The 288,358-nt window shown below is 42.4% G+C and overlaps 1 protein-coding gene and 1 long non-coding RNA gene across 7 annotated transcripts; one reads left to right on the top strand and one right to left on the bottom strand.

Annotated features, from left to right (window-relative positions):
* Window positions 1-92,802: 92,802 nt before the first annotated feature.
* On the bottom strand, window positions 92,803-270,002 carry LOC102463874 (solute carrier organic anion transporter family member 4C1). 6 transcript variants are annotated; one of them, XR_012904799.2, is made up of 15 exons: window positions 269,490-270,002; window positions 261,821-262,084; window positions 214,487-214,681; window positions 206,279-206,375; window positions 204,897-205,018; window positions 203,767-203,882; window positions 198,135-198,279; window positions 192,513-192,708; window positions 183,940-184,093; window positions 169,869-170,056; window positions 163,148-163,212; window positions 159,158-159,295; window positions 140,689-140,785; window positions 124,599-138,625; window positions 92,803-122,296 (listed from the first exon to the last, which is right to left on the bottom strand). XR_012904799.2 is itself a non-coding variant. In XM_075932072.2 (13 exons), the coding sequence occupies exons 1-13, from the start codon at window positions 269,713-269,715 to the stop codon at window positions 122,250-122,252; spliced, it is 1,953 nt and encodes a 650-aa protein (XP_075788187.2). In that variant the 5' UTR covers window positions 269,716-270,002; the 3' UTR covers window positions 121,361-122,249. The 6 variants fall into 6 exon arrangements, 4 of the variants coding, with proteins under 4 accessions (XP_075788187.2, XP_075788189.2, XP_075788188.2 ...); XR_012904798.2 differs by lacking the exon at window positions 124,599-138,625 and having other exon boundaries at window positions 121,360-122,296; XM_075932072.2 differs by lacking the exons at window positions 124,599-138,625; window positions 140,689-140,785 and having other exon boundaries at window positions 121,361-122,296.
* Window positions 270,003-271,528: 1,526 nt separating this feature from the next.
* Window positions 271,529-283,299, top strand: LOC112544661 (uncharacterized). The gene is made up of 5 exons (XR_016349898.1): window positions 271,529-272,269; window positions 275,376-275,460; window positions 277,154-277,219; window positions 279,567-279,659; window positions 280,312-283,299. It is a non-coding gene; the product is annotated as an uncharacterized LOC112544661 (long non-coding RNA).
* Window positions 283,300-288,358: the final 5,059 nt, after the last annotated feature.

Here is a 288,358-nt window from a genome sequence, read left to right as displayed (position 1 = left end):
ACCGTCTAGACCATCCCTGATAGACATTTATCTAACCTACTGTGACGGGGTGGGGCCCGCCTACCCCCCCCCCCGAAACGGGCCCACCCCGCACTGACCCGGCGATTGCCCTCTCATTGATGGGGGCCGCACGACGGGGGCTACGCGCGTGCCGGCCGTGTAGCGCGGCCGCGCGGCAGCTAAGCAGTGGGTCAGCAGACGTTGCTAGGCAACGTCAGACGCAGGGCCGCGAGGAAATGGCGGCCGGAAGTGACGTAAGGGACGGAGGTGGACGTAGGGGGGGGGGGCGAGGAGGAATAAACGCCGAGGAACAGGAGAGGCAGGGGAAGGGGGGCGAGGGAAGACGAGAGAAGAGTAGGGAGTCATAGGAGGGGTGGAAGTAGCCCAGGGCAGGGCGAGGAGCCGGCGCACTGGCGGGTTTCAGGGGTAGACCCCGCCCCGGTGGGACAGATCCTGGCGACACTGTCCTTAGGGCCCTGGGCTGGGGTCTGGGAGTGAGGGTGGGCCCAGACCCCCCACCCCGCATACCCCAGCGGAACAAACTTTGCGTACTGCGGCCAATTGGCCACTTAGGAGCGCGTCAAGGTTGCATAGGAGAAGGGGAGGTGGGACGGGATCCCCCACACGTGGTGGAGAATGTGGGTACGGTGAACCCCACTGGGTGTAGCTAAAAAAAAAGGGGGGAGGACAGGGGCGTGGTTTTTTTTCTTTGTGTGGGTCTTTTTGGGTGGGGGTCGTCGCTACGGGAGAGGTATCCGATAGCGCCCCACCATGGAAGAGAGGAAAAGGAAAAGACTGACAGAGGAGGAGGTGGTAAAGGGGGACGGAGGGGTGTCACCAGCCCCCTCAACCGAACGGAATATGGAGGCCATGGAGATGTTTAAGTGGCTAACCGAAAACCAGAGGCAACAACATCAGCAACAAACGGCCCTCCTCCAGCAACTCGCGGCCCAGCACCAGGACCAGTAGAGGCAACTCCTCACAGAGGTCACGGAACAATATAAAGCTAACCAGGAACACTGGGTAAGACAATGGGGAGGGTTGGAAAGGGGACAGCCCCTAGGGCTGGGGGGTGATATGGCGGAGGGGGGGGCCCTGGCGCAGCTACCGGTCCGATTAGCCAAGATGGGGCCCCTAGATGATCCGGAGGCGTTCCTAGTTACTTTTGAGAGGGTGGCCATGGCCGCCATGTGGTCAGAGCAACACTGGGCAACGATCCTAGCTCCGTATCTGATGGGTCCTGCCCAGTTGGCCTACCGGAGTCTAGATCCTCGGGAAGCCCTACATTATTTTAAAGTAAAAGAAGCGATACTGGACCAGCTGGGGGTCACCCCAGAATCGTACCGGCAGAGGTTCAGGCAAGAGAAGTACCCCCACGGGGCCCAGCCCCAAGCAGTCGCCCAAAGGCTAAGGGAGGCCGGGTGGCGCTGGCTGGAACCACAACAGCAGACGGGGCCCCAGGTGGCTGAGAAAGTGGTATTGGAGCAATTCGCGAACATCCTACCGGGGGAGAGTCAGTGCTGGGTTTGCCGCCATCATCCCACTTCGTTAGGGGAGGCGGTGACCCTAGTGGAAGATTATATGGCCGCCGAAGGGAGTGAAGGGGGCAGCGGGGGATGGAAGGACCCTCATAGCGGGGGCGGTAGAGGCGCCGCGCAGGTGACCCCCCGGCTCGGGGAGAAAGCGGTAGGGGGAACCCTCCTAGTCCCAACAGGAACCACGGAAGACAGCTAGTGCCCGTATGGAATCGGCCAATGACAACAGAACCCATCCCTCGACCTCTGCCCCGGGAGGGGTGCTCAGACAACCCCACCCCGGCCCGGAGGCCAACCGGAGCATGCTATCAGTGCGGACAAGAAGGGCACTTCAAAAGAGACTGACCATTTATGGACTGCTCATATGGTCAGGTAATGAGCCAAGCGGTTACGGGGGAGGTAGGGGACCAGGGTAAGATTCTACGGGAAGTTGAGGTGGAGGGCCGGCAAGTCACGGCTCTGGTGGATTCAGGGTGCGGGCAGACCCTGGTGCGGGCTGACCTGGTGGGGGAAACGGGCCCACGGGGGCCCCCGGTCCACGTTGAGTGTGTACACGGGCCCGTGGAGGCCTACCCCACAGCCTGGGTGCACCTCAGGGATGGGGCCCAGGAAGGTTGGATTTATGTGGCCCTCGTGCCTGGATTGATATACCCCGTCCTGCTAGGGTGCAACTGGAAGGGATTTGAGCAGGCCCTACGAGAATGGCCGGGGCGGGGAGGGGGGAAGGTGGTGTTAGCCGCCGACCTCAAAGCGGCCTCAGGGGGTGTTGGGGAAGGAGACGGGATCTCGCCGGACTTTATGAGGGAGCAGAGGGAGGATCCCCTGCTGCAGCAGGCCTGGGACCAAGCCGCTAGGAATGCGGGGGAAGCAGACGGGCAGAGGACAGCACAAATGTTCCCCCGATTTGAGATCCAGGGTGACCGGCTGTATAGGGTGATGGAGGGGAAGGAACAGGGAGAGGTTATCACCCAGTTATTGGTGCCGGCGCAGCACCATCGGCAGCTACTAAGGCTAGCCCATAGTAACCCTTGGGCCGGGCACCTGGGTTATGAAAAGATGATTAGCCACCTCCTTCAGAGGTTTTACTTCAGAGGTATCTACTGAGCCACTCGGGACTTCTGTGAATCCTGCCCGGAATGTCAGAAGGTCAAGCCCGGGCAGGTCCCACAGGCACCCTTAGTACCCCTCCCCGTAATAGAGGTTCCCTTCCAGAGGATAGCAATGGACCTGGTGGGGCCCTTGGAACTGACAAGGAACTGGTTTTCATATATCTTAGTAGTGATAGACTATGCAACCCGCTACCCGGAGGCCGTGCCGCTGCGGAATACCACTGCCTCGATGGTTGCAGAAGAACTGGTGAAGATATTTGCGCGAGTGGGTTTGCCAGCAGAAATCCTGACCGACCAAGATACGAATTTCACGTCCAACCTCATGAAGGAGCTGTGCCGGCTGTTCCGAGTCAAAGCACTGAGGACGTCCGTGTACCACCCTCAGACGGATGGCTTAGTGGAGAGATTTAATCGCACCCTCAAAGATATGCTTAAGAAATTTGCCCAGGAGGATCCCAGCGGGTGGGACCGAGCCCTCCCGGCCCTAATGTTCGCCGTCAGGGAAGTGCCGCAAGCCTCTACAGGGTTCTCCCCTTTCGAACTCTTATACAGGCGACAGCCCAGGGGGAGTTTGGATGTGATTCGGGAGACCTGGGAGGACCAAGTGACACAGACGGCCGGGTCGGTACCCTATATCCTCAAGCTGAGAGAGAGGTTACAACGGGTGGGGGAGTTCGCCAAGCAAAACCTCCTCGACGCGCAGGAGCAACAGGCCCGGTACTACGACCGCAGGGCGAGGCTACGAGTCTTCCAGCCACGGGGTTAGGGTACTCCTGCTGCTACCCGAGCAGTCGTCTAAACTATTAGCCCGGTGGCAGGGGCCCTTTGAAATCGTCCATAGGGTAGGGGACGTAAACTACGAAGTGCGAATGCCAGGAAGGAGGAAAATGACCAATATTTATCATGTGAACCTCCTAAAGGAATGGTGGGTGCAGGAGGGCCTAGGAGGACTCGAGGGGGGGGGCGGTGGAGTTCCAGGTGGGAGTGGAATTGACGGAGGCCCAACGGGGGGAGATCCGAAGCCTCCTGAATGAGTTCCCGCAGGTGTTGCCAGATGTACCCGGACACACGACTGTGGCATGCCATCACATCACGACCGAAGCCGGCTGCACGATCCGCGACCCGGTGAGGCCCCTGCCAAGGAAGCTGTGGCCGACGGTTCGGGAGGAGGTGGACAAAATGTTGCAGTGGGGCGTAGTGGAAGAGTCCCATAGCGCCTAGAGGAGCCCCATCGTGCTGGTGCCCAAGTCGGATGGCTCCGTCCGGTTCTGCATCGATTTCCGCAAAGTCAACGCGGTGTCGCAATTTGATGCGTATCCCATGCCCCGCATGGATGAGCTATTGGAGTGGCTTGGGAAAGCCAGGTATTTGTCTACCCTCGATTTAGCCAAAAGGTATTGGCAAATACCACTGTCGCACGAGTCGCGAGAGAAGACGGCCTTTTCAACACCCTTCGGCCTTTACCAGTTCGTAAAAATGCCATTTGGGCTTCAAGGAGCCACAGCCACTTTCCAACGTCTAATGGACCGGGTGCTACGACCCCATGAAGATTATGCTGCTGCCTATATAGACGACATAGTGATATACAGCCAGACCTGGCCCGAGCATGTAAAGTGGGTAAGGGCGGTTCTGACCTCGTTGCGGGAGGCGGGGCTAATGGCAAACCCGTCTAAATGCCATTTTGGGCAGCAGGAGGTCTCCTATCTGGGGTATACGGTGGGCAAAGGTAAGATCCGCCCCCAGGTGTCTAAGATTGAGGCCCTACGAGACTATCCTGCGCTGAACACCAAGCGGCAGGTGCGACAATTTTTAGGGCTGGCCAGCTACTACCGCCAGTTCGTGCCGGACTTCGCTACGGTGGCAGCCCCATTGATGGACTTGACACGAGATGCGGCACCCAAGAGGGTAAGGTGGGACTCCCGGTGTGAGAGGGCCTTTAGAGATCTGAAGCAACACCTTACCCAGGCGCCGGTGTTGGCTCAACCCGACTTCTCGAGGCCTTTTATTCTGCAGACGGATGCTTCAGAGGTGGGCCTCGGGGCAGTGCTCTCGCAAGGGGAGGGGGGGAGGAGCACCCCATCGTGTACATCAGCCGCAAGCTCATGCCAAGGGAACAGAATTATTCCACTATAGAGAAGGAGGCATTGGCGGTAAAATGGGCGGTTAACCTGTTGCGCTATTACCTTCTAGGTAACCCGTTCACGGTGGTGACGGACCATGCCCCGCTGCATTGGCTCCAGGCCATGAAGGATTCCAACGCACGGATTATGCATTGGTATCTGGCGTTACAGCCATATCAGTTCGAGATAAGCCACCGAGCAGGGAAGGCCAACGGAAATGCAGATTTCTTTTCAAGAAACATGACAGAGGATCAAGGAAGCCAGAAGGGACAAGGGCAGGATGTAAGGGGGAAGGTGTGTGACGGGGTGGGGCCCACCTACCCCCCCGAAACGGGCCCACCCCACACTGACCCGGCGATTGCCCTCTCATTGATGGGGGCCGCACGACGGGGGCTACGCGTGTGCCGGCCGTGTAGCGCGGCCGCGCGTCAGCTGAGCAGCGGGTCAGCAGACGTTGCTAGGCAATGTCAGACGCAGGGCCGCGGGGAAATGGCAGCCGGAAGTGAAGTAAGGGACGGAGGCGGATGTAGGGGGGGGCGAGGAGGAATAAACGCCGAGGAGCAGGAGAGGCAGGGGAAGGGGGGCGAGGGACAGGCAGGAAGACGAGAGAAGAGTAGGGAGTCATAGGCGGGGTGGAAGTAGCCCAGGGCAGGGCGAGGAGCCGGCGCACCAGTGGGTTTCGGGGGTAGACCCCCCCCCAGTGGGACAGATCCTGGCGACACTGTCCTTAGGGCCCTGGGCTGGGGTCTGGGAGTGAGGGTGGGCCCAGTCCCCCCACCCCGCATACCCCAGCGGAACAAACTTTGTGTACTGCAGCCAACTGGCCACTTAGGAGCGCGTCAAGGTAGCATAGGAGAAGGGGGGGTGGGACGGGATCCCCCACACCTACTCTTAAATATCTCCAGAGATGGAGATTCCACAACCTCCCTAGGCAATTTATTCTAGTGTTTAACCACCCTGACAGTTAGGAAGTTTTCCCTAATGTCCAACTAAACCTCCCTTGCTGCAGTTTAAGCTCATTGCTTCTTGTTCTATCCTCAGAGGCCAGGAAGAATAATTTTGCTCCCTCCGCCTTGTGACATCCTTTTAGATACATGAAAACCACTATCATGTCCCCTCTCAATCTTCTTTTTTCCAAACTAAACAAGCCCAATTCTTTCAGTCTTCTTTCATAAGTCATGTTCTCTAGACCTTTAATCATTCTTGTTGCTCTTTTCTGGACCTCCTCCAATTTCTCCACATCTTTCTTGAAATGTGGTGCCCAGAACTGGACACAATACTCAAACTGAGGCCATGCAGGTAAAAGGTTATAATGTGACACAGATGCTATCATCACAGGTCAGATTTGAATGAAATGCAATCCAATAGGTACCTCTGAGTACATCTACCTGATCACACCTCACACGTTTATTTGTTAGGCAATTGAAAGCCTAACTTTCCTAATTTGTGAATTGTTCTGGGATTTAAGTGGGGAGAATCAATAGCCAAAGATGTAGTTGTTCAGAGAGTGAAACATAGGTACTTAGAAAACTTTTATTTTGAACACATAGATCCAGAGAGGTCTAGTGTAGACTCTCAAATTGAACTCTGAGGGCAGCCTCCACTGGCATCCTGTCCTCCTCATTCTATGAGGAGTAAGGGAAGCTGACCGGAGCATGTGCTCCCATCAGCCTTCTGCAGTGTAGATGCTGTGGTGGCTCAGCTTAAGGTAAGCCAAATCCAGCTATGCATTTTGTCTAGCTGAATGGCACACCTTAAACCGACCTGTTTGGTCTAGGGTAGACTAGGCCTTAGTGAGCTCAGATTTCTAGAGGATTCAGTGGGCATTTTGTGCATCACAGTGAAGTCAAAACTAGGACTTGAAGCCTAAGTCTCACACTTGGTGCCAATGTACCCTTCATAGATGGGCCTAAAAATCTTTAGCGAGCACTACTTTTAATTTCTAGCTTATCCCCTACCATTCCAGGGGAATGTCTGTATTTATAAATTCTAGGAAAGTGTTTACTACCTCTAAGTCCAGCTTTCTGTAGACATGCTAATTTATCCTAAGAAAGAGGTTTAGGGTTTTTCCCATTTTTGAGACTGCACACTATTAAATATTGAATTTTTTGTTCAGTCTCTGGTCACTTGTTCGAAGTCAAACTACTAAGGACATTTGTTGTTTGCTTATGGAGGAGACAATCCTATGCTTGAACCTAGTCCAGGCTTTGTTGGCGAACAATCTGATCCTTATTTTCTGTATCAGGTCATTTGGGTGTGAGAGCTATCCCTGCACCTAATTCTTAGGATTAATATTAAGACAACTGACAGCCAAATACCAGAATATGGGGAATACTGAACGGAGCCATAGCAGAGAAGAATTAATGGTAGCATTACAAAGTCCCACCACACAAGAGTTCTCACTTGCAGAAGAAGAGAGCAACCTATTAAGGGAAGCAGCCCTATGAGAGAGAAAGGAGTTGTGGATTGGGTGGGGGGCAAAGTATAACAAGTGGAACACATTAGAATAGTGATCCAAATTTGTAAAGTATTTATATCAGATTTCTTCATCATGAATGAAAATGAGACAGCTAGGAAATTCTTAACAGGATGATCACGTTCACCTGATTAAAGTAGCCTACTACATGTCTCCTCCATTCTTTGCATCCCATTTCGAAGAAAGTTTATGAAGCCCATGTACTTTTTGTATTGCTGTAGAAAGGGAAACCCAATTCTTGATTTACACAGGGTCATGTGGGAAGCTTATTATAACCCATATTAAATCAGCTCCAGTATCATCTAAGATTTAATATGGGTTATAATAAAACTTTAATAAAGCCATTTTTGGTATAAAGCCTAGAATCATCTCAAAATTAATAGCAAATACGGCCTTCATTTTTATCCCCAATGTGACCCTTAACATGCTTTAATCAACCACAGCAATTTACTTTCTAACAAATCCTGTTAACCCCGGTAATGGGGAAAAATAATCTTGTCTTATTATAAATCACATTCACATAGCCATATTTCACATGGTGTAACTACATCAGAATTCATACAAAATCCAACAATCAAGCCAGTGATTGTCATAAATGTTCACAAAGCTATAGGCAAGAAAATTGAGCTTATTTGGGACTTTAAAGTCCTTTTTCTATTTGGTCTCCAGCTGTGCTATGCAAGTGCCTATTTTTGAAAATAAGCACTTGTGCACAGCAAGACAGCTAGTCCACAAGGGATTTAATAAACCAAAATGGCCTAACATTTGTTGAAACTATACACTATGAGTATTTAAAACAATTATTCTTTGCACCCTAGGATTTCATCTACATATTTTGCATTGCTGGAAATGTTCTTAATAGACAGCTGAGTAGTTAATGACTAATTTTCTTTCAATCAGCAGGCAAAGAAATTAGGATTTCTGAACAATCCATCCATCCCATGTTAGGCATTGTTATTTGTCATGAGAGCTGGGAAATAGTTATGCCACTGTACAGTACAACTTTAAAACTTTATCTTGTTTTTTGTTCCAAAGCTGCTTTTAGAAATGTATTTTAGGAACTTCCATGTTGATACACAACACACTTTTTTGCAGGTATGTGGAATTAGAAGGAAAAAAATAACTGCAATCTTGAAATCCCTCCTATTCCTCTGAGTGAACCTAGCAAATTTCCCATTAGTCCTGGGAGCTGTGACAGGTTATTCATATTGATTTCCAAGACCACAGCAGATAGCTAAATGCCTACTTCAGTAGACATTGGACCTACTCAGTGAACATGATGGTTCTCTGCTGTGGCCAGTGTCACCCCATGCCTCTTTCATCTGATCAGTATCTAGCCTTTTCAGTCACTTCATTAGAGGGCATGAGAGTAAGTGCAAAATGCAACTCTTTCTCAGTCAAAAGAACCCATGTGGTTACACTCTGTATTCTACTATAACTACAACTCATTCCACAACAGTTCCTCATCAACTCATAACATTAACCTTCATGAATGGTAATATGAGTGTTTAACTTTTGTGTTACTGCTATCTGCTATTTAACCACAACAGCGACAACTGCAGTCTGCCTATACTGTGTCTCAAAGCAAAAAATACTTTTTATCCTCCATGCACCATGAGCTCATTTGGCGTAACCTGTACCTCCATTAATTCTTTCTGCCTAGGCAGTACATTGTCATGGTTATTTTCATATGATCCAGGTGCAAAAGGCTCAGTGGGCCTCCCAGACCTAGAAGGTGGGACAGGCACTCCAAGTCTTTCAAGAAAAGTTCAACAGGGCTGCTATTCAGGAGAATATCTTGGGGTGTGTCTAGACTACAGAGTTTTGTCAACAAAAGTGGACTTTTGTCGACAAAACTATACCTGCATCTACACTACCGCTGAGTTCTGTCGACATAACGTCGACAGAACTCAGCAGTTTTGTCGACGCTGGTAAACCTCATTTTACGAGGCATAACACCTTTTGTCGACAGAGTTCTGTCGACAGAAGGTGTTATTGCATGTAGGGTTGTGTCTAGACTACAGGGTTTTGTCGACAAAGCAGCTTGCTTTGTCGACAGAACTGAATGTGTCTAGACGCTCTTTGTCGACAGAAGATTTGTTGATAGATACTGTCAACAAAACTTCTGTCGACAAAACTCTGTAGTCTAGATGTACCCTTGGAGGACACAACAGGCTTGTGTTGAACTGTTGTCCTGCATGCTGCCCAGGCAGATGGTGGGTCAGTAGGAGGAGGGAGTATCTGGCTGGTCATGGTATCTACCCTCCTCCCCAAAGTCATCTGCTGTACTTGGTCTTTCAGCACCCCTGTTCTCAGAATTTCATCTTGGGCTTCATTCTAAGTGTGAAAAAAATGCTGTTCATCTATCTGTATGACCTTAGACCCACTACTACTGGACCTGGCTTTGGATATGCACTTGAGCAGCATGCAACGTAACTTCCTTCATACTGTCTCATAGGACAGGGAGGGGGTGTGCCTGAGAGCAGTGATATAACTATAATAGTAGAATAAAATCTAAATTCAAAACCACATCAGATAACTAGAAGTGTTACAACTGATTTTTGTGCATATTGATAAAACCTGACTTAAGAGAATGGGATCAGTAATATTAAGCTATGTTAATTTTGTACACTCCTTCTGTTCTTTTATACACTACATACTGCAGATTTAACTTATTGTTTTAACTTTTCCACATATCAGAAAGGTTCAGGCTTTCTTCATACATAATGATTCTACCAGAACTAATAGTCTTGCCAAAATTGCTATGTGAAGAGCTTGGTTAGCCCTTATGATCCCTATCACAAAAGATCCAAATGGAGATCCAAAAATTATCTCGCTCTACAAACCCAATCACCATAAAATCTCAAAAGTCAAGTTGGTTCCTGTATAATCAAGTGACTCTCCTCCAGTGGCTTGATCAGGTCCTGAGAACTGTTCCACCTGGTCTCAACTTCAGAGAATCAGTCCTGCTCCTGCTAGTTTAGTTATATAAATTTTTGACCAGGCCATTGGAGAAACACCTTGTGATTGAATTCTTTATCTTTCAGGACAGAACCCCTTATGCTTTTCTTCTGAGCCTGAGATTTATTACCCAGCCAAAGACCAGTTCTCAAAAATGGATAGTGACACCATTTATGCCAGGTCATGTACAATTCTATGCTCTTATTTTGAATGCAGGAATGATAATCTATTAAAGCATTTGTACATGAAAATAAATTCCATTCCGAACAACAACATTCACTAGTTTGAATTATAGATAAGCATAATTCACATAAATGAAGCTGGCCATTGGTGGATATTTCTCCCATACAGACACCAGAGAGCTTCATTCTTCTTAGTGTTTTAGCCACTGGGTTTACATGTATTTCTGGGGGCTATAGCTGAACAATGCAGGAAAGGGGTTGCTAAGTGTATGCAATCCAGGAGCCCAGGGCAATGATACTGATGCAGGCTATATGCAGAGGAAGAGAGTTACAGTTTTTCCTGAAGCATTGTGCCTGAGAGTGGGAATATTCTTGTGCATGAGAATTGCACTTTTAGATGACCTCCAGAGCGTAAGACAGACCCAGATATATGAGGTCAGACCTTCTTCAGACCACTTTGGCCCACATTGATTAAGTTTACTGACCAGTTAATTTAGCCAGTGTTCAATTCAGGGCTTTCATAAGTGTCATATTAAGCACTTCAGTGATCCTATTCACAGGATAATACATATGAATGAAGAGTATAAGCTTATTATCAGGAACTGGTCAGCCTGCTGGTTGACTAGCTGATATGTATCATGATAGACCCTCAATTGTTCTGGAGTTCATGCTGCTTATTGCAAGATATGATCAACACATAAATCAACTTTCCTCTAAAGCTTACTCTTAAAGGCACTAGTTACGGAAGGATTACTGAGTAGGTCTATAGAGGGGCCATGGCTGGATCATAGAATTGTATTTAATTTCTCTGTATACTCAGGTCTGTAACCTCAGCATCTGGGGAAAAAATCTGTGGAACACATATTTCCAGTTTTATTAACTAAACTGATATAAGCAAAAGCATAAAATATGGAACCTGCTTTCTTTTGATTGAATTAGGAATTACAACATTGATTAAACCAATCAAATAAACCAAACATTCCTTATAAGGTCTGTGCTATCAGCCCTTAAGCAACAGAGCATTATCAATATCAATATCAAATGATGTATTTATGTTCCAGCCAACTAGTTGATACTTGGAGGGTCAGACAGAGGTTGAAGCCAATGTTAAAATTTCAAGCTTGATACCAATTAAGGCTGCCTGCCTAAATTATTGGTTGCTAGGCAATAGCCAATTTCTTCCCCTCCACCCTCCACATAGGGTTACATGAAACATTCAAATGCTTTTTAAGATGATACTGCTTGATGCATTTAATATTCAAATGGCTACCTAGAAAAAAAATCTATGATTTCTCAGTATTAAATAAATATATAACTCTGATGCTCTGAAATATATGTGTGTGGCTGGGAGTGTATTATTTTAGACGGCAAAACAGCCTAGGGCTATTTTAGGTATTTGAAGAACTGTTCTATACACCAAGTTCTCAATTAAATTATATTGCTAATATGCGCACGTGCACACACACACGCCCTTCAGGCTTATTACCAACTGCTAGGAGCACTTCCTGCTGGCCACCCTAGGAATTTGTTCTACCAGACTTGTGCTTTCCCTCCAGTAGTGTCTTCCCCCATCCTGTCTCACTCTTTAGCCCCACACATTCTCAGATCCATCTCTTTGTGGCTTGGTTCTCCAACCAGGTCACTAAAGTCCTTCCCTTCCAAGAAACTCAAAGTCCCTCTAGACCCACTGGCTTGCTGGCATCTCCAATGCCCTTCCCATTTACCAGTTGTTGTCAGAAGAATCCAGGCCCACCCCCTACCATGATTTCTAACCCAGGGACTCTATAACAGGCAAACAAAGTCTCTGCACTGTTTGATCTTTTGCTGCTGTTTCACTGGGCTTTGTCCTACTTTTCTGGTTTTTCAGGCCCTTGGCTTACCAGCATCTCTCCACTCAGGGTGCGTCTACACTACACCCTTACCTTGCAATAAGCTATGCAGTTTGACCTATGAGAATTGTGTAGCTTCTTTCAAGGTAAATTCAAAATAGCTTATTTTGAAATTTGGCGCTATATATAGTCCACATAGTTTATAAAACAAACAGTTTATGATGGCTCAAACTGAAAGTGATGGCAGCCATGTAAGTTAAGATACATGAAAGATAAGTAAGACAGACTCTTCCCCAGGCTCTATACAGTGTTCCTGAAGGAGCAGCTGCATTCTCCCATTCCTGGTGGGGGGATCAGCAACTGCTACAGCAATTTATGAAATTGCAGACTAGTCTTTGTAGGGATGTAGTAGGAATCATATGCTAACAGACGATATTCTTGCATTAATAATAGGGCAGATTCGATTACTGTAATTATCTCTGGAATTCTGCCACATAAGGAGGCTATTTCTTTTAAAACTGCTTTTAGGAGAAGCTACATGAGCACTAAGTCTACAAGTCCTAAGTCAGTCAGCATACAAAGATGATTAATACAGAGTTAGCCATGATTTGGTTCTTGACTCTACTGAGAGTTATAGGTTCTAGAAACAAACAGAATTTTTTTGTATGTATAGTGCATATGTTTGTGAAATACCTCGAGAAAGGAAGGGATGTAGGACAGCTAATCACAGGAAAATTAAATGACTTTAGTATTTCTTTGTTTCATTGCAACATTATATTAAAGTTTTTTTCACTTTTATTTTAACAGGCCATTATTCATCTACATTCAAAATCTCTACCATGACAGCTGGTCTTTCATATGTAAAGTAGACATGGGCTTTTCATTGTAATGACCACATATTATTTATAGGTCTAAAAATGATTGACTTAATTCTATACACAATTTGCCATTATTTATGAAAGAAGCCCCGCAAGATAAAGATTTTTTTCAATTAGTTCTAGTTTACAGAGGCTGAAATTGCATGGAAGAGATGTCACTGAAGTCATCTTACTGCATCTCCCTGCAAAGCAGTTTATTCAATCATCCATTTGAAACCTTTAGCTAAAGAAAATAAAACTTATAACTGGGGTTTCTACAGCTCTGTGGCAAACTGCAGTTCAATTCCCTAAAAATTCTAGTTTGGTTTTAGAATCCAACTATTAGTCAGCTTTCTATCTGATTTATAGTCAGTTAAAAGGATTACAACATACATTTAAATTTTAACATGGATTTTAAGCAAGACGGAGGATGTTAGAATCAGAGCAGTCTTCAATATTTTGATTAAACAAGCTGAAGGGAAAAAAACCATAAGACCAAAAGAATTAAATGTGGGATAGAATTGGCCATAAGATGGAACAGAATACATCTATCATCCACCTCTTGGGAAAATGATGTTGATCATATGCCTATCTATAAAGAGGATACAACACAGCAAACATATTTTTGACATGATATCATGTTGAGCGAGACAGCCACTGTACTTGCTTCATCTTTTCAGAAAAATAAAAAAAGTTACCTTTCAGTGTGGTGGTCCCTGCTCTGGATAATGTAAACCTTTAGTTCATGCTTCTAAAAGAGTCCTCATATTCCCCATCCCCTGCATTTTCCACCACTGCTATTGAATCTTCACATCCCCCTGTACCTGGTTTCCCTCACTAACATCCAAACAAGGGTATGCTGGGATAATCCTTGCTGTATTCACTAAGAAACAAACACTTTTATATAATGGTTGCAATACTAATGGAATATGAATAGGAAAAGCTGCACACGTTTTCAAAGAGGCAGAAGTAGCTTGTAAGGATAGCTGCTATTTATTTAAAAGCAGAAGAAAGCCAAGCAGAAGAAAGTTCTGGCCAGATGGTCTATATGGAAGCAAGAAAAGAAAAGCTATAGGAATAATATTATTTTCTTATTCTAGTAAATTACCTCATTCAATGTTAGAAAAAGAATCTGATTCTGTAATTTGTTATCACTGTATAAAATAGGTTTTTGAAAAAAGGAAGACACTATTTTCTGAAAGGATAAGGAGGGATTATACCGCCTCTTGTGCAGAGAGATTTAAGGGTCAAGACACAGGAAGCACACAAAAGTATGACATGCAAATATTATCTTAGTTAATGCAATGGAGTTGTATTTACACCTCTAGCATTTTTCCATAGCTATACAATTGTTTAAACAGGTCCTTACATGAGACAATTTTTGTAGTAATTACCAGCTATAATTACTGTTTTGCTAATGGTTAAACACTATAAATACACCAATTTCATCTCTTTGATTAAGTTCCCTTCACATGCATCTGACAATAACTTTCACTTTGTTTTCCCACATTTCCTTCTTACTGAACTTATTCCTGATTTCAGCTATGTGGTGTAACTCCATTAAATGCCCGCTGCCAAAAGGAGCAGGATCTTTACCACTATATACTCTTTGGGTTAGACCCGAGATTTCAGTGGGGATCCTCTTTCTGTGGACGCTGGTCTGCTAAGATATCTTCATATACTTTTAGACATCACACAAGGTCTGCAAAGTAATATGAGGTAAGTAAGAAATCGAGAGGAAAAACCTAGATAAGTGGGATGGATAACAGAACATGGCTTTGTCTACACTGTCAATGGCATGTAGTGTAGATGTAGCTACATGCCCCAGTTTAAAGCGAGCTGAATCCACATTGTAGTGTGCAGTTATCTGTGGCAAGGAAAGACTCTGGTGGCTCCCTATAGCAGAGAAAGGCTCCAGCAGTGAGGAGCTGTTGGAGCCTTTCACCACTGCTGGAGTCTTTCCCCTAGGAATAAGGGTCAACAGAAAGGAGGCAGAAAGACACTACACTGCTAAAAATAGCAGTGTGGACATAGGAGGTATGGCCTACGCAAGTAGAAAACTATGTGCCATGGTCTCCCTTCCTTTTTGATAATTGGCTTATGGATATGAATATGCATAACTGAAAAATGTTTTATGCAAAACCATGCATGTAATATATCAATTTTAAAGCTACAGTCTGATAAATCTGTACATCCTATTTTTGTGCATGTATCACTCTTGTATGTGAAGTTAGAAATATGAAGTGTGGATCTCTTTATAGTTCTAAATATGCTAATGAGGGACATTTCTGCTGCTCTGGCTCTTAATGACAACATACTCAAACCAATGACCTATGAATAGTCTTCTTTGTCCTGTAAGCCAGACTGGTTGGTCCCAGGAAGACATGTGACATGTCATCTGGTACTGGAATCCATTCTGAAGCTGGTATTTTTCTATTGGGATTGATTGTGTTGAACAAAGGGTTCCTGCCCTGGGGGAATGTCTATTTAAGCAATGGGAAACCATCAGTCCTTTGTCTTCAGCTGGCCTGTGAAACTGACTGGCCTACCCTAAGAGGATACAAAGAACTTTGAAGAAGCTATAAACCCAAATCAGAATAAAGTTCAAATCTGACTTGAAGTTCTTTACCTAAGATCAGAACAGCTGTTTAGTGTAAGAATTTGCTTGTAACAAGTTTCTTAGTGCATTGGAACTAGCTAAGCATTTTTTGTTCATTTTAATTTAGTAACTTACTTTGTTCTGACTGTTTTCATTTGCAACCACTTAAATCCTACTTTTTATACTTAGTAAAAACACATTTGTTTACTGTAGTGTCCAACATGCTAGCCACTAGCCATAAGCGGCTATTTGGCCAGTTGAGCGTGGCTAGTTCCCTTAGTGGCTATTGCTTCAGAATTGGTTGGACACCACAGATTTATTATAAAGCCCAGTGTAAATAGTCATTACCTGGGGGGGAGCAATCACTGTTCATAGCTTTCTTTCACTGATAAAGTGGGAGGGCCTTATGAGCTTTTACTATGTAAAACTTTTACACAGAGTAAAACCTATTTATTTGGGGGTTGGTCCCTTTTTGGGGTTAGTTTCCTGGCTCCTGAGCCCTTTTAGCTGGTTCAGTGTCTGTGTTGCTCTGAAGGGGGAAGGTAACCCCAAATCTGTGCTTTGTCTGGGGGAGAGCAGAGAATATGGTCCAGGAAGATAGATTGGTGGGAATCCCCACAGATCAGGAAACTGGGCATCATTATCATGATAAGTACACCAGGGTACAATCCCAAGGGGACTTCTGTGATCCAATCCATCACACCATATAGATTAGTGTGTAAACCCTAAGATTTCAGCATGTTTTTTACTCTACTCTCCTGAGCAGTTCCTCACTGTCTATACAACTTTTTATATGTACACTAAGGTGGTATACAGTGTATGTCAGGGGTGGGGAACCTCAGGCCTGGAGGGCAGATGTGGCCCCTAGCTTGCCTGGATCTGACCCTGGAGGTTATGGGCCCCCTCTAGACTTTGGTGTGGGAGGGGACTGTGGAGAGTGTCTTCTTCTCAATCAGGGGCCATGTCAGTGAGAGGATGGAGGGTTGTTGTGGGGAAGTTTTGCAGGAGGGTTCCTTGTCACTTGTGTGAAGCCCTTGACTGATTTGTCTGTGGATCAGCAGCCCCTGACCTATAAAAGGGTTCCCCACCCCTGGTGTACATGTTCTTCTTGCCACTGTAAGTAAACACATAGCCTAAAAGGGCATGAAAGAAAGATTATAAGAGCGAGGCAGCCTCATCTTTGAATGTCCAGGATTTAAACTCAAACAGAAACAGCTAGAAGGAAGAATAGTGTTTATGGCAGGACTCTATGTGGGATGAAGACAGTGGCACAATTCCCATTGAATGCAGCTGAGCCAAGATTTTACCTTTGGTTTCTATTCCTGATTTTGCCACATTGTTCCTGTGTGGCTGTGTCTATACTGGCACGATCTTGCGCAAAAGCAGTCGCTTGCTGCCTGTCTACACTGGCCGCGTGATCTTGTGCAAGTAATCTGATGTTCTAATGTATGAAATCAGGGCATCTTGAGCCAGAACTCTGGCGCTCCTGCTCAGGAATAAGCCCTTTTGCGCAACTGTTCTTGCTCAAGAAGCCAGTGTAGACAGGCAACATGAATTTCTTGTGCAAGAAAGCCCTCTGAGCTTTCTTGCACAAGAGATCATCTACACTGGCATGGATGCTCTTGTGCAAAACCTCATGCCAGTATAGAAGCTGTCTTCTGGAAGAGTTTTTGCACAAGAACTCTTCCGCAAAAGAGTTCTTGCTCAAGAAGCTGCCAGTGTAGACGTAGCCACATGTATGTTTGGGGAAGGATGTATACTTACCTAACTATCAGACAAAGGTGTCACAGGCACAGCTCCTTAGTGCTTACAAAGCATTGTGGGAACCTTCGTGGAAGATGCAAGATACTCGTAATTTTTCTTTTATTGTGCCTATAGATTTTATGTATAAATCTATTTTGGCTGAAGTTCTACAGTTAACCTACACTGGGATAAAAATATAATACCAGATTATGGAAATAATTATTAGTATGAATATTTACAGTAAAAGAATTTAAAATAAAATAAATGAGATGAATCAATTGGCATAAACAGAAGGCTGAACCAGTTATATCTTCATTAATCCATCTGTAGTTTGCATGGGTGGGCAGAGCTCTTTATTAAGCATCTGTTTCCAGTACGTTCCAGATTACAATGTCAAAAATATTAACTTGTTCCTTCCTCTGACATACGGGCTGAACTAGACAGCTCAAACATGTAGCCTTTAATGAAAGCAGCATCCTACACGGTTTAAATAAGGGTGTTTTGTTGTTGTTATTGTTGATGTTTCACTTGATCTGCAAGTGCAATTCTATGCTATGTTACTTACTCTAATATTTTATGTCCTTTCAGAAAACTTCATGTGATGTTAATATCAAGTAGTTTCACTGTGACCATCTTTTCCACCTTGAACCTACTTTATTGTTAAAATAAAAACTGCTAAGGGCCTTGATGTAGCTAGACAATTAAGTTGTTGTATAACTTCAAGAACCCAAGTTAAGTAACAGGTCTGTCAGATTTATATGAATTATTTTTAAAAATCAGAGACAAATTTTGACTTGGATAAAGAGCAAATGTATGTGTGTCTTTGCATGCACAAAACACTAGGCAATGAGTGCACAGAAATCCTAGTATTCTCCCACCCCCAAAGTGAATGGAGTTTGTGCCTTTATAATGCCTAATTACTGGGTGTTAATTTGGAGCAAATGCCAGGCTCCACTGATACCAAAGGAAAACCAATGTAGGCCAGGATTTCACTCCATTTTTAAATGTAGAACTCTCAATGCATACATGCTCACCTTCCTCTGGTTCCTACCAAAAAAATCACAATTCCCAGTAGGCCATCTTTTAAAAAATGATATTGTTTGAAATCTGAAATTGCAATTTTCAGTTTAAATCTGTCAAAGCTCCAAAAATTAATAAATAAGACTTGTTGTTAAAAGGGCTCATGCCTGCATATGTATGAGTAAAGCAACTAACATGCTTCAAGGAGTCCTGTGGCACCTTATAGACTAACTGAAATGTTGGAGCATAAGCTTTCGTGGGCAAAGACCCACTTCGTCAGATGCATCTGACGAAGTGGGTCTTTGCCCACGAAAGCTTATGCTCCAACATTTCAGTTAGTCTATAAGGTGCCACAGGACTCCTCGCCGCTTTTTCAGGTTCAGACTAACACAGCTACCCCTCTGATACTTGATAACATGCTTCAGTGAGTAGTTCCACTGAACTCATGTGAATGACATCAGTAACATCCTTATGAGTTTGCTGTAATTGCCCTAAAATTACCATTGACTTTTAGACAACAAATGTAAATGTTAAGGGGAAAAAAGATATAAGTGAAATCAAAGCATATGTTTTTATTAAGATTAACATTGCCCTCTTCTGGTTTGAATATCTAAATAAGAAACTTGAACCAAAATATCTGACAGTGTTTTATTATTCTTGTAGTCAGTAACAAACTCTAATACATTAGTGTACGTCTACACTTGCTCCCTGGTTCAAGCTACGGATGCAAATGTAGCCAACCGAAATTGCTAATGAAGTGGGGATTTAAATATCCCGCACTTCATTAGCATAATGTTGCCCGCTCGTTATTCCGCTCAGCAGCTGATTTGAACCACGAAGTGCGCTCCGGGATGCGTTAGTTCGAATCAAACCCCTTAGTTTGAACTAACGTTACTCCTCATTTTTTATTAAAAAATTTTTGATGAAAAAATGAGGAGTAACGTTAGTTCGAACGAAGGGATTTGATTCAAACTAACACATCCCAGAGCACACTTCCTGGTTTGAATCAGCTGTTGAGTGGAATAATGCATGAGCGAGATTATGCTAATGAAGCACGGGATATTTAAATCCCCGCTTCATTAGCAATTTCGGTCAGCTACATTTGCATCCCTAGCTCGAACTAGGAAGCAAGTGTAGACGTACCCTCATATACAACCGGTTGCATGACAATATGTGGGAAAAGATGATGATGTAAGCAGACAAGAAATGTAACATGATGTAGTTCCAAGTTTCTTGAAAAGCAAATTGTAACATCACACTATGTCAAAATAAATAATTACAAAAAGAACAAAAAGGACACATTCATCATCAAATCCTTAAAAGTTCCTCAGTTTCCTCACATTCTGTGTAAAGTTTCTTCATTGAAAAGGAAATGTAGATAATTACACATCACAACATATATATTCCATCTTTCACAGGGTCAACTCACCACTGTGGTGCCTCCTGCTAGTAGCTCCAGTGAATTAGCTTGGTCATCAGCAGGGTGCCTCCTCCTGGCTGATGTCTCTCCCCATCCACATGCCATGCTTGTGTTCTGGACCCACCTTACTCCCAGACCACAATGCATCCTCTTTGGGGGTATGTCTACATTGCCACCCTAGTTCGAACTAGGGTGGCTAATGTAGGCATTCGAACTTGCAAATGAAGCACGGGATTTAAATATCCCAGGCTTCATTTGCATGTTCCCGGGTGCCGCCATTTTTAAATGCCCGTAGTTCGAACTACCTGCCCGTGGCTACACATTAAAGCTCCTAATTCAAACTACCATTATTCCTCCTACAAGGAGGTATAACGGTAGTTCAAATTAGGAGCTTTAGTTCGAACTACCTAGTCCGTGCCACACGTAGCTACAGGCAGGTAGTTCGAACTAATTAGAACAGGGATGGCAGTGTAGACATACCCTGGGATACTGCCCTCTGGCAGTGCCCTCTACAGTGGTCTCTCGTCCCTCTCCCAGGGGTTTATCAGTGGTCCTGTGTCTCTACTGCCACTGCAGCCAATTGTGGCCTCCAAATCCAGCTTTTCTGCTTCAGGGGCAAGCCAGAGTCTGAACTGGCCACACCCTCCAGCTTGCATTAACCCCTTTCCAGCCAGTGTTGGGCAGTCACCACACCATTGCTAAGATTTCATTCTTATGTAACACCAATGTAAATCAGGAGTAACACTAAATAAATCCATGGAGTTCACTGATATAAAATTAATGCAAATGAGATGAAAATCTAGTTTTCATACTCTAAACCAGAGCTGTGCAGAGGACAGAAATTTCATTTTGTGACAGATTTTGAGATTCAAAATTTAGCTTTATTTTGAATTGGAATAACCCCTGATTTCTCAGGAAAGGAAATGTTTTGAATAAATCATTTTGTATCAAACAACATTCTGAATGCCTTTTTTCATTTCATGTTATGTAGATTTAAAATCCCAAAATTATTTAAAAATTAAATTATTTCATTCCAAAAATGTTGATATGGAATATTTTCACATTTTTGGGAACATATTTTATTTTTCTCTGAGACAAAATGTTGGCAATGTTTGGCCCAATTTTACAAAGCATTTATTTTTTGACAATACTTTGTGAGTAAAGACATGGTTTTTCCAACCAACTCTACTCTGAAACTTTACTTTTCTTATCATTGCTTTGAAGGCTTTTAAACTGTGTATGAGAATCATTCAGATGCCACAGCAATGGTTTAACTGAACTTTTACAGAATGGAAGAACTTCATCATCAATCTCAATTACTATTTTAGAACGTAATACTGAAATATATCTCTATACATTCATTATTGGCAAAAGCATTATCTAGCTAAAGTTTTTTGCTTCGGACCCATTTTGAGGAGAAGGAGGGGAGGAGAGCAGATGAGAGGAGCAACGGAAAGAAAAAGAATGAACTAAACCCAAAGAAGCATTGTAGATTAATCAGTTCCACTATATATTTATATTTTTTCCAGCTTTTTAGAAGTCATAATGTAAACTATAAATCAGATCCTAGTAATCTCTCTCTATATATGAATGATATTCCTGATCATTGGTGGTGATATGTATCTGATAAATTGCAGAACCATGTGATAAATTCTACTTCTCAGAAACCTTTGATTTCCTCAGCTTCTCACTAATGCATTGGCCATGGACTTATTCCATCATTTCAAACCTACCAGCAGCTTATTTTTATTTTTAAATCAACTTCCCACAGAAATATTGCTTTCCCTTGCCCCTACCATTTCATCTTATTAAAATAATAGTAGCCAAAGTTCAGCACAACCTATATTCAGTCTTGCAGGAGCAGTGATGGATCTGAATGTCAGATCTGGCATCTTGGTAAACCATGGAGCTAGAAATAGCATCTGAGATTGTCAAAAGTAATATAAGGCTATGTCTAAACTGCAGAATTTTTGCACAAAAACTTGCAGAGAATCCGCACTGTAAGTGCGTTTTTGCGCAAGAAAATTTACAGTAAATCAGAAGAAAAGAGGGGGTTTTGGCCAATAGTTATTCCTCTTTCTATGAGGAATAAGCCCTTTTGCACAATAACTCTTGCGCAAAAAGTTGTATGTGGACAGGAAACAGGGTTTTTACACAAAAACAGCCTATCAAAAGAAGCACAGGTGCCCTGGTGGCCATTCTATTAATGGCAATTAGAGCTTTCTTGCAAGAAAGTGTCCATGAAGACTGGACGCTCTCTTGTGCAAAAGCGCATCGCTTTTGCAGTGTGGCCACACTCTTGTGCAATACGTTTTTGTGGAAGATCTCTTTCACAAAAAGCTTCTTGCTCAAGAAGTCTACAGCCTAGATGTAGCCTCATGAGGGAGCTACAACCCATTCAAATTCAGGCTCAGTCCCTTGAACCCTTTTGAAAACCCCAGACAGAAGTTTTAAGTCTTTGGAGAATCAAAAGAGATAGAAGAAAGCCATGAAAGCACCAAAAAAAGTTCAGACTGCGTATTTTCCCCAATCTAGTGCTCAGAAATGGATGAACCATTCTGGCTGAAACCATTAAGCTTTAGGCAGCTATCAGGCATGGGACATTTTTGCCCAAATGGTTAACATTTGATTATAGGAAGTGTCACCAGCTCCGCCTGTCGTATACAGTGTAATATGGCTTAAAAGCATAACAGACTTCATTTGGGAAAACAAACCCCTCACCACCTCAGCACCTGCAAGAAATACAGCTTTCTAACCTCATACTGACAAAACTTTCATATAAAGTTACTCAGCATATATGTCCTATGTAAATGCTTTACAGATATGTTTCCAACTATATATTTTTTTCTTTTCAGTATTGACCGGTTGAGCAGCAGCAACATTATACTTGATTAGGATAAACACATCTGTTGTGGGCGGTTGATTTATACATTCCTAAAACTGGCATTGTGGTAAGGTTTTGAAAAATATGCCCGTGTGCCAATTTCTCTCTTTGTTCAGCCCTTTGGCAAGCCAGAATAGGCGTGGCTGCCACCAGACTGCAAAATGTAGATGAAAAAGAAAATGAAGATTAATATTGCTTTTGGGCACAGAGACCTGTGCTTCCAGGAAAAGATAAGACAGACTCCATTACTGCAAAGTCCCAAATACCGGCTCAAATGTGGAGTGTGCCATCTGCTTCTCCTAATTTCTGTGGGAGTTGAGGCAGCTCAGAGTCTTTTGGGAGCATTCAGCACTTTACAGGATGTGGCACGTATCTTCCGTCAAGATTTTTCACATTTAAACTTTTCCATCTCTTAATTTTCCTTGGGTTACATAAACACCAAGGAATGCTTTACTCTGGCAGTGATATTTCCATTAGTTCAATCAGAATATGTGGCCATGTTGCCACTCTGCAAAGCCGGTCTTCTACACTAAATTCTTTTGCTTTTTCATACATGAGCTGCTTATATATAGTCAATACGAATCCAGTCCTGCAAACTCTTATATAATAAAGATTACTCATATGAATAAGATACTGAAATCACTAGGACTACTTACTAAGCATTCCCATGGTTGGTACCTAAGGTCATGTCTACAATTAGAAATTATTTCAAAATAACTAAATTTGAAATAATAATGCCCAAAATAAGAAAATTGAAATAGCGTGTCCCCACTACAGGGGAGACTCAAAATTAATCCAAGGCAGACTCCATTAATGAGGATGCACTACCTTGACTTAGGGCCCCAGGAAACACTGGAGAGTAATCACTTCGAATTACTCTGGGGAGTAATTATTTCAAAATAGCCACAGTTGGAGCATCTACATTAATGCTATTTCAAAATAAGTGTAATTCCCTAAGGAAAGCAGGAGTACAGCTTTCAAAATAACCAGTCCGTTATTTCAAAATAACAGGTTTGGTAGTATGGAGACTTCGCTCATTATTTTGAAATAATTCCCTAGCGTAGACCGGAGCTAAGAGAGCTATCCAAGGGTGAATTCACTCCAGGTGTCTGTGCAGACTCTCTGCCACTTGCCCTTACAGGAAAAACATAGCATATGCATAGTATTGTGTGTGTAGCAATATGGGATAGATACTCAACAAGAAACACAGGATACCATATAGTAAGTTACTAACTTACCATAAAACCAACTGTTTCTGAGGTACTTAAGACCTTTGCTCCCACTTCAAAATGCATGAGATTGCAAGCAGCTAGAAAGGAATTACCTGGAAACGTACTCATAACATAAGGGATTTCCCTACACTCCTCTAGCACGAGAGTGTAGTCCCCTGAAGTCCTCCAGATCTCCCCAGTAGTCAACTAGATACATACAGAGTTGACAATTTAGTCATTTTCCACCCTCTACTTCTCCCCTGTAAATCCCTTCTAATTTCAAGTCCCAGGGAAAGCACTTGAGGTAAACTAATTGAACAAATGACCACGCTTTAACATTTCCAAGCATTCATTTTTCCAGTTTTACTATAAACCCACAGCTAAATGTGTCCTCATCCCCACCTGGCAGAACATGATAAGCACCAGCTATTCTTTTTATTATAATCCATTCCAGAATTTGTAATCAAAATTGGAAGCTTTTTAACTAAAGGGCCATGGTTAAGGATGATATGCCATAAATGAGTATTCAGCACCTTCCCAGTTGTCCCATTTTTAAGAACTTATGTTAAAGATTCTTTCTGAGGTCCAAATTCTGACAGGGCATTATGCATATGTACAAGAAAAACAAATCCAACTTTGAGAATGTAGGACAGAAGAAATGAGAAAAAGAAAAAACAAATGGTTGTGCAGTAGAAACGATACCTAAATTTACAGTCCTACATACAAATAAGAATTACTTCATATAATATCTTCTTACTAAAAAAGGTATATGTAGAGTTGTATTTGCATTGTACTTTTCATAAATCCACATTCTTAAATTATTTCTGATAAAAATCAAAAGTGTGATGAAATAAAAGAAAGTGTGATTTCTTGCTCTTGATCATGGAAACAACTCCTGGTATTTTCTCCAAACTTCCCTAAAAAGCCCTTATTTTGGATGGAGCCCAAGTATCGAATGTTTTCAGTCGTTAAAGAGGGGTTGGTTTTTTTTCAAATGTCTGAGCAAATGAAAATAAGAAATTGTTTTGAAACCTTATATGTAGCATTTGCTATTAAGATTTAATGTCTGTGAAAATACTTTGAAGATGTCAGCACTATAAGCTTAATATTATCTATTATTACTGCAAATGCTATAATACATAAACACAGAATGTATTAACTAAAATTGAGTGAATCATTTTGCAGAGAACAGTCTGACAATTTTTGCCTCTTTTGTGAGCCAATGAAGATTACCTATAATTTACTTGTTGTTTGAGTTTATTCAGAAAACATACTTTTGAAAAATAAAAACAGCTTTTGAACTAAAATAAATAAATCTCTGCTTCTAAACTTCAATAATAAGGCCTTGATCTCAAGTAGGAAGATCTTGTGGCTTTTTTAAGCAAAGAAAAACCTTTCTATTCTAGTGTTTCCTAAATTTAAACAACAATGTGTGTTTGTGAATGCTTAGGGTTGTGGTTTATAGAAGTATTCCTACATCAGGCACAAAAATATGTTCCACCTGTAAAACGGTCTTTTATGGTTTTCTCTTATCTGAAGAGGTGGGGTCCATAACATGCCATGTACTATAATACTATCATGTAGCACCAATTATTCTAGATAAGCTGGTGAAAAAGTAAAACATCAAGTGAAAGATCCAGAGTAATGACTATAGCCATTAACATTATTTTATGATGCTCCGTTTTTCATTCTGTTAGACACTTATTTTTAGGTTTTTCCCAGAGTAGTGACCACCACCAGTATAGGGAAGTGAGTCTTTATCTGAGAAGTCATAGCATAAATAAAAAGTTTGTGTAAAATCAAAATATTAAAGTTACTAAGGTAGCATTAGCTAGGTTGGTCAGTAGCAATATTGTCTTATATGTACACTGCTACACACTCTCTAAGAAATCCAAACACATTTACAAACCAGAGTATAAATACCGAAATCACATTGCTACTGAAACAACACTTCAAGGAGAGAAGTATAATGAAATCTGTGTCCAGTGTTCATACACTAATCATCTTGTCCCTATAGAAAACAATTTATGTTATTGCTAAACTAGTCCAAGTTGTAATCCCCATGCATTACTTCAATTTCCTCCATCATTCTTTGATATTAGTTCCCACAGCATATTATATTATTATCAATTATTATTATGTATATATCAATTATTGCAAAAATAGGACACAAATAGGTGCCAGACCATGAGCTAGAGTAAATTAGCATAGTTCTAGTGAAGGCAATGGTCCCACATGAAGGACATTTTTTAATTAAATGTACATAGCAATAGCCATAATTGGCTCAGAAAAATGGTCCGACTAGTGCAATAACCTATCTTCTGACAATGGCCAGTACCAGTTACTTCAGAAGGAATGAAGAGAACAGGACAATTCTGAGTGATCCATCTAGTCCCAGCTTCTGGCAGTTGGAGGATTAGAAATGCCTAAAGCCTGGGGTTGTACCCCTGACCATCTTGGTTAATAGCCATTGATGTACCCTTCATGAAATAAGAATTATCCTCCAAAAACAATTCTCCATGAACAGGGCCCAGGTGCCTTATTACACTGAAACAGAACCAGCTGAACCTTGTTAGTTCCTATATATATAGGTTTGTGAGAACTTTTTCTCACCTATAGTTTGTGTTGGTTTGTACCCTGGTTTTCTGTTCTGCAGTTCAAGTTGGAAAAAAGCAAAACACAAACTGATCCTGTTGCATAGCCTGATAGTCATTCTGCCTTGTTTCAGGTCAACAGAAATCAGTTTTCCTGTTTACTCCAATGTATAAATCAATATAAATTGACTAGTTTGCAGGCCTCAGTGCAGCTGGAATGTTAGGGTTACAAAACACAAAAGCAGATGAATGTTACCTGATTGAAGGTTTCAGCAGGAAAGTTTTGCACAGTTCTGCTTCTTCAGTGCTTGCCAACAATGCCTCATTCCTCTAATTTGGACGCCTTCTGTCATTTCCCTAAAAATGTGTGTGTGTGTGTGTATGTGTGTGTATTATGTAAACACAGAATACTGCACAAATTTAGTAGAACAAACAGATATTGGGCTGTGTTTTGCAATGTAAGCCCATTTGTGATATGACTGTGAAAATACTTCATTAGAGGATGAATTTCCAGTAGAGATAAGAAAGTATTAATGTCATGTGCAAAGCATTGGTAAGACTTCACTTGGAATATTGTGTAAAGCTCTGGCCACTCACGTTCAAGAAAATGAATTCAAACTGGAACAGGGACAGAGAAGAGCAACTAGGATTATGGGGGGAATGGAGGGCCTATTTTACAAATAGAGATTAGAAGAGTTTTCCTTGCTTAGTCTATTGCCGGGGCCTCAAGCACAAAGGCACTTCAGTCTCTCTTATACTTAGCTTGTGGCACATAGTAGTTTAATCTTCTACAGGTTGTAAACACTGGTGTCACTATAGTTGTTGGGTTAGTGTGCAGGAGCTGGGTGGTGTTGATGGCATTTTCTGGAGATAATCCAGTCTGACCACCTGCATAGAGGTCCCTTCTGGCCTTAAACTCCCCTACGTCTAGACTGCAAGCCTCTTTCGAAAGAAGGTTTTTCAAAAGATACTTTCAAAAAAGCCTCTTTCAAAAAAGAGCATCTAGACTACAAACTGTACTTTCGAAAAAGCAAGCTGCTTTTTCAAAAGAGAGCACCCAGGCAGTCTGGATGCTCTCTTTCGAAAAAGCACAGTTTGCATTATATAGCACCTATTTTTGAAAAAGCACTTGTGAAAAAAGGCGTTCTTCCTCATAAAACAAGGTTTTCTGCAGTCAAAAAAACTGCCGCGGAACAGTTTTTACTTTTGAAAGAACATGGCAGCACTATAGATGCAGGGGAAGTTTTTTCAAAAAAAGGCCAGTTTTTAAAAAAAAAACTGTAGTCTAGACATACCCTATGACTCTAAAACAAAATACAGGACTATGTAGCACTTTAAAGACTAACAAGATGGTTTATTAGATGATGAGATTTCGTGGGCCAGACCCACTTCCTCAGATCAGATAGTGGAAGAAAATAGTCACAGCCATATATACCAAAGGATACAATTAAAAAAAAAGTGAACACATATGAAAAGGACAAATCACATTTCAGAACAGAAGGTGGATTCGGGGGGGGAGGGAAGGAAGGTGAATGCCTGTGAGTTAATGATATTAGAGGTGGGGAAGGGTAGATGTCTGTGAGTTAATAGTGTTAGAGGTGATAATTAAGGAAGCTATCTTTGTAATGGGTAAGATAGCTGGAGTCTTTGTTCATGCCTCCGTGGAGAGTGTCAAATTTTAGCATGAATGCCAGTTCAGAGGATTCTCTTTCAAGTGCAGATTTGAATGTCTTCTGAAGTAAGATGCAGGTGAGTAGGTCATTGAGACAGAGTCCTTTCTGGTTGAAATGGCAAGCAACTGTTTCCAGTATCTGAGATTTTAAGTATCTGGTGTGAAATTTGGCTGCACAGGGACCTAGCTCCTAAGAAAAATGAGAGCTCTGCTCTGTTCTAGCATTCAAGACATTCCTCAAATAATTAGATGCCAGGAGTAGCAGCAGAGTTGATTCTACATTCTCATAGAAGGAGGATTTTTTTTCCCAAAAAAGGCTCCTTTAACAAGTCACTGGCTAGATGTTGGGTACGGCTCCTGAAATTATGATTGTAACCTCCCAAACAATCAATTTAGCCTGCAAATGTCAGAATGTCTGCTAAAAAGTGTAGGTCTAATTTACAAAAATTAACTGGGAGGAGTAGATGTGATCCACAGAGGAAAAGGCTGCTAATGCCCAAGTTGTCAGAATTGGAAAGGATGACTGTTATGCTGTGTCTGTTCATCTGGAAGAGATGAACATGCTGCCACAGAGCCCATGGAATAATCAGGAACAGAGGATTCCTGATGGTGAGTAAAAAACAAATGATAGTATCCAAGAGAGGACTATAGATAGGAGGATCCAGTCATAGTGGACAGTAGCAAAATAAGTTATTGTATTTATCAAAAAACGGAACAGACATTGTAGCTGCAAAAACCAGACACAACTCCTGTGGTGGCAGCTGTTACTTCTGCTCCAGTCTTGGATTTAAATTCTCTCCTTCAGTATAAGCCACCATTGTTGTTATACAATCCCACCATTGTTATACAAATGGTGTCACAGCTACTGGTCTGTGGTTGTCCAGGGGATAGTGATAGTCAGCAATGTTGGCATTAATGTGGGCTACTGCTTAGAGTCCAATCTGGAGGTCAAACTCTTGTTACTATTTTTTGTTTGCCAATATTTTCTCATCCAAAATTCTTGCTATCCTGATGCTGCTACTGTGTATATTCTCGTTCCAGCCTGGGCAAAATTCCATCTGCTGGTCGCTTAGTGCCAAGCAAAAATGTATTGCTCTTCTAATTTGTTGACTTGATTGAGAAGGTGCAAGGCATTCAATTCATCTCACAACAGACATGTAGACCAGCCATGCACCCTCTGGCTACAGGGCTGTCTACACACTGGCATGAATTTCCGGAAATGCTTAAAACGGAATACTATTCCGTTTTCAGTTTTTCTGGAAAAGGAGCGTCTACATTGGCAGGCTGCTTTTCCGGAAAAGCCTTTTTTCCGGAAAAGCATCTGTGGCCAATGTAGATGCGCTTTTTTGGAAAAGACTACTGGGCTGTCTACACTGGCCCTTTTCCGGAACAGTGTTCCGGAATAAGGACTTATGCCCGAGTGGGAGCAGAATAGTTTTTCCGGAATAGTGGCTGATTTTGTTCAGTAGAGCATCGTTGCTTTTCCGGAAATTCAAGGGCCAGTGTAGACAGCTCACAGCTTATTCCGGAAAAGCGGCTGATTTTCCCGAATAAGTGGCCCAGTGTAGACACAGCCCAGGTGTTTATGTGAGGAGGTTAGCCTGGGGCAGGAAACATGGATGGCAAGAAACTATAGGGGCAGTAGCAGCATCCAGCAGAAAGGCACACCAGGATTATGCAGTTTCTCCAAATCACCTATGACATGGAATCAAAGGCATAAGCTGAAGGAGGTGCTAGGTAATAAACGAGTGACTGACCAGCTACTCCAAATCCCCTAGCATCATAGCTTTCAACAAAAGTGTCAACATGATTCATGCAGTACATGAGGTAGATTGAGTTTATGTGCAAGTGTGATGGGCACAACAGAAAATCCTAAACTGGACAGACAGATATCTATGTATCAGGCTTTTTCATTAAGGTAGCTGTCTAAGAATTCCTATAAACAAATTTAGGAATATCCAAAGCAGAAAGAAACAGATCCTTGACTTTGATATATTCTAAATGGCTAGCTGGGGACATGCTAGAGGAATTACTGGATGAGGGAAGAAGGAAGGAGACGTTTTGGTACCACCAAGAGGGAAGAGGGTTAAGCAAGAGTACTCTGTGAAAGCATAATCTCTAATTGCTGCAGTAACCAATTGGGAACTTTAATGTGAAAAATAGCCACTCTGTAGAATTATAGAAACACAGGGTTGGAAGGACCTCGAGAAGCTCCTTTACGAGCACTGAGGCATAACCAAGTAAACAAAATCCATATTTCACAATCTTTGTCCAACATTGTTTTAAAAACCTCCAATGATAGGGACTCCACAAGCTGTTTAAGACCCTTATAGTTTAAGAACCAGAGTTTAAGAACCCTTATAGTTAGAAAGCTTTTCCTAATATCTACGGGTATGTCTACATAGCAAAGTTATTTCGAAATAACAGCCTATAACAGTGCTATTATTTCAAAATAACTTTACTAGCGTCTACACAGCTAAACCGCTATTTCAAAATTAATTCAAAATAGCAGAGCGCTTATTTCATATTTAGTAAACCTCATTCCATGGGAATTAATGCCAAATTCGAAATAGCTATTTCGAAATAAGTGCTGTTTAGATGCTTATTTTGAAATAGGGGGCCTCCAGCCTTCCCAGGGTGCCCTGGTGGCCACTCCAGCCTCAACCAAGAACACTCCTTTCCTTCCCCCCTCCCTGGAGCCCTTAAAGGGGTTGACTCTGGCCACAGTGCCTGGGCCAGCTCCAAGCCTGCCAGCCCAGAGCCAGCAGTCCCTAACCCAGTGGCCCCAAAACATGAGCCAGAAAGCCACTGGCAGCCAGCCCTCCACCGCTCCCCAGGAGCAGTCTGCCAGCTCCCAGGAGCCTACCAGGGCCTGGAGAAGGTGGGCACCTTCCTGGTCCAGGGTGGAGATCATGGACCTTATTCAGATTTTGGGAGGGATGTCCCCAACGTCCATGATCTCCACACTAGACAGAGGAATGTGGCTGTCTATGGCAGGATAGCTGCCAGTCTGGCCACCAAAGGCCACATGCAAATCCAGAAGCAGGTTTGCATGAAAATCAAGCTGTTCTGGCGACACCCCCAACCCTGAGCTTCCCCTCCCCCCCTTTCCCCTTGCTTCCCCCTTCCAGCTTCCTCCTCCCAGGTTTCCCTCTCCCCTCTCCCACCCTCTCTCTTCTCCTCTCCCGCCTCCTTTCCCCAGTCTCATCAGTGTTTCATTCCCCCTCCCCCCAGTTTTGTTAAATAAAAAGAGATTGTATTCATGAAAATATATGTATTTTATTTTACATCAGGAAGGGGTGTTAGGGAGGGGTAAGTGGAAGGACATACGGGAGGAATGAGGCACAAGCCCCCATTGGGGCAGACCTGGGAGGCTCTTAGTGCTCCCCATGGTGGAAGCTCTCCCACAGGGCCTCCTGGTTACTGACAGCCCCCTGATGGACCTCTCGGATGGCAACCTGCAGCAAGTGCAGCCAGGCCAATAGCAACGCGTGCACGAGATGCACCAGAGTGCACAGGGGCAGCTCTGGCTCCATGCTGTAGAGTGCTGTGGTGTCCCGAGTGAGAGCAACCAGAGCACTTCAAGACACAAATGCTTTGCTGTCCCTCATCGAGGCAGGCAAGCAAGCAGGGACACCTGAGAACCAGCTGCCCGGGGGCGGGGAAGGGCGGTGTTCCTTTAAGCACAGGCTTCAGATAGCCTCAGGCAGCAGCCACACAAAGTAACTCCTGACCTGATGCCCTGCAGGACCTGGTTCCGGCTGGCCTTAAATGTGATTCAGTGTCCACTCAGTGTGGACGTGCTATTTTGAAATAGCAAAAAGCTATTTTGAAATGCATTTTGTGTGTAGACGTGTTATTTCGAAATAAGCTATTTCAAAATAACTATTTTAAAATAAGCTATTTCGAAATAATGCTGTAGTGTAGACATATCCTAACCTAAATCTCCCTTGCTTTTTGTCCTATCTTCAGAGGACATGCAAAACAGCTGATCACAGTCCTCTTTATAACAGCCATTAACATATCTGTTCACAGGTTCCTGATTTCAAATGATATAATAGGCATCCCAGGAAGTTGGTGGAATGATAATCAATGGGACACAGTAATACCAGGGTACAAAATATATAGGAATGACAGAATAGGTCATGCTGATGGGGCAGTGGGAGATACATGTGAATGAAACCACGGAGTCAAATATAATAAAAATCTTGAATAATCATATTGGGCCATAGAATCTCCATGGATAGCAATTCTGTGCTTGAATAACAATAATTGTAACCCTTCTGCCGGGTAGGCCCGGCAGCAACCAGGGCCGGTTTCAATATCTAGGGGTCCATCTCACACAGAACCGACTTGAGTCCCCACCCAGTAACCTGGGAAATTCACACACCCCTTCATGCCTCTGAGAGGCAATGCTTCCCCACTCGCAAGCACAGAGTCTAAGTGTAGGAATGAAATACTTAATGATACAGAGACAGAAGTCATATGGCATTAACTTGGGAAAATACCGCAAACAGAGTTCATAGCCCAAAGATGAGCTAAGGTTCCCCCCCACACCGCCAAGAATCACCTGAAGTCCCAAAGTCCGATACCCCAAAAGTCTCTGTCCCTGGTCAGTACCTCCCAGAGTCCAAAAGAGGGCAGGGGGATTAATAGGGACACTTTACGTGGTGCGAGGCCAATGGCCCCACCTCTCCATAGGGTTCTGCTGCAGTCTTTAACACGAACCATTCTGCCACGCTCCACCAGCTGTCTCGTTCTACTCCACCAGACACTCCACTGGTCGCCTGCTGCCGCTCCTACCGGCTGCTCATTCCCACTGGCTGCTTTGCGAGTCACCTGCTGCCTCTCCTACCGGCTGCGCCGTGCTGCTGGTCACCTGACACCACTCCTACTGGCTGCCTGCCAGTCATTCCCACCAGCCACTCCGCTGGCTGCCGTCGCTCCTACCGGCCGCCTGCTGGTCATTCCTGCCAGCCGCTTCGCTGGCTACAACAGGTCTGGCTCCCAGCCAAACCAGTAATTTCAGCTCTTAGTGATTTCATCATCTAGACTAGCAAAATATTCCAGCTCCCACTGGACTGCAGAAAAGACTACCCATGGAGTCTGCTTTAGGTCTGTCCTTAAAACAAAGGGAGAAAAGGGCAGGTTGGGCCAGTCTTACAGCTCACACCTGGCAGTGTGAAGCAGGCTGACTCAAGCCCTTTGGCCTCCCCCCCGCCCCCCACCTCAGTCCACTCAACTCTGGAAGGGGGGAGGCTTGTTTCTCTTACAATGATGGTGTCTCTCCTGCAAGCACCGGTGTCATGTTTTACAGTTCCCACATTTAGGGGTAGCATGATTTGTGACCCTACAACAGCCCCAAATGATTTACAATACACCACATTCCATTCCCACACTGATCCTCCATCTGCCCTGGCTGAATTGGATTTACATAGCCACACCTCGTATTCCTTCCCCCTCCTGGCATGAGCTACATTTACATATCAACAGTTGACAGTTAATTATCTTGCAGAGCTAACAATTGTAGTGGGCACACCCACGCCTAGGCAGCTCTCTCCTTTTAGCTGGCTGATAGCAAGCAGTAGTTCAGCCCCTGCTTACATAATAATACAATAGAAATATATTCCTGACCACCTATCCAGGATGCTGATGTTGAAATGCTCAGGGAGATTACAGAGGCTACAAAAATATAAAAATATATATATTACAATATTTGACATGTTACCTTGGGACAAAATGCAAAGATAAAATTTTTAGAAACCATTAATGGCTGCTTCTTGGAGCAGCAAGTCCTAGAAGTGACAACAGGAAAGGCCTTTGTTGATTAGGGCAATGTAATGCACATTGGAAGATATTATCTAAACAGTAGAAATACTATAGTTAGTTTGAAATTAACTCCTACCACTCAGGAAAGATCTTGGAGTCTTCATCTCTGAAAACATCTGCTCAATGTACACTGCTGGCCTTAAAAGTTAACAGAATGTTAGGAATGATTCAGAAAGCAATAAATAATAAGTCAGTAAATCTCATAATACCCACACTTTAAATACCGCAGTGGAAATAGAAAAGATACAGAGAAGGGCAACAAAAATGATTAAGTATAAGGAACAACTTATATGTGGAGAGATTAAAAAGACTAGAACTATTCATCTTAGAAAAGTCAGCTAAAGGGAGATAAGGCAGGGGTTTATAAAATCATGTGTTAAGACAGTGAATATGGCAATGTTATTTACTGCTTTATTTAGCACAAGGATCAGGGGATACTCAAATTAATAGACAAGAGGTTTAAAATAAACCCAAGGAAGGATTTCTTCAGACAATGCACAGTCAACCTGAGAAATTCATTGCCAAAGATTGCTGGGAAAGCTAACCGTATAACAGGGTTAAAAAAGTAATAGGTGAGCTCATGGAGGGTAGGTCCCTCAATGGCTAATTGCTAAGATGACCAGGATGCAACCCTTGACCCTCTGACTGTCAGATACTGGGAGTGTATGATAGGAGATGGATCACTCAGTAATTGTTGTGTTCCGTTTATTCCCTCAAAATCATCTAGCATTGGCCACTACTGGAAGACAGGATCCTGGGCTAAACAGATCATTGACCTGACCCAATATGGCCATTCTTAGATTCTTATTCTAAGTATTTATTGTACCTTTTGTAATTTGTGTTACTTTTCCAACAGATGTCTAAGTAGTCTCAGTCCCCCATTATTATCAGTCTTGTGTTGTGGATATTTTGGTTGTTTGTTCTAGAAAAACCAAACCCTTTCCCTCCTCCTGATTTGGCAGTCCATTGAGATACCGACTATGATTTCACCCCTATTTTGTATCCCTTTTGTTTTTATCCAGAAACTTTCAATTAGTCTGCCCTTCACCTTCTGCACCTCACCTTTGGAACCAAAATATATATTCATGATATATATAATGCAATACCACCTCTCTTTTTTGATGAAAAACAACATTATGGAAGTATCAAATTGCTTAAACAAAAATAAACATAGTCAAAAAGATGTTCTAACATCACACAGCTCTATCTATCTAGCACTTCACAGCTGTGAAAATGAATTCTGTGCTGGTGTTCAGTGTGTACTTCTTCTGCCTCCCCAGATACTAAGAAAATTTGCTAGCTAATTTCTTTTCATTTTTCACCAATCTAAGAATGTGTGACTTTCCTGAAAGAATTGTTAAAAGAAAATAAAGGAAAAAGTTAGTAGCATCCAATGTGCCTAGAGGAACTTAATGATACATTTGTCTTCATTCATTTATTTTAAATATATGCATGTACTGATTTCTTACTCTGGTGCAATGCAGAAATTGCTTTGAAATTATTGCTGATTTATGTTGTGTTGACCTAAAATCAGAAGAAAATCTCAACAAACTGAGAAATAAGGTTAAGAGAGTGGAATTGATGGTAGGGAGACACACCCATAATACTATTTATTTTCAGTTAGATAAGTAGCTGTGTGTTTTTCCTTAGATTTTAATTTTAAAAGCTCACAAAAGTGTTGTGCATTAAATTGGATCGTGTAAAGCTCATGTAAACCCACCAAGGTTCACACTGACCAATTAAAATGCAACACTTTCACATGCTTTGAAAATCACTGTCCCAGAGAATGCATTAACCGACTATGTACACAAACGCCATACCACAATGAATTGATATAACAAGCAATTGTCTCTCCCAATTTGGCTGCATAGTCTATTAACTATATGGGTGTCCAACTAGTTAGGGACACTTGCTGTAGCCCACTTACAGTGTTCTAGCTAGATAAGAGAAGACAGACTGGATCAAACCTGCTCGGAAGCTATGCTAGGAGGAGAAGGGTGATACTTGCTTGTGTTTAGGAACTGACCAAAGATCTTCTACCTCTGTGCACTGCAAAAATCAAGCTTCCTAATTTATGTGATCTGCTCAATTTTTGGATGAAATGAATTTGTTCTACTATACAGACTAATTTATCTTCCAAATGAGAAAAGCAGGATTTAACTTAATTTAATTAGGTATATTATCGGGATTTTTTTTAAATATCAGAATCATCCAATAAAAATGGGTTTTAACAAATACTAAATGCCAAGGGATAATGCAGGGGAATGAACTAGGTGACCTCCCAAAGTCCTTTACAGTCCTATGAATCCATGAATGCATTCTAAAATGCTAACATAACAGAGCAATAGAAAATAGGTTCCAAAATCAGAAGAAACTTAAGGACTCATAGGCCATGAGAAGTTAAACCAAGAAACATAGCTTTGGTGTTTCTGTAATATTAGAACTAGTCTCAGGTCCTTTTTCCTTTGTCTCTCCTTCTTACTTTATCATTGCTCATTTAAAATCCCTTTAGATAATTTTTATGATCCCAGTACTATACAAACTCTGTAAAGCTCAAAGAAATGCTCTGAAATGAAAACAAACAAAAGCAAAAAGAATGCTTTCTCTTTTTTGCTATTGTTTGTGGAACAGTAAGTTTACAGTGCTGCTTATGTTTTATTTATCCTATTTTTCTTACATCATTCACGTCTTTCCTGCTCAAGTGTTGCTGATTCTTTGACTTAGCACTAGGAAACACTATAATTTGCCATAGTATATGACCTTAGCAATCTTCCTTCATCAACCTGGACAAAAATTAACTGATGGAAGAGTTATATTTTGAAAAATGTAACTAACAAAAACATGCTGATTAACAAAAATCAGCATGTTTTGTTGATTCATCAAAATTTGCAACAAGAGCTTACTGAAAAATTTGGTTTCAGCAACGAACATTTTCTTTTCAAAGACACTAAAACAACTTTATTGAAGCATTTCATTTTGTCTGTGCTTCAACTTTTATATTTTAGTCTAATTTATAACATAACACAGAATAATATTGACATTGCATTGTAAATTAGACTATAAAACAAAATTCAAAATGAAACACTTCAGTAAAGTCATTTTGAAATTTCCCAATTGAAAATTTTCAGCAATTTCAAATTTGTGGGAAATTATGTATTTTGATCTGAGTCAGGAGGAAAGGAAATTTTAAAATGCTAGAATTTCCATGGAACAGAAATTCTGAATTTTACCAGCTCTAGTTATCACATCAAATGAATTAAGCCAATGGAAGATTGCACAGAAAGATTGTAAAATGCTTTGTTTTCACGTTTACAATCCCATCTTGGAGTGGAACAAATCAACCACACTGAAGAACTTCTAAGCCATAGCATTGGCTCCATTGCTTTGCTCTTGTTCACTGTGTCAGTGTCCCAGTAATTATATGTACACCTGCTGTGGTCAGGGAGGATTATTTTATTTTTGACAAAAAGGTTTCATTGGATTGTTTTTATTTATTCTGTTTGCAAAATTTGCCTACACTTTCAGAAATAAAGGATTTACCAAACTGTACTACACCATTAGTCAATCATATTGTATCATGTCACTGGTAGTCAGCAGACGTCTATAAAATCCTATAATTCTCATAATTAAATGTGCAGTGATGTACATAGTGAAGATGGGAGAAAAGCTTTCCTGATCTCAGTGGTGATCAGATATCTCCCTGGAGCATAAGATTTTCCCCTTGTCCTTATCTTAGTACGTGTAACTAACAAATAATAATAGGGGCATTATTTAATTATTAATAAGATCATAAAATTAATAATTAATGCCTTTTGACAAAATCTCTCTTCAATTAATTTTCATATTACATATCAAACAATTAATTAGACAAAGCCAGTCACCAGCTGAGTATGACAATAGTGTGACCATAGAGAGCCTAAGAAAAGGCAAATAATCGTGGCAAGAATGTTTTAGCCACAGTTGAAAAGTTGTCAGATTTTTTAAGGGAGTAATAGTGGATTGTATGAATCTGGAGCTGAATATTAATAAAGCCCTGTAACCTGAAGCTTTACATACCAATGAGCTCTCGGCTCATGGTGAACAGAGAACAGTGGGCCTGGGGAATAAGTAGTATTTATCCAGCATTCCAGATGGACGGAGCTTCATTTAGGGACTAGGATCTCTGTCCCCATTGCTAGGTGAACAGGGGGAAGTCTGGCTACAGAAAGTTCCATTTTCATAAACTGTATACCCAGAATTCCTCCAAGGATAGTCTGGGAATCACTGTAACTGCAGAGAAACTCAGAATTGGTTGTACAGTGGAAGCAAACACAGAGGGAAGAAAGGAAAAGGGTTCTGTGATGGTCACTGCTATGTGTTCTGCCTTCCTTCTTCCTGGCTCCCTGAACTCAGTGTTTCTGTATAAGACTAGGTCTAGTAATGAATATGTCTAATTACTCAAGGCCTGTGGCTATGTATCTGCCGCTGAGACTGTCATCATGATTTGTTCATGCTGTTACTGATTTAACCTACCTTTATGCCTTGCTTTGTTTTGGGGAGATCAGTTATTTTGATTTTGTGAGTTTGCATAAATCTTCGGTATGCCTACACTTTGAATACTGAATGCAGTTCTGGTTGCTCCATCTCAAAAAAAAAATATTAGATTTGGAAAATGAACACAAAAGGGCAATAACATGACTAAAAGTATGGAACAGCTTCTGTAACAAGAGAGATTAAAAACAGAGATTCTTCAACTTGAAAAAGAGACATCTAAAGGGGAGATATAATAGCGGTCTATAAAATTGTGAAGGATTTTAAGAAAAAGTTGTATTTAAGTAGTGTCCCTATAGATGCTGTACTGTAGGGCTATGTCTAGACTGCAGGCTTCTTTCGAAAGAGGCTCTTTCGAAAGCATCTTTCGAAAGAGGCTCTTTCGAAAGCATCTTTCGAAAGAGCATCTTTCGAAAGATCGCGTCTAGACTGCAGGCGGATCTTTCGAAAGAGAAATCCGCTTTTTCGAAAGAGAGCACCCAGTGAGTCTGGATGCTCTCTTTCGAAGACGGCCTCTTTACATTGAAGAATGCCTTCCTTCGAAAGAGGAACTTTCGAAGGAAGGCGTTCTTCCTCGTGAAACGAGGTTTACCGCCATCGAAAGAAAAGCCGCGTTCTTTCGAAATAATTTCGAAAGAACACGGCTTGAGTCTGGACGCAGGGGAAGTTTTTTCGGGCTACTTTTCCCGAAAAAAACCCTGAGTCTGGACACGGCCTAGGTGTGTCTGCATCCCTATGCTTCTGTTTGGATATCTTTGGCAGCTGTGTCAGTTTAGCCCACACATGCACTCTCTTTCCCCCATGCTTTGCCTTGAAGGTAACTACCTCTGTGCAGGTAAAACTACCTTCGGTGAATTGCTCCAGTCAATCCATTCATAGATACTTTTCCTCTTATAGAAGTCTCTTCACTTAGATATTCTTAGAATCTTGGTTCACCTTTACATAGTGTTATAGGGTTCTGTTTGTTTATGAAGAGGGAAGAAAAAAAACTAACAACAACAAAATTTACTTATCCCTTCCCTCTCCTACAAGGGATTGTCCCCAGCAAAACACATGCCTGGCCATCTAAAAGGTTACTCTTCTGTTGGTAGGCCTTACCAGTAATAGTCAGATATTTCTGCTATGTACGTTGTCTCAGAGAGGCCCACATTTCACAAAGGCGTACATTTGTCACCAGCTAAAAGTCAGATCCTGAAAAAAATGGGAACTAAGTGAAACTACTCCTTATGGTGTGAACTGTCCACCTGTGACTGACTCGGGTCCCAAGTCTCTTCAGCAATGTGAGCCAGCACCATAGACTTCTACCCCTAAAGAGCGTGAACTGAGGGAAAAAACCTTCAAACTCCCCACACAAGACCTCCAAGAAATAAGCTATTAGGGTTCATAATGAGTGCCAAATGAGCCAGAGGAGGACTTGGGCACATTCAGTCATTTTGGCACTGATGGCTTCCAAGCACGGTACCTACAGATAGCATGAGTCCTTCAGTGCAGACACTAGTAAGCCTAAGGGCTCTATGGGCACTGGTGTTACCTGTCAGAGACAGAAGGATAGGCCACTTCTATAAAGATGGCATTAGTATGTTCATTGTGGCCAAAATTGTTGCTTTCCTTGATACCAGGGAGACAACACCACCAAGGGCTAACAGTACTGATTATCATGACACCACAGGAATTTTGGTTTTCTAAAGACCTTAAGGCATCTGTGATCAGGACAGAGTAAATCTTCTGTGAAAAGTGATATTTGTGTATTTGTTAATATGACTTTTCACAGCAGATTTAGTAGCTAACTGAGAGACTGTGAAAAGTGATATTAACACACGAATATCACATTTCACAGCAGCAGACTTACCAGCAAGCAAATCTTAAAACCAAAAAAAGCAAAAGAAACAGCAACAAAAGATACAAAAAATGCAAAGCACTTATTTGTGTTTCTATGGTAAAGAATAGAGACAATTGTGTATCATTTTTATTATTGAGTCTGAAAAAAAATTCAACTCTGTACAAAAGAAAATTACAAAGATTTGGACATATATGTGCACGTATTTGTTCTTCCTAAACAAAGTATTTCAGAAAAAATATCAGACTGGTCACCAGCAAGTGTTGGTGGCCACACTCTGAGACCACCAAAACTTCGTTGTGAGCAGCAGCAATTGTGCTAGCCGCAATTATCTGCATCCATCAGCAATCCACACATATGGTCTGTGGACATAAAGCAGGACCCTATCCATGCAGACTCTTCCTCCTCCTCTGCTGAAACCACCCAGTTACTTAGTCAGCTAACTAATTAGTCACCCACTCAGTTAAGTGTGTGTGTGTGTGTACACACATTATAGATATAATTACAAAACTGAGGACAGAAAAATATAAATGATTCATTCCTTAAAATCAGATTTATTAAGAAAAGTAGGTGCATCATACTAATTGAGAGAATTCAACTGAAGCTCTTTGGCAAAAATCAAACAACATTCCAAGTACAAAGTTAAAATAAAAGTAATTATTTTTCCCTCCTAATTTTCCATATCTATAATACACACTGCCAGGACTTCCCTTTTGAAGGTTAACAATGTCACTAATTTGCTTCAAAACACTTCAGGGTAAAAGGAAATAGCCTGCTTTCTGCTTTGGGGGGCTCTGCTTCCTCCAGCTCACAAAGAGCACAAAAATTGTGGTGAGTATGACTTTTTCCTGAATGTGGGTTTACTTTTGCAAATCAAAAAACAAAATTGATATTGACCAATTTAACCATGGTGTGCAGCTTTAGTTCAGCTCTAACTTTAATACTCCTGGGACACATTTTTCACCATGAAATAAATCTTTCCCTAGCATTAATGAAACACAGTAAAAAGTGAAGTTCATTATATTTGTATGGGACTTCTCCTTAACATAAATTGATAGCATTGCTGATGCTGCTACACTGTTTCAAGCGTATGGGATGTTGCTGCTTTTTATAGGCAGTATGTTATGATTTTGTTATGGTAATTACAGTTTCAGCAATGAAAATGCATCCAGAGGTTTCAGAGGTGTGTGCTTGCTTTATAAATAAATAAATAAGAAAAACACTATGAAAGCAACTTACCACTTGTAATAATAAAACTTTGCACTTAGTGCCTGTTTAAAATGGCAACCCCTATATTTCCCAACAGTATTTCCCAGTTACAATAGTGCAGAAACTAAGCTATTTTCCTGCACTTAGAACGGGAAATTGCTGGTATTTTGGTTAATAGTGATACAAGTTAACTTATGAACAGTGTCACTGTATAAAAGCACTTTTCATCTAAAACTGTTACTAAAATTGTGGTCCAAAAATATTCTCCTGGCCTTTTGCAAAGGTGTAACTTACAGGCACCGGGCATAGGAAGATGGTATGTAATAAGTATACATGTATCGTGAATAAAAAATAAATAAAATAAAAACTAAGGAACAAACTAAGGAATGAGCTAATGGCATCTAGAACAACTCTTCCAACAGCTGCATGAGAAAAAAATGTATAAATAAGCAAACCTCAAAAGGTCACCAAGTCCAATCCCTTGCATTCATGGCAGGATCAAGCACCATCTAGATCATCCATGGCAGGTGTTTGTCCAACCAACTCTAAAAAACCTCTAATAATGGAGATTCTAAAACTTCCCTAGGCAATTTTTTTTCTGTGATTAATGACCCTGACAGAAAGTTTTTCCTGTTGTCCAAGCTAACTCTCCCTTTCTGCAATTTAAGCCCACTGCTTCTTGTCCTATCATTAGAGGTTAAGGAGAATAATTTTCCTCCCGCCTTCTTGTAACAACCATCTTTTAGCTGTTGAAAGCTTGAAAGCTGTTATGTTCCCTCTAAGTCTTCTCTTTTCCAAATTAAACAAACCCAGTTCTTTTGATTTTCTCTCAAGAAACATAGGTAATGTTTTCTAGACCTTTAACCATTTTTCCTGCTCTTCTCTGGACTTTTTCCAATTTGCCTACAACCTCCCAGAATTGGACACAATACTCCAGTTGAAGCCTAATCAGTGCAGAATAGATGGAAAAATTACTTTTCATATCTTCAGTTAGTCTATAAGGTGCCACAGGACTCTTCGTCGCTTTTGCAGATTCAGACTAACACGGCTACCCCTCTGATACTTGACACCATGCAAGGCACTGCATTTAGCCGTATGGAGTGGAAATCTATCAACCTCATGAAGAAACTTGCACAAGTACAAACAGATATCATCTTTCTCTCCAAATGCAAACGGATGGACATTATACCAAATGGACTGAAGGTGAAAAATCCATTGCTATCTACATACTGCACAGACTACAGTGAGAGATTATGCCATATACTATCCATAAAACTGAGGAACCACCTGATCAGCATCCTGTACAGCAAACAGGAAAACATCAAAAAAGAGCTCTCCAATCTGGAGTCTCTCATAAAACACCAACCTTCTGCACAAATGGACTTTACTAAAACAAGACAGGAGATCTACATTACACACTTCACTTCTCTACAGAGGAAAAAGGACTGTAAGCTGTCTAAAATCCTACCTGCCACATGGGGCCACAACAATGGTACCCCTAACTCACCCAGCAATATCGTCAATCTCTCCAACTACACACTCAGCTTGGCAGAAGAATCTGTTCTATCTCGGGGACTCTCTTTTTGCCCCGCCACCCCCACTAACATGATACAGTTCTGCGGTGATCTGGAAGCCTACTTTCGCCGTCTCCGTCTCAAGGAATACTTCCAACACGACACTGAACAGTGCACTGACACACAGATACCTTCCCACCAACAGCACAAGAAGAAGAACTCCACATGGACTCCTCCTGAGGGCCGAAATGGCAGTCTGGACCTCTACATAGAATGCTTCCACCGACGTGCACAGGCAGAAATTGTGGAAAAACAGCATCGCTTGCCTGGTAACCTCAATCGTGCAGAACGCAATGCCATCCACAGCCTCCGGAACAACTCTGACATTATAATCAAAGAGGCTGACAAAGGAGGTGCTGTTGTCATCATGAACAGGCCTGACTACCTAAAGGAGGCTGCCAGACAACTCTCCAATACCAAATTCTACAGGCCACTTTCCTCAGATCCCACTAAGGAATATACTAAGAAACTGCACCATCTGCTCAGGACACTCCCCAAACAAACACAGGAACAAATCGACACACCTTTAGAGCCCCGACCAGGGTTGTTCTATCTATTACCCAAGATCCACAAACCTGGAAATCCCGGACGCCCCATCATCTCGGGCATTGGCACTCTTACTGAAGGACTGTCTGGCTATGTGGACTCTCTGCTCAGACCCTACGCCACCAGCACTCCCAGTTACCTTCGTGACACTACGGATTTCCTGAGAAAACTACAATGCATAGGTGATCTTCCAGAAAACACCATCCTAGCCACCATGGATGTAGAGGCTCTCTACACAAACATCCCACATGCAGATGGAGTACAAGCTGTCAGGAACACTATTCCTGATGATGCCACAGCACAACTGGTGGCTGAACTCTGTGAATTTATCCTCACACACAACTATTTCAGATTTGGTGACAACATATACCTCCAGACCAGTGGCACTGCTATGGGCACCCGCATGGCCCCACAATACGCCAACATTTTTATGGCTGACCTGGAACAACGCTTCCTCAGCTCTCGTCCACTTACACCCCTTCTCTACCTACGCTACATCGATGACATCTTCATCATCTGGACCCATGGGAAGGAGACTCTGGAAGAATTTCACCATGATTTCAACAGCTTCCACCCCACCATCAACCTCAGCATGGACCAATCTACACGGGAGGTCCATTTCCTGGACACCACGATACAAATAAGTGACGGTCATATCAATACCACCCTATACAGAAAACCTACCGACCGCTATACTTACCTGCATGCCTCCAGTTTCCATCCTGGACACACCACACGATCCATTTTTTACAGCCAAGCACTGAGGTACAACCGCATATGCTCCAACCCCTCAGACAGAGACCTACACCTACAAGACCTTCAACAAGCATTCTGTAAACTGCGATACCCACACGAGGAAGTGAGGAGACAGATTGACAGAGCCAGACGTGTACCCAGAAGCCTCCTGCTACGGGACAAGCCCAAGAAAGAAACCAACAGAACACCACTGGCCATCACCTATAGTCCCCAGCTAAAACCTCTCCAACGCATCATTAGTGATCTTCAGCCCATCCTGGACAATGATCCCTCGCTCTCACAGGCCTTGGGAGGTAGGCTGGTCCTTGCCCACAGACAACCCACCAACCTGAAGCATATTCTCACCAGCAACTACACACCGCACCATAATAACTCGAACTCAGGAACCAATCCTTGCAACAAACCTCGGTGCCAACTCTGCCCACATATATACACCAGCAACACCATCACAGGACCTAACCAGATCAGCCATACTGTCACTGGTACATTCTCCTGCACATCCACCAACGTAATATATGCCATCATGTGCCAACAATGCCCCACTGCTATATACATCGGCCAAACAGGACAGTCCCTACGTAAAAGAATCAATGGACACAAATCTGATATTAGGAATGGCAACATACAAAAACCTGTAGGGGAACACTTCAATCTTCCTGGACACACAATTGCAGATCTAAAAGTAGCCATCCTGCAGCAAAAAAACTTCAGGACCAGACTTCAAAGAGAAACTGCTGAGCTACAGTTCATCTTTAAGTTTGACACAATCAACTCTGGATTAAACAAAGACTGTGAATGGCTTGCTAACTACAAAAGCAGCTTCTATTCTCTTGGAATTCACACCTCCAGATCAGCTGCTAGAAGTGGGCCTCATCCTCCTTGATTGGATCCACCTGGTCATCTCCAGCCTGATCCTGGCCTGCATATTTATTCCTGCCTCTGGAAATTTCCACTACATGCATCTGACGAAGTGGGTCTTTGCCCACGAAAGCTTATGCTCCTACACTTCAGTTAGTCTATAAGGTGCCACAGGACTCTTCGTCGCTTTTGCAGATTCAGACTAACACGGCTACCCCTCTGATACTTTTCATATCTTGTTTATAATATTTATTCTCCTACATCCCAGAATAATGTTCACTTTTTTTGTATCGTTACACTCTTGACTCATACTTAGATTGTGGTCCACTCTGACCCCTAGATCTCTTTTCACAGTACTCCTTCTTAGACAATCACTTCCCATTTTGTATGTGTGCAACCGATTGATCCTTCCTAAGTGAGGTACTTTGCATTTGCCCTTACTGATTTTCATCCTATTTATTTCAGACCATTTCTCCAGTTTGTTCAGATCATTTTGGATTGCAAAACTATCCTCCAAAAGCACTTGTAACTCTTTCCTGCATGGTATCATCCACATAGGTTATCAGTTTATTCTTTATGCAATTATCTAAATCATTCACATAAACATAACATAAGAACATAACAATGGTCATACAGAGTCAGACCAAAGGTCCATCCAGCCCAGTATCCTGTCTGGTGACAGTGGCCAATGCAGGATCCCCCAGAGGAAGTGAACACAACAGGTAATCCTCATGTGATCCCTCTCTTATCATCTAATTGCAGAGAAACAGAGGCTAGGGATACTATTCCTACCCATCCTGGATAATAGCCATTGATGGACCTAACCTCCATGAATTTATCTAGCTATTTTTTGAAGTCTGTTAAAGTTCTAGTCTTTACACATCCTTTGGCAAGGAATTCCATAGGTTGACTGTGCTGCATGAAGAAAAACTTCCTTTTGTTAGTTTTAAATATGTTATCTATTAATTGCATTTGGTGACCCCCTAGTTCTTATATTATGGAAACAAATAATATCTTTTCCTCATTTACTTTTTCCATACCAGTCACGATTTTACAGATCTCTATCGTATGTTCTCCCCATTCCCTTAGTCTCCTCTTTTCTAAGCTGAAAAGTCCAAGTCTTTTTAATCTATCTTCATATGAGACCCATTCCAAACTCCTAATCATTTCTGTTGCCGTTCTCTGAACCTTTTCCAATGCCAATATATTTTTTTGAGATGAGGCAACCACATCTGTACGCAGTATTCAAATGTGGGTGTACTATGGTTTTATATAGAGGCAATAAGATATTATCTGTCTTATTCTCTATCCCTTTTTAAATGTTGCCTAACATTCTGTTTGATTTTTTGACTGCTGCTGCACACTGAGTGGATGTTTCAGAGAATTACCAACAATGATTCTAAGATCTCTCTATTGAGTAATTGTAGCTAAATAAGTTCCCATCATATTGTATATTATAGTAGCCCAGTGTCTGAGAGTCTGTAATGCCGAAATGCTGGCTGTTCCCTCTGGGGGGCCTGTGCTGCATGGGGAGTGCAGGGCCCAAACGGTCACTTGCACCGCTTGCTCCCCCGCGGCGGCCTGGCTGAGCAGCGCAGAAGTCAGCCGAGTGCCACAGTGGGAGGCGAAGGGGGGAGGGCAGAGACGTGCAGCATGACAGCGGCTCCAGGCCCCACCCCTGTCCGTGAACATCATCTCCCCACCCCCCTTCGCCTCCTGCCGTGGTGCTCGGCTGACTTCTGCACTGCTCAGCCAGGCCGCCGCGTGGGAGCAAGCGGCATAAGCGGCCGTTTGGGCTCCGTGCCCCCCATGCAGCACGGGGAGTGCGGAGCCCAAATGGCCATTTGGGCTCCGCGGTCCCCTAAATGAGAGGCAGGAGAGGGAGGAGAAGTGAAAGAGAGAGGCAGAGAGAGAGGCAGGAGGCGGAGGAGAGCTGAGAGAGGGGGTGTGGAAGTAGGAGGAAGAGAAAGAGAGAGAGAGAGAGAGAGAGAGAGAGAGATGGAACGAGAGACTGGAGGCTCAGGAGTGAAGACCGACGTGGAGGAGAGACCTGAAAATCCTGTCTTATGATGGGCTAATTGGCTAGTTGTATATATAGTTTGTGTTATTTTTTCCAATGTGCATTACTTTACATTTATCAACATTAAATTTCATTTGCCATTTTGTTGCCAAATCACTTAGTTTGGTGAGATCTTTTTGAAGCTCTTCACAGTCTGCTTTGGTCTTCGCTATCCTTAGCAGTTTAGTATCATCTGCAAATTTTGCTGCCTCACTGTTTACCCCTTTCTCCAGATCATTTATAAATAAGTTGAATAGGATTGGTCCTAGGACTGACCCTTGGATGACATCACCAGTTACCTCTCTCCTTTCTGAATTCTTACCATTTATTCCTATCCATTGTTTCCTAACTTTTAACCAGTTATCAATCCATGAAAGGAGCTTCCCTTTTATCCCATGACAACTTAATTTGATGAAGATATTGAGCAGGACCAGACCCACATCTGATCTCTGTAGAACCCCACTCATTACGCTCTTCTAACATGACAGTGAACCATTGATAACTCCAGTCTATGAATGGTTATCCGACAAGTTATATATAACCACCTAATAGTAGCTCCATCTAGGTTGTATTTCCCTATTTTGTTAACAAGAAGGTCATGCAAGACTATTATCAAAAGCCTTACTAAAGTCTAGATATACAACCTCTACTTGCTTCCCTTTAAGCACAAGGCTTATTACCCTGTCAAAGAAAGTAATCAGTAAACGCTGCTCAGGGTTTGATGTTAGTGAGTAGCATAGTCCCAGACTCCTGAAGAGCATTTGGGCAGGCCTGTCTCCAGTCTCTTTGTATGTGCTTCCTGTTCCTACCATGAGACTCTATCACATAGTCCAGTTATAATGATTTCAAAAGCTAGACTCCCTTTCCCCCCCGCCATCTATTTCCATCTACAGTTATGGTGGCCTCAGGCCTCCCAAGCTCCATTAGAGGAATTGTTGGTGGGTAGCTTAGACAAATGAAGTTCTGTGAGGCTTCACCTTTTTTTTTCTCTACTGTAGTGGGAACAGAAAACTATTTTCCCTGTGGCATTTCAAGCCACAGGACTCACATTTCTACTAATAATATGCATCTCAAGTGATAGAACATCTCTGGGAGAATCGTACAGTGGAATATTCCATTACAAAGAAAAAAACTTTCTTCAACAGCCATGCAAGAAAGAATTCTCAACATCCTTTAGAGCTGTTAAACTCCTGGGACAGCTTGGATGCTGACTTCCCCGCAGGTACAGATTTGTTATTCTGCTAATAAGGAACTACTGAGTAGGAAAGCCCATTTGGCTTGATAAGCCTGTCCTAAAGGGATGTTTCCTTTTTCAATCACATAGAAATTTATTTAAAAAAAGTTAGTTTGATAATAGAAAGTGTCAATTAGGGTTGAAGCACTTCAGATATAACATTACTGAAATTAAACAACTGCTGGCAAATGCTGAATCTTTTCCCTGTCCCAGATGCTATATAACATAATCAGGAGCTCATGTATTCCATTTATTGAGAAATGAAAAATGAATTCTATGTTTGCAGTGTCAAATATGATTGATAATTCCTATATTCTGTGTAACCGATATGTTCTCCCTTTTGTACAAATGCTGTGCAATAGAAAGAAGCGACATGGTATGTAAAGCCATAGCTTACATTGGCATCTATAGAATGAATTAAAAATCCTCATTGATTAAAGCATTATCCTTCTTAATTGCAAAGTGACATTTCTCTTGATACCTAGATGTGCTAACTGTATGTTTCTTTGTAGCACTAGTTCTTCACTGATATCACTGACATTATCTGTCAATTCAATGTTCTCCTATTCTATTGCAATTGCATTTTTAATTTCTCAATAGCCAAACATCATTTTTCCTCCATTTGTAAACCACAAGGACTCCTGAAAATGATATTTTGTACTGAACGAACAATTACTGCTGTACCTTGAGATCATGAACTAAGCATTTGAGCTCTATTTTCTTCTGCAGAGAATAGCTAAAATAAAAGAACAACTCATTATTCTCTTTTTCAGATTTTAGTTTTTCATGACAGACTTATTTAAATTTTCTCAAACAAGAAAAAACAAACTGGGAAAACAGAATCTCAAGATCCACTGCTCATCCTTTCCTCAATTAGATCAGCAGGCTTTGAACGTTGTGATTGTTCACATACATGTATGGTAAATGAGGGCAAAAGTGAGCATAAAATGATATCTAATGCATATAGGATTATTTTTGCATTTCCTAGGTATGTAACTGGAAACCTTGATGTAGCCTCTTGTTTTCAAATGTTCCTTTGACATTTTTCAGCCTACCATACAATGTCAATTATAAAAAGCTACACATCAGTAAAACATTTTTTCGTAAAGTTGACCCTGAGCTTTAAGTCTGATTTTGGATTTAAACTTCACCACCATAGTAAGGGATGCCCATAGAGGAATTTGATGCTGAACAGTTTATAATTTACAGACATTCCATAGTCCAGCCATACTTAAAGGCCAACTGTTGTACTCTTTATTTAGACAATTCCACCCCAGCAACATGCAATCATGTCGCAGTTAAAGTGAATGGCAAAATGTACATTGATTTCATTTGACTGGGATTATACCCCCATTCTTTGCAAGTAAGAACTGTAGGATTTGATCCTAAAAGATACAATTACTTCTGCAAAGATACAGTTAAAAATTGTATTATGATGCTCAGGATGCATTTTTTCCCTACAGAATCATCATCCATTGGGCAGCACAGATAAAATTGTCATGAAAAAGTGGGCATTAGATAAGACAACCTGATTAATTTTTTTGTCAGATAAGCATTCCACACTACTTAGGAAACAAGGAAAACATTGTTCTGTAACACTTTATGTGACATATCATAAGACTACTGACTGCATTGCTTTTTCAGTTTTATTTCTAAAAGTCTTTTAGGGGTTCACTTTAAAAATTATGTAGAGAAACCTGTCTGCTTGTAAAGTCCATAACATTCACAAAATACAAGTTAACAAACCTCTCTGAAGACAGAATTTTAAAGCACAATGAGCTGTAGATTCTCCATGAGATATCGACAAGTTTGTAATGTCCATGAAGATTTGTTTTTACTTAGCTATTGACTTTATAATCAAGACAGTTGTTCGGGTTACACTGCTACTGCCTGCATTTAATTCACCAAGTCTGAGCTGAAATATTTCATCTTTATAGGTTCTGTATCTTACGTAACAGGCTTGGGAAAGATATGTTCAAAATCCCAGCAAGCATTACGGGAACAAATATTATTCTTTTCTGTGGAGTACATGTTTCATCATCCAGTCAAACTGACACTTGGTGCTGCCAAATTCCTAAAGTTCATTATGGAACATTAGTTTGTTGCTTATCTTAACAGCAAGCACAAACTGGGGTCCATGTCCTATGTGCCCTGGAGGCAAAGCTCAGATTGAAGTCGATGAAAGTGTTGGCAGAGTAAGAGTGAAGAACAGGCCTTGTAGTAGAGAAAACTGGATGTGAAAAATGAGATAGTGGAGTCATAGAATCCTAGAACTGGAAGGGATCTTGCAAGGTAATCAAGTTCAGTCCCTCCGCTCTCATTGCAGGACCAAGCACCATCTAGACAATCCCTGAAAGATGTCTCTCTATTCTGCTCTTAAATATCTCCAGAGATGAAGATTCCACAAGCTCTCTAGGCAATTTATTCCAATGTTTAACCACCCTGACAGTTAGGAATTTTTTCCTAATGTCTCATCTAATCCTCCCTTGTTGCAGTTTAAACGCATAACTTCTTGTCCAAGTCCACCAGTGCACCAATGCAATACAATATAAAAGTTCATTAATGCTCCTTTGAAAACTGGGGTTTGCATGATTGCTCCAGAACCTTGAGTGCCTTCTGAGGAGGGGCATGTGGGGTGGCACTAGCCATGTGAATACCCCTAGCGCTGTCCTTAGGCATACATGGTTGCATAGGGCACCACTAAATTTGATAGAATAGGATTATGGGCAGTGCTGGCTCTGGTGGCCCCCACCCCTCCACACCCCGGCTTGGAATTGGCTCCAGCAGACCCCAGCCTTTACCCTCTTGGCTGCTCACTACCTGCAGGCTGTGCCCAGGCCCTGATCACCAGGCAGTGGTGAGTGGTGTAAGTGTGGGTGGGAGGATTCAGAAGGAGCAAGGGGCAGCCATGCAGCTGGAGAGAAGGGGGGGAGCCTTCAAAATGCAGCCTCTTTACAGCCAGAAGCAATTGGCAACCGCCTACCCCCACATAGGTTCTGCCCCCACCCCACTCTGTCCATGGGGGATGCCAGTGCTGGGCAACATAGGGCACTGGCACGGGTAGGGATAGCCTTGCCTTCCCACATGACTCCTGTCCACACCATCCCTAACCCAGGGAGCCACTGAGACAATCTCCCTCTGCCCTAGACCCCAGCCCACCCTGCCTCTTCCCACCTCACCTCTTTGCCCAAGCCACCTCCCCTGAGTGATGTGGTCTAAAGGACTAAAGGGGATCTGGAACAGGACAACAGCAGGGGTCACCCCCTTACACACACACACAAGCAGTAGCAGGGAAACAGAGCAGAATAGGCCCAACTGGTTCTAGACTGTCGGTGTGTGTGGGTGACGGTCCTGCCCCCTTTCCTGAGACATGCAGCCAGGAGCCCGGGAGCAGAATGAACTAGCACTACTTTTCTCCACTTCCCCCACCACCACCACCACTGCCGGTAAATGTACAGGAGCTGATCCCTAGCGTGTTTCCAAGCCTCCCTCCAGCTAGTGTTCTGGACCATACAAAGACTCTGGTCCTGCCTGCTGCTGGCTTCTTGCTCTTCCTACACATGGCATTTGAGAGGCATGTGCCTCTCCACTCATCGCCCCTGCCTAGAACATTCACAAAAAGAAAGGAACAGATCCTGGAGCTACACTAATATACATGAGATAAAGACTTCACCCAAGAACTGCATCAAATTGGGAAAACCTTGCAAGCCAGATTTAAATAACATTTAAATCACTGTCTAAAAATACTTTCACTGCTGGAGCAATCTAGAAATGATACAGAAAGTAGGATTAGAAATTCACAGTTCCATGCTATTTTTATTTCCAAACATCTCTTCAGTTTCAGCCCAAAAGCAAGAAATCAGCAGAAAAAAGTTAATATAGGAAGCAGTTCACACAATAATTTCACCAACTATCATGGTTTGATTCCCTCTTTTTAATAAAGTTAACATAAATGAGTTAGATCAGCCCTTTCAGCCCTCTGCCTAGGGCAGAAGTACTTTTAACTTGACTTTTCAGCAGTGCTGGAGTACAAAATGGTCAAGTGACTCTTAGGCTCATACTACGGTCGGCAGTTCAGCAACCACCAAAACCAAGACAACCCCTACCTTCCATGCTTAGCAACTGGATCGCAGTCACATCATCTTCATGAAAGCATTATGGCTGATAAAGATCTGGTGGCTGAAATATTTCTCAGATTCTTTTTTCACTAACTGCTGGTTTTTCAAGTCTTTTTCTAAGTAGTAATAATAGTTTATTTAGACAGGATAGCAATGCAGGCCCACACTTTTATCTTAAATCTTGTCATCTATGGTATTCCTTTATCTCTGACACCATTACAGATAGAACTAATTGATTTTTATTTTTAAATGGTTCATGATGTTCTGAAAGAGAAACCTACAATCAAGCAGTGTAAACACATGCAACCCCACTTTCCTCAACCCTAATATGAAAACAAAATCATGCACATTACAAACCTAAGTAGTCGCTCTACCTCTCATGTTTGTTGCTCTCCATTGTAAAATTTGATTGTACCCTTCTTGAAGTGCATGTGTAGGGGTGGGTCTCATTTCTTCTATAAAGAAACAAAAGCACTTTTAGCAAATGGTACAGTAGCAACTCACCATAAGGTTAAATCATTTGCATGGAATAGTCACTTTGATCTTTAATGTGGAGGTACTGTACACTCTATCTGTATATCCCAGGTTGTGGCATTTTATCCTGACCCAAGTGGTCTTCTGGGAAAGATAAAATGCTATAAATTGTCTGTGTCCAACTGGCCTCTACTCCAGATGAAAGTTGAGAGCAGCCACAAGTGGCATTATAGGATCCTTTGGTTCTCCAAGCATGAAAAAACTACACACATGTTGGATTCTCACCTTAGCTAGCTGGAGATACATTTTTACTATGGGAAACTACCAGTATTAAAGACACCCAAAGTTTGTGATACTGTCATTTCAATCTTCAAGTTGGCCTACAATTAAATTGCAGACCCCTAGATTGTTCAGACTATTTTTCAGTTTTATTGGTGGGAGGCATTTAATAAGTGTATTAGAAAAGTATCTTTTTGTTTTCATCTTATGAAAGTCTATGTAAAAGTTTGGAAAGTGGGAGATGTTGTACAAAAGATAATGAATCCTATGTTGGATTTTACTAAATATAATCCACATAATACAGATATCTTTCACCCAGTCAAATGCTTCAATTCCTCACTACATGCCCTGTCAAAACAATAGATTCTTACCATTTTCTCCACGAAACTGTCCAACCTCCACTCTCAATTTTCTCCCATATACCTGGCCCTTCTCTTTTTGGTACCACACATCTGATCTTAAGATTTCCCCCATGCACTCATGGCACCCTTTTTACTCACATCACTTGACCTCACTATCATAGTTTCAGGGTATCTGCACCTGTATCCTCCTTCTGTGATCTACTCTGTGAGTGCTCAGTTAAGTCTCAAGTTTCCAGTTTCTGGGCAGGAGCCCTTATTCACTACCTCTTGACTAGAGCCCTGGGCATTTGAAGGGAAGGTCCTACCTTCACACAGAAATGAGGGCCAACAAGACAGAGCAAGGCCAGTCGTGTAGGGCAGGAGTTATGACAGAGTAAATGTGGTGCAGGTGCACTATCCAATTCCTCCCCCTCACTTTAAATAGCATCCCAGAGCTTCTGCTGTCAGTTTTCCCCCTTCCAGTTTTCTAATAGAAAAAATAATAGAATGATGTTTCCCATCAAAACTACTTTTTGAATAAATTTTAAAATATTGTACAACAAAAACAATCATATTTTTCAGAAGGCTTTATGCAAGATAATGGCATACAAATTGAACATGTGTTACACTGTTATGTGATGGCAAAAAAGCAGATAAAAAGCATGTATGTATCAACAGCAGTGGCTCTTCTAGTTAGAACTAGAGGTGCCTCTGCTGGAGTACTGTGTGTGGTTTTGGTCACCACACTAAGACAGGTGTGGACCAATTGGAAAGAGTCCAGAGGACAGCTTCAAAAATGATAAAAAAAAAAAAGAAAAGTTTACAAAACCAGACCTCAGGAACAATGTAAAAACTGGGTATGTCTAGACTAGCACTAACGGAGGGAGGAGGAAGGAGAAGTCTTGACAAAAGGTGATGACAGTCTCCATATGTGTTAGGGCTGTTATAAAAAGGATGGTTATCATTTGCTCTCCATGTCAATTGAAGGTAAGATAAGAATGACTATATTGTACTAATACGGAGTACAGAAACCTTGAGAGTAATTCTCAAGAAAACTGAATAGAAAGCCTATTCACATACAGAAAACCTTTTTCCAATAGCTGGGTTATGAAAAGACTCCTTGTTAAAGAAGAAAGGCAATAAGAAAACTGAGCTCTACAGCACAATCAGAATATTTTTTCACTCAAAATCTGAATCTGCTGCAATTGAATTCAATGGCAAAGCTCCCCACTGACTTAAAATCAGGATCAGATTCCCCAGTCTGTGTATCATGCATGATTGAACACAAGTGGATACCTCTAGAATCACAAACTGCTATTCCAAGGATCCTATGTTCAGGGCAGCGAAATTAACAATACATGATCAGAATTCTGAAGAAGGGTGCCACATTATTCAACCGCAGTAACATTAGGCATGTGTTAGTATTATACCCCTGTTTCAAAATCTGAATGAGACTAGAATATGCAATCACTCACCATTATTCTCACTAACAAATTCATTGCCTAAAGGCCATGATTTTGCAGAACTTAGAACAGGTCATTAGCACAGATTTATAGTCACTCTTATAACCTTTAAGTCCATGTTTTATTACTAAAAGCTCTGTGGGAAGTGCTTATGGAATATGCAAAAAAGCATTAGGTACATTTTATAGCAAAAATTCTTGCATATTTCCAAGGCATAAACAATATTCAAACAATCCAAATTTAAATGAGAACATGTCCATGCATAACAGAGCTGCAGTAATATATCATAAAAAATTATGGGACAATGAGAGTTATTTTATTTTCTAATTTTCTCTTTCTAAGGGGTGATTGTTTCCCTAAATCACAGCCTTCAGTATCATGACTAGAAAACTCTGTCAGTGTGTTTATTGCCTTTATGATCTTCTTCAGTAAATGAGAAGAATTAAAGGAATTTTTTGTATCTTTTGTCCATACCAAGAAGAATTAAGTAACAAATACAAAACAGATGGTTGGAATTAGCCAATACAACTTAGCACTCTGTGGATGAAGATACACCATTTAACTCCCTCTAATCTATTATTCCTTTTTATTTTATTACCTTAAGCCAGAACAACCTATACATAACTCTTCTCAGATGCCACAGTGCTATCTCTTTCTAACAAAATAATATACTGCTGAATATTTAAAGCATCTCACTTGCTCCTAGGACTGAAACAGGAGGCAGAAAGACCATAGTCAAAGAGTTAAGATGAATCCCAAATAACTGAGTTGCTAGAGTGACTAATGAGATGCAATTGGGATCTGTTAAGAGCTCAATTGTTGTAAGGTAGGCACACCCTGTCATGGGGTACCAGATCATAGGGGATTATCTAACTGAGTATTTGACAGCCCAAGTGGCAGATCAGGGCAGTATAGCCCAATGGTCAGAGTAAGACTGTCCTTCCAGTGCCTCTAGTCTCTTAGCCTCTGCTCTCTATTTCACTGGCAGTCAGCTGAGAGTCTACTGGGGTTTCCAACTGGTAGGACTCTGTGTCCTGGAGCTCTGGCAGCCCCCCTGCAGGAGCTTGCAACACGTCTGCTACCTATGGTAGTCAGCCCAGATTGAGCTGAATGACTCCTTTTTTTACTCAGATTCCAGCTGCCCTGCAAGGATGCCCCCTCATCCACAGACCACAGAAAGCAGTTAACCCCGGATAAACTGGTGCTGGATAGGTACAACTATTTGTAGAATACATTTTTAACAGCTCCTGAATGACTAATTCCCAATTTCAGATATGACTTAAGAACCTACTTCTGTTCAACAATGGATCTTGGACATGTTTGAAAATTGTACCCATATTTAATGTCTTCATTTATAACCTGGAAGATGGGACAAATAATGTGTTAATGATCCATGTTGTACACAAGGAGCTGGAGAAATACTGTGCATGACAGAATAAAGTTCTTCAGAATCTAAGCTTTCATTTAAAAATAAAGTCTCTAAGGCCATGTCCACACTCAGGGGTTCTTTCGAAAAAAGTAGCCTTTTTTCGAAAGAACTTCCCCTGCGTCCAGACTCAAGCCGCGTTCTTTCAAAATTAAATCGAAAGAACGCGGCTTTTCTTTCGACGGCGGTAAACCTCGTTTCACGAGGAAGAACGCCTTTTTCGAGGGAGATCCGTCGAAAGAACGTGAGTCTGAACGGGGGGAGCCCTTTCTTTCGAAATTATTGGCCTCCAGGAACAAGCCCTGGTGGACAATCTGGGCCATGGGTTGCACGTCTGTGGTTCCTGGCTGCAGCCATTCCTTAAAGGGACAGGCGCACCCTCACAGCCACTTGTTGCAGACAAGGAGCCAGAGCACACGGCGACCTTGCTGCAGCATGTCACAGCCCCAAGAGCGTCCTGGCCCTTCCTCCGAGCCTTCTGGGGACCCAGCCAAGGGCTCCAAGCGCCGGGCACCATCCTGGTCCGGCGCAGAGATAAAGAGCCTGCTGGAGCTGTGGGGAGAGGAGGAGGCCTTACAGGCCCTCAAAAGCCGGCGGCGAAACGCCGACATTTATGGCCGCATGGCTGAAGCCCTGGCCCAGAAGGGCCACTACCCCCGCACCCAGGACCAGGTGCGCTCCAAAGTGAAGGAGCTGCGGCAGGGCTACGCCAAAGCCAGGGAGGAGAGCTCCCGTTCTGGGGCAGCCCCCCACTACTGCCCCTACTACTCAGAGCTGGACCAGATCCTGGGTGGCAGTGCAGAAGCATGCACACCACGGAGGTTCGTGCAGTCCGGACTGGCAGACCCGGTGGTGGATGCTCCAGAGCGGGAGCTACAGCAGTCTGGAGACGGGGACATGTGCCCAGAGGAGGAGGACACCGAGGAGACGGCGACCCTCACCCTGGAGCCAGTCACCCAGACCTCTGAGGCCTCCCAGGCGTCATCTGGCGCGGGAGAGGAAGCAGCAGGTGAGTACAGTGAGTTTGTGTTACACCCGGGGGGGGGGGGGGAGGTAGGTGGGTGGGTGCACAGTGGGTGATGCACAAGGGAAACCTGTCATGCTCAGGCTGATGCCCAGGTCTCTCACACACACACACACACACACACACACACACACACACACACACACACAGTGTGACCTTCAGAATGTCTGCTTCCCCTGTCTCAAGGGAGAGGGCATGCCCTTTTGGACAGCTGTTGCACACAGGACTGATTGTGATAGAAATGTAGCCGTGTTACTCTGATCTGAGGAAGTGGGTCTGGCCCTGGAAAGCTCATCCCCTAATAAACCATCCTGTTAGTATTGTAAGTGCTACAGAGTCCAGTTTATAGGACTGATTGTGTCTTCTTCTTTTCCTCCACAGCCGGACCAGCCGTGGAAGAGGGCCGCAGCACCCCAGCCCCACCTCCATCTCCATCTCCATCTCGGAGACATGGGAGCCGCAGACACAGGCGTGTCTACGCCGACATCCTCCGGCAGCACGTCGAGGCTGTGCAGGAGCAGAACGCCATCCTGCTACAGAGGGCGGAGGCAGAGGAGCGGTGGCGTGATCGGCTCATGAATGAGCTGGTCCTGCAGCGCACGGTGCTGTACGCCACCCTGAGGGAGGTCAGCGGCTTGCCTGCTGCTGTGCCTGGTCCTGCTCCTCCAGCACCCCATGACCCCACCCCACCAAACCCCCCTTCCACAACAGCAGCCCTTTCCCCCCTTGGACCTCCCTCTCCCCCAGCCCCCCCAGCTCCCCAGCCCCTCTCTCCCCCTGGCCCTCCTCTCCCCCAGGCTTCCATGTCCCAAGAGCCCCCCAGCAGCCAGCCAACCGACAGGTGCATCACCCGATCCCGTAGCCGGGGAGCACCCCAAACACGAGGCCCAGGCAGGAAAGGGAAATCTGCCAAGCCCCGTTCAACCTGATCCCCTTCCCCCCTCCAGGTTTCCAGGCCCCTTCCCCCCTCCAGGTTTCCAGTCCCCTTCCCCCCTCCAGGTTTCAATCACCCCCATCACCCCACTTATTAAGCACAAACAAAGGGTTAAAGGAACTGTTTGTTTATTGTATATAGTTTGGCAACAACAAAAATGAAGAAAATTTTTGTTATTTTGCCACATTGTTTGATAATATGTACAAAATTATAAATAAGTAAAGAGAACATTTTATTTTGAAACACACCCTGGTGTAAGTGATGCGTCCAAACTGGGTCAGGAGATGGGTTGTGGAGGGAAGCTTCTATTGGGGGCCAGGGCCCAGTCCCCAGGCAGAAGCCCCACAGTGCACTCAGTGGCCTCCACTGGAGAATTGCTCCCGGAGGGCCTCCCGGATGCCAACTGCAGACCGGTGAGCCTGGCGGATGGCAGCTGTCCGGGGCTGGGCAAAGAGCCTCTCCTGGGCATCAGCAGCTCTCCCCCACCCTGGTAGGAAGGCCTCCCCTTTCCTCTCCACGAGGTTATGGAGGACGCAACACGTGGCCACCACCTCGGGGATGTTGGTCTCCCCCATGTCGAGGCGTGTGAGCAAGCACCGGAATCTGCCCTTTAAACAGCCAAACGCACATTCCACCTGGTTGCGAGCCCGGTTAAGGCGAGCATTAAACTGCTCCTTGCTCGCATCCAGCTGTCCGGTGTAGGGCTTCATCAGCCACGGCATCAGGGGATAGGCGGCATCAGCCACTATGCACACCGGCATGTGCACATCCCCAACCGCAAACTGGCGATGGGGGAAAAATGTTCCTGCCTGAAGCCTCCGGTACAGGTACGAGTTTCTGAAGATGCGGGCATCGTGTGCCCGCCCTGACCACCCAACACAAGTGTCTGAAAACTGTCCACGATGGTCGACCAGGGCCTGGAGGACCATAGAAAAGTAGCCCTTTCGATTGATGAATTGGGCTGCTCGATGGGGCGGTGCACGGATGGCAATGTGTGTCCCATCGAGCGCTCCTCCGCAATTGGGGAAGCCGAGGGCAGCAAAGCCGGCCATGACGCTGTCCAGATCCGGTAGACAGATGAGCCTGTTGAGCAGCTCCGAATTGATGGCCCTCACCACCTGCAGAACGAGACAGACAACAAAGTGTTAGAAGGGGTGCCTTATGTCTTAGGAGGAGAACCCACCGCCCACCTTCCCTCTCAAACAAACAGCCCGGGAATCCCCTCCTCAGAACCCCCCCCCCACAATTCAGGGTGAGTGGAGGAGCTCCCTCCCACTCCCACTCCCACTCCACTTGGCCCTTCCTGACAGTCTCCCTTCCCCCCACCCCAAACTGTGACTGTCCCCAGACAATGACTTACCTCCATCAAGACGGCCCCGACAGTAGATCTCCCCACGCCAAATTGGTGTCCCACGGAGCGGTAGCTGTCGGGGGTTGCCAGCTTCCAGAGGGCAATGGCGACCCTCTTTTCCAGGGGGATGGCGGGCCACAGGTGGGTGTCTTGCCGTTGCAGAGCAGGGGCGAGCCAGGTACACAGCTCCTGGAAAGTGGTCTTTCTCATGCGGAAGTTGCGTAGCCAGTCTTGGTCATCCCAGATCTCCATCACGAGCCGGTCCCACCAGTCAGAGCTGGTGTCAAACCTCCAAACACGCCTGTCCACGAAAAAGTTCGGAGGCAAGGGCAGTGTGGCTGCCGGACGGGGGAACCCCTCGTCCCTCTGGTCTGGGTCCAGCTCGGGAAGGAGCCTCATGATTGTCTCACGAAGATGCAGCAACAGCTGCAGTATGGTGGTGTGGGGCCCTCGCCTGCCCAGGGGCAGCTCTGGCTCCATGCCACAAATAAGGGTCTGCAAACAGAAAAACCTCAAAAGAAAAAAGCTGCTGGGGTGTCCCAGGAAGCTGAGCACTCCAAACCAGCACTGCAGTGCCTTGCAAAATTCCTCAAGGGACAGCAAAGGCAGCTGCAGGAGCAGAGCAACGGGTGTTCAGGAGTGTCCCTCTCACCACGCGTCTCTGCAAAGGGCAGGCAGGCAGCACCCGGAAGGAAATGCTGCCCCCATGTCCTGGCAGAAGCAGTTCCGGGTGGCTTTCAATTTCGAAAGAGCGTCCGGCAGTCTGGAAGCTCTTTTTCGAAATAGCGGATCGATCTTTCGATCCGCGCATTGTAGTCTAGACGCGCTCTTTCGAAAGAGCCTCTTTCGAAAGATGCTTTCGAAAGAGGCTCTTTCGAAAGAAGCCTGCAGTCTAGACACAGCCTAAGCTTCATAGAGTCATTGATATGTGGGTCTGGAAGGGCCCTCAAGAGGCCATTGAGTCCATTTTCCTGTACTGGGATAGGAGGCTTTGCCTGATTACTTGCTCCACTCATATTTCCTTTCCATGGCTATCATCTTCAGAATCTTATGACTCTCTCCTGAGTTTCCATATCCTAGCAGATTGATCTTTGAATATCTACTTCCTTTATGTGGTCCTCAGGTCCATTATTGTGTTTCCTAGGCTTTAAGACTTCTATCGAATCTTGGATTTCCCATATAGACCCTACAGTGTTACTCAAACCTAGGTAGATCAAGACTTTTCTAACACAGAAAGTTACAAGTCCTTCAGACAAATAACTGTGCCATCCTAGAACTGGCAGGAAGAACTTTAATGAAATTTTTCCATTGGAAACACACTCTATTAAAAAGATGATCATCTTACAACTGTGTCAGTTTTGCCAAAATTCCACCATGGAAGAAAAAAATAGGGAAAAAAATAGGGACGGTGTTAAAACATCCCATTTTGACTTTTTTGGAAATAAACATTCTTTCTTTTTCCATTTTGAAATGACTTTCCATTTTGAATTTTTCTTTATTCTGATTTATGTTATCTACTATATATATTTAGAGAATGTTTCTATCTTTTCAATCAAGAAGTTCTCCTACATGGTAAGAGCTGGGACCCCCAAATTCAGTGTACAGCTTTCTCTTATCATAACGTAAAGCAACAAAAGGATTTGGTTGTACCAGGAAAACAGTATGTGCCTGAAATGTAATTACTTCTCATAAAACCAAACAGAAGAGAGACAGAATAACCAAAGCAAGTACAATTGTCATAATTGACGTAATTGAGTGAATGTTGAAAGAGACTGAACCAAGATGATCCAAAAAAATAGGATGAACTTGGAATAGGATTGCATCTCTATAAACCTTACAGAAGAGATAAAATGAAAAAGTTTGGAGTAATGCTCTGTTTTGGGACCACCAGATTACACTGGGTAAATCTGCTAGTACCCTATAATAATAAAAAAGTAAAAAGTCAATCTATCCAAAATAATTTACTTTTTAAATTTTGGGATTTGTAAAACAGAATTTCCAATGTCTGCTTGGATACTATGTACCCAGAAGTATATTCTTCAACTAAAAAGCTTGAAAGCATCACGAGAAAATGAAGATGTCAGTAAAGGAAGAGGTAATCTAAGAAAGCTTACTGGGGAAATCACAAAGAAAGGTAGTTATGGAGAGAAGAGACTGAGTAGACAGACAAAAGGAAATAAAAAAGATCAATGAAACCTAAAAAATCTGATAGATTTTTAAGGGCTGATCCAAATCAAAGTTTGAAAGTCACCCCTGTTATTAATTATAAAAAGCCCCGAAAAAGTAGTTGGATGCATTATCCCATTAGTTTTTGTGTCCCAGTGGGAAAGTTTCCAGTAGCAACTTGCTAAAAATTACTAACTGTGAATTACACAAAAGCCATTCAGAACTCCACATATGTTGACAAAAATTGTTTCTGACCTGGAGTAGTGTATAAAAAAATAATGTGCACCACAACTGTAAATGCCAGTGGTTTCAATACATTTTTATTAGATATTTATATAGCCTTATTATTTAAGATTCTTTTAAATGGTAAATCAAGACATAGGTTATTCTGCCATAACATGCTTTATAAAAAGAACTCAGTTCACATAGAAATAAGCCTCACCATTCAGATTTTTCCCCTCCAGACATGAGCATTGGTATGGAAACTGCAGCCAGGAAAATTGGATGCAGCTGAATCACCCATAACTCCAAAACTTTCCTTTTAGAGTCCCTAGTTTCACATCAGTACAATCAGAACATACATGCTGCATATCCAAATTTCTTTGCTTCTCATGCCACATGTGCAACCAGAGAGATAAGCTTTATTTCATTTGAGAGTGCTTGTGTGAACATGAAGTTCTCAACACCAGGATTGTCAAGTGAAAACCAAAATTTATCACCTTAACTCAGGTTAGTTAACTCTCTTTAGCTAATGCAGGTTAAAACAGCAATGAAAGCATGATAATTTGTGTCAGCAGCTGGAGTTCAAACTTTGGCTCCATTGTAGACTAACTCAAACTGCTAAGCCAAGATAAAAGCCATGTTACCATGTCTTCACTGCTATTTTAACCTAGTTTAGTTATTTTGAATTATGAACACACCTTTCTTAGCAGTGCAAATGCACCATTAGTGCATTGTTTATCATACACCCATCTCAGGTGGCTTCTAGGTACCTTAATACTGTATGTGACAAACAAGGTCATAGCCGCATATATGTTAAGGGCTGGAGTAACAAATGAAGAATCAAAAATATCTTTCAGCCAGAATAAAAAATATACAATTAAATGAAGTAAATCTGAACAAAGGGAAATCACACCAACTGTAATATACATCTCCTTTTGTTAAATTTCAATATATTTAATTGTTCCATATAAGTAAAATATCTATGGATTACAACTTACCACCTCAAAATGCAATTATGTTAAATCCAAAGCAATTCGTGATTTTCTGTGTAAACAAATGGTTAAAAAAAAACACACCAATTCTCAGAGGCAATTGGTGTAGCATAGGTGCTGGAACCAGAGGTGATACAGGTGCTGCAGCACCCTCTGACTTGAAGTGGTTTCCATTATATAAAGGGTAGTTCATTGTCTCTCAGCATTCTCACTATAAACATTGTTCCAGCATCCCTGTGTGGCAGGAAAAAGGAGCAAGACCAGAAAATGAAACTGGTGTACTACAGACACTTGAATCATAGAATCATAGAACTGTAAGGAATCTTGAGAGGTCATCAAGTCCAGTCCTCTGCCCCATGTCAGGACAAAGCACCTTCTAGATTATCCCTGATAGATGTCTATCTAACCTGCTCTTAAATATCTCCAGTAATGGAGATTCCTCAACCGCCCTATGAAATTTATTCCAAAGTTTAACCACCCAGACAGTTAGGAAGTTTTTCCTAATGTCCAACCTAAACCTCCCTTGCTGCAATTTAAGCCCATTGCTTCTTGTCCTATCATCAGAGGCCAAGGAGAACAATTTTTCTTCCTACTCCTTATAACAACCTTTTAGATACTTGAAAGTGGCTAGGATGACCCCTCTCAGTCTTCTCTTTTCTAAACTAAACAAGCTCAATTCTTTCAGTCTTCTCCCATAGCTCAGGTTTTTTAGACCTTTAATCATTCTTGTTGCTCTTCTCTGGACCTTCTCCAATTTTGCCACATCTTCCCATTACGAATAGCATTTGCTTTGTGGGCAGGAGAACACTCCTTTTATTGGACCAATTCCTGTTAGTGAAAGAGACAAATTTTTGCATTCCTTCTTGTAACACCTTTAGGGTACCCTTATAGGTCATATTCTCTAGAGCTTTCATCTCTTCTGTTGCTCTACTCTGGACCCTCTCCAATTTCTCCACATCTTTCTTGAAATGCTGTGCCCAAAACTGGACACAATGCTCCAACTGAGGCCTAATCAGCGCAGAGTAAAGTAGAAGAATAACTTCTCATATCTTGCTCACAATACTCCGGTTAATGTATCCCAGAATCACATTTGCTTTTTTTGCAACAGTGTCACACTGTTGACTCATATTTAACTTGTGGTCTACTATCACCCCTAAAACACTTTCTGTAATACTTTCTGCACATTCCTAGACAGTCATTTCCCATTCTGTATGTGTGAATCTGATTGTTCCTTCCTAAGTGAAGTACTTTGCTTTTGTCCTTATTAAACTTCATTCTGTTTCCCTCAGATCATTTTACTAGTTTGTTCAGATCATTTTGAATTTTGACCCTATCCTACAAAGCACTTGCAAACCCTCCCAGCTTGGTATCATCTGCAAACTTAATAAGCGTACTCTCTAAGCCATTATCTAAATCACTGATGAAGATATTGAACAGAACCAGTCCCAAAACAGACCCCTGCAGAACCCCATTTGTTAAACCCTTCCAGCATGATTGTGAAGTGTTAATTATTACTCTCTGAGAATGGTTATCCAGCCCGTTTTGTACCCACCTTATAGTAGCCCTATCTAGGTTATATTTTCCTAGTTTATTGATAAGAAGGTCATGCGAGATCATGTCAAATGCCTTACTAAAATCTAGGTATACCATTTCCATCTGCTGCACTTTCTTCTTTGCTCTCTTCATTCTTCTCTCTTTTTCAGCCACCTGCCTTCAACCACTTTGACTCCCTGGTGCAGCAACAACCCTCGAACACAGCAAAATAATACAACCCCATACACTTTGTAACTAAGAAAAGTATATTGTAGACATCTTTGTGGCCCAACTTTTGTTTCAAATTATAAACAATACAAGAGAGTCAGGAGTTGGAGTTTTTTTAAGACCTCAGAAGCATAGCCTGGAACACAGTAAATTATACATGTTAAATGAATGTCTATTATTGTGATGTTGCAATCATCATATGTCTCCATTTCCTCAACAGGCTGTATAATTAAATCTAATCATACATACATTTATGATTGAACTGTGGAATGGAAACATTTGCCATCTGATTATCTTTCATGTTCCTGCACATTAAATTTGAAATACTATATTTTAGTTGAGCATTTTAAAACAGAGCTGAGGACCTACCTCAAAACATTGTGATTATACAGCTGTTTTTTGCTTTCCATGTATTATTAACACAAGACTCACCCCTAAAGGTTGTTGTTGTTTATGATAGTAAGTAGTGTCTCACATGAAGTGTAATTTCCCGCTTATGTGTGTGCCATGAGAACTCAGGCATGGACAGTGATTGGTACTTACACTGATGAAGTAATATATAGTTACCGTAGGTTAGCTCATGCATGTGACTTCCCGTAGTACTTGCTCAAACTTTTTATCACAGAGCAGTGAAGTCAAAAACTGCTAATGCTGTCAGGTCATTAAATATTCATTCATCTGCTTTATCGATTGAGAAACAAGCATGGAAAAGTTTAAATTATTCAGATAAATCCACACAGCCAGTCAGAGTAAAACTGGGATTAGATTAGAAAACAGTAGTTCCTGGCTTCTGGCTCTATGCTCAACCCATTACAAGTGTCCTTTTACATATTCCATGGAACTAGTAATAGAACACCATTTGCAATAAGTTTCATTTTCTTTACAGACAATAAAATGACAATTGAATCCTTGGTAAAGTTAGGGCTTGCCAACACTGAGCCCCAGCACCTCTGGGCACGGAGTTAAATTGGGCTAAATGAACCATGAAAACAAGCTGTAGTACATGGTACCATGACACAATCGCAAAAGGATCTTGAAAAACAGTCCTCAACATGACATGTCATAATCAATGGTATGTGTTTTCACTAGAGATGGGGTGCAGAACCAATTCTAGACCTGAACCTTGTGAATCCCAATGACTTCTTTAGTAATCCATGCATGCACAGTGGTCTTCCCTGGTGTTAAACTGAAGTATCTGGACATGCAAATGTATTCTTAAATTTGTGCAATCTGGAAGTATTCTAATGCTAAAAAATGCATCCTTCTCCCCTCTCATTCTCTTCTTTCTTATTTGACATTCAATACTCTAACAAAATCTTTGTTAGAAAAAGTGACAAGGGTGAAAGTACCTTTCAGAGGAATCCAGCCATCATGCACAATTGAAATTACACTTATTGTACACATCCTGCATTTTTAAAATGTTCATGTTTAAAAGTCTTGAAATGAATTTAGCCATTTGATTCAGTATCTCCCTGCTGCCAAATGTCTTCATCAGTTGCTTATCACCACATTTGATTTATGTCCCACAACACATTGCCAACTTTAACTCTTTTATTTTAAAAATATGTCCTTTGCTTTTTGTCTTTTTTTAAAAAAAAGTACTTGTAACTTAAAGTCAGATTGATAGTTTACAAGTTCTACATATGGGAAATTGTAATTTTGACAAGTCTTATGAGGCTTACTAAGCAAACTCACCTCTTGCAGATTTCAGTCCAGAGGAGGAACATGTGAATGATACATAGAATGTGAAGAATTACATCTTTGTAGGATAAGAACATGGGCACTGCAAAGAAAAGGAAGAGGAAGCTTTTATGAGCATTAAAATTATTTTCAATGTTTATGCCTAGGATTCTTAAGAATTTAAAGATTTACACTTAAAAAATATCCCATTTACTCACTTCTGTGGGTTTGACACTCACCCCTGAACACTGCCCTGATCCCTTTCCATGCATAAGTCTCCTGCCCCCTCTGTGTACTTCTTTATGGCTATGTCTAGACTACAGTCTTCTTTTGGAAGAAGCTTTTTTCATAAGAGCTCTTCCGAAAAAACTTCTTTCAAAAAAGCGCGTCCACACTGCAAAAGTGCATCAAAAAAGCAATCTGCTTTTTTGAAAGAGAGCATCCAGACAGAATGGATGCTCTCTCCAATGTAAGCTGTGATTGCTATGGATGGAATGGCCATCAGGGAACCTGTGCTTTTTCCTCTTTCCTCTTCTTCCGAAAGAACTCCCTCTTCCCTGTCCACACACGCCTTTTTGCAAAAGAGTTCTTTCACAAAAAGACTTCTTCCTCAAAGAATGAGGATTACCAATGCCAGAAAAAATCCTCTGTTCTTTCCATTTTCTTGCAGAAGAGTGCAATTGCAGTGTAGAGGTTCCTCAAGTTTTGTCGGAAAAACAGCCGTTTTTCTAACAAAACTCTGTAGTGTAGACAAACTCTAAGTGCCCCAGTTCCATCCTCCATTCCATATTCTTGACATGCTCCTCTTATCACATTTCCAATGTTCCATGGCCTGACTCCTTCCCATTTTGCAGCAGCTCAATGTGTATTAAGCAGTAGGTCAACATACCAGGGATGTAGTCATGCATGAGCCTTAGTGGATCACAGACCACCCACTTAGCATCCAGGCACAGCCAAATCAGGGCTGGAGCACTCCGAATACACAGGCTGGGACTTCAAACCCCAGTTTGGTGCCAGCCACATCACTTTCCTGCCCCAACCTCATTTCATGGCAGGAATGCCAGGCAGGTGAAATGGAGCAAGCCCTAGCACCTTCATCTATTCCCTATCAGGGGCAGAGAACAGAGTGAGGCAAGTCCTTGCACCACAGGAACTTTGGCTGGGTGGGCTGAACGGGGCAAGCCCCTGTGCCCTGATGCTTGAATCAGATCTCCCACAAGCACCACCCTCTGCTGTGGTGTGAAATGTTAAATATCAATGACTATAGCTATAAGCAGGGGCTGAACTGCTGCTTACTGTCAGCCAGCTAAAAGGAGAGAGCTGCCCGGGGTGTGGGTGTGCCCACTCCAATTACTTAGCTCTGCAAGATAATTAACTGTTAACTGTTGATATGTAAATACAGCTCATGCTAGGAGAAGGAAGGAATCGGAGATGTGGTATGTAAATCCAATTCAGCCAGGGCGGATGGAGGATCGGTGTTGGAATGGAATGTGGTGTATTGTAAATAATTTGGGGCTGTTGTGGGGGTCACAAATCATGCTACCCCTAAATGTGGGAACTTTAAAACATGATATCAGTGATTGCAGGTGAGGAACAGCGGCAGGAGACCAGCAGCACGGCACGGCCAGTAGGAGCGGTGGCAGGTGAGCAGCGGAGCATCCAGTCGAGTGGAACGAGACAGCTGGTGGAATGTGGCAGAGTGACTCACGTTAAAGACTGCAGCAGAACCCTATGGAGAGGTGGGGCCAACAGCCTCCGACCATGTAAGGTGCCCCTATCTATTCCCCCGCACCCATTTCCACCCAGGTTGAGAGGTAAAACCCTGCGGATGAACTTTTGGACTTTGGGCGGCACTGACCAGGGACAGAGTCTTTTGAGGTGTCGGACTTTGGGACTTAGGGTGATTCTTGGCTGTGCGGGGGAGGGGAACCTTAGCTCATGTTTGGGCTGAACTCTGTTTGTGGTATTTTCCCAAGTTAATGCCGTATGACTTCTCTCTGTTTCATTAAATGTTTCATTCCTACACTCAGACTCTGTTTGCGAGTGGGGAAGCATTGCCTCTCAGAGGTGCCCAGGGGTATGTGAATTTCCTAGGTTACTGGGTGGGGGCTCAAGCCAGTTCTGTGTGAGATGGACCCCTAGATATTGAACCGGCCCTGGTTGCTGCCGGGCCTACACGGCAGAAGGGTTACATAGCAAATCTGGGAAGTGTCAAATGGGCAAGGCACTCTGTCAAAAATAGCATTACCTGTTTCAGAGTCACAGATAAAGCACACGCTGGGGCACTAGCTAGTGTCTGCTCAACACTACCAAATCACACTAGGGAGCCCTGGCTGATGGGAACTGCAGGGGCAGCAGCTGCAAATGGGGCAGCGTGCAGAACCACCTGGCTGCACCTTCATATAGGAGTCAGATAGGGGACATGCTGCTGCTTCCAGGATCTGCTTGAGGTAAGTGACAACCAAAGCCTGTACCCTTAAGGTCCCCTCATGGACCAACCCACTGCCCCAGCCACGATCCCGCTCCCACTCTCCAAACCCCCTCCCCTTCCTGAAGCCCCTTCCCACATCTCTTTCCACTGCTCAGGATACCTCTGCATTCTTCAGTGGAGTCTGTCAAACCTGCTCTTCATCCCATATGCAGTCTGTGCTCCTGTTGCATAAGCTGCAGTTGCCCTGAACATTAAGGATATGGCAACACACACCAGGCCTCATGCTGCATAGCCAGTAGAAAAGATTCTATCCTTGTTAAATTAAAAAACGTAATATATCTGAAGGAAAAATGATTAATGAAGCAGCAGAATACCATGACCTCCTGCTAATATTAATAAATTCAAGACCTCTATAGCCAGTCTCATCCAAAGAGGCACTGATCATAACTTGTCATCTTATGAACATTTTAATATAAACTCTAGGTTCATTACATTTTTATGGAAATTTAAATCAGCTCAGAGTATAGACCTTCTTCAATAATGAGCATGAAAATGCGAAGGGATTTTGATTATTACTGGATATTGGTGACACGGGGGCCCACAGCTTAGCAATAACAGAACTGCAAGTTATTATTACATTCTTTTAACAAGATCAGGTTAGTGAATTCTTTAAATACATAGCAGAATTGTTCTAAAATATGAAAGCAGGAGTATTTGCCAGCTCATGAGAAACATTAACATTATAAATTTGTTTTCTTCCCTTTAACGTCCCATATGAAGTTTATTATGACATACTTCTTGATTAGATACAAACTTCCCAATCATCAATTCACAAATGTACAAAGTAAAGCATAACACTGCTATTGCTATAAGCTGTCTCTTGAGACAAGCAATTAACATCAATCACCATTCAAATATCCCTGAACTTATTACCAACTCATTGCATGATCCCCCGTGCAAAGGTGATGTGATGACAAATTACAAACTAGGAAACCCATGATAAGTGATGGGAAAATATTTTAACAAATTAGCATAATTTTGAATTGATTCAAGCTTTTAGACTTCAGCAGTCATGACCCCCAGGCTGGAAATCAATTGCTGATATTAGTTTGAGACATCAGGTGGTCTCTGAGAAGCATGTTAATTTCAATGATGTAGCAGAGAAGAAAATCTTTTTCTTTCTGCCAGAGTTTAAAAACGTTGCCAACTGCTATGTTCTAAAATATACCACAAGTAATATTTGTACCAAAACTTTACATTTGGATAATAATCTCTTCTGCAGTTAAACAGCTAATCCTCTTTTAGACCTTGCACCAGGCCCAATCCAGAGAAGTGCTCCACATCCTCACCTCTAATGTTAGATGAAAACATTCACCATCTTACAGAGGCTTGAGACTACCCTACTAACGTCAATAGGAGTTTTGCTACTGACTTCAAGGAAGAGGTATCAGGCCTAGGGAGCTCTCAGCAGCACCTTGGATTAGAACAGTGAAAATCTGCTTACCATGATGTCTAACACAACATTGTATTCACACCATATCTGTATCATGAGCCCAAGTTACAAGAGAGGAGAAAAAAGGTGTTAAAAATTAGAGCTAGTCAAAAAAAGATTCCAAAGGAATAATTTTCCATTGAACATGTTGAGTTCTATGGAATATGGTCATCCTGTGGGGACATATCAATTTTACAAGATCCAGAGTAAACCAGGCAGGCATCAAATCAGCATTTTTCAATGGAAAATTGTTCCTTAGGAAAATATTTGATTTGCTGTAATCCTGACACTTGTGACTGATATATAGACAAGTGGCTGCCTGACTCCCTGATTGGCCATTTCTCTGCCAAGAATTTTTGAAAAAAATGTATTCTGTAGCCCAGGTTACCACTATAAGCAGGAGGAAGACAATCAATGAACCAAGAGGACTGGCTTCAGTGTGTACATGAGCGCACATGCATGTGTGCACTTTGCCCCCCAAATATAGCAGTCAAACTATGCCTATGGTCCTGGGACCGGAGGAGCTCTAGCTCTATGGCCCCACATCTGGGGAAAGATCTCCCCACTGCAGCTTGGGGCCATGTGGAGGAGGCAGAGCTTCTCCAGATTTGGGGCCATGGTAGGAAGGAGGAGAAAGGAGCTAGAGTTAGGACTGCAATAAGGGGCAGAATGAGGCTGATCATGTGTGGTAAGGAACAGGATGATGGGGCTATGTGTAGGGTCACAGGCAAAAGAGACTGAAGAGGGGCACGACTGCAGGTGAAGGGGTGGGAAGGGGACCCCACTTATTCTGGATCAGGGCCCCATGGAACCTTAAGATGATAAGAATGATCAAAGACTTAGAAAAACTCACAGTAAAAATATTGAAAAGTTTGAGGTTGGTTTTCTAAGAAAGGAAACAAATAAGATACGCGATTTAAGTATATAAATGTTAAATGTAAGGTGGATTGAGAGATTCTGTTCTCCCTGACTCAAAACAAATATAAGGAAAAATACAAATAAAGTAAAAAATGGCAAATTCAAAACTAATAAAAGGAAATATTTTTCACACAATGTATGGTTAGACTGTGGAACTCATTGTCACAAGAAGTCACGGAAGTCCACAACTTAGCAAAATCGTAAAAGTTATTGGGCATTTATATGGATAACAATAACATTCAGAGTTATACTTTACACAAATTCTGGAAAGGATATTGAACCTATTTGCTAATGTTGCTAATAATGCACTGATAATTAAAGACGAAAATTTCTTAGGCCAGTGAAGGAAAGGGCTCAGTAAAGCAGTAAGCTGTGGAAATATTTTCTATTTAAATAAATTTGGCTGATGAAAAGCACAAGAGGCAGGGCTACTGCTAATAGGATTACCTCATATACAGCATCCATCCTATTTCTGCAATTGATTATCTAGCCTCCAACCAATGTAAAACATATGATAAGAATGTTATTAAATAATACGCAAATGTATATATTCATGAAGAACTCAATTCATTGAGTTTTTTAATCTTGTATTTACAGTTATATTCATGTTCTGAAAGTCAGTTATGCACATAAGCAACTTGCTGAATCTGGGTAAAGAGGAACTAGCACTTTTTCCAATTTTGTTTTGTTTTGTTTTTCTTTACAACTTTTTCTTTTTTTTACAATAGCCACTACTTGGAGAAGAAATCATGACCTCACTTACGTCCTTGTTTCTCTATCAGTGAGGATTAATGTTTGTAAAGTGCTTCCACCATAAAAGTTCTATGTGAATGTTATCTCACCATTAATATTTAGCAGCTAGATACTGCAGTGCTTGGCACTTCTGAAATATACACGCTAGACATTATTTAGTTAGTCCTTCCATTAAGTGAAAAGGTCATGTACTATCAAAGGCAATTGAAAACAAACAAAAACTAACTTGCTTTCAGCCACCAGGAGACTGTGAAATTTTCTAGTGATATCGCAAAAATTTTCATTTTGCACCCAGCTATAATAGTTAAAAAGCCCTCCCCACTCCCAAACCAATACCTTCTGTCTTGGTGAAAAACATGTGTACTGCTCCTCCTATAATAGCTCTTTGGCACTTTTGCATCATCTTTTCCATCTGATCCAACTCCAGCACTCAAAGGGAAGATACCCATTAACTTCAGTGGGAATTGGATCAAATCCAGAAACAGTGTGCTACATTGAATCTTTGCATTGTCAGAGGAGAAGCTTTGAAAAATTAGAATGCAGTTCTTCAGCAGCAAGACACCTTGATTAAAATTTCTCTGTACAGCTTGATTCTTTGTGTTACTCAGATGAAAAGAACTACAAAAGATAAATACCTTGGAGAGAAATCTGCAATTCTAACAGTAATTTCTGGAATTATTAGGCTGTTACCTTTCTTAATCTGGAACAGAATTAACTTTCCTCAGGAAAAAAACCCAAAAGCTCTTAAGGAGATCATGAATTATTTTATGAGACAAAGATATATATTTGACTATTTGGATTTCTATAAAAGTTAATTTTTCAGAGGGAATTACTATGTCAGCTCAGGAATTATTAGCATTCTATTTTCATTTTCCCCCTAATCAGCTTTGCATGTTAACAATCCCTTTAAAAGATGAGGTCAAGGAAATGTAGATGATGTGCTTTAGTAAGTAATAGTTGTAAAACAGGTTGAATAATAGATCACTACCTGGAACATTAAAGAACATATTGCTATACATTTTCCCACTTATTTCGTGAAAAACAGAGGAAAAAAACCTCTGTAGGAAATGTCTATACTGGGGAGTTATTTCGAAATAACTCCTCTTATTTCAAAATAAGGCAAGCATCCACACTACCACGCCTTTTATTTTGGAATAATGGGATTGGTATTTTGAAATAACTCCTGCTTATGAAGAGAAATACGCTTATTTCAAATAGTTATTTGGGAGTTGTAATTTTTAAATAACTTATTTTGAAATAACCTAGTAGTGTACACATAGCCTGTTATTGTTTTTAATTGCTTTGTGCTATGTGTGTCACTTAGGCTGTGTCTACATTGGCACCCTTTTCCGGAAAAGGGACGCTAATGAGACAAGTCGGAATTGCAAATGCCACGGGGATTTAAATTTTCCCTGCAGCATTTGCATGAACATGGCTGCCACTTTTTTCCGGCTCGGGGTTTTGCCGGAAAAAAGCGCCAGTCTAGACAGGGATCTTTTGGAAAATAAAGCCTTTTCTGGAAGATCCCTTATTCCTCTTAAAATCAGGAATAAGAGATCTTCCGGAAAAGGCTTTATTTTCCGGGAAAATTTAAATCCCCGCGACATTTACAATTCCGACTTGTCTCATTAGCATCCCTTTTCCGGAAAAGGGTGCCAATGTAGACACAGCCTTAGGGTATGTCTATAATGTGGGACCAAGTCGAATTAAGCTATGCAACTTCAGCTACGTTAATTGCATAGCTGAAGTTGAAGTAGCTTAACTTGGCTTTTGACAGTGTTTACACAGGAAACACTCTTCCTTCGACTTCCTTTACTCATCATGAAATGTGGGTTGCCGGCATCCACAGGAGCCCCCTTCTCACTTCAAATCAGCTGTCTTAATTCGACCGCTAATTCAAGCAGCTTCGATCTTCCTCTGCAGTGTAGACATATCCTAAGTATTTCTGTGCTTCAATTCCTAGTAGTAAAAGGGGGTTTGATGAGGAGAGCATACCCTGCACTGAAGGGGGGGGTATTAAGAGTCTGTGGGCGGAGGAAGTCCCACCCCTTTACCCAGATTGGGCATGGTCCAAGTGCTGGAGCAGTACAAGAGGCAACAGAGCAGTTCAGTCTGGGCTGACCAGGAGAAGGACCTCTCGCCAGAGCTCCTAAACTGCTGAAGCCAGCCATCTCAGGGGTGAGAATCAGAGGCCTGGGAGACAGCCACAATGCAACCCCTGTGGGATTCCAGGGAGAAGAGGTTACTGGAGAGCCGGAAGACTCAACTATCACATGGGACCTTGATTCAAACAATTCAAACATGACCCAGGGTGGGTGCAGGAGCGGCCTCTCCCACCCCAGTGTCCTCGGCACGCCAAGGGAGTGGCAGACCGTGCTGCTGCTCACAGGGCCCTGGGTTCGGACCAGGTGGAGCAAGGAGGGCCTGGGTCCCCCAACCGCACTGACTCTGGCTAGTAAGCCATACTGCCTTGGACTGTGGGCTATCATTGACTGACCCTGGCTGGTGAGCCATAGTGCCCCAAATTGAGGACGTTGCCTGGTGAGCAGGGCTGCTTACAGACTCAGGGTTGCCCAGAGACCTGCGAAGTTGTGCGGATTATAGAGACGGCCAACTCCCTTGCAGCCAAGGAGGCAGCGTGCACATCCTGGAATGAGGTCACCCTAGTGACGGGGAAAGCTCACGCCACCACAGGGGGAGAATAGCACTTTCCTATTTCACTGGTAAAGCTTTATTATATTGAAGATTGTGAGCTGTACTGATACTGCAGTGGGTCCATACAAGAACTTTAGATAAGTAAATGAAGCTTTACATATTTGCACAAAGGGAGAAATTATCAAGAAGTTAAACTGATAAATTCTGTTTCACTGAAGTTTACTTTCTAATAGGGCAAATCCTGTCAAGAATTATAGTGTGGCTTTTCCCCAGTTTTTTTAATGGAGAATATAATAATCAGGTTCAAACAGCAGTAAAACCCCTGTAAAATTACAGAAGCACACAGTGTCATTCACTTCCGTGGGTATTGCAGGGATTCATCACTTCACAAGATAAGAACATATCATGTTAAAGCAGTGTACTGCTGAAATTTCACAGATGTTTATGTATAAATGTATGCAATGAGATGTGATTGCTTAGAAAGTGGGTTTAGCCTACTAAAGATAACATTTTACCCAGAAGATAGAATAAGCATTTTGAACTTGGACCTGTTCTGGACAAAGAATCATAAAATCATATAATATTAGAGTTAGAAGAGACCTCAGGAGGTCCTCTGATCTAACCCCCTGCTCCAAGCAAGATCAACCTAAACTAAACCATCCTAGCTAGGGCTTTGTCAAGCCTGGTCTTAAAAACTCTAAGGCAGGTGTGGGGAACCTCAAGCCCAGGACCAGATGCAGGTCCCTCTTTGCCTGGATCTGGTACCTGAGGCTCAATGATCTCCCCCACACTACAGAGCCCATGCTGGCATTCCAGCCCCACTCTCACCCACCTGCAGGGCTGGAATATACAGAATCTACTAGCTTGCCCCACCACCTCAGGCTCTGGTGTGAAAGGGCAGTGTCTTTCTCCTTCTTGGGCAGGGGCTTCTCATTTTGCTTCTCACTTGTGGCCCCCAACTTGTGGCCACTGTAGGTCAGTGGCCCCCAACCCAAAAAAAGTTTCCCACTCCTGCTCTCAGGGGTGTGATTTCACCAACTCCTTAGGTAACCTATTTCAGTGCTTCATCACCCTCTTAGTGAAATAGTATTCCCTAATGTTCAACCTAGACCTCCCACACTACAAATAGACACCATTGTTCCTCATTATGTCATCTGTCACAACTGAGACAGCCTTACTCCATCTTCTTTGGAATCCCCATTCAGGTGGTTAAAGGCTGCTATCAAATCCCTACTCACTCTTCTTGGCAACAAGGGCACACTGTCTGCCACCACATCAGCCAACTCTTTCAGCATTCTCAGCTGCATTAGATACAGCCCTTTGGACTTGTGCATTTATAGGTTGGGTTTTTTTAAGTCCTTACCCTGTTCTTTCATCACTGAGAACTACTCACCTCCTCCCCTTACTGCACTGCTTAGTGCACCTATCTGGGAGCAGATCTTGTCTGTGAACTCCAAGGCAAAACAAACACTGAGTACTTCACCTTTTTCCACATTATATGTTACTAAGTAGCCTTCTCCATTCTGTAAAGCTACATCTATGCTGCAATGTTATTTCGGGATACCGGAGTATCTTGTGTCTTAACAGGGGCTATCCTGCACAGGGGCAGCCCGTGAGCCTAGGCGAGCTAGACAGTTGCCTAGGATGCCGCTGCCCCGGGTTCCCGATGCTGATGTCATGGCCATTGACGGCTGTGCAGGCAGGGGCGGAGATTGCGCCGCCCCGCCTAGGGCGCCAGCTGCTGCAGCCAGCCTCGGGCCGTTCCTGACATCTTAACAACAAGCCTGTTATTTCAGGCTCACCATTCCAACATCCCTATAAACCTCATTCCGCAAGGAATAATGGATGTTTCAGGATAGCAGGTTATTTCGAAATTTGGTACTGTGTAGACAGCACCAAATTATGAAATAAGCTATTTCAAAATAAGATCAAAATAAGATGCGCAATTTGCATAGCTCAAATTGAGTATCTTATTTTGAGCTACGGTGCAGTGTAGACACACGCTAAGGCTGTGTCCAGACTCCATGCCTCCTTCGACGGAGGCATGTAGATTAGCCACATCGGAAGAGGGAAATGAAGCCGCGATTAAAATAATCGCGGCTTCATTTAAATTTAAATGGCTGCCCCGATCTGCCGATCAGCTGTTTGTCGGCAGATCGGGAGAGTCTGGACGCGATGCCCCGACAAAAAAGCCTTTCTTCATCGACACAGGTAAACCTGGTTTCACGAGGCTTACCTGTGTCGATGAAGAAAGGCTTCTTTGTCGGGGCATCGCGTCCAGACTCTCCCGATCTGCCGACAAACAGCTGATCGGCAGATCGGGGCAGCCATTTAAATTTAAATGAAGCCGCGATTATTTTAATCGCGGCTTCATTTCCCTCTTCCGAGCTGGCTAATCTACATGCCTCCGTCGACGGAGGCATGGAGTCTGGACACAGCCTAAGGGTCCCACACTTTTCCTGACCACCTTATTGCTAGCATACCTTCTTGTTATCCTTCACTTCACTTTCTAGCTGCAACTCCAGTTGCACCATGGCCTGATTATAACCCTCTGTTGTGTATTTAAGGTCACCAAAGATTTCAGATGCAGACCCCAGGACCCGAGTCAAGCCCCATTGCAAGTAAGGTCATTGGTCTGAAGGGTTTGCCCCTGTGGAGGAGCTTATAGGATTGGCACCTAACAGTAAGTTAAGAAAATGTGTAACTGTTTTGCAGGATTGGGGCCTTATGTTTTAGCCAGTAGGAAAACTGTATCTGACAATATGCACAGGGATAGTTCAGTGTGAAATACAGCATTTTCGATGCACCACTGCTACCAGCCATGCTTACTGATGATGTACTGCACTAATTTATTACTGCTATGTGAACAGTTACCAGCCAGTTTACTCTTACTGCTTCTCAATTGCATAATGTTCAGTATTTTTCCAAACAGTGTCTTTATTTGCAGACGAGTGACATGACAACATAATCCTTCATTCCCATAGCTATCAAGCCAGCACTTGATTTAACTGGTTATGTGAAAATTGGTCCCATAATGGAAAAATACATCAAAATTTTGTCAATATAATTCCTAAGCAAATGCTTTTAACAATACTAGTTGCTACATTAGATCCTGCTGAATATCTATGCGGGCCACATCTCAGTGTGGATTTTTCCCTCTTATATCAGCCACTATCTCGTCTCTTTGATTTTTTTTCTTAGTCCCCCCTCCTTCCATCATTCAAGAAAAGCAAAGAGCAGAGTTGATGAAATGAACATGAACCCCAGAACTCATTTTCAAACATTCTTTCTCAAGAATATTTTCTTTTATCACTGACAGAAATAGACTTACAGCAACATCTCCTATGAGCAGCAACAGTGACATCCAATGGTCATGTCCATTAATATCAAGAGAATACTGTTCCAAACATTTCTCTGGGGATGTGTGATATCGTCTATTCTTTTGTTTCAAAAAATGTGGAGGTGCTTTACCATGAATTTGTGGTTCCTTCAGCATTTGATGCTAAGATCCGTGTGACAAAGAGCATTCCAATTTTCAAAATATGAACTTTCTAGCTGAAAAATAAATATCTTGAAATCAAATATGCTGTCCACTAAACCCAAACTGCTTTTTGCTTTTCACAGTCCACTAAACCCAAACTGCTTTTTCTATTCACATGCTCCTCACTTCATCCACTGGAATGTAAAGCACAAAATGTGGCCAGAGCTTTAAGTTAAATGGAATATAAAATGTTGTTTGAAACAATATTCAACAGTAACCAGGAGCAAGCAGGGGGCACACAGCCCATCAGTGAGTGCACAGAACTTCAGAGCTGGGGTGGGGACAGTGAGGCCATGAGGTGAGATCCAACTCCACCTGCTGCCAGGAAAGAGCAAGCGTCTCTGTCCCTGTGGCTGTGTAAGGAGCAGGGAGAATCAGCTTTCCTGGGCCTGGGGCCATGTTGAGATGTCTGGAATGCCAGGTCCTCTCACTTCAGGGAAGGAGCAGGGAGAAGAGCCAGCTTCTCTGGCCACAAGGAGGTACAGAAAGTAGAATAATAGAATCCTAGAGCAGGAAGTGCCCCACAAAAGCAGCCACATTTGCATTCATGTATAGTTATTCACAGGGGAATGCACAACAAAATAGGCCATTTGTAATAGGAAGAAATGATCCAGGTAGGGTGACCAAATAGCTCAATTTTAAAGGGACAATCCCAATATTCAGGGCTTTGTCTTATATAGGCACCTATTACCTCCCCACCTTCTGTCCCAATTTTTCACACTTGCTATCAGGTCACCCTACATCCAGGAGCCTACATCAGACAGTTCAATGAGCCTGTAGGACCATGTTACAGGAAACTCTCTTTTGGAAAACACAAAAGTTAGAGGATTCCAATATAGTCTCAAATTTAAGACTCTTTTAATATTATAAAGCTCAGTCAGAAGAAACTGCTAGAGAAGAAAAACTACAGTAAGTAACAGAATTATTAAAAACCAGTGATTTGTTGAGGGAAGACTTAACATGTTTTCTGTAAAGAGAAATCATGACTCAACAATCTATTAGAATTCTTAGAGGATGTTAACGAATATGTGGATCAAGATGATCCAATTGATATAGCATATCTGGATTTCCAGAAAGTCTTTGACAAGGTCCCTCACCAAAGGCTCTTAAGGAAACAGGATAACAGGAAAAGCCTTCTCAGGAATAAGTAAGGGAAACAGAGTGTAGGAATAAATGGTCACTTTTCACAAGGATTTCCTTTTTACATTAATATCTCATATCTTTATTTGCCAAGTTTCATGTAAAGTAGTTAGTGGTTATATGTTTATTTTCCCCATTGTGCCGGGGGCGGGGGAGAACAGATTAAACGAGTTTTATTGAGTGAATGTTTTCAAATAAAATACAGTAAACAAATAAACAAGTAAAATACATCTGGGGAGCTGGAGCAGGTTGCACTGCGGGGTGGATAGTACCATTGGAGTTATCGTGGAGAGACAAGGGAACCTCTCCAGTCCCAGATACATACAGACAGGTTAAGAATTGCAGAGTGTGCAGAAAATACAGGCCTTTTAGAAGACTAAGTGTTCTTCCATGAAGGCTGAGGGGGTTTCTAGATGAGTCTCCACAAGTGTGTAGAGGGATTGAGCAAGGGAGCTGTCGGGGGCCCTATTTGTACCAACACCTGGATTATGGAGGGATGCAAGGGAAGGCCAGGGAAGCGACAATAGCGTTCGTTGGGGCCCTGTTTAGTACGGGAGACCGTACCTATGGGCGGCAGAAAGGGGTCACGGGCAGGGCCAGAGGGCAAGGAGGCTAATAGTAGTTTAAGGGATAGCCATAGAGGCAGGCCTTGGGCAGGTCCAGGGCCTAGGGAGCAGGGTGAGAGCAGGTTAGGGTGAAGCGTGGTGGATACGAGCATGGGCAGGACCGGGAGCAGGCCTGGCAGGGTGTACTGGAGGTGTTAGGGGGGCCGGGTGGTTAGATGTCATACTGGCGGTGACCAGTGATGTGCTCCGTATAAATGTCCCTGGACCACCTGATGGCGTCGGATACCATCAGCCTGCGCATCAGACCGGCGTAGCGACGCCCAATCTCGCAGGCCTCCAGCAACGCGTCGTTCTCCGGGTCCCAGGCGCCCAGAGCACCCACCAGCAGGGCATGGACCGCCAATACTACACTTGATCTTAGCCAAAAGGCCGAGAAGCGATACAAATTACCCAATACACACAAAGTATTATTGCATGTAATGACACTGAGTGGGATCCTACCTGTCTTAATGCTTTTTTTTCCTCCAAAAGGAGCCTATGCTGTTAATGGTGATCAGTGATCTACTGATTACAGAGCAGACTCCAAATCAATTGATCATTCTCAAATAATATAACAGTCAGATATGTCAACACTGACTTTAGTCATAGGAGCAATAACCAGAGGATGTCTCCTGGGTGTTTAAAATGACTTTCCACTAGTTTCTAGTCAGATTTTAAAGACAGGAATCAGTCTGTAGTGATGGACAATTATGTGCCTGTGTAATGGCTGTCTTCTTGGCTGGCATAGCAGGTACTTCCATAGCTAAAAGCATGAGGGGAAACATAAAAATTCTCGCTGCTCTCTGTGCAGGGTCACAAGAAGTGAAGAATATCACACACACATACACACTGAAAAAGAAACACATTGGAGCAGATAGAATCTCACCCGAATATTTTCAGCAGATTATGTGAAAAACATGTTGAGTTTTAGCAGATTACAGAGTCAGGGTATGATTAGAAGGGGTGACGGACCGGGTCAGATCTGGGCACTGCAGAGGGCATCAGCTCAGAGCAAGTTGCTCAAAACCAGAGCTACTTACAGCCCTCGACTGGAGACCTTTCCCAAATAGGCCACAAACCAGTCACACAGAGTACTTCAGCTGCCAATCTGGCCACGAGCAAAACCCCCCAGGCATTCCAGCATTCCCTGTGCCACAATCAGTCCCAGACCTTACACACAGGCGAGGGTTACAAAAACCAATCTCACCAACTCCAAACAAATCCTCCCGGTCCCAAAGAACCAGTCACAATCCCAGGTCAATTTACACTTTAGATCTTACCCACACGAGCATACTGAGCCAATCCTTCAGAATCTAAATTCCAAAGGTTTATTAATAAAAGAAAGAAAAGGCAGAGAGTAAGATTGTTAAGGAGAAATACATTACATACATCAATCACCAAGTTCTTGATGAAGGCTCTTAGCAGAGATGTTACAAACTGCTAGCTTAAAAGTCTCTGGTGTACATCCTGTGTCAGGACGGGTCAGCAGTCCTTCCCGTCTCTCTGTCCCTAGCATGGATGCATCTGGAATCAGGAGCAAGATAGAAGACATGATGGAGATGCCCTCATGGGATTTTTATATTCCTGATATCTCCCAAATAGGAGCTGGTCACATGATGAAGTGACTTATCTTTGTTTCACATGCAAACAGCCATGAGGCACCGGCTAGTCTGCAGGCTTCCAGACACATTCCTCAGGTGTATATTGGCCATTGTCCATGAAATAGTGCCAGTTAACACAACCATTCACTGAACAATCCTTCCTCACAATAAGTAGTCCAGGCCAATTGCTCTCTCCCAGACAGAGAAGATTTCCAATACAAGAACAGAGCCCATATTCATAACTCCACATACAAAAGTCATACAAGTACATGAGTGTCATACATAGAATCAATAGAGCATAAGCTTTCATTTGACATCTCACATGGCCCACTTTGTACAGAATTTAGAGCAAACATCACCCGTGGATGCAACAGTGTTCTGTCTGTTCCCTTTAAAATCCAATAACGTGACAGGAGGTTGTTTCAATTTTGAAAACTGATAAGATTACAGTGTTAATTGCACTGAAAGGATAATTCATAGGATGAAATCCTGACCCCATGAAAGATCGTGGCAAAAAATTCCATTGCTTTCAGTGGATCCAGAATTTCCCGGATGAATTTAAATCCCGAGGGGATCATTACAATCATATAATCTGACCTCCTGAACAACACAGCCCATGACATTTTCCTGGGTGTCTGAAGTCTAGCTCAGTTTGTGCAATTGTCTAAAACTATTGGGACACAAAAATGTCTATGAACAACACAGCAATATTTTCAAACACAGAGAAATGCATGAATTGAATTATTAGAATTGAAAAGCACATTCAAGTCTACACACTGATTTGCATCTGTATTGCCATGCAAGCAGATTAATAAATAAAACACCCTCTTGTAGATGAATTTACATGCATGCTTTTGAAAAGATTGTTCCCAGTCAAGTAACTATTTACATATCTAACAGCTCATATTAAACTAAATAATTCCAGATGCTCTGTGTTCAGGGTCATAAGAAGTGGAGAATCTCTCTCTCTCTCTCTCTCTCTCTCTCTCTCTCTCTCACACACACACACACACACACACACACACACAAGCATAAAAATTGCCAGTGACCATACTATGCTCATTAAATAAATATCACTTTTAGGAGTCATTAACTTTAAAGCCTTATGTGAAATGCATTATATAAGAGAAAACTAGTTCAAATATAGTCACAATAATTTACATGGCAAAACAATGCTAAAAATCATAAGCACTGTAGTCAGTCTCATTTAAAAGAATTGGCCACTTCATCCTGTAACACTAACTTCATCCTGTAACCCAGTTTGTAGTTACAAAATGCTGACAGCTATGTTATCTTTCATTCTCCTGATTAACGGTGCCAAGGAAGGTGTTTCCAAGCATAGGCATTTTGTGTTTTTATTCCTGACAGTAAATGAACATTAACACTTTGCAAAAACAATGTCATGTCAATGTTTTAGAAAGGAGGCAAAGAGCTGGCAATGAAACCAGACAGAAAGGAAGATAGTAACCATTTCTGACAGCCAGTGTCTGACATTTTCAAATATTCCAGACTCCAGCAGCGGCAGTGAGTTATGAAGAGATTTACACAATCAACCAAGTATAGCAAATCCATCTCGCTAAGGCTATATCTATCCTGCAGATGCACATCAGGCAACCTGGCTAAAATATCACTGTTCCCTAACCAAACTACATACAGGACCTATTTTATTTTTGAAGTCTTTAGACCTAGCCCTTTGAAAGTCCATTTGACACTATAAGTTTAAACATGTTCTTAGCCAGCTAATGGGACTATTGTGTCATAGCCAGGATCCCTGAAATAGCTGGGTTTGTAATATAGACATGATGCTTCATACATTCCTTCTGACATCAGTCAAGATGCACAGGATGTAGGTGGGCAGAGAATTTGTGCTTTTTCCTATAAAAACAAACAACAACGCATTTTTATTATTTTGATATGAGCTAAATGTACCCAGCATTTCTAATTTCTTTGAAAGAAGGAAATCAGGAAACATCCTAATTGTATGATCTTTTCTCTCTTCAATAGATGTGTTCAAATCCCCTTAGTACCAGGAACTATGCATTTGTAGATAGCATGAATATCAAGAAGACGATAGACCATTTAGATCCAAAACAGGGATCAACACTATGCAAATGAATAATATCTCTCTCAATTACATTTTAAAATCATGATGTATGGAGACACTGCACATAAAATCATTCCGGCATTCAGCATCAAGACCCTAAAAAAAACAAATAACAGCTCTAATTCCTCCAGAAAAATTCCCACTGACTTAAACTGAAGTGTTTCCACTGCAAGAGCAGGACCATTAAAACTGAAAATGGGGTCACGTGAGGTGAGGAGAGAAATGTTTTCTATCATCAGTCCCAAATATCCTCTTAAATTTATTTTATTTGTTTAGAGTCAACTAATTTAAAATTCTAAATGAGGCACTGATTAGATACAAGAAGATCCCACCTTTTTCAAGGTAAAAAATAATGTAACTGTTCATCATTTTCAACATAGCTTTTTGGCTAAGAATTTGACATACATAAGGTCAGAATCACACTTTTATTAAACAGACATAGCTCCAGTCTGAAGATTGCATATAGTTTCCATTTTTACAAAAGGTATTTATCCCCATTTTACTGTTTGAGAAACTGAGGCATAGAAAGATTAAGTGACATAGTCAAGATCACACTGAGTCAGCAGCACATAGAACTCAATCCACTCAACCACTCTGCCACTGTTGAGGCCTGACTAATACTTTACTCCAATCATCTATGTTCCTGATACACCCGTAGTCTTGCATAGTCCCAGAAGGAAATAGAAACTTGTCAGTTATCTGGGATACATGTAATCATAGAACTACATTGTTCTGAGTAGTAGTTCAACAACAGTTGTGGAAAATAAAAAGTATACACAGTATGTTGGGATCACAGAGTTTACTATAGTACATTTCAGTAACTAGAACAGCTCGGTGACTGAAGAAAGGTACAGTTCTTTCTACGATCTGGTCTGCTTTCACCTCTCACAAGCCCGGCTGAGATAAAGGGAAATATTCTTTATGGAAGTCAGAAAAGCTCCACTGTCTGGCATTACCTGAGACTCTGTCCCAGAGCCTTCATGTGGGTCTTCAGAACTCCTGTCTCAAATGCTGTCTCTGAGCTATTGTTCTGCAAGACACTAAAGCACATGAGTACCCCAACTGACTTTCAAGGGACTATTTACTTGATTAAAATAATCATAGAATCATAGAACTGGAAGAGACCTCAGGAGGTCATCAAGTCCAGCCCAAGGCAGGACCAATCCCAACTAAATCAACCTAGACAGGGCTTTGTCAAGCCAAGACATAAAAACCTCTAGGGATGGAGATTCCAACACCTCCCTAGATAACCCATTCCAGTGCTTCACGACCTTCTAGTGAAATAGTTTTTCCTAATATCCAACCTAGACCTCTCCCACTGTAACTTGAGACCATTGCTCCTTGTTCTGCCATCCATCACTACTGTGAACAGCCTTTCTCCATCCTCTTTGGAACCTCCCTTCAGGAAGTTGAAGGCTGCTATCAAATCCCCCCTCACTCTTCTCTTCTGCAGACTAAACAAACCCAAATCCCTTAGTCTCTCCTCATAGGTCATGCACTCCAGCCCCGTAATCATTTTGGTCACCCTCTGCTGGACCCTCTCCAATGCGTCCACATCCTTTCTGTAGTGGGGGGCCCAGAACTGGACACAATATTCCAGATGTGGCCTCACCAGAGCCATAAAGGGGAATAATCACTTCTCTAGATCTGCACCCTAATATGCCATTAGCCTTCTTGGCTACAAGGGCATACTGTTGAATCATAACCAGCTTCTCATCCACTGTAATCCCCAGGTCCTTTTCTGCAGAACTGCTACTTAGCCATTCAGTCCCCAGCCTGTAACAATGCTTGGGATTCTTCCATCCCAAGTGCAGGACTCTACACTTGTCCTTGTTGAACCTCATCAGATTTCTTTTGGCCCAATCCTCTAATTTGTCCAGGTCACTCTAGACCCGATCCCTACCCTCCAGCGTATCTACCTCTCCTCCTATCTTAGTGTCATCTGTGAACTTCCTGAGGGTGTAATCTGTCCCCTCATCCAGGTCATTAAGAAAGATGTTGAACAAAACCAGTCCAAGAACAGATCCTTGGGGCACTCCGCTAGAAACTGACTGCCAACCTGACATCGAGCCATTGATCACTACCCATTGGGCTCAAGTACCTTGCTGAACCAAGCCCTCAATGAGCATTTTGAGGCAATGAGATCATATTTCATGATTTATCATCAGCCAGTGATCAAAGTGTCAGTTTCCTCAGACCTGTTTCTTTCTCAGTCAGCTCAGTTCTTGGGCCTTCAATTCACTACTTTGTGAGGGTCTCTCAAGGAGTTTCCTCAAGCAGACATGAAATGTTTCACTACATGCTTGTTGGGAAGATTGTATGTTTCTCAGTTAGTATGAAACTTTATTGTACAGCTGTGCAAAACCTGGAATATCACTTCTGTGGAAAATTTTGCATTTCTGACAAAAAAAATCCCAATTAAAGTGAAAATTGGATATGCAAAAAAAAATTAATTGAAGGAACATTTTCAAAAAACTCTAATTTGGACAAACTAAAATCTCAGTCCCATGTCCTATGCCTTCAGTCTCATGTCCCACTTGGTGAACTGCTTGAACATCTTGGACATCTGGAAGCCTGGAATCCCTAGAAAGACCTGGCTCTCAGCAGCATTTCAAGTTGGTTTCTAAGTACTGAGAGAAATAGGGGAAACCTGACAAATTTTTGTTGAAAGTTTTGTCAAAATAGACACATTCCCCAGGAATATTTTGAATGCAACAAATTGTCACTTTCTGACAGAAAAACATCCCATAAGAACATATGCAACCAGCTCTAATTAATAGTTCTATATGCAAGCACCAATTGGTTTTCCAGTCCAGGTTTATGATGTTTAATCAAATTTAACTACTGAATTAAACTTTTAGAACAGTTGCCTTGCCAGAGCAGAGACTCTGCTCATCAGTCATATGTGGAAACTTAAGTCTCTAGCACAGTATGGATCCCACAAAGACTCCAGCTTCCTCACATTCATGAGTAGAGCAGGGCAAATAATGAAATACGTTTTGAGTCATTCTTGACCCCCACATCGTTAGTCCTTCAGTTCCCCAGGCCTCAAGGCAGCAGTACTGAAGGGAGCCCTTGCTATGCTCCTGCCAAGTGTACCAGAATGATGAAGCAGCAACACCAAGGCAGTCTTGCCAAAGGCAATTACAGAGAATCTCCCTGCCCTGGCATCTCCTGCACAGTGATAGAGAAGTTGATAACACCAGAAAACTAAAGTAACTGATGAACCCTGTAAGTTTTGTAGGCCAATCTTGACCATAACCTGAGCAAGGAAAATAACCATTTCCTTAATATTTTCCTAATATTTAATACTGTTATATCAAAAATCCTCTGTTTGGCCAAGATACTAGGGGGATAAAAATCTCTCAGTTTAGGTTGCCTTACACTTTCCCAACACTGCCAACCTCAATAGTTTCATCATCCAGGCCTCCAAAAATCATGAAATTGGCTATTAAAATAATTTTTAAAACCCCTCCAATTTTTTTTCTTTATTTTCAAAGTCCTTAGGAAATGTTTGGCTGGCCTTTTCAAGTTTTTCTCCATATCTATAAGGACTCGACACTTCTTTTAAAAATAAAGGCTGAGATTAATAATCCATCAATTCCAGGAGGCGGGTCTTTTAAAAAATAATGTGAGACTTGTGATAAAATTGCAAGAACTAGCAACACTGCTTTCCACTACAAAAATTCTTATAGCCTTTTGAAGATGCTTTTATATCCCCCTGGTTTGATGTATATCTTTGAAATTTAACAGGGAGAAAGGACATGGGATAGAGCCATTTTTTTCCACTGGTCCCATGAAATTGCATTCAGGTTCGTCAAAGATAATACAAGTAATTGGAAGAGGAAGGGAAAATCACAATTTCCTTTTCTTACATTATCTGATGAGGAAAAAAAACAGTGTGACAACATACAAAAAACAACTTGGACATTTTAAAGCCAGACCCAACACCACCACCAAAACAGAAGCAGAGAATGCCATAGGAATACTTGGGAGCTATAACAGCAGCTGCTGCAGGAGCCATGTGGAAGATCCAGGCTACATCAGAATTCTTCCCCCTCTCTCTCTCCCTTCCCCAGACTGCAATCTTTCCCAGATTTGGCACATGGTCTCAGGAGCTTATCTCCAACTTCGGGACACCACATGATGCAGGGGCCTCTCACATTACAAACTCCTGGGCTTTGTCTATACTCCAGGGTTTTTGTGCAAGAAGCCTTTGCAGAAGAGTTCTTGTGCAAAACCTTCTTGTGCAAAAGCACACCCAGATCTCAAAGCGCATCGCAAAAGCGATGTGCTTTTGCACAAGAGAGCATCCAGACTGCATGGACACTCTTGTGCAAGAAAGTTCTGATTGCCATTCACAGAATGGCCATCAGAGCACCTGTGCTTTTTCCGATAGGGGTTTCTTACACAAAAACCCCTCTGGAGCAACCACGCCTGCTTTTTTGTGCAAGAGCTATAGCACAAAAAGGAGCTATTCCTTGTGGGGAGAGGAATAACTCTACCTGCAAAAGCCCTCTATTCTGTCAAGTTATAGCCACTCTGCCAGTTTTTGTGCAAAAATGACTGTTTTTCTTCAAAAACCTTGTAGTGTAAACATAACCCTGGAGATCCAAGAAGACAGGGCCAACCCCGGGATCCATCCCATGGCCCCAAAGGCTCACAAACCCTTCCTTCAATCATTATATATGGTCATATAATTATACGTCATTATGTGTAGTCATATAGTTATAAGTTATACATAATCTTAACCCTAAAGATGACTTCATAATGCAATATTATCTATGTGGCCAATTCTTCCTTCAGCTATGTGGGTGAAATGTCTCTTGATGTCAGAGAAATGACACCGGTGTAACTGAGAGCCAGATTTGGGCATGTATGTTTACAAATAAAATTTGAGGGATCTGTTAACATGAATGACATGATTCTTATTTGGCATTCTTTTTATATTGCAATGCCAGTTGATGAGATGCTGATTTATACTAATCTAAGAAGTCTTAAGAATCAAACTCAAAGTTTTTACTGCTGCAAACTGAATATGCTGCATGCTAGAACTATCATAGGAATTGAAGCGCAAATTAATAAAACTAATGTGCAATCAGCTTCCTCTCAGTGTCTCCTCCTTAGCAAGTCACGCAACTAAAATTTATGAGCAGTATGTGTTACAAAACATCAATACAAAATGACTAAATGCCCTCCTTGTAACAAGCAATGACATGCTCTTAATGATTTTAACAGTCCAACTGTACTTTAGAGTAAAGCACAGTTCAAAATGAATCTTGTCATGCTGTTAATTAGTCTAAAAATATCTGTTTCCATACAGAGATGGGATTAATACACATATGAATGGTGAAAATATTTGCATTTGTACATCCTGAAATACATTTTCTGAAAACTGAGAGCTAATCAATTATACAGGTTGAATCTCTCTAGTCCGGCACCCTCAGGACCTGACTGGTGCCAACCCTCAGGATGTCAATATTGTCTAGCAGCTTTTCCAACACTTCCACTGCTTACTGGACTCTTAGAAGACATTTAGGGGTAAATTAGAGCTAAATAAGAGCACAGAACACTGAGAGCCAGGACTGGTGGTTGTAAACAAACTTCATGGGACCACGGGAAACTTGTCTACTTATCATGGGGGGTAGCCATCTGTCTAATTAAATCATGATGGACCACGGAAGTTGTTGGACCAAAGAGTGCTGGACTAGAGAGATTCAACCTGCATATAGTTTGATATCCTACACATATGCAGTTTCATCACACACACAATGTTTGAACCATTTATTTAAAAAAAACTAGACCAAGAAAAACATATTCAAAAACATCTGAGGGTTTGATCCTGCACCATTTCCCATGGGCTTAAATGAGAGCTGGATCAACCACAAATGACTGTGGAGCCTAAGTCTCATTTTCAAAAATGACTTAGGCACTTAGGTGTTGCAATGCTGACCATCATGACACCAAATTTTTAGGCACCTTAGAATAATAATCACAGGAATAACACTGTGATCTATAAAGTCAAGTTAGGCCAGTGGGCTCCTTATAGCCCATGTATGTCGATAGACAGGAATGTAAGAATGCAATCCACAAAAACCAATGTGCTAAGCCTCATCTCTACCTAAAAGAAAAGCTCAGCTAGCCAGTGGGGGATGCAAAAGTACTAAGTCCTGTCTCTATCAGCAATAGGATGATAGCTATGGATGGGTAGCCCTCTCCCAGTTTAGATGACTACACTCCAAACAAAATGGGGTAGGGTAGAGGAAGAAATGGCCATCTTATCATTAAAATGTATAAGTCAATGGTTAGAGCACTCACCTGGAATGGGGAGACCCAGGTTCAATTTCCTCCCACTCTGCTAAAGAGTGAGACAGGAGACATCTGTCCACAGCCCACCTCTCAGGAGAGAACTCTACCTGCTGGATATGTAAATGTGGTGCTCTGTCAATCTCTCCTGCTGAAGCAACTCTACCACACACTTTAAAAAAAAAAAAAAGAGTGATTGGACCAGAGAGAGAAAGAGTATGTGGGGACGACTCTGTAGTCTAGTGGCTAGGGAACGCACCTTGAGGAGCAAGTGCCCCTGCTCTAATCACTCTCTCTCTTTATTCTCAGTGAAACAACTTCAACAGGAGACATTGTCAAGGGCTGCCTAAAGGAGGGACTATGGATCTGGATGCCTTTATATGGAAATAATGTATTTTTTAAAATACCCACACAGAAATATAATAATATACAGATATGACTGTAAACTGTTATAGAGATTTAACATGGTTGGGACTACCTTTATCATTAACCTAACCCCCTGGGTCTGATAAACTCCCACATATCATCTTTCAGTTGCAGAAGAAGAATCAACGAACTGCTAGCTAATCTTGATAAATATCATGTTTATATGGCAAAAAGGGGGTTTGTTGGTGGCAGTTTGGTTTTGTAGTCCAGAGTTCTGAAGGGCTTGGCTTGAACATCCTGGCACACTGAAAGAATGTCATGCTCAGAGAATGTGTCGTTTAAGGAGGAAATTAAATAAATAGAGTTCCTTTCAGAACTCGCAACATGGTGCCAGAAATAAACATACTTTTAAAATCTTAAAGTTCTCACTTCATTATTATATAGTATTTGTATTTCTGTAGCACCTAATGAGTTCTACTCACGTACCAGAGTGCCATAGTGCAGGCATTTTACCAAAACAAAAAAGAGCTCACAATCTAAGTAGAACTAAACTATAAATGTAGGGATCTGAATCTACATGTACCCATTGACAGAAATAGTCCCACTGAATTCAAGTAAGTACTACTTTTGTGAACTAAGTTTGCAGTCAGGCTCTTATTTTCAAATGTATTTTCTCATTTCTTACAGAATATACAGCTGCCAGAAATGTAGTAAGGATCTGGATTTTGCCTATCCAAAATTCACACTAAAAAGTTCAATGAATGCAAGAATTAACTCAGCTGAGTTTGTCTTTCCAAGGAGAGCAGGTTAAGAACCTACACTTTTATAAGCCAGAAATGCTATAGAAGGATATTGGATCCTAAGACATAAAAGTATGTCTTAATTTGTGTGCGACCCAGCTATGGTCGCTTTGTATATATATGAAAGACAGAAAAGGACAAGCTTATGTATAAATCTAATGAGCTATGCTACCATGAGGTTAATGAAGGGTTTCAAGACTCTGAAGTGTGACAATTTAATAAAGAGTTTAGGACAATTGTATAGGTGATTTATGCGCTAATATGGTGTATAGACACTGGTGAAGAAATAGAGACAGAAAATTACAGGTCTTCATGAAACTTGTTAGGGTACATATCACATTTAGATTACTATGCAAGAAAACTGCTCATCATTATGTATTTTCCAAGGATTATTAGAGAACAACTTTTTCAAACTAACATTTAGGAAATGTCATCCATGGAGCTTTCCTACATTTTAATGAAGGTATTTTTCCTCTGTACCCTTAATTAAACAATATTCATTGGCAACTGGAATCCCATGAAATATAAAAACTCCAAGACACTATTTGGGTTTTCTTTGTAATGTTGTCTTTGTTTTAATAACAGAGAAATTAAATGAAGGAACAATTACCAAAATGGAAGAGAAAAATAGTGGAGAAAGTGTAACATTGAACTGGAACTAAGAACACAGATGAATTCCCATTATGACAGCTCTCTCTCTGATTTGCCTATAAGAAAGTCATGATAAGAAGCGACTAGAATGAGTACAGAAGTTCAGGTGGAATGAAATTCAAATGTGCAGAGCAATACCTAGAAAGACCTAAAAAACAAAGTAAATGAGTATCGCACAGGGGAGCTACATGATGGTTAGGAGAGTGGAACACACTCCCAGTCTGCATATAGGGCAGAGGGTAACCCTCCTCCATAACCCATGTGTCCTCGGACACAGGAATTTTTGGCCACTGGATCTATATAATCATAACACATGGGCCACATAGAAATGTGGTCATATTCCCCATTCTCACCACACAAATGGGTCTCCCACCCAACATATAATTAAACTAAATGTATTTTTTAAATACATTTATTTAAAAAAACCCAAACAATGGGTACTTAAGAACAATTAGTACTTTCTCTATCAGCTTCATGTAGCATGAACACTAATTGAGTTATCCCCTTTTTCCCCCCTCTTCTTTCCTTCTCTCTTTCCTTCCCCCCCCCCCCCCCCATCCCCTATTTATTTAGAAACTGGGCCTTTAATCACTCCATTCATTTGAAGAAGTAGGTTGTGCCCACGAAAGCTCATTATACCATCTGCATGTTTTGTTAGTCTCTAAGGTGCTCCAAGACTATTCGCTGTTTTTTAAGTTTTTCCAGTTATAGACTAACTCAGCTACCCCTCTGAAATATATATAGTATCATGAGCTTTCATGCACAAAACCCACATCTTCCACTCCAGCTTCCAGCTCATCTGACAAAATGGATTTTGCACACAAAAGCCCATGTTTTGTGAGTCTCCTAAGTGCTGCTAGACTATTCGTTGTTTTGTATTTTTAAATCACTAAACAGAAAGAGTCTGTATGTTTCTATTATGCTCCTCAAAAGACATGTAAACTATCCAACAGACTCATCTATATTTTTTTAGATCCAGATACATAGCCCAATCCTCTCTAGAGTTCTCATAATATGGCATGAGTCGAGCCACAACATACTGTGTAAATCAGTCTCATACAAGGACAATATGGTTCCATAGAGTCTGAAGTCTGAAGATATCTCTATTGCCCAAGGTTGCCTCACTCGCTATCTCTGTTTCTGCTGCTTTTAAGTGGTAGCTGAGCTCATTCCCCATGGTTCTTGGGAGTTCCAGCTCTTATTTTCCCTTAACCCACAAGTCTGAGGGGCAATGCAAGGCTTAATGCCCCTGAGTGGTGCAGTTCTACCCCACCCAGACCCAGGAAGAGAGGAAGGGACACTGGCTGGGCACTGTTACTGCTTTGGCTGCTTTTGCAGGAAGTCTGAGTAAAACATTTTGGAAACAATAGGACTCATTAATGATGGGCTTTTCTAATACTCACTATTAATGCCAGCTTTCTTGGGTGGAGAAACCAGTGTTTCATGGTGCCATCTGCTTTGCTAACTATAATAAAATAAATGCTGTCTATCCTCTGCCCCAGCTACATCCGCTGATGGGTTTCTCTGTGGCTTGCCTTTTAACTAGGGGAAGGGATCCCCTCAGTCCAATGTCCTTAACAGAGGATCATCCCAATCAGATCTAGGGGAGCCCATTTGGGCCACATCCCCTGCTTTTGTTCTGATGCTGCTGGGAGTGTCTCTGTGCATAATGTTGTTCTAAAACAATAGGACTCAACATTAAAGGACTTTTTCCCCATGATGGTGAATAGCTGTCTATTTGTGCCAGCTGTCTTGGTGCCATGAAACACTTGTTTTTTTTTCACCCATCTGCTTCAGTAGGTGTATTAAGCACATACTCTTCATAAAAAGCTCTGTAAACAAAGAACACAAATAGCATCGGTGCTGAATATTAAGGCTCAGTTTAAGCATCATTAACTAGAAAATAGACTTGTGTTGCAAGGTTTCTAATGCTGGCATATTTCTGCTCTTTTCTGTCTTCCACTGGCCTGCATTCATTATTTCTTTTTATTTCATCTGCCTTGAAAATTAGAAATCATTAATGTAAATTGCCACTGCACTGAAGAAACATAATTCTCAAGCTCTTCATTAACAGCTGTTTACCTTCAGAAAAATGACAGCCAAACAGGGCTTCCTAAGAACACTAATGTTCACATTCTCAAAGCCCTGGTCAATGTTCTTTTCATAAAGGTAGTTTGTGCATCCATTGGAAATTCAAGCAATTTCAAAATAAAACCTGCATCATTCTGTGTCAAGACATATTTGACTTAAGTGATCACCTTCCAAAGCTGTTTCACCTCCACAATGTACTACTGATAGCTAGAAAACGTCCATTATCTGTTTCAGAAAATCTATATAAGGGCATTTCCATTTACTTGTTCTCCCCGAGTGGTATCAGCCCCTTCTTTCCTTGTAGACACCCTTATATTATGGATTGGTGCTTTACCCCATTTTATGATTCTTCTATGTACATGCACATAATTTTAAACATTTCAGAAGCTTTATGTTTAATCATGAAGCATCTGTTTTTTCTTTTCCTTTAGAATATGTGTATTTAATGCTGGTAAAAGGTTTCCACCTATTTAAATCCTAGAATGGTGGCCAGAACCCAGCCTGATATAGGGGAGAGGCTACATAACCCAGGCAATATGCAATTGGGGAAGTCAAAGAATGAAAAGCAGGGACTGGAGTATAGGTCACAGGATCAGAATGAGGAAATCTGAAGGGGGCACTGAGCAGAAAATCCCAGATGTTACCCATTGCAATTACAAAGAATTCATTGTAATGATACAGTGTACACTATACAGTGTACACAGTATAGACTAATGATACAGAATACACAGTCATTGGCATCAGTTTCATACTCAAGGCCAATCCTTAGCTCTCTACCTAACAGGGAGTTAAACAAACCCAAATACTCAGAAATATTGTGGAAACAACTATTTCTACATCACCTACTCTTTCAGGTGTGTTTGAGTGGGGCTTCTGTGTACCTGAGGATCTCTCAGTTCTATTGTTTAGTCATTTGAAAGATCTACTCTACGTTCATTTTAAAAGAGCTCTTTGACTCAGAGCTATGACTCCACAGCCATAACCTAGGGGCCTTAACCTCAAATGACGCAATTATTAGTTATTGATGGCCAGTGAGATTTTTTTAATCTGTAAAATATAGTTATAATCTGTAAAATCTGTTTCTGAGCCTCAATCGAAGTACTGTTATATATAACAGAACACACACACACCTGCCAACTCCTCTTACGTGGTACGTACTTACATTATTAAGTGTATAGAGGAGTTCAATATAGTTGTAAAACACAACAGTGACTGTATATCAGAGACAGTCAAAATAGAAGCAATGCTAACCACCTTTGTATTCAATTGGAGTCTAAACTATTTTGGAATGCTTCAACAAATCTTGGGACATTTAGCAACCAAAGAAGAGAATCTTTCATAGCTATCTCTTGCAGTTAGCTTCATTATAGCATTTGATTTACTGCAGACATTGAACTATGATGTAATTTACAGACTTATGCCTTCTTTCAATTATCTGAGCAACTTACCTTCACTGGAGTTACTCTTGCACTCTAAGCTACTGCCACTGACTATAAGAACTAGCCGTTTAACAATTTATTTGGCATGACCATAAATACAACTTGCAGCAAATATCCACTGGTCAAAAGAATAAACTGAGGTTCAGTAAGTCTGCCTTAAAATGTTGCCCTGCATACATGCTCTCATTTTAATCTTTGAACTGTTTCAAACTGTCAAATGAAGCAGTTCCTAATACAAGCACTTGTTTAGACTTTGCTTAAGTGCTCTCATTTATTTACCAGAAGAGACTGTCGTGCCAATTAATCTCAGTGGCTCTTTGGTGGCTGCAATTTAGCAGTGATTCCTGTGTATAACTCATATCAGCTTGTAAGGTTTTGCAACCCATTTTGAAGAAAGACATCAGTGTAAGGTTGTCACTATTTTTACACCTTTGTCACACATTACAGCAGGTGGTATTTCAACATGCACCTTGGAAGGCCAAGTTCCCCCTCCCCCATTTTAAAAATTATTTTCTCTTTGAATACCCACAAAAATTTAGTGGTAGACTATAGTTACAGATGCATTGTTACTGCTTCATGGGAAGAATGTGGGAATGTACATAAGAGGAAGAATTCATAATTATAAGTCCCTTGTTCACAGAAGCAGAGATAACCTGATATCGACATCCAACATCAGGCACTTGAGAGATTCACAGAAAAATCAGGTACTATATTTTCAATAATTATTCTCTTTCTCGGCCGCAAAATGCCCCCAAATTTGTTAAAAGTTTCCAGGCTAGTTTAGACATCAATCGAATACAAAGTTAAAACTAGGCAAATTATTTGTAACAAATTAATTCATTTGTATGAATTCCACTCTACTTTTCAGCTTATGAATTGTGTGTAATGGTTAAGAGTTTCTTAGTTTTATTCATTCTAAAGAATTATTGACTTAATTTCTTCAGAAATACTCGTGTAAATTATTTACAAGCTATTAGCTGTGAGTATTCAATTTTTAGATTATTTTGACTGCACATATACATCATATATATGATTCTGTTCCTTGATGAACTTGACTATTAGCAACATGGTTTCCAATGTAAATAATTACAATTAATTCTGCATTCACTTTTTATGCAAATGCAGTACTTAAAATCCATTGGTTTAGCAAATAGTCCTGCCAACAAACTAATTTGCTAGATTATCAACAGTAAGTGAACACAAAGAGTTTAGACTATGGGTGAACTGTTTAAAATGTCAAAAGAATGTCAGCAGAAAGCCATTCACGTGGCCAGTTAGGGTTATTCACCAAAAGAAAACATATAGATACTGACCCTTCCGTGCAGCAAATGAAACATTTTTCATATCCCCACAACCAATTATTCATCCATATACAACCTCATTTTTAAGAGATAAATGTGCATTTCTAGTGAAGATATTGGTATGAATTATAATATTAAATTCACCAAGGAAGTATATAAAAATAGATCAGACAGTAGAAGATTGAATTATACCTAGCTGAAATATTGTACAGGTTGGACCTACCAAAACAAGGACTCCCTCATCTGGCAGGACCACAAGTGTTCCTGGACCAGGGAGTCCTTGGTGGGAGCCCCAGTGGCAAGAGGGCTGGTGGCTCAGAGCCTGGCAGGGCTGGGACCAGTGCTGGAGCCGTAGTAGCGCAGCAGGTGGCCACAGCAGCCCCAGTAGCAGAGCCAGGGATCTGACAGTTGCAGCAGCCCCAGAAATGAGGCTGGGGTCAGGGATGTGGCAGCCCTGATAGCGGAGCTGGGTCATGAACATTTTGGACTGCTGGGGCCATAGCTGCATGGCAACCCAGTACAGGGGGTGGCTGGGGCCAGCAGTAGAGAGGGAAGGTAGTCTGCAGAGCCAGTAGCAGGGGACATTCTCTGGTCTGGCAAATTCCCTCATTTGAACCAATCAGGTCCTGAGGGTGCTGGACCAGGGGGATCCAACCTGTACTTGTTTTAAAGTACACTTGTAAGATTACTCTAAATATCCAGGTTGAAACTTTCTTAACTGGGATTCTCTGGTTCAGCAACATCCATGGTCCAGCATATTTTTGAAATATTTCAATAAAATTCTCAATGCTCTTAGATGCAAAACTAAAGCTTCCATATTGTAGAGGTCTGCACACTTTGTATAGAATGGCATTGAATCCATTAGCTCCCCACAGAAAGTATTAAGAACCAGAATTCAAAATATTTATTCCCACTGAATATACCTTATTCTACAGGTTCTCCCAGTTCAGGAAATGGATGGTGTACCATTTAGCTTCATTAAAGGTATCACAATCACCTGATGTACAAAAAGCAACATCTTTAACAGGAATCTCATTCAAATGACCTTTTTATGATTATAGAATAACTTTGGTATTAAAGATGCAAATTAAATCACCATAGTTCCTGTTGACATCAGCAGACACCAACTAAGCTCGGCGGTGTTTGCTGATGTCAGTAATTTCTGGGAGTTCTATCTTTCCTAACAATTACGAATGATGGCGGGTTTTAGTCTAAAAGAATTCTGTGCTCAGCATGATACGTGATCTTAGCTGAGTTTTGAGAAACTCTTAACAATAAATAAATAAATAGTGTATATTTTGTATCAAAAACCATTTATATTTCAGTAGCACCATTGTTTGAGGACAAATGCCTAGCTGACCTTAGTGGACTCACAGGATTCTTCTTCTTAAAACATTTCCAGAACTGTCTATCAATTATCCATTTATCAGAGTTTCCGCAATGAACACTGAACTACTCTCAGATACTACACGCTATGGTTTTACATATAGTATATGTTTCATTCCTGGCATATTGATTTTTGGATTAAAATAAATAAACAATTAAATTAACTAGTCATTCGTTCTTAACTACATATGCTTACATATATATCCCCTCTTAAATATACAGAAGAAATGTTAAACTCAGAGTTTTTCAAATTATTGGTTACTCAGAATGTATCCATTTAATTTTCACCCTAGTATGCAAATAATTTCTCTCATTAGTGATCAGCTATATAGATGTTCCAACAACTTTCCATGAATAATTTATTCAAAAAGTCCATTATCAAGTAAGTTATTTTTAATTTAGTATGCATATGACTACCTCTAGTTAGCAGACTTTTTTAAATAATGCTAATCCTAAGAGATGAAATAGTGAAGTTATAAATTATAGACTGACTATATAAAGCAATAATTAGCATCACAGGCTTACTGCAGTGTTACACAAAGTGAAGAGTATAATGCAATTACACATTATAAACAACTAGTAAGTTAAATATGAATATTTTCAAGGGCAAACCAGTCACAGGTGATAGGATTCCCAGCTACTCCACATGTCCAAATCATCAATATTAAGTCACTTTAAAAAAAGATATATGCTTACTAGTGTAGGTCTTTATTTAAAACATAAATACATAAAATAAATATTTAAAAAGCAAATTCTTACAATCTTTTAAAAATACTTGATTAATGAATGGTAATTGTTTTAAAATACTTACTTTGAAACCATTTATTACAGTGTACAAGTCAATAAAATGAACTGTTCTTTACACAGAGGATGGTCAAAAGCAAATAGTTAAGCTCTTTATAGAAAATGGAATAATACTGAACATTGTATAATGCCATTATATATACACATCAATGGCACACCCAATACTATGTTCAGTTCTAGTCACCCTCTCATAAAAATACTGAAGAAATAGAACAGATCCAGAGAAATGTACAATAATAGCCATAAAAAGATTTCTGTATGACGTGACATTGAAAAAATTAGCATTTGAGTGGAGACCAATAGAAAAGGTCATGAAAGAGGTTTCTAACATAATGAATCAAAAAGAGAAAGCCTTGCAAGCACTTGATTTAGCTTCTTATGATGTATGAACAAAGTGGCATTTGATTAAATTGAAAGAGCAGTTGCATTGAATTTGACATAAGAAAACTCTGTGGAACTCATTGCCACACTATATCACAGAGCTAAAGAGCTTAGAAGGACTCAAAAGTTGATGTTCACATGGTTAATGATAAGATCCAGGTGAACAGGGTTCAAGAAAGAACTAAGTAAATTCATGGAGTTTAGGCTAATAGACAGGATGGGTAGGAATGGTGTCCATGGCCTCTGACAGAGGCTGGGAATGGGTGACAGAAAAGGGATTTCTTGATGATACCCTGTTGTGTTCGCTTCCTTTGGGGCATCTGGCATTGGCCACTGTTGGCAGACAGGATACAGGGCGAGATCGACCTTTTCTCTGATCCAGTACGGCCGTTCTTATGTGACGAGCGAGTATAGAATTGCTATATTATATATTTATAATGTTTATTCTGTAAGCAATGATGGGGAAAGATACATAAAGATGGTGCTCCCTTCCCCCAAAGAGACTGTGATCTTATAAGCTACAAACCCAGTACAATTCCTGTGTGTAATAGACTCAGTGCCCACATTGCCTCCACTGCCCATCCTCCTACCTTCACCATTGAGTACTGCAGCAACAGTCAGCATTCGCCCCAGCTACACTGTCACACACACAGGTGAACAGTGTCTGCCACCTCCCAGTGCTGCAGAACTGGAATATCAGGGCTTGTCTATATAGAAGTCTACAGCACAACAAACCAGGATGTGAATCTACAGCTGAGCAGCGTACCAATCAGTAATGTCCTGCTACAATACAGTTGGAGTCTTGGTGTCCACACAGAGCATTACTGCGAGCTTTAGGATACAGGATCCTTACAGAGATGTACTGCTGGAAGCCCACTCTCAACTATAATGACAGGGATTTCAAAGGAGTGCTCTGTCAAGGACAGCTGCAACAACATGCAAGGGGGGGATAGACAGAGACAATTTTAAAGACAGGCAGGTCCCAGTTTTATCCTTGTAAGTGGAAGGATACCTTGAGAAACTCTAAAACATTGGGAGGTATTATTTGTGTCATATCTTACGTATGCACAGCATATAATGGACTAATGAGGTAAAAAGGCAATTTTATAAAAGAACGAATTGTCAGAAACATGGATTAACGTAATTTGTTTGGGAAGAATCAACATGGTTTTTGTAAAGGGAAATCATGCCTCACTAACCTACTAGAATTCTTTGATGGGGCCAACATGCATATGGATAAGGGGGATCCAGTGGATATAGTGTACTTAGATTTAAGTAAACTGTCATGTGATAAGATGGAAGGTCCTCTCATGGGTTAGTCACTAGTGGTATTCCCAGGGGCCTGTACTAGGATCTATCCTATTACATATATTCATTGGCCACTGTCAGAAGACAGGATACTGAGCTAGATGGACCTTTGATCTGGCTCAGAACGGCTGCTCTTAATGCATTAACCCATCTATGAATTTGCCACTTATGAATATGAGGGGAAACTCATGGAAAAAAAGTTTTCTACTATACCACACTTCTACTTGTGAACCCTGAGTAATTATTACATACACAGCCACTATAACATTTGTCAACAAAACTGATGTCACATGACCGTAAATAGTCTCACATACACTGTTGACTCATCCCCAAACACTCACTGGGGTGGAGAAGAACCAGTTTTCACAAAAAAAATAGCAATCCCAGCTCTGATTAATTAAAAGGCAAGTTTCTGAACCACCCATTGAAAATCTCTGACAGAAGACCCCCTTCCCTCTTTAACCAGACTTTTGCTTGACTGCCTCAATTGTAGACATATGCAGTGATATCACCAGGAAACACAACAGCCTGTCTGGGATCTATGTTCTAAGCCATTTAGGGTACTACTTATGGCAGTGACAACACATACTCAAATAAACAAAACCCCACCAAAGTAGAGGCATTTCATAAGCCATTAAAATATATTTAGCTTATAATAGCAAAAATTATGTCACCACAGCACATTTTACTAGGAAATTATCTAGTGTAAGGTTAATGATCCAAGATTCAGTCATGGGCCATCAGCTCCTCCCAACTGGTCATTAATTGGAAGGAAATGCTCAGCATCTTGATTGCTATTGCTTAAGTGCCATTTACTTAGTCCTCAGAATATTAAATTGTCTCTATCCTATACCCAAGTACTAAAATGCACAGAATATGAATCACCTGTTTCTGCACTTTAAAGATAGTTGAAAAGGGCAAAGACATACGATATGTAAGGGAAATACATGGAACACTGATTTCCCTTTTCTCAAAATTTGGAATTCACCTATGCCACACAAGAAATTCATCAAAAGAAGAGAATCTAAACAGAGTCTAAAAACTACTTCTAGAGACCATGTCAGATTTCCAGAGAATGTTGGCACAGGCTAACCTGGGGCTACTAAATATGTTAGGCTCTAGATGATTAAGGGTACATCTACAGAGAGATAAAAGACAGCACAGTCGCAGCTGGCTCACGTCAGATGACAGACATCAGGGATCAAAATCATTGTGCAGATGTTTAGGCTTAGACTGGAGCCAGAGCCCTGGGTCCCTCTCCCATGCAGGATCCCAGAACTCAGGAGACAGCCAAGGCCAAGCATCTACACAGAGATTTTTCAGTTCAAGAGTCCAGACCCTGCAAGGCTGAACCAGCTGACCTGGACCAGCTACAGGGTTTTTATCCCTGTGTAGACATAGAAGCCAAGATACCTGTATTCTAATGCCAGTTCTGCCACTGGTTTACTATATGACCTTGGATGGGTCATTTTTCCACATTACATGTGCCTCAGTTTCCCCATATATAACATAATGATAATATTTATAGTCCATCTATGTAAAACAGATATCTTAAATATGTGTTTACATTTATAAAGGCCTATTTATATTGCTTCAATGAGATTTTAGATGGCAAATGCTAGCTCAGCTGAACAGGTTCAACATTTCAATTCTGTTGTGCTCAGACTTAGGCTAATAACTGAATCCTCTCAAGTCTGCGGGGGGGGGGAGGGGAGAGGAGCAGGGGAAGTGGAATTATTTTAGACTATAAATCCTTCAGGATAGAGACCATGTCTCCTGCTATTATAGGTATTGCACAATCACAAAAGGGCCATGCTTTTGTTCAGGACCTCTTGGCATTTCTATACTATGAAATAGCAATCATGTATGTTTTTAAAGGCACCATGTAAATGCATATTATACACGTGATTTAGTAATGTTGTCATTTTGAATATTTCTACTGCTTTCCAGTAGTGGACTGGGAAGAAATTATCCTGAGAATAGTCAACCTTCTGCTATCTTGGTTCATCTGTAAAACAAAATGAGAAAGTGAAGAATAAAGGTCTTAATCAGAATTTTGAGATGTCCAAAAAGATTGAGGTTAATGTCAAGAGTGAGACTCTAGGATTTTGATTAGAATGACCAGGTAGCAAGTGTGAAAAAGCCCCAAATATTATGGCTTTCCCTATAAAAATCAGGACAACCATCACCCTAGTTTGGATGAAGATTTGAGGTTTGTGCATCTTTTCAAACACATGCTTACTTTACAGTAACTTAGCCAATTCATCCAGTTTATGATTCTGGTCACAGAACGACTAAAAACTGCACCTTGTTATTTGCACATAACTGCATACTCTGTGTCTTCAGAGATATAGCTGTTTACCATAATGTCCAAATCAAGTTTCTGACAACATATACTCTCTGTACTGTAGAGTTAATATAACAGAGAAAGAGAAAGTTAGCCAATCTGCAAAATACATTAACAAAATTACCAGCTAAATTTTGATTTCAAAATGTTTATGTTGGTGAAGATGTAGAAGATGGAATCTACACAGTGTGAATTTCAGAAAAATCACTGAGCATGCATGCCATGCTGGCTTTAGAAAAAATTTCCTTTGGTTTATTAACTGAGCAAACCTTATCTGGAGACACTGATGGAGAATAAACATGGAACCCCATGATGCTATTTTGACAGAGTAACTTTTCTGACCATAGCCACATTTTATACTTTAGTGTGACTGTTGTTGCTTTTTTACAGTTATTATATATAGTTGTTTCTTTTCTCCAAAGGCAATAGGAATTTTTCTCACTCTGTAGAGGAATGCATAAACTCAGATGAAAAGAAGGGATACAGTATTATTTGGAACAATGATTTTTTTATCAATTTTCAGACATATTAGAAATCTAAATCTTAAGTTCATTTCTTCCTCCCCCAACTTCAGAAGGCCCCTCCTCCGCCAACATCCAAATGAACAATCCCATAGAACACACATTATGTTCTACACACAGTTATTTGAACCACTTTAACTGTAATGGTAACTAATTACTACAATTTTGCTACCTAGATAATGTTGATTCACAAGATGCAATGGCTAATAATGATACTACAAGGAGCATTGGTACAACCAGCAATGCATTCAGAAAACTTCAGCATCATCTCTAGATGTAACTTAGTGTTGGACTGCAAACAAAAATGAATATTTACCATGTCATCATTATCATCATGGCTGCAACACATGGACTATTTTTCAATACCACATAAAACACTTGGAACAATTCCGCTTATGATGTCCACAGCAGATAATGGGATATAAATGATAAGATTTGTTTCCAAACATTGAGGTGTGAGTGCTGCAACAACTCAGGCATTGAAGCTCGTATAGTGAAAGCACAGCTAAGATGCTGAAATCATTTGGTTAGTATGCCTGACAATGGAATATTGAAGGCTGTCTTTTATGGAGAACTACAGATGAACTCATTTTAGCGCATACCAAGAAAATGTTACAAAGACACACAAGACCAACCACAAGTCTTGCAATGTTGACTGCAACACCTCAGAGCTACTAACCAATGACAAGTTCTGATGCTGGCAGCTCTGCCACCTAGGACCAAAAGATAGAGCATTTTAGAGCATAAAAGCAGTGCATTTATCTACTTTGGTTTCACCTGTAGCACTTACACAGAGGGCTGAAGGTCTAAAAATGGTCCTTGATCTGATCTCTGGACCCACAGTAAGTGACTATATGTCATCTGTCAAAGCTGATGGGAAATTTCATAATAGCTAGAGCTATAACTCTCAACCCCCCAATGTAAATGGAATTATACAGATATAAAGGTGCCTAACTATTATACCTTCATGCCAACATAACTATATACTGTATATAGTACAGATTGTAACAGTATAACTATCTTGGTTAAAGGACCACAACCCATGAATGACACACCTAACCAAAATAATTATCCATATAAAAGCCATGTGTGGGGATTTTCAATGGTCTGTGTATCCCTATGCATGTTCTTAGATGGAGGGTCTACCCCCTCCCCAGCAATAACTGGAATACTCTAGTCCCTTCAGACTCTGTAACTTAAACACACCCTTCCCAGAACTCCACTAAAGAAGTGAGCCTTCTAAGGTTACCATTAACTCTGGGGGGAGGTGAGGAATAAGACAGTAGTTTACCAGACACTAGAAAGCCTTTCAGACATCACAGTGCATTAATGTTAGGATAAAACCATTACAGATAAATCATTTCTTCTTCCTTTGCCACTTCCCTATTCAGAAGCCACATCTTTTTCTAGTATTTCTTCAAAATTGATGATCATATGCCTGACTGTCCTGGAGATTAGTCTCTTAGGGTATGTCTACACTATAGCGTTATTTCGAAATATCTTATTTCAAAATAGTTATTTCAAAATATCTTATTTCAAAATAATGTGTCTAGACACAAAATGCATTTTGAAATAGCATTTTGCTATTTTGAAATAGCACATCCACACTGATTGGACGCTGAATCACATTTAAGGCTGGCCAGAACCAGTTCTGGCAGGGCATCAGAACAGGAGTTAGCCTCAGGCAGCAGCCACACAAGGTATCTGAGGCCTGTGCTTAAAGGGACCCCCCACCCCCAGGACAGCCAGTTCTCAGGTTTCCCTGCTTGCTTGCCTCACTGAGGGACGGCAAAGCATTTTTTTTCTCTGCGTGCTCTGGTTGCCCTCACTCAGGACACCACAGCACTCTGCAGCATGGAACCAGAGCTGTCCCTGGGCACTCTGGTGCTTCTCCTGGACGTGTTGCTGTGAGCCTGGCAGCACATTCTGCAGGCAGTACCGGTCTCCCTGATGTGCCCCGCTGGGGGCTTGTGCCTCATTCTTCCCTCACATCCTTCCACTTACCCCACCAACCTCCCTTCCCGCTGTACAGTAAAAGACACATGTATTCATTACAACAAAGTCTCTTTGTTGAACAAAACTGGGGTGGGGGGGAATGAAACAGAGGTGAGAATGGGGAAAGAAGGTGGGAGGGGGAGGATGGGAGGGGGAAACATGGGAGGAGGGAGCTGGCAGGGGGAGGCAAGGGGAGGAAGGGGGAGGAGAAGCTCAGGGATCAGGGTTGGGGGTCTCGCCGGCCCAACTGTCTCCAAGCACCACCGGTGCAGGGGGCTTGGCATCCCCAGTGGAGTGAGGAGGGTGTGGAGAAAGAAGCGGGAGCGGGAGAAGAAGTGGAAGGAGGAGCGGAAGCTGGGGAGGGAGCAGGGGCTGGAGCGGCAGGAGGCAGCAGTCTCTGCACCAGGGTCTGCAGGTGCTCACAGATGGTACGGCCCTGGGCAAGCTGCTCCCGCCAGTTGGTGTGTCTGTGGAGAAACAAGAGAAGTGGTCAGTTATCCCTGGGGTCACAGTGGGTGAAGCCCAGCCCCCCTCTGCAAGCGAGGACAACAGTTCTCCGCACCATCAGAACCGATGTGCTTGCACACAGGCCATGTTCAGGACGTCCTGCTATCCCAGGGAGTGGGAGCTGCCCTGAGACGGCACTCATGCCCCTGTGCTACATCAGTGTGGGTGTGTGTCGGGGGGAGATGTCCACTGCCTCTGAGTAGAGAGGGCTTGTGGAGGCAGGGTGTCCTGCAGTGTCCCACTTTCGGGTCAGGAGCATGTCATGTCTCTTCACACACACGTGTGGCTAACAGGCCAAGGCCCCTGTGTGGAAGACAGCTGAGGCCACGTGCCCAGAGGTGGCACGGCACGTGCTCGCACATGCACAGGTTGCTGCATGATCCCTGGTCAGCAAGGCCCACATGTGCGTAGTCCCTAGTCTCCCTCGCACTCCCCTCCCCCCATAAGGAGACAGTGATGGGCACTCACATGTTGTTGCCTCCCTGGATGACACCGGCGACTGGTCCCCTGAGATGGCTCGGGGGTCCTAGCTGGGCGGCACACTCCCTCCAGGCTCCTGCAGCTCCTGGCTCTCCTCCTCCTCCTCCTCCATGCCCTGGTCAGGGCCTTCTGCCCCAGGGTTGATGACCACCTAGATTTGTTACCAGATTTGCCCAATATTCTGGGGTATGCTCATTTATTAGGGTTACTTTTATGGGACTGGGGGAAGGTTATCAATTCTATGAGTGTGCTTGCTGCTTGTGCTTACTTGTGCTCTCAAATGGAGCTGAATTTTCTCCCTGCTGTCAATTCCCCCTCCCACTGGAGCGCTCCTGCAGGAACTTCTCACTTAGCAACACACACAGACACTCACTCCCATTAACAGAGCACGTCTGAGAGGACTAGGTAATCAGCACTAAAAAGCTGACCCCTCATATGTCCCTGGACTCAGCAGGCTGGGTTTAACAGCAATGCCACACTGCACCCTCATGTGCCTTTGGACTCAGTGGGTTGGATTAAACAGGACTTTAAGCTGCCATCCTCATATGCCCCCAGGTTCAGCACCCCTTATCCCCACTTTCACACCACAGTCATTCATTGGTAAACCACACGATGAGCAAACCCCACAGGATTTTGGGCAATACAGGGATCTTTAGATTGGGCACAAGAAGCGTTGTTGCAGAGCGAATGAGAAAGCTAAAACAACACCCCTTGAGGAAGATTGAGCAAAAGAGAAAGAAAGAGAGAGAAACAACCAGCTTAACAATGAAAGTTATTTATTATATATATAGGGAGCCAAACACACAAAACAGTTACACTATTAAATCTAAATTGGAACTGATTACAAATGTTAGGGCTAGCTAACCATATAACAGTTTACATAGGGCAGAGTCAGGAGGCTAGGCTTAGATATAGGTGGGGGGGGGGGGAGGAAGGAGACAGAGAGAGAGAGATCTCACCACTCTGTGAAGCTTGCACTTGTTGGGGACTACCCAGATAGGTCTGTCTTAGCATAACCGCCCTAGGCCCAATTTTCTGTGGCCTAACACACCAATCGGGATTCCCAGATGGTGATGGGAGCTGGGGGTCCAGAGGGCAGGAGACAAGCAGAGCAGAGCCCCCAGCACGATCCGACAGGAGATGATGAAGTCTCAATGGAACTGATGCAGTTTAAATCCAGGGCAAGGATAGGAGTTTTTATAGGGATAGGACAATAGTTCAAAGAGAAAGAGGCGAGACAATAGAGACTGATCACCCCTGGTTATGGGTGATGTTCCTTGAACAAGCTCACAATGCAACTAGGCAGTTTCAGTATTTTAGATGTCAATAGGATTGTTACTAGAACTGGTCTGATAATGACTAATTTGGGTGTGAGCAGGCCTGGGTTCATTAGCATCTGGAGTAGAGATTTCCCATCAGGCAGTGCTTCTCTGCTTTCGCTATCCCATTGTTCACTGTGGTTCCTGCCTTGGAAGACCTAGTCTCCATTCTGTATGCTAATGAGTTCTATCTTCAATGCAGATGAGGCTGGGGTGTTTCCTTAATTAGTTTAGGTGTGTCTTCCCTGGCCTTTTCCTTGCTTTGTCTGATTCTAGCAGAGGCCTAGGAGAAGGGGGAGATGGTTTTCCAAGAATGTCACTCTCTGGCTACGCAAGAGCACAGGGCTGGTAGGTAACAGGGCACAGATTGTACCGCCCCCCAGGATGCGGTCCAGGGTGTCAAAATAGGGGCAGCTTTCAGGGTCTTCCCCTGTTTGGGAGCTGCCCCCTGTGGCCCTGGCATAGGCCTGCCACAGCTCCTTAATTTTCATCTGAACCTGCTCCTGGGTTCGGATGTGGCCTTTGGTGATCAGGCTGGCAGCTATCCTGCCATAGATGGCTGTGTTCCTCCATCTAGTGTGGAGATCCTGGACATTGGAGACATACTCTCAAATTCAATCAGGTCCATGATCTCCACATTGGACTAGGAAGGAACCCGCTTCCCCGGCCCCTGGCAGGCTCCTGGGAGCTGGGGGACTGGGCCCAGGGAGTGGTGGAAGGCTGGCTGGCACTGGCTACCTGGCACATGCTAGGGCCACTGGGTCAGGGGCAGCGAATACTGGCTCTGGGCTGGCAGGCCTGGAGCTGGCACAGACACTGCGGCCAGACTCTACCTCTTTAAGGGCTCCAGGGATGGGAGGAGGAGAGGAGTTTTCTTGGTTGGGACCAGAGTGTCCAACAGGGCACCCTGGGAAGGGCTGGAAGCCCCCTATTTTGAAATAGCCTCTATTCCGCATCTACACCGTAGTTATTTCAAAATAGCAATTTTGAAATGGTGCTATTCCTCATGGAATGAGGTTTACCACGTTCAAAATAAGCCCTCCGCTATTTCAAATTAATTTTGAAATAATGGTTGGCTTGTGTAGATGCTAGTACAGTTATTTTGAAATAACGGCTGTTATTTCAAAATAACTTTTCTTTGTAGACATACCCTTAGTCTGCTCACATCCAGTCCAAGTACTAAGAATTTGGTCTCCCGCCTTGGTAGGTTTCCATGCATCACATTCTATATAACTCTCAGCTCTCCACTGGGTATGCCCAAACCAACATAACCTAGCCTCCCTAAGCTGGTCTTCAATTGCATTAGGCCACTTACACCCTCCTTGTTTCATTTCCTATCATACCTTCACTGAAATATCTGCCATTCGAATGTGTCAACATTTTTATTTCCATGATGGAATGCATATTGATTTTCTTTCTAGTGACTGGCCAAGTCTGTCCTGTGCTTTAGGAGGTGTCAAGTGACTGTTTTATACTGTTTTAACTTTATTGATATATTTCTGTCACAAAGAAGTGAGATCTGGCATTTGCACCAAGAAGTGCTATAGTATCATGCTGGGCAGCACTCAAAATAACACCACTGTCAGCAGCCATTGATCTTAAGTATTTGAATTTCATTCTCAACTCTCTGCCAATGCCAGCAGTTAGTGGGGAGTCCTCCTACTTCAGTCTTCCTAACATTCACTCTAAGCCCAGCCTGGTCAAAACTATGTTGCCACTGTTAAAAGCTGGCTCATCATCCTCTGCACAGATTGTGATGGAGCACACCCTCCCTCCCCCCATGCTTTATTAAATGGACTCATGGACGTGAATATATATAATTCAAAGGTGGTTTGAGCAAATTATTTCATGTAACCCATCAATCTTCATGTCATGATCTGCTAGTTCTGTTTATCTTACTCTGTTGTATGTATCGTGTGTGTGTGTAAAATTAGACACATGGAGTGGGGAATACTTTGTGAGTTCCAAATGTGTGAATGAGAGACATAGAGGGTGTTACCCTCAACTGTTAAATTATCTCTTTCATCCTTCAGTCTGAGTAGTGGTTGATAGGGAGTGGCCTCAACTCCTTAACAAAAGGAATAGGAAAGGAGAGGCCTGGGTCTTTTGGCTGGGCTGCACCTGAAGAAAAGACGCTGAGACCCCAGGCGGGGAAGATAGCCCTGGTTTAGAGTGGCAGCTGGAAAAGAGGTTTTAGGGTGAGTTTGATTAAGTTTGTACTGAGATTTCAATGTAGAATTAGTCAAGTGATTTTATTTCTTTTGATTTGTAACCTACTTTGCTCTGCCTTCTTTCTCTTATTACTACTTAAATCCTACTGCTTCAACTTAATAAAACCATTTTTATTTTCTATCAAACCCAGTGTAAGTGATTGTTACCTGGGAGGTGGGTAGGAGGGCAACCAGTGTTCATTGCTAAAGGGGGCTTACCTAATTCTCTGCAGAGTGCTCTCTCAGGAGGCTGGGCCCTAAAGTGCACTCTCCTTGGATCTGAAGTGGTCAGTGTCTGTACTACTTCTCTGGCAGGGACCTCAGCTTGGGGCCTTGGCAGGGGGAGACCAGTGGAGCTAGCCCAGCAGGACTGGGCAGTGAGGAGCCCCAGAGAACGGGAAGGCGAGTAGCACCCCAGGAGGCACCCCCGAGGGGTCGTGTGTGACTGCACCCCATCACACATCACTAAAGCATGGTCCATGGTCTCATTTATCACATTTATGACAAATGCAAACAAAAAGAGATTTGATGTTCATCTCTGATACAGGCTACGGTTTACTGATAGCATTATTTAATTTTGACTACAATAGTCACTTCATCATACATACCTTGAATAAGATGGACATATCCTTCCAGCACATTGCTCCATCAGAACCACTAACAAATGAATTCTCTGGGTACATAATTGTACATGTTCTCCAGGCTCACAGAGACCATGACCAATTGCCATCTCTTTTTTCTGAATTTCTCCACAAGGGTTCAGAGTGCAATGATAGCATAAATTGTTTTCCTTCCTGGAATGAACCCATACTCACCCTTCCATACTTCAATTATTACACACCACTGTTTTTCAGTAGTCTTCTCCCATATTTTCATAGTATGACATCATCTTAATTGAGCAACAGTTAGCCCATCATATAACACCTCTGTTATGTTTAAATATAAGCATCACAAAACGTTTATGCCATTCATCTGATATTTTCTCATTCTGAAGAATATTATTGAACAGACTTATAAGAAGATGACTTCCTTTCCCAATGACTCAGTGCATCCATTAGCACTTCTTCTGGTCTAGACGCTATCTCGTTTCATTTTCTGAAGTGCCTCTGCAACCTTTTCCTCCCATATGCAATTTGTTTTGTTCTAGTTCAGCTTGCATGTTCTCCCTTGGGTTTTCCTCATTCATCTCTCTTTCTGTATAGTAAGATTCTAACTTTGACAAATGATTCACAATTTATGTATTATACTATGTTCATTTCTAATTTTAGTAAACTCATCCACATCTAATCATTTTCTCTTTTGCCTTTTGGCAAGTCTATAAATGGTCTTTTCTCCCTCATGTTCTCCTGGTTGGCTATATGGCATGTCATAAGCCATACTTTTAGCTCATGCAGCACTTCCTTTGGCTTCTGTTTTTGCCTCTGGGTATGCCTTCTTATCACTACTCAAGACATTGGCCTACCATTATTTTTTCCTTAATATTATGTTTCCACTCCCACCACCAATTCTTTAACTTGAATATTTCACCACTACGTATCCATTCCTATACTTTTCAGCACTGTGATTTCATTAATTAGAATGTCATGTGCCATTTACAGTCAAGTTTACTTTATTTTGTGCCAGCTATTCACCACACATCCCTGTGGATAGTCAGAAAGTTTATATGTTAATCCTTGCTGGAAGATGTTTTCCATTCTCATCTTTAAAGTTTCCACCTCTTGCTCTTGTCTAGTGGCCAAGGGCTCAGATGATTCCAAGGTTTCTGCATTCTGAAATCCATAAGGCTTTTCAACCTATTTACCATTGTGGGATGCATATGTTGGTCACATCCCCTACTACCTGTATGGCCCCGAGGATGTCAGACGGACCTCCTCTATGTGCTGATTAGGCTGCAAGCAACTCTTGGTCCACAGGTTGAGAACCACTCCCACAAGGAGACGTCTGTATTGTCTCACAATGCACATACCATAAGGAAACATAATAAGACTAGCTTCATAATCCTTTCCCAATCAGTCAGCATAATCCCTGTCTCACAGAAATACAGATAACATTTATAAAGTAGATACCACAAACTCAGGATACACTTGTGTTCATCATCCCTATTCACACAAACCACAATATTAAAAATGGTATTAGAACCCAGAGGCTACTACCTGCACAGTAGTAGTTATATTTCTAATGTAGACAGGTCCTTGACAATAAAACCTAGAAATAAGAGGAAGGCACAAAGCAAGAGGGAAAAAGTCTGTACACGTATATGATAGAGGGCAGCATTAGTTCAGCCTGCTACTACTTGTGATCATTTCAAGAACAGCTGCAGATGGGTACTTCATCATCTCAGGACTCATTATTGGGACCTCTACAATCAGCTTAATGGAAAAAGTCTCTCCAGGCCAAGGTAACAAAATTGGTTTACTGCATTGCAGTGTGTGTGTGTGTGTGTGTGTGTGTGTGTGTAGAGCTTGGTAACAGTATATTTATTTTCAGTTTTAGCCAATGTAGACAGCAAGTGTACTGCCTAGTCAAGCTGTCTCTTCCTTTTTAAAGTGCTAAAATTGACTAAGATGATCAAGCTTCCCACCTTCCCTCTGCCCCCAAGAGCTGGACTAAGCTACCTGTTCATCACCTAAAACTACCATTCATCACCATTAGTTAGAAAATGTTTGATCCCCTACTTAAAGAAACTATCAGTGTAAACAGACCAAGATCAACTGATGTTTTAGAAGGAGCACCCTGGTGTATGGGGAGAGAGGACTCTGAAAAGGGGAGAGGGAGAGGGAGCACACTAGCTTAATGCTATTAATCAATTGAGTAAAATGTTGAATATATGAAATATAATCAGGTGTGCAGTGTAAATCACAGCTTTGTCATGAAAAGGCAAAGCTAGCCAAACAGCAAAAGTAGCTGGCTTTTCAAAACACAACAATAGAGAGATATAGCAATACATATTGTGATATTGGGAATACAGGCAGTCCCCGGGTTACATGGATCCGACTTACATCCGATCCCTACTTACAAACGGGGTGAGGCAACCCCGCACTAGCTGCTTCCCCCCCAGCAGACCAGGGAGACACGAAGCTAGTGCCTCCCCAACCCAGCAGACCAGGGAGTCGCAGAGCGGCTTTTCTCAGCAGACACCTCAGCTTGAGAATAAAGGACTGAGGGAAGTGAGGTGTGGGAGAATAAAGCTGAGTTCTGGAGAAATGTTTGGCTAGAGTTTCCCCTACAATATGTACCAGTTCCGACTTACATACAAATTCAACTTAAGAACAAACCTACAGTCCCTATCTTGTACGTAACCCGGGGACTGCCTGTAGTGCTTTTAAGGATGGAATCTGGGCAGAGCATTGTGAAGCTCTTGTTGTTATACACAGCCAGAGGGAACTGGACATTGACTAAACAGTGACAGTATTAGGCACCTATAACCCTTGCCATCACAAGGGACCTCCATCACAGCAAGTTGGTGGGGGAAGAGAGGGAGGGTAGGAGTGCCCTTGGCATGGTGACACAGAGTTGTGCCCACAGAAGCTCATGATATCATATACATTTTTGTATTAGTCTATAAGGTGCTGCAGGACTATTCATTGTTTTTTAAGTTTTTACAGTTAACACAGTTACTTGTCTTTGGTGACAAAGGGAAAGCCAATGTGAAACTCAAGCTCCTCCCAGAGTAGTAATGTAGGGATGCAGAGTGATGAGCCGCAACATTGATAAGAGGCTGGAACTGAACTTTATAAGGGACTATCACTGGATAAATGCTGCCACGAAAATTAAAGCACAGCTTTTGCAAACAATTTAGGCTTCATATGCATTGGTTGCTCTGAAACTATTTCAATTTGTTTAATGAGACTCAAAAAATTCTGATTAACTTGGAATAAAATCTATGAACCTGTATATTTTCTGATGGGAAAGGAAACAGCCTGAAAAACACTGTTCAGAGTAAGTCAAAACCACAGAAATAAGTATTCAAACTTCTACCAAAGCATTTTAGTTTTGCAGCCTAGGTTTTATTAGGCATGAGCAAAGTAGACAGTTTACGCAATGTCCTGTGACTACTTAACATAGTCTGCCTCTGCAACACCCCCTGCAGCATCCTTCAGTGAAGAGAGGGAGAGAGGAATGTAACGCATTGTGTTGGAGGACTGAGAATTCCTAAACCTCAGCTGTTCTCAAGGGGGGAATCTACACTGCATCTTATCCCAAAATAAGCTACAAAATTTGAGCTATGCAAATTGCATAGCTTATTTTGAGTTAATTTCAAAATAGCTTATTTCAAAATTTGGCGCTTCTACACAGCACCGAATTTCTAAATAAAATGCTATTTCAAAACATCCTCATGGAACGGGGTTTACAGGGATGTCGGAATAGTGAGCTTGTTAGATTTCAAAATAACGGGCTTGCTTAAAAGGACGCAGAATAACTATTTTGGGATTCTGGAAGTATCCCGAAATAGTGCCGCCTCTACATGTACCTTTAGGCTGCTCTAGCTCACAACAGAGCTAAAATGGTCCCTGATCACATCAGCATAGGGGAGGGCCTAAAACAGTCTATCACTCAGTCACCATACTGAGGATGGAAGAGCTATTCACTTTTCTGCTTCTTGCATTTGTACACTACATTGAATATGAAGGAGGAATTTAATTCATGGCACATTTCTGTACCTATAACAAGGACTGCCATAGGAACTGTGACTAACAGTGCATTGTGAAAGCAAGACTATCAAAATGCACTTTGAAATAAGAGATTGATCCAAGCCCAGATATAGACAATGGGAATTCCTTCACTCAATTCATAGAGAGGGTGATTACGCTCTTTCTTATCCTTTTTATATAACTACAACTGATGCCAAGTATGATGTGGAAGACACCTCTGCCAAGAACTGGAGGACAGTCACCAGAGGTCTACCTGTTTTATTGTGCATAAAATATTCATAACAAACCCTCCTTTCACAGCCTGGTGCTGTCAGAACTACAATAAGTGGTAGAAGCATGCTGATATCATGACAGTTCTCCTGGCCTTTATCTTTCACCACTGGAGTCAAAGGGAACCGTTGATCAGATAAGATGACTGAAAGAGGAGCAAGAGAGAATGGATACAGAAAGGAACATTCAGGAACAGCAAGGTCAAAACAGCCACCATTTATAGCTAATTTATAAGCGTTTGTCCAGTCCTGGGGGGGGGGGGAGGGTTTATGAGGGGGAACCAGAAGGGACCTCTGTGACGTAGTGGGGGTACTTGCTGGGCTGTGGTGACCCCTGCTGTCTGGAGCAAGACCCAGCAGGGAAAACCTCGCTAGGCAGAGGTAATGCCAAACTTGTTGAGCCAGGGGCCAGACACCCCCCATGGAGAGGAACAAAGGAAGGTGGAATGCTGCCCTGGCTGGGGGGCAGGGCTGGAAGTTGGTTAGTTGGTTGGTGGCTGTCTGTGAGGATGGATGAGACAGCCTAGGGAGAGGAGCTGGAGTTTAGGGGCCCAGTCTCCCCCCAACTCAAGGGGGCCTGAGGCATCCTAGCCCAGCTCTGTGACCAGACTACATCTGTGCTGTGCTGTATCCTGGAGAGGCAATAAACTTCCTCAATTCTACTGGCTGGTGCAGTCTGTTTGTGCCATTTCGGGGTGCAGGAGACGGGGGACCCCAACGCGCCGTCACAACCTCCATAACCTCCATTTTATCTCAATGCTCAACAATTACTTTTTTTATCCTTCACAAGGCCTGCCACCAAGCAAACCCTCCTCACTACCACTTTCCAAACAAAGAGGAGTAGGAACTCCCCCCTCTAAAGTGCATAAATAAAAATATAGGAACATCACTAAGAATTTAGGATAAAGCATTTTTCAAGTAAATGCATATAGGTAAATTCTCTTCTAAGCCATAGAAAATAAGATAAGTAACAGCCAGCATGGATTTGTAAAGAACAAATAATGTCAAACCAATCTGATAGCTTTCTTTGATAGGATAACAAGTCTTTTGGATAAGGGAGAAGTGGTGAACGTGATATACCTAGACTTTAGTATAGCATTTGATATGGTCTCACATGAGTTTCTTATCAATCAACTAGGGAAATTCAACTTAGATAGGGCTAGTATGAGGTAGGTGTATTACTGGCTAGATAACCATTTTCAGAGAGTAGTAACTGAAGGTTCACAGTCATGCTGAACCAGCATAACAAGTGGAGTTCTGCAGGGGTCTGCTTTGTGACTGGTTCTGTTCAATATCTTCATCAATGATTTAGATGGTGGCATAGAGACTACGATTATTAAGTTTGCAGATGGTACCAAGCTGGGAGGGGTTGCAACTGCTTTGGAGGATAGGGTCATAATTCAAAATGATCTGGACAAACTGGAGAAATAGTCTGAGGTAAATAGGATGAAGCTTAATAAGGACAAATGCAAAATACTTTACTTAGGAAGGAACAATCCATTTCACATAGGGTATGTCTACACTACAAAGTTAATTCGAACTAACGGACGTTAGTTCGAATTAATACAAAGTTAATTCGAACTAACGGACGTTAGTTCGAATTAACTTTGATAGGCGCTACACTAGCGCTCCGCTAGTTCAAACTTAATTCGAACTAGCGGAGCGCTTAGTTCGAACTAGGTAAACCTCATTTTACGAGGACTAAGCCTAGTTCGAACTTACTAGTTCGAATTAAGGGCTGTGTAGACCATTAATTCGAACTAGTGGGAGGCTAGCCCTCCCCAGCTTTCCCTGGTGGCCACTCTGGGTACCACCAGGGAAACTCGTATGCCCCCCTCCCTGCCCCGGCGCCCTTAAAGGGGCACAGGCTGGCTATGGTGCCCGTGCCAGGTGCAAGCCTGCCAGCACCCAGCCAGCAGAACCAGCACCTGGCATGCCATGAGCCAGCCACCCAATGCCCCCCAGCCCTCCGCCTCTTCCCGGGACGGCTGGCTGGCTCTCGGGAACCTGGCCAGGACCGCAAGAGGTGGGCACCCGCCTGGTCTTCTGCAGACATCGTGGACTTCATCCACGAACTCCGCACTAGGCACAGGAAAGTGGCTGTCTAGGGCAGGAGAGTTGCCAGCCTGGCCACCCAGGAGCAGGTTTGCATGAAAATCAGGGTGGTCGACTGAGACCCCCCGACCCTGAGCCCTGAGCTTAGAATGGTCGTACTGGGTCAGACCAAAGGTCCATCTAGTGCAGTAGCCTGTCTGCCAACAGCAGCCAACCCTAGGTACCCTGGAGGGGATGGACCAAAGACAGTGACCAAGCCATTTGTCTCGTGCCATCCATCTCCAGCCTTCCACAAACTTTGGGCAGGGACACCATTTCTACCCCCTGGCTAATAGCACTCCATGGACCCAACCTTCATGACTTGATCTAACTTCTCTTTAAACTCTGTTCTAGTTCTAGCCTTCACAGCCTCCTGCAGCAAGGAGTTCCACAGGTTGACTATTTGCTTTGTGAAGAAGAACTTTCTGTTACTAGTTTGAAGCCTGCTACCAATTCCTTTCCTTTGGTGTCCTCTAGTCCTTCTATTATGGGAACTAATGGAGAACTTTTCTTTATGCACTCTCTCCACACCACTCTTGCTTTTATAGACCTCTATCATATCCCCCCTCCGTCTCCTCTTCTCTAAGCTGAAAAGTCCCAGTCTCTTTAGCCTCTCTTCATATGGGACCTGTTCCAAACCCCTGATCATTTTAGTTGCCCTCCCCTCTCCCACCTCTTTTTCCCAGTCTCCCCCAGTTTTGTTCAATAAAGAGAGATTCTATTTTTGAACACACGTTTTCTTTATTTTGTATATCAGGAAGGGGGGCTAGGAAAGGGTAAGTGGAAGGAGGTGAGGGAGGAATGGAGTACGCACCCCCGATGGGGAGGACTGGGCTGGCTCTGCGGGCTTCTCAGGGTGGAAGTTCTCCTGCAGCCCCCCGATTACTCCCACCCCCCGGATGGCAGCCTGTGGCAAGTGCAGCCGGGCTGATGGCCGAGTGCTGTGATGTTCCACGTGTGGGCACTCAGGGCACTCCAAGCCAGGACTGCTTTGCAAGCAGGGAACCCTGAGAATTGTCTGTCCGGGGTGGGGGTCGGGTCCCTTTAAGCACAGCCCTCGGCTAGCCTGAGACAGCAGCTCCACGCTCTGAGTCCTCATCTGATGCCCTGCCGGCACTGCTTCCGGCCATCCTTAACCCCGGTTCAGGGTCCACTTAATGTGGACATGCTAGTTCGAATTAGCAAAACGCTAATTCGAACTAGTTTTTAAGTCTAGCTGTGCTAATTCGAATTAGCTTAGTTCGAATTAACTAATTCGAACTAAGTTAGTTGAAATTAGCGCTGTAGTGTAGACATACCCTCATATAGAATGGGAAGTGACTGTCTAGGAAGGAGTACCGCAGCAAAGGATCTAGGGGTCATAGTGGACCACAAGCTAAATACAAGTCAACAGTATGACACTGTTGCAAAAACAACAACAACAAACACACACCCCACATACACAACAACCATGATTCTGGGATTCATTAACAGGAGTGTTGTAAGCAAGACCTGAGAAGTCATTCTTCTGCTCTACTCTGTACTGATTAGGCCTCAATTGGAGTATTGTGTCCAGTTCTGGCCACCACATTTCAAGAAATATGTGGAGAAATTGGAGAAGGTCCAGAGAAGAGCAACAAAAATGATTAAAGATCTAGATAACATGAGCTATGAGAGAAGGCTGAAGGAATTGGGCTTGTTTAGTTTGGAAAAGAGAAGACTAAGAGGGGACATGATAGCAATTTTCAGGTGTCAAAGGGTGTCAAGGAGGAAGGGAGGGTATGAGGGGTTCGGGGTGCGATCACCCCCCTCAGCACGAGAGGGGGGCTCGGCGAACCCCTCCGCCCTCTTTCCGTCAGTATCCTGCCTAGGTCCCCTGTTTATAAGCCCTGACAATTGGTGAGATCACCCCCTCCCCAAGGAGGGGAGGGAGGTCGGTGGACCCTGTAGCTGTCACACGCCCCTGCGAGGTGGGGGCCTGAGCCCACAGTCCAGTCTCTCTGGTTTGCCTGTCACCTGATTCTGTTGTATGCCTGAGCCGGCGTTGCCCGGGCTTGAATGCTCCTCAGAGGTGAGGGAGGGGGACCCGGTCCTGCCCTCTCTCCAGGTCCCAACCCGGGGCCCTAAGCATCAGGGCTTGCTCGCGCCCCGACACGGTAGACAGGGGTCACTCCTGCCATAACCCGTCTACCCACCGACACCAAGAGGGCCCCGCCCCGGGCTCCTTCCTCCCTTTCCGGGTCCCTTCGGGTCACTGCCCCAGTCCCTGAAGCCTACCCTGGTTCAGAAGTCCGGTTCCGGAGTTGCTCTGGTGATGCCTCGTGGGTCTGTTCCCTCCACTGGGTCCACTCTCTACTGGGCTGTTCCTTCCAGGGCTGGCGGAGCGGGGTCCAATCTCCGTCGGAGCTGGGACTGGTCGACCGCCAGCTGCAGTGGCTGTCCCGGGAACCCCGGGGCCGAGGCCGGGCCGACTGCCGACCTTGGTGCCGCTCGGGGTCCGTTCTGCATCCGGGGGCTCTCCTCCCTCTCTGCGAGGAGGCTGCCCCTTTCCTTGCTGGCAGCGAGCCTTTTTAAAATGGCCCGCCACGCCAGACACTGCTCGGGGGCTCCTCCCCTTCCGGCGGCGTGCCTGTATTCTCGGCAGCCATTTGGCTGCTTGGCTCTGCCCCGCCCTCGCCCAGCGCGACCTCCGGGGAGGGACCAGTGGTTCCCCGCCGGCACAGCCGCGGAGGTTGAGCACGGCCCTGCCAGCTTCCCCTGCCTGTGCCGGGGCTGGTGGGAGGGGCTTGGGCCGTGCTGTCACTTTCTGCAGCCCGGCCACCCAGGCTGTCTCTCACGCGGGTCGCTGGCGGACCATCACAGAGGGGAATTGTTCTCCTTGGCTTCTAATGATAGAAGCAGCAGCAATGGCTTAAACTGAAGAAAGGGAGGTTTAGGTTGGACATTAAGAAAAACTTCCTAACTGTCAGGGTGGTTAAGTACCAAAATAAATTGCCTAGGGAGGTTGTGGAATCTCCATCACTGGAGATATTTAAGAGCAGGTTAGACAAACACTCATCAATGATGATCTAGATCAGGGGTTGGCAACCTACAGCATGCTCCCTCCCCCTGGTATGATCTAGATCAGGGGTTCCCAAACTTTTTCAGTACCCGTACCTCCTTGGCTTTTAGTAAAACTTCCCATACCCCCTATTCAATATGAAAGGAAATAAATTCTAGGCTCTAGAATCTGCATCTTTTTTCACTAACACTACTACTTTGGGAATATTTCAATTAGGATAATCTAGTGACTTACCAAATATTCCCCGTACCCCCTTGACAAGCTTCTCGTACCCCCTGAGGGTACACATACCCCAGGTTGGGAACTCCTGATCTAGATAGTGCTTGGTCCTGCCATGAGGGCAGGGGACTGGATTTGATGATCTCTCGAGATCCCTTCCAGTTCTAGTATTCTAGAAGTCTATGAAAGTACCTAATTAGGCTTGATTTTCAAAACTGCTGAGTCTCTAAAAATTCCCATTGACTTCAGTGGGCTAATCTACCTATTTCAAGGCAAAACACCATCAAAATATAATTCAAATGAAAAAATTCATTAGGCAAGTCTCCTCTTTAAAATATTCACCACTCTGAATTGCACAGCAAGTGACATGCCTACTGAAGTCTGCACTTACTTCCTGCATACAGAGATGATGTGAATGAAAACACAGATCCCAGTATATTACAATCAGCATCTGCATCCAGGTAGGAAATAGGTTGGGAAACAAAGAATTATTTGTCATCCCAGTGATTGAATACCATTAATAGCCATGGTGTAACTGATAAAATGAATCATTTCTGTTTTGTAATATATATTCATAGAAATAGAAAGCAGGACCAACCCCAACTAAATCCCCCAGGGCTTGGTCAAGTCTGGACTTAAAAACTTCTAGGAATGGAGTTCCTACCACTTCCCTAGGTAAACCATTCTAGTGCTTCACCACCTTTCCAGTAAAATAGTTTTTCCTAATAGCCAACCTAACCCTCCCTCCCATACAAAATTCCTTTCTGCACCATCTTTTTTTTTTTTTTTTTTTTTTTTTTAACAATTGGAATATTTCTTCTGGCAACTACAGTGTAACTGTCGAAAAGCTGGGAAACAAAAACATGTAATCACTGCATTTTGCTTCGGTCATTTCAACAGGAAATGAGGAATAGCAAGCTACAGGATGGATGTGTTGGAACTACTCTGTATATATTGTTATATTGTTCACAATCCAATAAATTACCAGTAAAAATAGCAAATATGAGCCTATTGTAATAACATATTTACATAATTTAGAAACTTCTGAATTGCTTGGTTTTAGAATATAAAAGATTTCAGACACCTACTGTTACCTCAAGAATCAAATACATGTCACAATTCTGATCCCCAAGAATCAGTATGCATTGATTGTTGTGAACGCAAGTCTTCTGAAGCACTCAGAGGTTCTCATGTGCATGCATGAAACAGCAAACTGGAACTAATTGGAGTTGCAAGGCTATGTGGCTATGTTGCTACAGACCCTTTAGGTAAACAAAGCTGTACAAGCCCACTAACAGCTTTCCCAAAGTGATCCCACAAAACACTTTGAGAAACACTGCCATAGGACAATGAATAAAACTTAAAGGGTACCTCAGACATTGCAAGTGTAAATTTTATAAGCACATCATTTCCACATACAACAAAATACTGCACAGCATGTCAACTCTATCCACTGTGTTTCATTTGCTCCTGTAGCAGTTGTTGGTTTTTTTTACAACTAATTCCTAGGTTTTGTTTTAAATCTATAAAATGTTTTTACTTGACATGTTTTTCTTTAGCAATATAAGTAATGCACAAAATGGTACTAACCTCTTATCTAGGTGTTGTCATGTTTAGATTAGATCCAACTTTAAGTGGCCCACAAACTTTATTCTGTAATGCATGTTGTTGCTGAATGCAGAATTTTCCAGAGACCTGTGTTCAAAGATTCCTCTTAAATTTCATATTTATGATCCTATATACCTACATGAATAGTAATAACACCCTCCAACTGAATAAAGAACATCACTAACATAGCATACAGCTAGTTCAATGAAATAACTAATTCATAAATGCGCATAATTTGTTCTGCTTATTTAATCACATTTTCCTCTGAATGAACTTCCTGATCTTAGGTCCTTGCTTAACGCGTATCTTCATTATCTCTATCTTCATAAATTTCTGTCCTTAGTTCATATAGCTTTTCTGTACCAGTCTACTGACATGGACATGAGCATGTATATCTCTTAGAATTCAGGACAGATGTTCTCCTGGATCAAACTCTATTCCAGTCACCATTAATTCCCAACACATTTTATTGTCAGCAAACTGTTGCACTATAGCTTACAGGCTTTAATGTGCACAGCAAATCATCCTATTACATGATACAAAGTTTCCAGTTCAGCTGTGATACCTCCATAAATACTTCAAGCAATGATCACAGCAGCTGCTCACTATGGCTTTTGAGTTTTACAGACAGTTTAGACAGAAGACCCCACACTGCCAAAAGTATTTCTGTACATTTGTTACTCTGATTAAAAAAGCAAGCTAAGAACTTTTCTTCAGATAAACTGGTTGAGGTTAAGTCATTTGTACTATTTAATGCAGGCACTACTCTAAAAGTAAAACATAGAGAACAGAGTACAAATCTCTATTATCAGTCTATTTAAATAATATTGTGTTATACACATCAGCTGGTATCACTCTGTGTGAATCTGTCAATGATTATTTGAAACACAGGATTCAAACTTGACTTACAAAGAACTTAACATCTACTTAAATCTGTATATCTTTGGTAAGGCATGAAAACTATACAATCTCAGAAAACATTAAAATTCTTGGCATTACAGCATTCATACAAGTGTTAAGATAACTATGAATATCCCAATACCTGTCATTCATCTTGAAGCATAAGGTTTATTCTAAAACCTTTTATTGACTGAAGTCAAACAGCAAACACTTATGTTGTTTAATAATATGCTTTGGATTATTTCGGTGTATACAGAGGAAATCTATTTTCTGTTTTTTTGTACAGATCATCTCATTTTTTCAATTTTTACTGAGAAGGAACAAAATGCCAATGTGGTAAACCCATGGACAGGAAGACAACTATGACTACACCAATCAGCATCCCAGCTTTCCTGTACAGCAGAAGATTAGCTAATGGCTATCTGGTGAAAGCATGATGAAAAAGTGAATGGAAGACTCAAAAGGCACATGAGCAAACGTATGACCATGTCTCTGACAAGCTTCTCAAAGGAAAGCTCTCTTTGGACGGATTTCAGCCTCCAGTTATTTCTACTGTTAGAGTGGTGATTGGTTTGGTCTGTCAGTAACGGAGTATTTTAACATATGGAACAAAGTCAATGAGCATTCTTTTACTTAACATTGGATCAGGTGGAAGCACCAGCCACCTATAGAAAATGAATAAAAAGTGACAATATGAGACAGTCTCTCTCTTTTTTTTAAATCACATTTCAACAAGTAGCATCTTAGAATTTAAAAGTGAAAAACTTTTCACTATTGAACTATCTTACTTTTATACTGGCTTTTCCCCCATTAAGTACAAATTTTTTAAGCTTGGCTGCCTAAAGAATCAAAGAGTCTTATTTTTTAGAAGAGCTGCTAAACACTTGAATTTCCCATTAAACTCAATGGGGCAGATTCTCTTCTCTGTCACATCAGTTTAACTAGTATGCATTAACACTGCCATATTGGATAGTGCAATGTGGCCCAATACATATTAACATTAAGCTTCCTTGTTTGAATGTTTTGGCCTTATTGCATTTCTTCAAGTTTGCAAAAGCTCCACTTAACCCTAGACAATTTTTACTTTCTGATTTTCATTATTATTTGTTATTTGTGAGATTATTTGTTAAAACAAAATTGTTGCCCTTGGACTAAAAATAAAATAAAATAAAATAAAATCTCATGGAAGAAGTTATATAACAAGAGTTTGTTGTGCACAATATTCAATTACTGCAGAAAGACATGTAATGCTCTCTTTTGTCCCAAGCACGGCTGCATTTTGTTACTTATCGCATGCATTTCTATGCATACAGTTTATCAAATTTACTTCTCAGTTCAATATCTGAGGGTCCTTTGTTGCTCACCAAAATAGATGTGTGTTTAAAATGCTAGTCAAGCAAAAAACCAAAGCAGGGTTTGACCCCCTCCTTAGTTTAGACATCTACTGAAGAGCACAATCATATTAGTTGGAAAAGAAGAGGTTACTCACCTTGTGTAGTAACGATGGTTCTTCGAGATGGGCCCGGTGGGTGCTCCACTCCAGGGTCCATCCCGGCGCCACTGATCGGGAGATTTCATAGCCATACTGGGCTGGACCGCGCATGCTCCCTGTGCCTGCTGGTCATTCGCACCCTTTCTAACGTACGCCGTTCGGCCCCCCCGCCAGTTCCTCTCACCACTCGGTCTCTGAAACGAGAAAGAGAGAGAAACAACCCCGGAGCGGGGAGCACCACAGGGCCCATCTCAAAGAACCATCATTACTACACAAGGTGAGTAACCTCCTCTTCTTCTTCGAGTGGCCCCGTGGATGCTCCACTCCAGGTGACTGTATAGCAGTTGTTGGAACAAGGAGCGCTCTGGATCAATTAGGTTTTACTGTGGTTTTACTGCATGGTCCGCCGCCCATCTTTGCACTATAGTGTAATGTCTCATAAATGTAGAGCTGGAAGCTCATGTGGCTGGCCTGCAAATGTCTGCTAATGGAACTCCTCTGGCGAAGGCAGTAGAAGTTGCCACTGCCCTGGTCGAGTGAGCTCGTGGCTGAGAAGACAAGGGTCTACCCCGAATGGAATGGCATGTGGTAATGCATAAGGTGATAAGCTTGGCAATGCACTGAGTGGAGAGTGCAGCTCCCTTAGATCAGTGAGCTGTTGATATCAGGAGTCTGTTTGTCTCCACTGTTGGGTTCTGTCTATGTAAAAGGAAAGAGCGCACTTTACATCCAGCGTATGCAGCAGGGCCTCCTTCGTTGAGGCTTGTGGCTTAGGGTAAAAGGAAGGCAGGATGATCGGTTCATTGATATGAAATGACGAAGAGACCTTGGGTATGAACACTGGGTGCAATCGTCAAGTCACCGACTCCTTCAAGAAAGAAGTAAAAGGAGGATTTGTCATTATCGCCCCTAGCTCACTAACTCTACGTGCTGATGTAATTGCGAGCAAGAAGATGGTCTTCATGGTTAACATCTGTAAGAGTACAGATGCTAGAGGCTCAAATGGAGGATACATAATTGTGTCGAGTACCAGGTCGAGGTTCCACGAAGGCGGAGGTGGCCTTTGAGGTGGGCTTATATTAATCATGCCTTTGAGGAAACGTCTAGTCGTCAGGTGAGAGAACACTGAAGAACCCTGTATTGGGTAATGGAAGGCATTGATGGCTGCCAAGTGAACTCTGAGGGATGCTAGAGAAAGCTTCAAGTTTCTCAGGTGAAGAATGTATTCGAGAATTTGGTGTAAAGGAGAAGACAATGGTTGAACATTATTCTGGAGGCACCAGTCGTAGTATCTGCACCATTTTGCCAAGTAAGTATTTCGCGTAGATGCCTTTCTACTATGCATCAATATGGACCTGACCTGATCTGAACAAAGCTTTTCATCTAGTCTAAGCCAGTCAGGAACCACGCCATCAAATGCAATGTTTCTAGTTTGGGATGAAGGAGAGATCCCTGGTCTTGAGAGAAGAGATCTTGGTACAAGGGCAGAGACCATGGTGGTTGCAGCGACATTTTGTGTAAGAACGGATACCATGTTTGCCTCGGCCAAGCTAGTGCTATTAAAATTACCGTCGCCCTCTCCGTCCTGATTTTCTGTAATGTTCTGGGAATGAGGACTGATGGCGGAAAAGTGTACAGGAGCGACTTTTTCTAATTTATCAGGAGTGCATCGCCGAGAGATCCTTTGCCGATTCCTGCTCTGGAGCAAAAAAGGCGACACTTTTTGTTGATGGATATTGCAAAAAGATCTACCAGAGGCGTTCCCCATCTGTGGAAGATCTTCTGAAGTACATCCTGCCTCACCTCCCGTTCGTGGTCTGTGGGTAAGCGTCTGCTGAGGGAATCGGCAATGACATTGGCTATGCCAGGTAAGTACGATGCTGTTATTATTATGTTGTTCTGTATGCACCAAGTCCAGTACAGTACCGCTTCGGCGCATAGGGAGCGTGATCTTGCTCCTCCCTGTCTGTTTATATAATACATTGCCGCTACGCTGTCTGTCAATACCCTGACTTTTTTGCCTCTCAGACTGGGGAGGAAGTGTTTGCATGCTAGAAAGATTGCTCGTAACTCTAGTTGGTTGATGTGAAGGCATCTTTCGGTGTGAGACCATCGTCCCTGGATGTGCTCCTCGCCCATGTGAGCACCCCACCCGATGAGAGAAGCATCCGATGTTAACTGAACCGATGGCTGAGCTTGGTGAAACGGTACTCCCACAAGGATGTTTGATGGGTCCATCTACCATCGGAGGGACCTGTGCACATGGGATGGAGGAGTAACTAACTTGTGTATAGTATCAGAGGGGTAGCCGTGTTAGTCTGAATCTGCAAAAGTGGCGAGGAGTCCTGTGTCACCTTATAGACTAACTGAAGTGTAGGAGCATAAGCTTTCGTGGGCAAAGACCCACTTCGTCATGTAGTGGAAATTTCCAGAGGTAGGTATAAATATGCAGGCCAGAATCAGGCTGGAGATGATGAGGTGGATCCAATCAAGGAGGATGAGGCCCACTTCTAGAAGCTGATCTGGAGGTGTGAATTCCAAGAGAGGAGTAGCTGCTTTTGTAGTTAGCAAGCCATTCATAGTCTTCGTTTAATCCAGAGTTGATTGTGTCAAACTTGAAGATGAACTGTAGCTTAGCAGTTTCTCTTTGAAGTCTGGTCCTGAAGCTTTTTTTGCTGCAGGATGGCTACCTTTAGACATAACTTGTGTATGTCATGTCTTGTGGGGACATATACCGTTGACAGCCAGTGCTGTAGATTCCGTAGATGGAGACATGCGTGCAGGACGACGAAGGTGGCTGCAGCCATGTGGCTAAGCAGGCGTAGGCAAGTATGCACTGAAACTGTTGCAGTTTTATAGAGAAGATTTACCAGGTCTTTTATTGCCTGGAATCTATCCCCGGGCAGATATGCTCTCGCCGCACGAGAATCGAGAACTGCTCCTATGAACTTTATGTTCTATGTTGGAACTAACGTGGACTTTTGCTTGTTTACTATCAGCCCCAGTGAGTTGAAAGTGTCTCTGACTATTGAAAGCATCTGCATCGTCTCCTGTCGTGATGTTCCCTTTATGAGACAGTCATCTAGTTAAGGGAATATGATGACTCCGAGGCGACGAAGGTGGGCGGCGACTACGGTGAGGGTCTTTAAGAAAACTCTTGGAGCTGAAGCCAGCCCAAACGGAAGGAAGCAATACTGAAAATGCTCGTTGCTTATAACAAATCACAAGAATCTCCTGTGCGCAGAGTGTATGGCTATGTGAAAATAGGCATCCTGGAGGTTGAGGGCCGTGAACCAGTCGTTGGTGTCCAGAGAAGGAATGATCGTAGTCAGAGCCACCATTTTGAATCGCTGCTTCCGCAGATAACGGTTTAACCCTTGTAGATTGAGTATGGGTCTCCAACCCCCTGATTTCTTTTGAGTTAGGAAGTATCTCGAATTGAACCCTTTTCCCCTGAAGCAGTCCGGGACCCTTTCTATCGTTCCAGTTCGTAACAGGTGATATGCCTCCTATTGTAAGAGGGCTTCATGAGAAGGGTCCCTGAAAAGGGGCAGGGTGGAGAGGGGAAGGGATGTGAATGAGATCGTGAGTCCGGATTTTATAATTTCCAGGACCCATCTGTCCGATGATATGGCAACCCACTGATGGTAGTAGGGTCACAGCAGATGTTGAAAAATGGGGTTGGTGTGTCTGACTAGAACAGGGATGTTCGGTGTGCCCTTGACCTGGGAGTCAAACCTGCTGCTTGGGTGTCATTGCGTTATTCGCCCTAGATGACTGAGGGAATCTGCGCTGTGTCCTCTACTTGGACTGGTTTGGCTCATACAGATGGTTTTGCTGTCTACGAAACTGGTACTCATAACGTCTTTGGAATGGGAAAGTACGCTTACGGCGGAAAGGTGGAACGTACATCCCGAGAGTACATAAGGTGGCTCGGGAATCTTTGCCCGTGTGGAGCACCTCGTCCGTTTTCTCCACAAACAACTTAATCCTGTCGAATGGAAGATCCTCGACCTTGGATTGTAACTCTTTCGGTACAGCAGCGGTCGCAAGCCATGAAGCTCTTCTCATAGAAAATGCTGTTGCAATTGTTTGAGCCACTGTGTCTGCCACATCCATGGCAATTTGCAAACCCGCTCTAGCACATGCATATCCCTCCTGTAGTATAGAACAGAGGAGTATTTTGTCGGTTTCAGAAATTCTCTGAGCAATTTCCGATAACTTTGCGATGTTGTCAAAACTATGATTAGAAAGTAAGGCTGCGTAATTTGTGATACGGAGGAGAAGTGTTGAGGAGGAGTACACTTTTCTTCCGAATATGTCCAGTCTCTTTGCATCCTTGTCTGCTGCTGAATTCCTCACTTGCGGTTTTTTTGCCCTCTGCAAAGCTGCATCTACCACCAGCGAGTTTGGTTGAGGGTGAGTAAAAAGGAACTCAGTGCCCTTTGAAGATATAAAATATCTTTTCTCTGCTCGCTTACATGATGGAGTAGTGGAAGCCGGCGTATTCCAAATTTCTGTGTCTGGCTCCCGGATTGCATCGTCTAGTGGTAGAGCCACCTTAGATTGTTGTCTGGGGTGCAAGTTCTTTAGTAACAAAGGGTATGTCTACACTACAGCACTAATTCGAGCTAACTTAATTCGAATTAGTTAATTCGAATTAAGCTAATTCGAACTAGTGCATCTAGACCTAAAAACTAATTTGAATTAGCGTTTTGCTAATTCAAACTAGCATGTCCACATTGAGTGGACCATGAACCGAAGTTAAGGCTGACCGGAACCAGTGCCAGCAGGGCATCTGGTTAGGACTTAGAGTGTGGAGCTGCTGTCTCAGGCTAGCCGAGGGCTGTGCTTAACGGGACCCGACCCCCACCCCAGACAGACAGTTCTCAGGGTTCCCCGCTTGCTTGTCTACCTCGATGAGGGACAGCAAAGCAGTCCTGGCTTGGAGTGCCCTGAGTGCCCACACTCGGCACATCACAGCACTTGGCCATCAGCCCGGCTGCACTTGCCGCAGGCTGCCATCCGGGGGGGTCAATCAGGGGGCTGTGAGGATCCAGGAAGCCCTGCAGGAGAGCTTCCACTCTGAGGAGCCCGCAGAGCCACCCCAGTCCTCCCCATCGGGGGCTTGTGCCCCATTCCTCCTTCACCTCCTTCCATTTACCCCTCCATAGCCCCCCTTCCTGATGTACAAAATAAAGGACACGTGTGTTCAAAAATAGAAACTCTCTTTTTTTTAACAAAACTGGGCCGGGGGGGGGGGGGATTAACCTCTGAGGAGACTGGGAAAAGAAGATGGGAGAGGGGAGGGGGAAACCTGGGAGGAGGGAGCTGGAAGGGAGAAGACAGGGGAAGGAGGAGGAGGGGAAGTATAAAACTATGATACGCTATATCTTCAGTACAGTGTACAGATGTGTTCTCCTCACCTCAAAAAAGATGTTTTGGCCTTGGAAAGGGTCCAGAAAAGGTCAACTAAAATGATTAGGGGTTTGGAACAGGTCCCATATGAAGAGAGGCTAAAGAGACTGGGACTTTTCAGCTTAGAAAAGAGGAGACTGAGGGGGGATATGATAGAGGTATATAAAATCATGAGTGGTGTGGAGAGGGTGAATAAAGAAAAGTTCTTCATTAGTTCCCATAATATAAGGACTAGAGGACACCAAATGAAATGAATGGGTAGCAGGTTTCAAACTAATAACAGAAAGTTGTTCTTCACAAAGCAAATGGTCAACCTGTGAAACTTCTTGCCACAGGAGGCTGTGAAGGCTAGAACTATAACAGAGTTTAAAGATAAGCTAGAAAAAGTCATGGAGGTTGGGTCCATGGAGTGCTATTAGCCAGGGGGTAGGAATGGTGTCTCTAGCCTCTGTTTTTGGAAGGCTGGAGATGGATGGCACGAGACAAATGGCTTGGTCATTGTCTTCAGTCCATCCCCTCTGGGGTAGCTGGTGTTGGCCGCTGTCGGCAGACAGGCTACTGGGCTAGATGGACCTTTGTTCTGACCCAGTACGGCCATTCTTATGTTCTTACGTTCCAAGCTCAGGGCTCAGGGTCGGAGGTCTCACTGGACCAACTTGATTTTCATGCAAACCTGCTCCTGGGTTCGCATGTGGCCTTTGGTGGCCAGGCTGGCAGCTATCCTGCCCTAGACAGCCACTTTCCTGTGCCTAGTGCGGAGATTGTGGACGTTGGAGGCCTCCCCCCCAAACCTGGATGAAGTCCACGATCTCTGCACTAGACCAGGCGGACGCCCGCCTCTTGCAGCCCCAGGTAGGCTCCTGGGAGCTGTCAGCCTGGTCCTGGGAAGAGGTGGAGGGCTGGGTGGCAGCGGGTGACTGGCTCATGCCGTGCCAGGTGGAGGGTCTGCTGGCTGGGTGCTGGCAGGCTTGCACCTGGCATGGGCATTGTAGCCAGACCGTGCCCCTTTAAGGGCTCCGGGGCCAGGAGGGGGGCAGAAGAGTTTCCCTGGCTTGGCCCAGAGTAGCCACCAGGGCAAGCTGGGAAGGGCTTGCCTCAAAGTAGTTCGAATTAAGTGGCTACACAGCCCTTAATTCGAACTACTTAATTCGAACTAGGCGTTAGTCCTCATAGAATGAGGTTTACCTAGTTCAAATTAAGCACTCCGCTAGTTCGAATTAAGTTCGAACTAGTAGTTTGTATGTGTAGCGCCTATGAAAGTTAATTCGAACTAACGACTGTTAGTTTGAATTAACTTTGTAGTGTAGACATACCCTTATAGTGTTTTCCTTGCACCTCCACTAACTGAACCCACTGTGATTGTGCCACCCTCTTGAAGAGGTTTTGAAACTTTCGGGTATCATCTGGTGGTGAGGAGTTCATTGCAAAAACTGCGTCATCAGGAGAAGACGACTGGGCATCCTGCAGGGAAGCTTGCGGCGTCCGCTCATTCGTGTCCGAGATTTGACCCTCTTCAGGTTCTGACAGGACCGACACAGAAGGTGCAAAAGGAGGGGGTCCGGGTAACCACGGTGGTTGGTGGTCCAAGACAGGTGGTGAGCAGCGTCTATAAGCGGACTGGCGGCAGCAACACGAATAAGAATGGGACTGTGACCTGTCCTGCCTCCCTGTGTAATAACTCCTGTGATTACGATAGTCATAATCAGGAGATGACCTTCTGGAAGCGTATCTACTCCCATGTCTAGAATGGTGAAATCTTGGAGTGGGGTAACAGGTAGAGCAAGATGTGTATCTGTAATAATGGTGAGATCTTCGTCACGGGAAATGCGAAGATCTATGCCTCGGAGGGTAAGGTCCCCTTCCTGATATTGGATAATGGGGTTGGGTGGGGAAGGGTCTGCTGAAAGCATAGGAGAAGGAGACAGTGAATGATCCCTAGGGACCAACTTCCTATCTGCTTTTGTAGGGACTGATGATGAGTGTCCCTTCACAACTGAGGAGTCCCCTGCTGAGCTCCGATAGATCTCCTCCACTGATGTAGAGTCTGAGTCATGGGAGGGGGGAGAGCCTGTTTGCAGTGTTGATATAGCCTGCTGAGTAGAATGCAAGAGTGCTCTCGGTGCCGAGCCGGGTAATTCTTGCGGCACCGGTTGTGCTGCGGAACTGCTGATTGCTGCCGGTGTCGGCCGCATTGCCGGCGCCAGGTCCACACCTTGCAGTGCAGGGCTTTCCCGGTGCCATCTCCTGTCCGGTGCGGAGGGCACTCGGTCTTGTGGAGCCGCAAGTGGCACCGTCTCCGTGAACACCCGGACTGCCGACTCCGGGGCTGAACCTTTTGTGTCCTGATGTTTCGGGGACAGTGCCCTCTCCGTCAGCGCCATTAGCCGGGGCCGCTTGGTCCCCGAAGGGGTTGACGCCTGCTTGTGCTTCCTATGGAGAGGGGAGACTAGCGGCGGGGCAGATTCCGTGCGGGGCTTGCCCGGCTTATCGGATCGCGGCCGTGAAACTGAGTTGGCCGCCGACCGGCTATCTTGCAAACCCTGGGTTTCCTGGATTATTTGAGGCAGAGGAACCGCTGGCAGGGAGCGGGCAGGGGAGGCTTTTTTCTTCTTTGCTCCCACTACCACAGGGGATAATGCCCTTCGTCTTGGGGGTTGCGGTGACTCCTGCTGTGGAGTGTGTGATGGCTGAAGAGCCTTGTCACATAGCAGGAGCTTCAGGTGTAAGTCTCTGTCTCTTCGTGCCTTCGGTGTTAACCTACAGCAGTGGGCACATTTACTAGTAACATGAGACTCCCCCAGGCAACAAATCCAGAGTGCATGTCCGTCAGAAGCGGGTATTGCCTCTTTACACTGAGCACACAGCTTGAAGCCGGGTGATCCAGACATGGCGGTGAAACTGATGAGAAAAAACGTTTCAGCGCGTAACTGACCAAAACGATCTTCTTTTTCTTTTCTTTTTCTTTTTTTGAAGACTAAATAAACCAAGACTAACAACTAACTAACACTAAAAATTTTAACTATTTACATGTTAGGTTTTTTTCAGAGAAATGTTAAACGACCGAAGAGAGATCACCAGCTCCCATCAGCAACCAAGGATGGTTGAGAGGAACTGGCGGGGGGGCCGAACTGCTCACGTTAGAAAGGGCGCAAATGACCAGCAGGCACAGGGAGCATGCGCGGTCTGGCCCGATATGGCTATGAAATCTCCTGATCAGTAGCACCGGGATGGACCCGACACTTGGAGTGGAGCACCCACGGGGCCACTCGAAGAAGAACGGGTGCTATAGTAGAGCAGTCAGGATATTCTTCTGTAACTAGGCTACCTACTTCACTTCTTAAAATGTTATATTTAAAGTACTGAAACTACACTTATGTCTCTACCAAAATTGCTACATTGTTTGAGGAAGTTATTTAAATTGATTCTTCATTTGGGCATCAGTTATTAAAAAAACACAAATGTAACTGTATGGCACAGGCAGTCCCCGGGTTACATGGATCCGACTTACATCGGATCCCTACTTACAAACGGGGTGAGGCAACCCCGCACTAGCTGCTTCCCCCCAGCAGACCAGGGAGACGCGAAGCTAGCGCCCCTCCTCTTCCCCCAGCAGACCAGGGAGACATGGAGTGGCTTTTCTCAGCAGACACCTCAGCTTGAGAATAAAGGACTGAGGGAAGTGAAGTGTGGGAGAATAAAAGTGAGCTCTGGAGAAATGTTCGGCTAGAGTTTCCCCTACAATATGTACCAGTTCCGACTTACATACAAATTCAACTTAAGAACAAACCTATAGTCCCTATCTTGTACGTAACCCGGGGACTGCCTGTACTGAAAAACAAAAACATTAAAAAGCAAGAAATCAGCAAAACGTCTGGAAACTATTAGGTAACAGCACTTAGAGGAAAATGGATAAACTGGTGTTCGGAAAACTGCTAAATCTGAGAGCACAAGATTTTTGTCTCCTCAGGCAGAAGTGTTATTTTATAAATTCAAATAATTTCTTTTGATAAACTAATTAGCTAATTAGGAAAATATGTCAACAGTGACAATGTTTTCTGTGATAAAGTAATAGATATATAAAGCCTTTTTTTTAAAACTGTTGGTATACAGTTTCAAAATCATCTCTTATCCCAGCACTTTTGTCGTTTTACTACATTTCACAAACCAAATCAACCATAGAATTATGAGAATGGAAGGGACCTTTAGAGGTCATCAAGTCCAGTCCCCTGCACTCTTGACAGGACCATGCACCATCTAGAACAGGTGTTGGCAACCCCTCAGAAGTGGTGTGCCAAGATTTAATTTATTTACTTCTATTTACAGACCTGTGTGCCAAAGAGAGGGTCAGGCTGGGTTCAGGGACCATATTTTCTGAACCAGCTGCAGCTAGGGAGAATGGTTTAATTTAAATTATTAATCATTAATCATTTTAACTGTCTCATGTTAGTTTATCAAACTTCATTTTAAACAAAGTAAAATATTAATTTATGACCTACAAAAAAAGGTTTCAATTTTTTTTTTATTTATGGCAGGGATGGGGAACCTTCTTTGGGTTGGGGCCACTGACACTCAGAAAAATCAGTTGGGGACCACACAAGTCAGAAGCAAAAAAACCACAAAACCCCCCAACCCTCTCTGATGTGGCCCCCAAATGAGACACCCCACTCCTCTAGTGCTCCAGCTCCATAGGGCAAGTGGAAGGGACAGGGAGGACTGAGATTCAGGGCTTCATACAGGCCAGATTTACTTTTCTGGGGTTCCAGATTTAGTGGATTTTATGGACCTCCTTAGTCTCTGGGGTGGAGACAAAAACGAGGGATTCAGTGTGCGGGACAGGGCTGCTAGTGTATGGAATAGTGATGGGGTACAGGATCTGGGTGGGAGGCAGAAGCAGGCTGGAAGTAGGGCATCTGGCCAGGGTGAGGGAGCAGGAGCAAGGGAGGATGCAGTGTTTTGTCCAAGATGGACTGTAGAAGCAATGGTGGATGCAGAAGCATGGTTGGAGTAGGGGTTTGGCCAGCGGGAAGGTACAGGAGCCAAGGAGAGTTCAGGAACAGGCTGGGGGTAAGGTGTCTGGCCAGAAGGGAGAGTACAGGAGCAAGGGAGGGTATTGGAGCAAGCTGGGTGTGCAGTGTGTTGGTGGAGGAAGAGGAATGAGTGAGCGGGATTGAGATGTGGGGGTCTGAGCATGAGGGGGGATGCTTACCTGGCATCATACCCTCTTGCAGCAGGGAAAGCCACTGGACAGCATACTGCCATTCCTCTAGCAGGGTGCAAAGTGGGAGGGAGCTCTGTCCCCTCTCCATGCAGCCAGGCACAGTGGCGAGGGGGGTGAAGAAACCCCAACCTTCCCCACCAGACCCAGTTCATTGCCACTCCCCCAGTGGGGTAGTGAGGGGCAGAGAGAGCGGCAGCAAAAAGAATGCAAGCATGCCCCACTCCACAGCACCCCAGCTGAGCTCTGCGTGGCCTCTGCCGGAGATGAAGCAACAGCTTGAAGATGCAGAGGTTCCCCCCATCCCCAGCAGCAATGGCAGCAGTGGCGGTACCAACAAGCAGCCTGGAGATGGAGGCAGAGGCATGGCCAGACCAGGGGCCCCACATGCCAGAGGCATTTCCGCTGGGGGAGAGAGGAGGCTGCACAGTGCATGTTGGTGGGGCAGTGAGTGGCACAGTGACCGGAAAATGCACACGACCAGAAGCTGGCCCGGCTGCCCACCAGCAAAGCTCCAATGGAGCTGCCTATATGCTCTGTGGAGGAAGAGGGGAGGAGAAGCAATGGCAGTTAAAATTGGGATAGTCCCATATGGTTAGTATACAGGTCCAGCGGGGAGGCTCATGTGCCAGTGAAAATTGGTTTACGTGCCACTTATGGCACACATGCCGTGGGTTGCCAACTCCTGATCTAAATCATCCCTGATGAGTGTTTGTCTAACCTGCTCTTAAATATCTCCAGTGACGGAGATTCCACAACCTCCCTAGGCAATTTATTTCAGTGTTTAACCACCCTGACAGGAAGTTCTTCCTAATGTCCAACCTAAACCCCCTTGCTACAATTTAAGCTTCTTATTCTATTCTCAGAGGTTAAGGAAAATAATTTTCCTCCTTCCTCCTTGTAACAACCTTTTAGGTATTTGAAAAAGTGCTCTGTCCCCTCTGAGTCTTCTCTTTTGCAGACAAACTCAATTCTTTCAGTATCTCACAGATTATGTTTTCTATATATCTTTAATTATTTTTGTTGCTCTTCTTTTGACCTTCTCCAATAGCTCCACATCTTTCCTGAAATGTGGTGCCCACAACAGGACACAATACTTCCATTGAGGTCTAATCAGTGCAGAGTAGAATGAAAGAATTACTTCTTGTCTCTTACTTACAACATTTCTGCTAATCCCAGAATGATGTTCATTTCTTTTGCAACAGTTTTACACTGTTGACTCATATTTAGCTTGTGGTCCACTATGATTTCTAGATCCCTTCCCACAGTACTCCTTCCTTGACAGGCATTTCCCCTTTTATACATGTGCAACTCATTGTTCCTTACTAACTGTAAGGAAGTACTTTGCATTTGTCCCTATTGAATTTCATCCTATTTTCCTCAGACCATTTCTCTAGTTTGTCCAGGTCATTTTTCAATTATAATCCTGTTTTCCAGATTACTAGCAACCCCTCCCTGCTTGGTGACATCTGCAAACTTTATAAATGTGCCTTTATCTAAATCAATGATGAAAACACTGGGTAAATCCAGACCCAGAACTGATTCCTGATGAATCTCACTCATTATGCCCTTCTAGCATGACTGAGAAACATTGATAATTATGCACCCACCAAATAGAAGATCCATCTAGGTTGTATTTCCCTAGTTTGTTAATGAGAAGGTCATGCATGACTGTATCAAAAACCTTACTAAAGTCTAGACATACTACATCTAGTGCTTCCTACCCAAAAGGCATGTTACCCTGCAGAGAAAGTGGTCAGGTTGATTTGACATGATTTGTTCTTGAAAAATCCATTCTATTACTAATCTTCTAGGTGTTTGCAAATTGATTCCTTAATTATATTTGTTCCTTTCCAGGTACAGAAGTTCATCTGACTGGTAAATAATTTCCTGAGTTGTCCTTATTTTCCTTTTTTCCGTTTATTTTCCTTCACCTGAGGTATGTTTCTATAATCTTGTGAGTTGCTTCCTCAGACAGCTGTAACCTTTGTCAGGGACAGGGCAGAGACTCAAATCAGGGTGCCTCAGCTGTATGCCTCCTGGGGTTATTCCCCCTATTCCTATGCCAACTAAATCTCAGTGCCGTAGAGAATTTGAGCTATTTTGCTTACATACATAGACATAGTGATGGATTGGGCAAATGAGCATGTTCTTAAGTCCTATCATTTACCATGTATTCAGCAGTAATTCTCACAAGCCTAAGATTGAGAACACAAATATATAGGAAGCAAAATCCCTGACTTGAAAAATTTACTTTATGAAAGTACAAAAGACACAGATGGAGGTGCTCTCATCTTACACAAGCAAGTGAACAAAGGGATGTATGCCATATCAGTTCCAAATGTTCTTAAATCTTTGATTGCATTTTTGTTTTATTCATGCAGTCAAATTGACATGGGAGGTGGGCAAGCATTGAAGGTCACATTAGGGTAGAGGAAGAAAGAGGGAGGTAAAGTTAGAAGTCAACAATGGGGAGGGAGGCAGAAAAGTAGGATGAGTGTAAGCAGGAAGAGGGAAGTTGGGTGGCTGCAATAGTAGGATGGGGAAAAATGAAGCCAGGAACAAAAAAGAGTCTTTAATCCATGTTTCAGAAAACATAGAAAGCTCTCCCAGCTACTATTCCCAGTGAGGTAAGGAAGCTGCTAGGTCTAATGATGGTCTCTTTGAATACATATGAGGGCAGAAACCCAAAATTTACTACTAGATCCAGTTCTGTGGGAAAGAAGTCATGAGCATATGTGTTTTCCCAAGATTGTTTTGTTCCATACGGAGGGAGAAAGGAGGCCATTAGCCCTGCTACTCATGAAGGTCCCTCTGTGTAGGGAGACAAAGGACAACCCTGATTTACATGCTGCACTCTCAGCTGTAGCTGGTAGTAGCTAATTTGGGGGATTCTCCCTTAAATGCTATTGAAAGAATCACTTATAGCTAAGATATTCAGAGTGCAGGCCCTAATAATCTCACCATTTAGTACCACTCCTTAGGTTCATTTCATTAACTAGTCTGGAGCATGTTCATCCCTGTTAGATTTTCAGACTGCAGATGTTACAAATCCAGACACAAAATGGAAGATTCTAAAGGATAATGTCCACCTGAGTATTTGAAATAATTGGCAGATGAGAACAAAAGAATTAGGTAAGGCTTGAAAGACTTGATGCCTTCCTGCTCCTGTAGTGTATGCATGACCTCATATAGTTTTCCAGTTCAGCAAAGGTGGAATTTTGTCAGCTGCATTTTGCCCTTTTGTACAATTTCAAATTTTGCCAAATTAGCACAGAAACAAAAATTACAATATTTTAAAGTAATCTTTGTGCTTTTTATGGAAAAGAACCTAAATTAGGCAATAGCTTCAGTTCTGCAGACTCGCCAAGATACTCCTTCAGAGACATGCCTAATAAAGAAGAAAAGAGAAGAAAGAACTAGATAAAAACTTTTCAAACAACTAATGTAAAAATGTAGCTTCCAGGGTTTGCACTTAGAAGATTTAATCTCTGTTAATATCTGGAACACATGTTGTAGAAAGTAAAATTTTCTCCCAAAATACATTCAAAGTTGTCTAAGAATGTCAGAAATGAAAATTAGTCCTTTTAGACTGCTGTACATGTAAGGCAGTTTTCTCACATATAAAAATGAAAAGCTGCTCCCAGATTCACACACTACTATATTTATTCAAACCTGTGTGTGTGTGTGTGTGTGTGTGTCCGTCCATCCGTCCGTCCCCCTGAAGCGGTCGCCTGCTCCAGACTAGCAGATCCTGCCTCACTTCAGCAGTCTGCAGGACTCATATATTATGGCCTGATCCTACAAATTCTTATTCACATGCTCACCTGTAAGTCTGTCAACACTTCAATTGAGTCCAATAGGGATCTTTAAGAGTTTAAACACTTAGGGTATGTCTACACTACTCTCCTAGTTCGAACTAGGAGGGTAATGTAGGCATACCGCACTTGCAAATGAAGCCGGGGATTTGAATTTCCCGGGCTTCATTTGCATAAGCGGGGAGCCGCCATTTTTAAAACCCCGCTGGTTCAAACCCCGTGCAGCGCGGCTACACAGGGCTCGAACTAGGTAGTTCGGACTAGGTAGTTGGAACGAGGTGTACCGGTAGTTCGGAATAGGAAGCCTAGTTCGAACTACCTAGTTCGAGCCCCGTGTAGCCGCGCTGCACGGGGTTCGAACCAGCGGGGTTTTAAAAATGGCGGCTCCCCGCTTATGCAAATGAAGCCCGGGAAATTCAAATCCCGGGCTTCATTTGCAAGTGCGGTATGCCTACATTACCCCGTTAGTTCGAACTAGCAGGGTAGTGTAGACATATCCTTATATTTCCAGGATCAAATCCCAAGACGGCAAGCTGTTTAGATGGGTCTTTGCTTTTTTTTTTTCTTTTTATCTGGCACAGCTTAGAGCATATTTTTAATAGGCACTATCAAAAAGAACTAATAAAAATACTGTTTGGCTGAATTTATTTGGTCTGTTTATTTAATAGTATTAAGTTTACCAGCAGAGAAATAGTAGATTGTAAATTATCTTAGATGTTTGGATTTAAAACTTGTTTTGAACCCCCAAACAGGCAGTGGTTATAATATCCATGACTAAAATAAAAATTTTAAATTTGGTATCCAGTTGATAGGAGACAGCTTTGCAAGTATATAGATACATTTGAAGTTTACAAAGATATTGAAGAATGCATTTGGCCAAGAAGGATACAAGAATGTATGACAACAATAGAGAGACTTTAATTAATGCACAAGAGGATAAACAGAAATCATTTCTGGGTCAAAGGAAGGAAAATGCAGGAACTTAGCCAAAGGGGAGAATAATTCAGTATGCTATTGTTTCATATTATAAAAGAGAGAGAGAGAGAGAGAGAGAAGAAAGTCACACACACACCCAGGAGCAATTCCTAAATAACTCCACTGAAATGTACAGAAAAAGTAGGCTCTGTTAGCAGAAAAATACATCATGTGAACTCATCACCTGATGGCAATGTTGAAATATTAACTTGGAACCACAGTTGTGTGTCCATGAAAAATGCAGCTCTACAAATTTTTAAATCACCTTTACAGCACCAAAAAATGAAACTTCTTGACAAATCTAGCTTCTTCTCTCTCCTAGTTATCACATTACGCACTATGATATCTATATTGTATCTAATGCATTTCCAGAGCTGAGAAGGAGGGGTTCAGCCTCAGTTCAACCAACTGTGTTTGCTTGTATTCCCTTAGATATAAATAACTGCCTTACAACATGCCTTAAAACATCTTAAAAAATGAAGATCTTTGACTTTGAGAATGAAACAATAGCCATGCACACTTTCTTAATCTCCTGTATGAATTTCCTTTCATACATTACATTTTCACCCCTCGTTTCTTTTCTCATTTCATGTCTCCTATTATAGCTGTTTTAATATGCTTATTCACCAATATCTCACTAGAACTGCTTCAATTCACGTACTGTAGGTAATTAGCTTGGTGTCTTGGAGTCTGTGTTATCTGTAACTCAGACTGTTTCATTTGCTGCAGAATCTTTTACTGCTATTCTTCTGGTTAGTCTGCAGTTAAAAAAGAGAAAAAGGACAAGATTTATGCTACTAAGGATCGTGGAGCTTGACCTGTCTGCCATTTTAAATAAAGCTAGGCAACATTTTCATGCAGAAAACATTTTAGCGGACAATACAGATTTGGCAACACCAACATTTTGCAAATTCTTGTCACATTAACTGAATCACTTCAATTAGAAATAATCCAAAAATATAAGTTTGTCAACACTTCTGAAACACAAGTTACAAAATATCCCTAATTGTCAGTATACAAAAATATCTATTTTTCCTCCAGCTTAAATTTTAAGCACTTCATCATTTTGTTTCATTCATGGAAAAGGGAACAAACATAAGGACAGCTACCCTATTACAATCACGAGCAAAGAAAAATCAGAAAAATGACGTAGAAGGAGTTCAGCTAGGCAAATGTGGATAATACATGTGAGTAACAAAAAATGCTGAACACACACACACAAAACCCAACCCTAAGCATATTAATTCGGAACTAACCTCATTTCAAATTATCCCAGCTCAAGAGCATTGTGTCACTGTTTGCATTACATCCGCCCATAGTGAAACAAGTGTAAGTTGTGAAATACTGGGTCTTCGGTCTATTAATTACAGATTGAAAAATCTAGCATATCAGAGATTGATGTCTGAACTTCTTGTTTTAGAGTTTTGATGTCCCATGTGGACCTGAAAAAAATGGCTGAATGAGGTAATCAGTGCAATGCTGGTCTAAAAAAAAGTGCCTCATTTAAATTATATAAACAAATACATCTAATTTAAGATCAGGTAAGTAACATGAGAAGTGATGAAGAGAACATACCACTGTGTGGTGATGGGTATGACGTAACCTAATTAGAAGTGAATAGGTTTGGGTTGATTATCTTAAGCAATAATTGAAAGACACTGGCAACTCTCTGTTTCTCACTCAGAATTTAGATTCTATTGTCCCGACGTATTTCAATCAAAGCTGCTTCTTTAATGCACAAATATAAATGCACCATTTTTCAGCTGTTACTAGCTAACTTTGTTGGCTGTTGAAAACTCTCTCCCCTATCCATAGCCCAATTTCTTAGACTAGCCCAAAAAAGTGTGAATCTAAAAAATGTAGATGATTAGATTATTAGTTTATACCCATTTTAGCTTGATTCTCCTTTACTCTTCTCTACCCTAGGGTGAATCTGTGTCATACCTTTATCATGCTTCTTTTAAATTTTATAGATCACCATATCCTTTCAATGGGGCTACACCACTGAAGATGTGGTGAAGTATCCCTGAAGACACTAGCCAAATCTAACTAACAGTGACTGTTTAAACAGCTTTCACGTTTAATCCTAAATATACCAATTAAATTCTGTCTTACGCTCTTCCTTTCAACACAAAACAATCCAAGGCCAAGATTTTCAGAAGTGGATGTCTCAAATTAACATCCTAAATTCATAGATAGAAACTTTAGTAAAGATTTAGAATCTTAATGTTAGGGATCTAATATCTTGATCTTTGTTTGTTTGACACTACCCATATACATGAGCTCTAACTCTAACCAAGAGTTGTGCTGAGAGATATTCTGAGCAAGCACATCTTTTAAGAAAGGTCTTACAGGTCATACATTGTGCATGCAATCCTTAGACTCTGCTTTTGTACATCTATTTACCACAGGCATGTCTGCAAAATGGAGAATCAGCCATGGGTAAGCATTTTTAACTCAGTTACATATGCATTACCTGCATGTGGACTTTCAGTGAGTGCATGTACAATAGCAGACAAGCATAGGTATGTATGGCTCTCTAATTTTTTCAAAAAAGGAGATTGGCCTCGATTATTTAGAAGTGAATTTTTCACTGGCCTATATGTGTACCTCAAAGTAAAAGATATCTGTACATTTTTATATTGTCTTTCACTACAAAATAACAGTTAATTCCCTCAAACTTTATTTTCAGCCCAGAGAGTCAATTTCTTTATTACACACACTCCTAAAAAGTTTCCCATTTGCTAGTACAAATTCTGGTCTGAGTATGCATACTTATTTATATTTAGAATTCTGAACCCATATGCCCTGGGATTTTTGTATAAAAATGCCACTAAGTATACACAATATGAAAATTGTTAAAATTCACCATGATGTGCATGTGTGCCTTTTCTGAGAGATAAAATTCTGCAAGAGATTCATAATACAAAAAAATAGTAACTAACTATATTTGAATTTAGTGCGTCAACAAAAAAGCAGTTAATGCTGCAAGAATGGAAAACAGCCTGACAAAAGACAATAGTCATACCTCTCACAATAGAGTTTTTGTTCTTGTTTTTGTGACTGCTGCAGTCTAAGCTCTGAATTCCAAAGAACTTAACTTTCCATCCAATGCAGAATAAGATTGCGTGTTTAGCAGAAACAACAGAGACATCTATTGGCAAGCCAAAAGGAATAGCAACAACAGTTAACTGATAATCAAGAATGTCTGCTGCTCTTTGGACAAAAGATTGCAAGTTCAATAGATTACACAAACACTTCACGCTCACTTACTCTCCCCAGAATACTGCCCTGATTCCTCCCTCTCCACAAAATAAGCCTATTTCTTATACTATCACCTTTCTCAGGGCCCCCACAGCAGAAACAAAACTCTATTTACTTAGGCCATGTCTTTACGTACCATACCAGAGATCAATTTTCTGGTGTTCAATTTTTAGTGGATCTAGTAAGGACCCACTAAATTGAACACTGAGGGCACCCCCAATCTGCACCGGTATTCCTTGCAAAGAGGATGCCAAGATCAACTTAAAGTACATTGACTCCCGCTACATTATTTATGTAGCTGGAGTTGCATATATTAAGCTGACCTTCCAGATCTAGTATAGACCTGGCCTTAGTTTTTCTAATTTGGACACTCCCATCAAACTTCTTACACCTTGTCAGACAAAACTAACAGAGATCATTGACTAAGTTTGAAACATGTTTCCTGAGTCAAGTTACTATTGTTGGGCCCAGAAAAACAAGGCCTTGTCAACATTATGGCTACGTCTACATTGGCACCCCTTTCTGGAAAAGGGATGCTAATGTAGCACTTTGGAATAGGCAAATCTGCCTTGAAAGTAGGAATAAGAAATCCTCCGGAAAAGACTTTATTTTCCAGAGAATAACGTCTAGACTGGTGCTTTTTTCCGGCTTTTCCCCAAGCCGGAAAAAAGCGGCAGCCATGTTAATGCAAATGCCGCGGGGGATATTTAAATCCCTCGCGGATTTGCCTATTCCAAAGTATGATATAGTGACTATGAACAATTTTAATGCAAAGGTTGGAAGTAAAATAATGGGTGGATAAAATTATAGGCAAGCACAGCTGGGATTCGAACATTCAAGTAAATGGTGACTGCTTAGTGGAAATGATAACTGTGAAAAGCTTAGCGATAGAGGAACAATATTTACTAATAAAGAAGTCCATAAAGCAATTTTGAATTCCTCAGATGGTACTACAAAAAAATAGACCACTTCTCCATTTTGAGCATGTTTTCAACTCATTGGCAGATGTACATGGATACTGGAAAGAAGGTGTAGCTAATTACCATAACCTATATACACTAAATTGATTATCAAATTAAAAAGATTAATGAGGATAAAAATCCATGAATCAACAGCACAAAATTGAAAAACTCAAACAAATAAGTGAAATCCAGTGTTCTAATGCAATCAACTGGAGAAAACCAAGATATTGATATTCTGCAGGAAAATGGAGAGTGCTATCTTGAAAGCACATTGCCGTTCTAATAAAAAAAAAACAAATCTAAGAAGCAAAAATGGATTAGTAATGCTATTTTTCCAGCAACAATGGAAAAAGAGAAGTGTAAAGCAAAAAAACAAAAACAAACAAAAAAAACCCCCTCACCTCATCAATACCAAGACGTGAAGAGGCAAGCAAGTGGCAAGAAGAATACAGAACTCTAGTTATAAGAATCAAGAGTGTTAAAAAGAGATGAAAGGGCATATATTCATAGAAAAATCTCAAGAGGCTGCAGACACTAGTCAAAGAGATGACCTTACAACTTTGTGTAAGACAAGCAAACAGCTAATAGGAAATGCTAGCAGTCCTGGAGGCCCTATTAGGACAAAACAAAAACAAAAGATGTGCAGAACACTGGCAGTCTGTTTTAAATAGACCAAGCTGAATCAAATTGCTAGAAATATGTGATGAAGAACTGCCACAAGAATTTGATTTTGATTTAAGATGCTATAATTGAAAAAGTTAGATAAACCACCAGTAAACTCAAAAGTGGGAAACAGCTGGAAAGAATATTACTGGGGAGATGCTTAAAGCAAGTGATGAAACAACCCTTTAGACTTCTCTTATGTTTTTTGATAGAGTATGGAATGAAGAAAAGAACCTTGCTCAGTGCAAGAGAGGTCTTATAGTAAAATTGCTGAAGAAGGGGAAACCTTACTAAATACAAGAAAGATTTCATAGATTCCAAGACCAGAATGGATCATAGTGATCATCTAATCTGATTTCTGTTTAACACCAACCATGAATTTCCCCAAAAATTATTTCCAGAGCGCATCAAGATTGGATGTTTTTCTAACATTTGTCAGTGATGAAGAATCCACCACCATACTTGAAAATTGTTACAATGATTGATTACTCACTGTTCAAAATTTCCAATCTGAATTATCTAGCTTCTGCTTCAAGCCATCAAATCATGTTATAGTTTTCTCTGCTATATGAGAGAGACCATTATTAAGTACCTGTTCAGTACACTCTGTAAGCACTACATGTTGAAGTCACCATGTAACATTCTCTTAGTTAAGCTAAACAGAGAGACTCTAAGAGCTCAATCAGTATAAGGCTTTTTTATCCATTAATCATTGTCATGACACTTCTCTGAACCAGCTCCAATTTATCCATATCCTTCTTGAATTATAGATTCCAGGAATGCACATAGTATTCCAGCAGTGGTCATACCAGTGCAAAATACAGTAAAAGCTTGGTTATCTGGCATATTGGGAGTCCAGGGAGTGTCAGTTAATCAAATATTCTGATTAACTGAGTGTTATACCTTACCAGTGGAACACCAATTTTCAAAGAATTAGAATACAGTAAAACGATGAAAGTACAAAATAGCATCCAGGTACTGATCAATCCATAGTAGTATCACACTGAAGAATGGTTCCTTAAAGTATTTAGGAGTATATAGATACATTTTTCTATACAGTACGCTATCTTATGATACTATATATCACTATGGGCAGCACATGGCATACACCCAGATCACTAAATATACACTTAACACTAAAACTATATTGAACATAATTCAATCTTTCTTTAAAAACGAGTAGTCCTGTGGCACCTTAGAGACTTTATATAGTACAGTAAAACTCCAATTGTCCGGCATCCAGTGGTCCGGGACTCCTGATGGTCTGGCAACAATTGGAACCCGGAAGTGCTCCGGCCAGCCGGACAATTGGAGCTGCTTTGCTCCTGGCTTCCCCAAGTCAGCCGTTGGTCAGTTTCAGCAGCAGCTAACTTGGGAAAGCTGGGGGCAGAGCAGCAGGGGTGCTGCCGGGTTTGTCCCGCAGCGCCACTCAGGTGAGGGTCGGCGCTGTGGGACAAACCCGGCAGCACCCCAGCTGCTCTGCCCCCGGCTTCACCAAGTCAGCCTCTGGTCAGTTTCAGCAGCAGCTGACTTGGGGAAGCCACGGGCAGAGCAGCTGGGGTGCTGCCGGGTTGGTCCCGCAGCTCCACCCTCTCCCACACTGCACAGGTCCCAGCCGAGCCCCCCACCCCCACCCCAGACCGCTCATAGCCCCTCTTCCGGTACTCCAGCATATCTGATAATTTGGCACCCCTTGAGCCCTAAAGGTGCCAGATTATCGGAAGTTTACTGTATCGTGAGCTTTCGTGGACAAAACCCACTTCACTGTTTTTAAAAGTTGTTTTTAAAGTTACAGACTAGCACGGCTACCTCTCAATCTTTGATGATTCAAAGGTACTTTAGCACCTTGCAGTGCTTCAGGATCATCATTATCAACATCAATTATCATTGTAGACACGGAAGGTGTAAGAGATTGAGCTGAATCTGTAATAACCCTATCAGTGGTCCCCAACCATTCATGGCTGCCGGGCGCCCGGGGCGGGGCCGCTCACGGGCCAGGCATCTGCAGGCGGGGCTGCTCACATGCCTGGGGCTGGCACCATGCATGTGCCGCACACCTGGGGCCGGCACCGTGCATATGCCACACGCCGGGGGTAGGAGCCGCCCACACACCCTGTACGTGGGGCAGGCTCCGCGCATGTGCCACACACCAGGGGTAGGGGCCGCTCACGCACCTGGGGCCAGCATCACCCATGTGCTGTGTGGCTGGGGCAGGGGCCGCCCACGCGCCCAGGGCTGGCACCATGCATGTGCCACATGCCCGAGGCAGGGGCCGCCCACACGCACTGCGCCCGGGGCCGGCACGGCACATGTGCTGTGCACCCGGGGCCGGGGCCACCCAGATGTTACGGCGGGCATGGTGCCCGCGGGCATCATGTTGGGGACCACTGTGGGCCTATGACATACTCTGAAAGCTGCTTTTTTGTATAAATCCCTGATTTCAGCTTGCTTGCTTCTCTTTTGCCTCTTTTGCATAAAAACAGAGCACAGAATATGCATTTGCATAACATGCTGGGCAGTAGACTAGCACCAGTTACTAAAATGAACTTTTTTATGGGAGATATCAGAAATACCTGCTAATTGAGTGTTTTGGTTAATTGGATGCTAGATAACAGAGCTTTTAATGGACAGAGGTAAAAATCTCTCTACTCCTACTCAAGACAAAGGATGAATATAGGCAAGCAACACGGGAATGCAGTGGCAAGATTAGAAAGGCAAAGGCACAAAATGAGATCAAACTAGCTACAAGCATAAAGGGAAATAAGAAGACCTTTTATAAATACATTAAAAGCAAGAGGAAGACCAAGGACCGGGTAGGCCCACTGCTTAGTGAGGAGGGAGAAGCAGTAACAGGAAACTTGGAAATGGCAGAGATGCTCAATGACTTCTTTGTTTCGGTCTTCACCGAGAAGTCTGGAGGTGTGCCTAACGTAGTGAATACAAGCAGAGAGAGGGGAAGTTTAGAAGATAGGATACACAAAGAACAAGTTAAAAATCACTTAGGAAAGTTAGATGTCAGCAAGTCACCAGGTCCTGATGAAATGCATCCCAGGATACTCAAGGAGCTGATAGAGGAAGCATCTGAGCCTTTAGCTATGATTTTTGAAAAATCATGGAAGACAGGGGAGATTCCAGAAGACTGGAAAAGGGCAAATATTGTTCCCATCTATAAAAAGGGGAAATAAGAACAACCCAGGAAACTACAGACCGGTCAGTTTAACGTCTGTCCCAGGGAAGATAATGGAGCAGGTAATTAAGGAAATCATATGCAAACACTTGGAAGGTAATAAAGTGATAGAGAATAGCCAGCATGGGTTTGTGAAGAACAAGTCATGCCAAACTAATCTGATAGCTTTCTTTGATAGGATAACGAGCCTTGTGGATAAGGGGGAAGCGGTGGATGTCATATACCTAAACTTTAGTAAGGCATTTGATACGGTCTCGCATGATATTCTTATTGATAAACTAGGCAAATATAACTTAGATAGGGCCACGATAAGGTGGGTGCATAATCGGCTGGATAACCGTAGTCAGAGAGCTGTTGTTAACGGTTCTAAATCCTGCTGGAAAGGGATAACAAGTGGAGTTCCGCAAGGGTCTGTTTTGGGACCCATACTGTTCAATATCTTCATCAATGACGTAGATATTGGGATAGAGAGTACGCTTATTAAGTTTGCAGATGATACCAAGCTGGGTGGGGTTGCAACTTCTTTGGAGGATAGAGACATAATTCAAAATGACCTTAGCAAGTTAGAGAAATGGTCAGAGGTAAACAGGATGAGGTTTAATAAAGAGAAATGCAAAGTGCTCCACTTAGGAAGGAACAATCAGTTCCATACATACAAGATGGGAAGCAACTGTCTAGGAAGGAGCATGGCGGAAAGGGATCTAGGGGTCATAGTGGACCACTAGTTGAATATGAGTCAACAGTGTGATGCTGTTGCAAAAAAAGCAAATATGATTCTAGGTTGTATCAACAGGTGTGTTGTAAGCAAAACTCGTGAAGTCATTCTGCTGCTCTACTCTGAACTAGTTAGGCCTCAGCTGGAGTACTGTGTCCAGTTCTGGGCGCCACATTTCAAGAAAGATGTGAAGAAATTGGAAAGGGTACAGAGAAGAGCGACAAGAATGATTAAAGGTTTAGAGAACATGACCTATGAAGCCAGGCTTCATTAACTGGGCTTGTTTAGTTTGGAAAAAAGAAGATTAAGGGGGGACATGATAGCGGTTTTCAAATATCTAAAAGGGTGTCACAAGGAGGAAGGAGAAAATTTGTTCCTCTTGGTTTCTGAGGACAGGACAAGGAGTAATGGGCTTAAAGTGCAGCAGGGGAGGTTTAGATTGGACATTAGGAAAAAATTCCTAACTGTCAGGGTGGTCAAATATTGGAATAAATTGCCAAGGGAGGTGGTGGAATCTCCCTCTCTGGAGATATTTAAGAACAGGTTTGATAGACATCTGTCAGGGATGGTGTAGACGGAGCTTGGTCCTGCCTTGAGGGTGGGGGCTGGACTCGATGACCTCTCGAGGTCCCTTCCAGTCCTATTATTCTATGATTCTATGAAATAAGGTTATACCGATAGTCACCACTACTTTCCAAAGTCTGATCTATTTGGTCCTTTACTCAAGTTAGTCAGATGGTCTTCCTCTTATCTCTAGTGCACCTGTTTTGTACAACAAGTCTTCCCTCAACAGCATGTCATACATCTTTTCAATAGTTCAAAAGCCAGCTTTCAGGAAACCCTATGCCTCATATGCTTTTTTAGTTCTTATTTAGCAATGTGATCAGTAGTGCAACTTCCTCTTCTAAAACCACTCTGCCTCTTATCTATAATGCCACTGTTTTACAAAGTGACAACCAATCTTCAGTTTACCATTCTCTCCTTAATTTTACCCAGACAAGATGTCTATTGTCTATATAAGCATCTGTCTTTTCTGGATAATCTGTCTAATATATGTATTGGAATTGCTACATTTCTATTCTAGTAGTATTGCTCCTTCTTCCTCCCCTCCCCATAGAGTTACTTGCAGAGATATTTAAACATTGTTACAAATATTGTCTTTACTTTGGGAAGTATTTGTGCTGTTATCAATATCTTTGACAAGTTCTGGCATACAAAGCTATTCATTCAGCATAGTACATTCAGGTTTACTCCAACTATATATAATAGATCATGGCTCTCTTCAATGAATTGTCCTTGAATCTGGTAGAAAATTGCTTGCCCTGACCCTTGGGGAGGCGGGACTTGAACCCATGACCCTGTCCTCCCCAGGCAAGTGCCCTATCCCTTAGGCCATGTGGGAACCCGCCCCACCACCTTACAAAGACAAAATTGCACTTTGTCTTTCATCATTCACCCCTCAAAGTATCTGCAAAAACTGCAGCTTTCTCTTATCAGATACTTCTAACTTTGTTGCTAGTCCCAAAAAGATCTGGAATTTAGCTACTATTAGTCTAAATTTCAATCGTTTGAGTAACGTGCTTGTATATCTCTGATGTGTTGAGATCTTTCTTTTCCACCAACAGTATTTCCTTGATTTTTTTTATTCTTTGTGCTATTGTCTCAATTATTTTACACTTCACTAGAAAACTTACCTGGTATTTTTGGTATTTGTTTCTCTTCAGCTTGCCTTGCCAGAACACATCTTCCATTTACTAGACTGTGATTAACACCACAGTTAGCACAATTGTAATAATGGGACAAAAGTCAATATTTTCCCTTTATAAACATTCTGGAATGTTTGTGCCCACAGTGTTGGCACTTTATGTCTTAGAGAAAGAGAATATATGGCTTGGTTATGAATGTCTTGAATTCCTGTTATTTTCTCAAGTAGAGTTCCTCCCTTTACTGTAGTCAGCAGTACTGCTTAAGGTTTGCTTTCTCTCATTTACTAATTAGCCACTTACTTGCTAATACTTAACCTGTCATATGCTTTTGGGTATCTCATCACTGATCAATTCCAAGGGCATTCCATGCATTAACCCCTTCAATTCAGTCAAATCCTTTGGTAGCTTGCAAATTATTTATGTTTCAGTAGTTTTAAGCACTCTATCAGCTTGCTCTTCATATTTACATTCAACTAAAAGCCCCGAACGTGCAGCCTCTTGGCTCTTAAAAAAACAAAAACATAGGGGTATTGTAATTAATCCAGTCAGCTACTTTCAGAAGGTTAACATCACCAGATCTTATTTCCATGGATTACAGTTATAACATTGTGGGTTATTTTCTTTTTTAGCTTTACTTTTTTACTGGTTCTGCTTCCACACTTTTCCTTTTCTACTTTGTATTCATTCTCCCCCCTCTACAAGAAGCTCATCTTTGGTTTCCAGAATGATTTCATTTGGGGGTCAAAAAATCCTCCATCTGCCACAACCCCAGTAAAAAGAGCAACATAGACTTCAGGAAGATGCTGACTGCCACTTCCTGTAGTTCACATTGCCCAGGAACGGTCAATCACAGCCACTGGGAGCTGTGGGGGTGGGGGTGGGGGTGGGGATGGGGATGGGGGGGAGGGATGTCTGCAGATAGTAAAGGTCAGCAAAGTATCTCAGAGCCTGCTAATGGATTACCTTGATGAGCCAAGAGCCAAAGGTTGCCAACCCCTGATCTAGGCTCTTTTACCCTTTCCTTCTCGTTTTGAAGTCTCTTTCTCTGAGACTGGCATGCTTCCCAGCTATGGCCAGGTAGGACTACCTGAGCTGAAAGCTGCCCTTTTACACCTTTTTCATTGGTGCAGTGTTGTACACCCTTGTCACAATTTGCTTTCTTTCTAATGATTTGTCAGTCATTATACTTGTCATGACCATGAGGGTTAGCCAGCAGCCTGGGGACTCAGGAGTTAACTGTACCTAACCAGGTAGCAGGCAGCCAATAGAAATGCAGGTAGGAATTTCAAACCGGGACAAAGGAATTTTTGGTTTTTCCCTCCTTTGTCCCTGGGCAGTTCTCTCTCCAGATACTGAGTGGGACAGACAAATGTCTCTCTCCAAGAGAATACTCATCACTATCTGGAAGTAGGATAAAAATTCTCTTTTTTATTAATCTGGTATTGGTTAATTTTTGTGTGTCCTGGTTTTGCTTCAGGGCTGAGATTTCCCAAGTGATCTCTTCCCTGGTTTTCTTACCATTACTTGGGTGGTAGCAGAGAATCTGTATACTCCAAAATCTAGGTTTTTAAGATTTTGGGGGGAAGTTTTATACCAAAGCCTGGAAAGATAAGGTTTTGCGGTACTTTTGCGGGACCCCACTTCTGCATTCATCATGCCAGAATGGGGATTTAGCCTTGACAATACTAATTATGGATTTTAGTATCCACATCAATGATGAAGGGGCTGACCCTGCCCATGTTTTTGACCTATATACACTCTTGAAGTTAAAAGTGCTGGAAGAGTTATAAGGCCAGAAGGAACCATTGTGATCATCATGTCTTCCCTCCTGTATAACAGGCCATAGCACTTCCCCAAAACATTTCCTTGGATACATCTTTTAGAAAAATGTTCAATATTGACATAAAAAAATAAGGAATCCACCCAATATTTATTAAATTGCTCCAGAGATTAATTGCACACTGTTAAAAATGTATGCCTTATTTTCCATCTGAATCTGTCTAGCTTGAATTTGTACCAATTGGATTGTTATACTTTTTATCTACCAAATTAAATAGCCCGTTATTAAATATTTGTTCCTTATCTAGGTATTTAGATTATAATCAAGTCAACCCTTACATCTTTTTGTTAAAACTGAGCTCCTTGAATATCTATTCCACAAAAGGCATATTTTCTAACCCTTTAATCATTCTGGTGAGTCCTGTCTGCAACCTTACTATCAATATCCTGTGATTGCTCAGTAACCCTAAAACACCACAAGCCTGTGCTGTTCAAAATCCCTTTTGGTTTGGTCATTTGAAGATTTAATCAAGTGCATGATTGCTGGCTGCCACTGAAGCAGGAACAGCTAGCATTTCTATCACCTCTGAAGAGCAAATGCAGCTAAAATTTCAATTTATGTGAATTCAGAAGTCTGAGAAAATGACTATATCCAGTCATCTTTTCTAAGGTAAAACCCTGCATAACTTTGTTGTTTGTTTTATTATTTACCAAAAACAAACCAAGAATTTCCCCCAATCTGTAGATATTGCAGTCATTTAGAATTCCTGACGGTGGTGCTCTATCCCACATATTGAAATGCAGACTTCCAAGTTTTTTCGGTTTTATTGTCCTTTCAAGTATAACTTTTGATGCCAAACAAATTCCAAAAAAAATCAAACATGATATCATGGATACCACCTGCATCTAAAAAAATATATTAAGTAAGTAATTTCTGCAGATACCAAGCTGGTTTTCTGTTTGTTTGTTTGTTGTTGGGTGTGTGTGCGCACGTGCAAAAGATTAATTTTCATCTATTGTAACAATCTAAATTGTTTTGCCCAAGACTGAAAGGGAATTTTTAAGTGACAAGATGCCATACTAGGTAAAATCTCCAGTCATTTTAATGAGGGTTTTCTTGAGCTAAGAGTTTTGAATTATAAAATGTTATGTATGAATTTATTTTCTGCTTTAGCAAAAGGAGGGAAAAAAAATCTTTGTCCAAGACAATCCTTACTTCACTGGAAATTATTATGTACCCCAAGAATTATTTCCAACAATCTATGCAGAATTTTAAAATGTCAGTTTTGAAAAATTATAACCCCAGATCTTTTAAAGCAAGTTTTTTTTATGTCAAACACTCAGCTATCAAAAACTCCAGGCCTTTGAAAATTCCAGAAACCAAAAAATTAGCAGATTTTGCCTTACTCAGTGATCAAAGCTGTTTAACAAAAAAACACTATACATCAAGCAGTTTTTAGAAGCCACACAACTATCCTCAGACACCATATGACATGGTAGAATTTTGGGGTTCTGGCTGTACTTCTCAATTTCATCAACTTATCTACAATTTGTATAATCAAATTACTTGTCATAAAAAGACAATGAAATCGCAATTTTAAAACATCCAACTGGCTTATTGCACAGATAGCAAGACAGAGTATTCCAGAAACCTTACAACCTACATTTAAACACAACAAATTAAACTATAGTGGAGAATATGGGAAAAAGGCAGATGAGAGTTACAGCAAGAAAGTATGAAGCAACTCAATGGAGCATTCTTCCCCCTCCCTCTCAAAATCAAGCAGAAAACAAGGGTTTAGCAGGAAAGATCTGCATTTGGAGTGCTAACTTTGCAGGTCACCTCTAGAAATGTGGAGCTGTAACCATGTAAGTAGGCCAGTGAAGAGAGGCCTGGCCAGAATAAAAAACAACATTGAAGGGGAAAAGGACTGCTAAACCGCAGAGTTCTTAAGGAGTATAGGTCACCATGCTAATTCTGGCACTAAAGCAGAACTGGAAGGCTGACACTCATTCCTCTTCTATAGTGCTCATGCACTGCTTCTGGTTTAGTTATGGTTATTTCTTTGTATTGTCATGTCCCCAGTTGGGCTAAGCAGTACACACACCCATAGTAAGAATCAGTTTGTGTTCCTACAGAACTCAGTCTATATAATAAGACAAAAAGGAGGCTGAGAAGTAGCATCACACCTATTATACTGACAGGCCAATGTGACCTCAGTCACAGACCAGTGTCTCAACTACAAGCACATCACTTCATCAACCTTTTCTGTTCAGAATTAGTTTCGTTCCTTCACACAATATGGGACCACATGGGATCACACTGATAATTATGCAAATCAGAAAGCTATGTAAACATTATCCTGTGGCCAATATTAGACCAAAAACACTCCTTCGTGCCCCCAACAAGGCAATGAACACAAAGAGGCTGGAAGGTATCTTCTTCATTTATGTTAACAAAATAGGCCAACAACAACAAAAAAGCATGAAACCCTCTATTGCAGGTTCCAGACTGTTTTTGTCTCTACGAGCTGCAATTAGAAAGAACTGAGAATTACGCTTTCCAGTTATTTGAGCTACTGTCCTTAGTTGTGGATGCCTGGCTAGTCTGAGCTCTCGGGTCATATGAATATTCAGTGGCAGGTTAATAGGATCCATCTGCCAAACAAACCCACTTGGTTACCGATTTAAAAAGGCTATAAGAAAGGGTGGGTAGATCTCTTTTCCGGGGATCCAGCAAATGGTCACGCGGATGTTGACACAAAAGGTTCCTCCACGGAATCGAAAGTCAGTATAGCCAGCCATCAGTATAGCCAGTATAGTACTTAGCACACAGCACACACAGATGCACATGAGTTTAGGTAGGCAGAGAAAATGTAATTCATTATTGGTACTTCAGCAGCTTTGAAGCTAGTGTACACGCAGCAAACAACATCTCATATGAATTATAAACAAAACAGCACTAGATACCAGTTTTAAAATAGATTTATTTCATAGTAAACAATATTTAAATATAGATTTGCATTTAATAAATGTTTAATACTAAAAAAACTGCTGTGTTCACCAAGATATGTATATCTTATTTTAAGTTTTCTACAGATCCACACTCTATTATTTTCAAGATTTATAAGCCCCAATTCAATGTAATTTTTCTATCACTGTATTTGAGTAGTCTTTGTGCATTTGTAATCAGTAAAAACAAGTAAATCCTTTTTTAGAAAATAATTAGTGCAGAAGAGCTTAGGTAGGAGTAACCTCAAAATAATGAGATCACACATATCAAATGAGTAAAACATCTAAAGAAAACAAATTTCATTTTCAAAATTTCTGAAGTATATATTATGAGAAATGAATATTCTCTACAAAATGTAACAATATTTTGACATCATCCTTTTGGATATTGTCTAAATTCAAATACTAAGGCACCCAGTTGAATGAAAGCACCCAGTTTAATAAACATGTAATTAACAGTTTTCCTATAATGAGAACTATTTTTTCCTACAGATATATTTAAGATTACAAAAAATGATCACAATTTAAACATTTAACCTAACTTGCACAAAGTATATTGAGAAAATTTAAGTGCTTGTTTTTTTTCTATTTGTTCTTACTCAAGAAACTATTGCATTTATACATTTACATCAGTCTAACCTTAAATGTTGTTTAGCAGCCCAAACATTGGCACAGATTATTCCTGCCAGTTTGAAGTAGACATTGACAACTCCATTTAATTAATCCAATTGTCCTAAAATCTGTCTTTTAGTAGTGGGGTATTCCAGTTCAGTATCATCTTTTTTATGTTTGACTGATAATTATGCAATTTGCTTAACTTACCAAATAATAAGACCCTTCCTATATTTACTGTATTTTTATTGAATATATGGAGAGTTAAAAACAAAAGGGTTAATAGCCTAATTTCTTTCCTGTGATATTTAAAGGTACATTGTTGAAATATAAAATTTCCTGAGCTTCAATTAATGTTACAGAAACATCCACCTATATTTAAAAATCACTTTAATTTGCTCAAGAACTAAATTGTGTTGAAATAATGCTGTACATAAAACTCTCTCGCAGCTTTTCTCCGGCAGCTGTATATATTCTTCTTGATTTATTTTAAAGTTCCTGTTTTTTTCGTAAGTTTTACATAGGCACAGCAGAAACTATTTCAGCATCCTTTCGCAAAGTCACAGAAATGCTCGGTGGAGGCTTATACAAGCATAATGCAGCAACAACAAAAAGGATAGTGATGACTTTACAAACTGCACCTTTATATGAAGAAAAATAAACTTGTTTATTGTTGAAGATCAATTTTCAATAAAGGTAGTTTACATTAATTGCTTATGAAAACTTTACATTAAATTGATGGCATCTCTGTGTGTGTGTCATGCCATAATATTACATTTGATCAAAACTATTTAGGCATCAATGACTACAAAACTGTTGATTTGGAGGGAAATCAGACAACCAAAGGGGGGAAAGTGGGGGACCATATGGAGCCTTTGTCATCTGTTTGGCATAGCCACTGCTTTGAGCACCTATACAATTATCACACATTGAACATTTATTTATTACCAAATAATCTGTTGGTAATCTTCCTTGGGCTTTCTAGTGGGAAGAAATGAAGAACTATTCTCTCATCTGTTGGTGGATGGTTAGGTATTGATAGCCTCTTGTTAGAAAATTAAAAAAAAAAAAAAAACAGTCCAACAGAGGATCAGCTCAGAACAACAGGAAGTGGAAATCATGAAAAAAACCCTACACACTGGTCATATACCCAGAAAAACAGACAGAAAAGAGATAGATATTTAGTTACTTTTTATTCAATACTCAAAGCACATTCACCTGGGAAACAAATCACACGCCTCTTTTTTTTTTAACTTGACATTTGATAGACATGTCTCTGCATACACGTAATAGATGATAAATTTCACTCAATTTAATAAAATCCCTAGAAATGATGACTGTTTGAATGAGGGCAATATTTAGTTAAATAGGAAGATCTGATGTTTAAAGAGACATTATATGGGAATATAGACAAGAGCTAACTTGTAAGATTTTTTGTTTCTAATATTTATATGGAAAGGATTTGTAAACTTGATAGCACTTCCTAAATAAAATCTATAGTTTAAAAATAAAAGGTTTTATTAAAGCTGGTGGGACGGTTTATTCTTTTTGTTTCTTTGTTTCTTTGGGGTTTTTTTTCTTGTTGTTTCTTTAATTTTCAAACTTTGATAGTTAAATTTAAGGCACCTAAATTAGGGATGTTAGGAAGTGAGTAATTAACTAACTGTGTACTCAAAAGAACTTCTATCAATTATACGATTAGTCGATAAGGGAGAAAACCTGAGTCCCGACTCGTGCCAAGTCCAGAAGCTACTTCCTGCTGCAGCTCTGCAGTTTAAATGTAGTAAGAGCCAGGTGGGCAGGGAGCCCGGCTCCTACTACATTTGAACTGCAGAGCTGCAACAGAGGTAGCTCCCAGACCTGGTGTGAGCCGGAACTGAGCAAGCCTTCATCCAGCAGCCTCTATCCCCAGGGGTCTCAGTGGGGAACTAGGACCCCCAGCGGACAGGGCTGCTGATGTAGCATCCTGTGTTCATGGCCAGCGCGGGCTGCCATGGACAGGGGCTGCTCTGCAGGATACAGGACAGCCCCTGCCTGCGGTGAGTCTGTGCTCATCGCGGACAGAGGTTGCTTCAGGGCAGCCTCCTGTCCCCTGCCCTCCCCCCCCCCGCTACCTAGGCTCATTGATTAGTCGACTTCTCGCTTACATCCCTAACCTAAGTAGGTAGCCTAACTGCCAAAGGGGGTGTTCACTTGCAACTATCACTGACGTCATAAGCCACCTGTGTGCCTTTAAAACAGGGGTGGGGAACCTAAGGCCCAGAGACTGGATTCAGCCCCCAGCTTGCCTAGATCCAGCCCCTGAGACTCAGGGTTGGAGCACACAAAATCTACTAGCCTTGTTCTGCCTAGGTTCTGGTATGCAAGGGGAATGTGGGAATTGTCTTTCTCCTTCTCAGTCAAGAGCCACATCAGTCAGGGTTTGGGGGTTCTTTGCTTCTCAATTGTGTGCAGACCCTGACTGATTTTTCTGTAGATCAGCGGCCCCCCAAGCCAAAAAAAGGTTCCCCACTCATACTTAAAAATATCAGATCAAATCTTATTGACAGCAGAAATTACTTTTAGTCAGAATCATCAAATCTCTGGTTTTGGTCTTCTTTGGAACTCTGTTTCAGTGCCAGAGGAGGTAGGAGGTGACAAAGTGTCAATATTTATCAGACCTCTAAAAATCTTCCAGCCAAACTAGGAATGATCAGATTTGACATTTATGGAACAAATATCAGGAAAGATGGCAAAAGGAAGCAATCACCTCTCCTCAAAAAACAAAAACAAAAAACGTGAGGATGGAAGGTGGAAGGCAACCACACAAATCCAACTATATTTCAGGCTCTTGTTCATCCATAAGGAATCAATAAGGGGCATGGATCCACCAAAGAAAAAATTCAATTTCAGCTTATTTTTTAAAAAAACCTACCTCTTTAAACAATCTCATAATTTCTTTCAATTCTCAATAATCCCCAAAGACGTCCTACTAAAGTGTGGTCCTTTCTCTTGCCTGAGTTTTAGCTATCATGTCTTAAGTAAATAGTAATTCCTTCAGAAGAGGGAACTTCTCTTATCTGTGAGCAAAGTGCTGATTATGATTTAAACTGATGACATAGTATTATTAGGCTGTTTTCTTACTCCTCAGTTGTTACATGGCAGTGGAATTCAAAATAGCTATGCTTTTTACAATTAAAGATTTTAACACTCATTTGTATTATGTATATATCAAATATGCAATTACTTACTTATACCAATCAGCATAAAGGCCATTTTTGAGTTGTCATAGACCCAGCAGGCTCCTTTAGTGTCACATTTATTAATATCCCACAGAGTACAACTACTGTCTATTGCCACACCAAACAGAATTGGTCCAGGAATAGTGCCTAGAAGACATGCAAATGTACAAAAGTAATTGAAATAGTTTTAACTAAATCAACAAAATTCAGAGTGGTTCAGCCAGTGGTTCACCTTCAAACAAAGATATCATCTGCTCCATCTGAATGCTAAGGATACCATAGTACTTTTTATAAGAATAGGAAATTGCCCTTTTTTCCATGATAGTAATGAGGTGGACTAGCTGCCCAAAAACCCACAGAGGAAGGAGTAGGCCTCTTCACTCTCATAAGCAGAGAGATCACTCTCACCCTGCTTCCAGAACCCAAGGGGTGGGACGAAGTATAAATAGCAGAGGTGAGCGCCTATTTGAAGCACAGCCTCCAGAAGGTACAGACACTTCCCCTGAGCTCCCGCACTGGGAGGATGCAATGGGCCCATAGGAAACAAAGGACTGGCTCGGACCGTCCAGATCACTGGCAGACCCGAAGAGTAGTTACTGGCAATGGAGGCCACCATCCACTAGCTTACCAGTCTGGATACACAGTTACACTGAAAAGGGTAGTGTGGAAGTGGCCCAAGGATGGTAGACCCCTCTTTTACTTCAAAACTGACAGAGGTCGAGTCAGCATGTTTCAGCCTAAATCCCTGCTGACTTGATAGTAGACCACTCTGTCACTGTTAGAGCGTTTGGCCGGGATGTAGTAGTGTGGGTGGAGCTGTGTCCCTCCTGCCACCCATCTTCTGGGTAGCAGCCTCCCCCCTCCCTCAAGCTAACAGAGCTGAGGTTCTGGGCCACTTAATTGACTAAAGCTCTGCCTGAACAAAGACCTGGCCTGATATAGTTTTAACCCTGCTCTGAACAAGAACATGGGTTATTTTTTTGACTGTGTCTCAGCCTGAACACTGGCCTAAGCCCTAGACTCCTTTGCTCTTCTGGGTGGACAAATTATTTATTACTCAGTTTGAGTGCAAGCCTGAGCCCTTGAATTCTTTTTGCTGCCCTGCCCTGATTAGGTACAGGGCTCAGTCACTGTGTTAATTGTATAGCCCTGAGCAGAGGCCCATGTTCATGGCTTTAGTTGCCTTGCTGATTCCACACATCCAGCAATGGATAATGACTTAGTGAGGCAGACAGGCCCGGGGAAAGAGGAAGTGCACCCCCTCTGATGAACTACATTGATTGATATTTACTCTCTTCCGCACTATAGTGAAATATTCTCACATCCTGTCACCTCCTACCCAAGAGGTGGCTATACATTAGGAATTCAATATGTACATAATTTTTAAGCATTAAGGTATTTTAATCATTATGCAAATTAATACTTTAATTATACAATGGATTCTGAAAATACTCATAGAAATGAGCTATCCTCTTACAGCTGATCGAAATGGACTGTGCTTCTGAAAATACAATTTCCTAAATGAAGACCAAGTGAAAATTATATATTGTTCTGTATCATATATACTGTTCATTCATCACTCCAATTCATAGTCACTGATTTTGTGTGCACACCAGGGCTGAAGCACCCACAGAAAAAATTAGCGGGTGCTTAGCACCCACCTGCCCTAGAAGTAGTAGCCCCTTCTGAGCAAATCCTCGCACTCCCTACTTGTACCTCCTGCACATTGTAGAACAGCCTCTACAGGATTCTGGTGGTGCTGGGAGGTAGAGTAAGGAGGAGGAGTGAGGAAACAGTGGGGATGGGGTGGAGTTGGGGAGGGACCTAGGGCTGAATGAGAGGTTTAGCACTCTAGGCAAAATTAAAACCCAGTATCTGTGCCCCAGTTCCAAATTACTTAGTGTATTGACCTTAGGTAATTCAGCTCAGTGGTCAATTACTCAGTGGTTACGGGAAAGAAAGCTCTACATTCTTTGGTGCAGGTTTTACCAGGCGGCTCAGTTCTAACACATCTTTCCTCTCCCCTAATTCTCTGAGAAGCAAAGGTTTTTTGGAAAAAAAAAACTTTCTTGGCTAACAGACCAGTGTCAATTATATCAAAATATACCCATAAATAAAAGTCTAGAGGTAATGTTTCAGACTTTGAGATGGCCTAAATTACCCAATGGTCTGCTTGGGCATAAGTATTTTGTGTTAATTTCCATGGAATAAATGGACCAAAGGTATTGATATAATGTAGTTGCTGTTTCCCTTTAAACACTGCTAAACAAGATCTGGGATTTTGCATAAAGAGACTTAAATTTTCTTAGTACTAGTTAATTTTTGGTAATTAATAAAGAAAAACAGCTAAAGTATTTTATTGTAATGTTAAAATAAGCCTAATTTAATATTTTTGCTGTAACTGAAGAGAATATTTAAAAGAACCAACTCTATGTTTGACAGTCTATTGGATGGTATTAAAGATAACTATTTTGGGGAACAAAGAAAAGTTAGCTGAGCTGGGCTAGAGTTGTTACTGTGGCTGTAAGATTCCTATTTTGTTTTATTTTAGGTAGCATTTCCAATTTAGCTAGAGTTGATAGCAATGTTATTTGGAGGTTGTTTTGGGGAGGTCTGGTCAAGACACTTGTTAAGACCAGAATGATGAAGGCCTGGGGTCCTAGAAGACAGTAGAGGTGGCAGCCATGATGATGAAGTTTCCTCAAGTAACCAATTTTTCTCACCATAACCATTTTTAAGGACTTCAAAAAGGTTGGTAGAATACCTCTTTTCCTCATTATTTTGTCCTTAATTTAAAACTAATTTCCAATACACCAATGGAGGTTCATTAATTCCCAGTACCACATTGTCTTGTTTACCAGGCATTATTTTAAAACAGAAATTGAATTATATTGGGTGGCCTTTTTATGTGCATTAATTTAGTTTTTCCATCTCCTATTTGCCATTTTCCCATTAGCATTAATTATGACAGGCTGACACTATGAATCTCCATTTATTTGTAAGCCTAGCTGCAAAACGTAAGGGAAATTTGTAAGTCCAATTATTACAATAGGTCCTGAGCACAACATCACATGGTAAGAGCCTATGCCTCCATGTTTTAAAAATAAATGGAGATACCTATCTCCTAGAACTGGAAGGGACCTTGAAAGGTCATTGAGTCCAGTCCCCTGCCGGACCATGTACTACTCTTGCCAGATTTTGCCCCAGATTCCTAAATGGCCTCCTCAAGGACTGAACACACAATCCTGGGTTTAGCAGGCCAATGCTCAAAGCACTGAGCTATCCCTCCCCTGGATAAGTAAACTCTTTCTACATGCACATCAATTACCTGCAAAAAATGAAGACACCAGAAATCAGTCAAGACTATTTGAAAGTGGGTTTGGAAATGAATACCTAATTATGCAGTTTATCTGCCTGGTAGACTTCTAAAATATGCTTATGTGCCCATTAGAAGTAACAAAACAATGCAGCAGGTTTCATATACTTACCATTTTGCTTGTATCTTCTAAAGTGCTGCTATTTTCATCAATATTACATTATGTAATAAAAACATGGCTAACGGATCTCAATACAGAACCACAGTATTTTTGACTAGTAAAGCCTTAAATCTCTGCAACTTTCAAAAATGGACATGCAGTTTTGGGGAGGAGAAAGGATGCTTTTATTAAGGGGATGCAAATTTAAATATTATTCTTTTAGACTTGGGACTTTTTTCCTCTGGCATGTCCTTTTAGCCTATTTACACAACTATTTATAGAGATGACAGCATTAATGCTAAAAATAAGAGAAATACCACAATCGAGTTCTTGAGTTTGGCTTGAACTTTCAGAGAGAGAGAGAGACTACAGCAAATTTATTCATACACATTTTCTTTAAAATTAGTCAGTTTGGGTACTGAAAAAGGAAGACTGCCAATTAGACATTTTATGCTATGATAGGTATTTATGCAAAAAGTTATGCTATGATAGGTATTTATGCAAAAGATCATAAATGTCATACCTACTATTCGTAGAAACAGCGACTGAACTCCCAGAGAAAATGAACGCTGTTTATCTGGAACACACCTACAAATAAAATTGCAATTTAAAGGCTTTATCAAATGTAAATTTAACTATTTATAGATGTTTTTCATCTTGGAGTGTTTTAGAGTCTGTTTTTTTTTTGTAAGTTACACTTTGACTTTTGATAAGTTATTTGTTAATACTTTGGTCTATATATTGAGTGTAGGCAACCTAAAAAATTTAAATAGAATTTACTTGAAAAAGAGACAAAAAATGATTTCTGTAAGAGTACGTCTACATTAGCCTCTTAGACCGATCTAGGGAGGCTAATGAGGGTGACCAGAATTGCAAATCAAGCCCGGGATTTAAATATCCCGTGCTTGATTTGCATGTTCCCGGCTGGTCGCCATTTTAGAAATTGACTAGACCAAAGTAACTGCCTGCGTCTACACGCAGCAGTGAAACGGGCTTCCGATTTAAAGCCCTAAATTGAATTAGGTGGTATTCCTCCTGCAATGAGGTTTACCACCTAATTCAAATTAAGGGCTTTAAATCAGAAGCCCATTTTACTGCCACGTGTAGACATGGGCAGTTACTTCGGGCTAGTCAGTTTCTAAAATGGCGACCGGCCGGGAACATGCAAATCAAGCGTGGGATATTTAAATCCCGGGCTTGATTTGCAATTCCGGTTGCCCACATTAGCCTCCTTAGATCGATCTAGGGGGCTAGTGTAGATGTACCCTAATATATAATCATGCAAAAATACTGTTTTTCCCTGATCCCCAATCCAAACACAAGTGCCCTTTCTCTGCCTCCAGACTAACAAATTGCCAATGCAATTCCCACATGGACTCACACTATAGCACCAAGAACAGAATGTAAATTAAATGAAGCAAAATCATCCAAAGTGCAGGATTTGGTGGTGATGGGGGACTTCAACTATCCAGATATATGTTGGGAAACTAACACAGTGGGGCACAAACTATCCAATAAGTTCTTGGACTGCATTGAAGACAACACTTTATTTCAGAAGGTTGAAAAAGCTACTGGGTGAAAGCTGTTCTAGACTTGATTTTAACAAATAGGGAGGAACTGGTTGATTTGAAAGTGGCAGCTTGGGTGAAAGTGGTCATGAAATCATAGAGTTCATGATTCTAAGGTATGGTAGAAGGGAAAACGGCAAATTAGAGACAATGGATTTCAGGAAGGCAGATTTTGGTAAGCTCAGAGAGCTGGTAGGTAAGTTCCCATGGGAAGCTAGACTGAGGGGAAAAACAACTGAAAAGAGTTGGCAGTTTTTCAAAGGGACATTGTTAAGGGCCCAAAAGCAAGCTATTCCACTGCGTAGAGAAGATAGAAAATATGGCAAAAGACCGCCTTGGATCAACCAGGAGATCTTGCACGAGCTAAAAATAAAAAAGGAGTCATATAAAAATGGAAACTAGGGCAAATTACAAAGGATTAATATAGGCAATCAATACAGGAATGCAGGGGCAAGATATGAAAGGCAAAGACACAAAATGAGCTCAAATTAGTTACAAGCATAAAAGGAAACAAGAAGACATTCTATAAATATATTAGAAGCAAGAGGAAGACCAAAGACAGGGTAGGCCCACTGCACAGTGAGGAGGGAGAAACAGTAACAGGAAATGCGGAAATGGCAGAGATGGTTAATGACTTCTTTGTTTCGGTCTTCACCAAGAAGTCTGATGAAGGAACGCCTAACATAGTGAATGCTAGTGGGAAGGGGGTAGAGTTTAGAAGATAAACTAAAAAAAGAACAAGTTAAAAATCACTTAGAAAAGTTAGATGCCTGCAAGTCACCAGGGCCAGATGAAATGCATCCTAGAATTCTTAAGGAGCTGATAGAGGAGGTATCTGAGCCTTTGCTATCATCTTTGGAAAATCATGGAAGACAGGTGAGATTCCAGAACATTGGAAAAGGGCAAATATAGGGCCTATCTATAAAAAGGGGAAAAAAAAACCCAGGAAAGTACAGATCAGTCAGTTTAATTTCTGTGCCAGGAAAGATAATGGAGCAAGTAATTAAGGAAATCACCTGCAAACACTTGGAAGATAATAAGGTGATAGGGAACAGCCAGCATAGATTTGTAAAGAACAAATCATATCAAATCAATCTGATAGCTTTCTTTGATAGGATAACAAGTTTTGGGGATAAGGGAGAAGCAGTAGACGTGGTATACCTAGACTTTAGTAAGACATTTGATACGGTCTCACATGATCTTATCAATAAACTAGGCCACAGGTTCTCAAACTTTGTGATACTGCGACCCCCTAAAATGCTAAATGAATTTGTGTGACCCCCCCCCCCCACCTTCACTGCTCCAAAGTTAAGAAAAAAAAGAGAGGGGGGAGCCAAAGTCCTTAAGCAAAAGTTGCAGCACTTTGTCCAGTTTGGGACTGCACGCTAACCGCCAATGCACCCACCCCTCCCCCTGAGCCATGCCCCCCAGTCTCCCCATCCCAATGCACTCACTCCTGCGTCAGAGCCAGACCTCCCCTAGCACTCCCCCATCCTAGTGCACTCCCACCTGCCTCAGATCCAGGCCCCCCTAGCGCCCTCCACCCCCGATTCCAGTGCACTTCCCGCTCCCCCGAGGCCAGCATCCTCAGCATTGGGAGCCCAGCTCCAAACAAATCTCCCTTATCCCACTTAGGAAGGAACAATCAGTTTCACACGTACAGAATGGGAAGCGACTGTCTAGGAAGAAATACGGCAGAAAGGGATCTAGAGGTTATAGTGGACAAGCTAACTATGACTCAACAGTTTGATGCTGTTGCAAAAAAAGCAAATATGATTCTAGGATGCATTAACAGGTGTGTGATGAGCAAGACACGAAAAGTCATTCTTCCACTCTACACTGCACTGATTAGGCCTCAGTTGGAGTACTGTGTCCAATTCTGGGCACCACATTTCAAGAAAGATGTTGGGAAATTGGAAAAGATCCAGAAAAGAGCAACAAGAATTATTAAAGGTCTGGAGAACCTATGAAAGAAGACTGAAAGAATTTGGCTTGTTTAGCTTGGAAAAGAGAATATTGGGAGGGGACATGATACTGGTTTTCAGGTGTCTAAAAGGGTGTCACAAGGAGGAGGGAGAAAAATTGTTCTTCCTGGCCTCTGAGGATAGAACAAGAAGCAATGGGCTTAAACTTCAGCAAATGAGGTTTGGGTTGGACATTAGGGAAAAGTTCTTAACTGTCAGGGTGTTTAGACACTGGAATAAATTGACTAGGGAGGTTGTGGAATCTCCATCTCTGGAGATATTTAAGAGTAGGTTGGATAAATGTCTATCAGAGATGGTTTACACAGTACTGGGTCCTGCCATAAGGGCAGGGGACTGGTCTCTATGACCTCTTGAGGTCCCTTCCAGTCCTAGTATTCTGATTCTATGACAATACAGTACAATGTAACATATTAATACATTATTTCAGTAGTGGTAATGCTTTTTATGGTATATAGAGTAATTCTGAAGGATGATATGCCTTTCAAATACCTTGTGAAATTTAAACAGTAAAAATTGTAACATACTCTTTCTAAATTTGGCTATGAGGCTTTAGAAGCTATATAATAGGGCTGCAATTATCATGCTCAGAATATTGTGACTTTTATTAACATCCATATTGTAGCTCTGCATGGATGAACAGCTGCTTTAACAAGGTATTAATGAAATCTCATTTCAATGGTAAGGTAAGCCCCACATAATTAGTCTACATATCAATTTAGAATATAATGGTACAACCATTATATAGCAGCATGTGTTTAGGATCAAAGATTGGAGGCATTTCAGAGACTGGCAAGACAACCTAGTTGTGGTTAACATGCACATACCTTAGAATTTTATACTGCCACTCCTGATTGAACCAGAGCACCTTTCACATAAAATACATAGCAACAGACTCCTGCAGTCTTTAACATATCTCCTTTGAAGTCAGGAATAAGCTTGAGGTAGGGAAGGAAAATGCATGTTTGGCAGGAATTTGGGAACAAAAGGGATATTTGAATTGTGTGTGTCACTTATGATGAAAGGCTTTGAAATGTGGGCCCAGTTCAATTCAGAATATGTGCTTTTGTATAGCCACAGTCAAACCTGAGACCTGTGCAGCTTAGTGCATGAGCCTTTACTGCTTGAGCTGAACATCAGCTGTCTCTCAGGTAAGACTGTAGAACACACTCATTCTTTTTCTCACTAAGTAGCCTAAGTACCATTACATGGGACAATACGCCACACCCAACAGATGTGTGGATTGCTCTCTGTCACCTTGTAGCTGGTGCTCAAGAGGAGATTGCCTTATTATAACTAGGAGGGTCAGCTACAGATTTTCTGGGCTTTAACAGGGAATCTCACTAGTCTCCAGGATATTGGTGACAAGCTCCATCAACCAATTCCATGCCAGTGAACTTATGGCAGATGCCATCTTTTTTCCACTGTTTCTTCCAGTTTCATGGCTGTATCAATCTCTTTACTTATGAATGGTCCAAACCATGGGAACAACTGAGTACATGCGGACATTGCTTGCTAAAGTTGATGCCAATCTTATCTGTAATACTGATTGTTCACTGGTGGCTTTGATACCCACAAAAATTTAGCAACAATGGCACTGACTTTCAAACTATGAACTAATGGCATGTTTGGCATTTGCAGCCCCCAGATATCTCAACAGATTCCAAGTATATCTGCTTGAGCCATAGTTTCTGTCTTGCTATATCCAATGATACCAGGAGAGATTTTTCAATTTCTGGGTCTCTACACTCATATTTGCAGAAGAGATCTTGGATCCCCGCAGTCCAGCAAAGACTGTACTAAAGCATTTCTTGTATAAACCAGGGGCCAGCTTGTATAAACCAGAGTTTTACAATGTTTTATGTAATATGCTTACTGGGTAGTATGAGATTAAATGTTGAACAACTATAACTCTGTTGGACACCCTTCTCTGGTTAGCAGGGAAGAACAGTCTTCTAGGCCTTTAATAAAGATCAATCAGGCAAACTGTTTGTGATATCTGATGTCAAGACAGAAAGAGATCAGAAGGATCCTGGTGATTCACCATGATCACACTATTGCTCTTAGGAGTACTGGAATATAGATTGTGTTATAAAGAAAATATGATAAATGATTAAAAGTTTGTATTAACAGAGACTTGTATTAGGAATTAGATCGATACTTTTTGTATGGACAATTGCATCCCATGTGTGGAATGACTGTGTAGTTCCTGGGGAGGGGAGTGAATGAGTTTTAAATGTGAGTGCTTGGAAAGATGATAACTTGTAGACCCAGCAATTTCAGAGTCCAGACAGTGGAAGGGAGTAAGGGGCCCAGAACTGGAAGACTTAGAGGCGTTAAGGTACCATAAATTGGGTCCAATACAAAGCAGACCTATGGAGGACATATGGATGGCCTTGGAGTGTTAAGAAGCAAGCACTCTTTTACAAACAAGATAGCCTTGAAATAACACTGGGAACGAACCATCAACATACTGATATCATATGGTAAAGAAGAATGACTTCCAGATAAACAGATGTTAAAATGGTGATTGGTCAAGAGCTGACACAACAATATGCATAGGCCTGAATGGAAGTAAAGTACTATAAAAGATAGGGCATCTTGAATAAATCTCTGGGTCTCGTCTTGTCAAAATCAGAGCAGCAATCCAGACCGAGAGAAGCCCCTGCTTCTCTTCCTCACACTTAACTCACCAGGCCAGTGGGTTACTGTGTGCAACAGTCTGGTTAACTTTAAGAAAAAACAAGACAGGGTTTGTGTGTGGATATGTGTGAATATGTTACATTGTCAATAAATGTGGAGTTTTGCTTTATCCCCCTAAAAAGATCCTATGAAATTCTTTCAAGTATAACACTTGCTGCCTTCATAAACTGAGACAGGGTGGTCTCAGGGGCTGGCACTAGTCCATAGACCAGTTGTTGAGAACCACTGGCATACAATGCCATGTCCAGGGGAGTTGTTCTTTGCAGGGGTGACGTTGAGTAAAGTAAGATGGTGAAAAGTCTGGTGCATTCTAGATACGGTCTTAGCTTGTTATATATAAGGAAGATGAGCTTTATTAAGATAGGGTTGGAAGAGGCACTGAACTATGTCTCAGTGATGCAGGCAAGGTTTGGTGCTTCATCAAAAAATGAGATCATAGAAGATGTAAGGATAAAAAGACGTTACCCTTCCTCTCTTATTGATGGAGTGTTGTATACATCTTTAAAGGGAAACCTTGTTTTAAAAGCAGGGCCACTAAGTGGAAAGGATGTTATTTCTATTTTTATCAGAGAAGAAATGTTGTGAAACAGTAAAGTATCTACAGATGACAGTAGTCTCTTCATCCAATGTTCAAGGACCCCACTGACTTAAAACTGGTTGTACTACACTGTAACTATTAGAGGTGAGATATTAGCAGACAGGGATACAAAGCATTCCTTATGCATTTTATTTACTGAGCTGATCCTGTACAAAAAGAGTAAAAGCATATTTAAAAATCTTTATTTTGCATGTTGTCAGAATAATTGCATTCTTTGCCACGGAGAGAAACAATGTAGGTGAGGTAATATCTTTACTGGACCAACTTTTGTTGGTGGAGGTACAACAGAGCTCTTCTTCAGCTCTAGGGAAGAACACATGCCATGATAAATTTAAATTTACACTCTCCTATAGAACCAGAAATATGTTATTGATAAGTATTAAAATGAAATACCTGAGGATGGCCACAGTAGTGGGAGTAACAGCCATAAAAGTGAAAACAACAGCAAGAAAGAAAACGGTCAGGAATAGAGGCAAGAATGTGCACTGTGTTTTGCATTTCCTAGCCACAACCTCAAAAGAGACATCTTCTGTTGCAGGTAATTTTTTTGGCTTCCCCACACAGGAGCAGTTTTGGTAAGTCTACAAGTAATGCACAAAACAAACAGTATTATTTACATAAAATTGTAAATTACAGTAATTGATAGAGATTAAGTAATGATCAGATATCCATACATTAAAACACACTTAATTATTTCAAGGATGGTACATTATTTACTGAATGCAGGATTTATTTTGTGATATTTTCAGCCACACTATCCTGGTTCTTCCATCCATTTTTAATAGTAACTATGCTCACCTACATGACTCCAACTATGAAGAGTAACTCTATCCTCCCCTCATTAGTTTGCTTTGCTCCTGGGTTGGCAAGCTACCAAAAGAAGTTTTCTATTATCCAAACAGCAGTTACCCCTAAAGTCCATTGGGGATATTCTGAACTTAGACATTAAACCTTTTCTGACAGACTGATTATTGTATTAATTTACATTGAAATGACCTCTTTATTAATAAGGCATCACTTCATACTGCACTAAATATAATCTCCAGGAGAAAATAAGTAAACTGAGAACACCTGCTTCATACACAAACTCCAATTTAAAAAAAAAACATGAAAAATTAAGTATTCTGGTGGTGTCCCCTAAATTAGTGTAGAGTTTTCAATCACTTTATCGGAAAAGGTAAAGCTGAGAATTAACAGCCCAAATCAGGACAGTCCTATACTCCAATAAATGTACCCTCTTGTTACAAGTTAGGAATATGCAATTATTTAAAATTATAAAAGTATGAATTCTTTTTTGTTTGGACACTTATCATATGCTAATCCTAATTTTTAAATAACCCCTTTTCATCACAGGCTAATAAAATTAACACTAGCCTTATCCAACCCTTATTATTAAGTTACAATTATTGTTTTATAACCTGGAAGATTTCCCACATACATGCACTTTATCCAGCAAGATTATCAAAGAACCACTTGTTCTGTCAGTATTGGCTGATTTAGAATTAATGCTTTAAATAAAATTCCTGGTTAGACCTCTCCTCTTTCACTAATTAATTACATCAATATAAATTCCCAAAGGTAGATTAGAGATGGACAATGGTCTTTTATGACTAAGGCACTGTACCGGAATTCATAATACCTGAGTTCACTTCTCAGCTCTACCAAAACATTTTCCCCCATTTATGCTTTTAGTTTAAACTGCAAGTTCAAAAACAGTCTCTCAGAATCTGTTAATTTAGTAGCTAGGGCAATGGAGCCTTAATTTCATTTGGCACCTCTAGGCTATAATTTAAAGTTAATGATAATACCACGTGACACTTAAAATATAGTGTTCTTGCACTGCCTACCCTCTTCTCCTGTGTTGTGCCTCTTCAGCTTTTGACCTATTTCAGCTTAATCTAAATATCTTGTCCTTGTTCAGGTACAATACTTACTAGATTACTTACATATTTCTCAGTCTCAGTTCAGACTTCCATAACTTCCACTCCCCCTAACCTGAAACGTATTCTTTCTGATAACCATGCCACACAACCACATCATAAGCCTCCAGGAACCCAGCCCTGCAACCAGAAAAGATGCCAACTCTGCCCACATATCTACACTGACGAATTCATCACTGGAGCAAACAACAAAAGACACAAAATCAAAGGGTCATTTGACTGCTCATCTAGTAATTTGATCTAGGCCATCAAATGCCAACAGTGTCCCTCTACTATATATATTGATCAAACTGGATGTTCTCTACATGAAAGAATCAATGGACACAAATTGGATATACATATAGAAAATACTCAGAAGTGAGTGGCAGAACATTTCTGTTTACCTAACCATAATCTCACAGATCTGAAGATGGCGGTCTTGTCACAGGCCAGCGCCTCAAGTCAAATCCACAGGGAAAGCTTGGAATTACAATACATATGCAAATTCAATTCTATTACTCATGGACTTAATCAAGATTTGGGGTGGCGGAGCCTTTATCACCAAAACAGAAGACACTGAAGTTGCTAACAGCTTTCTGAATGGTATCCTTCCTGCCACAGCAATCCATCCACTGACTTTGATCTTTATCTATTCAGGTTTAGCACCCTTTCTCCTTTATGTATACTTTATGTATAGAGATAGTGGGGTGGGCCACCGAGTATCTTTCTTTTCTCCCCCATCCTTCCCTTCTCCTATTTATTTTGAGATTTCTTATCCTCTAGTCACAACTCCGGTCATCTGAAGAACTGGGCTGCGTCCACAAAAGCTTATGATACCATCTACATGTTTTGTTAGTCTATAAAGTACTACCCAGACCATTTGCTTGCTGTTTTCTGTAACAGACTAACTTGGCTACCCCCGAAGCTCCTCCACTCTTTAGCAACAGAAGGGACTAGAAACTGTAGAATGCTCTTTCTAATATGGGTTCCAATTCTTCTGAAGGATATTGGTAAATTCCAGTGAGGTAAACCATGTATTATACCTTATTTATACAGCAATATAATTGGGCATAGTGCAAGGGTGGGCAGGTACTAGCCCATGGACTGGATCAGGTCCACCAGGGTTAGCTTATAGTGGACCTCTACTGCTATATTTACCTGCACTGCGGCAGGTACCAGCAACCACAGCTCCCATTGGCAGTGGATCACCATCCCCAGCCAATCGTAGCAACGGTAAGCAGTGTGCTGATCTGTGCCACTTACCACCACTCTCATTAACCTGGAACAGTGATCTGAGGCCATGCAGTTAAGTACAGCGGCGGCATCCTGCCAGGGCCTAATCCTGGCAAGCCTCTGCCGTGTTATTGCCCATCTCTCACACAGTGCATGACTGAAATGATGGATACCAAAGCCTTTGAAAAGTGTGAGAGAGAAAAAGTGAGAGAGAAAGAGAGAGAGATGGGAGAATAGTGAGGAAAATAAGATACAGAAGCAAAGGTATTGGGCATGTGTGTTAAATACACTATTTTAAAGCTTTTCTGCCACTTTCCCTTTTCTATTTCATGGGGAGAGGAGGGTACAGTGAGAGGTGTTGGTTTTAAAAACATTTATATTACAAAACCAAGCTAAATTGAAGAATCTGAGGGAAGCAGGAGAATTGGTGATACCCTTGACCCAGAAATGGGTGGAGCTACTCAGAAATACAATTATGGCTTCCTGACTTACAAGCATTTGTCCAACAGATGGTACTGCAGCCTACAGATGGAAGAAGTAGTTGACAAAATGTGAAAATTATAATAAAAACACGCTATGGAAAAAACTCAAACAGAAAAAAATATCATGTACAAAATTCTGTACACTCATCACCATGGTCGTCCACCCTCAAAGCCTATTACTTACTCTGGCTCAAAGAGCGATTTGAATTAACCTCTCCAGCCAAACAGGCCCAACAAGTGCTTCATCTGTCATATAAACTTTAAGCCAAACATGACACTTTGGCCCCTCATGACTGTTCTTGTCTACTGGCATTATTCAAGAATAAAATATAACTTGAAGGCATACCCTCCAGTAATAAAATTCACATGGCTTTCCAATATTAGCTAGAATGAGTATATGATTACTACAATACAAAATGAAAAGCTAGAATGCTGACCTATTACAAACTTATTAGCCAACCTTTTTACTACCACTATAACAGCTTCATCAGCAAGCTGCAGCAAGGGAGGTTTTGGTGGGGCATTAGGAAAAACTTCCTGTCAGCATGGTTAAACACTGGAATAAGTTACCTAGGGAGGTTGTGGAATCTCCATCTCTGGAGATATATAAGAGCAGGTTAGACAGACATCTATCAGGGATGGTCTAGATGGTACTGGGTCCTGCCGTGAGGGCAAGGGACTGGACCTGATGACCTCTCAGTTATGGACCCTTCCAGTTCTAGTGTTCTATGATCAGTGCTAACCTTAGTGTGCATAAGATACTCATGAATGGATCCAGAGGACAGGAAGTATTACAATATCATCCTCTACCTATGCTAGCACACACCATAGTGCTCTCCAGTGGAGGAGCACCATTTGCAAGAAGTACAAGATTTCAGCCTTCCTCCTCACCCCTCTCCCACATCCAGTGAGTAGGAACCACCTCTTCTCATTGGTCACATGAGGCTTCGGACAGAAGACTGGCAGAAAAATGTCTTGATCCATGTCCAAGGCAGAGTCCACCGTAGGAAGGAAGAATGCAGGTATGACTTAAGGGCTCAGAGATCTGACACCCATCTAGCCCATATGATGGCAATCAGCAAGGCAACCTTGAAAGAGGACAGCAACAAGGGACACATGGCCTGGGCCTCAAACAAAGGCCCCGTGAGCCACGCCAAGACCAGATTCAGATACACTGCGGGAGAGTGTCTGTGGTCTGGGGGAAGAGTCATTCTAAGGCCTTCAGGAAAAAGGAGGTGACATCATGGGAGAAAACAGAATGACCTTGTATGGGAGGATGAAATGCAGAAATGGCCAACAGGTGGACCCTGACGGTGGCCAAAGAAAGACCTTGCTGCTTCAGATAGAGTAGTTACTCCAGGATTTCCTGAGAAGGGAAGCCTGGATGGAACAATCTGCCTTTGCTGCACCCACAGTGAGAAAAGAATCCATTTGGCAGCATAGGCTGACCACATCAAAGGCTTTTGACTCTCAAGGAAAACCCTTTGAACATAAGAACACAAGAATGGCCGTACTGGGTCAAACCAAAGGTCCATCTAGCCCAGTAGCCTGTCTGCCAACAGTGCCCAGCACCAGGTGTCCCAGAGGGGTGGACCCAAGACAATGATCAAATGATTTGTCTTATGCCATCCATCTTCAGCCTCTGACAAACAGAGGCCAGGAACACCATTTCTATCCCCTGGCTAATAGCCTTTTATGGACCTAACCTCCATGAAATTATCTAGCTTCTCTTTAAACTCTGTTATAGTTCTAGCCTTCACAGCCTCCTCTGGCAAGGCGTTCCACAGGTTGACTACACGCTGTGTGAAGAAGAATTTTTATTAGTTTTAAACCTGCTACCCATCAATTTCATTTGGTGTCCTCTAGTTCTTTTATTATGGGAACTAATAAATAACTTTTCTTTATTCACCCTCTCCACACCACTCATGATTTTATATACCTCTATCATATTCCCCCTTAGTCTCCTCTTTTCTAAACTGAAAAGTCCCAGTCACTTTAGCCTCTCTTCATATGACCCCCTTCCAAATCCATAATCATTTTAGTTGCCCTTTTCTGAACCCTTTCCAAGGCCAAAATATCTTTTTTGAGGTGAGGAGACCACATCTGTACACGGTATTCACGATGTGGGCGTACCATAGTTTTATACAGGGGCAGTAAGATAGCCTTTGTCTTATTTTCTATCCCTTTCTTAATAATTCCTAACATCCTATTTGCCTTTTTGACTGCTGCTGCACACTGTGTGGAAGTTTTCAGAGAACTATCCATGATAACTCCAAGATCTCTTTCCTGATTTGTCACGGCCAAATTAGCCCCCGTCATACTGTACATATAGTTGGGGTTATTTTTTTCCAACGTGCATTACTTTACACTTATCCACAATAAATTTCATTTGCCATTTTGTTGCCCAATCACTCAGTTTGGTGAGATCTTTTTGAAGTTCTTCACAGTCTGCTTCTGTCTTGACTATCTTAAACAGTTTGGTATCATCCACAAACTTTACCACCTCGCTGCTTACCCCTTTCTCCAGATCATTTATGAATAAGTTGAACAGGATTGGTCCCAGGACTGACCCTTGGGGGACACCACGAGTTACCCCTCTCCATTCTGAAAATTTACCATCTATTCCTACCCTTTGTTTCCTGTCTTATAACCAGTTCTCAATCCATGAAAGGACCTTCCCTCTTATCCCAGGACAATGTAATTTACAAAAGAGCATTTGGTGAGGGACCTTGTCAAAGGCTTTCTGAAAATCTAAGTATACTATATCTACTGGATCCCCCTTGTCCGCCTGTTTGTTAACCCCTTCAAAGAACTCTAAGGGTATGTCTACACTGCGGCACGGAGTAGGTAGTTCGAATTAGGATCTCTAATTTGAACTACCATTATTCCTCGTGGAATAGTGCCACAAGGCCGCATGTAGCCGCAGGCACGGAGTCTGCACTAAGGGGGATTTAAAAATGGCGGCACCCGGCAAGATGCAAATGAAGCCCGGGATATTTAAATCCCGGGCTTCATTTGCAACTTCGAATGCCTACATTAGCCACCCTAGTTCGAACTAGGGTGGCAGTGTAGACATACCCTAATAGATTAGTATGACATGATTTCCTTTTACAGAAACCATGTTGACTTTTGTCCAACAAATTATGTTCTTCTACATGCCTCACAATTTTATTCTTTACTATTGTTTTGACTAATTTGCCCGGTACTGAAGTTGGACTTACCGGTATGTAATTGCTAGGATCACCACTACAGCCCTTTTTAAATATTGATGTCACGTTAGCTATCTTCCAGTCATTAGGTACGGAAGCCGATTTAAAGGATAGGTTATAAACCACAGATAATAGTTCTGCAATTTCCCATTTGAGTTCTTTTTGAACCCTTGGATGAATGCCATTCAGTCCCGGTGATTTGTTAACATTAAGTTTTTCTATTTGTTCCAAAACCTCCTCTAATGACAGTCCTCAGATTCATCACCGACAAAGGACGCTGCAGATTTGGGAATCTCCCTTACATCCTCAGCCATGAATATTGAAGCAAAGAAATCATTTAGTTTCTCTGCAATCGCTTTATCATCCTTGATTGCTCCTTTTTATCTCGATTGTCATGGGGAACCACTTGTTTTTTTAGCAGGCTTCCTGCTTCTAATGTACTTAAAAACAGTTTGCTATTCCTTTTTGAGTTTTTGGCTAGCTGTTCCTCAAAATCTTTTTTTGCTTTTCTTATTACATTTTTACATTTGATTTCACAGTTGTTTATGTTCCTTTCTATTTATATCACTAGGATTGGACTTCCACTTCTTGAAAGATGCCTTTTTGTCCCTCACTGCTTCTTTTATGTGGTGGTGAAGCCACGATGACTCTTTTTTAGGTCTCTTACTATGTTTTTTAATTTGGAGTATACATTTAAGTTGGGCCTCTAATAGGGTGTCTTTAAAAAGTTTCCATGAAGCTTGCAGGGATTTGGCTCTAATCACTGTGCCTTTTAATTTCTGTTTAACTAACCTCCTCATTTTTGTGTAATTTTTGTGTAATTTCCCTTTTTGAAATTAAATGCCAGAGTGCTGGACTACTGAGGTGTTCTTCCCACTGAGGTGGTTGCCTCAGTGTGTAGAGCCCACTCATGGTGAGAGGAGAACTCTCTGCTGAGATTGTCTGCAATCACATTCCATACCCCTAGAAAGTGATGGGCCTCTAGCACAATGCCACAAAACTTCCAGAGTCTCATAGCTTTCTTGCAGAGCTCTGGGGAGTGGCCCCACCTTCCTCACAAGGTGGGGGTTGGTCAGTCACCCCAACCACTGGCTGATGCCCCTATGCCCTCTTGAGACCCACGAGACACTAGCAGGGGGCAGGAAAGTTGGGGCTGAACTGAAAAGCCCCAGGGAGTTCATCGACCATTGCACTTGCCACGAAGACAAAGGCCACAGCATGCCCTAGGGCAAACCCGAGGGTTGTGCCAACTGCTGTGCCAGAGAAACAGAAGCCATGTCTGAAGCTACACTGAAGGAGTGAACACTTGCTGACACCCAAGACAAAGAACAGAAGTGGGAACCTCTTTGGTCCGGGACTAAGCCACCAACAGAGACCTAAGTGACCAAGAGCATTCTATGTGTTTGTGGGAGATACGGCGCCCTGAAGATCCACTCCAAGTCTGGGGAATGGTACCAAGATGGGCCTCTATAGCCATAGTTACTCAGTGGCATTGCCAACGCAATGAATAGGGAGAATCACTGTCCTATCGGTGCAGCTGGTGCCGTGAGATGCTCGCCTCCAAAGGTTTGTGCGCCGACTACAGCAACACAGGACCGTGCATTGTGCCCTTTCACGGACAGACCAGTGGGGACTTTGAGAGGAGAGAGCTCTGGACACCGGAGGAGAGTGTGATCACGCTCTGCCAGGTGATGGGGGGCAAACAACAGCTTTCCCCTATGCCAAGGCCCCACTGGTGTCAGGAACGGCGGTACTGGCATGGCACTTATGTCCTGCATGGCATGGAAGGCCTCTGGCATGGAGGAGAGACGGACTTCCAACACCAAGGAAGGTGACCCGGACGTCGGGGCTTGGAGCCTTCTGGGCCTTCTCCAGCCTATCCACAGAATGATCACTCTTCTTCCCCTTATTCTTATAAGGGCACTTGCAATTGCAGAGCAAGCACAGATTCCATTAAGAGCACTCTAAGACGAATGCTCCGCTATTTAATGATTCTGGGACGGAAGGACCTGCAAATATGACACCTGTCCAAGATGTGTCCTTACCCCAGTCAAGGAAAGCAGTCAGCATGTGGACTGCTGACTGGCATGGGCCTGCAGCATATGGTGCAAGCTTTGAAGCAGGGGGATAGGCCAGTATTTCCCCTAAGTTGCCAGGAAGCACAGCTTCACAGGAGATTATTCAGCCCTGACCAGTCAGGGCAGCAGGGCTCCATGCAGGGAGTTCACTGACTGGGCGGAGCTGATTAATCACCTGTGAAGCTGTCCTGTGCTGCAGCTTACAAGGAACATTGGAGGGGGCATGCCTTATCCCCCAGGCAAAGTCTTTTAAGCAGAACCAAGTCCAACAGTTCACAGGTACTTAGCAAGTTCAAATAGAACTATCAACACTACAAAGGGAATGCTTGCTACAGCTAAGGCTGGAACATGCTGTTCGAAGCACTGTTCAAAGCACCATCACTGGAGCTAAGGAGGAACTGAGGAGGGAGAGGCCAGGGAGAGTCCTATGTAGTGCGGCATGTGTGTGACACTCCAGGAGACACTGGGAGCCAGGCCCCTCTGGGTACTGCTTGGGGAAAAACTTCTGGCACCAGTGCACACGGCAGGCACACACAACTATGTTGAATGGACATGAGCAAGCACTCAAAGAACAAGTGGTTTTGTTCAAGACTGATGGCACTCCAACTCAGGCATAAATCCCTCAAAAGAAAGTCAAATAATCTTGAACTGGTATAAAAAAGATAATATGAATAACTTTCACATGAGCTCAATTAAGTCACTCACTTTGAAGTCAGCTAACTATTAATATCAACCTTCTGACTTTGCTAAGTACATGCTAATGTTTAATGAAGTAATGAGAGAATGAGATGTAATTAACAATAAACTATCAGAGGCTTTTAGAATCAAGTAAACAAACTGAGTGGATTTTAGTTGTATTTTACATTAATAGAGCTCCAGATTTTTTAAAAAGTCTTTCTACAAAGATCAGAGGGGTAGCCATGTTAGTCTGGATCTGAAAAAGCGACAAGGTGCTACAGGACTCGTCGTTTCTACGAAGAGAGAGAGATTAACATTCTTTCAATAAGGAATAGTCACCACCTCTCACAGATTCCGGTGTATAATGAGGTTAGTTGGCTGTGCATATCCTGTCTAACTTAGCTTTTTTACGCAGATTCTGCATAGTCTCTCTTTGGTAATTATATCCAAAAAAGGCCATTTTCTTGCCATTTTCTAGCTTACCTTGAATGACTACTATTCTGCCTGCCTTCTCCGACTGTGCTCTTTTCAGCATTTTCCACAACAGGAAAAACTGTGACTGAGGGGGACATGGCAAAGTGATGATACTTCTCAATTCAGGAGAGCATGGACTAGAATGACCTGCTTCAAATTCAGAGGCAGAAGGGCCTGAACCACTGTTTTTGGGAGATCAAGAAGCAGCAGCTGCCATCTGGAGTCTATAAACCAAGCATGAGCAGGTTTCAATATGTAAGGATCTAAAGTTCCACATAGACCAGCGGTTCCCAACCTTTTCCAGATGGGGACCCATTTTGACAATTCAGGAAGACTTGGTGACCCAAAGCAATTAAAAATGGGGGCGGGGGAAAGGACAGTGCCGTAACTAGCTAATTTTGCACCTGAGACAAGAATATAAAATTGTGCCCCCTCCTGTTTATATATTCATAGTAGTTATTTCATAGAAAAACTGAAAATACATTAATAAAAAAATAATACTACATTTATTTGAGTTGTGGTGGGGGAAAGACACTCATCCCCAAACCATTCCCCTCGGCTTAAACCCCACACTCAGAGGCTGGAGGAGTCATTCTCAGGAGCTGGAGGGGTTGGGGGGGCTGGAGGGCCTAAGAGTCACACTCAGGGACTGGAGGAGCTGGGTGCCACCCAGACCCCTGACTGTGAGACTCAATCACTCAGGGACCTGAGAGTCACACCCAGGGGCTGGGAGTCACACACTCAGAGGCTGGGAGCCAGGGCCTGGGGGTCTCACACACAACGCACAGGTGTTACAAAAATATTAGAAACATAAAACACATTCAAAAAAACAAGTAAAATTTAGTATTTTACCAAACAGTTTCACCTGAACTTAAATTAATAGGATGGTTGAGCTTGCATTTGCTTTGCTAACTGTTGTATCCTCGGAATTGTTGTGGCATCCCCCAACGCAGTCCCAGCCTTTCTCCCCTACGCTCCCGAACACAGTTCCAGCCCCTACCTCGGCCCACCGTGGCTGCAAGCCAGTCAGAACTGTGGCCAGACAGCCTGCCTCCATATCATCCATCTTATTTGCCTCTCTGAAGCACAGGGCAGAGAAGGAGCAATAATATCAGCATAGTCTATGCTGGCTCATCTGATCCTGAGAAGCTGAAACACAGATATGTGGATAGAGAGCAGCTAAGTCAATAAGCTGGCCTCGAGGCTGCGGCTGGCCCCTATGTTGATTCGAACACACAGTCCCAGGAAGAGGAATTTCCCACTGAGAAAACAATGTCCAGTACTTCAAAATTTAATCACCTCAATTCTCTCTTACAAGTGTAAATTAAGTTCACAACTTCCTTGTAAGAACTGGTCTCACAGCAGACAGACCAGCATCAATTGGCATTACAGATAAGAAAGAGAAATACGTGACCCCATGATTATAAAAGATGGGCCCAGCACACACTCACTTTGAGTGTCATTCTACCCTCTACCTGCTGGTCCGGTTAGGTGTTTGACCTCCCGAGGTTCTATGGGGACGCCCACCTCGTATTTTCGTCTTTCCTAGGAATTGAGGGACCGGCCCTGGCCTGACATGCTGGAGTCGAGAGGCACAGAAGGGGGTAAAAATGGTACCTGGATGTGGTCCTCTGTCTTAAGTGTACACATAGAAAGAGTAAGCTGTTACTTGGTACCATTATTTCTATTTTTCTATCTTTATCTTCTTTGTAACCATTTTTAAGACCTATATTTTGCTAATAGTTAAGAAATAGAACAATAGCCATTGTAACCATATGATTTATAAGCTTCTTTAATAAACCTGTAACTGTTTAAGCTTTAACCTGCCTCCTTCAGTTGCTGTAACAGAACCAAGCACAATTTAAAAGAACTTCAGCCGGTCTAAAGGGACAGTTATAGGAAGAGCTTGGGCGTTTGGATCTGTGTCACTCCCAGGTGACAGGATCCACTGGGGCATCTTTCAGTCTTTCCTCAAGGCTGCCCGCTGCGAAGGAATTATGAAATTCTAGCAGCTGAAATCTAAGATGTAATAAGCTCTTCCTATATAACGGGGCGTCTGTTGGCCTGCTGGCCACCCTCTGCCATGGGACCCCGGTCCTAGCAGTAAAGGCACGGACGTTAAACCTTTTCTCGGAAACATACACACACACACTGCCCTGACCGTCGGCTGACAAGAACTCTGCCTGTCCAGCCAATGCCAGCACAGGAACCCCAGCCGAGGCAGCTGGAAACCTCTCAACAGGACACCCGGACACCTGGCCGCCACCCCCATCTACCTGAGCTGGGCGCTGCTTCTTCTCTGCGTTCCCTAGCATTCTAACTTCTTTCCCCCCATGTCCAGGGATATTTCCTTACTCCAGTGGTCACCAACCATTAGATCGGGATCTACTGGTAGATGTTGGAGCCTCTGACAAGAAGCTATCAGCTGCCCCTCCCCACACTGCTGTGCACCTCCTGCCCTTTGCCTGGAGCTTCCCTCTGCCCCCCTAGGAGCCTCCTGCTTGTGGTACAGAGCAGGGAAGGGAGAGGAGGGGTGCTGATGTCAGGGTGCCCCTTTTTTCACACTGTATTCTGTTTCCACAGATCGGGAAGAGGGGCACAACAGGGCCTGGGATGGAAGAAGTTTGCTGGCTGCTTTTGAGAGTGATACAGGGCCAGGGCAGGGGTGAGCCTGCCTTAGTCCCACTGCACCATCACCCAGGAGCCACCTGTGGTAAACAATGTCCAGATGCAGCCAGATCCCAACCCCTGCCCCTGTCACGTACCCCCGTCTACACCCCAAGCCCCTGCTCTTGCCCTGAGTCCTCCTGTCCCAAACTCCCTTACTGTATCTGCACCTTGAACTCCCTCCTGCACCCCAACTCCCTGCCCCAGGCTAAACTCAGAGCCCCTTCACACTCCAAATCCCTTAGCACAAGACCAGAGCTTGTGCCCCAACCCTTTGCCCCTGCCTGGTGAAAGGGAGGGAGAATGGAGTGAGTAGGGGCAGGGCCTCGGAGAAGAGGCACGATGGAGGCGGGGCAAGGGTATTTGGGTTTGAGGTAGATCCTGGATTGCACTTAAATTCAAAAAGTGATCTCCTGCTTAAAAAGGTTGGAGACCCCACCTTACTCTGCTCTGAGTCACTGACATGGTATTCAGTTCAATTGATTGGTTTAACAGCCTGAAGGTTGTTAATCCAAGTAAGTTGAGTACCACTTCAGGTGAATGGCTCTTTAAAACTAAACAAGCTGTGGAGCTGACCAGCCCGGGACCTTTTCAAATGTGTGAATGGCTCCTTAAGAGTACCACCTAAAGAGACACCTGGCGACCCGTTTGAAATGTAATGGCGACCCATATTTTGGTCGTGACCCAAATGCTGACATAAAGGCTTCCCTCCTTCTCCTGAGGTGCCATTTTTATACTTCTACGTGGCTAAAGGAACTTGGCAACTCCTTAAAACATCCTTTTGGTACAGATGGAACTGTAGCACTGTGTGCTTCCTGTTTCCCAAGGTGCACCACCTACAGAACTAAGTCCTGCAAGAATTTAGAGAAACATTCAGCAGAGCAGGACTTAACTCTTAAAACAAGAAGTGCTTTGCAGCAAAGAGCAGTATGAACCAGTACAACTCCCTCATCCCTAAAATTCCTCTTCTCTGGCTGTAATCAGCATTACTCTTGACTAAGAATTTGTCACTTTGACATCTCAAAATCTATTCTTGAAAATAGATTACTATTATATCCCAAAATAATTACTCTTAAGATTCCAACATAAACAAAATGTTATTGCCCCCACCATCCTAGATTCCTTTAGCACCCTTACACAGAAAGCCAACAGCTTTTAGAATTATTTTGACCCTAACAAGCCTGGTGATGAACCGTGCTGGAAAATCCTATGCTGGAAAAAATAATTCATTTCTGCATGATGGCAGTTAGAGCCTGATTTAGAGAAAAAAATGTATGCAACATAAAGAAAATTCAAAGTAATTTGTAAATACATATTAAATCTCAAAATCCAGGTGTGCTCTTAAAAATCACAAGCTGTTTTTGACACTAAAAACTAGCAATAGTAGCAACTTCTGCTACTCCATTTCTGGTTTTACAGAATGAGTGCAATGCTGGAATTGTCACAAAACTACATTTGCAACAAAACGCTGCAGACAGGTAACAACTATGAGGCACTAGATCCCTCATTCCATTGAAATGGAATATTCACTTATAGATTCAAAGAGGGGTTTTAATTTGGTTTCTTTTTTTAAGTTACCAATTATGTATTTAAAAGCTAGCGTTGATTCACTGTTTTGTTGTAATAGAAACAATTCTCTTGCATTTAACAATTATAAATGGTATACAAATTTTGCTAAGAATCCAAGATAAAATATAAACTGTTAAAGACATAATATAAAATACCTTTTTCCTCTTTTGAACAGAAAAAGATGTACATCCTGCAAAACAGGGAGAAAAATACTGGACTTCATCTCTGCCACAAACTGGGTAATAGAAGGAGCGTAAGCAGTTGCAGTTAGCATTACATGGTGCTGTCAAGTTCTGTAACTTGCCTGTTCTGTAAGGTAAAGATTAAATAGAGTATGAGTAAACAATATATTTCATTCTCAGTTTAAGAATAACTTGCAATAGAGAGACATGAGTCAGCATTGGAACATTCATTTGCTAATCTACAGTTCTACATTACTACAATAAATGAAATATACATGTACTACAATATAAATACATTACTACAATAATGAAATTCAAACTATCTAGAAATGTAAAGATCACACTCCTCTGAAAAATGTATACCTATTGTAATACCTAAAATTGCTATACTGAAATATTAAAGGAAAAAAATTCTAATTTGCATACTCAATGCATCTGACAGTGCATGTCCCCCAGCTGGGGCAGGTCTAGGTTCATCTGCTCACTGTGTTCCCCAGCCAGAGTGAGGAATGCAGCAAACTGTGCACTTTCCCTTTTCTCCCTGACAAAGGGAAACAGGCAGCAATGTTCCCATACAAATCGGGGGGTGGGGGTATAGGGAGGGAAAGCTTCAGCCCGCCCGCCCCCCCATATAAAGTACACATACAGGCTCAGGGCTGGAGCAGTCCCTTATGGGAAGGGAAGCATGCCCCCCCAGCAAGCTCCTTTAACCTACCTGGTGATTACTTCACAGAAAACCATGCAGAAAAGAGACGGAATCTCATTCCAGCACTTTCCATTTTCCTGGCACAACCAAACCCTTACCTTGCTTTAAGTTATAATAGGAGGGATCTGTATGCCAAATTTGGTGGTCTTTGTGCTTACCATTTGGGAGGAGTTTTCGAATAAACAAACTCTCAGATATATTCTAGATTAGCAGATGACATCTGGATTGTTCAAACACCAAGAAAGCTGCATGTGCACACTGTACAGTGGCAAGACAACATCTAAGTTCTGTCCCAGAGCTGCATAGCTTCTCTGGGAAGTGATAACAATAAAAGAAGTTTCTTAACTCTTTTATTCTACAGTTACAAATGTTTAATCCTCTCACTTCCAGAGTGGCAAAGTCACTATAGATCTATAGCTGAAATTGAATGTTAAACTGTTAAAGTAAATATGAGAAGCAAATTAAAAAGACTCTCTCACAGTGTTGGGACAGAATAACAATGACTTTGAAACTCCTGACTGTCACAGTACACAACAGTTCATTCTCTTAATGCACACAAAGATACCGTAAAGTTGGGGAGACAAAAGATTTTCCAGCAGAGTTCTGTTTCAGACGTTCACAGTTTTCAACAAAATTCTCTTTTCCTCTTAGGCTAGAATTTCCCATATATAACCTTTTCCCATAGTGAGGTGTGCCCTTTTCAAATCAATGGTTTTTTAAAATTTGTTAGATATTCCAAATTTTAAAACTTCTGTACTAATTTTCCTTGAAGTTGGCTTCTTTTGTAGACAAGATGGATAACAACATGGTGGCTGTTCACCAGGGCTAGCCACTGGTGGGCCACCACTAATATATTTACCTCTATGGCCACAGGTCCCAGTGATCATAGCTCCTGTTGGCCACAAATCACCATTTCCAGCCAATGGGAATGATGGGAAAGGGCATGGATTGGGACATTGCTTCCTGAAGCTCCTATTGGCCGGGAACAGCAATTCACAATCAATGGGAGCTGCAATCGCCAGTACTTGCAGCTGTGCAGGATAACACAGGGAGGGGGCTCACCAGGAGCTAACCTTGGCCACCTGGATCTGGCCCACAAGCTAGTATTTGCCACCGCTGTGCTAATGTGTAGCTATGTGAAGACATCAAGTCGGGGCATGAGAGAGCTAGCTTCAATTCCCTGCTCCATCAGACTTCCTATGTGATTTTAGGCAAGTCTCTCTCTGCCTTAGTTTCCCATCTGTAAAATGTAGATAGCAGTATTTTCCTATCTACAGGTGTTGAGGATTAAAGATTTTGGGGTACTATGATATGTGCAAGGATGCAGGTTATGTGAAATGTAAGGCTGTTTAACCTTAAAACCTAACAAAGTCAGGACACGACTTGTAAACCAGTGTTTTTCAGTGTACAGGTTGGACGTCTCTGGTCCAGCACCTTTGGAACCTGACTGGTTCCGAACAAGGGAATTTGCCAGACCATGGGAGGTTCCCTGCTAATAGCCCCGAGCCCACCTCTCCTCTCTGCTGCTGCCCCAGTGACCCCTCCGCTGGGCTGCCGTGCTGCTGTGACCCTGGCTGCCCGGACTGCCACCTCTCTGGCTCTGCTACTAGGGCTGCTGCATCCCCAGCTGTGTTACTGGGGCTCCAGCCCCAATCCCAGACCCAGTGCCATTGGACTCCGAGCTGCCAGGCCTCTTGACACTGGCATTCCCTGCCAGACCATGGATGTTGCTGGATGAGGGTGTCCCATTTTTTGGAGGTCCAACCTATAGTAAGATACAGATAGGTATCCAACTCTTTTGAATTTCATTAGCAATTGGCCAAATAACTCCCTTCAGTTCCTTTGAAAATCCTAGCTATTAAGTGTATAAATTTAAATTTGCATTATTGTGTTTTTGCATTTAAACATACAAGAGACATTTTGCTCTTATTCTCACTTTTCTCTTTAGTAGTTTGTGAGCAGTCATCATTCATTGATGTGTCTTATTTCACATTTTAATGATTAAAAAACTTTAAGAATTTCTCACTATGATACTGTGTCATGAAAGTATCTGCTTTATTCAGTTTTGAATCTAGTTATTTATTCTACCATTGAAACCGCCTACAGGTCAAACTCCATGTTTTATGTCATTTTCCTATTATGTGAGAGAGAAAACTTTTGATTTTAATTCAAAGAATAATACTATAGAATCATAGACACCAAATCCAGAAGGGAACATTGTGATCATCAGGCATGTATGATCACAGACTGGGGAATGCCCCCAAAATAATTCACGTAAAGTGAACTCCAGCCGATCCATTAAAATATGACAAATGTGCCTTATTCACTTCATGTAAAGTATCTCCATTTCTCTGTTTCTAACTTGCGCTACAATTTCCGTCTTTTTTTGTTTGTTTTTGTTTGTTTGTTTGGAAGATATGTAACACTATTCCTGGGTATACTTCAGCACGTAAGTGATGGCTAAATCTGATATTTAAGATCACTGTTTTCTTAGACCATTTAGGACACGGACACCTCTTTCATGCACATTGTAGGGAGTGCATGGGGTCACTTGAATTCATTTGGTTTGGAGCCACTTGAGGCCACCAAAAAGTTCAATATGTGGTAGCAAAAGCAAAAGACAGAAAAGTTAGAACATATAATTCTGTTAATTATTAATAAAACTAAAGGTCTTATGTTTTTCACCATATTATTCTGACAACATATTAAGTCCTTTTCTAAATTTCAGTAATGTGGAATTGCAACAGAATATTGAGAAGTCATTTACCCAGTTGCACTGCATATCACTCATGTTTATGGTTATCTTTAAAAGGAAGCTAGAATCCCTAGGTACCGGAGCATGGAAGTTATTTTCCACAACACCATCTGGCTCTTTGGCAGATCTTCAGTTGTAATTTGTTACTCCATGATAGAATAACTGGCTGCTGATGGGTTGTCTGAGTTTCAGGAGACCTATTTTCTTGTTTTATTCTGCGTGACTCATAGGAATGTGTGCCTTTTTATCTATTTATGAAATAGGAATAATTTAAATCCCTAAAGACTTTGGGTGACAGGAGTGTTTCATACTACCACATTAGCTTGCTGCGAAAGCCTGAACATTTGAAAGGTCCCTCTGCTGGTACCATCTTTAATCAAATAGGATTTTTTGGGTTAATCATCAGTACAATACGCAGATAGCTATAAACATTTATATAAGCTATTTACTCTTCAATTATTCTCTTAAGACACATATGAATTCCAAATATTTTAAGAACAAGCAAATTAAATTGTAGAGTATTTATGCTCAAAGTGTAGAAAACAGAGTTTTATAATGTAATTATGTCTTGTGTAATGTAGTTTAATGGTTAGTGATGGAATAAATAAATACTGCGTACTGGCTAGTATGAGAATAAATTCCACGCAACTGTAAGTCTGCCAATCTCCCTTCCTCGTTAGCAAAGAGGAACCATCTTTTAGACCATTAGTAAAGATGCATCCGGCAGACTTCTTATCTGTATCTGTGTGTCTGCATCCATCAAGGCAGAAAGAGAAAGACCATAAGGATCCTTGTGATTCAGCATGATCACACTGTTTCTCTTAGGAATAATTAGGATACAGGTTATGTTATAAAGAAAATATAATAAATGATTAAAAGTTTGTACTAACAGAAGTTTTATATTAGAATTACATTGGATACCTTACAAAGGCAATTATATTCCTCTGCCTATGTGAAACAATTATTTAGTTCTTGGGGGAAAGTGAATGAGTGAGGAATGTGAGCGTCTGAAAAGAGATAAAAACTTGAAGGATACCTCAGCATCCAGATGAACAAAGGAGGAGCTGGAGATTCAGGGACACCAAGGCAATATCAAATGAGCCTGTTGTAAAAGGAGACCAATGCAGGACAGACAGAAAGCCTTGAAGTTAGAAACAAGCACTTCTAACCAAGACAATTAAGGCAGTTTGAAGCAACACCAGAAGGAGGCACCATCATACTGATAGTGGATGACAATGAAAAACGACTTCCAGATAGACAGATGTTACAAGAACTGAAGTGGGTCTGGCCCACGAAAGCTCATCATCTAATAAACCATCTTGTTAGTCTTTAAAGTGCTACATTGTCCTGCATTTTGCTTCAACTACCCCAGACTAACACGGCTACATTTCTATCACTCAAGAACTGATTGTGACTGATTAAGAGTTGGCAGGTCAAAATGTATAGACCTGAATGGGAGAAAAGTCCTATAAAAGATGAGGTATCTTGCATGAATCTTTGGGTCTCATCTGGTCAAGCTCAGAGCATCAGTCCAAACTGGCAGAAACTCAGCTCCTCCATCTCTTGAATTTAACTCACCTGACCAGTGAGTAAATGTGAGTAACAGACTGGTAACTATAACATCAACAAGATGGTATGTGCGTGCATGTATGTTTGTGGGTGTGGGAGTATGTATGTATGTATAACATACTATATGCATATTACAGAATGTTACATTATCTATAAATGTGGTGTTTTGCAGTATCCCCCTGAAAAAGATCCCATGTAATTCATTCAAGTACAACAAATGCAGCATTTCAAACTGCATAAATGTTTATCATAATTAAACTGTAGGATCAAACATTGAACATCTGAATGTTGACTGGTGGAAAATAATGCACATTGGAAAACATAATCCCAAATACACATACAAAATGATAAGTTATAAATTAACTATTACTCAAGAAAGATTTTGGAGTCATCATCTATAGTTCTCTGAAAACATCTGCTTAATGTTTAGTGTCAGTAAAAAAATATAATAGAATATTAGGAATCATTAGAAAAGGGATAGATAATAAGATACTAAATATCATATGAATCCATGATTCACTCACATCTGAAATACTCTGTGAAGTTCTTGTCTTCCGAGTTTTAATATATACTTTTTTGTGGGTGAGGCAGGATAAGTACAGTGATGGTCAACAAAAATGATCAGGGAAAAATTTAAAAGAAAAGATTTAAAACATTTGCACTATTCATTTTAGAAAAGAAATTACTTCAGAGAATACGAAAGAAGTCTATAAAATCAGAACTGGTGTAGTGAAAGTGAATAAAGAAGTGTTATTTACTCCTTCACATAAGAACGAGTGCTCACCCAATGAAATTAATAGGCAACAATTTTAAAACAATGTACACTTAACCTGTGGAACTCATTGATGGGGAATATTGCAAAGGCCAAAACTCAAGCTGCTTCACACACACACAAAAATAGATAAGTTCATGGAGGACAAGTCTATCAATTATTATTATACAATATGGTCAAGGCATAACCCCTTTCTCTGGATGTCCCTAAATTTCAATACCAAAAAAGGGAAACAGGAAATGGATCACTTAACTGCCCTGTTCTATTCATTCTGTCTGAAGCATTTGTCACCAGCCACTGTCAGAAGACAGGATACTGGGATAGATGTCCCAATGATCTGACCCAGTATGGCCATTCTCAAGTTCTCATCTTCCATTTGTGTCTTTGAAAATATCTCATTAAATGAGTAGCTTTTTGGTCTTAACTCATTTTTTTAATTTTTTGAATGGAAAATTAAAATAAGAGTACTAGAAATACTCTTCCAAAGCATCATATGTTATGCTTTCATAAAGACTGACAGAGTTAGAATATAAAGTTAGAAGGCTATTGAAACACCAAATAATTTTCAGGTACAACAATGTAAGCTGTAACTGTTATCTTTCTTATGCTATATTAGAATGCATTAAACTTTTTTACTTTCAAATGCACCAAAGACAAGTAGATATCAGAGATAATCATTTTGAGATGTAGCATGGAGACCTGGTGTCAAATGGAAATGCTGAAGTTGCTCAGGAAGTCAAAATCAACTAACAGAAAGAGACAAGAATCCTTACAGATACAAGCACCAGAATCAGACTAATTGAAAGTTTCAAACACAACTAGTATAGTTCAATGGATAGAACACTAGAGTTGGATTCTAGTTAGACAAGTCATTCCACCTCTATTACAAACAAAGCAAGTCTGGTGTTCAGTATGAAAGTTCCTTGAGTCAGGAGCTATCACTTATTATTGTAATTGGAGCGTAATGAGGTCCCATCCCAGGTGCAATATCTAAGCACAACTATAATAATAAGGAACAAAAATTCTCTATTTGTGAACACACTCCCCAGCCATGAGTAAAAAGCATACTAAGATATTGCTATAACTGTCTGGGTGGATGGCACTTATCCACTGGAATATAAAACGATTCCTAGGAGTATACTCTTCTGAATCCCATTGTTCTGAAAGTAAGGTTAAAATATAATGTACTTTTAGTTGAACACTGTTCTGACTGATTCTCTTTAAAAATTTTTCAGAAGAAGTTGCATTCAGACTAGAATTCTATTAATGTAGGGGACCTTTTTGCAAAAATGTAAATAGGAAAAGGGTAGCTCTCATTTGATTTGAATACAATTAAAGCATTCTAGTGCCTAGATTGTTATTGACCATATTACAGACCAGTATCCATTGATACAATAAAAGAGAAGAAGAATGGGTCGAAGGGAGCATCTGGCCCAAGAGACCATATTTCATTGATTCACCCATAAAATTAGAAGTAAATCGTTAAGGTACACAGGAGGTAACAAGACTTAGGAAGAATGAAAGAACTACTGAATCAGGGTCAAGAAGGCTTAATTAAGCTCTGTCTCCAGAAAACAGTTCAGATAACTAAGGGAGATGCATAGGAGGAGTGACACAATCTAAACCGCCCCATAAGCCTTCCTGCCAGGGTTAATAGCTGGGCTACCAGGGCTTGTGCTAGCACTTTAAAATAGCTGTGAAGACAACACTTTTAAGTTGCAGTTCAGTCTGAAACTCAGGCTCTGAAGCCAAGAAAGGAGGATGGACTTTAGAACCTAATATCCTGCCCAAGTCATGATTTCAACATGCTGTCTACCAGGTATTCTGAGAGCACTAACATGAGCTATGCTACCCCAAGTCTGCTGACCTAGGTTGTAAGTCTTGCTCTATGGGCTGTATAGTTATATCCCAAGTGAACAAAAACACTTTTGTTTAGATTGCCACTAGCTAGGGCCATTCTGCAGGCCAAAAAGGTAACACTGATGCAGTCCATGCTCTTTATCCATCAAGGCAAGAGCACTGGTTCCGTGCATGACTGGCATAAATGACTGACATGATGATACCTGCTCACATTTCTTTCAAACGAGGCCTAACTCATTCCACCTACAGCAAGATCAATTTACCAGTTAAGTTGCTGGGCTTTAAGTGCTTTTCAGCCAAGAAGAAGGTATACACAGAAAAAGTAAAATGACAGGGCTAAGTCTCTCTTTACTCTGACAGCTGAATTCTCCCAGTCTTTAAGAAAGAATGGATACAATAAGAGGCCCACTGGTTGCAGATCGTTCACTGTAAAAGCAGCAAAGGTAGGACTTCAATCTCTTCAATGTGTTTCAATGAAAGAGCACGGGGTGGGAATCTCTATCAAGAAAAAAACCTGCATACATTAAATGAGCACTGACAGAAACTGAAAAGGTTAAGAAAAAAAACTTTCTTCAAAGAAACATCTAACCTAAGCAACTACAAGACCTGGCCACATCTGCAAGAAGTAGAGAAATAAGAGTTGAGCATAGTCAGCCTGCCACACCCTTGTATACAACATCACAAGAACTCTGAATTTTTCTTGTTTTCATCTATTGCTAGGAGGACTCAACTATGGAGAGGAATCTCCGCTTTGTCAAAAGGTGTTTTTCATACATTAAAGAAAGCTTAACAAGACCATTTGAAAAGTGTATTTATACACTGTAAAATAGTTTACTAGGTTTGAACATTGCTACCAAGCCCATAAAAAAATAAAATATATTTACCCGTTATATGTTTCGGAGACACCTGCAAATGGTTCGTTCCCACATTTTGCAAACACAATCACTGTGTTTAATGCTAGTGCCACTGAGCAAGTACCTAAAATGAACTTGATTACATTTTTGCAATCCATTTTGCACTTGGAAACCAAGAAGCCACTTATGATTTGGCCTAGTGCTGCTCCTGGAATTAATACAAGTCCTAGAGGAAAATGAGATACCAGTAGTTACACAAAAATGCAATGCATAATTAAGCAATTTAGAGAAATTTCATATTTGAAATAATAAAATGTATCGCGATGTATCCTGAGTTTGTCATTATTAGAATTTCAAAAGGCATGAATAAACTATTATTACAGCTCTCACAAAATAACTTAATGATTCTTTTTAGATTTATATGTATATATCTATGGTCTCTCATTATTCAGCTGTTGATTCATACTACTTATTATGAAAGGCACAGCCCAATCCTAGTTTGTGTGGTAAATACATCAGATTAATATAGCATTCTCTCACACACTCAAAGCATTTACTTCTTTAGTGTACCCTTCAGCCAGCTGGAATCTTCCTCCACTCAGCCTACTGCTATATTCAGCACAAGATTTTCTATGAGTTCCAAGGATGTGCAGATATTGGGCTATTTGGTCCTCCAATCCCCTAGTCAGACAGTCTCCCTACCCCATTTTCTGAGGATTTTCTGAGGTTAAAAATAAACCCAGAAAAAATAATAGGATGAAGCCTGACAGGAAGGCAAAGAAGGAATAGAAATAAATACCTGCATCAATCATAGCTAACTAGGATAAGTAGTAGTATAACAACTGAGGTAACAAACAACTCCTGCAAAAAGCTCCTTCACTGTGGACAAAAGAGGAAATTGAGTGAATGATTCCTATGGCAGTAATTGTAGTATGAAGTAGCTATTGATAAGCAAAAGAGTCCAATTCACCTTTGCTCAGCCCATGATGCCATCACACACTTGTTAAATTTTAAAACAAGCACCTCCGCACTTGCTCTCATTCTTCCCTTCATGTCTGAAAAGAGATTCCCATCTGCAAAACTCTTCTTACCTGCCTTAAACTTCTGCTTTTTCATAATGCCTACAGAATCTTAACAATAAGGCTGTGGACTCAGCACACCAGTAGCCTAATGTTCTGCTTTTCACACTGCTCCAGGAAACTGAATATCTTATTTGAATTAAATTATTTCATGGTATTTTACTTGTATTTTTCTCAACATGTCCATTCATTGTTATTTTATTTCCACATCTAATCTGTATACCCACGTTTTTTGGCGTTGTTTCATTCAGCAGTCCCCATTGATAGCATCATTTCATTTAGATGCTGTTTACGCTGTTTCTCTAGCCCATTAATGAACATACTGATATTAAAAATCATATTTAACATAGATCACTGTGGTGTCATAAAATAAACCCCACACCAATCCCACTTCCGTTTCTTAATCATAAGTTTCCACATCCCACAGCTGCTGGCACCACAGAACATGAAAGTCCCATGGGAGAAGAGAGCCAATAACACTGTGGTTCTCAACTGATGGTCCATGGTGACTTTTTCGGTGGTCCACAGCCATTAGGCTGTTTTACATCGTGTTCACAAGCATGCGGCACATCATCCATAGCGTCACCTAGGACGCAATGGCACTGTGTTGCCAGTAACTTCCGTCTGAGGCTCTGAGCGTCAGTGTAGCTGCCGCCATCGTGCTGAGCGGTTGCTGTGTCATTCATCCTGTGCTACATATGCTGTTTTACAGGTGTGGTGTAGTTTGCTTATAATGGCAATGACAGAAAGAAATGTCAAGCATAAGTATTCAGAGGACTACAACAAATTCGGCTTCACTTGTCAAGAAAAAGAAGGCATAGATTTGCCACAATGTGTTATTTGTTTCAAAGTCTTGGGGAATGACTCAATGAAGCTGGCTAAGCTGAAACTCCATCTCGAAAAGTGTCACCCCAACTTGTTGCAAAAGGATGAAGATTATTTTGAGTGGCGGTTATCAGGTCTGAAACGGCAGCGCCTTGACGCAACAAGTGCATTCTACAATAAGACAAGCAATGCAGTGTGCACTTCCTCTATTGTTGCATACAAAGGTGCACAGGCCAAGAAGCCTCATACCATTGTAGAGCAACTTGTTCTCTCCTGTGCAAAAGAGATGTAGTGTCTTGTTCTTGGCAAAGAAGCAGCAAGGAAGCTGAATGATATATTTGTCTCTAATGACACAGTATCAAGACGGATAAATGAGATATTACAGAACATCAGTGAATAAGTTGTGGAAGAAATAAAGAAGGTATCCGTTGTTTGCCATACAATTGGATGAATCGACTGATGTCGCATTGTGCTCTCAGCTATTGATGTTCACACGATACATGGTTGAGGGAGACTTCAAAGACGAGTTTCTTTTTTGTAAGACTCTTGATACCACCACAAAGGCTCAGGAAGTGATGGAAATTGTTAACTATTTATTTGAAGTACATGGTCTGGACTGGGTAAATCTTGTGGGTGTCACCACTGATGATGCACCTGCCATGCTGGGCTCAAGATTGGGCTTCCAAATGCTGGTGAAACAGCGTGCTCCAATGGTAATCAGAGTTCATTGTTTCATTCATAGGGAAGCTTTGGCATCAAAAACATTGCCTGATCAACTGAACGCCATTTTCAAAGGGTTAGTGAAAGTGGTGAATCACATCAAACCATCGGCTCTGAACACCAGGCTGTTCAAAAGATTTTACCTGGACATGGGTTCCAACTTCGATGTTTTGCTGTTCTACACTTCTGTACGGTGGTTGTCAGCAGGGAACATACTCAACAGAGTTTTTTAATTGAGAGAGGAGTTGGATTTATTTCTCCAGGCTCAAGGGAGAGAGGAATTCTGAAATGTGCTGACGCAGTCAAATTTAGAACTTGCGCATCTTGTTGATATTTTTGAAATCTTGAACAAACTGAATCTTCAGCTGCAAGGGAAAGGTGCAGATCTGTTCTCTCACCAAAGCATCATCAAGGCTTTTCTTGACAAATTGGATCTCTGGATCGTAAGAGTCGAAGGCAATAATTTGGTTCAATTTCCATATGTGGATGCCATGCTCGGGGAAAAGGAAGCCATTTGGACACAAATTCTTTATCATTTACGGAAGCTAAGAGATGAATTCCAACGATACTTTCCGGAGGTGGACAGGACAAGGTATGGATTATCTTTCATCAGGAATCCATTTACAACAGATGTTAATAGTGTTCCAGAGGATCTGCAGGAGGAATTCTTGGATCTGAAAAATGATTTTGCGGCTCAAGACGTGTACCAGCAGTCTACCATCGAGAAATTTGGGGCCAGCATGACCAGGAGTTACCCAAATCTGTCAGCACATGTAATCAGATTTCTTTTGCCATTTGCATCAACTTATACATGTGAGACTGGATTTTTGTGTTTGTTGCACGTTAAGTCTAAACAGAGGAATCGGCTTGCAGTGGAAAGTGATATTCGTTATTCATTATCAAGTCCCACTCCAAACGTTGAAAAGTTTGTCAGTGAGAAGAGTATAAAAAAATCTGTTAATAAGAAATAAATTTCAAAACAAAATGTTTGTTGTCTTCTCTTTTTTCTCAAAATTATCTAAATTAATTCATTAGACAACATAGTCATAAAAATGTTTCTGATTATGTCTCAAAAAGGAGGTGGTCCACGAAAACTTTGAGATTGACCTGGTGGTCCGTGGACTGAAATGAGTTGAGTACCACTGCAATAACAGGAGTCGAGCGGCCTCGCTAGGGTATGTAGGGTGAAGAGTAATTGGAGGGGAAGCAAAGAGGCATTCATTGGAAACAAAAAATTCCCAATTCCCAATTCCCTTTCATCTCATTCATCCTAAAATAATTTCGAAGTTAAGCAGACTTCAAGTGACATTCATATTACCACCTAATTTCCTATGGATTAATGTTTTAAACATCTCTAGCCAAAGAAAACCATAAATGATATTCACCAGAGGTAGCAAAAGTGGAAACTATCTTGCCAACAGGACTCAAGACATTTTTACGACTATGATGTCTAATGAATTAATTTAGATGGAATATATGAACCCAAAGAATCAAAGGTGTTAATATAACCCAGTCCCTGTTCAATAATAGTTTTAAACAAGGCTCTGGGTTTGCTATATGGAGACTTCAGCCTTCTTAGTATGAGGTACATGGAACAGTGTTCTTCTCACACTCCCCACCAGGAGACACCATGGGCCAGAAAAGCTAATTATTTAACTAGCAAGCTAAATTCAGTTATAAATCCTGGCCACATGCCAATTTAGCCCATGACACATGCATTAAGAAGGATCATGGCAAACACACCATTAAAAAAACTTTAAGCCTTTAATTAAAGATACAGAAAAAGAGGAACATTAAAACATTTGAAGCATATTACACATTCTCTTTCCCTTTAGCTGGAGAAAGCCTTTAGAAAGGAAAAAGAAACTTTTTCTGCAAGTGATGTAGATGGTATTAAAGATAGCAATAGCTGCCCTTTTCAGAAAAAAGAAGAGATAATTACTTGAGATGGGTTGAAACTGTTGTTCTTGCTCATGTTGCTAAAGTCTGGTCCCAATTCCTGGATGACAAAATAAGACAAACGCACACAAAAAGGGATAGAACAGAATACAAAAGATAGACAAATCTGGTTGATTTTCACTTGCAAAGTTCACTGGAAAAACACAGACAAGGCACACAGTCTTATCAGATACTCTGAGATCAGGCAAACTTGTTTAGGTTATTGCTTTTAGCTGCCTCTTTCTGGTCACAGTCACAGTATTGCCAAATATGCAGTCTTGATCAACTAAGCCAGATTCTAATTAGACAAAAGTAAAAAGGAGATAAAGAGATGAAATAAAATAGAAAAGGGAAAAGAACGTATTGGAAGGAGTTGGGAGAGACAAGGTCTTATCTCCCAAGTAGTGTTCAGGTCCAGCAAGAGGTGGTGGAGGTAGCAGTGTCATCTGACTCCCTCCCTCCAAAATAATCTGCTCAGGACATCATTCAGTATTAGGATGAAGATGGTCCAGTCACTACATATGGTGGGGGTGGAAGCGACTCTCGTCAAACTCATGCCATGAGCCATTTTTTTCTCCAAATCTTCCTTTCACGACTCAAATGTGGTGATGGTTGGAATACACAGTCCATTCATTATTTTGTTCACCAATTAGCTTAATTTCCAACTTAATTTTCACAGCTGAGCTTACTTTACAGAAATTTGTGGGCCAAATTATGACAACACTGTCTATCCTTACAATCAATGATAAAAATTCCTGGCATTCTGTTGATGATACAACTTCTTCTGATAGAGGTGCTCCACCAGTGAATTACAGGTGATAGTATTTCAAATATAGGCAAGAGTTGGACCAATGACTGGAATAGTATGGGAAAGATACCACTGTACTCTGAAGTCAGCATTTTGTAGTAAAAAGGCCAATTTTTGCTGCAAATATTTATATATAAAAGGTTACAGAAATCATATAATTTCAAGTCCAATACCAAGCCCAAATGAATTTGTCTCCTCTTTCAGCAAATTAACATAAGCGGTATAATATAAATAGTACAAGATATTTTTATTTGAGGTTAAAAAATTGAAAAGTCATTTTACCTCCTAATGTAGCTGAATAACTGGATGTCTGTCCAAACTGATTTTCTATATATTTTGGCAGAAATGTGGCAAAGCCAGTGGCAACTAAAGCTTCTGTAGAAGCAGCTATTATTAAACACATCAATACAGGATTCTTCAGCAGTATCTGGGAGGGGAAAGTTTGTTTAGTAGTCTGTACATTCCTTCACTATAGTATTACTATTACTTTATTTATTTATTGTAAGTAAACAACATTTTAAAATGTGTGCTGATACTTTGGTTTAAAAGACTTGGGAATTACAAGCCCTGAAACTGTCAATATGATTTTCTACTTTTTCCCACACTTCACTTGTCATACACATCTGAAATAGATTTATTAGAAATTAGTCTTAATAAAGGACTTTTTTGTCCAGGAAAAATGAATTGACCATTCTAGTTTTAGATGTTTGAGTGATAAGTTTTCAATGTATTAGACCAGTGTTTCTTAAACTGTGTTCTGCAGGACACCGGTGTGCCGCGAGGCAGTCAGAGGTTTGCCATGGAAAACAACAGAGTTCAAAATGGCCACCCTTAAAGGGGCAGGCAACCTTTTTTTTTTTTTTTGTTTAATAACTTCCCCTAGACTGTTTTCTCTCCCCCCCCCCCCCAACAAAAAAAATCATTGGTGTTCCTCATAAAAAAATTGTTTGGTGTTCCATGATCTTAAAAAGTTTAAAAAACACTGTATTAGATAGTCTTAAAGTCTCCCAAAGAAAGAGATCATAAGGCTAAATAACAAGAAGAATCAAAGTTTCATCTTTATTTTGCATTCTCTTATTTCTTACTATATTCTCTTGCAGGAGTTGTGGCCAAAAACTTGAGTACTTACGGAGAAGCAAGGAGTCAAAAGTTTTAACAAAAAGATGCTCTCCTGACAAAGTTACAACCCCTCTTTGGGGGTGGTTTTATTTTGCTGGCAGGAGAACTCTCTCCTGCATGCAAAGACTGGATACACTGCATATCTCACAGAAGCATAGCTTTAGTGACACAGCTGTGCTTCTGCCAGGTATGCAGTGTAGACATAGCCTTAGTGCCACAGATGCCATTGGGCTTCCCTTCTCCTGCATTGTACCGCTATACACATTTACTGAAGGAATTTACTTTTATCATAAAATGAAGCTGATTCTGAAGTCTTTCACAGTTTCATTCAGTTATGAATTTCTTGGGTAAGCCAAGCTGCTGACTTATATTAAATTTATTTCAGCTTCTTACAAGAATAGAAAAATATTACGACAATTCATGATAAAGTTGCTATTTCAAGTTTTTTGGCCAAATAGCATCTTTACTGAAAAGTTCAGTTTTGGTGAATAAAAAAATATTCTTTCAGTAGTTTCAGCCAAGAACAAAGGAATGTGTGGAAAGTGGGAGGTGGAGAAGTCACTCTCATTCACAGAGGCAACGCACAATCATTCATAATGACAATGAACAGTCACTGAACCAGAAGAAAGAAGATTAGTTACTAATCTATTCAGTAACTGTTTGTATGGCATGTATTGCACATGTTAATTGCACTTATCTTGCAACTTTCCCCCTCACTGGTAACAATGGGCATTTCAAGCTCCCCCTGCTGCTATACAACACAATATGTGGGTACAAACAACAGAGCCACTCTTAGCGACTGCTGTTCCTTCCTGGTGGAACTCCAATGTAGAGGGTAGAATTGTGTACTGTGAACATGGAAATGGAGATGTACAACACATTTCAAACAACAACATTTACTGAACTTGTTAGTAACCATTTTCTTCTTAAATATGCATTTCACTCTTGGTGAGTTTCGAGCCATGAAAACAAGAAATGGGAGTCTATTTCAATGAAGACTGAAAAACCACCCATACAACTCTAGCTTCAGCTCTAGAATCTTCAGCCACTGCATAGAGGGAAATAAACCTGTAGACAAGGAGGCCGCACTACAAATGTCTGTAATTGAAAACTGTGCCAGAAAGTTCATGAAAGATGACTGTGATATTGTTGAATAATGGTGTGACATTAGCCATACATATACAGAATGTCATCCAGGAAGAAATTCTCTGCCTAGAGACTGACTGTCCTCTTATTCCGGCTGCCACTGCTATGAACAGCAGGAAGGATTTACACAAGTCCCAGGCTCCACCTCCAAGTAGTCATGCCTGGTATTTGGGGCAGAGGTCAAAGCCAGGGACAGGGTCCTGACTGGGCCAAGGGTATCACTGGAATCAAGATCTGGGGATATGACAAGGTCAGAACCAACCTCAGTTATAGAGAAGCCAGATTCAGCATTGCAGCCGGATTCCAGGTATAAACCTGCTGCTGAAGCGAGGTGGTCAGAATTCAGGGACAATTCAAATTAGTATTGTAGCCAGCATCCAGATACAAAGAGGGTCAAAGGATAAAAAGGGTCAGTGACAGGGCACAACAAAGTCAGTGAAGAACACAAACTAGTCTGGAACAGAGTTCAGACAAGGCTGGAGCAGGAACAGGATCAAGAGCAATCTGGGAATCTCAACAGTCTAATACACTGCAAGGCTGCAGGAAGATTCCTGGTTGGGCAGTGCTGTTGCATAGACTAATCTGTAGCTTTGGCAGGATTGGGGAAATACCAGAGTCTGAGGGTCATCTGACCAGATCTTGGCACAGGGACAGGCTGCTACTTCTTGCCTGATGGCTGAAATCACTGCAGGCTACTTTGGAAGGGTAAATCAATGAAATTGGATTGTTACTGCATTCCTGAGTGATTACTTGCCTCAGTTTTGCTGGAGTGGCAGCTGAGTGTACAGCCTTGGTTTGACAGCATGAGGGGTGACCCAAAGGTCATTTGATGGATGCAGCATCCCTTCATTAATAGGTACTTCAGCCATGTTTTGGGATGTTTGTTTTCAGATATCAAACAAATTTATACTTTCTCCTGAATGGTGTCCAAAGGAATTTATTTTTTGCAGTGTGCTTCAATTTTCAACTGATGATTTTAAATGTGGTCACGAATTATTGTGCATCATGAAATAGTTTCATCAAGCAAAGCAGAAAGGCCACAGAGAATCACTCTCTTAGGGTATGTTTACACTACCACCCTAATTCGAACTAGGATGGTTAATGTAGGCAACCGAAGTTGCAAATGAAGCCCGGGATTTAAATATCCCGGGCTTCATTTGCATCTTGCTGGGCGCCGCCATTTTTAAAGCCCCGGTAGTTCGGACTCCGTGCCTGTGGCTACACGCAGCACGGAGTAGGTAGTTCAGATTAGGCTCTCTAATCCGAACTACCGGTACACTTCGTTCCACGTTCCTCCGAACTACTTACTCCCTGCCGCTTGTAGCCGTGGGCACAGAGTCCGAACTACCGGGGCTTTAAAAATGGCGGCGCCCAGCAAGATGCAAATGAAGCCCGGGATATTTAAATCCCAGTTGGATTCTCTAATGTCGTCAAAAATTAGCCATAGGTCAGTTAAGTGAAAATATTCCTCATGATGCAGTAGTAACAGGACTGAACAGTAACACCTTTTAGCAATGCCAAAAGTACAATACATTCAAAACGCTAATTCGAACTAGTTTTTAAGTCTAGATGCGCAAATTCGAATTAGCTTAGTTCAAATTAACTAAGTTAGTTCGAATTAGTGCAGTAGTGTAGACGTACCCTTACAGACTAGCTGTAAGGCTGCTGCTGGAGAAGGAGGGAAAAATAGGGGGAAGGGTCAGAGAGGAAGGGGCTTGTGCTGAGGGGAGGGGGGCAGGACAGGAGAAGAAAGGGGAAGGCACTAAGGGACAGGGTAGACGAGAGAGACAAATGCCAGGGGGCCAAGTGGAAACAATGAGGAAAAGAGCAGGCGGGGAGGTGTCAGTGGCGGGGGGGGGAGACAGGATAATGCTGGGAGAGGAGAGGGGAGGGGCTTTGGAGGCTAGAGGGGAGAAGGGGAGGTGGTGCTGGGAGAAGGCATGAAAGAAGGGGTGGGCATGAGGAAGGCGGGGATGGAGCAAGGCATGTGCGAGGGCACAGGGGCATGAGGGTATTGGGGGCAGAGAGTGGTGAGGGGGTGGGCATCAGGGAAATAGAGGGCAAAGGGGGCAGGGGCAGTGAGGGAAGCGGGAGGCACCAGGAGGGTGCAGGGGTAGCGGGAAGGTGCAAGTGCCAGGGGATTCTGGTGGTGAAGCAGAAGGGCAGACACCTGCAGGGGAGGAACCAACACCAGAGGAGAGAGGCAAGGCAGGTGTGTAGAGGGGGGTGTTAGGAGAGGGGATGAGGAGGGGTAGCTCACATGATCAGAGTGGGGCTCCTGGAGGAGTGGGCACAGAGGGGGGAGAGAAGGGCTGGTGGAGGGGGGCAGGTCTCAGGAATGCTGAGGGCCGTGAGAAGGGCAGGAGTCAGGACAGCAGAGGTGGGTAAGGGGTCACAATCCTACAACTGAGGCCTAATCAGCACAGAGTAGAGCAGAAGAATCACTTCTTGAGTCTTGCACCCCAGAATCATGTTTGCTTTTTTTGTAACAGTGTCACACTTGACACTTGTGGTCCACTATGACCCCTAAATTCCTTTTAGCTGTTCTCCTTCCTAAACAATCACTCCCAATTCTATATATGCTCCTCCCAGAGGGCTGCTGCAGCTGGTGTGAAGCCCAAGGCATGACCCACTTGCACTGGGAATGGAGGCAGGCTCCAGCCCCTTGTCCTTGGCTGCCCGCCACCCCATGCTACACCCGCTACACCCCGGGTGGCCACACCAATATCAACCTGTAGAACCTGCTGCTGCCATTCAGAAGCCCCGAGTCATCTCAAAGGGGAGGCCTAGCAGCTTTCAGAGTGGCTACCAACCCAGCTGAGTGGGGACATGGTAGCCAAGGGAGGGGCACCTGCTTCTGCATGGTGGCACCAGGAGACCCCCCACAGTCCTCAGCCCCTCTCCTGCCCCCCTGTCTGTGAGTGAGCAGGAGATCCCCCCTTCTCAACATGGCATCCCAAAGGGGGCCCCGCTCTCTGACCCTCCCTCCAGCCTCCTTTTCTGCCTCCTTTCTATTTCCTCTGACCACAGACATCCTCCTTTTCTGCTTCACAGTACCCCAGCAATGCCACCTTTGCTGCCCCTTCTCTCCACACAGCTGTCCAGATCCTGCTGTCACAGCATCCAGAGAAGCCCAACCCCTCTTACCCGTTAGCTCTGTAGTAGCTAACAAATGAAGTCTGATTTTCTTTAAAACTGTTGACTGCCCCTCCTTCCCAACAAATCCTTTTGATTTGAAGAAAGTTTTCAGGGTGAAATATCTGGGTTTCTATCCAAGAGTAAACCAGATAGTTGGATTACAAGGCTCAGTGACAGCCTTAGAAGCTTAGTTAAGACTCCATGATTTGAAGGAGTAGAAGTTCTCTGAACACCACTCGACTGTGGTTATTAAATTATATTTTGTACTACAAAAAGAATATTACTATGTAACATTTATACTTTTGTCACTATCCAGTATCTACTCCTGTAGTTGTCCCAAAACAGTACTGCAATTATTTCCCATGCAAGCATCTGCGTAAGAGAACAAGTTTTCTACATTTCTATGAAATTGGTAGTTCATATGTGAGAAAGTCAAAGTATATAAAAATTATGTAAACTCAATAACAAATAACTGCTAAAAATCTTGCACTAGATTTATTGTTTACCTTACCAAAAGAGCAACTGGAAAATCTTTAAAACTTTTTCCAATATTCCTGTCTTCAACAAATGCCTCACTTCCATCATGATGAGCTTCAGAAACTTTTTCAGATTGTATTTTTGCTGTACCTACAAAAGAACAAGTTTATTTTACACAATGAAAATAAGGAGTGACTTTTAATGCTTGAAACAAATTCATCTTTAAAATGCAATGTTACAACAAATGCTCCATTTCCCAGAAGAGACTTTGTGTAGATTTTGCTGGACAATGCAGTGATACAAAGTACAAAACTGATCAATAATGCTTTTCTATGGAGAATAGAGCTTTGGAGCATCACAGCAAAAACATCAAGGGCAAGAATGAGAATTCTTGGTGGTATCAGGCCCATCAAAAAAGAATTCAGATTTACTAAACTCTGTAATGGCCATTTCTTCCCCCATACTCTTCGTTCTCTTCTTATTTCAGCCATTTCCCACACAGAAAGCTTTAAAATATTTTGTGAAGAGCCTGTACTACATTTTACTAACAAAATATTTTGTAAAGTTCCTGAGGTGTAAGCCCATCCTAGGATACTTGAATCCAGCTTTCATTGCTCTACCCATACATCAAGGCAGGAGGTTACACCTGAATCAAAGACTACGATACAAGACTAAATGGAATTATTTAGCAGGAATTATTGCGTCCTGAGCAGTCTGAAAAAGTAAAATAATGTATTTAAACTCTTAACTATTGTCTTGGGGCGTAACACAAGGTAACTGTTCTTTTGAAAACTTTAACCACCACATTCCCTACTTCTCTTGCCCTCATTTTATTTCTACTAGATCCTGAATCCTCCTTCGTAATCCCATTTCCCAGTAAGCCATTCAATAACCCTCTAACACTCAATTGTCTGCCTCCTGTCCAACAAGCCTAGAATTTCACTGCTTACCTGTAATACAGGTTTAATTAATATTCTAAACACAAGACATCATTCCTATTTTACCAATGACACACTAAAATCATAGAGTAATTAAATTATTTACTTGGTGTTACACAGTAAGCTAAGTGAGTGGAAGAGAACCTTAGAGTACCCATTCCCAAAGTACTGCTAGCCAAAAGCTCAAACTCCCTTATAACTTAGTTGGTTAACAATGAACATTTACCTGGTAAATGCTTTGGAAAACATGAAAATGGTACTATCAGAAGCCATGTTCCAAGACAGCACAGGAGAAATGCTATCCACCAAGCCCCAAGCCAACGTGGGTCATCTGGATCAATCTCTGTGCTAGAAAAGATAATATGGAAAATGTAGATATAATAATGACAAACATCTTCTATTCGTACAGAATATTGCCACAGATTATTGTGGCCTTAAGAGCTATGCATTCAGTTTCTCCCATGGAATTAAGAAAAAGCCTATCAGGTACAATGCTTTTTTCAGCATTGTTTTCTGGACCTATTAAATGTTATAGTTTTACTTTTTTATACAATCAATCAGGACATTATAAAAATAATCAAATCAAAATGGAGGCTCTTGAACCAGAATGTACTGGACTGACTAATATGGGAGCAAGGGAAAATAGATCTTGCTAGGATGCAATGTCACCACCACATCATTAATCACTAAATATATGTTTAATATTATTCAAAACAACTTTAAATCTCTTTATCATCAGTGGATTTTTATACAAGTCAAATCTGAACTGGATACTAGTGCCATCACACTGAAGTTGCATGGCTAAAGTCACAAAAACGAAAAAGCAACAATAGTTCATCCAAATCAGGATTGCACCAATTGCGATATTAGATTGGTCCAGTGATCATCTAGTCCTGTATCTTATTACATTTCAGGAATAGATTCTACAAAGAAATCCCCACTGAATAAGTTTCCATTATGTGACATGCCCAGGAGAGAGGTTTCTTCCTAATCCCAAGAAATTAGTGGTTGGTTTATGTCCTAAGTCACTGAGGAATGATATATCACACAGATTTTTTTTTTTATTTTAACTAATGTCACTGTGGAAATCCTAGAACATAACCACTGAAATGAAACAAGCGAGATCCCACTCTTCATATTAATCACTAAAGGAATTCTCTGGATAGAAAATATTGATTGTCTGAAATTTAGTTGCTTCATTCATGTACTTAGAAGGCAAGTTTGCTCTTACTTTAAAGATGATAAATAAAAGTGATAACCACCATCTCCAAAAGTTGAAGCTTGGCTCATGCCCCTGATTAGGAGGAGTAACTTTTCCCTACCAAAAAGATTAGAGTTTAGGTCTCTTTTCTTAGAAGTCATCAAAGTCAAAAATGTTGCCCAACAGGCCACAGGGTTTTCAAAAAAGCCCACAACACAAATAATCTAATGTTCTTTGAAGGAATGAGCTATTAAAGAGACTGAAGCTGAGCTCAGCTATTCACCCTCCATATCCTCAACAATGCCATAGGAAGTACCTGAAGATTTTAGTAGATTATTTAGGTAAAAAAGATCAATAAAAATAGCACACGGTGCACGGAACAGAAGAAAACCAGAATGCTGCCTTACCTTGTTTGAAGAGGGGCATCAATATAGATTTTAAGCAGCTGCCCTCCTAATACATAGCCAAGGGCAGGACCCAGCAATGACATGGCATAGCCAATTCCTAAAGAGAAAGAAAAAGAAAAAAATATTTTCCATTTTATGTCTTACTAGGATATACAATTCTTCAATGTAAAGTTAAAGAAAAAATTAAGCCTATTTCAGATCACAGTAAAGGTTCACAAACACACAAAACACATTTGCAGGGGAAGAAAAATTACATATAGACTTTAAATGTAATGATTTATGGAAGATTTGTAAAAATCAAAATATATACTTAATTATATTATGAATCTCTTTAACATTATCTCATAGCTATTATTTAAGAAATAAGGTGGGTAAAGTAGCATCTTTTATTAAAACAACTTCTGGCTATTTGGGTGGCCCTGCCATGATGCAATCTACTTCTCTGGTGGAGTGCCTTGTTTGATTAAAATGGTTTTGTGCACTCATGTGTATATCCCAGACTTTCTCCTCAGAGCATATTCTGTGCTTGACTGCATTGGGGTTGCTACTGGATCAATGAAGGCAGGTGTGGTTACCTGCAGTATTGCTTTATATGATGATCTGTTGGGTTGCACTGTTGACACTGATTGTGGTGTCCAGGAAGTGATATGGAATGGAAACTTTGCTCCCTATTGTGTGAAAGAATTGAAGAACAAATAGCTAATTTCTCGAATTGTGTGTGTGTGTGTGTGTGTGTGTGTGTGTGTGTGTGTGTTTCAAAGCACTTGAATCTTGCCATGTTAGGTAGCATTATCACTAGTATTTTTTGCCCTAAATTTAAATGGTTTAAAGTAAAAAAAAAACCACTCTTAGCACTTAAATTATTAAGAGAACACATATATAGCCTGGAAATTCTAAGCCTGGAAAGGCCTATACTTTAAGAATTTTGGTGTAGTTTTACCATTTTGCTAATTACAAACGTTTAAAAACGAAGAATCAAAATCAGTGTATATGTACATGGTAGTCAGAGGCCTTATTCTTAAGGCTTTTTGCTAAGTGGCAGGGGCATCCGTAAATTGGGATGCATTCTAAACCAGTCACATTGAAATAAGACAATTTGGTACTTGACTCCACATAAAGGAAATAGACTAGAAGATTTAAAGGTTGATAGCCTTCTATCTGGCAAGGACCCACTTATCAATAGTTGAGGATGTGAAATTCTCTTTTTTGTATTATTTTGTTATTATGCTCCTAGTCTCTCTATTGTTTATCTGTATTGCCTCTGACAGGTTCCTTGATTGATTCTGTCTGCTGTATAATTTTGCTGGGTGTAAATATATTAAGGTAGCAGAATGTAATTGGTTGGATAATCATGTCATACTGTGTTAGAATTGGTTAGTTAAATTTCAGTAAAATGACTGGTTAAGGTCCTCCTGAAAATGTTACTATATACATTGGGAGTAAACAGGAAGTAGGTTGAAAAAATAAGGAAACAAGGAAAAGACACTGGATTCATGCTTTCTGGAAGCTAACCACATTGAATTACGTACATCTCTGGACTTGGATATTGCCATTCTCTGTTTATGTGAGGAAGGCCAAGGAAGTGGGAAAGTGAAGGGATAAGAAGCTGATGTCTGCATGAGCAGCTCTGACAGCAATAAATAACACTTGAAGCATAATAAAATATACAGCTCCCAGTTTACTGAACGTCTAAATGATTCAAGAGCAATGGCCCTGTATGCTTTCAGTATAACTTGCTAAGTCATTGAGGGGGAGAAGGAGAGCTATTTTGTCTGCCCAAAGCAGCAATACAGACGGTTCTCTCTAGTTTTGCAAGGCAAGAGAATAACAAGCAGCATGCTTTCTTGATTTTGCCTTAGAGCATATCTAAAGAGGTTCTCTTATTTCAGGCTAGTCCAGATTAGCCAACTTGATTAAACAGCAGTGAAGAATCAACAACTCCTCTTTTAACTTGTGTCAGCAGCTCTATATACTTTAACTTGAGCTGCTATTATGTCTCCAAGTTAATATGTCTTAATAGCTATTTTAATCCAAATTAGCTAACCCTCTGTTCAGTATAAAGTATGCTCTTAGTCTTTTTAAGGCCTAATTGCCACAATATCAGAGTATCCTACACTATGGTGGAGAACAGAGAGACAGACATTAACTTTCAACTAAGTATACATGACTAATTATGCGGAAAGGACTTTAGCTAAAATTCTGTATGTAAGCAGGGACTGAAGGACTGCTGCACTGCAGCTAGCTGAAGTTGTTTAGCCCTGCAAGATAATTAACTGTTGATATGTAAATATAGCTCATGCTGGGATGGGGAAGAAAGCCAGGGTGCCCTTATGTAAATCCAATTCAGCCAGGGCTGATGGAGGATCAGTTGTTAGCATGGAATGTGGTATGTTGTAACTAATTTGTCTGTTGTGGGGTCACAAACCATGCTACCCCCAAATGTAGGAACTGTAAAATATGACACCAGTGCTTGCAGGAGAGACACCATCATTGTAAGGGGTCTCAGATAAACAAGCCTTCCCTTTCCAGAGTTGAGTGAACTGAGTTTGGGGGGGGGGGGGGGGCGGGAAGGCTTGTGCTAGCCTGCCAGGTGTGAGCTGTAAGACTGGTTCAACCTGTTTCTTTTCCTCCCTGTTTTAAGGTAGACCTAAAGCAGACTCCATCAGGAGTCTTTTGTTATTCCATTGGAAGCTGGAATCTTTTAGTCAGACTAGGTGTCGGCTAAGAGTTGAAATCACTGGTTTGGCCTGGAGCCAGACCCATTGTGACCAGTGGGCAGCTGATAGGAGCAGCGGCTGGCGGAAATGGCCAGCAGCTGGCCAGCAAGGTGGCTGGCAGGAACAACCGGCTGGTGGCCAACAAGGCACCTGGCGGTCATGGCGGGCCGCTGCTAGGAACAGTGGCAGGCGGCCAGCAGAAGAAGAGGCTGGTGGAACAAGAGGACCACAGAATCAGCACAAAGGTGGCATGGCCTCAGGCTCAATAAGTGGAGTCATTAGAGTGATGTGTCGGGGTCCACATTGACTGGGTGGATCGGCATACAGAGAAATTTGGGTAAGTGAATGTAAGCTGGGACAGTTACTTGTGGGGGGGGGAGGTTATGAACTCTGTTCATGGTATTTTCCCAAGCTAATGTCATGTGACCTCTCTCCCTCTTTCATATGACCTCTCTCCCCTTTTCTACACCCAGACTCTGTGCTTGCGAGTGGGAAAGCATTGCCTCTCAGAGGCGCCCAGAGGTGTGTGAATTTCCCAGGCTACTGGGTGGGGGCTCAAGCCAGTTCTGTGTAAGATGGATGAAAAGGGACTGCTAGATATTGAACCCGTCCCTGGCTACTGCCAGCACTACTTGGAAGAAGGGTTACATGTATAATTTTTTTCAGTTTTGTTGAATCAGGGATCTGGCCTAGCAATTTTCTTATAGGCCGACATTGCTGCAGCAGGGAGGACAGCTACCATGGGCCCCACAACATGGTGTGTGTGGAGCCCCAGCTCTGTGCCCTCAGAAGGTATAGAGCTGGGGACAGACTGCGATGAGCCCGTCCCTGTCGTCCCCCCCCCCCCAAGTCCTCAGAGCAGCACTCCAGCAGCTACTCAAAGGGTCCAGACCCCCAACTGCCACCACTGTTATTACAGCAATGCTGGAGCTCTGGGTCCCTTTGAAAACTGCTAAGCCCCAGGGCAACTGCAACCTTTAGCTCCTCCTCCCTCTCCCCATGAGCAGGCCTGCATTTCTGGATTCAATATGCTAAGGGGTAGGACTATGTTTCTTAGCTATTTAATGCTACCGGAATTATCTCCTTAGAGACCCAACGTAAAACACTGACCGTACTGAAAAACTCCCAATGACTTCAGTGAAGCCAGGATGTCTACCAAAACTGGTAGGACCCTTAGATCCAGGAGACTTAAGATAAAACTTTAAAGGACCAACAAATCATGAATGGGAATTCTAACTTCTGAGCATATGGGACAGAGAGTTTTATCTGTCTAATAACGGCTAGTCTGCATCATAAAATGTCAGTAGAAATCAAGTTACTTTCCTTTCATATCAAATTAAACTTTTGTTTTGGAATGCACTTAAAATGTGCAAATGGAAAGAAAAGAATGCAACATAAAACAAATAAATTTGGTAAATACCTAAAATATGATGTACCAGAGGCCTTTCTGTGCCTAACAAAAGCTTAATTAAAAACAGGTCCCCAAGTTCAAAAACAAGCACATATCTCTGCCGATATTTTATTATAATTCAAAAATGGAAATATGAACGTACTTAGTTATTTAATACATATTTTAATTTTGTTATGTTGTTAAAATAGGCTACTTTTTAAGATGACACTACTTTTTTCTTCTGTAAATTCAGATGTTAATCTGAAGTCTAGAAATCTATGTCATCAACTCTTCAAAAGCACTGGCCCTTTAGATTTGGTTTTAGAGCTAGCAATGAAATCTAATGAGCAAATTACTTTTTTATTTGTTTTAAAAACTCCACTGGAATCATTTTGCAACACTTTCCTGCTCTACAGATATTTCTTGAATATTCTGGTCCTGATGAAATGCATCCCAGGATACTCAAGGAGCTGATAGAGGAGGTATCTGAGCCTTTAGCTATGATCTTTGAAAAATCATGGAAGACGGGAGATTCCAGAAGACCGGAAAAGGGCAAATATTGTGCCCATCTATAAAAAGGGGAATAAGAACAACCCAAGAAACTACAGACCGGTCAGTTTAACGTCTGTCCCAGGGAAGATAATGGAGCAGGTAATTAAGGAAATCATATGCAAACACTTGAAAGGTAATAAAGTGATAGGGAATAGCCAGCATGGGTTTGTGAAGAACAAGTCATGCCAAACTAATCTGATAGCTTTCTTTGATAAGATAACGAGCCTTGTGGATAAGGGAGAAGCGGTGGATGTCATATACCTAGACTTTAGTAAGGCATTTGATACAGTCTCGCATGATATTCTTATTGATAAACTAGGCAAATATAACTTAGATAGGGCCACGATAAGGTGGGTGCATAATTGGCTGGATAACCATAGTCAGAGAGTTGTTGTTAACGGTGCTAAATCCTGCTGGAAAGGGATAACAAGTGGAGTTCCGCAAGGGTCTTTTTTGGGACCCGTACTGTTCAATATCTTCATCAATGATGTAGATATGGGGATAGAGAGTACGCTTAAGTTTGCAGATGATACCAAACTGGGTGGGGTTGCAACTTCTTTGGAGGATAGGGACATAATTCAAAATGACCTTAGCAAGTTAGAGAAATGGTCAGAGGTAAACAGGATGAAGTTTAATAAAGAAAAATGCAAAGTGCTCCACTTAGGAAGGAACAATCAGTTCCATACATACAAGATGGGAAGCGACTGTCTAGGAAGGAGCATGGCGGAAAGGGATCTAGGGGTCATAGTGGACCACGAGTTGAATATGAGTCAACAGCGTGATGCTGTTGCAAAAAAAGCAAATATGATTCTAGGTTGTACCAACAGGTGTGTTGTAAGCAAAACACGTGAAGTCATTCTGCCGCTCTACTCTGCACTAGTTAGGCCTCAGCTGGAGTACTGTGTCCAGTTCTGGGCGCCACATTTCAAGAAAGATGTGGAGAAATTGGAAAGGGTACAGAGAAGAGTGACAAGAATGATTAAAGGTCTAGAGAACATGACCTATGAAACCAGGCTTCATGAACTGGGCTTGTTTAGTTTGGAAAAAAGAAGATTAAGGGGGGACATGATAGCGGTTTTCAAATATCTAAAAGGGTGTCACAAGGAGGAAGGAGAAAATTTGTTCCTCTTGGTTTCTGAGGACAGGACAAGGAGTAATGGGCTTAAAGTGCAGCAAGGAGGTTTAGATTGGACATTAGGAAAAAATTCCTAACTGTCAGGGTGGTCAAATATTGGAATAAATTGCCAAGGGAGGTGGTGGAATCTCCCTCTCTGGAGATATTTAAGAACAGGTTAGATAGACATCTGTCAGGGATGGTGTAGACGGAGCTTGGTCCTGCCTTGAGGGCGGGGGGCTGGACTCGATGACCTTTCGAGGTCCCTTCAGTCCTATGATTCTATGATTCTAGTGTGTGTCAAATTTTTCCCTCTCCTCCCTCCTCCCATCCCCCTCCATCATGTGAGCAGTGCAACAGAATTCAAAACAGGTCTGACAGAATTTGTGCACTCAGAACCACTCTTTAGAATAACTATATAAGCATCAAACAATTTTGAACAACTTTCATGTTAAAGTTCAAAGGTACAGTACAAGTTTAATTGATTGATTAGTTTTGAGGAAATCTGGATGGACATTTGAGCACAGAACTGAAACCTTAATTAAATCTAATTCTAGCGTTAGTTACATGAACTGTCCTGCAGCATATTATTAAAAGAAACTTGAACAATATTTCAACACAATTAACTTGCTCCTTTATTAACCTGAGGAAAGAAGTGACTGCTGAATTCACAAGTAAATTATGGTGATTGAAGGAATTCTTTTGGTAAGTGTGGAGGAAGGCTTGACCACTATAAAATAGAGGGGAAAAAACATGTGAGTTGCTTTGTCACAGGGTACCACGTGGAGCAGATGTAGTCTCGATTCAAAGAGGCCAACACACGAAGCACTGAGAGGCTACCAACCATCCACAGAAGCACTCCTCATCCTGGGTATGTGGAGCCTGGAGAGTGAGCCAACATTCACCCTGCAGCAGCAGCTCCAATTCCATAGGGCTAGACACTGCTCTCAGCACTTCACCTTACAGCCTAGCATATGGGGTTGAAGCACCACTCAAGTGTGATCTAACTACTGCTCCAGAATGAGGAAAGATGATGCAACCATTAAACAATACTGTAAGAACAGGTTTTAACCCACTGTGATAGCCAGCAGGCCCTTAAACTATTGTCTCTGGCTAAACTTTCTAGAGGCCTGCTGTTCAGCTGGCCGAAGATGCAGAAGGCCTAACTGGCCTGGCTAAAGCCTTGAGTTCAGTGGGAACAAAGGATGAGCATAAAAAAGCAACCCTGCCTGTTTATCCTAAAGTAGAGAGCCAAAGAAGCATAATATTAAGTAGGAAATCATAACTAAACTCTCATATCATAAGTTTCACACACCCATTCAAAGCCAAAGCCCTGGAAGGGGCCTCAGAGTCTGGGCCATTCTCCCGAGAAAGAAACAACAGCTGCCTTCTCAAGGTCAACCACGAATCGTTGCTAAGGAACTAGAGATAGTGCTCCCCTTCACAAGCCCAACTTGCAAATCTATTAAAGACATACTTTAAATAACTGCTTGCTGCGTATCTTATTTTGATTTGTTTTTTGCTCTATACCCTTAGATAAGCACCTATGGACCATACCTATCACTTATCGGGGAAACACCGTTGCCACTCCTATGCATCCCAAGCGGAATGTAGTTATGCCTTGCACATTTTGGGGGGAAGAATGGGGACATATATTTGTGTTTCGCAATTGTGTTAACCTGAGCTGTGGGCGGAGTTACTATGCAATCTTTTAGATTTTTGGCTTATTGGCTCATAATATTTTGCTGCTAGAACCTATCCAAGGGCTCGGGCACGCCCACCCCGTTGTTTCACTCCACCCATCAGCCCCCTTTATAGTATCTTATAATCATTTACTTGGCAGTGTCCGCTGAGCCCAAGTGGCCAGGTAGCACTCTACCAGCACTGTGTGTAATAAACCCTACTGCTTGAATCTACACGGTGTCTACATTTTTGGTTTCCAACAAATACAGTAGGAAGTGGCTGCTGAATAGATAGTTTTTAGCTATGACAGTTTGGCTCTTCTATTTGAGAGTAGATGCCAACTCTAGCTACTGCTAGTTTAAATATGAGCAGTTTAGTACCATGTTAAAATCTCAATTTCTCAACTTATGTTAGTTACATAAGAAAATAAAAGATTAGGTGAATTGTTCTAGATATTGTAGGATTTCTCCTCATCCGCCCCTATTAAATAAAAATAGCCATTCAACAAAATTTCCAACCAGCTGAGATAATAAGCATCGGCGTGCCTGTTTCCAAAAAGAAACCACTGCAGAAACAATGTCTATATTAAAAATCGGTAAGCAACCAAATCTATTACTTCAGCTCTTTAATGAGAAGTGTTGTGTTTACAACATTTATGATCACTTTCTTCTAGCAGGCTTTTTAATTACCATTTTATAAAGTGCTTATTCAGGAATCATTTGCTAGCAGTTTAAATTTTAAAACAATATTACCTATATATAGAGATGATTTGTGTTTTGGGACACTATCATCAATGAAGGCTGTGCCAACAGTGTACAAGGGAGTTCCTCCAACTCCCAGCAGCAGCTGTGCCAGGATGAAGACATAGAGGTAGTTGGAAAGTGAAGACTGTTTGCTGGTATTGCAAGTGAAGTTAGCATTCCTAGTTCCTGATACTGGACAGGTATCTGAAAACACAAGTATAGAGACATTAATAAAATGCAACTGACTGTATCATCATCTAATTTGTGCTATGAAATAGAAAGATAAGAGAGCAAGTGCATAATGCCTTCTATAATTAATACCACTGGATTACTCAACTCCTAATCTTCTAATGCCAGCTCTTCCTACTGTTTTCCTGAGCACATCAGAACATGTCAACTGAACATCTCTGTACCACAATATTACAATATGAAAAATGAGGATCTCTCCCCACCAGTCAAAGAAGAGTGGGAGATTTGTTTAAAAAAACATCATTTTTATTATTTTTGGTTGCCCAAATACACTGAATTAAATCTCTGGTTTGGAGGAGGAGTTGTTCATGCAACAAGATAACAAATAGAATTATCTGATACTACTGTAACTTACAATACTCCAAGTTAAAGAACAAAATATAGGAAAATGTACTTTAAAACAGAGGTTATTCTTTATCAATCAATAAATCTTTATCTAGCTGATATGGATAGGCACAAAGACACTCTCCATCCCTCCATCACTTAAATGTCTGAGAAGACTGAGGTAGTTGTAGTAGAAGAAAATTCTGAATCTTTTTTTTTTGTGTGTGTGACCCAATATTTCTCCCCTGGAAAGAAAAAAAATAAGTTTGTAAGGGTTTTCCTATTTAATAGGTTAAATCTAACAATCTCCCCATGACAACAGATTGGTTGCCTGATACCTAGAATGAGGAAACTATATTACTCGGATTTCTCACACATACACACAGGGCAAGAAAAGGAACTGTGTTAACGCACACCTTCTTTCTGGTACCCAAAAATTAGTTATATGTAAAAGTTAGCTTTTCCTTCCCTCTAGAATATTATTTTTCCCTCTACTATTTTTCCATAGACATCAAAAAGCCTTGATCTTATTTGACAGACTAGAACTGGAGTATGAGCAGTATTCTTTGCAAATGTCTGCATATACCTGTACACGTGTGCATATACCTGTACACATGTGCAACCCTGAAAAAGGAAAATCCCACTCATTTGTCAGAATGGCTGTACTGGGAACTTCTCAACTATTTAAAAAAATATTTCAGAACACTTACTGTAAAGAGAAAATTATGTAAGTAGGTTTTATTTAACCACAGTATGCCAACCAACTATTCAGAATCATCCCTCCAGGAGCATGACTAAATATTATTTTTTACACTGGTGTTTTATAAATGAAGCCAAAGGATACTTTTTGGCCCTCACAGTGCTGACAAAAGAGTAATACAGCTTATACAATATTTCATTAACAAGCTAGTAATATATTCAGCATCAGAAGAGAGTAGAAATTACCTAGTGATCATTCAGAACCTAACATGAAGGGTTAGGCAGGAAAAGCTATTATGATTAAGTCTATCATCCTCGCCATTATCCTTTCATCTTCCAAAGTCTTTAAAGTTGACATACAAATTCACTTCATATTAACACTTCATACATTAGCCTGGTCAATTGGCAGTATTTTGATACTAAAATTTCCATTAAGTCAGATGAGGCAAATTTTCAGTTTAAGAGAATTTGTTACCAAAAAAACCTACACACACTTTGTGTTCAATGCTCCTTTCGATTTATACTCTAGGAGAAGGGCTGAAGCTCTTGGAATATGGCAGATGTCTGGCAGAAACCAGGTCCTAGAAGAAGTTAACATTAATAAAAATAACATGGATACTTCCAGAGAGGGTAGACCTGCACAACTTGGTGGAAGGATGTAGAGTACTTGAATAGCAAAAAGGATCTTAAAAGGCTGTAGAAGGAAGGGCTCCTAAGGGGTAGCAGGGTTAGCAAGTTCTTCCCTCTTTGAAGGGGCAAATCCTTGCACTGGAAGGAAAAAATCAGTACCAATTCCTCTAAGTGGGCCTCCACATTTTAGGTGATTATTCTCCTCCTGTAGTATTTTTGGACAAGAGTAGAATATTAGAAATGTTTTAACCCTTTTAATTAACCCAAAATAACCCCAGCTTTTTATCAATAAAAACTAGTATTCTTTACCATGATAAAAGATATTTTGGCATTTGAAGAGATATTAGAAACAGCACATAAATATGATTCAATAATTTTCTAGGAGTATTTATGCGTTTGTGGGTTTTCTACCTAAAATCCAATTGACCTGAGTCTAAGTTTAAACAAAATGTATCAAATTTTATTCTGTGGTACATGAAGTGTTTTATGGTAGGATACTGTTACCGGTTCATCCCAAACCCTCCCCGAGTTCGGGTGGGGTGTCGTCCCGTGTCTATGATCCCCGAAGGGTCTTTTCGATTTATATGTATATATTAGTGCGTTTAGACTCGCTTGCTCACTCGGGGCCGGGGAGGGGGCTCGGGCCCTCCCTCTCTCCGAGCCCCGGCCCAGGGCCCTAAGGCAGGGATATCTATCCCTTACCAGTGGAGGGGGCTGAGACCCCTAAACCCTCCACTCATGGGGACCACGGCCCTGCCCTGGGCCACTTCTCCCCCGTCAGAGTCCCTTTCCCCAGAGTGGGGATAAGCTTACCGCCAGTCGCCTCCTCGGGGGGGGGGGGGGTGGAAGGACGCTCCTCCTCTCTGCCGCCCTCTCCTCTAGCATCCTGTCTCAGGCCCTTTTGAAAGGGCCGCGGCTTAGCATCCCCGGTTGGCCCCGCCCCCGCGCACGTCGCCCCGCCCTTCCGGGATCCCCGGATGATGTCACAAGGGACGTCATCCGGGTGCGCTTGCCTGGGCCGCGGATCCTCGGCTGCGGCAGCCTTGAACGTGGTCGGCCCGGCCCCGGGTTTCTCTGCGGCCTCTCTGCTGCCGCCCGGTGCCCCCTCGGGCCACTCTACCCCCCGCCCAGCTTCCTTTTCAGTGCAGGGCAGCATGGTTGGGCCGTCTGCCCCGTCACAGATAACATACTGTAAAAGCAAAATCTTTACATTGTAACAGCTCTAAATACTGCAATAACACCATATGTGATGACCCAGAGTACATTTGTAGATGTACATTAGGGATGTGAGTGTACAAATGTTTAAACGGTTAACCAATGAACCTTGGCTCATTGTTTAACCTTCACAGTTACATGCAAGGCCACCCTCCCTTTCCCCCTCCATAAGCTGCTGCCTCTGTATCAAAGGCAACAATATGGGAGGGGGGAAGCAAGTGGGAGCCGGTGCTCACAGGGAACCACCTTTCTACCTCCTCCCCATATGGGTAAACGTGTAACCACTGAAAATTTTAAGTTACACATTTACCAAAAAAAAATGCACTTTAACATCCCTAACATTAATGCTAGATAAACTCAGTAATTATATAAAGTTTACCAGAGTTCTAGAGAATTGAAAGAATCTCAGTAGTATGCCAACTGAATTTTTTTTTTAATATATATATATATATACACACACACACACACACACACACACACACACACACACACACAGATAGGGTCTGGCATTATACAAAAATCAATAATCAAGACAATCCTTGACTCAGGAACAACTAATAACCTAGGAGACAGACTTAAGATATCCTCAAAGATTCAAAAGAACAACCAATCTAAGATGCTTTTTTTAAAAAATGGCTTATTTTTCTCTCCTTTTTTCCTCATCCCACCACCATCCATTTGTAAACAAGTCATGGAAAAGTAGCTTTTCATGGACTACTAATGAACAAAAGTGGAGCCTTAGACAGACTAGATCACTCCACACACAGAGGCTCCATAGGGGAAAACCACAAAGACACGAGTGGGCACATAGGGACTGGTATAATTGTTAGGCATTGTTGTGACATCAAAGAGTGAATTAAACGTGGAAAAGGATAATGAAATCATTACATTTAAATTTGTAGAAGGCACATTAGAATGTATAAAACTTTGCATAAGAGAGATAAATGGAAGACTGAAGATCAGTTTTCTATTACGCGCACATAAATTTTGGCAAAACAAGTTAAACAGTACTTTCATTACACTATGAACTAGTATGGAGAAAGAAGTTCTTCCCTTTGGAAGATACACACACCTAAAGTTCCTAACATCAGATTACCTCTATATGAATAGGGCAAAGGAATGTCCACTGGATTCTGCCCTGCTTTCTTTACTTTTGTGAGAACTAAGTATAACTTAGCCAAAATCCAACCAAACAAGGATATCTAAATGCAATTTTATGTTTTAAGTAGGCTGTTCTGCTTGTCCACTGCAGACACTGTTTTGTGGTCAATCCTTGAAAAAACACCATCATAAGCTGTGATCTTCATTACAGTAAGAACAACTTTCATTTGGATACATTGAAATCCAGTAGCTTAAGCAAATATATACATTTCACTACTTGGTAATGCACAAGTGCCTCAATATATATCCAATTAACTCTTGCAAGCAAAATATGTAATTAATGAAACCTAAATTGCTATTTAGTAAAATATTTACAAGAAGGGAGCCAAGGTCCGTTTTTAAAGAAAACATTTGGATAATGTTGCTTATATAAAAAACTGTGTTATTATTTACAACCATCTGCCATATAATGACACATTTTTCTTCAAGGAATATTGCTAAAAAATTACAGTTTTGTGACTAACAGGTTCTGAACATTCACTCAAATGAACATCAAGTTATTTGATTTTAAATAAATTCACCCTCAAGTCACTCTTAAAAAACTTGGAATTATTTTGCAGCAAATATTCAGCATTTTTAATAATATCTTAAGGCACAGTTACCATTTTCATGTGTGACTAACTCCTACACTTACTTCACACAATCAGGCTTATATAATGTTTAGCAATTTGACACTAAATCTAACTGCATTTAGAAACTTGTCTTTAGGAATAGGAACTTGCTATTGCAACTAAGTCAGAGTGAAAACAGAGGAAAAGAGGAGTGTGACTGGGAAGAAAGCAAGCAGTCATTTTTATTAACATTTGATCTTGTTTTATTACATTTTTTACAAAAAGAAAGAAGTGTCAACACTGACACCCCTAGAAAATGAAGCCCTCCCTTTCACACGCAGCTTTGAGTAGGCAAACCTAATGCGTACTGGCTGATTGATCCTCCACAGTGCTCAACCAACAGGAGCCATCCTTTTTCTAGAAATGCCATCACAAAGTTCTTTTCTAATTACACTGCTGAGAATTGGAGAGGAAATGGAAAGCGAAGGAAGGCATTTGAAACAATGTGGTATTCGTTTTGTTTAGAATTTAAAAACCTTACACTGACTTCACATAGGCCACTAAACAATCCAAACATGAATTTTTACCTAAGGCAGACTGGCAGCGACCCCCTTCTACAGCATGGGACAAGGCATAAATGGGCCACTTGCTGGTTATAACTAGAGTAAACAGTGGATGTTCTGTAACTTGAATTCATTAAATCAAGATTGGGTGACTTCAGTAACTCAACCATAAGTTATGGTCTATTACAGGAGTGGTTGGGTGAGGTTCTGTGGCCTGCAATGTGCAGGAAGTCAGACTAGACGATCATGATGGTCCATTATAGCCTTAAAGTCCATGAATACTATCATTACCAACCTTCGGCAGACTTGAACCTGTGATCTAGAAATAAAAGACTATATTCCATTTCTATGAACCATCCTGCCCTAGTAATTATACATAGGCAGCTATTCTGAAGGTCTTTCAAATGGTTAAACCAATGAACTGGCACATGACTTATAAAGAAGCTAAACATTTTAATAATGTCACCTTACACTCACAGGCAAAGAGATTAAGCCATCAGTACAGTTTAATTGATTTTATGGTGCAAAATAACGATGGTGCTTTTCATCTTTTTGCATTACTCATGATGTCTTAATATATGGAGCATATTTGTGTTGCTTCATAATATGAAGTATCTATAAAATATTTATGGGTATAGACAGATATTCAACCACATACTAGTCCAGGATTTGCAAGCTTTTTAATGTGTACTGTTTTTTTAGTGCTTAGGAGTAAAGTTCCCATCTTTAAACCACAGCCTTCAGTTTCAAATGATTCCTTAGTGGGAAGCTGATGAAGCACAATAAGACACAAAAATGTCCATCAGCTAAAAGGATGAATAGAGATCAGGAGACATTCAAACAGTGTGACTGGCTGGAAGGCAGTTAATGTAAACAAAATGGGTAAGCGTTTTTCCACTGTATGACAAGCTAATACTAACAACTCTTAAAGGACTGAACCATCTGTACAGTTTCAAAATGCATATAATCAATTACAATATTTAAGAATTGTATTTCAAATTTTGATTCTGAGCCAGGCCTGCCAATGTGGGTGGGGAGAGAACAAAGGAAGCAACTGCCCCAGAACCTGGCAATTAAAAAGGTCCTGAAGCTCCTGGCCACCACCACTGCTACTGCCCCGCATCCTTTAAATTGCAACTGGAGTACAGGCAGTCCCTGGGTTACATGGATCCAACTTACATCGGATCCCTACTTACAAACGGGGTGAGGCAACCCCGCACTAGCTGCTTCCCCCTAGCAGACCAGGGAGATGTGAAGCTAGCGCCTCCCGCCCCTCCCTCCAGCAGACCAGGGAGATGCGGAGCGGCTTTTCTCAGCAGACACCTCAGCTTGAGAATAAAGGACTGAGGGAAGTGAGGTGTGGGAGAATAAAACTGAGCTCTGGAGAAATGTTCGGCTGGAGTTTCCCCTACAATATGTACCAGTTCCGACTTACATACAAATTCAACTTAAGAACAAACCTACAGTCCCTATCTTGTACGTAACCCGGGGACTGCCTGTAATATGCAACAAGCACCAGGCAGTACTGTGGTCAGGGGGAGGGAGGGAAGGAAGAAGACATGCCACAATCCAGGCAGTGCTAAGGTCTGGCTGAACCCTGTCCTGCCCCTTCCACCTGAGACCCCGCCCCTTCTGGAGCCACCCTCCACTTTGTCCAGGGGCTGGCAAGGCTGTCTGTTCCCCTGTTCAAAGCTCTTCATAGGACTGAATTCAGCATATAAGCTTTTTTCATCCTTGAGAAGTAAAAACTTTGCAGTCTAATGACATATTATTTGTGTCATTGATTGTGAACTCACTAGGAACATATCTCCTTCACAGTCTGCTGGGTCTTCTGAATTTGCATGTCCCCAAGATGCTTTATGTTGACTGTTGGCCTCAGTGCTCTAGCTTATATCTTCAGAATCACAAAAGCAGAATATGTTACAGTGACGTTATTTACACCTTTGTAGCTAAGGTTATCAGCCTTTCTAAGAGGAGTCATTTTTCAGGAATTTGTGACTCAACCATTAAAGTTTTACTCAGATCACTGGAAAAGTATGTACTAAAAATCTGCAAGATACGTGTGTGTGTGTGTAAAATAATAAAAATAAAAATCATATAGCACCCCATATTAGTAAATCACTGAGTTAACACACACACACACACACACACACACACACACCTTGAATATTTAATAATGAGTACAAATTATAGATGGCATTCTGAAGAGAATTTAAAATTCAGACTAAACCAAGATTAATTATTTTAGTGATCAGCCACCTTTGTGAAAATCTTACAGCTAGTTTTACCTGTCCGTTTTCACTGCCTTTTTTCCATAAAATTTCTTTCCCTCTCTTGTAATTCAAAAGGAGCACCACCATCACTGCACTAAATCTCTATCTTTAAGTGCAACAGACTCTTGAGATTACAGTGCAGCCCCATGGAACAGTTCAGTGTAATTTTTCTTTACGTTTAAGCCTAAGATATCCTCTTGGAAGAGTTTTAAATCACTTTCAGAAGCAAAATAAAATGTCTGATAACAGAGCTATCATGGCATTCCATTACAAAACAAAAATGAAAAAAAAAGTACTGAGCTCCTGACACAAAATGTTCTAAGTAATTTCTTATATAAAAATACTGATTAGAAAATAAGTCCAATCCTTTATTTTGTTTGGTAGATTTGCCAGGTTTTCCTGCCTTTGCACATCTGTGAATTTAGTGCATTTGAATGGCATTTATAATATGCAGCACAGAAATGTGAAGTCCTATAGCCATAAAAAAAATCACCACCTAAAAGCATCCCAGCTGTAAACTACAACCAGCACTTTTTTAGTGTGTATGTAGTCACCTAGCCAAGTGATGGCATCATCAGTGGCATGATGGAGTTCTTCTAGATCACCGCTGAACCTAGTCAGCAGGCATTCATTGACACTATACATCACTATTTGTGTTGCACTGCAGTGCACAAAAGGCTATCACAAAACATCCCAGCAATACTGGTTTGCTGCACAGAAACTTGGCCCAGTCTGGAATCTTCTCAACAGCCACCACTAGTGACACGGCAGGTCAAAAACAGATGGGTAGATTATGGGATCAGTGATGAAGGACTGGTTGGGGAATGTAATAGATATCAATTCCTCTTGCCAGAGTATTTCCACTCCAACATCTTGACACACCAGTTGAGATCATGATGTGATGGCAAAAACTTGCAGCTGGCAGTTTAATTAAAGTCATTGTGCAGCAGCAAGCTTGGGTTGGCACATACTTTCTCTAGTAACTGGCCAGTGTCAAAATTCTCATTTGATATTGAGGAGGAGCAACATTGCTCAGAACTGGAAATCACAAAGGTGGCATTGGATGCAGAATTCCAGACATAATGCACGTAGTGGCATGCAACTGTGTATCTATCAGCTTGGTATGTGGCCATCGACTCCTTATTGGTGTGCAGAACTCAACCACAGCACACCAGTTTCCACACTTGATGCTACCCAGTGTCTGTTACAGCTGTGTTACAGTGAATGATTCTGGGCAGCTTCTAATAAAACAGGTTTTTCATTCCTCACACCTTTTCTACAAAGGTGTTCTGGCCACTTTAAGTACCTGGTTGGGTGTCACTATAGGTCACCTAAATGCAGGTGGCTGCTGCATGGCTCAATAGCTTTGGAGCAGACTCCAAAACTTGTTGGAGCATGTAAACACATCCTCTCAGTCATCTCCTCCCATATGGCTCGGCAAGCAGAATCTAATGATTCTATCAGATGGTCAGCAACCTCTCAGTTACCAGATGTCTCATGATGCTTGAGCAAAGCCGTGCTCTCCTCATCAAGACAGGGAGATGTAGACCAGGCAGCAACTGCATGGGATGGCTCTACAGGCTATTTTGTAGATAGCACCACAGAAGCAACATTAGATCTTGTTTTCTGAAATATGCCGGACTGATATCGTCAAGAGTCTCTTCTCCAGTGCTGCTCAGTATTTTTCATAGTTGGGCTTTCCAAAGTTCCACCACTTCTTTTTGGACAACTGGGAGCTATAGCCAGATATGGATTAGCAATGGTCTATGTTGGCTGTGAGGAAAGTTATCCAAGACGTGGCATGTTGTTGGCTAAAGATGGCCATGAACTGAGCTGATGCAGTCTAAATCAGGAGAGTAGTCAAGATCCCATCTAGAATTAACAGACTAGGCCTTGTTGCTTAGCAGCACGGATAAGAGCAAAGTCATTTCAAAATGTCCAGTCTGCAAGATGCTCACCATTAGTGTATACCAGTGGTCCCCAACCTTTTGGGGCTGACGAGCACCCAGGGGCGGGGCCATCCATGCACCACGTGCCCAGGGCTGGTGCCGCGCATGCGCCACGTGCCCGGGGCAAGGCCAGCTCTGATCACGCAGCGGGTGCACATAAATGCCCCGGCGGGCGCCATGGAGCCCACGGGCACCATGTTGGGGACCTCTGGTGTATTCCTTCTTATATTCTCAGTCTGTGTGATGGCTGTTGAACTCTCCAACAGACAGCTGAGTGTGGCAGGCTTGATAGAACCTGTTGGCTTCAGCTGAAGCTTGGAGACTGCTAATTACCTTACCCATTACAAAGATAGCTTCCTCAATATCACCTCTAATATCATTAGCTCACAGACATTAACCTTCCCCCCCACCCATCCCCCCTCTGTTCTGAAATTTGATTTGTCCTTTTTATATGTGTTCACTTTTTTGATTGTATCCCTTTGGTATATATGGTCATGCCAATTTTCTTCCACAATTTGATCTGAGGAAGTGGGCCTGGTCCACGAAAGCTCATCACCTAATAAACCATATTGTTAGTCTTTAAAGTGCTACATAGTCTAGTCTAGCTGAAACAAAAAGCAGGACTAACACGGCTACATCTCTATTACTAGTTTCAATTATAGTTATTCTAAAGTACTTGTATAACTCCATCACCACAGTATCTGAGCATCCCAATCTTTTTAATGTTAGCTAGTGTCTTAACACTCCTCTGAGGTAGGGGAGTATCACTGTTCATTTTACACATGGAGAGATAATACAGAGAGAGCCTAAGTGATTTGCCCATTGTCACAGGAAGTCTGAGGCAGAGCTGGAACCTGAACCCTCATCTCCCGTGGTACTTGCCCCACCATCATTCTATGTACACACAATTCATCGGCAAGGCTAGCAACAGTGACCTCCATTATTTTTAAAGTAACTGATCTGAACAGGCCATTAAATGCATTATCCTAAAATTCAATTATTTTAAATTTCAGATGAAAAGGGAGACATCTGACATGGAGTTTTAAAGGAAAAATATTTAATCCTGTATATATTGTGTATAGTTTCTATTGCAATGTTTGCATTATCCAAAGAATGACATGATGGAAACCACTGGAATGTATTTAACTGTAAAATGAAACAATTTACAGTAAGACAATAAACCACTAGAGGGAGCTCCTAACTTAGTCTACCGATACCTGTAATATTGTTTCAGGTACTTCGACTTTCTCCCCACCCCTCCCGCACACACGTCAACTTTAAACCAGATATTCCAATAAGTTAGGGTATGTCTACACTACCCTCCTAGTTCGAACTAGGAGAGTAATGTAGGCATACCGCACTTGCAAATGAAGCCCGGGATTTGAATTTCCCGGGCTTCATTTGCATAAGCGGGGCGCCGCCATTTTTAAAACCCCGCTCGTTCGAACCCTGTGCCGCGCGGCTACACGGGGCACGAACTAGGTAGTTCGTGCCCCGTGTAGCCGCGCGGCACAGGGTTCGAACGAGCGGGGTTTTAAAAATGGCGGCGCCCCGCTTATGCAAATGAAGCCCGGGAAATTCAAATCCCGGGCTTCATTTGCAAGTGCGGTATGCCTACATTACCCCGCTAGTTCGAACTAGTGGGGTAGTGTAGACATACCCTTAGTGATTACCCTAAATCATTTTAAAACTTTCTTATTTGAAAATTTCTAGATAAGGTCACAAAATTCCCTTCTTGTGCCTATTTGTAGAAAACAGAAATTTCTAATTTTAGTTTTACTATGAGTTAAGAAATTGTTAATCCATTTCCACATGCAATATTTAAATATGAGGGATAGAATATCCAATGGATTATCTTTTATCCTCTCTCCTCCAGAGGAAAGGAGCACTCACACTTCTAATATCAAATCTGAAGTAGTCTGCAAACTTCAGCAAACAAAGATTACTCACCATGCGCAGTACCTGGAGGATTGGTGAGCACGTTGAGGACAAGATGAAGATTCCATGGCTCCCTTGGTTGATTTATATCAGGGTATAATGACTGTAGGCCCTTTATGAAGCTCTTTGCTATTGGATGGGCAAAATTGTGTTGTCTATTTTTTAATGGAATATGGTTATAGCAGCTAGGTGCACCCTAATAGAGCTCATGGAAAGGTTGGACTGCTTTAAATGCAGGAAGTAGGCAAGGACAACAGGCAATGGGACAGTCTCAAGAGATGTGTTAGGCAAGGTGGCTCAATGTACAAAACATGCCGACTTGTTAGACTATGTTTTCCTAATTGAGGTAGCATAACTGTGTAAAAGTATGTTGCATGCTTGGTCAGAACATTGTAACTCTGCCTGAGAGCCATCCAGGTACTAAACCTTTAGGTGGAGTCTGAGGAACCACTGGTGTTGGGTCTGTACACCTGATTGATACAACAGCCTGGGGTTGCATGGCAGGGAAATCAGCAGAAACAGTGTCATTCTGATGAGGAAAGGGAACCAGGGTAGTCTGAACCAGCATGGAGCTATCAGAATGACTCTGGTGTTGTCTCTTCTTATCTTGAGTATCATGTGAAGGAGAAGGGGAATGGGAGGGAAGGCACAGAAAGGCACAGAGGAGCAGTGAGAGGATCTCTGTGGGAGCCTTTGCGTATGCCTGCTCTGAAGCAGGATAAGGGACATTTTTTGTTGGTGCTTGCAAAAAGATATACTAAAAGGCACCCCCGGTGCACAAAGATCACATCAAATGTTTGCTGGTCTGACACTCATTATGTTGAGTTAGCGATCTGTTTAATGTGTCGGCTGTGGTATTCAATGCGCCTGGTAGATGATATGCTGAGAGTGATGGCATGGGAAAGGCACCAATTCCACAGAGGTCATGGGAATGGGCTCCTCCCTGTCTGTTTATATAAAAATGCTGGCAACGTTTCTGGTATATATCGTGACGTGCTTGTGTGCTATTGCTGGAAAGAAGTGTTGGCAGGCTAGTCTTACAACTCTTATTTCTACATTTATGTGAAGAGCCCTTTCTTTTGGAATCCAGAACCCCTGTGGTAGATTTCCCATGTGCTCCTCCAGCCTGTGAGGGAGGCATCTGCTGTAATGACGGTGGAAGGCTCTGGTGGCTGAAACTGAATCCCTGTACGTAAGTTCTGTGTTTTTGTCCATCATAGTAGTGCATTTTTTACCATGGGCAGGATGGAAAGAGACTTGGTAAGGGGGTGATAGTTCAGTCTGTAGACCATGCTGAGCCAACCCTGTAGGCACCTCATGAACAGACATGAATTGGGGACCACTGAGTTGCTGCTGCCATGTGGCCGAGCAACTGGAGGCAATCGTATGCTATTACCTACGGCATCATGCACAGTTTTTTGGACCAAGTCCCTGATCTTGAACCTTGCAGTGGGCAAGGAAACTCTTGCAACCATTGAGTCAATTTGAGCCCCTATAAACTGTATGGACTGCACTGGTGTGAGTACTAACTTTGTTTCATTTATCATTAGGCCCAACAAGTTGAAGCAAGTAATGACCACATGAATGTTGTGATGGGACTGTGCCTCCAATCTGGACTTGATTAGGCAGTTGTCGAGATAAGAAAACTCAACATGATTATTTTTCCTTGGGTAGACGGTGACTACTGCAAGCATTTTGGGGGGGAAGGGGTGAAACAGTGCCATGGAGTCCAAATGGCAAGGCAATATATTGGTAGTGGCACATACCTAGGACAACATGGGGAAAGCTCCTCTGAGTGGGATGAATGTGCACATAAAAATAAGCATCTTGTAAGTCAAGAGACGAAAACCAGTCACCGAGCTCCAGAGCAGGAATGATGGTGTTTAGTGTTACCATCTTGAAATTTTGCCTTTTTACAAATTTGTAAAGGGCTCTAAGGTCTAAAATAGGACACCATCCACCGTTCTTCTTTTGAGTGAGGAAGTAGTGTGGGTAGAATCCACTCCCCTCCTATCCTTGTAGGACTGGCTCTATAGCGCCCAATCGAAGACAATGGTCAACTTCATGCTGTAGGATATCGTTGTGAGGGTGGTTCTGAAGAGGGACAGAGTGTGTGAGTAGGGAGGGGGAATAGAGATAAAGGGAATAGTATATCCTGAACTGACTGATTGCAGCACCCATTTGTCATGTTATGGTCCACCATGCTGTGAAAAGGGCAGAAGATGGTGGTTGAATGGTTTCTCAGAAGTTAGCGGCTCTGGAGCAGGTGAAGATGTTTTCAGTCCTTACACCGAGGCGTCAAATTTGTTTATTTTGCTGAGATGCCTGGTTTGCAGAGCTAGTCTGATTACATCTGTGCTGTTGCCTTCCCCGACAATTGTTGCTTGAGGCTGGTGTTCCTGTCTCTGCTGAGGGATACCTGGGTCTTGGATATGGTTGGTATCTAAATTCTCACCTATTTACAGGCATGTGAATCCCTAGGGAATATAAGGTGGCCCGTGAGTCCTTCATGTAATGGAAGACCTCATTGGTCTTTGTCGAGAAGAGCTTCTCGCCCTGGAAGGGGAAATCCTCTACGGTAGACTGTGTTTCCCTTGGGAAAGCTGAGGAGTTAAATCAGGAGGCTCAGCTCATATTGACCAATGTGGCTGTTGACCTACTTACCAAGTTAGCTGCATTGAGGACAGCTTATAAGATTGTGCATGAAATTGCTTGTTCTTCAGGGATTGCCACTTTAAATTGTTGTTTCTTTGCCTCCGGTATATAATCAATAAAAGTATTGAACTTCGAATAGTTGCTAATCACATTTGTTAAGCAACGCAGCATAGTTAGCAACTCTAAACTGAAACGTGGAAGACGTATAGACCTTTCTCCCGAAGAGATATAGTCACTTGCTATCCCTGTCAGCTGGGGTGGATCATGGCTGGTGTTTATTTCTCTGATGTGCAGCTTCGACTACCAGAAAATTAGGCGGAGGATGGGTAAACAGAAATTCAGATCCCTGAGGGGGTACAGAATATTTTCTATCAGCCCATTTGCAGGTGGGCAGTATAGATGCAGGGGCCTGTCAGATCGGTTTTCCAGGGCCCATAATCGCAAGGTTTATAGGGAACGCGATCTTGGTGGTAGGAGTGGCCTGTAGGATGTTGACAAGCTTGTGTTGGGTCTCAGACTTCCTCCATGGCAATGTTGAGACCTGCTACCATCCTTTTTAAGAGGTCTTGAAAGGAGGTGAAGTCATCTGCCACCATCGGAGGCGGTAGCATTAGTGTTTCATCTGGAGAAGAGGATGAATTTGTATCAGGAGATGTATCTGGCCCTGAATCATGGTTTTGCTGATCAGGTACATCCTGCATCCTCGGAGAAGATGGAGGCTGGGGTGGAGGGGAAGGCACAGGCTGTTTGTCCATCTTTTTAGCATGCTTCCTTTTGTATGCATGTGCCCAGAGCTTCCAGTACTGCTACTGTGCAATGTATGGCATGTGCGGTAGCATTCAGGGGTGCGGTCCTGAGGGGGGAACTGCTGCCCTCAATGAGTGCCAAAAAACAGGATGTGAGGACAGTATGGAGACCACGGTGCCAGGCGAGATTTGGGGTAAAAAAGATAACACCTCTGCATCATCTTCATTGCTAGATAATAGTGTAGGAGAAGGGATGTGTCTTGGTGCTGCAGAACTCAGAACTGAAGGTGGAAGAAATGGCAAGGTCCTTATGATGAAGGTAATAAATAAATGGAGATATACCTCTCTCATAGAATTGGAAGGACCTTGAGAGGTAATTAGGTCCAGTCCCCTGCTCTCATGACATCCCTGACATATTTACCCCAGATCCCTAAGTGGCCCCCTCAAGGACTGAACTTACAACCCTGGACTCAGCAGGCCAATGCTCAAACCACTGAGCTATCCCTCCCCCCAGAATGACATTGTGGACAGTGCCATAGGCAATGCCAATGTTGTCTGCAAATAGGTTAGTAACACTTACTGTTGCAATGCGGTTATGGTTATGGCACCAGTGACTGGATTGACAGTACTTGGGTCCGGTGCCACAGAAGGTTGTGGTGCCGAGAGATGTATTCTTGGTGCCGCTGATTCAGCCTTTTGTTTGTCCGGTGCTGTAAAAGGCACTGAGCTTCTCAAAGCAGGCACATTAAGGCCTGTAGCTTTGGTGCAGATGATGTATTTGCCTGAAGGGTTTAATTCTTTGCAGATAAAATCCTAGCACTTGCCTGACATCGAGAGCAGGCCTGGAAGTCTCGAATACATTTGCATGTAGTTTTGGGGAAAATACAGCTAAGTTCACTGGTTCCTTTAGATGAAATGAGGAAGCAACCTTAAGTAAGTGTTTTGGGTGCATGCAAAGGATAACCTTATAAGAATGGAATATTGTGAAATGTAGGTCAGCCATGAATGCTGCCATGTCCCCCATGCAGTGAGCCGATATGACAGCAACCAGCAATGCAACCTCCATGGAGAGCTGATTCCCGGCTCATGCCCAATCCCAGATGCTGCACCTCTGCTTTTTAAATGTATAAAGAGACTGCTGGCTCTTAATACATTTTAAAAAACCAAAAGTGCAGCAGGGGTCACCTGGCATGAACGGGGACAATGGATTCCTGGCTCGTGCTGGGTCCTCCTGCTACGCTTTGGCTTTTTAAATGCATTTGAAAGGCATAGCTGCAGTAGGGTTAGCTCCCCGCCCTGCTGCAGCTCCCCCACTTATGGACTAGTCGATGGAAAATCCATTGACTAGTCGATTAATTGATTAAACTAAATTTAACATCCTTAATAATAGTAATTGAATTTAATCAATTGTCATCCTTGTATACCAGCAGTGTTTAATGCAAAAGGCTCTTCTTGTCAGGCCATATGGCAAAACTATATTTTTCACATACACAAACAATTGATTCTGCTTCATATTTCAAACCTCTCACTCTCACTCTCTCACACACACCATTTAAACTGAGTCAACTCTGAATTGAGTCAAAGCAGGATACATTTTTTTTGCCATAAGTACAGATCACAGATTACCGATAACCAGAAAGGGAGGGGTTAGAAAGGAAGCTAAAATTCCACTTTAACTGTAGCAAGTGCTTATTAATGCAAAGTGTATTACATATTTTATCTCTGTAGCTTTATATAAGTAGCATAAACATTATTGCGCTTACAAAAAAAGCATAAGATTTATAAGCCAATTAGAAGAGACTGTGTTTTGCTACAACATAATACCTTAAACAGTTCTCTAATGTATTCTCCAGTTGATTTAAACATACATAGATTTAATTTCATCGTGAAGATTAATTTAGCATGCAAATGAAAATAGAATATGAAGATATTTTAAAATTGTTTTATAATCATTGGAAGTCTTTGTAATGAATAAATAAATCTATTATATATTTGAGATAGTTTGCCTGTCTGTTCAAAAACTGCTCCTACATGGGAAGAGCTAGGACCACCAAATTCAGTGTACAGCGTCCTCTTATAATTTAAAGCAGGAGTTGGCAACCTTTTCAATCCAAAGAGCCAATATACATCAAATTTCAAAACAAGTGGTCAACAAAGAGCTGTATAAGAATGCCAATTTGCATGACTGAAAATATACAACTTAATATTATTGATAATTGACATAAAAGCATGAATGAAACATATTCACAGACTTTATTTAATGGGACTTTTGCTGCTGTAGTAGTTTTATTTCTTATTTCTTGGTAAACACCTGGCCAGAAAAACCAGGACAGGTTTCTTCCTCCCCTTCTGTGGCAAGCTCCACGCCCTGGCATGCAGATAGGCCCCTGCTGGCCAAACTCTCCACAAGAGCATCCTGCATGGCTGAGGGCCAGAGACTGGCTCCATGGAGTTGGCTCCATGGAGGAGATCAATAAATCCTAGCCAGTCTCAACCAAGGATGAGGGAGTAGGCTAGAGTTGGGCCCAACCCCACCACCATTTCCTCTATTAAGTCATTTATGGTCAGGGCCACTAGGGCCCGGGGAGATGCCTTAATATCCCCATGGATGCACTGAAGCTGGAGAGTCCCATCAGGCACTACTGGGGGAGGGATAACGTTCTTGCAGTCTATCCTCTGCACCACTGGAGGAGCCCCCTAATCCCCCTACAATCTGGGCCCCTCTTATCCTTCCTTAGTTCCAAGAGTGCCAAGTTCATGTTGGTTGAGTGCAGAGCTCAAACCCTCGACCTCTGGATCCGAAGGCAGGTACCTTATCCACTGCACCACTGGAGGATAGACCGCCATAGATCAAGTCTAAAAGGGCAGCCATCTCCCATGGCCCTGTTTTCACAAGCACTGTCAGCTTGGACAGCCCCAGCCTGTGGGCCCAAGATGCCGTGGTGCAAACCAGTCCAAAGTTACAGTCCATATCAGGACAATCTCGCTGTAGGTATCCCAAGTGGCTGCAGGAAAAGCAGGGTCCAAGATCCGAGAGGGCAAATTGGGTTGGGGCATTCGGAGGTTGGTTCTGCAGTCCATCCCCGTTTCCCAGTTGGGGCATCTCCTGAGCTCCTTGTTCCCAGGGGCTGGTTGGCTACCCCCTTCCCCCTTTGAGTGCAAACCTGAGGCTCCTGGGTGCTCAAACAATGGTCAGCTTCCCCCGAGGCCTTGGGGGGGGAGGGGAGAGGAGATTCAGAGCCTGCTGAGGGAAGATGGGGGAAGGGCCGGTTGGATAATTTATGCTCCAGAGCCAGCACTGGAAAGTCTCTGGCATGAAGTCCTAGGTGTCTAGGATCGCCGCCTTTACATATCCATAATCTTGGGCCTCCTTAAGAGGAAGACCTCAATAGGCCATCTGGGCAGGCCCAGACAGGTAGGGCACCAGAAGAGTGGCCCGCTGTTCCCATAGCCAGCCCACTACCATAGCCACACATTCAAATGTCTCCAAAAAGGCTTCAGGGTCATTGTTGGGCCCCATCTTGGAGAGTCATACTGGTGCGGTGAGTCCCAGGGGGTCTCCTGCTGCCCTGGGTTGTTGTTGGTTGGTTCAGGACCTGAGGGAGAACACCTGCTGGAACCCTTGCAGCTGAAGCTCCTGTTCTTAAGTAGCTACCCTTTGTAGGAACTGCTGCTGCTGGGTGCCCATCTCCCACATCTGCTGCTGCTCATGCTGTGTGCCCAGCTGCTGTACCAACTGCTGGTGGTGGTGGTGGTGGTGATGGTGTTGGCTCTCCATCCAGTACTTGAAAAAAAATTGAGATCCATTTCTGTGTGTCTGTCTGTCTCTCTTTTTTTCTTAATGGGTAGTGGCTAAGCCCCTTTTCGTCTGGGGCTGTCTCCAGGTGCCTGCATTCTCTACCATATGTAACCATGTAGGGCTCAGAAAGGTGCACCTCCCCCTTGAGGTCACGAGGTGTCCACTCCATCCCACTATACCTTGCTTAGTCTCTTGTGGGAAATTAGTTGTGGCTTTAGGCTTACGGGTAGTCCACCGTCCAAGATAGCCATCAGTGGCAAACAATTCAGAGCCCCGGCCCTGGTTTGGGGTGTGGCAGCAGGCAAATAAACACAGTTCTCAGCGCAGGCACTTGTTTCAGGGCAGGGCAGTAAACAAACAGTTCTGAGCCCCAGGCCTTGGTTGAGGACAGGGCAGCAAACAGGTGAACAGGTCAGTGCCTGGTCCTGGTTCAAGGCAGCGTGGCAGGCAAACATAAAAAGTTCAGACAGTCTTAATATAAGCACCCAGCTGGGTCCCCTTGCTCAGGCAGGGGTCCAGCAGGTCACGGCTACTCTTCTGTAACAGACGAGGGGGGAGACTGCCACCCAAGAGTAGGGTAGCAGAGAGGACACAGGCCCACCCACTCCACTGTATCCCAGCCCAGGGCCCTAGCAGCAGACCAGTCTGCTGCTGGGTCAGCAGGGATCTGTACCGCAACATGCTGTCCTGGTTCTGGTCCAGCCAAATAGTGATCAGATACCCTTGGGCTTCTTCCCCCCTCCCGCCCTCAGGTGGTACCTGGGCTTCGTGGCTCTGGAACCCCCAGTCAGGCAAGCAGTCTCTCTAGTTCATCATCCAGTTGGGGCTCGAGCAGCCAAGGGTAGTCCTCCACTTCTCCTGGGTCCAGCTCCTCCTTTAGGTGTGCAGGGGAGGCTTCTGGCTCCTTCCGTCATTGGCCTCTCTGGCAGGCCTTTTATATCCCTGGCCCCGCCTCCTGTCTTCTGGTCAGGTGGGACACTAGGGCCAGGTGCTCCCCACCAAGGCACCAAAGGATGCTTCCCCCTCCAGGTCAGTGGGCAGCCACTCCGCCCCACTACAGACTCCCTCGCAAGCCATATTTGTCTTTTGAGCCATAGGTTGCTGACCCCTCACTTAAAGCAATGTAAGCACTGGGCTGTGCCAGGAAAATGGGAAATGCCTCTCATAAAACCATACGGAAAATAAACAAACAATCACCAGGTAGATGAAAGGGGCTGGCTGAGGGTACATCCCCACTGTCCAGGACTGCCCCAGCCCCAAGCCTGCCTACACACCAGGTGTCCTTTACAGAAAGTGGGGTGGCTGAAGTCACCTTCCCCTCCTCCCCTCCCTCTCCCTCCCCCCAATACAGGAAAATTGCTGGCCTTTGTCAGGAAGCGAAGGGAAAGTGTGCCATTTTCTGCATTTCCCCTCTGGCTGAGGAGCACAGTGGGCAGTTGAACTTCAACCTGCCCTAGCCAGGGGACATGTACTCTTTCCCTGAAGCAGCTATGGAGAAGCGCTTCTCACCTGGCCCCAAGCTACTGTGGTGAGAAAGGGCTAGGGTAGTCCTCTCTCCCTCTGGGGCAGCCTGCATCCTGAATCTCTCATCTATGGCCCCACTCCAGAGCAATGATTTAAATTAAGAATGTACATTTTCATTTTATTTTCCAAAACCCCCAAATTAATTGAGTTAAAGACCCAAACAATGCCAGGTAAACCATCTAGTAAATAAACAAACTAACAATGTCTTGGGGATACAAGTTTAAAGAAACACAACATACTTGTACACTTCTCAGATCAAAAATCACTGAAATTGATGGAAATACACTCAACCCCAATGAGCTTTTCATTTGGCCTACTGCAAAGGAAAAACTGATGAAGGCAAACAAAACATTCCACCACCAACCTGGAGGAGAATAAAGTATTTTATTAGAACAGAAGGTCTCGAGCCTTCTGAAATTATAGCGCTCTCTCTCATTTTTGGACCAGATAATATGGACATTTACCACAAAATACTCTAATACAGGGAAAAATCTAAACACTTTTTGGACCTGTTTATCCCAAATAAAAGATGTTCATATACTTAGCAAGGGTTGAAGAGCCCAATTTAGTTTATTGCAAACTATATGATTTCAAATGAAGTGAAGATTCTCGAGGATCCGATGTTTCTCAATTTTGCAGGATCTTTGATTTTAGCAGACCTCAATCTTTTACATTTGTGCAGAGTCTTAATACAATTAATACATATAATTTTTACTTGAGAATAAAGCAAAAGAGTTCGAACAGAGCTGGTCAATAAGCAGCCCGGGAGCCAAACACGGCTTGCCAGAGTTAGCTGCTGCCAGATGTTTTGTTTATCCAAGTGTCCACAGACATGGAGCCTCCTCCCCACCCCCAGCTCCCATTGGCTGTGGTTTTCGATTCATGACCAGTGGGAGCTGCAGAAGGCAATGGTCCAGTCCCCACCACTTTCCACAGCTCCCATTGTCTGTGTATGGTGAACAGCAGCCATTGAGAGCTGTGAGTGGCCACACCTGGGGACACTCAAGTAAACACAGCATCTGGAAGCCCACCAGCAGATAACCCTGGCTAACCATGTCCAGCCCACAGGCCAGTTATTACCTACCCATGAATTGGAAAAATATCAGGCTTGATATCAGTTCCACCTGAAAGAATGTTTTGTTGCTACTGTGGTATTCTTTCTGGCTAATTTAGAATATGTAAAAAACATTTGTTCTTTATTTTGTCTGGATGATAGCAATAAAACATAGGCTTACAGCAATAGAAAGGAATACTTGTAATGGAAGTCTGGTGTATCAGCCGGGAGAGGAAAACGTTTAAAGGAACCTCATTAACCTGCCCCCTAGAATCTTAGAATAATTCTCGGTTGTGTAATTTTCTTAGTGCTAGAGGCATGGAGGAAAGGCCTACTTGTCTGTACGTGTATTTTATTTCAGTAGTTTGTCAGCATTTGATTATTTACATAAAATGGTGAATTATATAACAAATTCAGAAGTTAGGAGGCACCAAAAGATTGTTGTGATATGTTCACAGATGCAGATTTCAAACTGGGGCAAAAAAATCTTGAAGGGGCACAAAATAAAACATACATCCAAAAATATGAAATCCCCACAGTTAGCATTACTTGAAAAGAACAAATAAATTTGAGTTTTGGCTTTGAACTAGGTATCTGCCTCCCCTGTACTACAGCAGATAGACTAGGCTATTTGTCTAGACAATTATATGGTCAGAAGAATTCATGGTTCAGGTTTCATAAGCTAATAAATTTTAAGTTACACAATCTTTTGTGGAACGTGAAAGTGTGTATCACATTTTTGAAAGCTTAAGGATCAGCTATGGGGATTTGCTCATAAGATAAACTGCTGAGGGCAGACAAAGAGGCAAATGGAAGGAGAGATTTTCCAAGAATATTCCATATTGGCCTAATTTTGATCCCACTGAAGTCAGCAGGCATCTCTCCATTAATGTTAATACCAACAAAATTTGATCAACGCTAAATGCTTCTGGAAATCCCACTTCATATGTATCACACAACAATTTGCATTTCTACTGCATCTTCCACTTTACCAACATAAATTAATCTGTATAATACACCTGTGAGATACTGTGGTTAATAGCTCTGTTTTGCAAGTGTGCTTGATCCTAAGAGGGAAGAAAAACAGTGCCTGTGAGAGACGCTGACTGAGGTACTGGGGGAGGGAGGACAGAGATGTTAGAGGAGAATGAAGACCCAATTGATACACAAGATGTGAAAGACTGGAAGATTCTACTTCATCTTGTTTCCGACTCTTGTGCTTTAACCATTAGATGACAATATTTTGGTCTTAGTAACAGGAAACATTAACATCTTCCCAAGATGTTATAGGACTGCAGTCGTTAAAAAGACCATTTGTAAGGTACATATTTGAATAGCCTGTGATACCACTGAACATGGACTATTCCTTCTTCTCTCCCCCAACTCCTTCTTGTGGTGAAGAAAAATGAGATTGCTTTTGTTTGAATCACAAAGAACAGGAAACTATACTTTTAATAAGAACTGACAGTTAGAGAAAGGAATGAGAGTTAAAATCCTATTTCAATCTCATACTCTCTCTATATCATTTCAATGCATTTGAAAATAGAACTGAGAGTACCATTTACACAAGTAGCTTCATGGGTTTGTTTGGTTGGGGGGGAATTGGGTAGCTGTTAAATATTTATCAAATTACAGTACATTTTAGTAACCTTTGCTTTCCAAGATTTGTATATAAAAATTCTATTTTCCTCATAAGAATATTATACAAATACTGCGTCAGACCGACGATCCATCTAACGCAGTGTCCCATCTTCTCACAGTGGCCACTACCAGATGCTTTAGAGGGAGTGAACAGAACACAGCAATTATTACTGATCCATCCCCTAGGGACATTAGAGTTGCATCCTTGAACATTTTGGCTAATCACCACTGATAGGCCTATCTTCCATGAACATATCTAATTCTTTTCTGAACCCAGTTACAGCTGAACCTTCACAACATCTCCCAGCGACAAGTTCCACAGGATGACTGTGTGTTGTATGATATACTTCCTTTTATTTATTTTAAACCTGCTGCCTATTAATTTCATTGGATGTCCCTTAGTTCTTGTGTTATATGAAGGGATAAATAATAGGGATGTAAAGGAGAAGTCAACGAGTCAGCTACCCAATAAACCTATATTTATTGGGTAGTTGAGTCGACTACTCCCACCCCCCGCCCTTGCTGCCTCTGTATTAAAAGGAAACAAGGGGGCAGGGAAGCAAGAGCTGGTTCCCCCAGCACTGCCTCTGCAATGCCACCCATCTATTGGAGGAGGAGACAGGAGCTGCTTCATAGCAGCAGTGCCTGTGCACGGGAGGTCCCAAATCCCCGCTGGAACCCCCATGCACAGGGGCTGCTGCCAGCTAGGTAGGCAGCCTGGCTCAGTTCCAGCTCACGTCAGGTGTGGGACAAAACCCCGCTGCAGCTCTGCAATTTAAAACACAGCAGGAGCCAGGGGCAGGCTGTCCAGCTCCTACCGCCTTTTAAATTGCAGAGCCTCAGTGGGGTTTGGTCTCACACCCAAGGCAAGCCAGACTCCCTATCAGCTAATCAAGTAGTGAATAAAAATTCTATCAACTACTCAATTAGTTAAATACCTGCTGCATTTTATCATCCCAAGTAAATAACACTTTCTCATTTAGTTTCTCCACACCATTCACAAATTAGTCATCTCTTTTAAGATGAACAGTCTTTCTAATCACATATAGAAACTGTTCCATATCCCTGCTCATTTTTGTTGTCCTTCTCTATACTTTTTCCAATTCCAATATACAGGGCTTGACAAACAGCAGCGAAAGCCGCTCACCAGCCTCGCACTGCGCATAAGCAAGAGCCGCTACTGGTAAACAGGGTGCGCGGCTGAAATCTACTTGCCACAGGAAAGTAGATTCTATAGTTTGTTGAGCCCTGCCAATATATATTTTTGAGATGAAGCGACCAGAACTACATCCAGTATTCAAGGGGTGGATTTATATACTGTAGTGGCAATATGATATTCTTTGTCTCATTATCTGTCCCCATCCTAATGGTTCCTAACATTCAGTTTGCTTTTTTTTTTTTAAACTGATGCTGAACAATGAATGGTTATTTTCAGAAAACTATCCACAATGACTCCAAGATCTTTCTTGAGTAGCTGGAGGTATTTTAGACCACATCAAGTTGTATGTATAGTTAGTATTACATTTTCCAATATGTACTACTTTCATTTATCAAGACTGATTTTCATATGCTATTTTGTTGCCCAGTCACCCAGCTTTGTGAGATCCCTTTATAATTCTTTGCAATCAACTATGCATTTCACTATCTGAAGTAAATTATAGAATCATAGGCCTGAAAGATAATTTAACCATAATTTTGTATCATCTGAAAGCTATTCCACTTGTTTATCCTTTTTTCTAAATTATTCATCAGTACATTACATCACTGGTCCCAGCATAAATCCTTGGGAGTCCCCTCTCTCTCTCTCCTCTAAGAAATCTGATAATTTATTCCTACCCCTTGCTTCCTATCTTTAAGCAGTTACTAATCCAGGAGAGGACCTTCCTTCTTATCTCATGACTGCTTACTTTTTGTAAGAGCCCTTAGGTGAGGGACTTTATCACAAACCTTTCTGAAAGTCCAAGCAGACTATATCAAACCGATCACCTTTCAACACAGGTTTGCTGAATCTCTCCTACTTTTTTATTTGCAGATAACATTGAATTTGTATACCTCTGTTATGATGTTTTTAAAAGTTTTCATATACTGAGAAGGGTTTTCACTCTTGTGTTTGGTCCTTTTAATTTCCATTTAACTAGCTTCCTCATTTTTGTGTAGTCCCACCCTTTTAGAAGTTAATGCAATGGTGGTGGGCTTCTTTGGTATTTCCCCACCTATACAGACTGTCAACACAAAGATGTTAAATCTAATTACATTATGGTGAATATTACCAACTGTTTTTTTTATATTCATCTCTTAAACCAGGATCCTCTGTGTCACCTAGAATGAAGAATTGCCTCTCCCCTTCTGTGTTCTAAGAGTAGCTGCTCCAAAAAGCAGCCATTAATGATGTCTAGAAATTTTACATTGGGACGGGATGAATTATACCACACAATATGGAGATAATTAAAGGGTCAAGTAGGCACTCCTCTTTCATTTGGAGAACTTGATCTTAATACTCCCTTTACAATTTCTCTATCATTTAAACTTTCTCTGTTCTTTATTTTAGGACAGGGAGTGTAAGACAGGGAGCTGAAGCAGGGATAGGTCCCAGACCTGGTGTGAGCCATGACTGAGTCAGGCTGCTGGACAGCTGTAGCCAGACACAAAACCCCATCTTGTTTTTCCACGAGCCCCATCTTGTTTTTCCCCCCCCAGAGAGCAAGAGAAAGGCAGTCAGCCTTTGATGCCCTGGGAACGCAGGTGTGGTGCCTGTCCCTTATTCTACCATAAACAGAAACCAGACAGTAAATGGGCTAGCTGACGACTGGGAGGCCTCCCGTCGCCGTGATGGCTAGTATCAGTAATTGACACGCCTGCACTGTCTCGGGAGAGGAATCTTCGCCCATCACATACCAGAGATGCCCATTGTCTGCATCTTCCCAGGTGTGAATTATGCTTTGCACCCTTCGTGGGAAACTTGGCATTCAAAGCCATTTTTCCTGATTGGCCACTTGAGACCAGGAAGAAGCCCATGTGACCCAAGGGGTATAAAGAGGGTTGAGTTGCCCACCCAATTTGAGCTCCAATCACCTACACCTGCTGGCAGGTATTGATTGTCTCCCGGGGTCCGTGGGACGCCCAACCTCGCCCTACTTCTTCCCGAGGGATTGAGAGAAAGACGCTGGCCACGCCAAGTCTGGAACGCAGGGGTGAGAATTGTACCTGCAATGTGTTTTCTTTATGTGTACACTCTAATTGTCTCTCTGTTGTAAGTTAGTTACTTTATTATAGTTTTCTTAAAGTCAAACTGCTTCATTTCTATTGTAAATCACCTTTGGTAAGGTGATTTAGCTATAAACTTTGGGGACAAGTGGGGTGCCCTCATTCACTTATAAAATATATATATCTATATACACTGAACCAAGTTTCTTTATTTCTTTTCTCTTTCTTTCTCCTATAAATAAGCCAGTGCGTGTCAAGCTTCTGACTTGAACCCGTGCTGCTGTACCCGAACCGAACACAAACAAAAGAACTTCAGCCGGTCATAAAGGGACAGATATAGGGAGAGCTTGGGCGTTTGGATTTGTGTCACACCCAGGTGGCAAAATTCAGTTGGGGCGCTTCTCAGTCTCCCCGAGGCTGCCCGCTGCGAAGGAATTATGAAATTCTAGCAGCTGAAATCTGAAGCGTAATAAGCTCTCCCTGTACACTTATTGGGGCGCCTTTCAACCTCTAGCAGGTTGCCCACTGCAAGGGACCCCCGGTCTCAGCAGTTAAAGTCTTAGGCGTATAGTACACACATAGTATAGGAAGAGCTTGGGCGTTTGAATTTGTGTCACACCCAGGTGGCAAAATTCATTTGGGGCGCTTCTCAGTCTCCCCGAGGCTGCCCGCTGCGAAGGAATTATGAAATTCTAGCAGCTAAAATCTGAAGCGTAATAAGCTCTTCCTGTACACACTGGGGCGTCTGTTAGCCTGTTTGGCTACCCTCTGCGACGGGACCTCGGTCCTAGCAGTAAAGTCACGGACGTTAAACTACTTTTCAGGGTGCCCTCCAGCCTCCTAGGCTGCCCGCTGCAACGAGACTCTGTGTCTCAGCAGTTGAAGACTTGGGTGTAACACACATGCACACACTGCCCTGACCGTCGGCTGACAACAGCCTGCTAAAAAATGTACTGGCAAAGGAAGTGGGGGGGTGGAGGTGGAAATGCATGTAGTCTATAGCAGGCCCACAGGGGCTCACTGTGCGGCCCCTGACAACTACGGGCAGCACAGCCCCATCCGATCCACCGGCCAGGCGGAGGAGTGGAGTGCTGCCGGGGAGGGGAAGTGCGGCAATTTTCGCCGCAGGGCTGCCTGCGTGCAGCTCTGGCGCAAGAAGGAGGGGTGCGAGCAAGAGGGCAGGAGAGCGGGACGCCGGCATATGCCAGGATGCTGGCGTGATGTCATGACATTACGGCCAGCTACTGCTGGATTCAAAAAGACAGAAGCCAGGTAGGAGGGGAAGGGGCTTGTGCTGAGGGGGGCAAGTCAGGAGAAAGGGGAAGACACCAAGGGGAGCAATTTTTTTTGCTCAACAAACATTTTTATTTGTGTGTTTGGTATTTTTTGGGAGAGCATCCTTACTTGCAGCCCGCAGCTGTTTTCTTTGGAGTAATATGGCCCTCATTGTTTTCCGAGTTGTGCAGGACTGGTCTATAGCATTAACCTATAAGATTTTGCTTATTGGTTAATCGGTTACTCGACTAAACTATTACATCCCTGGTCTGGATTGACGAACAATACGAACAAGAATGAATATTGATATTGCCAGTTTAGGGGTAAGAGATGTCAAAAATAACATTTTATCACTGTTTACACATATGGGCTACATCTACACTGGCACCCTTTTCCGGAAATGCTTAAAACGGAACAGTTTTCTGTTATAAGTATTTCCAGAAAAGCGCGTCTACATTGGCAGGATGCTTTTCCGGAAAAGCACTTTCGTCATTTTCGCGATCGGGGCTATTTTGCGGGAAAGACTACTGTGCTGTCTACACTGGTCCTTTTCCGGAACAGTTTTCCGGAAAAGAACTTTTGCCCAAACGGGAGCAGTATAGTTTTTCTGGAAAAACACTGACAATTTTACAGTAGATTGTCATTGCTTTTCCAGAAAAGCAAGCGGCCAGTGTAGACAGCTGGCAAGTTATTTCGGAAAAGCGACTGCTTTTCCGGAATAATTGGCCAGTGTAGACACAGCCATAGATACATTCTTCCTATTTGGTATCAAAATTTAGCAAATGTTAAAAATACCATATCAGATAATGGGTTATATGCTCAGTTTTTGTCTGATCATTTTTAACGCTCCCCAAGTTATTGAACAGTCATACTTTCATTGATTAGTTTTCACTTTTCCTTTCCTATGCCTTTTTCTCAGGAAAGTTACATTCACTAAAAATCAGTAGCACTGGAAGAAATGTATGGAGATTTCACTTGAGACCCTTAAGAGATTTTTAGAGGGTCTTTTTAAAGAGATCCGCACTCACAGTTTGCATATTCTCCCATTTTCTAAGAGACTATAGTCAGATCTACTGTGAAATAATTTTGAACCTAGTTTTGGATATGTTCACACAAATACAAGTTCTGCCAATAAAAATGCAGGTATATGCTGAACAACACTCTTTTGATAATTTTGGCTTTGTATTTACTTCTCTGAATTAGAAAACCCATGGAAGGATTACTATTTTTACATAACATGTAATTTAAAATGTTGCGTAATACATATATACACTAATATCAACACTTGCAGGACTGCATTTCCACTTTAACCTTACTGTGAAACACTGAGCAGGTGAAAGTTTTTCATCGATATAGAGTAACCTACAAACACATATACAGCACTTCAAAACTACATTCTTTTTTTCTGAAGGTCCAACAGAACTGGGAAAGTATCAGGGAAAGTTACTCATTAACCATTCAATTTGGCATGTTCACATATTCTTTTATATGAGGCTTCACATGACTGCATCCTTCACAGCTAGGGCCACACAAAATCCCTGCCTCAGTGTCAGAACTCTGGACAATTCAATACTGTACATCAAAAACAGATTTATACAACACCTGCATGCGCTGCAGGAGTTAGAATGGTTACAGGTCCCAGAGAACAAGAACCTCTTCTCTTATCTTCCTGAAACATGTGAAGAACTTGAGGAGGACTTTCTGAAATAAGGGAAGTTATTTTACAACTATTACAGCAAAACAAAAGGAAACTGACCTAAAGAAGGAAGAGGGCGGGGATAGAGGTAAAAAGGCTCCGTTGTTTTTCTCACAGAATCTCAAGTTCCTCTCCTGAATCCCACAGTAGTCTCATTTTTGTAAATCCCTATTATTGGCTGCTTAGACTATTTTCCTCTCATTATATAGCTGTTTTACAATAAACTTGAGTTTCAGTTCAGAAGAAGGATTCGCGGACTTAAAATAATTGATCAGAATCGGCCAATTTCCCTAACCCTGATCATCACTAAGAAAACCAAAACCATGTAGCGAAAAACCATTCAAATACATTCCCACAGAGAACAATATGCACAAAACCTTTCAAGCAGATCTCATGGAACACAGAGTTTACTAATCACAATCTTCCCATGGCAGCAAAATACCATCCCCCAGAGAGAACGGGTACCTTTAACCACAAGTACTAACTCATTTGGTAGAGAGAACATATTTCACTGTAGTATAATAAGGGCTCCCTTGGGCTAAAATAATTCACCACAATTGGGTGTGGGAACTTGTTCTGTAAAAATCTGAGGTCCTATCATCATTCTCCAAATTCACCACTTGTGCAAATACAATTCACTACCCAAGAACTTCTTCAACATAGAATTAAAGTTGACAGTCAGTGCCTTGTATCCTTTCACAATGTCAAACATACCTCTATTTAATTTTCTTATAAGCAAGAAAGAGAGTTAAGGTAATGTTACATGACATCCCCAGAAAGCCTTAATCTTCACTTCTCTAAGTGAAGTCCTGAGCTCATGAGAGACATCTGTACACTTAAGGAATCAGAGAGAAGTGTGAACACATCCACTATTCTTTAGGCTTTGTCTTTATTAGGATAAAGGTTGAACTGAGATCAGCCATACCAGACAGTGTTTAGATGGGTCAAAGTGATTGTGCCTAACAGGTCAAAAAGTTACTAGATATGTAGCACCTACTCACACCCAAGTCTTAAGGATTTCCTCTCGGATGCCATATTCTGTTAGCTCCAATTTAGCCTTGTGCTGCTCGGCAAGGTATGGCACCACAGTACTAGAACTCACCAGAACACTTAATAATGGATTTTAAAGTAGCCATCCATTGACAAAGGAATTTTATCACCCAACTGCAGAGGGAGACAGCTAAAATGGAGTTCATTTACAAGTTCAACACTATCAATTTAGGCATGAACAAATCTCCAAACTGGTTAACAAGCTACAAAGGCATTTTTCCAAATTTTGATATTCACATCGCCATGTCAAATGCTGTGAACGAAACATGTGTACCCTGACTTTATTAGCTTCATTAAAACTGGTCCTACAATTGACAGGTAACTTCTTTTGCTGTTATATATACCCTGGATTCTGTAATTTCCACTAAGTTCATCTGATGAAGTGAATTTTACCCACGAAAGCTTATGACTTAATAAATGTGCCATAGGACTGCTCATTGCTTTTACAGTTACAGACTAACATGGCTACCCCTCAGACTTATTTCAACTAACCACAGTGATATTACCAATCCCTCTGTATGGAGCCTTTTGCCTCCTAATTTCTGAACCATCTCTGAAGGGATATTTTAAATGCAGTCCCACAAGCAGAAATGTGGTTTGTAGGTATATGAAGCTGATGGTTTTGGTCAAACACTAGCCACACAAACATAGTGATTTACCCAGTGATGTGTGTCTAAAACTAAATCAAGAAGAAGCATGTTGTCTAAATTGAGTGTATGATAAAGCCATTTGCAATCTAAGACTTCCGCCCCTTTCTCCCCCCCCCCAACTATTGGACTGAACTCCCCAACTTTACACCCCACATTTCATTGTGCAGCTTTCATCCTTTGACTACCAATTTCTCCACAGTCACATGCATTGTCACTTCAGGAGGGAATTCAGTAGTGTGTTCAGAACTAGTGGGATTGAAAGGACTGTAACTGGATTAGGACATGGCACCCAAAGTATTAGGTCTTCAAATGACTAAACAGAACCACTTTACATGTGCCTCACTCGGGACTATAATAATGAAATCAAAATCTTTACCATAATAGACCTCTTACATCCATTGCAATGTATTTTGATGCTGCACTACTCATAGCGAGGCAAAATTTCGCTGATGAGGTACCATGACTCTGCAGGGTTTGTAAATACTTCAGGTCTTAAGACTGCTTGCCAGACAGAGTAAGAATAGTGGTGTTAGGATATTAGAACTGGCATAGATTATCTGGGCCCTGGCACAGATTTCTTGTGTAGGCAAATGTTCTTGTGTTCTGGGCCAGATCAAAACACGGACTTAAGCTTTGCAATGCAGTACTCCAAAACAGGAATGGCACCACTGTGATCCGCTAAGCTTGAGTTAAGCAACTGGGCTCCTATATAGTATGAATGGGAAGAAATAGGTGCCTAAGAAAGAGATTTCTAAAAGTCAGCATGCTAGGTGGGAGGCTAAGGAGTGAAAATGCTAATTACATGGGGCATGTCTTCATTCTTACCCCCTCACAGAGGTAGTGCCTATGTCAGACTGCAAAGAGACACATATCACTGCTTAGCAATCCACCAATAGGAACTCATTTCCTATAGTCAAGCAGTTTATGCACCTAAGGGGTTTCTTACACAAATGAGGCTTTGTCTACACTTAAAACACTATGGCTGTGTCTACATTGGCGCGATCTTGCACAAGAACACTGACTTTCTAATATATGAAATCAGTGCTTCTTGCGCAAGAACTATGATGCTCCCACTTAGGAATAAGCCCTCTTGCACAACTGTTCTTGTGCAAAAGGCCAGTGTAGACAGGCAACATGAATTTCTTGCGCAAGAAAGCCCTATGGTTAAAATGGCCATCAGAGCTTTCTTGTGCAAGAGAGCGTCTACACTGGCATGGATGCTCTTGCACAAAAGTACATCTCTTGCGCAAAGGCACATGCCAGTGTAGACACTCTCTTCTGGAAGAGTTTTTGCACAAGAACTCTTCCGCAAAAGAGTTCTTGTGCAAAATCATGTCAGTGTAGACGTAGCCTACGGCAACACAGCTGCACCTGTTTTGAAAGATCCTGTAATCCTCAAGATTTACAGCATCTTTCAAACTGGGGTATTTCTGTCAAAAGATCCCTGCCTTGAAAGCGTTTTTTTTTTCCCCCGAAAAGCAGCTTTTGGAAAAAAGCTGTAGCCGCCATTATGTAAATGAAGCACGGGAAATTCAAATCCCGGCTTCATTTACAATTTCAATATGTTTAATTTACATCCCTTTATCGAAAACAGGATGTAGTTTCGACATACCCTTTAGCCAGGGCTCACCAAACAGCGGTGAGCCCCACTCGCCAGCTGTGCGGTTCTACGCTCTGCACATGCGCAGATCATTCTGCGCATGTGCATATCGCTCTGCACCGGCATTTCCAGGGTGTAATCTACTTGCCACTGGCAAGTAGATTACATTGTTTGTCGAGCCCTGCCTACAGCTATATTTCACAGGGGTGAGAATTCTTCACCCCCGTGAAAGATGGAGTAATATGGCTATAAATTCCTATTTCAGACCAGGCCTGAAGCAGATTCCTGCCTTACTCCACACAAAACAACTAGCTGAAAAATTAGCAAATACAGCTGACAACTTGGTGGTTAGAACACTCACCTGGCACATGAGTAACACTAGGTTCAATTCCCCTATCTACAAGGGGAAGATTTGGAAGGTTCCTTCCCGTTTCTCAAGAGCTTACCCTAACCACTCCTACAATCACCCACTGACTATTAAATATTCATAATGGGTTGGTTGGAGAGAAAGATTATCCAATCCCCCGTACTCCAATATACTCTTGTTAGTTAACCACAGTGAAACAGCTTCAATAGAAGAGACTGAGGGAGCATCATATTAGAATACCTCATAGCCTGACTTAGGCAGACTAATGCCCATCTTCCCCCGGTTCATGTAATGATCCAGGAGCTTAAGTTGGATGTTATCTAGAAGCAGCAATGCACATGCCTAGTGGCAAAAACAGACACAGCAGCTACTTTTACATGGAAAATTTAGGTGTTCAGTGAATTTAGGTACTTATAAGATTGAGCAAGAGTTCAATGGATAGCTGTGGAGCCAAAACTATGTGTTAAATATTTAATTCATAGACTCACAGAATACTAGCACTAGAAGGGACTTTGAGAGACCATCAAGTCCAGTTCCCTGCCTTTATTGCAGGACCAAGCACCATCTAGAGTACGCTGACAGATGTCTATCCAACCTGCTCTTAAATATCTCCCTGATAGAGATTCCACAACCTCCCAGGCCAATTTATTCCAGTGTTTAACCACCTTGACAGTTGGGTAGTGTTTTTCTTAATGTCCAACCTAAACCTCTCTTACTGCAGTTTAAACTCATTGCTTCTTGTCCTATCCTCAGAGGCCAAGGAGAACAATTTTTCCTCCCTCCTCTTGATTCCCTTTTAGATACCTGAAAACTGCAAGCATGTCCCCTCTCAGTCTTCTCTTTCCTAAACTTAACAAGCCCAATTCTTTCAGTCTTCCCTCATACTCGTGTATTCCAGACCTTTAATCATTTTTGTTGCTATTCTTTTGACCTTCTCCAATTTCTCCACATCTTTCTTGAAATGTGCCTGGATAGGGATGTAAGTGATTAGTCAACCATCCAATAAGCTTTTCCTTATCGAATGGTCAACTAGTCCCTCAACTAGTCGCTTCCCCCCACCCTTGCTGCCTCCACTGCTTCCTGACCTAGGAGGAAAAGTGAAAACAACTGGGCATGTTTAGTCTTGAGAAAAAATGAATTGCGGGGGTCCTGATATGTTTAGAGTTGTTACAAAGAGGATTGTGATCCACTGCTCTGTCTGCTGATGGTAGGAATAGTAGTAATAGGCTTAATCTGCAGCAAGGGATTTTAGGAAAAAACTTTATGACTGAAAGAATAGTTAAGATCTGGAAGAGGGTTTCAAAAGAGGCTCTGAAATCCCCATCATTGACTGTTTTTAACAAGTCGGACAAACAGCCTGTAAGGAAGTGTCTAGGGTTACTTAGTCCTGCCTCAGGACTTGGTGACTTCAGAGGTCCCTGCCTGCTCTCCCTTTCTATGATTCTATGTCAGAATTTAAGTCAGTGAGGGGTAACCTTGGCTAGTGAATGCACTGCATAAGTGGCGGGACACAAGACTGTTGTAACCAAGACCATCTCCTGGGATAGGGTAGTTTTGCAAACTGTTTGCATACTTAGAATTCATGCCAACTGAACCATAGCAGTGTTTTGATTGGATACACAAGGAGCACATGGCTCTCACAGCGTGTACAATCAGCACACATCTCACTTCCTTGTGCCCTTGCTTTAAGTGTGTGTCACTTTTGTAATACTAGTAAGAAAAAACTATGCAGATGAAAACCAGCGGAATCTGTCAACCATGGTAAACAAAATGTCTTGAGGGCCATACACAGAACCCCAATGGCTGCAGGTTGCCCACCACTGCTCTAAGTGTAGGGATTACAAGCACAAACAAGTCCATTACAACCTGAAGTAGAACTACAACCACTCAAATTATAAGAGTAAATGTAAGTAGCACTAGAGCATAATAAGCAATATTCTTTGTATAGGTATGCACACATGAAGAATACTTAAAGTTAATGTAAATGTATTAGTCCATTTTATTTTTATTTTTGTATCCCATTGACATGCTTTAGGTAGTACGTGACTTACACACACACACACAAAGCCACATTAAAAAAAAAGCATTACAGTTGCAACATCAAGCAATGTCCAACTCAAGTTAGGAGATGCAAGACCAATTTTAGTTGGGCTCCCTTTTGCCTATGCATTACACTACAATCTACAATTACATGATCACCACAAGAGTCACTGCTTCATTCAGTGAACATGTGCCTAGAGATAAATTAGACTTTTGTAATAAGGGAGTATATTAGATGAAGGACCGTTACCTCATTTGTTGCAGAAGTTGGAAAGTCTTCAGTGACTAGGAAGCAGAGTAAAATTGCCTCAAATGGGTTAGATAAACGTACCCCCTTCAGGACAGAACTATATTGCTTTTCGGCCCCAGAGTTCTCACGTAATGATTAGTCTATATAATTTGTCTAACTTTTCATGGTAGTCAATGTTCATGTTCCTCATTTTCATGTTAAGTGACTAATGAGATACCATATGATCTCATATGCTGAGCTGAAACTGAAGTCAATGGAAACTGTGATATAAGCAGGGCTCGACAAAGTACCGAATCTACTCGCCCATGGTGAGTAGATTTCAGCCGTGCACCCCGTTCATTTGCGGCACACACATGTGCAATGTGGGTCTTGCGCATGTGCAGTGCGGGGCTGGCGAGAGGCTTTCGCCGCCATTCATCAAACCCTGGATATGAGCATATGAAGTCTTACAGAATACTATAGTTTTATCCATGTCAAATTGTGCACGATAAAAACTAGGGAAGTTAAAATGTCTTTAATCATGTAACCACTGTAATTTGCAGCACTTGTAGATGGGCCAGTCCATGCAGGCAGCCAACTCAAAAGCCAGCTCCCCGTGCCTACCGGCTCCTGCTTCTCCCTTCCCTTCCCACGCTGCTGCCTCTGACACAGTGCCAGTAGCGCATGTGCATGTGTGTATCTCTGTGTAACAATACATGTTAACCGACTAACCCAGGCTCATTGTTTATACTTTCACACCCCTAGCGAGAACCGATTCTTGTGCTTTTATTCTCAAGCCTCAGTTCCCCATCTGTGAAACAGCTAATATCTCCTCATGTCACAAGGATATTACAAAACTTAGTTCATGTTTTGTTGACCACTCAGATAGTACAGGCAGGAACCCAAACAACCCCCATGAAAAAAAAAATGCTGTATTTATAAGTTGCATTCAGAGGAGAATTTGACTAGTTTACCCAGGGCTGAGAACAGAAATGCCAGGCCCATGGGAACGGGGGAAGTTAAGGAGAGTGAGGTTAGCTGCCAGCCCCAGCCAGCTTTTGTGCACCACCCGGACTGCACTGCCTAGGGCACAGATGGCAATTTAAATGCCCTGGAGTTCCAGCCAATGACAGCAGCCTTAGTCACTTTTAACTCACCAAGACCCAAGCCACCTGCCCCCTTTGATCCCTCCCCCCAATCAGTGGCCCTAAGTGTGTCATAAATTAGGCATGGAACCAAACACCGCACTAGGAGAATAAAAGAAGTGAATATCATTAATTTTATATACTGAAAAGTTCTAGGAGTGTGAGCTCATGTATATGCCTTATGAAACAGCCTTTACACACAAGCTGACTGTATTAAGTTGCCCAAGGAAGCATAAAAGTTACCATTTTCTAACATTTTGAATCTTATTTTTCTGCCTTAAGATTCTTTAGATGCAATGTGTGAGAGATTTCCTAGATGGCTCTTTCTAAAAACAAACAAATTCCACCCTGTGGTATATCATATTGACACACACATAGTTCATCAGCAGAATAGGAACCTTTTATTTTGAATACACTAACCTCTGACACATGAGATAATAAAGCAAATTATATCAGCAGTAGCCTTGATGCAAACCAGAAAAGGGAATAACACACTTTGCCACATTAGGGATGTAAGCGACTAGTTGAGTAGTCAACTACCCGATAAGCATAGGAAAGTCCATCGAATACTCAATTAGTAAATTAATCCCTATGCCACATGATTTCACAGCTATTTGCTGACCAAGAAACAGTGAGACTCAGGAATCTAGGTCTATTCCAGGCTGTGGATGATAGCACACTAACTGTTCCCCATTACAGAGGGACTGGTACAAGTCTCCCCCGTGTTATCAGTCTCCCCTCTCCCCAAGGTTCAGCTGTTCCGCGAGGCCGCTTGCCGCGGGCTCCGGTCCTACCAGTCCCAACTTTTCCAGTCTATGTTTGTGTTCACTCTTGCACTGCTCCCGTCTGGTCAGACGGGCAAAATGCCCTGTGGCCTCGCCCTTGGTGTGTTTATCAACTTGTCTCAGAGATGGTGGAAGGAGGCTCAGGCCCTCCTTCTCTCCGAGCCCCGGTCCAGGGCCCTAAGGCAGGGAGCTTAGCCCCTGCTTAGTGGAGGGGGCCGTAGCCCCTAAACCCCTCCACTCATGGGTTCCACGGCCCTGCCCTGGGCCACCTCTTCCCCCATCTCCGTGTCTAACTCCGGCTCGCTGGGTTGGGGGCAGGACTCACCGTTGTTGTCCCCTGGTCCAAGTCCTCTCATCGGGCGTTCCTCTCCAGTGCCTCCTCTCCTTCTTCGCCAGTCGCCTCTCCTTCTCCTCTTCTCTCTTCGCCTTCTTTCCTCTTCTCTCCCTCCTCCCCTGGTTCCTCACATCCTTTTAAATTCCATGCCGGTGCATCGAGTGACGGCCTTTCGCTCACCTCCCCATCCGCACCCCTTGGCGCCCTCAGCGGGCAACTCGGTGGCGGGCTTGCTGAGTCTCCCATTCTGCCGCCTGTACTCACCCCAGCTGCTTCCCAGCTGGGGCTTTCCGGCGCGCCTCCGTCTCCACTCGGCCTCCCTCCCGCCCCCGTGCTCCGCGGCCCGGGGTTTCTCCAAGTGCAAGACGAAGGCGCCCCATGACAGGGACCCTTCACTTTTCTGCTACATCTCATCACAGCTGTCACTGTTGTCGTCTCATCCTCCACTCCTGTCTACTCCTTCTAGTACAATTCCCTTCACTTTGCCTAACCCAGATTCCAGTCCTCAAGCTGCTCATCCCAGGGTAGCTTCCTTGTCCAATAAGACCTACTCTCAATCCCTGCACACATATACTCCCATCTCTGTCCATCTCTCAGCCCCAATCTACTCCATCTCTCGCCCCTTCTGTGTTAGAAGCAGGCAGTTTTCTCCGCCAGACTGCCTGTGTCATCTACAAAGATTGAAGCTGTCTATTGATTTAAATTGAGCAAGAGAAACTTTATTAAAACATCTTGATGGTTCTATGTGTCACGAGTCAGCTCCAATTCAACTCCACAAATTCCCCATTTCCCCGGCATTCCATCACAAACAGTCGCCCACAACTCCTCCTCTATTGATCATGCTACACAGTAATGGGATGGAGCGAGTGGAATGAGTACAAGGGCAAGAAACTTCTTGGTCTCATCTCTAGGCCCAGCTCACAGCAGCTCAGAATTGTCATTACAAAAAGTCCTGCTCAGCTCTGGGTTGCAGCAGACCAATTGCTAATAAAAATGTCAAGGCAATAGGCTATTTCTCCATACTTGACATGCTTATAGTTTATGAATTACTATAATAAAAGCTATGATGGCCCTGAAACATCAGTTTGACAGACAGTTGTACTCATGCTCATACAATTAACTGCACATCACACTGTGGATTATAAAGGCTGGATAGTCGACATAAGTACAGTGGTTAGAAGGGGCATGTGAAGGAATTTAATTTATCCCCACCCAAGGAGCTTACCCTCACTTTGCTGCCCCTCACCCCAGCCCTGGCTGAAAGTTGCCCTTCCCTCCCTGTGATGGGGTAGAGCAACCCCGTCACTTGTTAACGCCGCACGGGGCAGCCGGCGGGGAGACACCGAGCGCGGCAGGCCGCCCGGCTCCGGGAGGTCTGAGCGACGGGGATGGGGCGCGTCATCACGCGGCGCCTGGGCACGCCGTCGATGACGTCACGGGCACGACGCCGGAAAAGGAGGGGGGAACCCGGAAGGGAGAGGAGAGAATAAAAGGCGTGGAAGCGGCCGAGGCAGGGGGATCGGAGCCGGAGGAATCCGGAGGCAAGGACAGAGGGGAGGGGAGCGAGAGGCGCGGGAGGCGGAGGAGGCGGAGGAGACAAGGAGCCCGCGGGGACCAGAGGGTGATTGGCGCGGCCAATGGCCGGCGGAGTGGAGTAGGACCCAGGGCGGGCTGTGGAACCCGGGAGCAGGTGTGTTTGGGGTTAGCAACCCCCCTGCTACCACTGAGAGTCGCACTCTCAGTGTTAGGGCACTGGGTCGGGGTCCGGAGGGAGGGAGGGCGGGCCCGGACCCCCCACTCCGCCCGGGAAGCTCAGAGCTGGGCGGCGATCTATGCAAATCTGACAATCAACAGGTCGGAGCGTCTGACTACGCCCCCACCTTGTGACACTCCCCTATACCAGCAAGTCCTCCTTCTCTGCCTCCATGGCCCCAGGACCTGAGAAGTTCTATGCACCCAATGATTATTGGGGGACATGGTCATGACCCCCCCTCAGAGTTACCCTTATGCTTCATATTGAAGAATGCAGAGTTAAATGCTGCCACAGAGATGAATACTCAAGAGTTCTCAGAAGTGTATGCAACAAAAAGAAGAAGTTAATTGTTTCCTCTTTGTACAAACACCTTTAAAATCAACATTTTAGAGGAAGTTCTGAAATTTCTAAAGAGAGTTAAGTAATTCATTAAGAATGTTCACTGAACCTGGCAATAGTGTTAAACAAAAACAAAAAGACAACAGTAAGAAAATCACTGCATAGTATACTTCTACTTTGAAAAGTAACTGTGAATTGAATCCCTTTTCTCAAATATTTATGCTCTTTTCTCAAATATTTATGCTCTTATTAATCAGTGGCCACATTTCTAGTACTCATTAACATGAAAGTAACTCACTTTTCCCCCACTATTCTGTAGGAAGATCCTTTTTCAAATAGCGATTTTGGAAGCATTCTTGAGCAAAACCCAAATAGAAAGATGGTATACATTTTGCTCAAAAGGTGATTATGAATATCAGGATGTTCACATCTTTCAGAGAAAAGTTCCATAGCTATGGGCCAGAAAGCAATCTCATCAATATAAATTCCACTCTCGATAACCATTCATTTTTCCCAAGAATAACAGCTATGCTCCCAGAGATCATATGCACTCATAGCCTATCATCTTCCACAAAACTTATATTTACTGCATTTACTCTTGTGATCTCTGCAGTGCTAACAGAACAGCCAGGGAAGGTGCTAGATTCTATCCCTTGCATTTTAAAGATCTGTTTACCAAGTGGACAGCAGGATCTAAGAAAGAGGTTTCGCAGAAGAGATGGATTCCATTCCCTGCTCTGATGATTATCAGTCATTTCTCTGATTTCTTCTGTCTTTTCCAAACAGCTGGTAAGCTCTGTGGAGCAGGGACTGTTTCAGTATGAATTTGTATAATAATATAACGTCTTGCATAGCAATGCCCCCATTTCAACTGGATAGGCCAGGCTCAACTGTAATACGTTTAATTATAGATTTGCAACCTCAATAAAGGTAATGGAATTGCACACCCACCACTAGAAGTATAATTTGGGATCACAGAACAATGAAAGAAACAAAGCCAAGACTGACTCTGAAATACCACACAGTTTCCGAAACTAGAAATTAGAAACTACAAAAAAGACAGACATTATGACAATGAGTAATAGCAGTGTTGTCTTCAAGTTGTCATTGTCTAGTCCAAGTAGAGTCTCAAGTCACTACAGTTCAAGTCTCAAGTTGATTCTCGAGTCCCTAAAGTCACTTTCCAGTCAAGTCCCAAGTCGAGTCTCAAGTCTTAATTTAAAATATGGAATAGTGACCATAATATAATAACATTCAACATTCCTGTGGTGGGAAGAACACCTCAGCAGTCCAGCACCATGGCATTTAATTTCAAAAAGGGGAATTACGCAAAAATGAGGAGGTTAGTTAAACAGAAATTAAAAGGCACAGTGACTAGAGCCAAATCCCCTGCATGGAAACTTTTTAAAGACACCATAATAGAGGCCCAACTTAAATGTATACCCCAAATTAAAAAACATAGCAAGAGACCTAAAAAAGAGTCACCGTGGCTTAACCACCATGTAAAAGAAGCAGTGAGGGACAAAAAGGTATCTTTTAAGAAGTGGAAGTCCAATCCTAGTGAGATAAATAGAAAGGAACATAAACACTGTCAAATCAAGTGTAAACATGTAATAAGAAAAGCAAAAAAAGATTTTGAGGAACAGCTAGCCAAAAACTCAAAAAGAAATAACAAAATGTTTCTAAGTACATTAGAAGCAGGAAGCCTGCTAAAAAACCTGTGGGTCCCCTAGATGATCGAGCTATAAAAGGAGCAATCAAGGACAATAAAGCCATTGCGGAGAAACTAAATGATTTCTTTGCTTCAGTCTTCACGGCTGAGGACGTTGGGGAGATTCCCGAATCTGCACCGTCCTTTGTGGGTGATGAATCTGAGGAACTGTCCCGGATTGAAGTGTCATTAGAGGAGGTTTTGGAACAAATAGAAAAACTTAATGTTAACAAATCTCCGGGATCGGATGGCATTCATCCAAGGGTTCTAAAAGAACTCAAAAGGGAAATTGCTGAGCTATTATCTGTGGTTTGTAACCTATCCTTTAAATCGGCTTCCGTACCTAATGACTGGAAGGTAGCCAACGTGACACCAATATTTAAAAAGGGCTCTAGAGGCGATCCTGGCAATTACAGACCGGTAAGTCTAACTTCAGTACCAGGCAAATTAGTCGAAACAATAGTAAAGAATAAAATTGTGAAACATGTAGAAGAACATAATTTGTTGGACAAAAGTCAACATCGTTTCTGTAAAGGGAAATACTGTCTTACTAATCTATTAGAGTTCTTTGAAGGGGTTAACAAACATGCGGATAAGGGGGATCCAGTAGATATAGTATACTTGGATTTTCAGAAAGCCTTTGACAAGGTCCCTCACCAAAGGCTCTTGTGTAAATTACATGGCCATGGGATAAGAGGGAAGGTCCTTTCTTGGATTGAGAACTGGTTAAAAGACAGGAAACAAAGGGTAGAAATAAATGGTAAATTTTCAGATTGGAAAGGGGTAACTAGTGGTGTACCCCAAGGGTCAGTCCTGGGACCGATACTTTTCAACTTATTCATAAATGATCTGGAGAAAGGGGTAAGCAGTAAGGTAGTAAAGTTTGCAGATGATACCAAACTATTTAGGATAGTTAAGACAGAAGCAGACTGTGAGGGACTCCAAGAAAATCTCACCAAACTGAGTGATTGGGCAACAAAATGGCAAATGAAATTTAATGTGGATAAGTGTAAAGTAATGTACATTGGGAAAAATAACCCCAAATATACGTACAGTATGATGGGGGCTAATTTGGCTACGACAAATCAGGAAAGAGATCTTGGAGTTATCCTGGACAGTTCTCTGAAAACTTCCAGAGTGCAGCAGCGGTCAAAAAGGCAAATAGGATGCTAGGAATTATTAGGAAAGGGATAGAAAATAAGACCCAGAATATCTTACAGCCCCTGTATAAAACTATGGTATGCCCAGATCTTGAATACTGTGTACAGATGTGGTCTCCTCACCTCAAAAAAGATATTTTGGCCTTGGAAAGGGTTCAGAAAAGGGCAACTAAAATGATTAGGGGTTTGGAACGGGTCCCATATGAGGAGAGGCTAAAGAGACTGGGACTTTTCAGTTTAGAAAAGAGGAGACTGAGGGGGGATATGATAGAGGTCTATAAAATCATGAGTGGTGTGGAGAGGGTAAATAAAGAAAAGTTATTTATTAGTTCCCATAATAGAAGAACTAGAGGACACCAAATGAAATTAATGGGTAGCAGGTTTAAAACTAATAAAAGGAAGTTCTTCTTCACACAGCGTGTTGTCAACCTGTGGAACTCCTTGCCAAAGGAGGCTGTGAAGGCTAGGACTTTAATAGAGTTTAAAGAGAAGCTGGATAAATTCATGGAGGTTAGGTCCATAAAAGGCTATTAGCCAGGGGATAAAATGGTGTCCTTGGCCTCTGTTTGTCAGAGGCTGGAGAGGGATGGCAGGAGACAAATCGCTTGATCATTGTCTTCGGTCCACCCTCTCTGGGGCACCTGGTGCTGGCCACTGTCGGTAGACAGGATACTGGGCTAGATAGACCTTTGGTCTGACCCAGTACGGCCATTCTTATGTTCTAAAAAATGTCAAGTCACTTTTGTACAAGCTATCAATATTGGCATTTTCGGACAATTTTTCGCCAAATCAATTTAACAAAATTAGCAAGTCTCAAGTCGAGTCTCAAGTCACAAACAATGAACCCGAGTCGAGTCTCAAGTTGAGTCACCTAGGGGACTAAGTCGGACTCGAGTTCAAGTTGCGAGACTCGAGTCAACAACTCTGAATAATAGCATATCTATTTCTTAGTACAGATATCAAACTAGAAAGGAAAATTAAGGCATATGTTCATTCCTTTTCAGTAGGGCAGAACTGACCTTACATTAACCCATTATTTCTTCTTACCAGTTTTTAGTGATGTGTTACTGAGACATGATCCCAGCATTCTCTAGCAAGTTCGTATATAAATAATTTCATTCAATGTTTCCTCAGTTAAACCATTGTTCTGGGATGAGATTGGGAATGAGGGAGTTCAGTGTGCAGACTGCCCCAGGTAAAGAGGACAACCCCAGCCTTCTCTCACCTCAGCAGCTTGGGGCCAGGTGAGAAGCACTTCTCCCTGGTTGCTACAACCACAGCAGTCACAGTGGTGCATGACCCCCAGCAGGGAGACAGACAAACAAAGAGACACTCTAAAATATATAGTAAACAGCTGTCCCTTTCTCCTGCCCTCTGCTGTCCCAATGGGGTTATAGCTGTCCCAGTCCCCCTCTTTGGTCCTTGCTGCCCCCCTGTGATCAATCTACAGTATTACTGTCTCTGCAATCTGGCCCCCCTTTCCATTTTATGATCAAATTGAATTCCAGGCACATCCCATTGTCCTGGCACAACCAAACCCTTGCCTTGCTTTAAGTTAAGATTAGAGGGAGCAGCATATGAAATTTGGTGGCCTTAGCCTTTACCCTTTAGGAGAAATTCTTGAACAAACAGACTCACAGACTAACAGATGCACATTTCTAAAATATACAATAAGATTATTTACCCAAAGTTAATCATATTCAGTGCCTCTCTGCTTTAAGTGTTGTATTTCCTGATTAGACATACATTGCTTTTAATCATCATAGTTTTCTGAATCCCTTCAATTTATCAGTTTGGGTTCTTTGTTTGTATTCAGTGTTTGTTTTCCCCCCTTCATGTTTTTAGTAACTAAGGGTACGTCTAGACTACATGCCTCTATCGCCAGAGGCATGTAGATTAGGCTACCAGGCATAGGAAAATGAAGCGGCGATTTAAACAATCGCCGCTTCATTTAAATTTACATGGCTGCCGCGCTGAGCCAATAAATAGCTGATCAGAATTCTACCTACGCTTTTTTCTTAGGGTACGTCTAGACTACATGCCTCTGGCGACAGAGACATGTAGATTAGGCTATCAGGCATAGGAAAATGAAGCGGCGATTTAAACAATCGCCGCTTCATTTAAATTTACATGGCTGCGGCACTGAGCCGACAAACAGCTGATCAGCTGTTTGTCGGCTCAGCGCCGCAGCCATGTAAATTTAAATGAAGCGGCGATTGTTTAAATCGCCGCTTCATTTTCCTATGCCTGATAGCCTAATCTACATGCCTCTGGTGACAGAGGCATGTAGTCTAGACGTACCCTAAGAAAAAAGCGTAGGTAGAATTCTAAACAAGATGTAAGTGCTATGGTAGTTAGTCAACACAAGCCAGGTCTTATATATGTTGCTTAAACCAAGATTCTATTCTAACCTCAGTGGGAGGGAGGGAGAGGAGGGCCTGGCAGTACAGGGGCTAAATAAAGCCTTTTTTCCCCACTAGCCCCACCCCGCTTTACCTGCAGCCAATGCCAGACCTGGAGGGAGGATAAGAAAAAGGAGCCTGGCTCAGTTGGAGCTGACCAGCAAGGAGATGGGAGCTGGTTCTGCTGTCTACAGGACCTGAGCCAGAATCCGTCTACTTGGCTAACCACCAGAGCACATGAGCCTTCAATCCTACCCCACCCCACCCCACCCCACTCCATCCTGGCGCAAAGGAGGGGGAAAACCTATAAGGAACCTTCATGAAGGAGGGGGAAGTTTGGACTCTTGGGGCGACACCCCAAACTTAACGACTATACCCCAATAAAAGGCCAGAATTCCCAGGCCCAGGGAAAAGCAGCAGGGAGCTACCCTCCTTGTCCCGCTGCTAAATCGGGGTCCTAACCTCTAGGCCACCCTGCTGCCAGGGAGACCCAACCACACTCAGATGCTCAAGGTCCACTAAAAAGAAAAAATGTCCTGAGCAGTCAAGATATGAATACTGTCTTGCATATGAAATTACAATCAGTTTCTTAATATCAGCCATTGGGAACTGGTTAATTTCAAGGAGTGCGTGATTGTATTTGTTTAAAATACAAATAAATAGTATCTTATTGATTTTAAAGTACCTCAAAAGCTGGCAACCCTATAAAACATGTAAGCTATCCACATACAATGAATATTTAAAAGTAGTATTGATATACAACTAGATTTCAGTACTCTATAGAACAGATTCCAAATTCTTAATAACTCATTTGTGTTATATTTGAGTTTATTAGAATCACTAAAACTTTCCTAGAAACAAAAAGGCCATCAAGACATAAGAAGTTCTAACACACAAAAGGGAAAAAAAGGCTTAGAAAGGTGGAAAACAAAAATATTTTACAAGAAAAGATAATGCCATATTCTGTGACCTTTCTCCTTCCAAAACATCAAAGGAGATGGTGTAAGTAGAGTCCTGCAAATATGCAGATCCTTAGATATAAAGTGAGTGTTTCCAGAATTGTAACTTAGCATCTTGCTATGGTCCAGAACCCCGTTGTGCTAGGTGCTGCAGAGACATAGAACAAAGACAGTCCTCCACCAGAAAGATTGCAATTTAAGTGACCTCAGATAGGTTGAATAACTATTGAGTAACCCCCTTCATCTCAGCTTTTGCAGCAGCCTTTACTAAAAACACAGAAAATTGAGATAGGGTAGCAGTTAGTGAAGTTTAATATCAAGTTGAGACCTTAATGGAGAAGACACCATCAGCCATTTAAAAGCACTTGATACTTTGTAGCACACTGAAATCATGAATCTGCATCAGTAGGAAGCCCAAAATCTGCCCTGGACCTTAACAAGCCAAAAAAAAACTTGTGATATAGATATGATATACTGTATGAGATGCATACAACTGTAGCACACCCAACGCCTCAGTAAGTAAAACTACAGGGAGAGTGAACACATCCCACATCTTCCTGTACACTTGATCTTGATACCCTAATCCAGATTAAGGATGTTAAGGACTAGTCGACTATTTATCCGATAAGCATTTGCTTATGAGATAATTAGTCAGTCATCTAATCAATTCCCCTCCCCCTTTGCTGCCTCTATCAGATAGGGGGGGAAGAAAGGGTACTTCAAAGCAGCAGTTTCGCACAGCTGAGCTAGGGATCAGCTGTGCGACACTGCCACTTTGAAACCCCAAGGCAGCATTTCAAAGGGACAGACGCTGCACATTTGATCCGCGGCTCAGCTGTGCAGTGCTACCCCTTTAAAACACTGAAGCACTGTGGAGCCTGGGGTCTGCTGGGGACTCCCCAGCTAACTGTGGGTTCCAAGCAGCATTTCCCCAGAACCCAGGGAATGGCTGAAATGTCATGCAAAGCCCAGTATCAGCTAGGGAGTTTGCAGCTACCCCTGGGCTCCACGGTGCTGCCCCTATGAAATGCTGAGGGGTCATTTTAAAGGGGAAGCTGATGCACAGCTGAGCCAGGGATCAGCTGGGGAGTCCCCGGCACCGCCCCTTTGAAATGCCAAGGTAGCATGCAGCGCTGCGCCTTTGAAATGCTGCCTCAGCATTTCAAAAGGGCAATGCCGGGGACTCCCCATCTGACCCTGGGTTCCGTGCATCATTTCCCCAGAACCCGAGATTCAGGGCAGCATGGAATCCAGGGTCAGCGGGGGATTCTGAGTCCCTTGTTGACTCCAGGCTGCGTGGCTTTGAAATGCACAAGAGCCCCTGCTGAGGACTCACGTACATTTCAAAGAAGGCATGCCTGGGGCTTCCTGCTCGTCCCGGGCTGCACGCGGAGTTCCGCATTCCTATTTTGAAATTTACAAGAGCCCCAGCAGGTGCTCTTGTACATTTCAAAGGAAGAATGCAGAAGTGCCTATCGACTAGTCAAGTAGTTTATAGAAATTCCATGGACTACTTGACTAGTTATTTAACTGCAATTTAACATCCTTAATCCAGATAATGTACTTTCATATCCAAATGTATAGGTTTTTATTTAAAACACAACTCTATGCATATTCATCTCTCTTATTCATTTTGTTAGGAAAATACCAAAAATACTAAAATATAAACTTACCTTCAAGTTTAGATCCATACTGGTATATTCCAACAGAAAAGTGTGGCAAGGCAAACACAAGTGAGCCCAATCCTATCATAAATGATGAAAAGGCAAGCCATCTTGGTTTGTGCCCTCTTTCTCCAAAGAAAGATACAAACAGGGACAATACACAAAAAGAAATGTCATAGCTTGCAGAGATGACGCCAGCAAGGGAACTGTTCAGCTCAAAACGCTTTTCAATGGTGGAAATACTAACGTTTATTAGGCCATTCACAATGATACCTACCAAAAAAAAAAAAAAAAAGAGACATGATTAGACAAACCAAATATGTATTATTTTCTTGACCAATTACTATGTAATTTTATTACAGTATCATCTGAAAGTTCAAATTCCATCTTGCATTTAATCACTCAACTCTTGATAGAGAATTTAGTGATTATGATAGCAAAAAATTTAATCCAGACATTAGCATGGAGCAATTTTTTTTCCAGATGAACAGTTTACATAACTTTTAGCCTAACTTTTAGAACACTCATCCAGGATGTGGGAGACCCAAATTCAAGCTACCTTTGTGTCCTCTTCATCTGGAGCTGCAGAAACTCTGACTGCTTAAAGTCTTGTCACTACGTGCAGCAGTGTATAGTTTGTGTCGCTCCATGTTTCAGTGAAAGGCAAGCTGCATCCATACTGCCTTGTGTGGCTATGCATAGCAGTGTAGTGTCTTGATGGAGCCCTTAACACTGTTTAAAAACAGCATGGTAGACAAAAACAGGAAGTCCTGTGGCACCTTAGAGATTAAGGCCTGGTCTACACTAGTTTAAATCAAACTTAGCTGCATAAGGTTAATTTTCTAAACCATGTGTTCATGCTACCAACCCTGTCGCATCAACCATAACAGCCACTAAAGTCAATGTTGGTTACTCCTAATTTTACAAGAAATAATACTATTCCTTAACTTTCGTGGCCGACTTTAAGATAGTATAGACACAGCGTTGGCAAAAGTTGAGACTATTGGCCTCCAGGAGGCATCCCACAGTTCCCCGCTCTGACTGCTCTGGCCAGAACTTGTGCCTCTACTGCCTTCCAGGTAAACAAAAAAAGCCCCAGGTAAATTTGAATTTCATTTCCTGTATGGCCAGCATTACGAGCAGCACATGGCAGCACACGTGGACATGACTTTGTCCAATTCAAATACTGTAATGACTTCAAATACTTCTGCTCCCACAGGCTCCAGTTCCCCGAGGTGCAGAAAAGCACCAGTATGGAATGTCCAGGAGATCTTGGACCTCATCAAGGTGTGGAGATGAATCCATTCTCTCTGAGCTCGGAACCAGCAAGCAAAATGTTGACATTTATGCAAAGATCACAAGTTGCCAGGAGGCTAAAAGCTATTCTAAGCATGTCCAGCAGCGCAGAGTTAAAATCAAGGAGCTGAGACAGTACTTCCACAAGGCGAAGGAGACTAACTGATGGTCTGGTGCAGCACCTCACAGATGCTGCTTCTATGAGAATCTGGGTGCTATTCGTGGAAAGAGGGGCCACCAACAGGCTAATCAGTCTGAATGTGAAGTCCAGCCAAGATACTCCAGGCATCACTGTGGAGGACAGCATGGTGGCAGAGAGTGAGGATGAGAAGACTGGCCAGCCTGTGATTGATGAGAACCAAGATCTGCTCACAATGCTGGAACCAGTCCCCTTCTCCCAGGATGTCTCCCAGTCGAGCACTGACCCAGGGCGGCACTTCTGATGAATTCATAATATTTTTTCTTCTACAAGCAGGTTAAGGCAATAGGATGCGATGTTTGGTGTGCCCTGTTACTACACAGCATGGGGGCTGAGAACAACTTGTTAATGTGTCTCCAGATGGAGCAGGAGTCGTGCCTGTACATCTCCAGGAAACTCTCCGCTAGAAACTCTTTCATCCTTCTCACGAGGTTTGGTTTTTTTTAATTGGGGAGGAGGGGCAACTTACAATCATAGAATCATAGGACTGGAAGGGACCTCGAGAGGTCATCGAGTCCAGCCCCCCGCCCTCAAGGCAGGACCAAGCTCCATCTACACCATCCCTGACAGATGTCTATCTAACCTGTTCTTAAATATCTCCAGAGAGGGAGATTCCACCACCTCCCTTGGCAATTTATTCCAATATTTAACCACCCTGACCGTTAGGAATTTTTTCCTAATGTCCAATCTAAACCTCCCTCGCTGCACTTTAAGCCCATTACTCCTTGTCCTGTCCTCAGAAACCAAGAGGAACAAATTTTCTCCTTTCTCCTTGTGACTCCCTTTTAGATATTTGAAAACCGCTATCATGTCCCCCCTTAATCTTCTTTTTTCCAAACTAAACAAGCCCAGTTCATGAAGCCTGGCTTTATAGGTCATGTTCTCTAGACCTTTAATCATTCTTGTCACTTTTCTCTGTACCCTTTCCAATTTCTCCACATCTTTCTTGAAATGTGGCGCCCAGAACTGGACACAGTACTCCAGCTGAGGCCTAACTAGTGCAGAGTAGAGCGGCAGAATGACTTCACGCGTTTTGCTTACAACACACCTGTTGATACAACCTAGAATCATATTTGCTTTTTTTGCAACAGCATCACGCTGTTGACTCATATTCAACTAGTGGTCCACTATGACCCCTAGATCCCTTTCCGCCATGCTCCTTCCTAGACAGTCGCTTCCCATCTTGTATGTATGGAACTGATTGTTCCTTCCTAAGTGGAGCACTTTGCATTTCTCTTTATTAAACTTCATCCTGTTTACCTCTGACCATTTCTCTAACTTGCTAAGGTCATTTTGAATTATGTCCCTATCCTCCAAAGAAGTTGCAACCCCACCCAGTTTGGTATCATCTGCAAACTTAATAAGCGTACTCTCTATCCCCATATCTACATCATTGATGAAGATATTGAACAGTACGGGTCCCAAAACAGACCCTTGCGGAACTCCACTTGTTATCCCTTTCCAGCAGGATTTAGAACCGTTAACAACAACTCTCTGACTATGGTTATCCAGCCAATTATGCACCCACCTTATCGTGGCCCTATCTAAGTTATATTTGCCTAGTTTATCAATAAGAATATCATGCAAGATCGTATCAAATGCCTTACTAAAGTCTAGGTATATGACATCCACCGCTTCTCCCTTATCCACAAGGCTCGTTATCCTATCAAAGAAAGCTATCAGATTAGTTTGGCATGACTTGTTCTTCACAAACCCATGCTGGCTATTCCCTATCACTTTATTACCTTCCAAGTGTTTGCATATGATTTCCTTAATTACCTGCTCCATTATCTTCCCTGGGACAGACGTTAAACTGACCGGTCTGTAGTTTCCTGGGTTGTTCTTATTCCCCTTTTTATAGATGGGCACAATATTTGCCCTTTTCCAGTCTTCTGGAATCTCCCCTGTCTTCCATGGCAGGACTTTATTCTGTCCTCCATGGCAGGACACTTTCCAATACCAAACCAGCAGCAAGTGGTCTAGCATCATTGAACCACAAAGTATTGCAGCATAAGGCCCAGGTTTCTGGCCATATTCAAACAGCATCTGCTCCCAATCTGCCAGGGACCAGTTGAGACCACCTTTGCCTCCCTGACAGCTGTGATGGAGCCCCTGGCTGCATGTTTGGAGAGGGACTCCTCCAAGAACCCTGCCTGCCCAAATGACAACAACAGTCCCTCCTCCCTCAGCCCCGCTGCTTCCACTCCCAGGATCACATGACAACATGAACCCATAACCACCCACTGCAGAATTTTGGTCCCAGCGGGCCCCAGGAGCATAGCCCAGAATACAAAGCTACCCAAGGTGCATTGCTCTCTGAGCTGACAGTAAGCTCCATAATGGGGACATATTACTTTGGACAATATTCACTTCTTCCCTGCAGCGAGGGCATGTTGGTAGCTCATTTAGAAGGGTTTTCCTAATTATATTTTAATAAAAATAATGAAGACAAAGAGATCCAAGGATTTCTCCCAGTGTGATGCTCTGTACCAGTTAATCTGAAATGAACACAAGCTCAGATGAATGGCACAAGAGGAGACGGTGCTTGGAAGAAAAAAAAAGTCCTTTTAATTTTGCTTCGACTTTGCAAAATCAGGTGATAGGAAATCAACCATATTAGATCTGACCTAACTTCATACTGTGGACATGGCCTAACACATTTATTAAGGCATGAGTTTCTGTAGGTAAACCCCCCTTAATCAGATGAATTGGAGTGCAATTTACAAAGGCATGGGTATATATACAAGGACAACAAAAGAAAGCAGTTACTTGTGTAAATGAAGCTTATCAAGTCAGGGTGAAAGTGGTTAATTCAAGCAACTGATGTGGAAATGTGATTATCAAGAGAAGGAAAACAGTTTTTGCACTGGCCCAGCACTAGGCTTTAAAAGCACCTTAATTCATACACCTAGCATAAAAGAGTGGAAAAGGGCTCACCCTATGAACTGTTATGTCCAATCTATTACTCTTAATTCATATTATGGAATATTGGGTATGGAGAAAATGTGAGAAAAGAATTATAGTATCAAATGTTACTATGATGGACTGTTATGTTGGGTTGTTTTTAACTTGGAAAAAACTCTCAGTGATGAGTAAAGACACTAATAACCTAAAAAGACATGAGCAAGTGTCTAGCTCATTTTCTGCTTCTGTCATTTGTCGGCATATATATGGTACATCCAGTGCTTTTTTTGTTAAAAAAAAAAAAAAGGTGCTGGTACTCCAGGAGAAAAGTTGTTGAGCTCTGACTGGAGGTTCTAGTACTGCATCTGGAGGTTCCGGTACTGCGTACCCAGCAGTACAGTCACAAAAAAAGCACTGGACATCAAATATATAATTAGGTTCCTGAGCACTCATATCAAGTAGAAAACAGGAAGTATTTGGAAGCTGGCTCACAAGAGTTAAATACCTGTACACCACAAAAATGAAGCAAGTCAGTAACTGATTACAAAACTGTTAAACATTCTTGTAATTTGTCTTAAGTTTAGTTACCAATGTTCAGCTCACAGATTAAAGACACATAAGCAAATTCATTACAATTCAATTGGTAATTGAACTTCACTTATAAGAATTTAGATAACAATTTAATAATAAATGCAATTGCTGGCAAGATATTTTTCAATACCTCCTTATTACAAAAGAAGGAAAGAAGTTGTTTTATCAGAAATGGAAGCCTGTTAATCCATTACTGTCAGCAACTCCCAGATCTTACTCAAGGAGCTCTTGGCACCCGAGTAAATATTAGCCAAGGAACAGTTTGTTTCAATTACTCGCATTTCTGCAGTATGTGAAGGAATGGACACAGTGTGGTTCACAAAGAGTACTGCACCAATAAACTAGAATGGTAATTAGCAAGTCATTAGTCTTTGACTTACTTTACTAAAGCTAATCATTACTACTTTTCACTTTTTACCCATTCATGTAGCATTGTAGCTAAACAGATTTTTTTTCTCTTTCCCTCAAAGGTCTCAGATGTGATTGGTGTCATGTCATTGTCTACTTAAACCTTTACTACCAGTATGTGGCTTTGACGATTTTTCTAACCAGTTACAGTTTAATAAAAATATTATCCTGAACTTTAATCATTCACCCAAGTACCTCAAAATAATTTACAAACATTGAAGAATAATATTTGTATTATGTTAGGTCTGGTCACAAAAGCTCATCAAAGCCACATGCAGACTTGGATGTATTATTTTAATCTTTGCTGTTTACTCCTAGCATCAATCATAGTCCCAGCTACAGTGTGAAAATAGCATTCCCTCCATTTGCCCAGGAAAAGTACTAACTCTCAAAAGTGGCAGCATTTTATTTGGAAACAATAATGACGACATTGTTTACATATTCTGTGACTCAACTTTAAAAAGCTGTTACTCCCTCCCAGAGTTATGAACTGTAGCATCTCTTGTTATAATTTATGGTGACTCAGACATGCATCCTAGGATGCAATTATGCACATTTATGTGGCCTTTGATCAATATAAATCAGATATCAAGTTAGTCATTTTACTATTTGCTATACATAATGATTATACTCTAGAAATATAGGCCTCATCTGAACTTGAAATGACAAGTAAAAAAAAAAAATCAGTTTTCCAGACAGCTCTACTTGAACTACTGAGGAATCTATCAATTATTATCTATTACACTATCATCTTTTTAAGGCCAGCTATGAAAGTACAAAATCTTCTTAGTTAATGGAGTCCTAAGTTTGACCAACGTAGCACCTCAGTTAAAGTTGTGATATATATAAATAATTATTCATAATTTTCTTTTTTTGGCATTTTATTCTTCATATAAAAATGTTGTATGTTCTGATGAAATAAAAGTTGAGGATTACTGTATCTAGAAGAAGGTTTGGCGCAACAGTGCTCATCACTCTTTAACCACAAGATAAAAATCCAATCATGCAGTCAGATCTGTGTAGGCAAGCTTCAAAACATTTCTGCACATTTCTACCCATCTGGATCTCCCATATCAGGATCAAGACATTAGTGAATTATGCAAGGCCTGTTGCAAAACTATAAAACTTTTGAGTCCTAGTTCAGTGCCTTCATTACAAGACTGCCTCAGGCCCCAACTATCACTATAAATATATGCTTAAAAATAAGCATATGCTTAAATTATTTAAAGGATCAGAACCTCAGTTCACAGATACAAGTTTAATATATAATCGGAAATTGCTGAAGTGTTCTTCCCTGATATTCTTTATTTACCTTCTTATTTTCTGATGCTGAGTAAAATATATCCACTGCCAATTTTTATTTGAAAGACTCACTATCAATTTTTTTCCTCTACTAGTTCATTATAAGTAGTAGGGGCTGGATTCACACAGGGCACTATGGCTCATCATTGCAGTGCCTAACTTTCAGGCCCTACGCTTCCAAGTAAGATTCAGTCTCAACATCTAGACTCCCTAAGGTCACGTCTATACTTACCATGCCAGAGATCAATCTTCTGGTACTCTATTGAGTAGGTTAGTAAGCTAAACCCACTAAACTGAATGCTGAGGGCACCCCCTATCAGCACCAATACTCCTTGATTTGCAAGGAGTACGGAAAGTCGATGGGAGCATTTGCTTCCATCAACCTCCCACGGTGGAGACTGTGCCAAGCTTGGGTTAAGGTACTTAAACTCCAGCTACGCTATTTATGTAGCTAGACTTGCTTACTTTAAGCAGACCTTTTGGGACTAGTCGATCCGGCCTAACTTATAGGTAGTAGTGAAGTAGCACAGGAAAGAGTACTGACCAGAGAGGAAGGTTTGTGAGTAATTAACAGGGGTGGAGGGGAGGAAAGAGGAGGGAACAAGCACCTAGAAGAGAGTCTGGCATTATCTGTGCCACTTTGGGCTGCAGCACCCCCTGGCTGGAAGTGGTTCTCGTTATAGAAAGGGATACGGTTTGGTAACGGCTCCCTGCACCCCAGCTATACAAACTGTCCCAGCACTTTTGAGCTAGGAGCCTGCCCATGCTAACATGGATCCTGGTGAAGTCACAAGATTGTCACATTTTAGACTGACACCAGCCGACCCGCAATTCCTCTCCCATCCCTTTGGCAGCCTTCCCAGCTCACAATGCCCTCGGGCCCTTCTGCTCCACCTTCCCTACTTCCTAAGGGGCGAGGTCGGGCTGCGTCTCGCAGGGGTCGCCCCCACCCGGCGGGCCCGCTCCGGCCAGGGTTACCTTGGAAGACGGCCAGCAGGCTGTAGACGCTCAGGTAGCCCTCGGGGTTGTTGCAGAGCTGCAGAGCCCTAGGGGAGAAGCTGCCCCACCCGCAGGGCCCCTCCTCGTACACCCGCGGGGAGCGGCCGGGGGCCGGATGCGGGCGGGCGGCGCTCGTCCTGCTCTGGAAACGGAGGTCGGGGGTGGAGGGCTCGAAAGCCGGGTTGTCGATGCCGTCCCGCTCCATGGCGCTGCCGGCGGCCGCGCTCAACCCCCGCCCTCCAGTCAGAGGCAGCGCTCGGGACCGGGACCGCCAGATACGTGGGGCAGGCGGCAGCTGCTTCTCGTGGGACCGCTCGGGAGGTTTCGCTGAGCGGCGGCGGCGGCTGCTACCAATCACCTGCCCAACGCGGCTTTGGTCAAGCTGCCGCCACAGAGGAGGGGAGGGGAGGGGCCTCCCGCCCTCGCAGCGCCACCCGACGGCTGCCCCTGCCCAACCCAGCCCGGCCGTTCGCCAGCGTCCTCCGCCTTCGAAGGGAAACTTTTTCAAGCTGCTTCCCCCCCCCCCCCCCCTTCGGTCGGCTGCGTTTCTCCCTGCTAAGGCATCGCTCAAGGAAGAAGCCGGGAAAATAACACCCCGCCACGGGAAGCTTTTGCAAATACACACTCTGCAGAGGAGTCCCCGACTTAGTCTGTAACAGGAAAAACTTAAAAACCAACGAATAGTCTAGCAGCACCTTCCAGACTAACAAAACATGTACATGGGATCATGAGCTTTCTTGAGTACAACACACTAGTGTCATCTGAAGAAGCGGGTTTTGCCCAGGAAAGCTCATGATCCCATCTACATGTTTTATTAGTCTTTAAGGTGCTGCTAGACTAGTCCTTGGTTTTTAAGATTTTGCTAATACACAGTTATGCCTCAATACCCAGCTCTCCTCCAAGATACCAGAATCAGGGTGGTTTATGCAATTAAGGTGTCAAAGGAGTTCATGAAGTCAAGGGGAAAAACAGCCAGGGTGGAAATGTGACCAGCTTTGGCTCCTTGGATGGCTGGTATAAGCTCCACAACCACCAGGGGGTGTGGGTGGGACCAACTGGCATTGTTGCAAACAACTATTACCTCAGATGTTAGATGGCTAAATAGAAAGCCCATAGAATTTTTAAAAATTGAGTACCTGGAAGAATTCCCCTCTGAAAGTCTCTCCCCAGAACAGAAACTTTCACAACATTAAATGTTGCTAATGGAAAAACCCAGAGGATAGTTAATACAGATGCTGGTCTTCTTTGTGAGGAGAAAGTTAGATGGGATGAAACCCATCCTGAACCACTAAGACAATTTCTGAACCTCTCCCCCCCAAAAAAAATTCCAAAAGTTCTCTGACAACAGTTATTCCTGTGTTGACTTACAGAGGCTGGTTGTGTGTTGGAGCAACAAGGAAGAGGTATTAAAACTTTTCTGGTGGTGTGAAGTATGAATGTTCATCCAGTGGTTAGTGGTAGTTTCAGTTTCTTTACCAAGATAGTGATAGAAATGTAGCCGTGTTAGTCTGGTGTAGCTGACACAAAATACAGGACTATGTAGCATTTTAAAGACTAACAAGATGGTTTATTAGATGATGAGCTTTTGTGGGCCAGACCCACTTCCTCAGATCAAATAGTGGAAGAAAATAGTCACAGCCATATATACCAAAGGATACAATTAAAAAAAAGTGAACACATATGAAAAGGACAAATCACATTTCAGAACAGAAGGAGGATGCGGTGGGGGGGGGGGGGAAGGAAGGTAAATGTCTGTGAGTTAATTAGCTCACAGACATCCACCTTTCCCCACCTCAAATATCATTAACTCACAGACATTTACCTTCCTTCCCCCCCCCCCCCCCCGCATCCCCCTTCTGTTCTGAAATGTGATTTGTCCTTTTCATATGTGTTCACTTTTTTTAATTGTATCCTTTGGTATATATGGTTGTGACTATTTTCTTCCACTATTTGATCTGAGGAAGTGGATCTGGCCCACGAAAGCTCATCATCTAATAAACCATCTTGTTAGTCTTTAAAATGCTACATAGTCCTGTATTTTGTTTTACCAAGATAAGGAGTTAATTGTCTTACTTCTCCGAACAAGTACATTTTGGAAGGAATGCAGAAATCAACATCACCAGCAAGTGCTCATCACAAATTTGTCCCACTGGATTCTCCATCCCCTTTTATGAGTCCAAAACAGCTTAGACTCATTGGAAAGAATAAAAATTGAACCAACATGCATTAGCAGTGGCCTTGGATAAGTCTCAAGGCATACATCTGACTCCCCAACAAGGATTTTTTTTTCCTCTTAAGAGAGCAGACTGGAGTTTCAAATAGTCCTAGCTACTCAGGGAGCACATAGCAGGACATACAATATAAAATTGAGAAGATTTATGACAATACAATGCAGTAAAATAACATAATCATGTTTGCTTTAAAAGAAAACCTAACTATTCTAGAGAAGTGGATTATGAAACAGAAGGAAAATGTTAGAGCAAGCACCATTTTTAGAAATTTGATGGAATGTTGGAGTCAAACTGTTCCATAGTGGTTGAGTGTGACAGTTGGTAGATGATGTCACCATCCCATTACCAGACTAAGGTAGATTCTTATATTATGAAAAGAAATCCCTTCACCTTCCGCACTCAGGATCAGCTACACATCCCTCTGCATTTGTGCCTGTTTGCTACATATCATCACATATGGCCTCAATCTGCTACCCACAGTCACTGGATAGCCTCATTTCAGTGACTTTCAGGTAGTACAGTGAGTAGGTAAGGAGAATAGGACAGCTATGGAGAAGCTAAATCACTATTTTGTATTGGCCTTTAGGGTAGGATTTGGGGGAAGACACAAACTTTTTAGAGAGGATGAGATACTGTCAGATTGAACAAATACACTTGTCTATTCGCTGTCTTCCTTCTTCTAGAACCAAATGGAATACAGATCTAAATCTCACCCTTCCTAAAGTTCAATAAGCATTTGGCATAATTTATTGTTAATAAATTCAGTCTCTCCATCTACTCTCCATCTCCATCTACTGTCTCTCCATCTACCACGAAATAAGATCCTGAAAGATATTACCAGTTTCCTGCTAGACATTTTTCAGGCAGACTTTCAATTTCTGCTCAGTTTCACACATCAATGTTCTTCTACAAATTTATCTCCTTTACTTTAGGACTATGATAGATATAGCTTATGCAATTTTATCTCTGCTGCAGTACATTTCTCCACATCATTTTCAGTTTCTGGATTGAGATGTGCATACAACCATTCCAAATTATCTTTCAAAGCTAGTTTTAACAGTGCTACCTCTCTTTAAAAGCATTCTTTTTTGTCATTGCTCTTCTCTCAATAAATAGAAATAGTGGATCAATGTATTTATAGTAGAATAAGCTACATCAGATAGAAATTATCAGATTTTATTCCATTTTACCAGGGATCTCATACAAGATATTATACAACTACTAGCGCTTCTTGCAGATTTAGCCCTTTATCTTACAAAGGGAACTGGATGTCTACACTCAGGCTACGCCTAGACTGCAGGCTTCTTGTGCAAGAAGCTTTTATTAGAAGAGCTCTTCCACAAAAACTTCTTGCACAAGAGCACATCCACACTGCAAAAACGCATCAAAAAAGCAATGCGCTTTTGTGAAAAAGAGCATCCAGATTGCCTGGACACTCTCAAAAGTAAGTTCTGATTGCTATGCACAGAATGGCCATCAGGGCACCTGTGCTTTTTCCTCTTTTTGCACCAAAAAAAACCCTCTTCCACATCCACACACAACTTTTTGCAAAAGAACTCTTTTGCAAAAAAGCGTTCTTCCTTGTAGAATAAGGAAACCTACGCCGGAAAAACCCCTCTGTTCTTTTGATTTTTTTGGACAAAAATGTGCTTGAGGTGTGGATGCTCCATGAATTTTTTCAGAAAAACAAATGTTTTTCTGAAAAAAATCTGTAATGTACACATAGTTTCACAGATGAAGTGAGTGGTTGATTTCCCATGGGACTCCTCCCCAGAGCTGAGAATGGCCTGCCTGGATTGCTTTCCAGTAGTGGCAACTTAGTAAAAGATATTATCTCACCCACATTGCCTCTCTTATCCTGGGACTAATAGGTTTATAACAATCCTGCATATGATTTACTAACATCAGTCATATCTTCTTTCAATACCCTTGCACTTCTCCATATCCTGTTATAGCTATTCTCCTTTTCTATATTCCTTCTTTTTCTCTTTTCCTTCTTCTGTTTTGTTTTACAGGCAGTCCCCGGGTTATGTACAAGATAGGGACTGTAGGTTTGTTCTTAAGTTGAATCTGTATGTAAGTCGGAACTGGCGTCCAGATTCAGCCGCTGCTGAAACTGATCAGTTTCAACAGCGGCTGAATCTGGACGCCAGTTCTGACTTACATACAGATTCAACTTAAGAACCCCAGGCATCCCCAAGTCAGCTGCTGCTGAAACTGATCAGCGGCTGATTCCAGGAAGCCCGGGACAGAGGCTTCCTGTAGTCAGCCACTGGTCAGTTTCAGCAGCGGATGACTTGGGGACGCCTGGGGCAGAGCAGCTGGGGTGCTGCTGGGTTGGTCCAGTAGCGCCACCGCTCCTCGGCGCTACTGGACCAACCCAGCAGCACCCAAGCTGCTCTGACCCAGGCGCCCTGATTCAGCCGCTGCTGAATCTGACCAGCAGTGGCTGAATCAAGACGCCTGGGGCAGAACAGCTGGGGTGCTGCCCGGTTGGTCCAGTAGCGCCCAGAGTGGCGCTACGGGACCAACTGGCAGCGCCCCAGCTGCTGTACCACAGGTGTCCGGAGCAAAGCCACGGAGCACGGGGGCAGCGAGACAGCCCAGACGCGCCGTGGCTGTCCTGCTGCCCTCGGGCTCCACGACTTTGCTCTGCTTTGCCCCCCCCCCCGTCCCCCTGGTCTGCAGACCAGGGGAAGGGGGGGGGGCAAAGCAGAGCCAAGCCACGGAGGACGCGGCCAGCTGACAGCTGTCAGCTGACCGCGCTCTCCGCGGCTTGGCTCTGCTTTGCCCCCCCCCCCCCGGTCTGCAGACCAGGGGGACGGGGGGGCAAAGCAGAGCAAAGTTGCGGAGCACGCGGGCAGCGGACAGCCCAGACGCGTCTGGGCTGTCCACTGCCCGCGTGTTCCGCGGCTTTGCTCCCCGTCCCCCTGGTCTGCAGACCAGGGGGCGGGGGGGGGCAAAGCAGAGCCAAGCCATGGAGGACGCGGTCAGCTGACAGCTGTCAGCTGACCGCGCGCTCCGCGGCTTGGCCTTGCTTTGCCCCCCCCCCCCGGTCTTCAGACCGGGGGGGGGGGGGGCAAAGCAGAGCCAAGCCGCGGAGCGCGCGGCCAGCTGACAGCCCAGACGTGTCTGGGCTGTCAGCTGACCGCGCGCTCCGCGGCTTGGCTCTGCTTGGCTCTGCTTTGCCTCCCCCCGTTCCTCTGGTCTGCAGACCAGGGGGACAGGGGGGGGGAAAGCAGAGCCAAGCCTCGGAGCGCGTGGGCAGCGGACAGCCCTGTCCGCTGCCCACGTGTTCCGCTGCTTTGCTTCCTCTCCCTGGTCTGCTGGAGACCAGGGAGAGGAACGGCCCCGTTCGTAACTGCGGATCCGACATAAGTCAGATCCGCGTAACTCGGGGACTGCCTGTATTTATGTTTGTTTGTTTTGTTACTTATATTTTGAGATATTTTACCAAAAATGTGAAGCTATTTTGTATTTTAAATGATTATGGAGGAAACACAACAAAGCTTGTAACACTAATCTTCTGTTGTGTTTTGAGCAATATGTTTGTGCAAATACTTTCTAAGAATTGTACAGAGGAATGAATTTTTCCAAAATGGAGCTCTGAAAGGGGATATGCTCATGCCTGCAGGGCAGACAGCTGAACTCAAAAGAGCAGAGGGGACTTGAGGGATTATGGGTCATTTCCAGAGACCAGTCAGAACACAACATAAAATGTAAGTGTCCACACTGGCCCTCTAGTGCTGTATCCAGAGTGTAATAAGCTCTATGCTTCTTATCAAGTTGGTTTACCTAGAGTGCAGCAACTTCAGAGTTTGTGCACACTAAATCCCTTGTCAATGTGAATACCTCAGGAATTATAGCACTGGGAGCTCATTTCCCGTGCAGTACCTGGTGAATGTAGAGTTTATATTTTACTAGAGGATTTACCCAGCTCTGCTCAGTCCCCTATTGGGGACTCAGTGCAAAGGGTAGGGAGTGTAGCAATATGGGCTGAGGGCTAGAAGGTTTGGGGTTTCTCCTTGAGGGGGAAGACTGTGGCCCAGATCCAGTCCATTGTTTCTCCTTAAGGGGGCAGGGCCCCGTGGCCCAGCCCACAGCTTTTCCTGAGGTAGGCAGGAGGCACTGCCTGGCCCTGGCCCACATCTCCTCAGTAGGAGGGGAGGAGGCTGAGGCTGTGCTGCCTGCCAGCACTGCGAGCTTTGTTGTCTGGTCCTAGCAGTGCTCCCAGTAGGGCCATGTTGGCAGGGCTGCTCTCCAACCGGTACTGCAGCCAAGCACCAGGGGAAGTGCATTATAGTAGAGAGGCTACTTACCCAAAGCCAGTCCCTTTTCTGGTGCTGAAATGGAAAGTTGTAGGGGAGAGGAAACCTGGGTCCACCCTCTACACCAAGTTCCAGCCCAGGGGCACTGTGAAATAGCAGCTGCCTGCAATGTCTCCAGCTACATGACAGCTACACTCCGCAAGGCCAGTTCCCCACACCCTACCCTAGCAACTTCCTTATCACAGGCTCTTCCTCCTTATAGCAGCTTATGCTTTCTCTCCCAGACCCACCACAGCACTTTCTCTCCTTGCTCACACACTGAACAAACAGAAGGGGGAGGCCTTTCTAACCTGTCTCAACTGGTTCTTCATTGGCTCCAGATGTCCTGAGTAGTCTGGCTCCCTTGAAGCTGAAAGCCTCCTAATGGCCTTCAAATGTGTTAATTGGCCTGATAGCCCTGATTAATTCTAGAAGGTTCCTGTTAGTTCTGGATTAATTCTTGTTAGTTTACCCTGGAAACAGGGACCTATTTAATCTACAGCTAATATATTTCCCTTCTATCACCCTTCTGTACTCCTTCAGCCAGACCCTGTCACATCACATATAAACGAATGCTACACCTATGTATCTAAGGTTAAAAAACCTATTATTTGACAAATAGTATGTGATTGTGTAATTAAAAACCACATCAAGGCAGAGACTGAGGACAGTTGTCCTCTGCCTCCCTTCTTTAGGCACTGCCAGGGGATCATCATAGGGGACAGTTCCCGACATGCCTCCTCTCTTCTCCATCCTTCCCACTTCAGAACAATCTCTGCATCATGTGCACAGAGCTGGCTGCAAGTCTAGTTTAGAGGTCTCCATTCACCAGGGCAGGGAGGTCCTTACAACAGCCCTACAACCTAATTGTGTTAGCTATAGTGATCCAACACAGTGATGCCACAGGACTACTTGGTTTTTCCCATGGTTAACCATGGTAATGCAATTATTTTTAGTTTATTCTTTTATTTCAAGATAGTGCTGGATACTCTCTTCTTCCTCTTTGTGTACTTTTCGTGCCTATGTAGGAGACATCTGTTGTTCTTCACAATAGCATACTATTTTTTACAACATTTACTTGTTTGTTTTTGTGTGTGACATTTAGTATTCACTAAAAGGTGCCACGTTGGCAGTCCTGAAAAATGAAGTTCTGCATGTATTCACAGAACAGGTACAGTATGAGTAGCAGGCATACAAGTGTGCCTCAACCTTGATTTTGAGCATTTTTAGGCGATTATTCAGGTTCCCTGTCCATTCAGCTTTTTAACTTCTCAGCCAAGTCTGCCAGCATTTCAGTTTATATAAAGGATGGTGGTCTTTGCTGTGATCTGTATATCAGTTCATTACTAACTAGAAAGAACCAAATTCACTTAACATAGTCTTTGATTATTTATTTATAGAAAGAGTTCAATGATATATTTGTCTTTGAGATTGTGAATCTATTAAACAAGTTTGTACAGAAGAGTTAATTGCCTTCTCTCCTTCTTGAAGGTAATTGGTTATTATAACATAGATGCATGCACATACACTGTCTTCACTAGGGATGGGCAGTGTTCATTATTTTGTTTATTTGTTTCTGTTCACAGTCTGATCAAACAATAAGTGATGGTTCAGGACAACAGTAATTTGTTTCACCTGCAGATATGTGACATCTAGTGGTTGATGATGAAACAGCTGGGCTGCGTCTAGACCGGCATGATTTTGCGCAAATACTTTTAACGGAAAAGTTTTTCCATTAAAAGTATTTGCGCAAGAGAGCATCTATACTGGCATGTGCCTTTGCACAAAAGATTTGCATCTCTTGCTCAAGAAAGCTCCAATGGCCATTTTAGCCATTGGGCTTTCTTGCGCAAGAAATTAACGTGGCTGTCTACATTGGGCCTCTTGTGCAAGAATACTTGCACAAGAGGGCTTATCCCTGAGCGGGAGCGTCGGAATATTTGCGCAAGAACCACTGATTTTGTACATTACAAAGTCAGTGTTTTTGCGCAAAAACTTGCAGCCAGTGTAGATAGGCGACAAGGTTTTTGCGCAAAAGCTGCTGCTTTTGTGCAAAATCATGCCAGTCTAGACGCACCCCTATGCTATGGGGCACTCCATTCCTCATTAGACAGAAGCATGGATGTAGGAATGTGACTATATTATAATTGCTGCCTTCAAAATTACAGGATCTATGGATAGTTTTATCTTATTTTACAGACCTGGATCCTGCAAACCAGAGCACTGGTTTTGTGAATTAGGAAAAACATACAGGCAGTCCCCGGGTTACATGGATCCGACTTACATCGGATCCCTATTTATTAACGGGGTGAGGCAACCCCGCACTAGCTGCTTCCCCCCAGCAGACCAGGGAGACGCGGAGCGGCTTTTCTCAGCAGACACCTCAGCTTGAGAATAAAGTACTGAGGGAAGTGAGGTGTGGGAGAATAAAACTGAGCTCTGGAGAAATGTTTGGCTACAGTTTCCCCTACAATATGTACCAGTTCCGACTTACATACAAATTCAACTTAAGAACAAACCTACAGTCCCTATCTTGTACGTAACCCAGGGACTGCCTGTAATTTCAAAATAGAATGAATCTGTCAAACTGAAGTCATATCTATACTATAAGTATCTATTTATCTCATTATCATATCTATGCTACAGCAGCATAGCTACAGTTCTGCAGCTATCACTGGCTGTAGTTCTAATACATCACTATCACACAGATATTTTCAACATCAATGGAAGGGGTTTTCCCACTGCTCGTGGGGTAATCCACTTCCACGAGCAGTGGGAGTAAAATCAGTGGAAGCATGCTTCCATCAATGTAGGTATGACTACAAGATGGGCAAAGTCAGCTTACCTATGGTATTCAGGGATGTGAATTTTTCACACTCTTGAATGACTTAGCTAGATTGATCTAAACGTTAAGCGTAGACCAATCATAGAATGCAATGGTTATATGGTGATTTCTCTACTAATCCTGCAAGTTATCTGACTTCTTATTCCTTGCAACTCCCTAACTTTGTCAACATATTCTGGATAGTTACATATATTCACATTTATAACCATCATGTGTTCGATGCTTAGTTGTAAGTAGAAATTTATTTAGATAAAATTGAAGAAACTGAGTTTACTGCTGTGTTTGTGCTGGATTTCTTTGAGGAGATGTATTGCTTGACCACTTCCAACTGCAACTTCATTCACATAGTAAATGTTTTTCACTCAAAATATTCAGATGTTCTCCATTAATTTGTTGTCCTATAACTAATGAATAAGGTGAAATTCACAGCTGTTCTTATTTTTAATCAACATAGAGAGTAACTGGGTTTTTGAGGGGTTTTCCAGCTTTCCTAATACATGCAAATCTCATATTTATCTTACTGATGTAAGTCTGACATTTACTGATGCCCCCCTGTCCAAAAGAAAGCAACATTTGTTTATATTAATATTCCTTGAATCAATTTTGCTCTTGCTGAGTCATGATGCTGCATGTGTGTGAAACAAAATTAATTAAAAACTTTGTGTTTGTATAGGAAAATGTTGTCTTCCAGAAGCGCGTAAAAGACAGAGAAAACCATATGTACTACTGCTATCAACATTGCTTAAGCTGGTGTAGCTGAACCAGTGTAAGCAACAATAAGTATGTTTTGGAAGAGTCCTTAGTGTTTAAAGTGGTGTTTATAAGGTAGATAAAGAAATAGGCTGTTTTTAATCTGACAGTCTACCTTCAATTTGGGTACATCTACACTGCAGTGCTATTTCAGAATATTTCCAGTATCCCAAAATAGCTATTCCGCATCTTGACAGCACGTCTGTTATTTCAAAATATTTCTCAAAATAACAGGCGCACTATTCCAACATCCCTCTATACCTCGTTCCACAAGGATTAAGGGACGTTTTGGAATAGCAGTTTATTTTGAAATTTGGCACTGTGTAGGCAGCTTCAAATTACAAAATCTGCTACGCAATTACATAGCTTATTTCGAGCTAAGTGTGCAGTGTAGATGCACCCTTTAAAACTAGAAAGAAAATGATACTAGCAGGAGACTTACAATGTATGACTTTATATCATTTAGTTAATGTACAGTATCATAAAATAAGGGACTTGTTTATATGAGAAAAGTTGCATAGGGAACCTTAATTCTGGCTTTTTTTTTTTTTTTTTTAGAATGATTGACTTTTCAGTCTTAATAATGTTTTTATTTTAAACAGAAAGGTGAATTTGTAGTTTCCTTCCTGGTTTGGATTTATATTGTTTAGATGTTTGTTTTGCACTAGGAAGGAAGAACTTCTACTTTTACAAGGAGGTCACATTACTAAGACACGCTGTTAACTTAAAGAAGATGCTTTCAATGTGGAAAAAGAAGTCCAAATGCAATGGAAATGAACCAAACCTGATGGCCTTCTATAGAGGACACTGCATCAACATTTTTCACATAATGTAGTTAAGATATTACAGATCTGAGTATTTATCAACATTACTGCAGTGTCTCAGAGGGGTAGCCGTGTTAGTCTGTAGCTGCACAAACTTCAAAAACAATGAATAGTTCTGCAGCACCTTAGAGACTAACAAAAATGTAGATGGTATTATGAGCTTTCGTGTGCACAACCTACTTCTTCAATATATGGAGTAAGGGGTCCAGGGTACAAATAAATAGCAGAGAAAGAAAGGGGATGGGAAGGGAAAGAGAAGGAAAAATATTGTCAGTTACAGTGTCTGTGCTAAATGAGGCTAGCTATTTGTCCCCAGAGCTTAGCTTTTTATATCATAATGGTATGTAATGTAGTGGCCCATCCAGGTCAGGTCTTTGTTCAGACTTTGATTACAGGTGTCAAACTTGTAAATGAAACCAGGTTCTGCAGCTTCTCTCTCAAGCAGTGTTTTTTAAATTGCTTTGTGATATAGTCACTTTTAGATCCAAGTGTCCTCCAAGGCCCTTGAGAGTGAGGAATAATTTTCCAGGATATGTTGTAGATTGTTAATGATGTGCTGGAGGGGTTGAAGTTCAGGACTGTAGTTGACGACCAATGGTGTTCTTTGTTTCCTCTGTTGGGCCTCTCTTGAGGAAGCTGATGCCTGGGTACTTGTCTGGTTCTGTCAATTTGTTTTTTCACTTCCCTGGGTGGGTATTTAAGTTTTAAGAATGCCTGATACAGGTCCTCAGGGCCAGCCTGAGCCATTTTGGTGCCATGGGCCCCAGGCACGCGGCACCGTCCCCGGGGCGCACGGCCCCACCTCTGAACTCATGTGCGGGCCCTCCCCCAGGGCGCGTGGGCGGACGCATGGCGCATGCGCTGCCCAATCGGCCCGACCACTGCCGATGGTGCACAGCCCGGGGCCGCCCTGAGCAGGCTGTGCCTGGCTGTGCAGGGCTCTGCGACCGCAGGGGAAAGGGCGCTGCTGGCTGGTGCTGCAGGGGTTAACACAGTCCCCACCCCGGGCAGCCACTGCAGCCCACTGGGAGCCAGGTGCCACCCATAGGTTGACACCCTAGGCAGCTGCCCAGCTAGCCCACCCTTTAGTCCTGGAGGTCCTATATGTGTTTGTCTCTGTCTGTGGGATTGGAGCAAATCCAGTTGTATCTTAGGGCCTAGCTGTAAACAATTGATTGGGAAATGTGTCCAGGATAGAAGCTAGAAGCATATAGTTAAATGTTATGGTTAGTAGGTTTCTGGTATAAGGTGGTGGAAATGTGGCCATTGTTTAATTGTACTGTAGTTTAAGGAAGTGGATCGCTAGTGTGGACTGGTCCAGGCTAAGGTTGATGATGAGGTGGAAGTTGTTGAAATCCCTGGAATTATTGTAGTGGGGCACCTGCCCCACTCTATCCAGAGGGGATTAAAACAGGCTGGAGGGAAGAGCCCTGGCCAACCAAAAAGGGGCTTAAAGGAAGCCAATGTGAGAGCAACTTATTGGGGCAGCCCTGGTTATCTGAAGGGAGAGTACTTCATAGGGTAACTGGTCCCTGTGAATATGCTGAACCTGGACCAAAGCAGATGATTCCAATCCAACCAATTAAAGAGCTGCTAATGAGCAGCTGAGGGTGGAGCTGACATAACCTGTGCCCTAGGAAGGGAAAACGAGACATTGGAGCTGGCTCCGGTGGTAGTTTCTGGAGCAAGGGGCCAGGAAATCAGAGAAGCAGTCCCGGGACTATTGTTCCAAGAAGAAAGCAGAGCTGACTGAGACTACGTCTAGAGAGAAGGTTTCTTTCAGAAGTTTTTCCAGAAGAGATCTTTTGAAAAAACTTCTTCTGAAAGTGAGTGTCCACACTGCCAAAGCGTATCAAAAAATTGATCTGCTTTTTTGAAATATAGCGTCCACACTGAATGGGGACCGGTGCGTTTTCCTTTTTCTTCTTCTTTTGAAAGAACTCCCTCTTCCCTGTCCATGCATATCTTTTTCTGAAAGAGCTCTTTCGGAAAAAAGCTTCTTCCTCGTAGAAAGAGGTTTACCAATGTCAGAAAACCCCCTCTGTTCTTTCGATTTTTTTTTTTAAAGAACATGATTGCAGTGTGGACATAAGTGAAGTTTTTTTGGAAAAACTCTGTAGTGTAGACATAGCCAGAGACCCCAGGAGTGGTGGCCCAGAAGCCTGAGGCTAAGGAATGTATTAAGGCTCTTTTCCTTGTTTGTTTGCTTTCCTCAGTCAAGGAAACAAACCTTCTTGTAAAAATTAGGTATAGCCTGGGTATGCTTTGGAACTGGAGAGAAGCCCCACATGGTGATACATATGAAATAAGTTAACCCTCCCTCTGAGGGGACACAGCTACCCCATGAACAAGGGGAAAGCAGATGTAAGCAGGGGCTGAACTGCTGCTTGCTATCAGCCAGCTAAAAGGAGGGGTGGGTGTGCCCACTACAATTGTTTAGCTCTGCAAGGTAATTAACTGTTGATATGTAAATATAGCTCAGGAGAGAATACCAGTTGTGGCTATGTAAATCCCATTCAGCCAGGGCTGATGGAGGGTCAGTGTTGGAATGGAATGTGGAGAATAGTAAATAATTTGGGACTGTTGTGGGGGTCACTAATCATGCTACCCATAAATGTAGGAACTGTAAAACATGCCACCAGTGCTTGTAGGAGAGACACCACCATCATGGTAAGAGGTCTCGGAGGAACAAGCCTCTCCCTTTCCAGAGTTGAGTGAACTGAGCTGGGGGGAAAGGTTAAAGGGCTTGAGTCAGCCTGCTTCACACCTGCTAGGTGTGAGCTATAAGACTGGCCCAACCTGCCCCTTTCCCCCTGGCTGTGTCTAGACTGGCCAGTTTTCCGGAAAATCAGCCACTTTTCCGGAAAAACTTGCCAGCTGTCACATTGGCCGCTTGAATTTCCGTGAAAGCACTGACTTCCTACTGTAAGGAATCAGTGCTTCTTGCGGAAATACTATGCTGCTCCCGTTCAGGCAAAAGTCCTTTTATGCAAAACTTTTGCACAAAAGGTCCAGTGTAGACAGCTCAGATTTGTTTTCCGCAAAAAAGCCCTGATCGCGAAAATGGCAATCGGGGCTTTTTTGCGGAAAAGCGCGTCTAGATTGGCACGGATGTTTTTCCGCAAAAAGTGCTTTTGTGGAAAAGCGTCCGTGACAATCTAGATGTTCTTTTCTGAAAATGCTTCTAATGGAAAACTTTTCCTTTAAAAGCATTTCCGGAAAATCATGCCTTTCTAGACTCAGGCCCTTTGTTTTAAGGACAGACCTAAAGCAGACTCCCTGAGGAGTCTTTTCTTTTGCTAGTCTAGTGGAAGCTGGATTCCTTTGCCAGTCCAGCTGGTGGCTAAAGAGTTGAAATCATGGAAAGCTGAAATCACTGGTTTGGCTGAGAGCCAGACCCATTGCAGCCAGTGGAGTGGCGGCGACCAGTAGAGTGGCTGGTGGGAATCACTGGCTGGTGGTGTAACGTGGCACAGAGCAGCAGCAGGCGAGGAGCGGCGACCAGCGGTGTGGAGTGGCGACCAGTGGTGTGGCGTGGAGCGGTGGCAGGCGAGGAGCGGCGACAGCAGACGAGGAGCGGCGGCAGGCAACCAGCGAAGCGTCTGGTGGCGCAGGACGAGACAACTGGTGGAGCGTGGAGGAGTGTCGTAAGGTGCCCCCTATCTATTCCGCCACCCCTATTTCTACCCAGGTAGGGAGGTGAAACCCTGCGGGTGAACTTTGGGACTCTGGGTGGCACGGACCAGGGATAGAGACTTTTGGGGTGTGGGACTCTTTGGACTTCAGGTGATTCTTGGCTGGTGGGGGGCTTAGCTCATGTTTAGGTAATGAACTCTGTTTGTGGTGTTTCCACCAAGTTAATGCCGTATGACTTCTCTCTGTTTCATTAAATGTTTCTTTCCTACACTCAGACTCTGTGCTTGCAAGTGGGGAAGCATTGCCTCTCAGAGGCACCCAAGGGTGTGTGAATTTCCCAGATTACTGGGTGGGGGCTCGAGCCGGTTCTGTGTGAGATGGACCCCTAGATATTGAACCCAGCCCTGGTAACTGCCAGGCCTACCCAGCAGAAGGGTTACGCAAAGAAAGATCAAAGTCCAGGGTAAGAGTTGTGTCCAGTTTAGGATGGGAACAGAACTCTTAAAAGAGTTCTTTCTGTCCTAGCCCTCTGAATAAGGGTATATTTCTGCCTAAATGAATGGGTTTTCCATAGTATTAGGTCCCTAGATGGAAGAAGTGAAAAATCAACTCAATACACTGGCCAGAGTGCACTTTTTAATAGAAAGTTACTAGTCATTCTGAGTGAAAGTTTGAAAAGAAACTAAACAAACCACGAAGCATTTCAGATAAGTGAATGCTGGAAACAGATTCAAGATACAGAATATCTCAAAAATGGGCAACACAGCTTGTCCCTGATGGGATACAAGAAATTTGAGGGTATGTTTTAAATCAATTTTCTGCTTTTCACAGAGAACATGGTTGCTGAGGATATTACTAGCAAAGATTCTATGGTTGTTTTATGCTTCCTTGCTGTGAGCTCATGAATTTGGCAGCTGACATTGAGGTAATTTAAAAAATGTTTATACATTTCATCTTCAACTGACATTTGGAATAATGTTTCAACATAAATTTTCCATAGAACATTCGTCCAACTTTTTGAAGGCATCAGAGAAACTGATCAATTCTGTTGCATATAGATGATGTGTCTGAGAAGCCATGTATACATGAAGAAAAAAGAAAAAAAATCAAAATCCACTTCTGGGCAGTCATATGAAACTGAAAGTGTACAGTTATATTTACTTAAGAGTTAGGACCTACTGTGTTCCTAAAGACCATGGATGTTGCCAGACAAGAAACTCCCAGTTTTGGGAGGTACAACTTGTAGTATCTTTATTTAATGATTGAATTGTATCTGATGTATTTTACAGTATAATTCACAAAAGTGCCACCTTTTTAAGATCACATTTCTGGAATTAAGTCCTACTATAATGAGTTAGCAGCATGACTGAACCCTTGTGAGTAACAGTTTACCTATACAATTCTATCATTCAGGGTGCGTCTTAACTGTACCATAACTTGGAATAAGATATGCAATTTGAGCTATGCAAATTGCGTATCTTATTTTGATGCTATTTTGAAATAGTCTACACAGCGCCAAATTTTGAAATAAAGCGCTATTCCAAAATGTCTCTTACTCCTTGCAGAATGAGGTTTACAGGGACTTTGGAATAGTGAGCCCAAAATAACAGGTTTGCTGTTAAGACACAGGATAGCTATTTTGGGATACTATGGTATCCCAAAATAGGTTTGCACTGTAGATGTACCCTCTGCGTCCTAACCATAGACAGAAGCAACCACCTGGCCTTCAGCGACTCTTTTGGAAAGGGACATGTTAAATTAAACTTTTTCAGAGAGCCAATTATGGGGAAGGAAACACTGCTTCTGCTCCTTTTCTGCCATTGTCTTTTTCTGATACATCTTGGCTGTGTCTAGACTGGCAAGTTTTTCCTCAAAATCAGCTGCTTTTATGGAAAAACTTGCCAGCTGTCTACACTGGCCCCTTGAATTTCCACAAGAACACTGACTTCCTACTGTAAGAAATCAGTGCTTCTTGCGGAAATACTATGCTCCTCCCATTCAGGCAAAAGCCCTCTTGTGCAAATCATTTGTAGAAGAGGGCCAGTGTAGACAGCTCAGATTTGTTTTGCGCAAAAAAGCCCCGATGGCTAAAATGGCAATCGGGGCTTTTTTGCGCAAAAGCGCTTCTAGATTGGCACAGACGCTTTTCCGCAAAAAGTGCTTTTGCGGAAAAGCATCTGTGCCAATCTAGACGCTCTTTTCTGCAAATGCTTTTAACGGAAAACTTTTCCGTTAAAAGCATTTGCGGAAAATCATGCCAGTCTAGACACAGCCCTTCTGTTTAGTGGTGTCTTGTTCCAATTCATTTCAGAAGACACTGAGCCTTGAGAAATAATTTTTCCAGATTTCTCTGGTGCATAAGCAGTGTAATGTCCTTGGTTTTGGTACTGGACAGAGGCAGCATACATAGGGTATGTTTACACTGCAGTGTTAATTCGAAATATCTTAATTCAAAATAGTTAATTTGAAATAAGATATTTCAAAATAGCACATCTACACACAAAATGCAGTTTGAAATAGCCTTTTTCTATTTTGAAATACCGCGTCCACATGGAGTGGACACTGATTCGGATTTTAGGCCGGCTGGAACCAGGTCAGGGGTAGGATATCAGGTCAGGAGTGTCTTTGTGTGGCTGAGGCCTGTGTTTAAAGGGACACATTCCCCGCCCCCAGGCAGCCAGTTCTCAGGTGTCCCTGTTTGATTGCCTGCCTCAGGGTATGTCTACACTACAAAGTTAATTCGAACTAACGGACATTAGTTGGAATTAACTTTGATAGGCGCTACACTAGCGCTCCGCTAGTTCGAACTTAATTCGAACTAGCGGAGCGCTTACTTCGAACTCGGTAAACCTCATTTTACAAGGACTAAGCCTAGTTCGAACTTATTAGTTTGAATTAAGGGGTGTGTAGCCCCTAAATTCGAACTAGTGGGAGGCTAGCCCTCCCCAGCTTTCCCTAGTGGCCACTCTGGCCAACACCAGGGAAACTCTATTGCCCCCCTCCCGGCCCCGGACTCCTTAAAGGGGCATGGGCTGGCTACGGTGCCCATGCCAGGTGCAAGCCTGCCAGCACCCAGCCAGCAGACCCTGCACCTGGCACAGCTCGAGCCAGCCACCTGATGCCCCCCAGCCCTCCCCCTCTTTCCGGGACCAGGCTGGCGGCTCCCAGGAGCTTGCCCAGGACCACAAGAGGCAGGTACCCGCCTGGTCCAGTGCAGATATCGTGGACCTCGTCCACGACTTCCACACTAGGCACAGGAAAGCGGCCATCTAGGGCAGGAGAGCTGCCAGCCTGGCCACGCAGGAGCAGGTTTGCATGAAAATCAAGGTGGTCCACTGAGACCCCCGACCCTGTGCCCTGAGCTTAGAATGGCCGTACTGGGTCAGACCAAAGGTCCATCTAGCCCAGTAGCCTGTCTGACGACAGCGGCCAACCCTAGGGACCCTGGAGGGGATGGACCAAAGACAGTGACCAAGCCATTTGTCTTGTGCCATCCCTCTCCAGCCTTCCACAAACTTCGGGCAGGGACACCACTCCTACCCCCTGGCTGATACCACTCCATGGACCCAACCTCCATGAATTGATCTCACTTCTCTTTAAACTCTGTTCTAGTTCTAGCCTTCACAGCCTCCTGCAGCAAGGAGTTCCACAGGTTGACTATTTGCTTTGTGAAAAAGTACTTTCTGTTGTTAGTTTGAAGCCTGCTACCCATTTCTTTCCTTTGGTGTCCCCTAGTCCTTCTATTATGGGAACTAATGAAGAACTTTTCTGTATGCACCTCTCCACCCCACTCATGCTTTTAGAGACCTCTATCATATCCCCCCTCCATCTCCTCTTTTCTAAGCTGAAAAGTCCCAGTCTCTTTAGCCTCTCTTCATATGAGACCTGTTCCAAACCCCTCATCCTTGTAGTTGCCCTCCCCTCTCCCACCCTCTCTCTTCCCCTCTCCCACCTCCTTTTCCCAGTCTCCCCCAGTTTTGTTCAATAAAGAGAGATTCTATTTTTGAACACAATTGTCCTTTATTTTGTACATCAGGAAGGGGGGCTAGGGAGCGGTAAGTGGAAGGAGATGAGGGAGGAATGGGGTACAAGCCCCCGATGGGGAGGACTGGGCTGGCTCTGCGGGCTTCTGGGGGTGGAACCTCTCCTTCAGCCCCCCGATTGCCCCCTCTCCCCAGATGGCAGCCTGCGGCAAGTGCAGCCGGTCTGATGGCCGAGTGCTGTGATGTGCCCAGTGTGGGTACTCAGGGCACTC

The sequence above is a fragment of the Pelodiscus sinensis genome, chromosome 6 (genome assembly GCF_052426305.1).
Source record: "Pelodiscus sinensis isolate ZL-2025 chromosome 6, ASM5242630v1, whole genome shotgun sequence".
NCBI classification, from domain to species: Eukaryota; Metazoa; Chordata; order Testudines; family Trionychidae; genus Pelodiscus; species Pelodiscus sinensis.
Note: the sequence above shows the minus strand (reverse complement) of the source record. Positions and strands in the feature narration are given on the sequence as shown.

What these genes read in the sequence shown, in the direction of transcription:
- LOC102463874 (XM_006116142.5), bottom strand. Translation starts at nt 269,715, where the DNA reads ATGGAGCGGGACGGCATCGACAACCCGGCTTTCGAGCCCTCCACCCCC. An exon ending in TTTTCCAAAGCATTTACCAG is followed by an intron (nt 203,883 to 204,896) that starts GTAAATGTTCAT and finishes GTTCTTTTGTAG; the next exon opens with GTACAGCAAAAATACAATCT. An exon ending in TTATTCAGCTACATTAGGAG is followed by an intron (nt 192,709 to 198,134) that starts GTAAAATGACTT and finishes ATTTTCCTCTAG; the next exon opens with GACTTGTATTAATTCCAGGA.